Source organism: Ranitomeya variabilis, chromosome 5, assembly GCF_051348905.1.
Source record: "Ranitomeya variabilis isolate aRanVar5 chromosome 5, aRanVar5.hap1, whole genome shotgun sequence".
Classification (NCBI taxonomy): Eukaryota; Metazoa; Chordata; class Amphibia; order Anura; family Dendrobatidae; genus Ranitomeya; species Ranitomeya variabilis.
In genome coordinates this window covers 31467760-31694462 of record NC_135236.1, presented here as the reverse complement: position 1 = coordinate 31694462, position 226703 = coordinate 31467760, and the positions used below count along the sequence as shown (strand labels likewise).

General features: G+C 45.6%; 7 protein-coding genes across 8 annotated transcripts; 2 read left to right on the top strand and 5 right to left on the bottom strand.

Moving 5' to 3' along the window:
• Positions 1 to 7529: 7529 nt before the first annotated feature.
• LOC143774775 (uncharacterized) lies at positions 7530 to 83481 on the bottom strand. The gene is made up of 14 exons (XM_077262540.1): positions 82477 to 83481; positions 61509 to 61544; positions 60861 to 60942; positions 59952 to 60020; positions 58589 to 58615; positions 58391 to 58515; positions 55324 to 55573; positions 45145 to 45246; positions 44851 to 45062; positions 36994 to 37072; positions 20004 to 20051; positions 19322 to 19440; positions 19081 to 19228; positions 7530 to 8236 (listed from the first exon to the last, which is right to left on the bottom strand). Exons 1-14 carry the CDS (start codon positions 82642 to 82644, stop codon positions 8127 to 8129), a joined length of 1575 nt encoding a protein of 524 aa, XP_077118655.1. The 5' UTR covers positions 82645 to 83481; the 3' UTR covers positions 7530 to 8126.
• Positions 83482 to 99115: 15634 nt separating this feature from the next.
• LOC143773259 (uncharacterized) lies at positions 99116 to 111153 on the bottom strand. Of its 2 annotated transcripts, none has more exons than XM_077260752.1 (8): positions 111019 to 111153; positions 110742 to 110804; positions 105459 to 105530; positions 105291 to 105379; positions 104835 to 104889; positions 99899 to 100055; positions 99505 to 99702; positions 99116 to 99349 (listed from the first exon to the last, which is right to left on the bottom strand). In XM_077260752.1, the coding sequence occupies exons 1-8, from the start codon at positions 111028 to 111030 to the stop codon at positions 99261 to 99263; spliced, it is 735 nt and encodes a 244-aa protein (XP_077116867.1). In that variant the 5' UTR covers positions 111031 to 111153; the 3' UTR covers positions 99116 to 99260. The 2 variants fall into 2 exon arrangements, with proteins under 2 accessions (XP_077116867.1, XP_077116866.1); XM_077260751.1 differs by having other exon boundaries at positions 99116 to 99299.
• Positions 111154 to 115707: 4554 nt separating this feature from the next.
• LOC143774247 (uncharacterized) lies at positions 115708 to 123448 on the bottom strand. The gene is made up of 23 exons (XM_077261636.1): positions 123304 to 123448; positions 122888 to 122946; positions 122368 to 122460; positions 122168 to 122295; positions 121928 to 122065; positions 121714 to 121776; positions 121290 to 121445; positions 121113 to 121209; positions 120798 to 121015; positions 120104 to 120260; positions 119794 to 120002; positions 119455 to 119572; positions 119174 to 119379; positions 118941 to 119055; positions 118699 to 118868; positions 118354 to 118451; positions 118188 to 118285; positions 117074 to 117124; positions 116801 to 116981; positions 116237 to 116336; positions 116073 to 116163; positions 115909 to 116001; positions 115708 to 115838 (listed from the first exon to the last, which is right to left on the bottom strand). The coding sequence occupies exons 1-23, from the start codon at positions 123324 to 123326 to the stop codon at positions 115726 to 115728; spliced, it is 2775 nt and encodes a 924-aa protein (XP_077117751.1). The 5' UTR covers positions 123327 to 123448; the 3' UTR covers positions 115708 to 115725.
• An 8074-nt stretch (positions 123449 to 131522) lies between these two features.
• On the top strand, positions 131523 to 135857 carry RANGRF (RAN guanine nucleotide release factor). Its single transcript, XM_077261635.1, has 5 exons — positions 131523 to 131718; positions 134587 to 134703; positions 134858 to 135014; positions 135158 to 135252; positions 135495 to 135857. The coding sequence occupies exons 1-5, from the start codon at positions 131639 to 131641 to the stop codon at positions 135610 to 135612; spliced, it is 567 nt and encodes a 188-aa protein (XP_077117750.1). The 5' UTR covers positions 131523 to 131638; the 3' UTR covers positions 135613 to 135857.
• An 82-nt stretch (positions 135858 to 135939) lies between these two features.
• Positions 135940 to 160900, bottom strand: LOC143774245 (uncharacterized). The gene is made up of 8 exons (XM_077261634.1): positions 160829 to 160900; positions 160297 to 160593; positions 148974 to 149200; positions 142005 to 142130; positions 139771 to 139842; positions 137869 to 137958; positions 137047 to 137121; positions 135940 to 136144 (listed from the first exon to the last, which is right to left on the bottom strand). Exons 2-7 carry the CDS (start codon positions 160383 to 160385, stop codon positions 137084 to 137086), a joined length of 642 nt encoding a protein of 213 aa, XP_077117749.1. The 5' UTR covers positions 160386 to 160593; positions 160829 to 160900; the 3' UTR covers positions 135940 to 136144; positions 137047 to 137083.
• On the top strand, positions 160857 to 173971 carry SLC25A11 (solute carrier family 25 member 11). Its single transcript, XM_077261633.1, has 8 exons — positions 160857 to 161097; positions 168913 to 169065; positions 169161 to 169367; positions 169452 to 169542; positions 169624 to 169714; positions 169803 to 169902; positions 170082 to 170133; positions 171966 to 173971. Exons 1-8 carry the CDS (start codon positions 160877 to 160879, stop codon positions 172119 to 172121), a joined length of 1071 nt encoding a protein of 356 aa, XP_077117748.1. The 5' UTR covers positions 160857 to 160876; the 3' UTR covers positions 172122 to 173971.
• An 11148-nt stretch (positions 173972 to 185119) lies between these two features.
• LOC143774243 (uncharacterized) lies at positions 185120 to 202721 on the bottom strand. Its single transcript, XM_077261632.1, has 3 exons — positions 202563 to 202721; positions 189848 to 190359; positions 185120 to 187981 (listed from the first exon to the last, which is right to left on the bottom strand). The coding sequence occupies exons 2-3, from the start codon at positions 190331 to 190333 to the stop codon at positions 186374 to 186376; spliced, it is 2094 nt and encodes a 697-aa protein (XP_077117747.1). The 5' UTR covers positions 190334 to 190359; positions 202563 to 202721; the 3' UTR covers positions 185120 to 186373.
• Positions 202722 to 226703: the final 23982 nt, after the last annotated feature.

Genomic DNA, 226703 nt, shown 5'->3' with positions numbered 1-226703 from the left:
CCCGGTGACCCAGCGGATGATTGTCCCTGTGACCCAGGGGATGATTGTCCAGGTGACCCAGCGGATGATTGTCCAGGTGACCCAGCGGATGATTGTCCAGGTGACCCTGTGGATGATTGTCCAGGTGACCCAGCGGATGATTGTCCAGGTGACCAAGCGGATGATTGTCCAGGTGACCCAGCGGATGATTGTCCATGTGACCCAGCCGGTGATTGTCCAGGTGACCCTGCTGATGATTGTCCATGTGACCTAGCCGATGATTGTCCAGGTGACCCATTGCTCTTTCAGATTATCAGAACATGGGTTAAAATCTGTGGTTGAGAACTCTGTGAAGAGAAGAAATCTCTGAGGGAGCAGAACGTCCTATTCTAGAAGAGGGGATTCTAGCTCAGAAGATGATATCCAGGAGTGTGGTGAAATCCTTAGCAGCGATTCATCTGCCTCTTCCGATGAATGATATGGTTGTTCTGGCTTTTGATAGAAGACACTGAAAGATTACTTAAATCCATTGGATCAACTATGAATGTAGACGTACCTAAGGAATCCCAGTCAGTCCATGATACGATGTTTAGTGGGCGAGAGGACCGGAATCGTAGAGTCTTCCCAGTGCGTTCTATCTCTTCTTAAGAAGGAATGGAGAAAGCCTGTTGTTGTGTCTGTGCCTAGTGGGAATTAACTGAAATACCCTTCAAAGATGCAGTGTGAAGTTTGGGGGAAAAGAACCAAAGAAAGATGGGGCAGTATCTAAAGTTTCCAGGAAATTAGTTCTTCCCTTTGCAATGTCTTCTGGACCCACTGGATCATAGTGGCAGGAGATCTTTAAGGGAAGTTGCATCATCTTCACTACCTGTCCCTTTCCTATCTACATGGTCCTGAGCGTGTTCACAACAATTGTGGCAGAAATATCTGCTCACTTATGGGAAGAAGATGTCCTGTTAATTTCATAGTTAAGTGTGGTTTCTTGGTGGTTGGGGACTCGGCAACCAAAGTAGCATGCAAGTTTATGAACTGTCTTCTTAACCTTGGCTGGATTGTCAACATAGAGAAGTCAAGGCTGGTGCCTCTTCAGACTCAAAAATTCTCTAGGCTTGACTCATCAGAGTTGTTTAGGGCATAAGGAAAAGATCTTCTGTTTAACTGCCTAATTATGGATCTCCCTGAGAAAGGCCAAGTCCGTATTAGGTTTGTTTATGGCTTGTATAGCATCTGTCTTATGGGCTCAGTTTCATTCCCGAAGATCCAGTGGCAAATTCTCTCTGCCTGGGACAAAAATCAGCGAACGTTAGAAAAGAAGATTCATACCTCATTCAGAACCCTGAACTCTCTGACCTGGTGGCTGAAAGAAGAAAAGCTTTTCAAGAGATTTCCATGAATGGTCCAGTACCAAGTGGTCATCACCATAGATGCAACTCTGTCGCTTCCAGCGGTTATGGGACAGGTCTGTAAGAGATGAATGTTCAAGCCTTAAAAATTTGGCAGCTGTCAAAATGGCCCTGAAAGAAGTCAGGCTTTGGATCCAGGAAGAGAACATAGTAATCTTACTTAAACCACCAAGGACAAACCAGGTCTCTTTCCCTCATGTCAATAGCAAAGAAGATTCTACGGTGCACAGAATTGAATCTTCTCTCCCATTTAGTCTGTCATCTCAAAGGATCTGAGAACTCTGTAACAAACTTCTTGAGCAGTAACTGCTTAGAATAGAGACACCTTGACTCAAACACTAGAGGCTTGCTTTGGGGTTGTCTGATCTGTATTTAATTATAAAGGTCCTTCAGGATTTGGTCACTCTCTAGAGTTTTTCTTCCTATGTTACTCTATGGTGCTGTCAGGATGTCAGGAAAAAGATGATTTTTTAAAACCATAAAAGCACCATCTCCTATACCCTTCCTGGTTGTTGAGTGTATTCCATCTCCCTTTGGAATGTTTCAGCTCCTTCCTTAGATGTTCAATATGATTTAGACCAGGGGTCATAGAAGCCACTCCAGGAGAATCCAATGCTTTGCTCTTAGCCATTATTAGATGTTTTGAGCTGTGTTTTTGGTCATCATCCTGTTGAAGGAACCATGACCTGTGACTCAGAGCAAGCTTTCTAACAATAAGTAGTACATTTTGCTCCAGAATGACTTGGTAGTCTTGAAATTTATTTGTACCTTGCACAGATTGAAGACCCCCTCTGCCAGATGTGGCAAAGCAACCCCAGAGCATAATTGCGCCTCCTCCATGTCTCACAGTAGGTACAATGTTCTTTTCTTTGGGGGCTTTAATTGTGCGTTAGTGAACATAGTGATGATATGATTTGCCAAAATTCTCTTGTTTTGTTTCATCTGTCCAAAGAACATTTTCTCAAGCCTTGAAGCTTGTCAGTATTCACTTTTGGCAAATTACAGTCTAGTTGTTTTATGATTTGCCTTAAACAGTGGTTTCCTCCTCAATAGTTTTCCATGAAGTTCATTTTGGCCAAGTTGGTAAGGGATGGTGCAATGTGTAACATCCCTGCTGGCATCACTGCATGGCTTCCCATCCCAATTCTCACCTCTCCGGGCCATGCTGTGAGTTCTGCCCTCTGCCGGCTCCATGCTCTGGGCCTTATGTCCTTGCTTGCTGCATACTTCCTGGCTGTATGCTTAGGGTGGCAGCCCCGGCACTTCCTGGTTCTTATTGAGACAATGTGCACCTTCCTAAGGTGTTCCTAGCCAATTGTCACGAAGCCTCAGGTACTTAAGGCATCCCATAGGGGGACCCATAGGGGGATGCCTGAGCAACTTACTTTCTCAGTTAGTGTCTTGCTGCTGAGTTGCCAGCTCCTGTTTCGCTGTATCTCTCATTTCCGCCTCACAGGGGGCTGCATACCCTGGTCCGTATGTTATGATCTGGTGGCCTAAGAGCAGCATGAGACGTACTCTGGAGAAGGTGGTACCTGTACTGACCGCAGACCCTGAACTTAACACCGCAACTAGAAGTAGCCGTGGAATGTACCTATCACTCCCTAGACATCTCGACACAGCCGGAGGACTAATTACCCCTAGAGATAGAAAAGGGAAAACTATCTTGCCTCAGAGAAAACCCCCAAAGGATAGACAGCCCCCCACAAATATTGACTGTGAGAGGAGAGGGAAAAAACATACACAGACTGAAATCAGAATTTAGCAAAGGAGGCCACTTCTAGCTAAATAGAAAGGATAGGACAGAGTACTATGCGGTCAGTATTAAAACACTAGAAAATATCCACCACAGAAAATACAAAATCTCCACAGCTAACTAAAGATATGGAGGGTATATCTGCATCTCCAGAGATACCAGCTTGGCTAAAGAAATCCTTATACAGACCAAGCTGGACAAGACAAAAACATGGAAAAGAACTGAACAATAAGGCCACAGCATGTGGACCGCAAAAATCAAGGCCAGAACTTATCTTTGTTGAAATGAACAGCAAAGCAGGAGAGACCAGGCAGGGATGTGAATCCTCCAGGAACAATGGACAACTGGCACTGACTAAAGGGTCAAGCAAGACTAAATAGCCCAGTCAGAATTGCAAAAAGTGAACACACCTGATAAATGCTGCGATCCAGAGACAGCAGTGCTACCACTTATAACCACCGGAGGGAGCCCAAGAGCAGAATTCACAACATCCGTACCTGTGTCTCTCATTTCTGCCTCCCAGGATGCTGCATGCCCTGGTCTGGGTCCTTGTTCCTGTGCCTTGTCCTGTGCCTTGTCCCATGCCTGATCGTGTCTGAACTAGGTCCTATACCTGTGTTTGTTTGTATTCCTGTCTGTAGTTTTCCCTGTCCCACTGTGTGTTTCCTTGTGTTCACTCCTGCTCCTTGCTCCGCAACCTGCGGCTCTGCTCTTTACTCCGCAACCTGCTGTTCTGCTCTTTGTTTTGCAATTTGCGGCTCTGCTCTTTACTCCACAACCTGCGGTTCTGCTGTGCTGCGCACCTTGCGGTTCTGCTGTGCTGTGCACCTTGCGGTTCTGTTGTGCTGCGCACCTTGCGGTTCTGCTCTGCTGCGCACCTTGCGGTTCTGCTCTGCTGCGCACCTTGCTGTTCTGCTCTGCTGCGCACCTTGTGGTTCTGCTCTGCTCTGCATCCTGCAACACTGCTTTGCACCGCATCCCGCGGTTCTGTTCTGCATCGCATCCCGCTGTTCTCTGCACCATATCCCGCTGTTCTGCTCTGCAACACATCCCGCGGTTCTGCATTGCTCCGCATCCTGCAGTTCTGCTCTTCTCTTACTCCGCTCCCTGCGGTTCCTGTCCCCTTAGTCTGTACTGGCTCCTACCGGTTCCTGTCCCTCCAGTCTGAACTGGTTCCCACCTGCTCCCCTTTCCCACTCGTACCTACCTATGTTTCTGTCCTACCGAACCAATTCCAGTCTTGCTGGCTGTGCCCGCCTGCCTGCCAATAGTGCCAGCTGTGCCCGCCTGTTTGCCAAGAGTGCCAGTCGTACCCACCTGTCTGCCAAGAGTGCCAGCTGTGCCAGCTTGTCTGCCAAGAGTGCTAGCCGTGCCCGCCTGTCTGCCAAGAGTGCCAGCCATGCCCGCCTGTCTGCCAAGAGTGCCCGCCTGTCTGCCAAGAGTGCCCGCCTGTCTGCCAAGAGTGCCCGCCTGTCTGCCAAGAGTGCCAGCCGTGCCCGCCTGTCTGCCAAGAGTGCCAGCCGTGCCCACCTGTCTGCCAAATGTGCCAGCCGTGCCCGCCTGTCTGCCAAGAGTGCCAGCCGTGCCCGCCTGTCTGCCAAGAGTGCCAGCTGAGCCCGCCTGTCTGCCAACTGTGCCAGCCGAGCCCGCGAGAGTTATTAGTGTTCAATCCCTCAGTGGGATCAGCAGCCACAGCCAGACACCGCCATGGAGTGGTACATGGCAGCTACCTGCTGCACAAGCCTGACCTCACCATCAGAGGCTCCAGTGAACACCAAGGTAGCAGCTCAGTCATGCCCCTTCCAGGGTAGTCTGGTTTGTGGCCCAGTGGGGCCACAATCCCTCGCTTGCGCCAGCTAGTCAGGGCGCGAGCGTTACACAATGTGATGTACCCTGACCTTGGAGTTCACCTCTAATCTCTTTGGAAGTTGTTCTGTTCTCTTTGGTTACCGTTTATATTATCCGTCTCTTCAATTCGTCATCAGTTTTCCCCACGTCCAGGGAGATCGGCTACAGTTCCATAGACCTTAAACTTCTAAATAATATCCAACTGTAGGACATCACTTATAACTTTTACCTTTAACATGTCTATATTTTCTTCCTAATCTCCTGAGATAACTTTCTCCTTAGCTTTCTCTGGTTCATGTTCAGTGATAACAAACAGCACAGTGACTACTTTTCACCATGTAAATAGGCGACTGATTACAAGTTTGTAGACCCCTGTAATGCCAATTACAGGACACACCTTAGTTTTACATGTTTCTACAGTCAAATTCGCTATTCTCGCTATGTTGCTGTCATAGTTTGAGAAATTCAACCTGAGAAATTAGGTTTACCTCTCAATTTCACATATTTCATGTTTGCATGCTAGATCGCTACAGATTGCAGCTTTTTTAAGTTATTGTTCTACTTGCCTGATCTTTACAAGTTCTAGTGTCCGGTCCATTTCAGGCCTAACACTGTAATCGGTACACTGTATGAGTCAGGTATGGCTGTCTTTCATAACCTCACCTATGGCTATCTTTCATAACCTCACCCACTGACCTCAGTTGTGTAATCACTTTCAGCCTTACATATATACGGTATATACTGCTGCTTATATTTTTTTTGCTGAGTCTCATTTTGCACAGTTTCCTTAGCAGAAATAACTTGCCATTTAGACTGGATTCAGAGACACTGAGAAGGACCAGATGGGCAAGAATTGTGAATATGTTCCATAAATGATTTTCTATTTTATTTTATTTTTTGCTTAACGCACACATCAGACAGGCACAGTGCACGAATTAGACATGATACAAGCACAACGCACACATCATACACATCACACAAGCACCGTGCCTGCATTAGGCATATATGTACTTATTGAGTATCTCTGGAAGCTTTCTTGTATCCAGCCGTTAATCAGGTTGTACTGTCTTTCTCTGTTTGCTTGGCCCCTGTTGCAGATTTCAGCTTTCAGCAATATCATCAGCACGTTTGTGCATCTGCTTGTTGCTGAAGAGTCACCTGGTATAAAACCCGGCCCTCCGCTTTGTGCAGTGGGCACCATACTACACCATTGTGCTGCACAAAAATCAAATGGGCGAATCTCTCTTTTTGCAGATCCTAGAGAACGCTTACGCTAATCTTTAATTTCAGTCTCCTGACCGCAGACTCGAGGCAGAAGATGTCTGACAACTTGTGTAACATCATTTTTTTACACTCTGTCTCCACTACTGGAAATCAGAAATTTCTCTAAAATTGATATGCAGTAAATATGTTATAAGAAGGGTCAGATGTTATACTGCCCTACAGATAGTACCATGGCTAATGAAACCTGGTGCCCTAAAATTAGCTCCAGAAAATAAAGTATACCTATGTTATGCCTTGTAACAGGTCAGAAGGTGGATTGATCAAGAAAATAATCCATACAGCTATTAGAATCCATAATTTGCCAACATGTTGTATTACTTGTCTTATGCCCGCATTCTACACCACTTGTTATGATGCCATCATTCTCCACCACTTGTTATGATGCCCGCATTCTCCACCACTTGATATGATGCCCGCATTCTTCACCACTTGATATGATGCTCTCATTCTCCACCACTTGTTATGATGCCCGCATTCTCCACCAGTTGATATGATGCCCACATTCTCCACCACTTGATATGATGCCCACATTCTCCACCACTTGATATGATGCCCACATTCTCCACCACTTGTTATGATGCCCACATTCTCCACCACTTGTTATGATGCCCTCATTCTCCACTACTTGATATGATGCACCCATTCTCCACCTCTTTATATGCTTGCATTCTCCACCACTTGATATGATGCCCGCATTCTCCACCACTTGATATGATGCCCGCATTCTCCACCACTTGATATGATGCCCGCATTCTCCACCACTTGATATGATGCCTGCATTCTCCACCACTTTATATGATGCCTGCATTCTCCACCACTTGATATGATGCCCGCATTCTCCACCACTTGATATGATGCCCGCGTTCTCCACCACTTGATATGATGCCCGCGTTCTCCACCACTTGATATGGAAGAATCTGTATTTTCTAGCAAAGGTCTGTTCTTCAGGGGTAAGTATGATGATTCGTCCATATAGCTATACAAGTAGGAGAATGTGACGTTTCTGGTTCACTGATGTCTTATGTCTTATATGATGTTACAAATTTGAGAAAAAGTGACATTTGTGAAAATGAGAAAATGCAAATGTAGTAATGCACAAAATATCCCTGGTGGGGGACTCCAATAATGCCGCTCCTGTGACCCCTAATGCTTATCTACCACCATGTACATCAATGGTGGTCACTGAGATATGGCGGCAGACTAATATATTGTAATAGGAGGCATATACGTTATATCACACCTCAACCTCCAGACCAACATCAGGATGTGAAGAAACAAGTTTTATTTTTTGTATTTTTATTGTTCTAAAAACATAATAGAAATATAACTATTACATGTAGTGCAAAAGTATGTGACAATAGGACAGTAACAGTGACTGCAGGAGGAGCGTAAGACTTATAGCTCCCCCTGTCTGTATCACCCTGCAGGGGGAGGAAATTAATAGATCCTCCTAACTGTATGACCCTGTAGGGGGAGGAGACTCATAGCTCCTCCTATCTCTATCACCCTGCAGGGGGAGGAGACTCAAATCTCCTCCTATCTGTATCACCCTGCAGGGGGCAGAGACTAATAGCTCCTCCTTTCTGTGTAACCCTGCAGGGGGCGGAGACTCAGAGCTCCTATCTGTATCATCCTGCAGGGGGTGGGAACTCATAGCTCTTCCTATTTGTATCACCCTGCGGGGGGCGGAGATTCACAGCTCCTCCTATCTTTATCACTCTGCAGGGGGAGGAGCTGCATAGCTTATTCTGTCACCCTGCAGGGGGAGAAGCCTTATCCCATTTCTGGATTTTTGTCCTTATAAATAGTTTCCTGTGGTTGAAGCTTGGCAATCCTATGGCAGTCTGCGGGGACGGCTATAATTTCACAACACCAAGAAATGTGGCTTGACTGCTGACATCCAGACTGGCGTTACTCCGTGGTATTACCAAAGTGATTGACTGTCCTTTGACCAGCCTGAAAACACCTAAAAGAGAGCAACATATACATTTACATACTGTAAATTTACATACTATATTAGAGATGATCGATTTGATGCAAATCTAATTTGTGACAAATTTTATGAAGATTTCCTCTCAGTAGATTTGAACGATTTGCTAATTTGCAAAATCAATAAAATTATGCTTGTCGCCATTTTACATATTTCACAAAGTTGCATTAGTTACGGAAGGCTCAAATGACCCCAAGCATGGCTGCGCAGGCTCCTCCATAATGCCAGCAGCTATCGCATCACATGGTATAAAACAGACAATCAGTAGAAATTACCTGAATAAAAGCCGAGAAAGGGAATGCAGCAGACATTTTCGAGTGATTTAGCAGAGTGAGTGTCCACACTTTATGACTGATCCCACCACCCTCCCCTTATGCTGACATCACTTACTCTGCACCTCATTTTGGTTTCCAGGTCTTGTTCACCACACAATCACCATCCCTGACTGAACTGGCAGTTTCCTCAGTACGACAAATGTTTTGAGCTCCTTGCCCGAAACTCCCTCTCTCACCCACATGATTCCTACCTTGCGATTTGCCCTTACTCAAAGTACTATTATTGCAGGTATTTCCCTTACCACAGCTCACAGAAGCACCAACACAGCTAGGCATTTGAATGTTTTCTTCTGCCTCCACTGGCACCATGTCACCTGAGCACTATGTTGAACACTGACTCAAACTGATACTGTCACTGCCAGAGATAACATTATCTTGATGAGCCAATAATTCCATAATGCTCTTTGCTTCTGCCCCACTAATACACTTGCTGTAGGCAAAGGAGACAAATTGTGACCTGCGTTTTGTAGTACTTCTGCCTGTGTTCACGGCTGTGAGGACACAGCATTTTATCTTAATTAAGCAGTTGTCTATTTTCAGTAAGCCAGGAGGAATGGACTTATCTATAAGTTGACTTTTGAATTTATGCGTTTGTTCTTCAATTGGTCAAAAACCATACACTGCTGTCATATGAGTCTTAAACGTTGATTTTTGATATTGTCTTCAAATTATTTTTAATGTTTGCCTCTTATATCATATATGCAAATTGATTAGTCAAACATTGCGTGTTAATCTCATCACATCTTCCTCTTGACCTCTGGATTCTCACTTGAAGAACAACAGTTGTGAGCTATATAAGAGGAATATGCCTCTAACAATATACATCCAGATAGCCAAGAAATCTATAGATCCAAAGCACCAGATACTCTTTACAAAAGCCACAGCCAGGAACACTCTACAGGATAGCTGTCAGATTATGGCTCCATCACAAGGGACACAGATTTGACATTCTACAGGATGCCAGCTTAGGGAACCACAGCACCGGCTGAAAGAATACAGATCTGCTCCATTGACCATCACTGAACCATGGATACCTTTGGGGTAGTCAGGATTTGAACCCAGTGGTCACCTGAGCCCCATGGATACGTTTGGGAAAGCCAGGAGTGTGACCCACTGGTCACCTGGCTCCATGGAGATGTCCGGAGAAGCCAGGTTGTGACCCTCCGGTCACCTGGCCTTGTACCTCAATGGACTGTCAGTGTCCTCCTAAGCTTGTCATTGCCTCCTCTGTGGAGAAACGGGGTCAGTGGGTACTCTCGTCTGCTGGCCCGGCTGTCTTTAGCAAGACTGCATGGACCATGGCTCATACCACTGAACGCCCGCTCTATCTCCCCGTGGGCAATACACTACACAGACAACACAGGGTTAAGGTAAAACAGTGTGGCAATACTTTATTGAACCACAACACACAATAGCAAACAGAACAATCCCACCAGGGCTGGAATTGTTTGGTTACATGGGTGCATATAAAATATCACTGCGTCTCCATGTATTTCCAATATGACATGATGTCAGAGCTCCCAGGGTCGCTACTCCATCTGTGGATGAACGCACAGAGAAGGGGTAACGACAAGCATAGGGAGATGACCAAGAAATGTCCATAGAGTCCATACAAGGTGCAAAGCCAGTTGACACGAGAGTCACCACCTGACTTATCTGACCATCTCCATGGAACCAAGCGACCAGCGGGTCCTAACCCTGGCTTTCTCCAAACATATCCATGGTTCAGAGATGGTCACTGGATCAGATCTGTGTCCATCCATCCGGAGCCAAAAACCCCTAGGTTGCATCCTATAGAATCCTAGATCAGTGTCCCTCGTGATGGTGCTATGATGAATTGGCTGCAGTCCTTTCTCTTGTCTGTTGGGTGTTTTGCAGAATGTCTGGCTGGTAGCTCTGTGTTACTTCAGACTCCCAGGATGTGAACTCTGAGTCATTTTATACCCAAGGCATGTAAGCTATTTTTCGAATTACCCAGGGTCTTTCAGTCCAACATCAAGATAAGGTAAACAATGATGATGGGATTAAGTAGCACTATTAGCATATAAGGGTACTGTCACACAGTCACACTTTGGACGCTACGACGGCACGATCCGTGACGTCGCAGCGTCGTATGAATATCGCTCCAGCGTTGTAGACTGCGGTCACACTTTGCAATCACGGCGCTGGAGCGATGCTGAAGTCCCCGGGTAACCAGGGTAAACATCGGGTTACTAAGCGCAGGGCCGCGCTTAGTAACCCGATGTTTACCCTGGTTACCAGCGTAAAAGTAAAAAAAAACAAACCGTACATACTCACCATCTGATGTCCGTCCGGTCCCTTGCAGTCTGCTTCCCGCTGTGACTGAGTGCCGCCGTAAAGTGAAAGCAGATCACAGCGGCGACGTCACCGCTGTGATCTGCTCTCACTTTCCGGCCGGCAGACAGTCAGAGCGGAAAGCAGACTGCAAGGGACCGGACGGACATCAGATGGTGAGTATGTACGGTTTGGTTTTTTTTACTTTTACGCTGGTAACCACGGTAAACATCGGGTTACTAAGCGCGGCCCTGCGCTTAGTAACCCGATGTTTACCCTGGTTACCAGCGAATGCATCGCTGGATCGCTGTCACACACAACGATCCAGCGATGACATCGGGAGATCCAGCGACGAAAGAAAGTTTCAAACGATCTGCTACGACGTACGATTCTCAGCTGGGTGCCTGATCGCAGTAGCGTGTCAGACACTGCGAGATCGTAACGATATCGCTAGAACGTCACGAATCGTGCCGTCGTAGCGATAAAAATGCCACTGTGTGACGGTACCCTAAGCACACATCAATAAACAAAGCTTAACCGACTCAATGTACAGTCACTATTAGGCCATGTGCACACGTTCAGGATTTTTCGCGTTTTTTTCGCGTTTTTTCGCTATAAAAACGTGATAAAAACGCGAAAAAAAGCTAACCTATGCCTCCTATTATTTACAGTGTATTCCGCATTTTTTGTGCAAATGTTGCGATTTTTTTCCACGAAAAAATCGCATCGCGGAAAAAAAAGCAACATGTTCATTAAAAATGCGGAATTGCGGGGATTCCGCACACCTAGGAGTGCATTGATCTGCTTACTTCCCGCACGGGGCTGTGCACACCATGCGGGAAGTAAGCAGATTATGTGTGGTTGGTACCCAGGGTGGAGGAGAGGAGACTCTCCTCCACGCACTGGGCACCATATAATTGGTCAAAAAAAAAGAATTAAAATAAAAAATAGTGATATACTCACCTTCGATGTCCCCAGAGTGTTCCCGCCTCTCACCGCTGCATGCTGCCGCTTCTGTTCCTATAGATCAGGGGTCCCCAACTCCAGTCCTCAAGGCCCACCAACAGGTCATGTTTTCAGGATTTCCTTAGTCTTGCCCAGGTGATAATTGCATCACCTGTGCAATACAAAGGAAATCCTGAAAACATGATCTGTTGGTGGGCCTTGAGGACTGGAGTTGGGGAACACTGCTATAGATGGTGTGGTTCAGGACCTGCGGTGACGTCACTGTCTTGTGATTGGTCGCGTGACCGCTCATGTGACCGCTCGCGACCAATCACAAGCCGCGACGTCACCGAAGGCCCTGAACCACACCGGCATCTATAGGAACGGAGGCTGCAGAGGGTGAGTATAACCATTTTTTTATTTTTTTTATTATTTTTAAACATTCTATCTTTTACTATAGATGCTGCATAAGCAGCATCTATAGTAAAAAGTTGGTCACACTTGTCAAACAGTATGTTTGACAAGTGTGACCAACCTGTCAGTCAGTTTTCCAAGCGATGCTACAGATCGCAGGGAAAACTTTAGCATTCTGCAAGCTAATTACGCTTGCAAAATGCTAAAAAAACCGCGAACAAAACGCAAAAAAAAAAAATGCGGATTTCTTGCAGAAAATTTCCGGTTTTCTTCAGGAAATTTCTGCAAGAAATCCGGACGTGTGCACATACCCTTAGGCTGTGTGCACACGTAGCAGATTTTTCGCGTTTTTTCCGTGGTTTTTCGCTATAAAAACGCTATAAAACCGCGAAAAAAACGGTCACATTAAGCAGAGCACAGCGGTGACGTCACCGCTGTGCTTTACGGCCGGCGCTTACACAGTGCAGGAAAGCGGACGCCGGGGAACGCGACAGACACCGGAATGTAAGTATGTAGTGTTTTTTTTGTTTTTTTTACATTTACACTGGTAACCAGGGTAAACATCGGGTTACTAAGCGCGGCCCTGCGCTTAGTAACCCGATGTTTACCCTGGTTACCCGGGACTTCGGCATCGTTGGTCACTGGAGAGCGGTCTGTGTGACAGCTCTCCAGCGACCACACAACGACGAAACAGCGACGCTGCAGCCATCGGCATCGTTGTCTATATCGCTGCAGCGTCGCTTAATGTGACGGTACCTTAAGCCATAGTATGTTTTTTTTTCCATTTCACACTACCACGCCCACTGCCGTTACCACTTTTTTTTCACTATTCATTTTGTACAATATAATAATTCACATCTTTTCAACGCCAATTATTCTACTTTTGCAAAAAAGGACATAAGAACAACTAGGCAGGTAGGTACACTTACAGAAAAGAAAATGAAAAAAAAGCAATCTCTTGCCACAAGTAAGCAGATTGTCTCCCAATAACACCGATTTGGTATTTTTTTGGGGGGTAAAAAGCTTGTTGCTGCTTTCTAGTGCATTAAGTATGAATAAAAAATGTAATAGTAATGCAGGACAGATGCCAGCTTCCCAGTATAACAGATCAATCATACAACGTCTGGCTATGCTGTTGGCACCTCTCCGATTTCTCTTCCCCAATCAACTATTATTCCCTTATTCAATCATATCAAATGTATTGTACCCTACTACTCTCCTCTTCTTCTCTGCTGCAGTTGTACAGCACATTACTGTTTGGAGTGTTTGTACAATGCTTTAGTGCTTTCTCTCCCTATCTCTATTGCTGGACTCTATATGTTGAAACCTCTCATGGTGTAATAAAGACTACGACTTCTTTACAAAGGTGTGAGTGCCGCATTTTCTTCTATTTTGCATTCAACTCACTTTTACTATAATGCTGAGCACCAACTACCCGTAATTTTGCAAATCTGCATGCTGGTTTTGTACACGGATCCACCATCCAATAGTGCAAACTGCCCTGGTGCCGTTCATTCAGTCTTCTTCATGTGGATACCAGACATATTTGGACAGTAACACAAGCTTTGGCAATTTAGCTGTTTGCCAAAACATATTCTAGATATAATTATATAATCACTATGGGCTTAAAGTGCAGACTCTCAGCTTTGCGACTCTTCACATCCTAATTGAAGTAAGAGTTTAGGAATTCCAGCTCTTTATTATGTTGCTGCTTCTTTTTAAAGTGACCAAAAGTAGTCAGACATTTATCTCTTCAATGGGCTGGAGATGGAGGTTACATTTGCATTTGGAAGTTGTTGCTGTGAACCCACAACATACGGTCAATGGAGCTCTCGAAGAGAAACAGACCATCATTAGCCTGAAAAAAAAAAATCCATCTGAGAGGTTGCAGAAATGTTAGGAGCTGCCAAATGAACAGTTTGGTACATTGTGCAAAAAAAAAAAGAGTGCCCTGGTGAGCTCGAGAACTCAAAAAGCACTGGACATCCATGGTAGACAACAGCTTTGAATAATCGCAGAATCCTTTCCATGGTGAAGAAAACTTTCACAACATCCACCCAAGTGAAAAAGACTCTCAAGGAAGAAGGTGCTTCAGGATCTAAGTCTACCATAAAGAGAAGACATCATGAGAGCAAATACAGAGGGGTCACCTCAAGGTGCAAGCCATTAATCAGCCTTAAATATAGAAATGCTAGACATTAGACTTCTAATAAGTCAGCCCACTTCTGGAATAGCAAAAGTAAGATCAGCTTGTACCAGAATGATGGGAAGAAGAAAGTATGGAGATGGCTTGGCATGGCATATAATCCAGAGCACAGCACATCCTCTGTAACACATGGCGGAGGCGGTGTGAGGGCGCGGGCATGTATGGCTTCCAATGGCAATTGAGGGAGAAAGAGCCACAAATAAGCAAAGTGTCACACAGGAGGAAACCCAACGTTTCGTGTCTTCCATGGCTTCCAGATTTCAGACTGTCATTGCTGCAAAGGAGTCTCTACAAAGTATTAGACATTTTATTCATGGTAAAGTTAATTTGCCCAATTGCTTTTGAGCCCCGGAAATGAGGAGGATTTGTAGAAAAATGAGTACAATTCCTAAACATAGGATATTTTTGTTCAACCCCTTTAAATAAACCTAAAAGTCTAACCTTCAATTGCATCTAAATTGTTTCATTTTAGAGCAAAAACAGCAAAATAGCAGAGCTGAAATCATGAAGATTCGGTCACTGTCCAAAAAACTATCTGTGTGTGTGTATATATATATATATATATATATATACACATATATATAAATATATCAATGTATCGTTGAGCTGTTAGTGTACCTAGAACGAAGGCTAGAGATGTCCAGCTACCATACCTTATGTCACATCATAGTTCTAAGAAGACCAATGTTTCTTTCCCCATTGACGGCTTTTTCATAGTGTTGACCACCCCATGGTGTTCAGGCCAATGTCCATCTTTTATCGCATCCAAGACAAAAGCAGGACTCATGGCTGATGAGGACAGACCTCCATTCCGGTCTTCATTGCCAACTTGCTTTGCACCATGGTAGCCTTTTAGATCGATTGGTGTCAGGTCAGTAGATCACCTGTAGCTGGCCGTCTAGCTCTTAACCCAATAACTTGCAGATGCCTCCTGATAGTTTGTGTAGACACTGTCTGATGCCTTAGACTTGGTATGTGGCCTCCAATTTCACTTGGAGTACAGAAAGGATCAACCATGGAACCAGCATTACGAGCCATTTTTCAAAACGACAATCTTAGAATCATAGAATGTTAGAGTTGGAAGGGACATCAAAGGTCATCGTGTCCAACCCCCTGCTCAATGCAGGATTCACTAAACCATCTCAGATAGATGTCTGTCCAGTCTCTGTCTGAAGACTTCCATTGAAGGAGAACTCACCACCAGCCTGTTCCACTCATTGACCAGCCTCACTGTCAAAAAGTTTTTTCTAATATCTAATTTGTATCTTCTCCCTTTCAGTTTCATTCCATTGCTTCTCGTGTTTCCATGTGAAATACCTGGACGCATGTTGCTGGAGCTACTTTGAGCAGCGTGTGTTGCCCAAACACTCTCCCATGGCTGTAGCATCTCCAACTTGTCTCTCATCGAGAACATCTGGAACGTTATTGGTAAGTGATTACACGGGAGCTGCCAGCAGTGGATCTTGATGATTTGCCCAAATGTATTCAGTAGTAGAACCTTCCTCAGACAACCATTAATAACCTCATTGATAGCAGCCGAGGCTGGAAGTGCAGGGATTCCTGCCCTTGGCGCTCATACATGATACTGAATAAATTGAGATGTTTTTTACATTTTGTTTCCATTTTTTTCATCATAATTCCACCACTTTTCCTTTGCTGAGTTGCAATTTCAATGTATATACACAATAAGTAGAATACCGACCAATTCAAGTCTAACCTTTTGAAGAATTTTTTTTGCTGCTCCTCCGTTCTGCATTATGCTAGTTTTTAAATGTGTCTTGTGTATTTTAAGTTGTTTTTTTTATTCCGGATTATCAATTTGTTTAGTAATAAATAAATATTTCTATGGCTTTATAGGATTTGAAATTACATATACAGTGCTGCAGCATGACAAGTCCTGGTTTGGAGATATGTGTCACCTGGGTGGTTAGCCTCAGTGATGTGAAGCCCACAAATTCAGGCTCCAGCACCATTATTGCTGAGGTCCGGGTTTTAGGACCAGCTGGAAGAGTTGGGTGGGACTGGCTGCTCCCATATCTCCAATCAAAGCTTTGGAGCCCATTTAAAAGGAAGCTGAGCTGTCTCAGATGTGGTTTGTGTGTGGAGGGTGAAAGACTTTGTTTATGTGGCTCAGCCAGAGTCTGTGAGTGAAGGACTGACATTTAAACAGGTGGGCCCATGCTCTTTATGGACTGTTTATTTTCTGCTTTGGTTCTGTTGTAGCTTTTGTGTACAGAAGAGGCTGCTTTGTTTTGACTTTATCTGGAAGTCTATGGAGATAATAAACTTCACTGGTTTTGGATCCCATCACATTACTTGCCTGTGTGAATGCTACTGATTACCAAAGAGCTTGACCCCTAATAACCTACATATATATATTTTTTAGTTTTTGGCCTGTGCTATGGTGGGCTTATCCTTAAGAAGATTGAATCTGGTCATAGCTATAAGATAAATGGTAATCAAACCTCTCAATTTCAGCAGGATTGTCAGAAGATCTTATGCCATTTGGGCCTCCCAATCCTACCACCCACCGGCACATACTACGTGATCTCTGCATGCTTGGCCCAGTCCTGTGGAAACTGTGATTGGAAGGATTTAAGAGACACAATACGATTGTAACCAACACATGGACCAAGAACCTACCATGGAGAAGCCCTATATCACAAGAGAAGATACTTAGGCAAACAAAGCCAGGAGTCCAAAATGTTATGAGTATTTTTGCTGGTTGTCCTTCATGTCCTACCCTTATCCCCTCCCTGACAGTGGGACATAATAGTATGTCAGTGCAGTTGTGCCCTCTCCATAAACAGCAGTTGTATACTGTTTTACACAGAGATTGCAGGGCGCCATTGTTTTGCCATCTCAGCCAGGATCCTTCTGTGGGCTCTGATAGCTGCCATGTTAGTCCTCCTATGAAGGCCATGCTTCCCGGACTCTATGGTTTTTGCTACATACTGCTGTGATGTGATTTTGGAGTATATAGAACAAGCAATGAGACAATTGCTGATTCAAGTTCCCTAAAGGGCAAGTTGAAGGTGGGAAAAAAAGGTTTTAAAAATATATACAAAAAAGAAACACACACCTATTCTTCTTTTACAAATAAAGATAAGGAAAATAAACACATGCTGTACTACAGTGTCTCTAAATGTCGAAATATCAAAATGTTAAATTATTTACCCCTTATGATAATTGCTGTAAAGCAAAAAGGACAGAATAGACTTTTTTTTCGGTCACAGCTGACCTCAAAAATGCAATATAAAGTGAATATATATGTCTCTTGGAAGAAGGGGAGTAAAAAACTAAAGTGCAAAAACTAAAGTTGTCCGTGGCAAGAAGGGGATAAAGTATTATTTCGAAATAAGAGATGACACATTCCACAATTGGGGCTACCCTTGACTGCTGTACCCTTCTCGTGGTATGAGCCAATATGATACCGTAATACTACTCCATGTATCCTGTTTTCGGTAATCCACTTCTTCCCCCGGCTTAGATGACAATGTCTTTTGAACCTGGCTTAACAGTGGCTACTTCAAAATTGACCATTTTGGAGCTGGACATACCTGGCCTTCAAAGGACTATCACCTTGGCATTTCTTCCCCACCCATTTTGGGATCATGGATAGTGGGCCAGCTGTCTAATTTTTTCCATTCATTTCCTCCCAGACCCTTTTATAATACTGACAAAACGACTTTTGAGACAGCTCGCTTGAGTTTGGGTCCTTTAAGACATATTCTATCCTTGTCTTATTCCTTGCTGATAGACCCTCCAGACTAGAGACAATGGGAGGATGACTTGGGTCTCTATCGAAAGATCAATGGAGTCAAATTTTCTCTTTGACACATAAAGCGTTGATTTGCTCTCGTTTTCACGTGGTTCGTTAAAACTGCTATTTCGGTGGTATAGAGTCTCAACTCGCCTTTACTTTATTTTTCCTGAAGCCAACTCCATGTGTTAGAGATGTGGAGATGAGGAAGGTGATCTACTATTGTACATGTTTTTGGTCTTGTAGGCTTCTCGCTCCTTTTTGGGAAAAAGTGGAACTGGTGATACCCAGGATCACTGATCTTGCGCCTGACCTGAATCCTGCCCTCGTTCTTCTCAATCACTGTGACATCCCTCTAAAAATATGTAAGCATTCTATACTGAAGCACTTAATCGAGCGTGTTTCCCTTTGTCCTGGAAAAAAAAAATCCATTCCGACAATCTCCCTCTGGTTCGCTGAAGCAAATGAAGTAATGTTGATATAGGAACTCAACATCACATTCAATTATTCCTATGACCGCTTTTATAAAACTTGGCTCTTCAAAAGGAACTTGAAGAACCAAATCTTCTGTCAAGCCTACAATCTGCAGTAACCACCAAAGCACTACATGACCAGCTCTGCCCTCACCTACTGTATCCTCACGCATCCCTTGTAGGTTGTGAGCCCTCATGGGCAGGGTCCTCTCTCCTCCTGGACCAGTCGTGACTTGTATTGTTTAAGATTATTGTCCTTGTTTTTATTATGTATATCCCTCCTCACATGTCATGAATATTGGCTGGAATTAAGATCTCCTCCTGAATACCGGGCCCACATTGAGAAACACTGAATTAATAAGTATGGGATTGCAAGATAAGAGTCTTACCGGATGTGTAGCAAGTATTAAATGCCAAACTTTTATCCCCTGGCATACTCTGAACGCAACGGAGAAGAATATTGCTGCCTTTTGAGTTTCCATCTGTCTGCTGTAATACTATATGACCCATGGTGTACGTCGTATCCGTGTAAAACACCTAGGAACGAAGCAAGAGATGCAGAACTTTGGTATGGAGAGGGTAAGATCGAAAAGCAATCATGGCAAAACATGGGACTGGGTGGTGTCATACCTGGCTGTAAATTGAGTATATCCCCGAATGCTTCACCTGAACACTTTTGCCTTCAGCCTCCAACGATTTACCTTCCTGTAGAGACACTTTCCAAGATATTTCTGTACAGTCCTGGGAGTCTGAGGCAACAGAAGAAGGAAAAAAGGTATTAATGAGAAGGTCCATTTAATGAGAACATTTGACATCACCTCAGAAGATATTTTTTACTGGGAATGTCCATTCAGACAGAAGTCCTCAACCAGTGACTCTCTGGCTGTTGTAATTGAAGTCCCATTTAAGCTGTCATGCTCAAAGTTGAGGTTTTAGAGCACTAGAGAAAATCACTAGTTGGACAACATTTATTGAAGGAAACAAAGTGACTTAACCAATTTCCTTGAAATAAGAACAAGCATAATTAAGTTGCATCTTATTTTGGTAATACGAGAAGATCTCATTAATTGGAGAAGAAGAACGTGGAATAAAGGTATGTAAAGGTTAACGACAGGAGGTCAACCTGTCAGACAAGAAGAATGAAGACCATAGTAAAACATGACTAAAAAGATCTAAATGAGAGACAGAGCATTCTCGAGACTGACATTAGTCTAAGCAAGCCGGCATGATAATAAAGTTTTTACATATAATCTTTCATCTTGCAGTGTGAGGGAAAAACAGCAAATAGTTGAAATTCATAAGATTATCTCACCATTGGAATATATCGACTGTGGTACCAGATGAAGGAGAGAACGATTTCCTGAAAGAAATAGCACAATATAGGGTGACCATGCAGAAGAATATTGTCCCAGTTCTTCGTCAACTCTTAGAATTAGGGTTATTCCCATCTTCTCTAATTGATAGCTGGAGGTCCCAGTTTCTGGTCCCCTAACAAACAATTCGAGATCATGGAGCTCCCATCGATTCGACCACCCCAAGATATCACCAAATCTTGGTGTGAGAACAAAATCCTTGAAGGTTAGATCTGCGGAGTTAGATATGTTCTTTTTTGAGGTCCATGAGTGGGTGGCTCAGATAAGACAAGAACCTATATTTTGACTTTGCCTCCTCTCTGGTTAATCAGGAGCATTTCCTATGATGTCAGCATGCTATAATGGTGCATATGGATAGGTATACAAGCTGACGGATCGTATGGCAGCCATTATCTCTCCTTTCTATTTAGAGATGAGTTTTGGTTAGAACAGAGATTGACCGGAACCTGCTAAAGCTCAAGAAATGTCATCATACTCATCAGCAGTATAGGGTGGTGGGGGCCACAGGGGCACTTGCCCTGGTCAAAAAATTAAATGGGGGTGCAAAATTTTGTTCATCCCATTTCAGTGCTGATTTTCCTTGGAGTGGCACGGGGGCACAACGAGTGACTGCCTGGGGGGCCAATGAACAAAATAGTTAAAGTTTGTCATCTGCTGCTGCATTCTGCATAGGCACCAACCAAAATAACAAAGCTCTCAGTATGGCGGAGTGAGCTTTGTTATCTTGGCCACTACCTATGCAGAGCACAGCAGAGATTGATATCTTGACTGCTGCGCACTACATAGCCAGTAATTGGGCTGACAAAAGGTACTCCCACAGCTCCCCACATCTCATCTTACTTGTAGAGGAGGCAGATACCTGCTGTGACAGGTGTCCCAAAAATAAAAATTGCCACTTAAAAAAAAAAAAAAAACCCACTAACGTTATAATAAACGTTAAGTTTTTACATACTTTCTCTAACATTAGTTTCAGACTAGGGTTAGAGATAGGACTAAGACTAGGTTTAAGACAAGGGTTAGGGTTAATGTTGGCTGTTAGGGATAGTGTTATGGTTAGGGTAGTGTCATATAAAATATTAAGACCCCTAAAGCCACTAGTAAGGGGGCATTCAACCTCCTCTCTCCTCCTCTCTCACATAGATTTCCAGTAAGGAAAAAGAGCTAACATTCTAAACCTCCTTGGTGTAGAATTGTACAATGGATGTAGGAAAGTAGGATATTCCATATAGCTGGGAAATGGCAAATCTAATTAAAATTCCTCTTGAAGCCCCGACTCCCTTGTGGAGTCAGGTAATTAAGACATGATACCTATTGTGCCATCCAGGAAGGACTATTGGTCCTCCAGGATGAAATTACTGTGGTGAAAGAACTTCATCCAGACTTGGTGTTTCTAACAAAAAGTTATTAATATTGGGGTTTGTATAGATCAGATATTGATGGGACATACAGTACAGACCAAAAGTTTGGACACCCCTTCTCATTTAAAGATTTTTCTTTTTCTGTATTTTCATGACTATGAAAATTGTACATTAACACTGAAGGCATCAAAAATATGAATTAACACATGTGGTATTATATACTTAACAGAAAAGTGTAAAACAACTGAAAATATGTCTTATATTCTAGGTTCTTCAAAGTAGCCACCTTTTGCTTTGATGACTGCTTTGCACACTCTTGGCATTTTCTTGATGAGCTTCAAGAGGTAGTCACCGGGAACGGTCTTCCAACAATCTTGAAGGAGTTCCCAGAGATGCTTAGCCTTTGTTGGCCCTTTTACCTTCACTCTGCGGTCCAGCTCACCCCAGACCATCTCGATTGGGTTCAGGTCTGGTGACTGTGGAGGCTAGGTCAGCTGGCGTAGCACCCCATCACTCTCCTTCTTGGTTAAATAGCCCTTACACAGCCTGGAGGTGAGTTTGGGGTCATTGTCCTGTTGAAAAATAAATTATGGTCCAACTAAATGCAAACCGGATGGAATAGCATGCCGCTGCAAGATGCTGTGGTAGCCATGCTGGTTCAGTATGCCTTCAATTTTGAATAAATCCCCAACAGTGTCACCAGCAAAGCACCCCCACACCAACACACCTCCTCCATGCTTCACAGTGGGAACAAGGCATGTAGAGTCCTGCTATTCACCTTTTCTGCGTCGCACAAAGACACGGTGGTTGGAACCAAAGATCTCAAATTTGGACTCATCAGACCAAAGCACAGATTTCCACTGGTCTAATGTCCATTCCTTGTGTTCTTTAGCCCAAACAAGTCTCTTCTGCTTGTTGCCTGTGCATAGCAATGGATTCCTAGCAGCTATTTTACCATGAAGGCCTGCTGCACAAAGTCTCCTCTTAACAGTTGTTGTAGAGATGTATCTGCTGCTAGAACTCTGTGTGGCATTGACCTGGTCTCTAATCTGAGCTGCTGTTAACCTGCGATTTCTGAGGCTGGTGACTCGGATAAACTTATCCTCAGAAGCAGAGGTGACTCTTGGTCTTCCTTTCCTGGGGTGGTCCTCATGTGAGCCAGTTTCTTTGTAGCGCTTGATGGTTTTTGCCACTGCACTTGGGGACACTTTCAAAGTTTTCCCAATTTTTGGGACCGACTGACCTTCATTTCTTAAAGTAATGATGGCCACTCGTTTTTCTTTACTTAGCTGCTTTTTTCTTGCCATAATACAAATTCTAACAGTCTATTCAGTAGGACTATCAGCTGTGTATCCACCAGACTTCTGCACAATACAACTGATGGTCCCAACCCCATTTATAAGGCAAGAAATCCCACTTATTAAACCTGACAAGGCACACCTGTGAAGTGAAAACCATTCCCGGTGACTACCTCTTGAAGCTCATCAAGAGAATGCCAAGAGTGTGCAAAGCAGTCAACAAAGCAAAAGGTGGCTACTTTGAAGAACCTAGAATATAAGACGTTTTCAGTTGTTTCACACTTTTTTGTTAAGTATATAATTCCACATGTGATAATTCATAGTTTTGATGCCTTCAGCGTGAATGTACAATTATCATAGTCATGAAAATACAGGAAAATCTTTAAATGAGAAGGTGTGTCCAAACTTTTGGTCTGTACTGTACATTTTCAACTTCAGGACTAATTAGGGAAGAATATGCATATGTTTCCATAACTGTGACACCTGTCTATGAGCACTGAATCAATAGCGGCCAGATCGCTGACACCAGCCATGTAAATAAATATGGCGGCGATCTCGGACTTCTGCAATTGTCAGGAGATATTGTTAATGTTGGGAATTTCATAAAATCCTGAAGGGCTGAGAACATACTATAACCCAGCCCACATGAGGTCATCAAAAGGGGTGTGGGTTTAAGTCAGGTGCTGATAAAGGGTCAAGGTGAATTATGATCTGTCTTCATGTAGAGAGATATGCAGCGCCCCAGAGTCCTGGTCGTTGCAGTACTGTGGCTCCGCCACTAAGGGGAGCTATGGTACGTCTGATGGCACTGAAGGAGTTCATCTGACCAGGTATCACAGACACCAATACATTTCACAGTCGGGCCTCCAGGGGGAGCTAAGGGTTCTATTCATTAGGCCACTCCTCACATACTGGTAAAACTGGGGGTCAGGCAGGAAGTTAGAACAGAAAGCTGACTGGGTTGGAACCAGGCAACACCTTGTGGCAGAGGGTGTTGTGGGGGAAGATTCGGTAGGGCCCCTGTCGGGGGTGGGATCCTGACAGAGGTCTGGCAACTTGAGAGAACGTCACGGGACCGTGCCTGCTCAGCATAGCAGCGGTGCCCAAGGAAGGATTAGAAGCGAGATAGATTGTGCTGAGTGAGAAATGAGATCAAAGCAACAAGGAGAATACCAGTAGGAGTCGTGCTGTGAGACCGAGGCAACATCCTACTGAGGCGCACAACCGGCGGCCGGAACGCCGAGGAAGTATTCATACATCTAGCTTCAAGCAATACTTCAAACCAACGGCAGGACAGTCAGTCATAGGCGGGCTGTCTCACCTAAATCACCTACGAAGACATAGGGGGCAACTTGTGGAGAAGGGCGACTCTAGGGTCCCGGAAGAGCTCCGAGCCTACCCGTCATACGGGTGCCGTCCTAACCGTAACATCAGGGAGAGACGGAAGATTAGCAGGACATCATCTAATCGAGTTGTGAGGGAACTTAAGAAACAGACACAACAGTTGTGGGGACTCTCCGTAAGCACAGCAGGGAAGGACCACAACACATAGCGCTAGCAGGAAGGCACAGATTTCCACCTGCAAGGAGAACTCTGGAAGTGCCATTGGACCGGCCGGACTTGCGCAGCCTGGTGAACCGTATTCCGGACTGAGGACCCAGAGATCTTCAGTAAAGAGGTAAAGAGACTGCAACCTGGTGTCCTCGTTATTTACTGCACCGCACCACCACCACCACTACCATCATCCATCATATCTATCACTGTACGCCCCTCGGCAGGGTCACGGACCGGGCCTAGCCACCGTGACAACCCCAGAGCAGAGACTCAGAGGCCCGGTACCGGGTACCCCTCGGCCCTGCGGCAGTGGGGGCGCTACAATTTGGCGTCACGAACAGGATCTACTTAAGCCTGAAGAATCAGGTCATGTGTGCCTTGGAACTGTGATTTATTATATTTGGACTGTGATTTATTGCAAAGACTGTGCCGCGCCACTTGCCGCCAAAATCCGCCATTACAGCGCTGAGGAGAGCGCAGGAGAAGAAGAAGGGCGTGGAGTGGGCGTAGACGAGCTGGAGAGCGCGAAAGACAATGGCCGCCCAGTCTAAATATTGTTGCATCTTAAGGGCGGGCCCGTCAAAAGGGGAGATCCGCCTCCTGATCTTCTATGGCGGGCGGAGACCGAAGAAACGAGACTATGACCCAGAGGAGGTGGGACTGGAGACTAGAGAAGGCCTGCAGAAAAGGATGGCCCCGCATCGACCCCCGTCACCGGAGGATTACTCTGATATGCCCCCGCTGGAGGATCTGGATCCGTGGGAGCTGTCGATGGGGCATCCTTTGCGCGGTCCCCAGCCCGTGTGCCTCCCCCAGGAGAAAGGAGTGACGCTGGAGGGGTTACCCCAGGTAGGTGTACTGAGTGCCGCGACCCCCAGGGGGACCGCTTCACCTCTGCACCAGGCCCGGCCGCTGCTGTGGCCACCGGTGCCCCAGCATTCCCGCCGCTGGATCCCAAGGAACCGAGGGGACCAGACTTGGGGCCCTTCCCTTGGGGAGAGTACAGGAATCATCTGGTTGCAGAGTTCCAGCGGGAAGTGGAGCGGGAGGCGCGTGGTGAGCTGCTGGAGGGCTCCCTGCCGAAGTGGGGCGTCGTCATTGTTTATCTGCCCCAGACAGGAAAGGGCTTCGTGCAGGAGATCGGGACGGCCCTGAGAGTCCGCATCACCCGGGATGAAGTGGAGCCCTGCCTGTGTGGAGACGGCGCCAAGTCCTTCCTGAAGTCGGGGGATGTGGTCACATACCGCCGGCACCTAAAGAGGAGCAGCTGGTGGGCCCGGGATATGCAGCGCTGCACCGCCGTTCTGGCGGTATCCCGAACCGAGGGGGAGGAGCTCGCCGCTGCTGCCGCCGCCGCTGCTGCCAGCATCATCCATCGACCCACACAGACCCTCATTGCAGCGCACGACCTGATCGTGCAGAAGACTCAAACCCACGGGGTACACCTGGCCGCGGGAGTGGACTTGGAGTTCAGCCTATCCGGGCCGCAGAAGGCCACCTGCCAGGTAAAGCCTCGGTGGGGGCTGCCAGAAACCGAGTAGTGAATAAGTTTGAATGAATGTAAATAGTTACTGTTCTACTGTTTTGCTGCTAAACCTGTTTAGGGTTAACTCTTAAAGGGATCCCTTTGTTGACCCGGAATCTCTATTGCTTTTTGGTGATTCCTATTTTCTTCTTCGTTATCAAGAACTGCCGCAATCATGAACAGTGCATGATACAAACTGCTTGTAAATAGTTTGCACCTTCTTAAAGGTGCTCCCTACTGGTTTTACTTAAAGGACTCTTTGTGAATATACCGCACCGGAGCCTTTGCTGAGTATGGACTGGTAGCTTGAGAAGATGTGCTACCTCATAAAGACTTGGTCCCCTCTTAAAGGGGATGTTCACTTGTTGCACTTAAAGAATGGTATTGCTTCCAGACTGATAGATAGCAATAATGTCTTGACAAAAAAGAAAGTGATGATGATGCTTACATGTAAAAGTTATGTGTATTCAACTAGTTGATTGTAAGAAATGTTTGATAATGTTGATAGAAGAATGAGGACAGAAAAGTGAACCCGTACGAGGTTAGTCAGCGAGTCCTCTTTGGAGCCATATGGGGATGGCTCAGTGATTTCAAACCGAAAGTAAATGTTATGTTCTATACTGTGTATAGTAATTGAAAAGGCAGTAGGCCCGGGCTGAAAGGGGCGGTCCTGTAAAGAAAGGAGAGGCAGTAGGCCTGGAGCAGTTAGGACAGGCGGTCCTGCAGATTTAACGAAGGAGAATGAAAGAGAAAGAGTTCAGAATAATTCTTTAGTGGGTTTAGTCTGTACGCCCTTGAAGAAGAAGTCAGTTTCATAATGTTTTATAAGTAACGTCTTTAGTGGATAGGAAGTGTACGTCCTTAAGGACAATGTTAACTTATTATTCAAAAGTTTGCACTAAGTAGAATACCCGGTTGGGTAACAGGAGTTATTTATAGCCTGTAATTTATAATGTTTAACCATGTTTGTAACGTTCAAGTGTCCTCACCTCCCATAAAGGGAAGCTCTGTTCAAGCTTACTTATTGTTATTGCATTTTCAAAATTGTATGTCTTTTTGCTAACCTGTATTGTTGTTTTCTTCCCAGTCCAGGAGTACTGGATTTAACCGGGGGGGAGTGCAGCGCCCCAGAGTCCTGGTCGTTGCAGTACTGTGGCTCCGCCACTAAGGGGAGCTATGGTACGTCTGATGGCACTGAAGGAGTTCATCTGACCAGGTATCACAGACACCAATACATTTCACAGTCGGGCCTCCAGGGGGAGCTAAGGGTTCTATTCATTAGGCCACTCCTCACATACTGGTAAAACTGGGGGTCAGGCAGGAAGTTAGAACAGAAAGCTGACTGGGTCGGAACCAGGCAACACCTTGTGGCAGAGGGTGTTGTGGGGGAAGATTCGGTAGGGCCCCTGTCGGGGGTGGGATCCTGACAGAGGTCTGGCAACTTGAGAGAACGTCACGGGACCGTGCCTGCTCAGCATAGCGGCGGTGCCCAAGGAAGGATTAGAAGCGAGATAGATTGTGCTGAGTGAGAAACGAGATCAAAGCAACAAGGAGAATACCAGTAGGAGTCGTGCTGTGAGACCGAGGCAACATCCTACTGAGGCGCACAACCGGCGGCCGGAACGCCGAGGAAGTATTCATACATCTAGCTTCAAGCAATACTTCAAACCAACGGCAGGACAGTCAGTCACAGGCGGGCTGTCTCACCTAAATCACCTACGAAGACATAGGGGGCAACTTGTGGAGAGGGGCGACTCTAGGGTCCCGGAAGAGCTCCGAGCCTACCCGTCATACGGGTGCCGTCCTAACCGTAACATCAGGGAGGGACGGAAGATTAGCAGGACATCATCTAATCGAGTTGTGAGGGAACTTAAGAAACAGACACAACAGTTGTGGGGACTCTCCGTAAGCACAGCAGGGAAGGACCACAACACATAGCGCTAGCAGGAAGGCACAGATTTCCACCTGCAAGGAGAACTCTGGAGGTGCCATTGGACCGGCCGGACTTGCGCAGCCTGGTGAACCGTATTCCGGACTGAGGACCCAGAGATCTTCAGTAAAGAGGTAAAGAGACTGCAACCTGGTGTCCTCGTTATTTACTGCACCGCACCACCACCACCACTACCATCATCCATCATATCTATCACTGTACGCCCCTCGGCAGGGTCACGGACCGGGTCTAGCCACCGTGACAACCCCAGAGCAGAGACTCAGAGGCCCGGTACCGGGTACCCCTCGGCCCTGCGGCAGTGGGGGTGCTACAGATACATATCAGTTTATGCATGATCTGCATGCACCAGAAGTTTTTCAATCCAAGTGCTCTCTTTAGCTAATCCAAATCGTCTATATAATCAGTGTAAGTTTCTTTGTTAACCCTATTTATTTTATGTAATTGTATATGCTGTATTATTTTGTCCCCTTTGTCAATTATTTTGTTTATTTTTTTATAAAAAAAATACACTGCCTGTTGTTTTGGATTAAATATAAAACTTAATAGTTCTGTTCCTTTTATTCTGTAAACCGCACTGTGAGGCTGTGAGGGGGATCATATGCAAGGGACGATATGTATCCCCCAGAATGCGGACAGAGTCTTATTAAACCCGTTGGAGTGCCTTGTGTTCACAGCAGGACACCTGTGAGTCACAAGGCAAAATAAAAGTAAGTGTGGACCTGGTCAAGCTATTTGGCTAAGGCAATGTTTTGGAAATCCCAATAAGGGCTTTTATTTTTGGAGAGAACTACAGGATGGTAGTGGGATGGTTCACTCTTACCAGCCAAGTGGCCCATGGCCACAGATTCCATTTAAAAACTTTGCTTTGAACTTTCCTGTGGACCTTGCCTATGTGATGCACTGCACCAACCTTGCTGCACTTCATATGGTGGAGAATGCGGGCAGTGTGAACTGAGGCATACCCAAGGCCCGCTACATGTCGGTTATTAAGCCTGCAACGTTACAGCTCAAGTCTGATAACAAGATGGAGGAAATACTAAAGCAGTTGGCCCTCACCCAGCAACGGCAGCAGGAGCAGCAGCAGACAAACAATCTGTTGAAGCAGCAGTACAAAGTCTGGTCAGCGCTGAGAAAGATGAGCCCTGAGGACAATGTGGAAGCCTTCCTCACCGTGTTCAAACGTACTGCAGAGCGAGAGAGTTTCCGTTTTCCCAGTGGGCTGAAGTGGTGGCCCCCTTCCTGATGGTAGAGATGCCTGGAAGGCCTACTTTGACCTCAGTCGAGATGAAGCCCTGGACTAGTTGAGAGGTGAGATCTTTGACAGACTGGGGGTTAACACATATATGTGGCCCCAACGGATATTCCAGTGGTCATTTGAGGAGTCTCATCTTGCCACGTCTCAGGCATATGACTTGTTACAACTGGTAAAAAAATGGCTTCAGCCTGAGACCTTAACCCCTTACCAAATGGTGGAGAGAGTGGTGGTCGACCGGCTAGTACGAACTCTGGCAGCCGCTATAAAGCAATGGGTAGGCCAAGAGGATCCCGGCAGCCTAGACCAGGTGGTCAGCCTGATTGAGTGATATGTGGCCACTCAGGACTTTATATGGGACTCCGCTCCACTACAGTTATCACGTCGGGACTCGGCAGCCCAGGAGCCTGGGAAAGGTCCATGACCCTTTGCTGGGGCCAATCGGGACTGAGCCTGCACTGATGGGGTAACCTGGAGTGAGAGTGACAAGAGCTGGTTCCCCTAAATCCGCCACAAGGTCCAGTTGTGCCGCAGCTATTAAGTGTTGGTGGTGCCAAGGGCCAGGACATGTCTGCCAACATCCCCCTGACAGCTGAATCCATAGACTTCGGGTATACTCGCCGTATGTCGATGTACGCCCAGGCCATTTTCACCGTGGATCCGTACGTCTGTAATGCTCGCTCCCAGACTGGATGGCGTGCGCGTGGGATTGTGGCCTCACTGTGCAACAAACCAGACTACCCTGGGAAGGGCGTGACTAAGCAGCTACCTTGGCATTCACTGGAGCAACTGATGGTGAGGTCAGGCTTGTGCGACAGGTAGCTGCCAGGTACCACTCCAGGGCGGTGTCTGGCTGTAGCAGCTGATCCCACTGAGGGATGAAACACTAGTGTCAGGTGCGAGCAAGTAAGGATGAGCACGACTGGTACTCTGGCTAGCAGGCTGGCACTCTGGCAGGCAGGCGGGCATGGAATGCACTGGAGGAATCGGGATGGTAATGGGTAGGGCAGGATCACAGGCAAGAGTAGGAAACAGGAACCAGTTCAGACTGGAGGGAAAGGAACTGTTAGGAACCAGTTCAGACTGGAGGGGCAGGAACTGCTTCAGGAGACACGGGAACACAGGCAGGTACGAGTGAGATAAGGGAACAAGTAGTAACCAGTACAGACTGGAGGGACAAAGAGCCACGGGGTGTAGGGCGAGAGCAAAGCAGAACTGCAGGAAGCAGAGGGCAGTGCAGAACCGCAAGATGCAGAGGACCGAGCAGGACACGGAGAGCAGAGCAGAACTGCTAGAAGCGGAGAGCGGAACAGAGCCACTGGATGCGGTGAGCAGAGCCGCAAGTTGCGGCGAGCTGAACCGAGCAGAGCCGCAGGTAGCAGCGAGCAGAGCCGCAGGTAGCAGCGAGCATACGAGCGCAGAGTCACAGGTTGCGGCGAGCAGAGCTGCAGCTTGCGGCGAGCAGAGCGGAGCAGAGCGCAGGTTGCACAGAGCTGCTGGTTACAGCGAGCAGAGCGGAGCATAGCTGCAGGTTGTGGCGAGCAGAGCCGCAGGTTGCAGCGCAAAGAGCAAAGCTGCTGGTTGCGGAGCAAAAAGCAGAAGAAGTGAACACAAGGAAACGCACAGCGAGATAGGGAAAGCTACAGACAGGAATACAAATGGACACAGGTATAGGACTTAGTTCAGACAGGGTCAGGTACAGGATAAGGTACAGGAACAAGGATTCAGACCAGGGTATGCAGCCCCCTGAGAGGCGGAAATGAGAGATACAGCAAGACAGGACCTGGCAACTTAGCAGCAAGGCACTGACAGAGAGATTGTTGCTCAGGCATCCCCTTAGGGGTGGAGATGCCTTAAGTACCTGATGCCTCTTGGCAATTGGCTGGGGACACCTTAGGAAGGTGCACACAGTCTGTGATGGTGTGATATGCTTAGTGGGTATCATTTTTGTGTATATTTCTATTTTTCTTATTTTCATGTTCTCTTGTAGGAGTTATTTGCTAATTGATGAATGGCTGTTGCTGCCATCTGATATCAGCCCCACAGCACTGTATTGTTTGCTAATATGCTAATGACATGTTGACCTAGCTTGTTGAAACAATGAACCCCTGAGACTTTCCCCCCCTCCTGACCTGTGAATGAGGAGGGAGACTTAAAATATCAGGGAGGTGTGTTGTGATCTGGTGACCTTGGAGCCGCATGACATACTTTCTCAGGAGTAGGTGGTACCTGTACTGACCACAAACCCTAAACTAACACCGCAACTAGAAGTAGCCGTGGGATGTACCTAACACGTCCTAGACATCTCGACACAGTCGGAGGTCTAAATACCCCTATAGATGGAAATGGGAATTCTATCTTGCCTCAGAGCAGAACCCCAAAGGATAGGCAGCCCCCCACAAATATTGACTGTGAGTATAAGAGGAAAGACACACGCAGGCAGAAAAACAGGATTTAGCAAAAGAGGCACTTCTAGCTAAATAGAAACGGATAGGACAGAATTCTAAGCGGTCAGTATTAAAATCCTAAAAATATCCACAGCAGATAATACAAATATTCCACATCTAACTAAAGACATAGAAAGTATATCTGCATCTCCTGAGAATCCAGCATGACTGAAAAATCCAAACAAAGTCTAAGCTGGACAAAAACACAATAAATTGCACTGAATTGCAAAGCACACTGCATGTGTGCACAGAGACAAAAAACCAGACACTTATCTTAGTTGAATTGGCAGCAGGGCATGAGGACCCAGAGAGAGATGCAATCCCTCCAAGTACAATGGACAACTGGCACAGACTCATGGATCCTGCACACCTAAATACCTAATAGAGCTGCAATCAGCAGAAACACCTGCCCGGATTACAACCCCAAGACAACTGCACTACCACCAACAACCACCGGAGGGAGCCCAAGAGCAGAATTCACAACAGAGGTGAGACACAGATCAGTCCTGTGTGGAATGATGATGTGTTCACAGCATCTTAGAGAGAAAGAAGAGTATATGGACTATGTTATCCTCTGTCTGCTGGATTGTTGGACTTTTATCCTGTTACTGAACTGCATTCGTGTTCTGGACTATTTTATCCTTTGTGTGGTGGATCGTATCTGGACCTTTTGTATCTTTCCCTAAATAAAGGTCTTGGGATTGTTCACTCTTCGCTGGCTCTGTTGATTGTGTGGTACCGGAGAAGGACCCCAAGACACAGTCCCTATAAGAATCAGGAAGTGCCAGGGCCTCCGCCCTAAGCATATAGCCCAGCACATGAGGCCCAGAGCAAGGAGCCGGCAGAAGACGGAACTCACAGCATGGCCCGGAGTGGTGAGTAAGATGGGAGATAGAAGCCATGCAGTGATGCTGGCAGGGATGTTACATCGTCCCAGCGGGTGAACCGCATCTGTGCCAGGTGCGCATCAACGGACACCAGGCCAAGGCCCTCCTGGACTCAAGGAGCCTAGCGACCCTTGTGCATGGGTCATTAATCTCGGGCTTAGAACCTACTGGGAAAAATATGGGTGTTGTACACATTCATGGTGAACTCCATGAGTATCCGACAGTGGAGGTCTCATTTGTTATGCCCTGCAGGGAAATTAAACATGTGGTGGGGTAGTGAAGACCCTTCCTTATGGGGCTGTCCTGGGAAGTTATTTGCCCCTCTTTTGGTCTCTATGGAAAAACAAAATTAACCCTCCAAGGGTAAATGTTATTCTGGGCACGGAAACCGAATATCCCAAGTCAGGGATACCTACTGTAGGGGTCACCAACCCAGGGACAGAGTGTAACCCCGATAGGTTTCTCCTAGAGGTATTGGCAGGAGAGGTCGAGGAGACCCCATCGATCCCCGAGCTGGAAGTGTCCCCTGGTACGTTTGGGACAGCTCAGCTCCAGGATCCCACTCTGACCTGGGCACGGGAAAGAATATTCAAGGTAAATGAGGTGGGGAGATGGTGTTCCCACGTATGGCGATAAACCAGGAGTTACTATACAGGGTTGATAAACTCCAAGATAAGGTGGTAGAACAACTGATAGTGCCCCAATCCTACCGTCGGGCGGTGCTCGAAATGGCTCACACCCACATGCTGGAAGGGCACTTAGTGGCCAAAAAGATGCAGGAGCGCATGTTGTGCCATTCTTTTTGGCCTGGGGTCTATTCTGAGGTGCAGAGGTACTGTGATACGTTTCCTGAGTGCCAGCTAACCTCACCCACCGCAAACTACCGGAGTCCGTTGGTATCTCTACCCATTATAGAAGTACCTTTCAAACGGATTGTGATGGATCTGGTAGTGCCGATTGTAAAATCAGCACAGGGCCACCAACATATATTATTGGTCGTAGACTGCACCACCCGTACCCAGAAGCCATTCCGCTTCGGCACACCTTGGCTAAGCTTATCGCCCGGGAGTTTGCCATGTTCTGTCACCTCGGGCTACTGAATGAGATCCTTACTGATCAGGGGACTCCTTTCATGTCCAAGGTGACAAAGGAACTGTGCAAGTTTCTCAAAATAAAACAGTTGCGCACGTTGGTGTATCACCCCCAGACCAATGGACTAGTCGAGCGCTTCAACAAAACCCTCAAATCAATGTTGAAGAAGGTAGTTTCTAAGGATGGAAGAGGTTTGGACATATTGTTGCCCTACTTCATGTTTGCCATTCTCGAGGTACCGCAGACTTCCATGGGATTTTCACCCTTTGAGCTACTGTATGGCAGGCATCCTAGGGGTCTACTGGATGTAACCAAAAAGATGTGGGAGCAGGAACCTACGCCACATAAGAGTATTATTGAGCACGTGGCCAATATGCAGGACTGGATTGCAGCGGTCGTGCCGATAGTAAAAAAGCATTTGGTGAATGCTCAGGCAGCGCAGGGTCCCGTGTATAACAAAAAGACCACAGTCTGCTCCTTTAAAGCAGGAGATCGGGTTTTGGTTTTGGTACCCACTGCCGAATGCAAGCTTATGGCCAAGTGGCAAGGGCCATATGAAGTTTGGGAAAAAGTGGGGGGAAGTAAACTACCAAGTTTACCAGCCTGGGAAAGGAAAACCCAAACAGTTGTATCATGTCAATCTTTTGAAAGTGTGGAAGGATCGGGAGTGTATGCTTACAGATGTGACTTCAGATGTATCATCTGGGGACCATCCGATATTGGCCCGGACAGCGGCTGAGTGAGCAGTAAAGATTGGAGACACGCTGTCAAATCAGCAGCATCGAGAGGTGCGGAAATTAGTACAAGAGAATACTGATGTATTTTTTTAAACTATCCGGTCGTACCTCTGTCATCCAGCATGACATTGTCAACGAGCCTCATGTAAGGGTGCAAATGAAACCATACCGTGTGCCCGAGGCCCAGAGACAAGCCATCGTGAGTGAGGTAAGACAAATGCTCCAGCTAGGAGTAATTGAGGAATCCCGGAGTGACGGTTCTGTAATGATTTCCGTAAGCTGAACGAGGTGTCGAAGTTCGACCTTTATCCAATGGATGGATGAGCTGATTGAGCAACTGGGCCATGCCCAGTACTTTACCACACTCGATCTCACCAAGAGTTACTGGCAGGTACCTCTCATGGAGTCAGCAAAGGAGAAGACCGCCTTAATAACACTGGATGGTCTGTACCACTATGTCATCTTGCCCTTTGGACTACATGGGGCACCAGCCACATTCCAGAGGCTGATGGATATAGTACTGGAACCCTATTGGAGCAGTAGTGAATTTGCTCAGAGCCGCAGGCTTGACAGCGAATGCCAAGAAATGTGCGATAGGGCTCAAGGACGCCCGGTACTTGGGATACGTGATCAGCCATGGGGTTATCTAACCCCAAATAAATAATATCGAGGCCATACCGAACTGGCCTCGACCTTTTACCACCAAACAGGTGAGAGCGTTTCTGGGCATCATCGGGTATTACCTAAGGTTTATACCTAATTTCTCTGGGAGAACAACACTTCTAACCGATCTCCTAAAGGGAAAAAAATCGGTCATAGTGCGGTGGACCCCTCAAGTGGAGGAAGCATACCAGTCTATGAGGGTGGAGCTGTGCGGACAGCCCATTCTCATCAGCCCCAACTTCAAGAGAGAGTTCATCGTGCAGACGGATGCCTCTAACATGGGCCTAGGAGCGGTCCTGTCGCAGGAGGTGAACGGAGACGAACATCCGGTCACTTACCTAAGTAGGAAACTCACCCCGGCCGAGAAAAATTATAGCGTAGTGGAGAAGGAGTGCCTGGCCATTTAGTATGCCTTAGAGTCCCTACGCTATTATTTGCTCAGTTGACCGTTTTGCTTGGTGACAGATCATTCACCCTTGATCTGGATGAGAAGTGCCAAGGAGAGGAACGCTCAGGTCACCAGATGGTTCCTGTCTCTGCAAAATTTCAGTTTCACCGTGGAACATCGTGCAGGGAAGGCACAAGGGAATGCGGATGCCCGGTATGGTGACAAGTGTTCAACCCCACAAGTTTGAACAGAGGAGGGGATGTGTGAGACAGTGAGGGGGATCATATGCAAGGGTCAATATGTATCCCCCAGGATGCGGACGGAGTCCTATTAGACCAGCTGGAGTGTCGTGTGTTCACAGCAGGACACCTGTGAGTCACAAGGCAAAATAAAATTAAGTGTAGACCTGGTCAAGCTATGTGGCCAAGACAATATTTAGAAAAACCCGTAGGGCTTTTATTTTTGGAGTGAACTACAGGATGTTAGTGGGGCGGACACTTTGCTTTGAACTTTCCTGTGGTCCCTGCCTATGTGTCGCACTGCACCAACCCCGCTGCACTACTTCACCCTGAAGCCATACGCTACCAGAAACCAGGTGTCCAGTCGGCCTGTATATAATAAATGACCGCTGATGCCAGCGATTAGTTCTTGGGTTATCGTGGCGCTTGCAGTGACCATACTGGGGCTATATACACATATTCCATGGGTGGGATTCGGAGGGGTACAGTATACTGTATACCATACGCTTTCTGTTAGTTTCCCAATAACCGGCCTTAGTGGAAACAGCTGCAGCCTCCTCCATTAAACGTCGCTCAATTGCACAATCGTCTGGATGATAGGGGGCAGTAGGGTGCTGTTCATGACAAAAATATATCAGCGTGGTGGGTAGCTTGACCCCCCACGGATGTCATCTTTGACAAATTGGTGGCAGCAGTGGGATCTGCGTGGTCTCTCTGGTGTCCTGCCCTTGATAGGTAGTAAAATATAGCACTGTATTATTTTATCTTAAAATTTGTTTAATGGTTCAACTGTCTTTCCCTGCCCTGCCCTGCCCGGGGCACTGGTAATCCAAGCCATGCCACTGATACCCCTTAAAAAAAATGTGCTCAAATGACTAATTTTGGTGGGGTCGGTGAACAGTAATGGTGGAAACCCAACCCAACAAGCCTCCAGAAGCAGCATGTGTTATATGTTTCATAGCTCCCTATCGTTTCTCCCTTGAAAATAAAAAATAGGCAGCTACCAGAGGAATCACATAACGGCTTATCGTCGTATTGAAGTAAGCCTACACACCGAGCTAATTCTCGAATCCAACCCTACACGTTTATGAGGTAATTTGAGAGGAGATAGTGGCAGCAAAAAGGCATTTTGTAGACCGCTATCTCATGTGTATAATCTCTCAAGTATGTCAGATGCTCAATTACGGCTAATTGCGAGCTTGTCTCTGTGCCACGATGCACTTTAGGCTTCAATAAACACTGCTCCATCTGTAGAAGGACATTGAAGCTGTCGTCCCGTGCTCGGAATCGTTATCCTGTTTAGTCCGTGAGATCTTTGTATTCGTTGGCACCATCACACGGAAACATCTGACGGGATTTGATGTCTCTATAACAATACTCCTTACTGGCTTTTAGCTGACAATTTCGTTTTATGTGATGGTTGCACAACCTCTGCTGCTTGCCAAGGGGAAGAATGAAATGTGAAAAGAAAATGTTAAGCTGTGAACTATGAGGAAGAGCATAGGCACAAGGCAAAAACATCCTGCCTGTCGTCTCACCAGCGTGTTTCCGTTTTTTGGTTCCCGGGACGTCTCTCTTTTGCCGGGGGCAGAGTTGAGTCTCACAGAGCCTTTGAACCTGTAATGGAAATTGACCTGTAAGACATTGATAACAGGTCTACTTGCTAAAATAATCCATTATCAGTTCCCCGAGACATTAATGTGCCCATAGACATTCGGCAAGATTCAACTGACAATCTTCATGGTGCCCAACTCCTTCAGAAAGAAGGATTAGGTATGTTGGACCTCAAAATGCCTAATCCCATCAACTTATGCTAGATATAAATGTTAGTCGACAGATAAATGGATATTCCCATTTTTAGATGTTTGGATATGCCATCAATATCTGATAGAAATGTGTCCCATCCATGAGAGTTGCATCTATCTCTAGACCAGGGACAAGGGCATGTGTGTAACTCTCACCATTCACTTACATGAGAGTTACTGACTTTTGGCCTCCAAACACCACCGCATGTGATGTCCTGACCCACGAGACAAACATTCTGACCCACGCAAGAGCTAAAGAGGAGTCTAGTTGGCAGAGGAGGAGCTTGGAGTGAGGAGACGTGAGTATGCATTATTAGCTGATGCTAACTGGGTGTGATGTTGTCCTTCGAAAATTACTTATGGCCTTGGTAAATTCGAGTATTTATAACTGGAATCCGGTGCAAGTCGAATTCCTGATCGAATTCCTTTGAGGACCAGAAGAATTTTCCCCAGAGGTTATAAAATTTGTCACGTCTCAGCCTCTGGTATACACTGGGTCCAGACCTTGTGTCTGTTCTCCAGCAGATAACCTACTTTAATTACCTGTTCACAGAAGGAGGTCATAGGGATTTGGAATGACGTGTTAGTTTTTTCCTCCTTTTCAAGTTATAATTAAGACATGCTTCAATGTTCAATATGAGGGTGACACGTCCCCATACAAGAGACAGTTTAGATAGTGATCCCATTTTCCCATTACCTCTATGACAGTGAATTATTCGCATAAGGGCTTTTTTTTTTCAAGATGAGTTGTATTTGTCAGTGGCATAATTTCCGGGTGCATACAGTGGTTTGTAAAATTATTCACCCCCCCATCTTTGGCATTTTTCGTGTTTTGCTACCTCACAACCTGGAATTTATCTGGGTTTTTTTTAGGGTTTGCATCAGTTCATGAAAAGAACATACCTACATGTGTGAACATTTTGATTTTCTTTTTATTGTGAGCAACAAATAAATAGGACAAAGTAACTGAAAACTTTAGTGTTCATAACTATTCACCCCCCTAATATCAGTACTTTGTAGAACCAACTTTGGCACCAATTACTGCTGCAAGTCGCTTAAGGTACCTTCACACTGACCAACTTTCCAACGATAACGATAGCGATCCGTGACGTTGCAGCGTCCTGGATAGCGATATCGTTGTGTTTGACACGCAGCAGCGATCCGGATCCTGCTGTGATATCGTTGGTCGGAGCTAGAAGTCCAGAACTTTAAGGTACCGTCACATTAAGCGACGCTGCAGCGATATAGACAACGATGCCGATCGCTGCAGCGTCGCTGTTTCGTCGTTGTGTGGTCGCTGGAGAGCTGTCACACAGACAGCTCTCCAGCGATCAACGATGCCGAGGTCCCCGGGTAACCAGGGTAAACATCGGGTTACTAAGCGCAGGGCCGCGCTTAGTAACCCGATGTTTACCCTGGTTACCAGTGTAAATGTAAAAAAACCCAAACACTACATACTTACATTTCGGTGCCTGTCGCGTCCCCCGGCGTCCGCTTCCCTGCACTGTGTAAGCGCCGGCCCTAAAGCACAGCGGTGACGTCACCGCTGTGCTCTGCTTTACGGCCGGCACTGACACATTCAGTGCAGGAAGCTCTGAGCAGCAGCGCGGACGCTGGGGGACGTGACAGACATCAGAAGGTGAGTATGTACTGTTTTTTTTTTTACTTTTACAATGGTAACCAGGGTAAATATCGGGTTACTAAGTGCGGCCCTGCGCTTAGTAACCCGATATTTACCCTGGTTACCATTGCAAAACATTGCAGGCATCGTTGCTTTTGCTGTCAAACACAACGATACACGCCGATCTGACGACCAAATAAAGTTCTGGCCTTCTAGCTCCGACCAGCGATATCACAGCGGGATCCTGATCGCTGCTGCGTGTCAAACACAACGATATCGCTATCCAGGACGCTGCAACGTCACGGATCGCTATCGTTATCGTTGGAAAGTTGGTCAGTGTGAAGGTACCTTTATTTGGTCGTCAGATCGGCATGTATCGTTGTGTTTGACAGCAAAAGCAACGATGCCAGCCATGCTTTACAATGGTAACCAGGGTAAACATCGGGTTACTAAGTGCAGGGCCGCACTTAGTAACCCGATATTTACCCTGGTTACCATTGTAAAAGTAAAAAAAAAAAACACTACATACTCACCTTCTGATTTCTATTCACTATTCCCCTTGATAAAGCAAGTACTTACAGGTAGCGAAACGTGCGTCGGGGTGCGTGCTGGAGCGTCCGCATACCAGGTGAGACCAGCCTCCCATGTGTTCAATATGATAACCGTTTTTTCAGGACCACTAGCGTTTCCAGGGTCCACAAGGTTTTTGTGTCTAGGACCTTAGGGTGCACATAACGCATGGTCTATAGCTCTTTCACCACTCGTGTCCATATGGCATAGGACACACAGAGGGTGATAGACATAGTATTTTATTCATAGTTACACATGGAGATTTTGGCTTGGTAGCACCTTAGTTATGGTCCACATTAAGAACATGTACAGCTAATGGTTTATGTGGTACGCTCCTCTATTAATCATGGTGTCTTTCTTTACACTCTTGTGTTCTGTACACGGGTATTTACAGATAACGTGTTCATGTGTTTTTGTATCATGTCTATTTTATTGGTCTTTTTTGTATGAGTGTTTTTTGTAACTAATAAATTTATCGCTTTTATATATTTGAGAAAGCTTCCTTTGTTCTCTTCTATTAACTATGATCTATAAGGAGGATGTTTATGGTTTTTTGTGACATATGGGGGTCACAATGATGTTTCTGGAAAATTGGTTAATTATACTCACCTTCTGATGTCTGTCACGTCCCCCGGCGTCCGCGCTGCTGCTCAGAGCTTCCTGCACTGAATGTGTCAGTGCCGGCCGTAAAGCAAAGCACAGCGGTGACGTCACCGCTCTGCTTTAGGGCCGGTGCTTACACAGTGCAGGGAAGCGGACGCCGGGGGACGCGACAAGCACCGGAATGTGAGTATGTACTGTTTGTTTTTTTTTTACATTTACACTGGTAACCAGGGTAAACATCGGGTTACTAAGCGCAGGGCCGCGCTTAGTAACCCGATGTTTACCCTGGTTACCCGGGGACTTCGGCATCGTTGGTCGCTGGAGAGCTGTCTGTGTGACAGCTCTCCAGCGACCACACAACGATGAAACAGCGATCGGCATCGTTGTCTATATCGCTGCAGCGTCGCTTAATGTGACGGTACCTTTAGGATAAGTCTCTATGAGCTTTCCACATCTTGCAACTGGGATTTTTGCCCATTACTCAAGGCAAAACTGCTCCAGCTCCTTCAGGTTAGATGGTTTCCTGTGGTGAACAGCGACCTTCACGTCTGTCCACAGATTCTCCATTGGATTAAGGTCTGGGCTGTGAGTAGGCCACTCCAAAACATTTACACATTTCCCCCTTAAGTGTTGCTTTAGCAGTATGCTTTGCGTCACTGTCTTGTAGTAAGGTGAATCTCCGTCCCAGTCTCAGATGACTGATAAACTAAAGCAGATTTTGCTCAAGAATATCTCTGTATTTCGCACCATCCATCTTCTCCTCAACTCTGACCATTCTTCCTGTCACTGCTGCCTAAAAATATTTCCACAACATGATGCTGCCACCACCATGTTTCACTGCAGGGATGGTGTTCTTGGGGTGATGAGCAGTTTTGGTTTGGCACCAGACACAGTTTACCTTGGTGGCCAAAAAGTTCAATTTTGGTCTCATCTGACCACTGCACCTTCCTCCATACATTTGGGGAGTCTCCCTCATGTCTTTTGGCAAACTCAAAGCGGCCTTACAATGTTTGTGTGTAAGTAAAGGCTTTTTTTGCCCACTTTTCCATAAAGGCCACCAATATGGTCGTATGAATAGATACTACAGTCTCTGTGTCACGGCTCCACCCCTCAGTGTGTCCGGGATGCAGTTACTGACAGATTGGCCATCCAATTTGGTACAGGGGTGTTCTGAGCTGTCAGTGTGTTGATTGACAGCTCGACTATGCAATCTGAGACTGTGAGGCATCGGCTGTCTCCAGGTGTTCATTATTCCAGGTAATTGCCATGCTCTTTAGCTGAGCTGTGTCTCCCAGAACTCTGCCAGACATACATTCAGCTTGTGAGGTTTGTTCTCCTGTGCCTTGAGTTCTGTATGCTTGATCTGTTGCCTGACCTTGGACTTTGTTGTGACCATCCGCCAGTTTAACCCCTTCAGCTGTGATCCGTTATCCTCCCGGTACTCTGACCTCAGAACGTTACCTGACTTTTGTCTCGTCCTTCTGTTTATGACGTACCCTCTTGGATTCTGACCTTGGACTCCTTGACCACTCTGACTCACGGCTTGGCCACGTGAAGTGACTAGCATCACATTCTGTTTGGGAACTCTGCAGCTCCTTCAGTGTTACATTTGATATCTGTGCTGCCTCTTGATTAATGCACTCATTGCCCAGGCAGAGAGTTTTGGTGGGCATCTCTCTCTTGGCAGGTTTGTTGTGGTACCATGTTTTTTCCATTTGATGATAATGGATGTGATGGTGCTCCTGGAGATAATCAGATTGGGATTTTTTTTTATAACCCAATCCTGACTTGTACTTCTCAACAACTTTGTCACTGACTTGTTCAGGGATCTCCTTGATCTTCATAGTGTTTTGCTTGTAGATCTCCTTGGTCTTCATTTTGTTGTTTGGAGATCTCCTTGGTCTTCATGGTGGTGTTTGGAGATCTCCTTGGTCTTCATTGTGGTGTTTGGATATCTCCTTGGTCATCATGGTGTTGTTTGGAGATCTCCTTGGTTTTCATGGTGTTTGGAGATCTCCTTGGTCTTCATGGTGTTGTTTGGAGATCTCATTGGTCTTCATGGTGTTGCTTGGAGATCTCCTTGGTCTTCATGTTGTTGTTTGGAGATCTCCTTGGTCTTCATGGTGTTGTTTGGAGATCTCCTTGGTCTTCATTTGGTTGTTTGGAGATCTCCTTGGTCTTCATGGTGTTGTTTGGAGATCTCCTTGGTCTTCATGGTGTTGTTTGGAGATCTCCTTGGTCTTCATGTTGTTGTTTGGAGATCTCCTTGGTCTTCATGTTGTTGTTTGGAGATCTCCTTGGTCTTCATGGCGGTGTTTGGAGATCTCCTTAATCTTCATGGTGGTGTTTGGATATCTCCTTGGCCTTCATGGTGTTTGGAGATCTCCTTGGCCTTCATGGTGTGTCGTTAGTGGTTACCTTTCAGAAAAGGTAAAGTGTATATACTGACAGATATGTGACACTGAGATTGCACACAGGGGATGTCCTGTCACTAAGCATGGGACTTATCAAGGGAATTGCTTGCGCCAGAAATTTTTAGAGGCTTCATAGCAAAAGGGGTGATTACATATGCACTTACCAATTTTTCGCTATTTGATACCATAAATGTAATGTATGCCAATATTCTTCTCACTTCACCAATTTAGACTATTTAGTGCTGATGCATCACACAGAAATCAGATTACAAAAATATTTACACACAAGTATGTAAACAGCCAAGGGGGTGAATACTTTCGCAAGACACTGTATAAATTGTTAAAAAACTTTTATCAGCTCATTATGGGACGGAATATAAGAAAACTAGCAAATCTACTATTGCTTTTTTTGCATCTTTCATTGAGCTTTCATTGCTCACATTTTGTGGTAGTGGTGACTTTTTTGATCACTTTTAAACTCTTTGGGAGGCAAAAATGCACAAAAATAACAGCAATATTATATATATATTTTTTAAACATCGATCTCCTAAAAATCTAATTGTCATGTTCTCTTTATTCTGACAGTAGTTTTTTATTTCATATTGTCACTTTTGCATAAGAAATGTTTTTTTTTTGAGTCAACACATTTTTTTTCTTGCACATCTTTTCGTATATATGGATCTATATGTGGACGTTTTTCATCTTTCCCTTTATAGAGCTGTTTGTTTTTCGTGGAATGATCTGTAGTTTTTATTGGTTCCACTTTGGGACACCTACGACTTTTCGACTCCTCCTTTTTTTTAGGCAAGATGAACCAAAACTGCAATTATGGCATCATTTTTCTTTTCTTTTTTTTTAAATACTGTTCCCTGTGAGAGATAAATAATAGTATAATTTTGTAGTATGGGATTTTGTTTTATTTTTGCAATTAAAAACGAAAGGGGCTCTCTCATCCTTGTTAGAATGGAGCGGCGGAGCGCATGTTTGACCACTGCTCCATTCATTCCCAACGGGGCTGTCGAGCGCTGCTTTTACCGGCAGCCTCTTAGAAAATGATTGCAATGGCAGTAGGGGCATCCTCCCTGCCGATCGGTGCGGGTTCCAGTGATCAGACCTCCAGTGATCCCCTTTGGAGGACTCGTCCTATCCTGCATTACACGAAGAGACCACTGGGGCACTGAGTGATGCTTCAGTTGTCCTGTGGAGGCGCTGCAGGGAAACTGAACACAGAATATAGATGAACTTAGGTGTGCCAACAACCTACACTTGTGATCATACCATTGTCGAGGGATGATTATTAAGTAGCAATTATAGAAAAATGGAGAAATACTTTAAGGCTTTAATGGGATAAGATACTAATAATATATTATTACTAATATTATTTATATATTATGCCAATAATATATATATATATATAATATATACGCAAAATAATATTAGTAGTGATGTGAATATAATAAGTGTCTAATGTATGATTTTCATTTTTATATTTTTTTTGTTAGTGTTTTGCATGACTATGTTAATTAACTTGATTATTAGCATTAGTACTATATTTCCTATAATCACATAATAAACTTTGCAAATAGTATATTATTTTTTAAACTGTAAAATATTGCTATTATTATTATTATTATATTAATAATTTACTATAATGTTTTACCAACATTATTCTTATTGGGTTTTTTTTTTGTGTTATTTTTGTATTTTGTTTTTGCTTTTTTATTATGAGACTACAATTTAAACTTTTTAAATAACTTTTTTTTTTATAAAACTTATTCTCGTTTTTGTTAAATTTAATGCTGTTGTTTTTATCAAATTAAATTTTTATATACCATTTTTTTTTTTAAATACATTTTTTTCATCATTTTTTTGTTTTTTAACTAGCGGCTGTTTTTATTACACTACAATATTATGTTTGTGTTTGTTCCTAGTAATGATTTTGTATTTTTATCGCATTACTATTCTTATTTTTTATATGTTTATTCTTAGTTTTTAGTAGTTATTGCTGTTGTTACTGCTATTATTATTGCTGTGCTTCTTTTTATTCACTATATGTCTTGTATCATTATTATAATTACCAGCTGTCGACATTGTTTTTTATTAAAGAACCGTCAGAGCAAATTTCCCCATTTCCTGTGCTCTCGAATGTTAATATTTGCTGGAGATGACCTATCAGATACAAGCAGATTACATTACAGTCAAGTCCTGCGTAATATTAGATAATGGAGTCATTATGCTCCGTTCATAGTGGCTCGTGCAAACGAAGCATTTTCACTTGGCAGTCATCAATAGATGCCTGGATTGTTTCTCCGCCATAATTGGTGAAAACAAATCTGGAGAATGACTACCTTCTAAGCAGAAGATCCTGAAGAAGACACTTACCTCCAGCCTGGACTGCTCCTTACTCTTCTGAAATATAGAAAGTTCTCTCTGCAGGTCCCCGAGATGAATGGATTGGTAGACCAAAGCAATTAGGCAAAGGAGGACCCCCAACCAAGACCCTGTCCCACCCCACAATCCCCGCAGCAAGCTTGGAACTACGTTGACCGTCACCGGGTGAGACATGACGTTCCTGGCAATCAAGTGGAAAAATTCTCAACAGTAGGAGGGTATTGAGAAGGCAAAGTTAGCTCATGACCTGGAAATTATTGGATCACTGCATCGCATCAAAAAAACCAAAATCCCGGTAAAATTGGTGCAGTAGAATGTTCTCTGAAGACGAGTAGGAATGAGACACCCAAGGTTTGTGCCGGAAACCATGAAAGAAGAGAAACAAAACTGAGCCGAAAGAGTGAAAGTCAGTTATCGAGCAATGAAACTGAAACTGTCTGGCACAAAAAAAAAGGGATTACCCGAAATGATAAAATGTAGAGAGGGGAGAAAGTGAAATGTTCTCGAAAGAGTCAGCCCGAGAATGAGGAAGAGCGATATATGGTACAATGCTACAGACTCAAGATGCTGAGGAGACCTGACCAGCCCAACGCCGGGCTCTGGGAATGGACAGAAGACCTCCCAATCGCCTCCCCATGGGGAGTTTCCAATTGTCTCTCATTAAAGCGATAAGGTCGCGTTACTCGTCCTTTCACCCCCATCAATCCACTATACCCAAGGAGCGCAAGGAGTTAAATGACTCACCAGGAAAATCCTAATATGCAAAGCAGGTAATTTTTTTTTCCCGAGAAAGGCCAAGCTCTGCCGAAGACGATCGCTCCTGCCAAAAAATATGGTCATAAGATTTAGGTAATGCAAGGATTAAGTGTTGTGGACGCAAGGTGTGACGTCCATTCAGGGAAGTGCCAGCTCCAAGGACGAGACACGAGCGAGGCACCAATAGAAGTAAGTGATGTTTCTACTTTATCGTGTTATGCATCCTTTCCATCTTCTTTATTACACTGTTATTATACTTTATCATTATATATACTTTTCACTCTATAACACACATTTTATCTTTATGATATTTTTATCTGTTTTTATTTTATTTTTTTTACTTTATTTTTACACAGCAGAACATTAATTTTCTCTTTTTTATCATATTTTTATAGTTTATTGTTACTTTTTTTACTATATAAAACATTTTAAATTTGTTTTTATTATATTTTTATTTATTGTATATTTTATTTATTTTTACTACATTTTTATTTACTGTATTTTGTAGATATATAATTTTTAATGTACAGCGTGGGCCATTTATATGGATGCACCTAAATAAAATGGGAATGGTTGGTGATATCAACTTCCTGTTTACATAGTAACATAGTAACATAGTAACATAGTTAGTAAGGCCGAAAAACGACATTTGTCCATCCAGTTCAGCCTATATTCCATCATAATAAATCCCCAGATCTACGTCCTTCTACAGAACCTAATAACTGTAAGATACAATATTGTTCTGCTCCAGGAAGACATCCAGGCCTCTCTTGAACCCCTCGACTGAGTTCGCCATCACCACCTCCTCAGGCAAGCAATTCCAGATTCTCACTGCCCTAACAGTAAAGAATCCTCTTCTATGTTGGTGGAAAAACCTTCTCTCCTCCAGACGCAAAGAATGCCCCCTTGTGCCCGTCACCTTCCTTGGTATAAACAGATCCTCAGCGAGATATTTGTATTGTCCCCTTATATACTTATACATGGTTATTAGATCGCCCCTCAGTCGTCTTTTTTCTAGACTAAATAATCCTAATTTCGCTAATCTATCTGGGTATTGTAGTTCTCCCATCCCCTTTATTAATTTTGTTGCCCTTCTTTGTACTCTCTCTAGTTCCATTATATCCTTCCTGAGCACCGGTGCCCAAAACTGGACACAGTACTCCATGTGCGGTCTAACTAGGGATTTGTACAGAGGCAGTATAATGCTCTCATCATGTGTATCCAGACCTCTTTTAATGCATCCCATGATCCTGTTTGCCTTGGCAGCTGCTGCCTGGCACTGGCTGCTCCAGGTAAGTTTATCATTAACTAGGATCCCCAAGTCCTTCTCCATGTGAGATTTACCCAGTGGTTTCCCGTTCAGTGTGTAATGGTGATATGGATTCCTTCTTCCCATGTGTATAACCTTACATTTATCATTGTTAAACCTCATCTGCCACCTTTCAGCCCAAGTTTCCAACTTATCCAGATCCATCTGTAGCAGAATACTATCTTCTCTTGTATTAACTGCTTTACATAGTTTTGTATCATCTGCAAATATCAATATTTTACTGTGTAAACCTTCTACCAGATCATTAATGAATATGTTGAAGAGAACAGGTCCCAATACCGACCCCTGCGGTCCCCACTGGTCACAGCGACCCAGTTAGAGACTATACCATTTATAACCACCCTCTGCTTTCTATCACTAAGCCAGTTACTTACCCATTTACACACATTTTCCCCCAGACCAAGCATTCTCATTTTGTGTACCAACCTCCTGTTTGTGGCACATTAGTATATGGGAGGGGGGCAACGGTGTGTTCTTCAAAACGCACAACCGTTATAAAGTGGGACGCAATTTTTGCCAAGTTTGGAAATTGTTGGCAAATGATAAATGTGAATTCCTGAACCAGTGGGATCTTTCTTGCAGGTTAAGAAGACTGGTTATCCTACAAGGCAATGCAAAATTGTAGTGGACTTTGATGGCTGGTTTAATATTGCACTCTGTACCTTTAAATAATCAATAGTAATAAATTTGAAGTTGTGTTGGACAATGCACCTATGAGAAAACTGCTGTATTCACTATCAGAAACCTTGTAAGGTACGTGATGTGGAGCAAGTAATTATAGTGTAATAACCTTATAATCCAACTACCCAAATTACATCACTGATCCTGAGTTACCGCCAGTATTATCCTTCAGAGCTGCGCTCACTATTCTGCTGGTGCAGTCACTGTGTACATACATTACATTACTGATCCTGAGTTACATCCTATATTATACCCCAGAGCTGCACTCACTATTCTGCTGGTGCAGTCACTGTGTACATATATTACATTACTGATCCTGAGTTACATCCTGCATTATACCCCAGAGCTGCACTCACTATTCTGCTGGTGCAGTCACTGTGTACATATATTACATTACTGATCCTGAGTTACATCCTGCATTATACCCCAGAGCTGCACTCACTATTCTGCTGGTGCAGTCACTGTGTATATACATTACCTTACTGATCCTGAGTTACATCCTGTATTATACCCCAGAGCTGCTCTCACTATTCTGCTGGTGCAGTCACTGTTTACATACATTACATTACTGATCCTGAGTTACCTCCTGTATTATACCCCAGAGCTGCACTCACTATTCTGCTGGTGCAGTCACTGTGTACATACATTACATTACTGATCCTGAGTTACATCCTGTATTATACTCTAGAGCTGCACTCACTATTCTGCTGGTGCAGTCACTGTGTACATACATTACATTACTGATCCAGAGTTGCATCCTGTATTATACTCCAGAGCTGCACTCACTATTCTGCTGGTGCAGTCACTGTGTACATACATTACATTACTGATCCTGAGTTACATCCTGTATTATACTCCAGAGCTGCACTCACTATTCTGCTGGTGCAGTCACTGTGTACATACATTACTGATCCTGAGTTACATCCTGTATTATACTCTAGAGCTGCACTCACTATTCTGCTGGTGCAGTCACTGTGTACATACATTACATTACTGATCCTGAGTTACATCCTATATTATACCCCAGAGCTGCACTCACTATTCTGCTGGTGCGGTCACTGTGTACATACATTACATTACTGATCCTGAGTGACATCCTGTATTATACCCCAGAGCTGCACTCACTATTCTGCTGGTGCAGTCACTGTGTACATACATTACCTTACTGATCCTGAGTTACATCCTGTATTATACCCCAGAGCTGCTCTCACTATTCTGCTGGTGCAGTCACTGTTTACATACATTACATTACTGATCCTGAGTTACATCCTGTATTACACCCCAGAGCTGCTCTCACTATTCTGCTGGTGCAGTCACTGTGTACATACATTACCTTACTGATCCTGAGTTACATCCTGTATTATACCCCAGAGCTGCTCTCACTATTCTGCTGGTGCAGTCACTGTTTACATACATTACATTACTGATCCTGAGTTACATCCTGTATTATACCCCAGAGCTGCACTCACTATTCTGCTGGTGCAGTCACTGTGTACACACATTACATTACTGATCCTGAGTTACCTCCTGTATTATACCCCAGAGCTGCACTCACTATTCTGCTGGTGCAGTCACTGTGTACATACATTACATTACTGATCCTGAGTTGCATCCTTCTATTATACTCCAGAGCTGCACTCACTATTCTGCTGGTGCAGTCACTGTGTACATACATTACATTACTGATCCTGAGTTACATCCTGTATTATACTCCAGAGCTGCACTCACTATTCTGCTGGTGCAGTCACTGTGTACATACATTACATTACTGATCCTGAGTTACATCCTGTATTATACTCTAGAGCTGCACTCACTATTCTGCTGGTGCAGTCACTGTGTACATTACACTGTGTGAGGAGGGCAGTGGAGCCATTATACTGTGTGAGGAGGGCATTGGGGGCATTATACTGTGTGAGGAGGGCAGTGGAGGCATTATACTGTGAAGAGGGCAGTGAGGGCATTATACTGTGTGAGGAGGGCAGTGCGGGCATTATACTGTGTGAATAGGGCAGTGAGGGCATTATACTGTGCGAGGAGGGCTCTGGGGACATTATACTGTGTGAGGAGGGCAGTGGGGACATTATACTGTTTGAGGAGGGCAGTGGAGGCATTATACTGTGAATAGGGCAGTGAGGGCGTTATACTGTGTGAGGAGGTCTGTGGGGGCATTATACTGTGTGAGGAGGACAGCGGGGACATTATACTGTGTGAGGAGGGTAGTGGGGGCATTATACTGTGTGAGGAGGGCAGTGGGGGCATTCTACTGTGTGAGGAGGGCAGTGGGGGCATTATACTGTGTGAGGAGGTCTGTGGGGGCATTATACTGTGTGAGGAGGACAGCGGGGACATTATACTGTGTGAGGAGGGTAGTGGGGGCATTATACTGTGTGAGGAGGGCAGTGGGGGCATTCTACTGTGTGAGGAGGGCAGTGGGGGCATTATACTGTGTGACGAGGGTAGTGGGGGCATTATACTGTGTGAGGAGGGCAGCGGGGACATTATACTGTGTGAGGAGGACAGAGGGGACATTATACTGTGTGAGGAAGACAGTGGGGGCATTACATTGTGAGGAGGGCAGTGGGGCATTATACTGTGTGAGGAGGGCAGTGAGGGCATTATACTGTGTGACTAGGGTAGTGGGGACATTATACTGTAAAGAGGGCAGTGCAGGCATTATATTGTGTGAGGAGGACAGTGAGGGCATTATACTGTGAAGAGTGTAGTGGGGGCATTATACTGTGTGAGGAGGGCAGTGGAGGCATACTATGTGAAGAGGGCAGTGAGGGCATTATACTGTGTGAGGAGGGTAGTGGGGGCATTATACTGTGTGAGGAGGGCAGTGGGGGCATTATACTGTGTGAGGAGGGTAGTGGAGGCATTATACTGTGTGAGGAGGGCAGTGAGGGCATTATACTGTGTGAGGAGGACAGTGAGTGCATTATACTGTGTGAGGAGGGCAGTGAGGGCATTATACTGTGTGAGGAGGACAGTGAGTGCATTATACTGTGTGAGGAGGGCAGTGGGGGCATTATACTGTGTGAGGAGGACAGTGAGGGCATTATACTGTGTGAGGAGGGCAGTGGGGGTATTATACTGTGTGAGGACAGTGAGGGCATTATACGGTGTGAGGAGGGTAGTGGGGGCATTATACTGTGTGAGGAGGGTAGTGGGGGCATTATACTGTGTGAGGAGGACAGTAAGGGCATTATACTGTGTGAGGAGGACAGTGGGCATTATACTGTGTGAGGAGGGTAGTGGCATTATACTGTGTGAGGAGGACAGTGGGCATTATACTGTGTGAGGAGGACAGTGCAGGTATTATACTGTGTGACGAGGACAGTGAGGGCATTATACTGTGTGAGGAGGGTAGTGGGGGCATCATACTGTGTGAGGAGGACAGTGAGGTAATTATACTGTGTGAGGAGGACAGTGAGGGCATTATACTGTGTGAGGAGGGCAGTGGGGGCATTATACTGTGTGAGAAGGGTAGTGGGGGCATTATTCTGTGTGATGAGGGTAGTGGGGGCATTGTATAATGTGGGGGTCACGGTGATGGCATCATACTGTGTTGAGGGTTACTATGGGCACTATATAATGTCTGTGGGACCTGTAGAGAAATAATGTGGGAATTCACATGTGTAGAGTCACCTTTAGGGCACGATATTGTGTGCTGGGTCTGTGGGGACATAATATTGTGTTGTGGGGCTCTGTGGGGTATCATACTGTACATGTGGGGAGGACTGCGGGGGGTAAATTGTGTGGGGGACTTCACTGCGAGGTTATCAGGCTGAGTGTGGGGGGCATCATACTCTATGGGGACCAGGACAGGAGCATCTTTGTGGGGTGAGAAAACTAAGGGGCTTCAATAGAAGCACCATTCGTTTGTACATAAAAAGTCACTTATTAAAAATTTAAAGAGTCCTCGTCTTTCAAGAATTTAAAAGCCATGTACCCCAATATAACACCAGCAAAGTTCTTTCGAAAGTCCTGGCATGCTCAGACTGCCCTGCGGAATAGCGTTTTCATGCCCTTACACCTCTTTGTAGGTGTCAAAATCAAAACTCAAAAAGCAATTGCGAAATAGGTGATCTTTTTACCTCTTCGTCGCCCCAAAAAATCGAATCAAATTTATAAAAAAAATAATATGGATCAATTTTGAAAATTAAACTCATCCTGCAAAAAAAGCCCTCATATTGACTGAAAAAAAATGGCTTTTGAAATGTGTAGTTGAAGAAAAAAATAGAAAATTGTGCTTAGAAGATACTTTTTATAGATTTTGTAGATATTCTGTATTGTACAACCCCAATAAAATGTCTTAATAATAAGCAATGCCAAAACCTGACCGTGACCCCAGTATAAAATATATTTTTATTTGACAGTGGTCAGTGTTATATAAATGCAGACAGTATTGGGTTATGACCTGTACTGATAATTATAATGGGTGGTGAGGAAGAGTTCACACAGTCTGTAAGATTTGGAGTAAGGTTTCAGTGAAATCGAGAAAATTTTTCTACATAAAGTCCACTAGTTCTTGCCTAAATCAAACCTGTAGGCACTTTGTGATATCCAATGTTCAGTGCACATAGTGAACCCTGTTTTCCTGCAGTAAATTGCACTTTGTATGAGTAAGGTGCATGTTGTCTCCGTAGAGTTGTTGAGTTTGGTCTTCACAACAAAGGATTTTGGTCAGAACACCATGGCCATAGGATCAAATACCAGATCATTGAGAAAATTAAGTAGAACTATCCTCTTAAAACCCAACTTTATTGTGTTTGAGACGCTCAACTCATTCTTAAAGACTATATTTGCTTGGAAGAGTTTAAGGCTTCATTGAAAAGTCAACTAAGTCATGGAAACCAGACTCATCGAGAGGCTTGAAGACCAAACCTCAAGACAGGAGAGGAACACTGTTTGGGTGTGGACTCATCAATGATCTAGCACAACATTCAGAGGTGTTCTACTTTATGTTAACGAGAACATGGACTAGTAGTTGGCCATGTCATCTTGATGCTGTTTGGGTTTATGGACCATTTGTTCACGAATCTCGTAGACTTCTGATGTGTGTAGGCTTGTAAGTTCTGCTTTATTCGATCAATTGATTCATTATTTGAAGATACAATGTAAAGATAGGAAAAGGATCACTGGTTGTATCATTGTGGGTCAACAGGACTCCAGTCAATGGTCCAACACAACAATCTACTTAATGGGACCCAAAAAATGGATTAGTAGTTGACTATGCCATTTTGATGGCATTTGGACTGATGGATTGTATTGTTCGCAAATCTTCTAGACATCTTCTGTTGTGTGTAGACTTGTAAGTTCTGCTCTCTTCAATCAATAGAGTCAGGTAAGTCATGGTCTAGAGACCAAACCTAAGAAAGGGAAGGTATGACCAGAGCCCTGTCGAACCATGGTGACCATACAATGAATAATCTAACACAACACACAGAGGTTTTCCAATGTATGTGACCTAGAACATGGAGTAGTAGACGACTATGGCATATTGATGGTTTTTGTGTCAATGAGCTATTTTGTTTGCAACTCTTATAAACATTTTCTAATGTGGGTAATCTTTTAAGTTCTGCTTTCTTCAATCAAGAGAGTCAAGTAAGTCATGGCTTGACAAACCAACCTAAAGACAGGAGTGGAACACTGATCATACTATTACCTTGGGTTGACTGGACTCTGGTCAATTACAGTTATATGAAAAAGTTTGGGCACCCCTATTAATCTTAAGCTGAATGTTTTATAAAAATTGTTTTTTTTGCAACAGCTATTTCAGTTTCATATATCTAATAACTGTTGGACACAGTAATGTTTCTGCCTTGAAATGAGGTTTATTGTACTAACAGAAAATGTGCAATCTGCATTCAAACAAAATTTGACAGGTGCATAAGTATGGGCACCCTTACCATTTTCTTGTTTAAAATACTCCTACCTACTTTTTGCTGACTTACTAAGGCACATTTTTTGGTTTTGTAACCTCATTGAGCTTTGAACTTCATAGCCAGGTGTATGCAATCATGAGAAAAGCTACTTAAAGTGGCCACTTGCAAGTTGTTCTCCTGTTTGAATCTCCTCTGAAGAGTGGCATCATGGGCTCCTCAAAACAACTGTCAAATGATCTGAAAACAAAGATTATTCAACATAGTTGTTCAGGGGAAGGATACAAAAAGCTGTCTCAGAGATTTAACCTGTCAATTTCCACTGTGAGGAACATAGTAAGGAAATGGAAGAACACAGGTACAGTTCTTGTTAAGGCCAGAAGTGGCAGGCCAAGAAAAACATCAGAAAGGCAGAGAAGAAGAATGGTGAGATCAGTCAAGGACAATCCTCAGACCACCTCCAGAGAGCTGCAGCATCGACTTGCTGCAGATGGGGTCACTGTGCATCGGTCAACTATACAACGCATTTTGCACAAGGAGAAGCTGTATGGGAGAGTGATGCGAAAGAAGCCGTTTCTGCAAGAACGCCACAAACAGTCAGCTGGGGTATGCAAAAGCACATTTGGAGAAGCCAATTTCTTTTTGGAAGAAGGTCCTGTGGACTGATGAAACCAAGATTGAGTTGTTTGGTCATACAAAAAGGCGTTATGCATGGCGGCAAAAAAACATGAGGTTACAAAACCAAAAAAAGTGCTTTAGTAAGTCAGTAAAAAGTAGGTAGGAGTATTTAAAACAAGAAAATGATAAGGGTGCCCATACTTATGCACCTGTCAAATTTTGTTTGAATGCAGATTGCACATTTTCTGTTAGTACAATAAACCTCATTTCAAGGCAGAAACATTACTGTGTCCAACAGTTATTAGATATATGAAAATGAAATAGCTGTTGCAAAAAAAACAATTTTTTATAAAAACATTAAGCTTAAGATTAATAGGGGTGCCCAAACTTTTTCATATAACTGTATATAGAACAACACATAGAGGTCTTCTACTCTACATTCCTAGAATATGGACAAATAGACTATGACATATTGATGTTTTCTTGATAGATGGACTGTTTCATTGACAAATCTTGTACACATCTTCTGATGTTGGTAGTCTTGTACATTCAACTTTCTTTCACCAAGAGAATCTTGGATACCATAGTCCTTAATAGACTTGAAGAAAACCCAACCTTAAAACGGGAGGAACGCTAAACATATGGGCGCCATGGGTTGATTGGACTCTGGTCAATTGGCTAACAACACTTAGAGGGGTTCTATGTGACAAAGAATATGGACTAGTGGTTGACTTTGGCATACTTTCTGGATCAATGGACTGCTTGGTTTACATATCTTGTAGACATCTACTGATGTGGGTAGTCTTGTTAGTTCTGTTTTCTGGTCATTTTTATGGTAACTGTTTCAGCTTCCTGCAAACAGCAATATTTCCTGTAGGTTTTTACTTCTCTTTCTTTATGATGTATGCATCTGTGGAAAGTTCTGCTTTGTTGTTGACTCGGGATTTTCAGTGGCTATTAACATCATAGTCTTTGTTTGTGGCATGAAATGTATCTTTGTTTAAAATCGAGAGGTTGGAATTGTCTGTATATCCTCCTCTTGAGAATATATACACAATTCTCATAGTTCAGCATCATTTCCATAGTGGTTTTTGGTGGTAGCATTGACCTCCAGAACCAGGCATATGGTGTAATAATGAACAAGGGTAAGGAAAGTGCTCCTGGTTTTCCTTACCCCACCAAACCAACGTTCTCAGTGAACCTGGAAAAGACCAAAGTATGTGAGGAAATGGTCTATCCTCAAGCTGACTTTGGGAAGAGTTTTGATGCGGAGCGAATTGCCAGGACGCAGGATCACAAGCCCGGAAACACTGCAGGTTTTTAGTGTGGGATCACGGATGCTGGCGGCAGTAGTAGAAAACTCTTGCAAGCAGCGAAATATCAGTTTGCCGTCTAGAAGTAGATCCAACTTGATGTAGCTGCTTCGGTCCTCATTGAAGTGCACCTTGGAAGGAAAGAGAAGGAAGCTTAACTGGAAAACATTAAGACCAATGGAAGGACAATAGTATGTGACTGAAGAACATGTAGACCATGTCGGAAAAAAGTTTGTGAAGATACCACTTCAGAGATTAGGAGTAGGTGGTAGATCGATAAGATAAGGAGACTATTGGAAGACACTGTGAGCATACAGACATCACTCATGATTGAACACGAGGAGAGGAGAAAAAGATGCTCTCTAAATAAACAAAGATGTCGAATGTCTTCTGTTATCAGCCGGACAGTACAATATTTAATTATTTTAAGTTTATTTTTATCTCCCACAAAACCACACATTCCTGACTTGTTTTTACCCATTTCATAATCCAACTCGCATGCCCTGTGCACACTTACTCAAAACCTCAACTTCTCCACACTCAACCACATTCTCCAAATGATTCACATCATAAAATCATCTCCTTGTTTTCCTTTCTTCGACCCTACGGGTGTCCATACACTTTAGATGTGATTCAGCCAAAGTCAATAATTTTGGTGGGAATCGGTGATCTTCCAAGTCAACGTCACAGCAGATATTGGTGAAAGGGGGATCGAGCATGTTGGATTTCATCTTGACTGAACCTTAGAGGCTAGTCAATGACAAAGTAGTCCAGGAGGAAACGTAGAAGTCAAGACAACTGAAGTGTTCGTAGATGATTCTCGAATAGAAAAAGGAGTCTAGAGGGGACGGAGATGTTTGAAGGAGGTATAGGAGTCTGAACAGGGCTTTGACAAATATGAATTTGGAAGGGAAAGAAGAGTCTATAGATGACATGGGAGTATGGGGGATATATACGTGTTTGGAGAGAACAGTGTTTTCTGGAGGGGACACAGAAGTCTGAAGTGGACAAGGAAGTCTGAAAGGGACAAGGGAATCTTGGGGAACAGAGAAATCTAAAGGGGACAAAGGAGTCTGGAGGATCAGAAAAGTATGGAAGGGATGGTCGTGTATGGAGGGAATAGGGAAATCCTGGAAGTTATATATTTCTGGAGGGGTCAGAATTGTTAGAGGGGCTGGGAAGTCTTGAAAAGATTGGAGTCTGGAGGGTATAGAGAAGTCTGGAGAAGTCTCCAGGGGACTGTGAACTTTGGAGGGCACAGAGTAGTCTGAAAGGGGCTTACATGTTTAGAGGGGACAGGAAAGTCAGGATGATACTGAAGTCTGGAGGGGACAGAAGTGTCTGAATAAGGACACAGCTGTCTGGAGGGGCAGAGGGGTCTGGAGGAAAAAATAAGGATCTGGAGGGTACAGCTGAGTCTGGAGGGGATAGAGGATTCTAAAGGGGATTGAGAAATTTGGAGAAAACAGGTGTGAAGGCTACAGAGTTTTTCAGGGACTCAAGGATCTGGAGGGGGACTGAAGGCAGGAAAGTATGGAGGGGAGAGAGCAATCTGGAAACGAACTGAAGAGTCTGTAGGGTACAAAGTAGTCTGGAACAGGACAGAAAAGTCTGGGGGAAGCAGAAGAGTCTGGAGGCGATAGAGTAGTTTGGAGAGTGCAGAGAAGAGACCTGACTTTTGGGGGACAAAGGGATCTGTAAGGGCACACAAGGGTGTGAAGGTGATTGAGGAGTCTTGAGATGACTGAGGAATCTGTAGGGGGTCAAAGGGATCTGGAGGGGACTTTTGAGTCAGAGGAGTCTGGATGGGACAGATAAGTTAGGGTGGCCTGCAGTGGGGACAGACTGATCTGGAGGGGACAGTGGTGTCTAGAAGGGGACAGGAGTGCATAGGAGTACAAAGCAGTCTGCCAGTGGCATATTGCCTTTTTGCCATGTAGTTTATTCCACTCTCTCCATTGATAATACACACAGAAGCTTCGTGTGGGAGGGGAGAGAGCCGCCATCAGCCGAATGCTGTAATAGAGGAAGTGCTGACTTCTCCATTACTTAATCATGCTGTAATTCTTCAGTTTTCCCCTCATTCATAGTAAGCAAATACAATGCAATTCTGGACATATCCCTGACTCCTTTCCACAAGGCTGCACTGTCATATCCTCTGCCACTCGCCTACAACTGGAGTTGGACTTCGCCTGGATCATTATTTATTTTACTAGCTTATATGGCACTAATAATTGCACAGCGCTTTACAGACATCATAACACTGTCTCCATTGTAGGAACCCGGAGGAAATGCACGCAAACATGGAGAGAATATACAAACTCCTTGCAGAATTTGTCCTTGGTGGGATTTGAACCCTGGACCCCAGTGCTGTAAAGCAACAGTGCTAACCACTGAGCAACCTTAAATTGTTACCACTGAGCCAACATACAGTGCTAACCACTGAGCCAATGTACAGTGCTAACCACTGAGCCAATGTACAGTGCTAACCACCGAGCAACCGTACAGTGCTAAGCACTGAGCCACCGTACAGTACTAAGCACTGAGCCACCGTGTGGTGCTAACCACTGAGCCACCGTAGAGTGCTAACCGCTGAGCTTAGCAATTAATGTAAGTCAGGCAGCCATTCCCATTCATAAACATCAGCGGTCGCATGGAAACAAGAAGCGGACGTTCTCTCCTAATAAAATGGTTTCACAACAATAGTCCTTCCTAGGGCAGGACAACAGTTATGGGAGCAGATACTCTAGGTGTTGAGTCCAGAGATCATGCTTGATTGTAGACCTTCCTATTATGATGATGATGATCTTGTGATGGACATACGAAGAAGGATAGAGAAAGTGAATGCGGGGAATAAATATGACTAAAGACGTGGTAACCAAAGGAGAAGATGAAGACAAGAAGGGGGGGGGGTAGTGAAGAACTTGGCATGTGCAGACCCTACTCACCTGGCAATACAAATAGAACAATCCCTTGACGTTGACTACAAATTCCCCCCTTCCATCATCATATCTGACCGGACTGGTAGAGTTTCGTTGAACTTCCGTCCAGTCCAGGATTGTGCCATTATCATCTGCCAAAGAAGAAGGTTATCAGCTGGTGTAACACAATGGAAAGAAAGGAAAAGACATCTGTCATCTTCTTACCCGCATTCTTCTGTCCTCCACTCTTAACTGCAAAGCACAAAAGAAAACATTGAGGTCGGCCAAAATCCTACCTAAGATCAATGAATTCATTCCCTATTTACACATTCACATTCAAAGGGTTTCTGGACCACAAGATCTAACAGAATATTGTGAGATCGGCAGAGAAAATCCTGGTGGACCTATCTAGCCTTGCACTTTATCGATCTTCCTAGAAGAGCACTCATCCATCAAGTTGCAATGGCTCGAGGTCGAGCCGAAGACTGTTACATTAAATAATTAAAGTGTGGACTTGGTGACCGCTTGCGTAGGGCTTTTCCATGCCAAACTTCCAAATTTTTTGTTATGGTATCAAGATACTAGTCCATGTTGACTTGATATCTTTGTTGGCTGTCGTCCCACCCATACTTTACGTTCTACCATATCGGAAAGGTCTTCTATTGAGATAATGTACTAGATTAGTAGACTATAGCCATCATCAGCATCAAATGGGATTGTCTTATCATAGATAATCACTTACATAACTGTGCTGCTGTGGGCATCAGTTAGTTGGCAACTCCAGTTCTGGCAAAAAAAAAAGACTTTGCTAGTCATTGGCAATTACGGATAAATGGCCGTAAGTCTAACACATTGACACCTTGATTCCACCAGTGCAGTTCTGCATCTTGGTCCAATGAGAAGGATCGTAAGTTAGGGACCCCTTTTTTATTACGTCCATATGCCTGTTAGATCATATCGATAAGCAAGAAATTACGTGAGGGGCTGCGATTGTTGCTGTAGACTGAATCGGGGTCTTCATTAAATAATTTTTTTTTACTAATAGGTGTCAAGATTACTCTCTGACATTACGCTGACATTGGACTGGGACATAAGGCTGGAGCTATGTGTTCTTCAAAAAATTCTGTATCCACCATCTGAGAATCTTAGGATCTAACGGCATTTTTCTTTTTTTTCGGTTTAAGAGCTTGGTGCACACTACATTTGATTTGCTGGTCTTATCTAACAAAAGTGAAAACTGTTGATTTCCAGTGGTAGTCCATCAACGTCAAGGTTCAATGTGTTATGTATTCGGAGATGTTCTTTTGTAGACCACCCATGGTCATTTCAACCACTTTTGTCATAGTCCGTTGATCTTTCTAAAGAATAGGTTGTTTGATTAATATCTTGAGATATGAACATACACATCCTTATCTAACTAAAATTTACATTCACTCACACCCCACTTTTTCCCTACATGCCTCTTGCACTACAATCAAGGACTTAGATTAGAACATTTCTGGTCTTTGAAGGCATTCTGTCCCTTCCGCTCATTGCCAGATTGGCCTTGACCTGAACATGTAAGTGGTCCAGACTCCTGACTCATCACCTTCGTAATGAGCTGCGGTGACTGTTGAAGATTTACGATTGTTCTGTTTGTTTTTTCTGTTCCCATTCGCTGGAAAAAAAAGATGAATAATTAGGCTAGAATGCGACAAAAAAGTGAAAAAGCTGGGCTGTTTCACATACGAAGCCAACAACTTTTTGGCCAACTCTCAACGAAGATCCAATTTTCGGGCAAATTACAGCAAACTTTTTTACTAACTTACAATAATGTTCTAATTTACTTTGGCAAATTGTATCAAATTTCAACATTTTAGGCAATTTAAAGTTCAGCTTCACTTTTTAGGCAAATTATATCGAAGCTTAACTTTTTTGGGGGTAAAGTACAATAAACCTTTAACCTTTAAACTTTTTGGATAACTGACGAAACTCCATTTTTTTAGTAAAAATTACAGCGAATTTCAACATTTTGGTCAACTTACCGAGATGCTTCACTTCTTGAACAAATCATAATGCAGCTCAACCATTTGGGCGTAAACTACAACGAAGTCCCATTTTTGACCAAGTGAAGCTCAGATTTTTTGATATCTTAAAATGAAGCTCCATTTCTTGGGGGGGGGAATTCAATGAAGTTCAACTTTTGTGGCATCTTATTGTAAAGCGCCGCATTTTGGACAACTTACAGTGAAGATTGAAATTTTGGACAACTTCAGGTGAAGCTTGAAATTTTGGACAACTTGTGGTGAAGCTCAAAATTTTGGACAACTTTCTGTGAAGCTTGAAATTTTGGACAACTTTCTGTGAAGCTCAAAATTTTGGACAACTTCCGGCAAAGCTCGAAATTTTGGAGAACTAAAAGTGAAGCTAAACTTTTAATCCAATTGACAGTGAAGTTCCACTGGTTGGAGGACAGACAGTGAACCGCCATTTTATTATAATTTATCCGTAGCATTACCTGAACGTCTGTGCCGGCTCCGATCCTCCGTCAGCTTCTGATACAGTAGTTGATGTTTTTCCCAAATATTCTGATAATAGATCTAAAAAAAAGATTTGGTTTATTAATAGAATTGAGCCTCATTCCAAGCAACATAACTGTGAACTCCATATTGAATATCGGTTAAATCGAGCAAAGATTCTTTTTTCGATCTCAATGTTTACCACCCGAAGAGATCATCAAGGAATCCATCTAGTGTAATCCAAGACGAGGAGGAGGGGGATGCAGCTGCAGCTCATCCATCTCATACTGTAATAGGGGAGGAAAAGCTGCAGACTCAGCACACACAACACACGAACAATAGCCTGCCCACTATGAAAGCATGGAAAGAGTAAAAAGAGGGAATGAAAAAATTTTTGGACCCTTCGGAAATATTTGCGTCCATAGAACTATTGGAAGGCCCTCGATTTTGCAAGTTTTGTGAGCACCACAACTCTGTTTCTCCAAGTCCCTCTACACAAAGGCATATTCAGAGAAAGATATTGAGCGACCAGTGTAGCAGATAGGAGCCCTTTGTCCTGGTGCCAGTCCTATGAAAGGCGCTATTCTTATATGGCAATGCAGAAGGGGAACGGGGTGACCATACAAGTCCCTCAGTACAACTCTTACCTGGGTATCAGCACTGGGCTCTCGCACTGGATGCATCTGCAGTACAAACAAGCAAGATGGAAATGTGTAAGACTGTTATTGCCTTATGCTCCAGTTACATCCAGAGCTGCACTCACACTTCTGATGTCAAAACAATCATTATAGTTATCTGTACATCTTCAATATACACTATTCTGTGCAGAACTAGAATCAGCAGGGGCTGCGCTCAGAGGTCAGGTGTTATCTGCTATTCAGTCGAAGCGGAAAGCTACTATGGGGTTCCCTAGGATGAGTTTGACACTAGTGATTGATGGCAAACTGTGAAGTGTCAACCTGAAGCCACCACTAGAGGGAGCTATCTACATAGAGATTTATACAACCACCACTATGGGGACGTTCACTACATACAGATTTATGCAGTCACCTCTAGGGGCAGCTCACTACACACAGATTTATACAGTCACCACTAGGGGGAGCTCACTACATACAGATTTATACAGCCACCTCTAGGGGGAGCTCACTACATACAGATTTATACAGCCGCCACCAGGGGGAGCTCACTACATAGATTTATACAGCCACCTCTAGGGGGAGCTCACTACACACAGATTTATACAGCCGCCACCAGGGGGAGCTCACTACATAGATTTATACAGCCACCTCTAGGGGGAGCTCACTACACAGATTTATACAGCCGCCACCAGGGGGAGCTCACTACATAGATTTATACAGCCACCTCTAGGGGGAGCTCACTACACACAGATTTATACAGCCGCCACCAGGGGGAGCTCACTACATAGATTTATACAGCCACCTCTAGGGGGAGCTCACTACACAGATTTATACAGCCGCCACCAGGGGGAGCTCACTACATAGATTTACACAGCCACCACTAGGAGCCTGTAGTCTGTAGAGGAAGGTGCTGTTTTGTTTGCTCCAGGAGAGTCACTAGTTTTTTTCACCCAGGAATTCCCCCCCTCTCTGACCCAGGAAAGAGAGGAGTGTAGTGCATGGACTGTGGGGCTGAGTCCCCGTCTCCCACCCCTCGGTCTAAGCCAGCGAGGGGTGGGAGCTCATTGCTACCGACAAAGAGGGTCACCAGATCCGGCAAGGCCCAAAACATGGAGGAGCTCAGGAAGACCCAGGAGGGCTGCAAAGCCCCTGAGGCAAGGGCCACTGTGGTGTCTCCTCCCGGAGGTGAGCAGAGTACTCGCAGAGGTGCAGCGGCGGCGGTGCCGAAGGATTGGGGCACTAGGGCCGCACGGGAGCCGGTTACCAGCTATGGCTCCCGCGTCCATGCATACCTCAGCGAGGATGAGGAGGCTGGGAAGACCCTGAGGAGGCTCCGGGAGGAGATGAAGGAGGTGAGGCAAGCTGCAAGCAGAGCCTCCCTCACAGAGAAGTCTGCCCTAACAGCCAGGATATCCAGCCTGGGGATCTGCATTGAGGGCATAGAAGCCCGGAGAGCGGCTATATTAAACAACAGCGGGCCTTTCCGAGAAAAACTGGAAAATGAGGACCGGTTCCACAACATGGCTGCTGCAAAGGAGCCAGAGGGGTCTCGGCGTCCGACCCAGGTGGAGGAGGTGGACCATGAGGAGATGGAGGAGGCGCCGTACCCACCTGGGGGCTTGGTAACTGATCTCCAGGACACACACACAGAGGGATAGATCCAGTGCAGGTCCCACTCCCGTCAGACAATAGCATTTCAGAGGATGATGGGGTGATGCAGATAGCAGCAGCGATAACAGCAGTAGTGGGGGTTGCCTCGTCTTGCAGCAGATCCGTCAGCTAGAGTCCCCAGTAAACTATGCCCACCTGAAGTTTGGGGATGAGGTCTGCGGGGACGAGGCAACCAGGAGAGGGAAAAAGAAAAGGAAAAAAAGGAAGAAAACATCGGAGGAGAGGTTGGTGTTTGTCCCCCTTCCTGGGACCCGCTGTGTGGAGCCCGCTACCCACCCCGGCCCGGGACCTGCAGTGGTTCCGGTGCGAGGGAGCGGGGAGAGTACAAGTCATATGGCGCAGGTCGCTGTCTCTGCTGGCGGTAGCAGAGGGGGCGAGAGTGGGCATGCGGCTGCAGAGCCGGACAGTAGATACCAAACCACCATGGAACATGAGATCACCAGATAGTCAATGATCATGGGAATATTATGCCTTTATCAGAATGGCAACAATACAAAATATTAAAAATATAATATAATACAAAATAAAAATAAGAATTTCCGCAAGAACAGGATTCCACAATAATCATACTCAGCAAAAGCATCCCCAATAATATAGAAAATATATATACTTTTTTCAATTGTACATATCAAAAGGTGCAAAAAAGTGTCAAATAAAGTAAAAGAATTCCATAAGAATTGTGTTTTCTTGTTTACAATAATTGTAAGTGCAAAATTTGCATAAAGAAGCTAAAAAAATATTGCATAAAAGAAGTGCCAAAAAGTGCATGGTAAAAATAGTAATAGCACACACAAAATACCAAAAAAGTTGTTTAAAAAGTGCCAAAGTGCGTAAATCACTATAAGGATCTGACAGCAGTGCCAAGACTTATGATAGCACAATAAATTCCTTATATATACCTGGGGGTTAAGGCTGAGACCTAGATCTGCAGTTTCGGAGGCAGTCCGTGCCTGGTTATGCGGCTGCTGCCGGTGGGGTTCCACAGGGGTCTTCCTCATCTCCGGACCCAGGGAATGAAGCTTTTCGCCGCCATTTCCTGGAGGCCCTCAAAAAAGGGGAGCGGACGATCAATGTAGAGGGACGAGAGGTGGCGTTGTCCTACTGGCTAGATAAGTTTGGTCTAGCTGCCTTCCAAGAGAAAAGGGGGAGGAGACCGTGTGGTCCCTCCCGACAGCCGGGCAGGGGGTCTCCAGGAGAAATGTGGTTCGTCTACGCTGGAGGGGCGATGAGGCGTGTCCAACCAGGACAAATGTGGTGAAGCTTCTCTTGAAGATGGACTTCAGGGCTATTGACATCTTTGCTCTGATACATCCTTTTGGGACCTCCACCTTTGATATCAGCTTTGTTCGGCCAGAGGGCTTGGAGCTCTTTTGGTCGAATTATGAGCTGGTAAAAGAGGAGCCCGGCTGGCGAGGGTTCGCCGTGGAAGTGCAGCGCCCCAGAGTCCTGGTCGTTGCAGTACTGTGGCTCTGCCACTAAGGGGAGCCATGGTACGTTCGATGGCACTGAAGGAGTTCCTCCAATCAGGTATCACAGACACCAATATGTTTCACAGCAGGGCCTCCGGGGGGAGCTAAGGGTGCTATTCATTAGGCCACTCCCCACCATAGTGGGTAAACTGGGGGTCAGGCAGGAAGTTAGAGAGAGAACGCTGACGGGATCGAACAGAGCAACACCCTGTGGCAGAGGGTGTTGTGAAGGGAGAGACTGTAGGGTCTCTGCCAGGGGTGGGATCCTGGCAGAGGCTTGGCATTGAGAGAACGTAACGGGACCGTGCCTGCTCAGCTTAGCGGCGGTGCCCAAGAAAGGACTAGAAGCGAGGCAGATTGTGCTGAGTGAGAAACGAGATCAAGCAGAAGGAGAATACCAGCAGGGGTTTTGTTGAAAGAGGCAGCACCCTGCTGAGGCGCAATACCGGTGGCCGGAACGCCGAGGGAGTGGATTAGAATACAGCTTCAAGCCATACTCCAAACAGCGGCAGGACAGTCGGTCTCAGGCGGGCTGTCTACCACATATCACCTATGAAGTCTTGGGGGGCAATTGCGGGAGAGGGGCGTCTCTAGGGTCCCGGAAGAACTCCAGGCCTACCTGACAAACGGGTGCCATTCCAACCTGAATACAGGGAGGGGTGGATTACAGAGGAACATCAAATCGAGTTGTGAGGGAACTTAAGAAACAGACACAACCGTTGTGGGGTCACTTTCCGTGAGCACACCAGGGAAGGACTACAACACATAGCGCTAGTAGGAAGGCACAGATTTCCACCTGAGAGGAGGACTCTGGAGGTGCCATTGGACCGGCTGGACTTGCGTAGCCTGGTGAACCGTGTTCTGGACTGAGGACTCAGAGATCTCCAGTAAAGAGGTAAAGAGACTGCAACCTGGTGTCCTCGTTATTTATCGCGACCTGCACCCCACAACTGCACCGCTACATCGCTATCATCACTACCAACACCCACACCTTGCATTCTACTGTGCGCCCCCACGGCAGGGTCACGGACCGGGGCCTAGCCGCCGTGACAACCCCAGAAGCAGAGACTCAGAGGCCCGGTACCGGGTACTCCTCGGCCCTGCGGCGGTGGAGGGGGCGCTGCAGAACTTGGCGTCACGAACAGGATCTACTTAAGCCTGAAGAATCAGGTCATGTGTGCCTAGAGACTGTGATTTACTGTGCTTGAACTGTACTTTATTGAGAGGACTGTGTGTTGTGCCATTTGCCGCCAAAATCCGCCGCCATTGCAGCGCTGAGGAGAGCGCAGGAAGAGAAGAGGGGCGTGGAGTGGGCGTAGACAAGCTGGAGAGCGCGAAGAATAATGGCCGCCCAGTCTAAGTATTTCTGTGTCCTGAGGACGTGCCCGTCAACAGCTGAGGTACGCCTCCTGATCTTGGTCGGAGGGTGGAGACCATGGGGACGGGGCCGCCCACGGAAGAGACCGCGGGAAGAAGACGCGGGAGAGGAGAAAAAGATGGCGACACCCGGAGCACCATGCGGAGCTGACCCGGCCCGGCCTGAGGCTGCGCAGCCTGGGGTAGCCCCAGAGATACCAACACTGCGGGGTCTGACCCTCGCAGGGCCACAGATGGGACGACCCCCTGTACCGATGTCCGCGGAGTGCGCGGCTGCAGCCGAGGCCCGACAGTTAGCACGCCGGCTGAAAGAGGATGCCCGTGTGCTTGCTCGGATGGGTCAACCAACGGAGGTCCGCTTGTCCCCAGTATCCCCCGCTCCGTCCCACCTGGCCGCGTCTGAAGGTACGCTACCGACTCCGGACCTGAAAATAATCCCGGACGCCGAACACTTCCGGCGTCTGATGGCCGCCTGGCGGAGCCGACCCCAGCCGGCGGAGCAGATTGATTTGATTGGCGCGCCGGAGATTCCGACCTCGCACTGGGGTGTGGTGGTGGCCTTTAATCCCCGATATGGGAGAGGAGTGATCCAAGAAATTGGAGAGCCAGTACAAGTTCGGGTAGACCGAGAAGAGGTGGAACCTTGCCGCGGGGGGTTTGATCGCGACCTGGAGCCAGGAGATGCCGTCACCTATACGAGGTGGAAGAGGGACGCCAGTGAGACGGGCTGGTTCGCTCGAGGGGTCCAGCGATGCATCGCCCTCCAGGCTGCTGCGGGGACACCAGAAGGGGATAGTCCCGGAGGAAAGGCAGCAGAACCCGGCCCCGCGGAACTGCAAGGAGCCCAGCCTCGCCGCACTCCAGAGGGACGTGTGCACCTGTCGACAAGGAGGACCCCCCGGAGGGGAATCTTATCCTTACTGGGACCAGAACGGCGTCCTGGCTCACCGGTGCGATCTGTTGGCCTGGTGAGGCCGGATAAGAGATCACCTTCCGCAGAACCTCAGTAAGACATTGCTGTCAGAAAATGTAAATAGTTGCTATTTTATTGTTTTAACTATTCCTGATTGTTTGCTGCTAAAACCCGTCCAGGGTAAACTTTAAAAGGTGACCCCTTTGTTGACCCGGGGTCACTACTGCTGTTTCTTTGAAGTTTTGCACAAAAGTTACACAAACTGTGAAATCATGGACTGTGCATGATTCGAACTTCCTTGTAAATAGTTGCACCTTCTTAAGGGTGCCTCCTACTGGTTTTAGTTAAAAGACACTTTGCGAAGATACCTTTCCTACTGGTTTTAGTTAAGACACTTTGCGAAGATGCCATTCCGGAGCCTTTGCGTGGACTGGTGGGCTGAGAAGACGAGCTACCTCAGAAAGGCTTGGTCCCCTCTTAAAGGGGATGCGTGGAATTGAACTTGAAAGCGATACTGTTTTAGAACAGTAATATGATGATGCTTTGAAAAGAATGTAACTGTTTTACATGAAAAGTTATATGTGTTTAAATTGTTTGAATTGTGAAATCTGAAAATAATGTTTTGTGAAAGGAAAAGATGCAGAGAGCCCGCAGGGGTAGAAGTAGAGATCTGCATAGTTGAAAGTAAAGAAGTAATGATGAAGGTGAGGATAGAAGGTAAACCCTGCGTCCCCATAGAAAGTTACTTTGTTACTAAGGACAGAAAGCGAACCCGTAGGGGTTAGAGAGTGAGTCCTTAAAGGAGCCGAGTAGAGCTGGCTCAGAGTTCTTTAAACGAAAGGAATGTTATGTCTATACTATGTATAGTAGCGAAAGGCAGTAGGCCCTGGCTGAACGGGGCGGTCCTGTAAAAGAAAGGAGAGGCAGTAGGTCTGGTGCCATAGGGACAGGCGGTCCTGCAGGTTCAAAGTAGGAGAATGTGAAGTTACCCTACCCTGTAATGTGATTATAGGAAGGCCTTTGGTAAACTAAGAGTGTATGTTTCTTAAAGGCAATGTTAATTTATTGTTCCAGAATTTGCACTAAGTAGAATACCCGGTTGGGTAACAGGAGTTATGCATAGCCTGTAATTTATAATGTTGACTATGTTTGTAACGTTAAAAGTGTCCTCACCTCCCATAAAGGGAAGCCTGTTCAAGTATACTTATTGTTTTGCACTCAACAAAATTGTATGTCTGTTTACTAATCTGTATTGTTGTTTTTCTTCCCAGTCCCGGAGTACTGTGTTTAACCAGGGGGGAGTGCAGCGCCCCAGAGTCCTGGTCGTTGCAGTACTGTGGCTCTGCCACTAAGGGGAGCCATGGTACGTTCGATGGCACTGAAGGAGTTCCTCCAATCAGGTATCACAGACACCAATATGTTTCACAGCAGGGCCTCCGGGGGGAGCTAAGGGTGCTATTCATTAGGCCACTCCCCACCATAGTGGGTAAACTGGGGGTCAGGCAGGAAGTTAGAGAGAGAACGCTGACGGGATCGAACAGAGCAACACCCTGTGGCAGAGGGTGTTGTGAAGGGAGAGACTGTAGGGTCTCTGCCAGGGGTGGGATCCTGGCAGAGGCTTGGCATTGAGAGAACGTAACGGGACCGTGCCTGCTCAGCTTAGCGGCGGTGCCCAAGAAAGGACTAGAAGCGAGGCAGATTGTGCTGAGTGAGAAACGAGATCAAGCAGAAGGAGAATACCAGCAGGGGTTTTGTTGAAAGAGGCAGCACCCTGCTGAGGCGCAATACCGGTGGCCGGAACGCCGAGGGAGTGGATTAGAATACAGCTTCAAGCCATACTCCAAACAGCGGCAGGACAGTCGGTCTCAGGCGGGCTGTCTACCACATATCACCTATGAAGTCTTGGGGGGCAATTGCGGGAGAGGGGCGTCTCTAGGGTCCCGGAAGAACTCCAGGCCTACCTGACAAACGGGTGCCATTCCAACCTGAATACAGGGAGGGGTGGATTACAGAGGAACATCAAATCGAGTTGTGAGGGAACTTAAGAAACAGACACAACCGTTGTGGGGTCACTTTCCGTGAGCACAGCAGGGAAGGACTACAACACATAGCGCTAGTAGGAAGGCACAGATTTCCACCTGAGAGGAGGACTCTGGAGGTGCCATTGGACCGGCTGGACTTGCGTAGCCTGGTGAACCGTGTTCTGGACTGAGGACTCAGAGATCTCCAGTAAAGAGGTAAAGAGACTGCAACCTGGTGTCCTCGTTATTTATCGCGACCTGCACCCCACAACTGCACCGCTACATCGCTATCATCACTACCAACACCCACACCTTGCATTCTACTGTGCACCCCCACGGCAGGGTCACGGACTGGGGCCTAGCCGCCGTGACAACCCCAGAAGCAGAGACTCAGAGGCCCGGTACCGGGTACCCCTCGGCCCTGCGGCGGTGGAGGGGGCGCTGCAGAAGCAATTTCTCGCCAAAGTGGGCCGAAGAAAGTGACCGTTTTAACATGTAATGAGTCTCTTTCTGGCGTTGACATAATGACCTGGTTGAGCCGGTACGGCGAGGTTGTGGAGGTCCCTAGGAAGAACCGGGACGATTTTGGTATCTGGTCAGGAGGCTGGATCTTCATGGTAAAGTTGAAGCGTTCAGGGGGCACTGTCACCCACATCCCTTCCTCGGCTTTCCTGGGAAGGGATCGGATTCTGGTCTTCTACCAGGGGCAGCCGAAGGTATGCCATAGGTGCGGTGATCCTCGCCACTTCAGCGCGGGCTGCAAGGTGCAGAAATGTGCCTTGTGTGGCGAGGTGAGTCACCTCGCCGCATCCTGTGGTGTCATTCGATGTCACCTGTGTGGTGATCTAGGTCACTGTTCAGCCGCTGCCCTCGTTCCTTCTCTAATGCCATGGCCAGCCGGGCGGAGGGGAGCCCCGAGGAAGTTCCTGGCGGTGCAACTTCCGCAGGGGTTGGAGGTGGCAGCGGGGGAGGAGCTGAGGGGCCGATGAGGAATGGCAGGGTTAGGGGCCGCTCTTACCAGCGGAGGCAGGCAAGGCGTCAGGAGGGAAGGGGGCAGGAGGAGCTGAGGGAAACTGGGGTAATGGCTGCCCCCTCCTCCGAGGCGATGGCCCATGTCACTGAGGCCCCGGGGGAGGAAGCGGTGAATGAGGAGATCAGACAGATGGAGAATGAGGAAGTGGCTGATCTCTCAGATGCCTCTCAATATGAAAGTTTTGATGAGGATGGAGGGGAACAGCCAAAAGAAATGAGTGACAAGGGTACCAAGTGTGCCAAAAGTAAAAAAAAAAGGAAGAAAAAAGGTGGAAAATCTTCCTTGACCAAGGTGTCTAAGGAAGGTCCCACCGACTCCCCTCTGATCCCCCTCTCCAACCGGTTCCAAGCCCTTGACCCTGCTGAGACGGGAGTCGGGGGTGAGGTTCCGGAGGTAACATCGGGAGGACCTTTGGGAAGTGGGGGGAGTCCCTTCTCCAGGGGGTGTGTCTTCCTCAGGTGGTGGGGACGACCCTGGGTCCGGGGATGAGAAAGATGGAGGGATGGATACCTCTGTCTCTGAAAAGAAGAGGGGGGGCTTCATCGTCCGGAGATGAGCGGGCTAGGAAAATGGGTGGGGGGAAGAAAAAGGCCATCTAAGGCTGGTTTCACACTTGCGTTTTTTTCCGCTGCGTTTTAGCGCTAAAAAACGCATGCGTTTTTTTCCTATACTTAACATTAAAAATGCATGCATTTTTTTGCATGCGTTTTGATGCGTTTTTGGCAACGCATGCGTTTTTTTATGCGTGCGTTTAGTTGCAGAAATGCAACCTGTAGTAATTTCTAGCGGCGTTTTTTTGCCGCAAAAAAAGCATGCGTTTATTCGCGGCAAAAAAATGTATTGCTGTCTATGTAAACGCATGCGTTTTTAAGCACATGCGTTTGCATGCGTTTTTAAACGCATGCGTTTCTATAGAAAAACACAAGAAAACACAAGAAAAAACAAGAAAACCCTAACCCTAACCCTAACGCTTGGGTTACTAGGGATCCTAACCCTAACCCTAAGGTTAGGATCCCTAGTAACCCTAGGGATCCTAACCCTAACCCTAGGGATCCTAACCCTAACCCTTAGGGTTAGGGTTAGGATCCTAACCCTTAGGGTTAGGGTTTGGATCCCTAGGGTTATGGGTAGGGTTAGGGGTAGGGTTAGGGGTAGGGTTAGGGTTTGGATCCCTAGGGTTATGGGTAGGGGTAGGGTAGGGTTAGGGTTTGGATCCCTAGGGTTATGGTTAGGGTTAGGGGTAGGGTTAGGGTTAGGGTTTGGATCCCTAGGGGTAGGGTTAGGATCCCTTTATCACCTTGGTGGGGGGTGGCTTATCAGTGACCTGGTGACCAGGACATTCTTCTAATAAAAAGCTACCCCTAACCCTAGGGATCCTAACCCTAACCCTAGCTAATTCTATTAATAGTGGGTTTTCTAGTTGATTTTGATGATTGGCAGCTGTCACACACTTCTCAGCATGCGTTTCAAAAACGCAAACGCAGGAAAAAACGCATGTAAACGCGTCAAAACGCCGCGGTTTTTTTTTCTGCATGCAAAAACGCATGCGTCTAAAAAACGCAGCGTTTGCACGCGTTTACATGCGTTTTTTCACCACCTGCGGTTTTTTTTAAAACGCTGCAGATCAAAACGCAAGTGTGAAACCAGCCTAACTTGATCACTCATGATGGCGGCACCCACCCCGTTGACTCTAGCAACCATTAATGTCGCTAGTATAAAGTCTGATGCGGCTAGATTTGCGGCCTTTGATTTTCTCACCCGATTTAAGGCTGAAATTTTGTTTTTGCAGGAGACCAGGCTTACAGATATGGGGGCCATACGCAAGGCGGAGAGCGAGTGGAGGTGCGGGTCTTCATACTGGTCTCTTGCGGCCGAGCCATGTAGTGGGGTGGCAGTCATTTTTAAGACTGCATCGGTTGAATGCCGGAGAGTTATCGAGGTAGAAATGGGGAGGTGCCTGGTCTTAGACGTCTTCATGAGGGGACAGGAGCTTCGGCTCATTAACATCTATGGTCCGCAGTCAGTGGGACCGTAAATGTCTCTTCCTGAAGATTAAGCCCTATCTTTTTACGAGTCGGCAGGTGGTCTTTGGAGGTGACTTTAACACTGTCCCAAGGCTTCGTGATAGGGGAGGCTCCATTGACCGGCTGGCTTATAATAGTAATACTCTTAATAGCATAGCTAGTGACGCTCGCCTGGTGGATGTCCACATCCGGCACACCCCAGGTCACTGTAGTTTCACCTTTCATAGAGGTAATTGTAGGTCTAGGATAGACAGGTTTTTTTTTAAAGGAGGAAGCCATCTCTTCAGCAGTGTCCGTTGTTGAGGTGGAGTTCTCCGATCACTGTCTGATTTCTTTTTCTCTGAATGTTTCAGAAACCCCTCGGATGGGAAGGGGACTATGGAAGCTGAATTCATCCCTCTTGGAAGAAGCAGAGATAAGACAATCCTTTGAGGACTTTCTTCAGAGCCAGGTACCGCTTTTGGATCTCTGTAGCGATAAGTCAGAGTGGTGGGAGATGTTCAAGGATCGGGTTGCGAGTTTCTTCTGACAGCTCTCGAACCTCAGGAGCCTGAGCAGGTACCGCCTGTATCAGGAACTGAGGAGGAAACTCGAACATCTCGTCTCGGCTGGAGGTGACCGTGAGGAGATCTCCAGAGTGAAGTCTTTACTCAAGAGGTGTCAGTACGATAGGCACACATCTTTGGTTTTTGAGAGGGATTTCGGGAGGTACCGCTCGCCTGACCCCTACAGAAACTGTAAGATGTCAGTGAGCTGTAAGGTGGTGACAGGTTTGGTCGACGATACGGGTTCCCTGAACAGATCCAAATCAGGGATCCTGGAAGTGATCAGATCTTTCTACTCACACCTCTTGGGGAAGAGGGATCTGGATCGGAACGTGATGTCGGCTTTCCTGGCCAAGGCCATCCCTGAGCCAGGGGGTGACCCCTCGCTTCACATTTTGACAGAACCAATCAGGGAAGAGGAAGTGCGACTGGCCATTGATGGGCTTCGGCCTAAGAAATCGCCAGGTCCGGATGGCTTAACATCCGAGTTTTATAAGACCTTTAGGGACTCCTTGGTCCCTCTCTTGACTGAGGTGTTTAACGAGTGTGTCTCCTCGGGCGCTCTTTCCCAGTCAATGAGGCAGTCGGCCCTGATTATCCTGTCAAAGGGTAAGGACTCGTCCCGTATTGAGAATTGGCGTCCCATAGCGCTCAATACGGACCGGAAGGTTCTGGCAAAGGTGCTGTTCAAACGGCTGGTGAAGTTTGCACCCCGGCTCCTTTCGGGGGCCCAGCACTGCTCTATTCCAGGCCGCAGTACGTTTAGTGCTGTTTTCGGTGTCCGAGAGGCAGTGGAACAGGGCAGGGCAGGTCACTGGAAGGGGTACTTGCTGTCTTTAGACCAGGCGAAGGCTTTTGATTGGGTTAACCACGATTACATCTGGTCCGTCCTTCTGAGGTATGGTCTGCCTGGGGGGTTTGTAAATTGGCTAAAGATCTTGTACGTGGGGGCAGAGACTTTCCCGCTTATGAATGGTTGGTCTGGCCGTCCTTTTGAGGTTAGGTCTGGGGTCCGCCAGGGCTGTCCATTGAGCCCGCTGTTATACGTGTTCGCGATAGATCCCCTTTTAAGGAGGATTGATCGTCGGCCATTGGCGGGAGTCAGGATGGACCAGGTGGCCCCGGAAGCCACTCTGAGGGTGGTAGCGTATGCCGATGATGTCTCCCTTTTCATGTCCTCGGGTGAGGAGGCGGAGTGGGTCATGTCTGAGGTTGATCGCTACTCGGAGGCTTCTGGGTCCAGAATTAATCAGGAAAAGTATGAGAGTCTCTGGCTGGGAGGCTTAGACCCTAGTTTTGGTCTCTCGGACACTCTTCCAGAGCCCTAGGCATCGGCAAAAATCCTAGGCATCGAACTTGGCCCTAGGGACTACCCCCAGCAAAATTGGGAGGGCAGACTTAAGATCGCCGCCCAGAAGGTGGACCAATGGAAGGGTTGGTCTTTGACCCTGAGGGAAAGGGTTAGCCTGGTTAAGGGTTTTTGCTACCCTTGTTAATATACCTGGGCAGTGTCTGCATGTTGCCAGGGCCGCTCTGGACATGGGTCTACAGCCTGTTTTTCCAGATGTTATGGGGAAATAGGCTGAACCTAGTCAAGCGGGAGGTCACATATCGCACAAGGAGACTAGGAGGGTTGGGTATGGTCAACCCAGTGGTGTTTCTAATAAACACTTTTGACAAGACTAACATCGCCAACCTCTGGTCAGAGAGGGCTCCTCCGTGGGTATTCTCCTGCAGGGGATGGCTTCGACCCTTCTTCCAGGAATGGGAGACAGGAGGGCAAGTGAAGGACCTGCGCACACCGCACGGGCATCTCCCGGCTTACGCTACCCCGGTTCTGAAGGTGATCCGCCGGTGGGGTCTGGGAATGTGGGAGATCAGGACCATGTCGAGGAAATTCCTTGACAGGAGGGTCCTGTTGACCCATTTCCAGAAGCCTCTGGTGCTCAAAGATTGCCCAAGTCGGGATCTGGAGGGTGGGATGAGGTTATTGAATTCTACACGGGTCCCCTTGAAGTTTTGGGACTTGGCTTGGCGCTGCTTCCATGGGAAACTGTATGTAAGGGACAACCTGAAGTGTAGGAACTCCGATGATGGGGGTTGTCCCCGTGAGGGGTGTTGTGACACGCTGGAAAGCATGGAGCACGTCCTTCAGTGTCCTTTTAATACAGGGGTCTACAACAGGGTGGGTGCTTCCATAAGCTGGCCTCGGCTGGCACACCTTTCCTATGCGGAGTGGGCGTATGGGGCATTCGGATCCCTGGGTGGCCGAGATCGGGGCACTTTATTTCTAGTCAGTTTAGTTCTCAGGTTTTACACGTGGAACGCACGGTGCTTAGTGTCAACTCAGCAGAAAATCCTCCCCCGGGACGAGGTTGTTAGGAACATTCTGGGTGGCCTGGTGAAGGTGCGCTCTCTGGAGCATGACAGGCTAGGTGCAGCGAGGGCCTCTCTTCTCTGGAGAGGGTTCTCATTTAATGTACCTAGGGCTTAGATAAGCAGGTAAATGATAGGGACAGGTAGACAGCTTCAGTAGGGACAGGTAGATAGTTAGGGACAGGATAGGGACAGTTAGGTAGGCACGTGGTGAATTAGGTAGGGTAGTAGGGTCAGGCAGGGAGAGACAGGGAAAGGTAGGCAGATAAATAGGGGCAGATGTCTAGATAGGTAGGGACGGCTGGTAGGGTAAGGATTGTAAGGCCATGTGCACACGTTCAGGATTGTTAGCGTTTTTTTCGCGTTTTTTCGCTATAAAAACGTGATAAAAACGCGAAAAAAAACGCTTACATAAGCCTCCTATTATTTACAGGGTATTCCGCATTTTTGGTGCAAATGTTGCGATTTTTTCCGCGAAAAAATCGCATAGCGGAAAAAAAAGCAACATGTTCATTAAAAATGCGGAATTGCAGGGATTCCGCACACCTAGGGGTCCATTGATCTGCTTACTTCCCGCACGGGGCTGTGCACACCATGCGGGAAGTAAGCAGATTATGTGCGGTTGGTACCCAGGGTGGAGGAGAGGAAACTCTCCTCCACGCACTGGGCACCATATAAGTGGTCAAAAAATAAGAAATAAAATAATAAACAGTCCTATACTCACCCTCGATGTCTTGCCGCCTCCTCGCACGCTGCCGTTCGGTTTCTGTACCTGGTGTGCGCTGAAGGACCTCGCCGAATGACGTCACTGTCCTGTGATTGGTCGTGAGCGGTCATGTGACCGCTCACGTGACCGTGACGTCACGGGAGGTCCTGTGCGCACAGACCAGCTATACGGAACGGACGCCGGTGAGATGTCTGGGTGAGTATAAGCATTTTTTTATTTTTTTTATTATTTTTAAACGTTCTATCTTTTACTATAGATGCTGCATAAGCTGCATCTATAGTAAAAAGTTGGTCACACTTGTCAAACGCTATGTTTGACAAGTGTGACCAACCTGTCAGTCAGTTTTCCAAGCGATGCTACAGATCGCAGGGAAAACTTTAGCATTCTGCAAGCTAATTACGCTTGCAGAATGCTAAAAAAACGCGAAAAAAACGGAAAAAAAACGCAAAAAAAAAAATGCGGATTTCTTGCAGAAAATTTCCGGTTTTCTTCAGGAATTTTCTGCAAGAAATCCGCAACGTGTGCACATACCCTTAGGGTAGAAGCCTGTCATCTCCGGTTTCCCGGTGGCGGGCTGGGGCTTTTCACTATCAGATTTTTGTTTTGCAGAAGTGAATTATTGATATAGGGCTTACAGGCACCAATCCTGGCTCTGGGTAAGTGTTGTATATAGAGTTATGTAGCATTATATTGTACAGTGATGATTCTGTGGCTTACAGGGTTAATGCACCCATCTTGTAAGCAAGAGGATATATGTTCCTAGGTGAGCTTATTTTTGTGTTGTGTGTGTGGGGGGGGGGGGGTTGGTGGTAGGTTGTTTATAGTTGTATTTGCTGTGTAAAAAAAATAATGAAAAAAAAATAAGAAAATTAAAAAAATGAAATAAAAAAATAAAATAAATAAAAAAAAAAAAAAAAATGTTGTGTGATTTAGATAGATGTGTTTAAGCCAGGTGGCTATAATGTTTCTTTCTGGGCAATGGACCAGAGTTTTCTTTGTCAGGTTTGGTATGAAGTGTGTATGTGCGTGTGTATTAATAAAATGTTTCTTCTCTCCTTGGGTGAGGTAACCTGGGGAGGAGGAGATCTGGAGGAATCAAAAGCTGAAAAGTCAAGTAAAGGACAGAAAACAGCATAAGAAAGAAAGATGGAGGAAGTTTCTCTGAGAAAGAAGAAGGCAGTTTGTTTTCTTTTGCAGGGTTGCTTTGACTGGGGGCAGTTATGCTGGACTCGGACTTTGCTTTGGACTGGGGGGGGGGGTAATGTTGGACTCGGACAGTTCCTTTTGCTGGGGTTTTGATTTTTGCTATTTATTGTAAGTTTTGTATTTTTATAATAAAAGAGTTCACTACATACAGAGTTATACAGTCACCACTAGGGGGAGCTCACTACATACAGAGTTATACAGTCACCACTAGGAGGCGCTCGCTACATACAGAGTTATACAGGCACCACTAGGGGGAGCTCGCTACATACAGATTTATACAGCCACCACTAGGGGGAGCTCACTACATACAGATTTATACAGCCACCACTAGGGGGAGCTCACTACATACAGATTTATATAGGCACCACTAGGGGAGCTCACTACATACAGAGTTATACAGCCATCACTAGAGGGCTCTCAGTACATATACATTTATATACAGCCACTGCTAGGGTGAGCTCACTACTAGTGATGAGCGAGTATACTTGTTGCTCGGGTGGTCTCTGAGTATTTGTAACTGCTCAGAGATTTAGTTTTTATTGACGCAGCTGCATGATTTGCGGCTGCTACCCAGCCTAAGTACATGTGGGGGTTGCCTGGTTGCTAGGGAATCCCCACATGTATTCAAGCTGTCTATCAGCTAGAAATCATGCAGCTGAGGCAACAAAAACTAAACCCGTTCTGGCTCGTTCTGTAAAAAAAGGAAAAATAAAAAAACAACACTATCACATACCTTTCCGCCATTACAGTCATATCCCACAATGTAAATCCATCTGAAGGGGTTAAATAATTTTACAGCCAGGAGCCTGCTAATGCAGCTGTCACCCCTGCCTGTAAAAACTGGAAAATGAATGGGAAGCAGGGGAACGTATCTACCTAGACTTGCGGTGCTGCGCCCCCTGCTGGTATAAACTCGTATGAACTCTAGAGTGGGAATTTTTCTGAATATTTTCTCACGCTAGAGTTCATATGAGGTTATGCCAGCAGGGGGCGCAGTACCGCAAGTCTAGGTAGATACGTTCCCCTGCTTCCCATTCATTCCCCACTTTTTACAGGCAGGGGTGGCTGCATTAGCAGGCTCCTGCTCGTAAAATTATTTAATCCCTTCGGATGGATTTACATCGTGGGACGTGACTGAGCTCCGGAAAGGTATGGGATATTGTTTTTTTACTTTTCCTTTTTTACAGAACGAGGGTTGTCATTTGGATTGAGAGTATAATAAACTACTACAACACCGTCTTTATTTCAATAAAATACTTTTTTACTAATGTGTGTGTGTGTGTGTTTGCTTTATTTACCATTTCGTACTATTGGATTAATAATGGATAGGTGCCATAATTGACGCCTCTCCGTTATTAACCAGGCTTAATGTCACCTTACAATAGCAAGGTGACATTAACCCCTTATTACCCCATATCCCACCACTACAGGGGAGTGGGAAGAGAGTGGCCAAGTGCCAGAATAGGCGCATCTTACAGATGTGCCTTTTCTGGGGTGGCTGGGGGCAGATGTTTTTAGCCAGGGGGGGCCAATAACCATGGACCCTCTCTAGGCTATTAATATCTGCCCTCAGTCACTGGCTTTACCACTCTGGCGGAGAAAATTGCACGGGAGCCCACGCCAGTTTTTTCGTGATTTAACCCTTTATTTTAACAGCTAGAGCCCCCAAATTTTGCACACACACTCTATTAACATTAGTAGTGAGGAATATGCAAAAAAAAAAAAAAGGGATATGAAAAGGTTTACTGTATGTAACCATGTCTCATATCCTGTCGGGTTTGGGAAGGAGATAGCAAAAGCCGGCAATTGAATTACCGGCTATTCTGCTATCTAGCGCTGTATAAAATATAAATATATATATGTGTCTCAATGACATATATATATATATATATACTAGACTGTGGCCCGATTCTAATGCATCGGGTATTCTAGAATATGCATGTCCCCGTAGTATATGGGCAATGATGATTCCAGAATTCGCGGCAGACTGTGCCCGTCGCTGATTGGTCGAGGCAACCTTTATGACATCATCGTCGCCATGGCAACCATTATGACATCTACGTCGATACTGTGCCCGTCGCTGATTGATTGTAGCTCACTGCATACAGATTTATACAGCCACCACTAGGAAGAGCTCACTACATACAGATTTATACAGCCACTACTAGGAAGAGCTCACTACATACAGATTTATACAGCCTCCACTAGGGGGAGCTCACTAGGTACAGATTTATATAGCCACCACTAGGGGGAGCTCACTACATACAGATTTATACAGCCACCACTAGGGGGAGCTCACTACTTACAGCTCCTATTCACTACAATCCTAACACTATGAATCTGCACGGTCCAGAAGGCAGAACATGAAACATGGACTCTCTTGCTGATGTGATTGTAACCTGGCATCTTGTTCTCTCGATGATGTGTTTATGTCCTGAGCTCATACATAATCTCTGTCCTGTGATGTTGTGCGGACACGAGGTGCTGCTTCCTGTCACTTTAATATTATTACAGCTCTGTACAGTTATTGTTTTTTAATGGCCAACAGCTGAGGAAATAAATGTATCACACACATGAATCAGAGAAGTCTAAAGCACATGATGATGACAGTCACCATAGAAACGATTGAGACAATGTCTGCTGAGCCGTGTATCTAATCCTATCCTGTGTGATACTGTCTGCTGAGCCGTGTATCTAATCCTCTCCTGTGTGATACTGACTGCTGAGCCGTGTATCTAATCCTCTCCTGTGTGATACTGACTGCTGAGCCGTGTATCTAATCCTATCCTGTGTGATACTGACTGCTGAGCCGTGTATCTAATCCCATCCTGTGTGATACTGACTGCTGAGCCGTGTATCTAATCCTCTCCTGTGTGATACTGACTGCTGAGCCGTGTATCTAATCCTATCCTGTGTGATACTGACTGCTGAGCCGTGTATCTAATCCTATCCTGTGTGATACTGTCTGCTGAGCCGTGTATCTAATCCTCTCCTGTGTGATACTGACTGCTGAGCCGTGTATCTAATCCTCTCCTGTGTGATACTGACTGCTGAGCTGTGTATCTAATCCTACCCTGTGTGATACTGTCTGCTGAGCCGTGTATCTAATCCTATCCAGTGTGATACTGACTGCTGAGCCGTGTATCTAATCCTATCCTGTGTGATACTGACTGCTGAGCCGTGTATCTAATCCTATCCAGTGTGATACTGTCTGCTGAGCCTTGTATCTAATCCTCTCCTGTGTGATACTGACTGCTCAGCTGTGTATCTAATCCTATCCTGTGTGATACTGACTGCTATTCGTGTATCTAATCCTATCCTGTGTGATACTGTCTGCTGAGCCGTGTATCTAATCCTATCCTGTGTGATACTGACTGCTGAGCCGTGTATCTAATCCTATCCTGTGTGATACTGACTGCTGAGCCGTGTATCTAATCCTATCCTGTGTGATACTGACTGCTATTCGTGTATCTAATGCTATCCTGTGTGATACTGTCTGCTGAGCCGTGTATCTATTCCTATCCTGTGTGATACTGACTGCTGAGCCGTGTATCTAATCCTATCCTGTGTGATACTGACTGCTATTCGTGTATCTAATCCTATCCTGTGTGATACTGTCTGCTGAGCCGTGTATCTAATCCTCTCCTGTGTGATACTGTCTGCTGAGCCGTGTATCTAATCCTATCCTGTGTGATACTGTCTGCTGAGCCGTGTATCTAATCCTATCCTGTGTGATACTGATTGCTGAGCCGTGGATCTAATCCTATCCTGTGTGATACTGACTGCTGAGCCGTGTATCTAATCCTATCCTGTGTGATACTGTCTGCTGAGCCGTGTATCTAATCCTATCCTGTGTGATACTGACTGCTGAGCCGTGTACCTAATCCTATCCTGTGTGATACTGTCTGCTGAGCCGTGTATCTAATCCTATCCAGTGTGATACTGACTGCTGAGACGTGTATCTAATCCTATCCTGTGTGATACTGTCTGCTGAGCCGTGTATCTAATCCTATCCTGTGTGATACTGACTGCTGAGCCGTGTATCTAATCCTATCCTGTGTGATACTGAATGCTGAGCCGTGTATCTAATCCTCTCCTGTGTGATACTGTCTGCTGAGCCGTGTATCTAATCCTATCCTGTGTGATACTGACTGCTGAGCCGTGTATCTAATCCTATCCTGTGTGATACTGACTGCTGAGCCGTGTATCTAATCCTATCCTGTGTGATACTTACTTCTGAGCCGTGTATCTAATCCTCTCCTGTGTGATACTGACTGCTGAGACGTGTATCTAATCCTATCCTGTGTGATACTGTCTGCTGAGCCGTGTATCTAATCCTATCCTGTGTGATACTGACTGCTGAGCCGTGTATCTAATCCTATCCTGTGTGATACTGACTGCTGAGCCGTGTATCTAATCCTATCCTGTGTGATACTGACTGCTGAGCCGTGTATCTATTCCTATCCTGTGTGATACTGACTGCTGAGCCGTGTATCTAATCCTATCCTGTGTGATACTGACTGCTGAGCCGTGTATCTAATCCTATCCTGTGTGATACTGACTGCTGAGCCGTGTATCTAATCCTCTCCTGTGTGATACTGACTGCTCAGACGTGTATCTAATCCTATCCTGTGTGATACTGACTGCTGAGCCGTGTATCTAATCCTCTCCTGTGTGATACTGACTGCTGAGCCGTGTATCTAATCCTACCCTGTGTGATACTGACTGCTGAGCCGTGTATCTAATCCTATCCTGTGTGATACTGACTGCTGAGCCGTGTATCGATTCCTATCCTGTGTGATACTGACTGCTGAGCCGTGTATCTAATCCTATCCTGTGTGATACTTACTTCTGAGCCGTGTATCTAATCCTATCCTGTGTGATACTGACTGCTGAGCCGTGTATCTAATCCTCTCCTGTGTGATACTGACTGCTGAGACGTGTATCTAATCCTATCCTGTGTGATACTGACTGCTGAGCCGTGTATCTAATCCTGTCCTGTGTGATACTGACTGCTGAGCTCTGTATCTAATCCTATCCTGTGTGATACTGACTGCTGAGCCATGTATCTAATCCTCTCCTGGGTGATACTGACTGCTGAGCCGTGTATCTAATCCTATCCTGTGTGATACTGACTGCTGAACTGTGTATCTAATCCTATCCTGTGTGATACTGTCTGCTGAGCGGTGTATCTAATCCTATCCTGTGTGATACTGTCTGCTGAGCAGTGTATCTAATCCTATCCTGTGTGCTGATCTGATCTGTGTATCTAATCCTCTCCTGTGTGCTGAGCCGTGTATCTAATCATATCCCGTTTGATACTGACTGCTGAGTTGTGTATCTAATCCTCTCCTGTGTGATACTGTCTGCTGAGCTGTGTATCTAATCCTCTCCTGTGTGATACTGACTGCTGAGCCGTGTATCTAATCCTCTCCTGTGTGCTGATCTGATCCGTGTATCTAATCCTCTCCTGTGTGCTGATCTGATCCGTGTATCTAATCCTCTCCTGTGTGATACAGTCTGTGTGGTACAGGAGGAGTCGGATACCTGCGTTGTGTGCTGTGGGCTCCTCGGGGGCGGGGACAGATGACCTGTCAGGTGATAGATGCCCTTACCCGCTGGTGCTGGGCCCGTCCGTGGCACAGGTTGTGGCCCCAGGAGGTGGTGGTCAGGAGTAGATTCAGAGATGCTAGGACAAGAGAGGTGCCCCCTAGTGCCAGCGCCAGGAGTAGCAGCGGAAGCAGAGCTCCTCGGCCAGGTCCTTTCTTGCTCCAGCGAGACATCGATGTCGCTCCGTCCCCTTATTCCCACCTCATTCTATGGTCGCACCCACTGCGCGCCCTCCTGCTTCCAAATACTAAATTAAGCCCTAGAAGACCCCGACTGACGCCCCCTCTACATCTCGCCAACGGCCGAGAAAAACTCTAATTTAATATTTAAAAAGAACATTTTCAAAAATCGAAATTTTCTTGAGAAATGTGAATCATTCCTTCCGAACCTCCGCGGAGAGAAGACAACCTTCGGGAGGGCCGCCGTCCGTCGCCCATGTAACAGAGACTGGAGGGGCCGCGACTAGGAAAGAAAATCCAAAAATCAATCCAAGAAAAAAATAAAAAATGTGAGACTTATCCAAAACTTGTCACGTAATTGTGAGATGGCGAGCCGGCGTTGACCAGAGAGCGGCCATATTGTGTGGTTCTGCTGCACCGCCGCCGATGCGGACAATGGAAGGTTACAGGGATGTTCGGACCCCGTCCTAGAGGGCCAGAAGAAGAGTCCACTGTGCCAGGAGGAGGATGGGGGTGATGATCCCCCCGATAGTAAAGAGTAGAGGAGAAAGACAACTCGAGGAGGACCAGGCTGGAGGTCTGGAGGAGAAGGACAAGCGAGTGGCCACTCGGAGGAGTCGCACTCGGCACTTCGCACTCGGCTCTTCTGTTTTTCTTGCCTCTGGATGAGCTCCAGAAAAAGGAGAAAAATAAAGAATGACAGGAAATAGAAGGAGAGGAGGGAAGGAGGAGCGAGAGGGGGTGAGGGCCAGAGAAAGAAGCACTGACAGGAGGAGAGGGGGAGGAAGGACAGGAACGGAGAAGAGGACGACCACCAACAAGACATGACACACAGGGTCCTCACAGGGTCCTTACACAGGACAGGAGGAGTGGTACTGTGCAGTGTATATATACAGGACAGGAGGAGTGGTACTGTGCAGTGTATACACAGGACAGGAGGAGTGGTACTGTGCAGTGTATACACAGGACAGGAGGAGTGGTACTGTGCAGTGTATATATACAGGACAGGAGGAGTGGTACTGTGCAGTGTATATATACAGGAGGAGTGGTACTGTGCAGTGTATATATACAGGACAGGAGGAGTGGTACTGTGCAGTGTATATATACAGGACAGGAGGAGTGGTACTGTGCAGTGTATATATACAGGACAGGAGGAGTGGTACTGTGCAGTGTATATATACAGGAGGAGTGGTACTGTGCAGTGTATATATACAGGAGGAGTGGTACTGTGCAGTGTATATATACAGGAGGAGTGGTACTGTGCAGTGTATATATACAGGACAGGAGGAGTGGTACTGTGCAGTGTATATATACAGGACAGGAGGAGTGGTACTGTGCAGTGTATATATACAGGACAGGAGGAGTGGTACTGTGCAGTGTATATATACAGGAGGAGTGGTACTGTGCAGTGTATATATACAGGACAGGAGGAGTGGTACTGTGCAGTGTATACACAGGACAGGAGGAGTGGTACTGTGCAGTGTATATATACATGACAGGAGGAGTGGTACTGTGCAGTGTATACACAGGACAGGAGGAGTGGTACTGTGCAGTGTATACACAGGACAGGAGGAGTGGTACTGTGCAGTGTATATATACAGGACAGGAGGAGTGGTACTGTGCAGTGTATATATACAGGACAGGAGGAGTGGTACTGTGCAGTGTATATATACAGGACAGGAGGAGTGGTACTGTGCAGTGTATATATACAGGAGGAGTGGTACTGTGCAGTGTATATATACAGGACAGGAGGAGTGGTACTGTGCAGTGTATACACAGGACAGGAGGAGTGGTACTGTGCAGTGTATATATACATGACAGGAGGAGTGGTACTGTGCAGTGTATACACAGGACAGGAGGAGTGGTACTGTGCAGTGTATATATACAGGACAGGAGGAGTGGTACTGTGCAGTGTATATATACAGGACAGGAGGAGTGGTACTGTGCAGTGTATATATACAGGAGGAGTGGTACTGTGCAGTGTATATATACAGGACAGGAGGAGTGGTACTGTGCAGTGTATACACAGGACAGGAGGAGTGGTACTGTGCAGTATATACACAGGACAGGAGGAGTGGTACTGTGCAGTATATACACAGGACAGGAGGAGTGGTACTGTGCAGTGTATATATACAGGACAGGAGGAGTGGTACTGTGCAGTGTATATATACAGGACAGGAGAGGTGGTACCGTGCAGTGTATATATACAGGACAGGAGGAGTGGTACTGTGCAGTGTATATATACAGGACAGGAGGAGTGGTACTGTGCAGTGTATATATACAGGACAGGAGGAGTGGTACTGTGCAGTGTATATATACAGGACAGGAGAGGTGGTACCGTGCAGTGTATATATACAGGACAGGAGGAGTGGTACTGTGCAGTGTATATACAGGACAGGAGGAGTGGTACTGTGCAGTGTATACATACAGGACAGGAGGAGTGGTACTGTGCAGTGTATATATACAGAACAGGAGGAGTGGTACTGTGCAGTGTATATTATATATACAGGAGGAGTGGTACTGTGCAGTGTATATATACAGCACAGGAGGAGTGGTACTGTGCAGTGTATATATACAGGACAGGAGGAGTGGTACTGTGCAGTGTATATACAGGACAGGAGGAGTGGTACTGTGCAGTGTATACATACAGGACAGGAGGAGTGGTACTGTGCAGTGTATATATACAGGACAGGAGGAGTGGTACTGTGCAGTGTATATATACAGGACAGGAGGAGTGGTACTGTGCAGTGTATATATATACAGGAGGAGTGGTACTGTGCAGTGTATATATACAGGAGGAGTGGTACTGTGCAGTGTATATATACAGGAGGAGTGGTACTGTGCAGTGTATACACAGGACAGGAGGAGTGGTACTGTACAGTGTATATATACAGGAGGAGTGGTACTGTGCAGTGTATACACAGGACAGGAGGAGTGGTACTGTGCAGTGTATACACAGGACAGGAGGAGTGGTACTGTGCAGTGTATATATACAGCACAGGAGGAGTGGTACTGTGCAGTGTATATATACAGGAGGAGTGGTACTGTGCAGTGTATACACAGGACAGGAGGAGTGGTACTGTGCAGTGTATATATACAGGACAGGAGGAGTGGTACTGTGCAGTTTATATATACAGGAGAGGAGGAGTGGTACTGTGCAGTGTATATATACAGGAGTGGTACTGTGCAGTGTATATACAGTATACAGGACAGGAGGAGCGGTACTGTGCAGTGTATATATACAGGACAGGAGGAGCGGTACTGTGCAGTGCATATATACAGGACAGGATGAGTGGTACTGTGCAGTGTATATATACAGGACAGGAGGAGTGGTACTGTGCAGTGTATATACACAGGAGGAGTGGTACTGTACAGTGTATATATACAGGAGGAGTGGTACTGTGCAGTGTATACACAGGACAGGAGGAGTGGTACTGTGCAGTGTATACACAGGACAGGAGGAGTGGTACTGTGCAGTGTATATATACAGCACAGGAGGAGTGGTACTGTGCAGTGTATATATACAGGAGGAGTGGTACTGTGCAGTGTATACACAGGACAGGAGGAGTGGTACTGTGCAGTGTATATATACAGGACAGGAGGAGTGGTACTGTGCAGTTTATATATACAGGAGAGGAGGAGTGGTACTGTGCAGTGTATATATACAGGAGTGGTACTGTGCAGTGTATATACAGTATACAGGACAGGAGGAGCGGTACTGTGCAGTGTATATATACAGGACAGGAGGAGCGGTACTGTGCAGTGCATATATACAGGACAGGAGGAGTGGTACTGTGCAGTGTATATATACAGGACAGGAGGAGTGGTACTGTGCAGTGTATATACACAGGAGGAGTGGTACTGTGCAGTGTATATATACAGGACAGGAGGAGTGGTACTGTGCAGTGTATATATACAGGACAGGAGGAGTGGTACTGTGCAGTGTATATATACACAGGAGGAGTGGTACTGTACAGTGTACATATACAGGACAGGAGGAGTGGTACTGTGCAGTGTATATATACAGGACAGGAGGAGTGGTACTGTGCAGTGTATATATATACAGGAGGAGTGGTACTGTGCAGTGTATATATACAGGAGGAGTGGTACTGTGCAGTGTATATATACAGGAGGAGTGGTACTGTGCAGTGTATACACAGGACAGGAGGAGTGGTACTGTACAGTGTATATATACAGGAGGAGTGGTACTGTGCAGTGTATACACAGGACAGGAGGAGTGGTACTGTGCAGTGTATACACAGGACAGGAGGAGTGGTACTGTGCAGTGTATATATACAGGACAGGAGGAGTGGTACTGTGCAGTGTATATATACAGGACAGGAGGAGTGGTACTGTGCAGTGTATATATACAGGACAGGAGGAGTGGTACTGTGCAGTGTATATATACAGGACAGGAGGAGTGGTACTGTGCAGTTTATATATACAGGAGAGGAGGAGTGGTACTGTGCAGTGTATATATACAGGAGGAGTGGTACTGTGCAGTGTATATATACAGGACAGGAGGAGCGGTACTGTGCAGTGTATATATACAGGACAGGAGGAGCGGTACTGTGCAGTGCATATATACAGGACAGGATGAGTGGTACTGTGCAGTGTATATATACAGGACAGGAGGAGTGGTACTGTGCAGTGTATATATACAGGACAGGAGGAGCGGTACTGTGCAGTGCATATATACAGGACAGGATGAGTGGTACTGTGCAGTGTATATATACAGGACAGGAGGAGTGGTACTGTGCAGTGTATATACACAGGAGGAGTGGTACTGTACCGTGTATATATACAGGACAGGAGGAGTGGTACTGTACCGTGTATATATACAGGACAGGAGGAGTGGTACTGTGCAGTGTGTATATACAGGAGGAGTGGTACTGTGCAGTGTATATATACAGGAGGAGTGGTACTGTGCAGTGTATATATACAGGAGGAGTGGTACTGTGCAGTGTATATATACAGGAGGAGGGTACTGTGCAGTGTATATATACAGGAGGAGTGGTACTGTGCAGTGTATATATACAGGGGAGAGGTACTGTGCAGTGTATATACACAGGAGGAGTGGTACTGTGCAGTGTATATATACAGGAGGAGTGGTACTGTGCAGTGTATATATACAGGAGGAGTTGTACTGTGCAGTGTTTATATACAGGAGGAGTGGTACTGTGCAGTGTATATACACAGGAGGAGTGGTACTGTTCAGTGTATATACACAGGAGGAGTGGTACTGTGAAGTGTATATATACAGGAGTAGTGGTACTGTGCAGTGTATATACACAGGAGGAGTGGTACTGTGCAGTGTATATATACAGGACAGGAGGAGTGGTACTGTGCAGTGTATATATACACAGGAGGAGTGGTACTGTGCAGTGTATATACACAGGAGGAGTGGTACTGTGCAGTGTATATATACAGGACAGGAGGAGTGGTACTGTGAAGTGTATATATACAGGAGGGGTGGTACTGTGCAGTGTATATATACAGGAGGAGCGGTACTGTGCAGTGTATATATACAGGACAGGAGGAGTGGTACTGTGCAGTGTATATATACAGGACAGGAGGAGTGGTACTGTGCAGTGTATATATACAGGAGGAGTGGTACTGTGCAGTGTATATATACAGGACAGGAGGAGTGGTACTGTGCAGTGTATATATACAGGACAGGAGGAGTGGTACTGTGCAGTGTATACACAGGACAGGAGGAGTGGTACTGTGCAGTGTATATATACAGGAGGAGTGGTACTGTGCAGTGTATATATACAGGAGGAGTGGTACTGTGCAGTGTATATATACAGGACAGGAGGAGTGGTACTGTGCAGTGTATATATACAGGACAGGAGGAGTGGTACTGTGCAGTGTATATATACAGGACAGGAGGAGTGGTACTGTGCAGTGTATATATTCAGGACAGGAGGAGTGGTACTGTGTAGTGTATATATACAGGACAGGATGAGTGGTACTGTGCAGTGTATATATACAGGAGGAGTGGTACTGTGCAGTGTATATATACAGGAGGAGTGGTACTGTGCAGTGTATATATACAGGACAGGAGGAGTGGTACTGTGCAGTGTGTATATACAGGACAGGAGGAGTGGTACTGTGCAGTGTATATACACAGGACAGGAGGAGTGGTACTGTGCAGTGTATATATACAGGAGGAGTGGTACTGTGCAGTGTATATATACAGGAGGAGTGGTACTGTGCAGTGTATATACACAGGACAGGAGGAGTGGTACTGTGCAGTGTATATACAGGACAGGAGGAGTGGTACTGTGCAGTGAATATATACAGGGCAGGAGGAGTGGTACTGTGCAGTGTATATATACAGGACAGGAGGAGTGGTACTGTGCAGTGTATATATACAGGACAGGAGGAGTGTTACTGTGCAGTGTATATATACAGGACAGGAGGAGTGGTACTGTGCAGTGTATATATACAGGAGGAGTGGTACTGTGCAGTGTATATATACAGGAGGAGTGGTACTGTGCAGTGTATATACACAGGACAGGAGGAGTGGTACTGTGCAGTGTATATACAGGACAGGAGGAGTGGTACTGTGCAGTGTATATATACAGGGCAGGAGGAGTGGTACTGTGCAGTGTATATATACAGGACAGGAGGAGTGTTACTGTGCAGTGTATATATACAGGACAGGAGGAGAGGTACTGTGCAGTGTATATATACAGGACAGGAGGAGTGGTACTGTGCAGTGTATATATACAGGACAGGAGGAGTGTTACTGTGCAGTGTATATATACAGGACAGGAGGAGTGGTACTGTGCAGTTTATATATACAGGACAGGAGGAGTGGTACTATGCAGAGTATATATACAGGACAGGAGGAGTGGTACTGTGCAGTGCATATATACAGGACAGGAGGAGTGGTACTGTGCAGTGTATATATACAGGAGGAGTGGTACTGTGCAGTGTATATATACAGGATGAGTGGTACTGTGCAGTGTATATATACAGGACAGGAGTAGTGGTACTGTGCAGGGTATATATACAGGACAGGAGGAGTGGCACTGTGCAGTGTATATACACAAAAGGAGTGGTACTGTGCAGTGTATATATACAGGACAGGAGGAGTGGTACTGTGCAGTGTATATACACAGGAGGAGTGGTACTGTGCATTGTGTATATACAGGACAGGAGGAGTGGTACTGTGCAGTGTATATATACAGGACAGGAGGAGTGGTACTGTGCAGTGTATATATACAGGACAGGAGGAGTGGTACTGTGCAGTGTATATATACAGGACAGGAGGAGTGGTACTGTGCAGTGTATATATACTGGACACGAGGAGCGGTACTGTGCAGTGTATATATACAGGAGCAGTGGTACTGTGCAGTGTATATATACAGGAGGAGTGGTACTGTGAAGTGTATATATACAGGAGGAAGGGCACTGTGCAGTGTATATATACAGGACAGGAGGAGTGGTACTGTGCAGTGTATATATACAGGACAGGAGGAGTGGTACTGTGCAGTGTATATATACAGGAGGAGGGGTACTGTGCAGTGTATATATACAGGAGAGGAGGAGCGGTACTGTGCAGTGTATATATACAGGACAGGAGGAGCGGTACTGTGCAGTGTATATATACACAGGAGTGGTACTGTGCAGTGTATATACAGGAGGAGTGGTACTGTGCAGTGTATATATACAGGACAGGAGGAGCGGTACTGTGCAGTGTATATATACAGGACAGGAGGAGCGGTACTGTGCAGTGTATATATACACAGGAGTGGTACTGTGCAGTGTATATATACAGGAGGAGAGGGGGAGGAAGGACTGGAATGGAGAGAAGAAGAGGACGACCATCAACAAGACGTGACACACAGGGTCCTTACATATGACGGTGGTGGTAATAGTCCATGTGGAAACCTGAGGCCCCCTGACACTTAATAACATCACTACTGGGACGTTCAGCTCCGAAGGTGGAGGACCCAAAGGGGAACTGCGGCAGCTCGAGGAGTCGTACTGTGCAGTGTATATATACAGGAGGAGTGGTACTGTGCAGTGTATATATACAGGAGGAGTGGTACTGTGCAGTGTATATATACAGGACAGGAGGAGTGGTACTGTGCAGTGTATATATACAGGACAGGAGGAGTGGTACTGTGCAGTGTATATATACAGGACAGGAGGAGTGGTACTGTGCAGTGTATATATACAGGACAGGAGGAGTGGTACTGTGCAGTGTATATATACAGGAGGAGTGGTACTGTGCAGTGTATATATACAGGAGGAGTGGTACTGTGCAGTGTATATATACAGGAGGAGTGGTACTGTGCAGTGTATATACACAGGACAGGAGGAGTGGTACTGTGCAGTGTATATATACAGGACAGGAGGAGTGGTACTGTGCAGTGTATATATACAGGAGGAGTGGTACTGTGCAGTGTATATACACAGGACAGGAGGAGTGGTACTGTGCAGTGTATATATACAGGACAGGAGGAGTGTTACTGTGCAGTGTATATATACAGGACAGGAGGAGTGGTACTGTGCAGTGTATATATACAGGACAGGAGGAGTGGTACTATGCAGAGTATATATACAGGAGGAGTGGTACTGTGCAGTGCATATATACAGGACAGGAGGAGTGGTACTGTGCAGTGTATATATACAGGAGGAGTGGTACTGTGCAGTGTATATACACAGGACAGGAGGAGTGGTACTGTGCAGTGTATATATACAGGACAGGAGGAGTGGTACTGTGCAGTGTATATATACAGGACAGGAGGAGTGGTACTATGCAGAGTATATATACAGGAGGAGTGGTACTGTGCAGTGCATATATACAGGACAGGAGGAGTGGTACTGTGCAGTGTATATACAGGACAGGAGGAGTGGTACTGTACAGTGTATATATACAGGAGGAGTGGTACTGTGCAGTGTATATATACAGGAGGAGTGGTACTGTGCAGGGTATATATACAGGAGGAGTGGTACTGTGCAGTGTGTATATACAGGACAGGAGGAGTGGTACTGTGCAGTGTATATACACAGGACAGGAGGAGTGGTACTGTGCAGTGTATATATACAGGACAGGAGGAGTGGTACTGTGCAGTGTATATATACAGGAGGAGTGGTACTGTGCAGTGTATATACACAGGACAGGAGGAGTGGTACTGTGCAGTGTATATATACAGGACAGGAGGAGTGTTACTGTGCAGTGTATATATACAGGACAGGAGGAGTGGTACTGTGCAGTGTATATATACAGGACAGGAGGAGTGGTACTATGCAGAGTATATATACAGGACAGGAGGAGTGGTACTGTGCAGTGCATATATACAGGACAGGAGGAGTGGTACTGTTCAGTGTATATACAGGACAGGAGGAGTGGTACTGTGCAGTGTATATATACAGGACAGGAGGAGTGGTACTGTGCAGTGTATATATACAGGACAGGAGGATTGGTACTGTGCAGTGTATATACACAGGAGGAGTGGTACTGTGCAGTGTATATATACAGGACAGGAGGAGTGGTACTGTGCAGTGTATATATACAGGACAGGAGGAGTGGTACTGTGCAGTGTATATATACAGGACAGGAGGAGCGGTACTGTGCAATGTATATATACAGGACAGGAGGAGTGGTACTGTGCAGTGTATATATACAGGACAGGAGGAGTGGTACTGTGCAGTGTATATATACAGGACAGGAGGAGTGGTACTGTGCAGTGTATATATACAGGAGGAGTGGTACTGTGCAGTGTATATATACAGGACAGGAGGAGTGGTACTGTGCAGTGTATATATACAGGACAGGAGGAGTGGTACTGTGCAGAGTATATATACAGGACAGGAGGAGTGGTACTGTGCAGTGCATATATACAGGACAGGAGAAGTGGTACTGTGCAGTGAATATACAGGACAGGAGGAGTGGTACTGTACAGTGTATATATACAGGACAGGATGAGTGGTACTGTGCAGTGTATATATACGGGTCAGGAGGAGTGGTACTGTGCAGTGTATATATACAGGACAGGAGGAGCGGTACTGTGCAGTGTATATATACAGGACAGGAGGAGTGGTACTGTGCAGTGTATATATACAGGACAGGAGGAGCGGTACTGTGCAGTTCATATATACGGGTCAGGAGGAGTGGTACTGTGCAGTGTATATATACAGGACAGGAGGAGTGGTACTGTGCAGTGTATATATACAGGACAGGAGGAGTGGTACTGTGCAGTGTATATATACAGGACAGGAGGAGTGGTACTGTGCAGTGTATATATACAAGACAGAAGTGGCACTGTGCAGTGTATATATACAGGACAGGAGAAGTGCTGTGTTCCTGCACTATAACCATAACCATCAAGCTCATTGCCTCAAATATGATGTGTAACCACCAAGTTATGTGTCAACAATGATGCTTATCTGCCAAGTTCTGTGCCTCATTTCTGATATTTAATGACCAATCTCTGTAACTCAACTCTGATATGTAGCCACCAAGTTCCTTGCATCCACAGTCATGCTCAACTACCAAGATTTGTCCCTAAACTCTGATGCACAACTTTGAAGCTCTGTGCCTCCACTTTGATGTGTAACCATCAAGTTGTATGCCTCAACAATGATGCCATGCTCTGCGCCCCAATTATGATGTGTAACAAACAATCTCTGTAATTCAACTCGGATATGTAGCCACCAAGCTCTTTACATCCACAATCATGCTCTACTACCAAGATGTGTCCCTCAACTTTGTTGCACAACTACGAAGCTCTGTGCCTCCGCTGTGATGTGTAACCACCACATTTTGTGTGTCAACAATAATGCTTAACTGCCAAGCTCTGTACCTCAGTTCTGATATGTAACTACCAATCTGTGTAACTCAACTCTGATCATATACACCAACTTTTTTGCCTCCACAATCGTGCTCTACTATCAGAATTCGTCCCTCACCTCTGATGCACAACCACAAAGCTCTATGCCTCCATTGTGATATGTTTTGTGCCTCAATGATGCTTAACTGCCAAGCTCTGCTTCTCAATTCTGATGTTTAAAGACCAATCTCTGTAACTCAACTCAGATATGTAGCCACCAAGCTCTTTGCATCCACAATCATGCTTTACTACCAAGATTTGTCCCTCAACTTTGTTGCACAACTACAAAGCTCAAAACTCTGTGACTCCACTGTGATGTGTAACCACCAAGTTTTGTGCCTCAACAATGATGCCATGCTCTGTGCCCCAATTCTGATGTTTAATGAACAATCTCTCTAATTCAACTTTGATATGTAGCCACCAAGCTCTCTGCATCTACAATCATGCTCTACTACCAAGATGTGTCCCTCAACTTTGTTGCACAACCACGACGCTCTGTGCCTCAGCTGTGATGTGTAACCACCACGTTTTGTGTGTCAATGCAGCGCCCCAGGGTCCTGGTCGTTGTAGTAATGTCATTTTCCTCTAGGGGGAAGTGATGTTACGTTTGGAGGCAATGAAGGAGAACTCTTTTTTAGGTAACACAATGCATGCAACATGTTCACACTCCAGACCAGAAGGGGGAGCTCTAAGCCTGTTTAAGGTGAATTCCCCTATAAGAACATCCTGATCTGGAGGGAAAGAGTTGAGTTCTTGTCAGGGAGACAGAGGGAAAGGAAGCATAGGAGCCGTGTGGCCTGAAGTGCTACAGCTCCTGGGAAGAGACACTGAAAGAGAACTGTATTGTAGAGATGGTGAAGAAGTCGTAGCAAAGGAGTGGATATCAGAGGAGTTCTGCCCTACACAGGCTGCCTCCTTCTGAGGCGCAAGATCCCGGTAGCCGGAACACCGAGGGAGCAACAATCCTTTATGCCTTTCTCCAGAGACCGGCAGGACAGCTAATTTCACATTACTGATCCGCCCCTACACCCAGGAGGCAAGGTTCACCCACGAGAGGCCGGGGCATTATAGAGTCCCTGTAAAACGCCTCAAGCCACCGGTCATACGGGTTTGTCCTATCCATCTGGGGGACAGAGAGAGAGACATAACATCGATAACATCTACAACATTTGCGAAGACCTTATGAGAGGCTTAGCAGTAAGGTACTACAACACCACGGCGCTAGAGGAAGGCTACTGATTTCTAACTGGATAAGGGGACTCTGGACTTGCCTCCAAACTGGCCGGACTCTGCCTACCCTGTGATCTGGTGCTCTGGACTGTGGATGCTGAAGTCTTCAGTAAAGGTAAAGAGACTGCAACCTTGTGTCCTCGTTCTTCACTGCGCCTCACACCATTCACCATCTACACACCGGGAAGCCCTGGGCATACACTTCACCTGTGGGAAGGTATACCATCTAGCTGCCATAACATCACCCCAGAGGACCCCTTAAAGCAGCGTCGGTCACCCTGACCGAATACCACAGGTGGCGTCAGGAACATTTCCCCTTTAAAGACCTTTCCCTTTAACACGGACGTCCCAAAGGCCACGGACCGGGTCAGCCACCTTGACATCCCCCTTGAGAACCGAAGGACCCGGTACCGAGTACCCCAAGGCCTCACGGGGGTGCTCCAGCAACAATAATGCTTAACTGCCAAGCTCTGTACCTCAATTCTGATGTGTAACTTCCAATCTCTGTAGCTCAACTCTGATCATAGACACCAAGTTTTTTGCCTCCACAATCGTGCTCTACTACCAGGATTCGTCCCTCACCTCTGATGCACAACCACAAAGCTCTATGCCTCCATTATGATGTGTTTTGTGCCTCAATGATGCTTAACTGCCAAGCTCTGCTTCTCAATTCTGATGTGTAAAGACCAAGCTCTGTAACTCAACTGTTGTGTAGCCACCAAGCTCTTTCCATCCACAATCATGCTCTACTACCAAGATTTGTCTCTCAACTTTGTTGCACAACTACGAAGCTCAAAGCTCTGTGACTCCACTGTGATGTGTAACCACCAAGTTCTGTGCCTCAACAATGATTCTTACTCACCAATTTCTGGGCTCCAATTCTCAAGTGTAATGTCTGATCCAGTTGAATCTTGTTGAGTCCGTGTGTGAGTCTCGGCACCATCCTTTAGTGGGCAGCAAAGTTAATAGTCATAGAACTTACCCCTGGTATAGTCAAATGGTGTTGGTAGGGTGTCCAGTGGGAGACGGTCGTCCACCCTAAATGGTCACTGGCAACAGCTGTCAATCATACAAGGACCAGCACTGGGGGAGAAGTGATTGTACAGATTTGTCATTGTTTTTTTGTTTTTTTTTAAATTAAGATGCCAGTGTGAACAGGACCAACGAGTAGAAAAATGTAGAAGGAGAGCTCACAGAGAAGTAGCTAAGTTTATGTTCTTGTGCAGGATCCGAGACTAGACCAACCCTACACCTGCACAGCAATCCTCAGCGGGCCGTAGTGGGAGCAGCAATGAATGATCCTCTGACTGCCAAACATCCCGGCCCTCGGCACATGGCGGGTGCGGTGCAGGCAATCTGTTACTAGAATAGGAGGAGAACCATGGCTGAGTGGTAGTACATGATATATAGTCTGGAGGTCACGGATTGTAATCTACCTGTAGGGAGTGCAGCGTCAAGGGGGTCCTGGATGACAGGACCAGAAATCGCCTGCAGAAGACATATAGCGGCCATTTTCAGCAGTTATGTTGCATTCGTTTAGTCGCAGGGTCACTCGGGCTGAATAGAAAGGCACAGCTCTGCTCTGGCGGAAACTTTCAGAAAGAAATGTCTTGGTAGTTGGGGCCACCGGGGAAATGTTTCTGAGGGCCCAGTAGTAATATAAATCTGTAAATTGTGAGGTGCATTTGTATTCAGCCCCCTGTAGCCTGAAGCCTACAAGATTACAGAAATCAAATAAAAGCAAGTCTTTGTTGAAACAAATGATAATTAGAAATATCACATAAAATCACATTAAGAGAAGGCCCTGCAGAGAACAATACTGGGTAAATATGCCAGTAGTCTTTTGTATGTCCTAAACGGTGTAAGCCTAAAAAATCATCATACCCCAAAAAATCCCTCCATTCCATATGAGGATTATTTTCCTTTTCACAAATATTAGAGAAACTGACCCATATGGCGAAGAGCACATGTATTATAAAACTTATCTTATTATTACTCATAGCATAATAACCCCACCTGGGGGTCTGTATGGTATATAGATCCAAAATCAATATTCAATTGCTAAAACACACTACTCAGTTCATGCAATGAGTTAAATAAATCTGTAAAACGTGCATGTATTAGAATCCTCCAATACAGTTTGACCCGAGCACTGGTCAACTAAATGGTTGACCTCAGCACTGGTCAACCAAATGGTTGATCTCAGCACTGGTCAATCATTGCATAACAGCAGGTAAGTACTAGTAGTCCTCAAATCAAGAAAGCTATAACTTTGTAGGACATTGGGCCACTGAGTCACTGTCCCTGCTCCGCAATCACAATACAATATAAAGTGCAAGTGCTCAGATATCCAGGAGCAGGAAAACAATCCTCATACGGCATTGAGAGATTGGAGTATAATGATTTTATAGGCCTACATCATTTAGGAGATACAAAAGATGTCTGGCATATTTACCCAGTATTTTTCTCTGCAGTACTCTATCTTGATATGTTTTTATGCAATTTTTCTAATTGTCATTGTAATGTGCTGGCTGGTGGAACCACTGTGTCGGAGCCCAAGGAAGACCTGCAGGGGTGTGACGAGGAACCTCACCCAATCTGACCACGGATATGCTGCAGCATACGATACTGAGATCCACAGAGAGACAAGGGAGGTGGTCCTGGTGCTACTCCAGGACTGACCTCGGGTAGGTGACAGCTGACCCACTAGGAGCGGGTAACTAGGGCTGCCAAAGGGAATGTCCAACAGATGTAGGCAGGAGGAGTAAGACGACAAGTACCACGGATGCAGACGGAACCGGCAGGCAGAGAGATGAGTATGAGCAAGTGCAAGTGGACCAAGTGATGTAGAGGGCATTATATAGGGTGGGGTGCTGCCGGGGGCATCACACAGTGTGCTGGGCAATGTAGTGGCATTATAAGGGGTGGGGGGTGAGGGGCATCACACAGTATGCTGGGCACTGTGGTGGAATTATAAGGGGTGGGGGCATCACACAGTGCCAACAATATTGGCATTATTTTTTCCCTTGAGATTTTGCCATTCTTTAGAGTGCAAACACGGTATGTCTGAGATACTGTGGGGGCATTATAAGGGGTGGGGGGCTGAGGGGACATCACATTATGCTGTGCAGTGTGGTGGCATCATACAATGTGCTGGTCACTGTGGGGGAGATCATTACTGCTCCATTCACTGCTGGACAAAGGATCAATGAGTCTAAGCATTGCTGACAACTTCTTTTGGATGAAAACTGCCACAATAGGACAAAAATTATAATTGGTGGATGAACAAACATTGTAATCTGTGCAAATAAATAACCTGTTTGTCATCACAGAGAAAAGGAAGTGATTATGTTTTTTGGAGGTTTATATGTTGTGACCTAATAAATCAGGACCCGAAAGGCAGATACTAGATAGATAATAGATAGATAATTGATAGATAAATAATAGATTAATAGATAATGGATAGATAGATAGATAATAGATAGATAGATAATAGATAGATAATTGATAGATAGATAATAGATAGATAGATAGATAATAGATAGATAGATAGATAATAGATAGATAGATAGATAGATAGATAATAGATAGATAGATAGATAGATAGATAGATAGATAATAGATAGATAATAGATAGATAGATAATAGATAGATGATAGATAGATAATTGATAGATAAATAATAGATTAATAGATAATGGATAGATAGATAATAGATAGATAGATAATAGATAGATAATTGATAGATAGATAGATAGATAGATAGATAGATAGATAGATAGATAGATAGATAATAGATAGATAGATAATAGATGGATAGATAGAAAATAGATTGATAGATGATAGATACATAATAGATAGATAGATAGATAGATAATAGACAGATAGATAGATAGATAGATAGATAGATAGATAGATAGATAGATAGATAGAAAATAGATTGATAATAGATAGATAATAGGTAGATAATAGATATATAGATAGATAGATAATAGACAGATAATAGATAATAGGTAAATAATAGATAGATAGATAGATAGATAGATAGATAGATAGATAGATAATAGACAGATAGATAATAGATAGATAGATAGATAGATAGATAGATAGATAGATAGATAGATAGAAAATAGATTGATAATAGATAGATAGATAATAGGTAGATAATAGGTAGATAATAGGTAGATAATAGATATATAGATAGATAGATAGATAGATAGATAATAGGTAAATAATAGATAGATAATAGATAGATAATAGGTAAATAATAGATAGATAATAGATAGATAATAGGTAATTAATAGATAGATAATAGATAGATAAATAGATAATAAATGATACGGTAACAGATAAAATAGATAAAGTGAAGAAACGTTCCACAGTAGACTGGATATAACCGGTCTTGTGTCTTTATTACATCCGCAGGCCGTGCCGGATTATGGGGTACACAACTTGTGTGGGGTCTGCGGTGGCAGTGACACCTCTGGTCCTCTGTGTCCCGGACATATCTTCAGGCCTGGACCGTACATGGTCAGATCAGGTTCTTGAGCAGGTTCTGCTCCTTCAGGTCCTGCAGGGTGAGAGCGTGGAGACGGGTCAGCTCTGCCAGCTCCTCCCAGACTAGAGAAAGGGAAACAAGACTTGTCTCACAATAGTCTTTCACAGCTGTAATATGGCTGCAGTCTGGATCCTGATGGACCTCATGGTCAATGGGGTGGATCATTGACTACATGGATCCATCATGGCTACAAAATATTAGGCCCGTAAGAACTTACCATAAGAAAACATCGAGCTTCTCCGGGGTTCTCGCAGCAATAAGCTGTGAAAAAAACTGACCAAAGCCCCTGATGAGAGTGACCTCTCCGGAAGAGGAAGGGATTTCAGGTAGGTGAAGTCCACAGCCAGGGGGTTCCTCGGGGGCGGAGAAACACAGGTGCTGACCACATCCCACACAATGTGCCACACTCCCACATCTAGAGGACGGAGACATGAGGGTTACTGATACCACAGTGATCATACATAGAGCGGTCTGTACTTGGCTGCGATGGTCAGGTGCCTGGAGCTGGACATCACCAAAGCCTCATCCAATGGTGAGCCGTTCCAGACCCCCGAAGAGCTTTATAGAAGCTGGACCACCTCTTTAATTACAAGGAGACGTGTTGCGCTCACCCTTCGTGTCCCAGTCAGAGTAAGATGGCAGCATGAGGGGCGAGTCTTTATCGCAGAGCTCTGTGCCCAAGAACCGTTGGTGATTGGACCTCACCCACACGTATGGGCGGCCATACTTGGCGTACGCAGCCAGCAAGAAAAGAGTGCAATGTGTTTCCTGAAAATGAATGTAACAGAGAATTTCCATAATTAGGGAGGGTAGTTAATAGCTTTACAGTAACCCCCGAGGGCTTTGTGCAGTAAAGAGGGTAAAGGAGCTACCCATGACTGGACGGCCCCTGATTCATCACATCAGGGCCCCACTTGCTGCGTCGTTCCAGCGATGTCTGCGCTGCCGTCCCCACAGGTGACATTGTTGTGTCACATCAATCAGTGGTCGCTCATTGGCTGCAGTTCATCCATATAAGGTCTGCTTTGACTAAATAGTTAATGCTGCCACTGGTTAGCAGCTGCTGATTGGCTGCAGTGGTATCGTGACACAACAATATCACATTATCCCCTGGCTATAGCAGTGCTACTATTGCTAACATGTAAGCACTGCAAGGCTTACCGTCAGTATCCCTGGTGGTCTAGAGCACAGAAAGGCTTACTGTCAGTATCTCTGGTGGTCTAGAGCACAGAAAGGCTTACCGTCAGTATCCCTGGTGGTCTAGAGCACAGAAAGGCTTACCGTCAGCATCCCTGGTGGTTTAGAGCACCGCAAGGCTTACCGTCAGTATCCCTGGTGGTCTAGAGCACAGAAAGGCTTACTGTCAGTATCTCTGGTGGTTTAGAGCACCGCAAGGCTTACCGTCAGCATCCCTGGTGGTCTAGTGCACTGCAAGGCTTACTGTCAGTATTCCTGGTGGTTTAGAGCATCGAAAGCTTTACTGTCAGTATCCCTGGTGGTCTAGTGCACCGCAAGGCTTACTGTCAGTATCCCTGGTGGTGTAGAGCACAGAAAGGCTTACCGTCAGTATCCCTGGTGGTGTAGAGCACAGAAAGGATTATTTTCAGTATCCCTGGTGGTCTAGTGCACTGCAAGGCTTACTGTCAGTATTCCTGGTGGTTTAGAGCATCAAAAGCTTTACTGTCAGTATCCCTGGTGGTCTAGTGCACCGCAAGGCTTACTGTCAGTATCCCTGGTGGTCTAGTGCACCGCAAGGCTTACTGTCAGTATCCCTGGTGGTCTAGAGCACTGCAAGGCTAACTGTCAGTATCCCTGGTGGTCTAGAGCACTGCAAGGCTTACTGTCAGTATCCCTGGTGGTCTAGAGCATCAAAAGGCTTACTGTCAGTATCCCTGGTGGTCTAGAGCATCAAAAGGCTTACTGTCAGTACCCCTGGTGGTCTAGAGCATCAAAAGGCTTACTGTCAGTACCCCTGGTGGTCTAGAGTACTGCAAGGTTTCCTGTCAGTATCCCAGGTGGTCTGGAGCACCAAAAGGCTTACTGTCAGTATCCCTGGTTGTCTAGAGCACTGTAAAGCTTACTGTCAGTATCCCTGGTGGCCTACACCTGATCTGTACTACTAGGATACCAGGTGGTCTAGGGCAGTGAATTTTATTACCAGCATCCCAGGTGGTCTAGGGCAGTGAATGATATTACGGGTAGTCTAGGGCAGTGAATGTGTCAGGTTTCGAACTCAGCAGATCTTGTGCACCAGGCGGCAGCTCTTCCCTCTGAGCTATTCAGCTCGCTGGACAGTTCCTTGCTAAATCAGATACTAGTACCTGTGTTGTTCCAGATTGTCTCCACCCCGAGTTCCTTATTGGCTCCACCCTGTAATCTCCTAATTGAGCATTCTATTTAAACCTGGCAGTGCACTTCCTTCATTGCGAAATTATTGAACTCCCAGCCTTTAGTGTAGCTTCTTTCCACCTGTTGCTTATTCTCAAGATCCTACGGCTGCTTAGTGTACCGACCTCTGGCTATATCTCGACTGTAATTCCTGATTATCCTCCCAACTATACTGCTGCTCCATGTACCAACCTCTGACAATATGCTGACTACGATTCCTGATTATCCTCTCAACTATACTGCTGCTCCGTGTACCGACCTCTGACTATATCCTGACTACTATTCCTGACTACGATACCTGCTTATCCTCCCAACTACACTGCTGCTCCATGTACCGACCTCTGGCTATATGCTGACTATGATACCTCCCTATCCTCCCAACTATACTGCTGCTCCGTGTATGTACCCACCTCTGGCTATATCCTGACTACAATTCCTGCTTATACTCCCAACTACACTGCTGCTCCGTGTATGTACCCACCTCTGGCTATATCCTGACTACGATACCTGCTTATCCTCTCATCTATACTGCTGCTCCGTGTCCCGACCTCTGGCTATATCCTGACTACAATTCCTGCTTATCCTCTCATCTATACTGCTGCTCCGTGTCCCGACCTCTGGCTATATCCTGACTACAATTCCTGCTTATCCTCTCATCTATACTGCTGCTCCGTGTCCCGACCTCTGGCTATATCCTGACTACAATTCCTGCTTATCCTCTCATCTATACTGCTGCTCCGTGTCCCGACCTCTGGCTATATCCTGACTACAATTCCTGCTTATCCTCTCATCTATACTGCTGCTCCGTGTCCCGACCTCTGGCTATATCCTGACTACAATTCCTGCTTATCCTCTCATCTATACTGCTGCTCCATGTACCGACCTCTGGCTATATCCTGACTACAATTCCTGCTTATCCTCCCATCTACACTGCTGCTCCGTGTACTGACCTCTGTCTATATCCTGACTACGATTCCTGCTTATACACTCAACTACGCTGCTGCTCCATGTACCAACCTCTGGCTATATCCTGACTATGATACCTCCCTATCCTCCCAACTATACTGCTGCTCCATGTACCGACCTCTGGCTATATTCTGACTACAATTCCTGCTTATCCTCCCAACTATACTGCTGCTCCATGTACTGACCTCTGGCTATATTCTGACTATGATACCTCCCTATCCTCCCAACTATACTGCTGCTCCATGTACCGACCTCTGGCTATATCCTGACTACGATACCTGCTTATCCTCCCATCTACACTGCTGCTCCATGTACCGACCTCTGGCTATATCCTGACTACGATACCTGCTTATCCTCCCAACTATACTGCTGCTCCGTGTACCGACCTCTGGCTATATCCTGACTACGATACCTGCTTATCCTCCCAACTATACTGCTGCTCCGTGTACCGACCTCTGGCTATATCCTGACTACGATACCTGCTTATCCTCCCATCTACACTGCTGCTCCGTGTACCGACCTCTGGCTATATCCTGACTACAATTCCTGCTTATCCTCTCACCTATACTGCTGCTCCATGTACTGACCTCTGGCTATTCCTGACTACGATACCTGCTTATCCTCCCAACTACACTGCTGCTCCGTGTACTGAGCTCTGGCTGTATCCTGACTATGATTTACGGTGGCGCAGTGGTTAGCACAGCAGCCTTGCAGCACTGGAGTCCTGGGTTCAAACCCCACCAAGGACAACATCTGCAAGGAGTTTGTGTGTTCTCTCCGTGTTTGCGTGGGTTTCCTCCGGGTACTCCGGTTTCCTCCCACATTCCAAAGACATACTGATAGGGAATTTAGATTGTGAGCCCCATCGGGGACAGCAATGATAATGTGTGCAAACTGTAAAGCGCTGCGGAATATGTTAGCGCTATATAAAAATAAAGATTATTATTTATGATTCCTGCTTATACTCCCAACTATACTGCAGCTCTATGTACCGACCACTGACTATGATACCTGTTTATCCTCCCAAATATACTGCTGCTCCATGTACTGACCTCTGGCTATATCCTGACTATGATTCCTGCTTATACTCCCAACTATACTGCAACTCTATGTACCGACCGCTGACTATGATAGCTGCTTATCCTTCCAAATATACTGCTGCTCCGTGTACCCCCTCTGGCTATATCCTGACTACGTTATCTGCTTATCCTCCCAACTATACTGCTGCTCCATGTACCCACCTCTGACTATATCCTGGCTATGGTACCGGATAAGTCCTCCAACTACACAGCTGCTCTGTGCACAGACCTCAGGCTATATCCTGACTACGTTACCCGCTTATCCTCCCAAATATACTGCTGCTCCGTGTACTGACTTCTGGCTATATCCTGATTACGATTCCTGATTATCCTCCCAACTATACTACTGCTCCTTGTTCCGACCTCTTGCTATATGCTGCTTAATCTCCCAACTACACTGCTGCTCTGTGTACCGACTTCTGGCTATATCCTGACTACGTTACCTGCTTATCCTCCCAACTATACTGCTGCTCCGTGTACCCACCTCTGGCTATATCCTGACTACGATACCTGCTTAGCCTCCCAACTATACTGCTGCTCCATGTACCCACCTCTGGCTATATCCTGACTACGATACCTGCTTAGCCTCCCAAAAATACTGCTGTTCCGTGTACGTCTGGCTATATCCTGACTACGATACCTGCTTATCTTCCCAACTATACTGCTGCTCCGAGTACCGACTTCTGGCTGTATGCTGACTACAGTTCCTGCTGGTGCTGCACCTACTGGTTGCAATATCACTACTCAGGTCAGTCTATAGCAGAATGATATTCTGGGTGGTCTAGGGCAGTGAATGACATCCCAGGTGGTCTAGGGCAGTGAATGATATTCAGGGTGGTTTAGGGCAGTGAATGATATTCAGGGTGGTTTAGGGCAGTGAATGACATCCCAGGTGGTCTAGGGCTATGAATACTATAACCAAACCCCAGTGCTTGGATCATACATGAGGAATGCTGGCAGCGTCACGATTCCCAATATCAGGGGTCTCGGCTCTCTGACCCTACGGTCGGTGAAAAGGCAGTCCGGACTATCCGCACAGCTGCTCTTTCTTTCCCTCTCGCAGTTTATGTTCGTGGTCGCCCTGTAAAAGCCGCAATGGCCAAGTGCCTCTTACCGGAATAGCGATTTCTCTATCGCAAGGAGACGCGGGCGGCAACAGAGCAGAATCTCTGGTGGAGAAAAGCAAAAATGGATCTCAGGAAACTTGTCTGGTCCTGAAAGTTCTACAAATTAGATCTCTGCTTCTTCTAAAGAAATAACACGAAGATTCTTTTGAGTCAAAATTGTGCATAATAATTTCCTCAGAGAGCTGATGTGTTGTTACAATGTACAATTATCAGCTGGAATGTGATACATTGTAGCATTCAGCCTTGTGAGCAGCAGCACGCCATACAATGTTATGTGTCAGGGATACCATAGGATTAATAACTATGAAAGATTGGTAACACATGAGAAGTCTGTGGAAGCCCCTCTGTGTCCGGACGGTGGACGGAGCAGCTCTTCTTCCCCTCTCACAGCTGGAGATGTAACAGAAGCAGAGACCAAAACTAATCGGAGGGTCTGTACATACCGTGGTGTGGACTGGTTACTGCTGCACATAGGAAGGTGGTAGATGGTCTCACCGCTGAGAGACGGCGGAGAGCGAGGAGGCAGCCAGCTCTAGAAGAGACAAGAAGGAATAAGGAGAGTGATGGAGGAGACCGAGACACCGTACAATAACCGAAAAGTGTGACCTCACCAGATCGTCATTCACCACGGTAAGTAAAATCTCTTCTCTTCCTCTCAGCCATGGTTGAAAATATCGGAAACCCTAGAATGATAGCACAACAGCACAAAAATAAAAAACGTAAAATATCACCCCCTGTGTACAAGAAAATAATAATACTTCCCCTATATACACTAATATAAGTGCTATAATACAGCCCCTACATACAAGAATTTAACTACTATAATACTGCCCTCTATGTGCAAGAATATAACTACTATAATACTGCTCCTATGTACAAGAATATAACTACTATAATACTGCCCCTATGTACAAGAATATAACTACTATAATACTGCCCCCTATGTACAAGAATATAACTACTATAATACTGCTCCTATGTACAAGAATATAACTACTATAATACTGCTCCTATGTATGAGAATATAACTACTATAATACTGCTCCCTATGTACAAGAATATAACTACTATAATACTGCTCCTATGTACAAGAATATAACTACTATAATACTGCCCCTATGTGCAAGAATATAACTACTATAATACTGCTCCCTATGTACAAGAATATAACTACTATAATACTGCTCCTATGTACAAGAATATTACTACTATAATACTGCCCCTATGTACAAGAATATAACTACTATAATACTGCTCCTATGTACAAGAATATAACTACTATAATACTGCTCCTATGTACAAGAATATAACTATTATAATACTGCTCCTATGTACAAGAATATAACTACTATAATACTGCCTCCTATGTACAAGAATATAACTACTATAATACTGCCCCATGTACAAGAATATAACTACTATAATACTGCCCCTATGTACAGGAATATAACTACTATAGTACTGCCCCTATGTACAAGAATATAACTACTATAATACTGTCCCCTATGTACAAGAATATAACTACTATAATACTGCTCCTATGTACAGGAATATAACTACTGTAATACTGCCTCCTATGTACAAGAATATAACTACTGTAATACTGCCCCTATGTACAAGAATATAACTACTATAATACTGCTCCTATTTACAAGAATATAACTACTATAATACTGCCCCTATGTACAAGAATATAACTACTATAATACTGCCCCTATGTGCAAGAATATAACAACTATAATACTGCTCCTATGTACAAGAATATAACTACTATAATACTGCTCCCTATATACAAGAATATAACTACTATAATACTGCCCCTATGTACAAGAATATAACTAATATAATACTGCTCCTCTCTGCTGACATTCCCACCATCATCATGGGTGACTTTAATATCCCCATTGACACCCACCAGTCTCCAAACTCCTGTCCCTTACTTCATCCTTTGGACTTACTCAGTGGTCCTCCTCAGCCACCCACACAGACGGACATACATTAGACCTGGTCTTCACCCGTTTCTGCTCCCTATCTAACTTCACCACCTCCCCTCTCCCTCTATCTGACCACCATCTGCTCACCTTCTCATCCCTGTCCTCTTCACCTGTCACCCATGTCCAGCACCATGTGCACCCACGCAGGAACCTCGCACACCTAGACACCCACACACTCTCTGTCTCTATCCTACCACTGTCCTCTATATCCTCACTCCACGACACAGACACTGCCACTGCTTTCTACAATGCCACTCTTGCATCAGCTATTGACACAGTTGCCCCTGTCATGCATAGCAGAGCGCGACGAACTAATAGACAACCCTGGCACAATAGCATCACTAAAAAGCTTCGGCAAGTATCGAGATTTGCAGAACGGCGTTGGAAGAAAACGCATTCACAAGATGATTTCACTGCACTCAAACAAGCAACACTGGCATTCAAATCAGCTCTCACCTCTGCAAAACAGGCCTACTTCACAGCCCTTGTATCTTCCTTATCCCACAACCCCAAACAGTTGTTCAACACTTTTAACTCCCTCCTCCGCCCACCACTACCGCCTCCGAGTTCCCTAATCGTTGCCGAGGACTTTGCCACGCACTTCAAAAATAAGATAGACCAAACAAGGCAAGTCTTTGTTGTCCAACCACCACAACCCCTTTCTGTGAGAGACCAATGCCCAAACCCCATAACTTCACTCTCCAAAATCTCTGAAGAGGAGCTTGCTCATCTTCTCTCAAAATCACACCTCACCACTTGTGCACTTGACCCCATCCCATCCCACCTCCTCCCCAACCTCACCACCACACTAATCCCATCCCTAACCCATCTCTTCAACCTTTCACTAACTTCTGGTACCTTCCCCTCTGCCTTCAAACATGCCACAATCACACCTATCCTCAAAAAGCCATCCCTTGACCCAAGCGCTATGTCCAGCTATCGCCCCATATCATTGCTCCCATTTGCATCCAAACTCCTTGAGCAGCACGTCCATGCTGAACTTTCCTCTCACTTTGCATCTAACTCTCTCTTCGACAACCTACAATCTGGCTTCCGTCCCCACCATTCCACTGAGACTGCCCTGACCAAAATTACTAACGACTTATTTACAGCCAAAGCTAACAGACAATTCTCTATACTCCTCCTCCTAGACCTGTCCTCTGCCTTTGACACAGTTGACCACTGCCTCCTACTACAGATCCTCTCTTCCTTTGGGGTCAAACACATTGCCCTATCTTGGATCTCCTCATACCTTGCCAACCGCACATTTAGCGTTTCCTACTCCCATACTACCTCTTCATCTCGCCCCCTCTCTGTTGGTGTCCCTCAAGACTCTGTCCTTGGGCCCTTACTCTTCTCAATCTATACACTCGGCCTGGGACAACTCATAAGGTCCTATGGCTTCCAGTACCATCTATATGCCGATGACACTCAGATCTACCTCTCTGGCCCAGATGTCACCTCTCTGATCTCCAGAATCCCAGAGTGGCTATCAGCCATATCCTCCTTCTTCTCCTCTCGCTTCCTCAAGCTCAATGTGGACAAATCTGAACTCATTATCTTTCCTCCATCTCGCATACCTTCCCTACCTGATCTATCTATCAAAATAAATGAAATCACACTTTCCCCTGTGCCCAAAATCCGCTGCCTCGGAGTAACCCTTGACTCTGCCCTGTCCTTCAAGCTGCCCATCCAAGCTCTCACCACCTCCTGTCGCCTCCAGCTCAAAAATATTTCCAGAATCCGTCCTTTCCTCAACCCACACTCTACCAAAATGCTCGTGCATGCCCTAATCATCTCCCGCCTCGACCTCTGCAACATCCTCCTCTGTGGCCTACCTTCTAACACTCTTGCACCCCTCCAGTCCATCCTTAACTCTGCTGCCCGACTAATTAATCTCTCTCCTCGCTACACTCCTGCTTCCCCTCTTTGCAAATCCCTTCACTGGCTCCCAATTTCTCAGCGTATCCAGTTTAAACTACTAACACTGACCTACAAAGCCATCCATAATCTTTCTCATCCGTATATTTCCACACTAATCTCTCAATATCTTCCCTCACGTAATCTCCAGTCCTCCCAAGACCTCCTTCTCTCCTCCACACTTATTCGCTCCTCATCCAATCGCCTCCAAGACTTCTCCCGAATATCCCCCATCCTCTGGAATTCTGTGCCCCAACACATCCGGTTATCCACTACTTTTGGATCCTTCAAAAGAAACCTGAAAACCCATCTCTTCAAAGAAGCTTACAGCCTGTAAAGACCACACGGCCACCTCAACACCATTGGAGCTACTGCAACCCTCGACCTACTGTCTCCTTCCCCATAATCCTGTAGAATGTAAGCCCGCAAGGGCAGGGTCCTCGCCCCTCTGTACCAGTCTGTCATTGTTAGTTTGTTTACTGTAAGTGATATTTGTATTTTGATGTAACCCCTTCTCATGTACAGCACCATGGAATCAATGGTGCTATATAAATAATAATAATAATACTGCTCCTATGTACAAGAATATAATTACTATAATACTGCTCACTATGTAAAAGTATATAACTATTATATAATACTGCCCCTATGTACAAGAATATAACTACTATAATACTGCCCCTATGTACAAGAATATAACTACTATAATACTGCCCCTATGTTCAAGAATATAACTACTATATAATACTGCCCCTATGTACAAGAATATAACTACTATAATACTGCCCCATGTACAAGAATATAACTACTATAATACTGCTCCTATGTACAAGAATATAACTGCTATAATACTGCCCCCTATGTACAAGAATATAACTACTATAATACAGCTCCTATGTACAATAATATAACTACTATAATACTGCCCCATGTACAAGAATATAACTACTATAATACTGCTCCTATGTACAAGAATATAACTACTATAATACTGCCGCTATGTACAAGAATATACCTACTATAATACTGCCCCATGTACAAGAATATAACTACTATAATACTGCTCCTATGTACAAGAATATAACTGCTATAATACTGCCCCCTATGTACAAGAATATAACTACTATAATACAGCTCCTATGTACAATAATATAACTACTATAATACTGCCCCATGTACGATAATATAACTACTATAATACTGCCCCATGTACAAGAATATAACTACTATAATACTGCTCCTATGTACAAGAATATAACTACTATAATACTGCCCCTATGTACAAGAATATAACTACTATAATACTGCCCCCTATGTACAAGAATATAACTACTATAATACTGCTCCTATGTACAAGAATATAGCTACTATAATACTGCTCCTATATACAAGAATATAACTGCTATAATACTGCTCCTATGTACAAGAATATAACTACTATAATACTGCTCCTATGTACAAGAATATAACTACTATAATACTGCTCCTATGTACAAGAATATAACTACTATAATACTGCCCCTATGTACAAGAATATAACTACTATAATACTGCTCCTATGTACAAGAATATAACTACTATAATACTGCTCCTATGTACAAGAATATAACTACTATAATACTGCCCCTATGTACAAGAATATAACTACTATAATACTGCTCCTATGTACAAGAATATAACTACTATAATACTGCCCCTATGTACAAGAATATAACTACTATAATACTGCTCCTATGTACAAGAATATAACTACTATAATACTGCTCCTATGTACAAGAATATAACTACTATAATACTGCCTCCTATGTACAAGAATATAACTACTATAATACTACCCCCTATGTACAAGAATATAACTACTATAATACCGCTCCTATGTACAAGAATATAACTACTATAATACTGCCCCTATGTACAAGAATATAACTACTATAATACCGCTCCTATGTACAGTATATAGCCTTTGTGGGGCTTTCTTACCTGTAAGGACCCCAGCAGAGACAGGTCAGAGAGGAACTGATCCAGTTTTTGCTTTTCTTCATCCTGAGGAATGAGCGTGACGTTATATGAGCAGATATCTGAGAACATTAGTGCAGACAATCATTAACGACCGCGCTGTATAATTGTGGACATGCAGACTTGATTCTTTGGTTTCCTCCCTGTCGGTCACCAGTACAGCTGCTTCTTCTTTGTATGATGTGTAGCCCACCCTCCTAGCAGATATATATGTATACACACACACATCCACATCTCTTACGTGTAGATTCATGGTGTCGTCCCTGGATGCCGCCGTTCGGAGTTAACCCCTTGTGGTTTGCGTTCAGTCTGCGGCTTTCATCCTCCGGCTGGCAGCCATTCTGCTTCTCCTCCCCCTGTATCATAATCCCACCCAGCTGGGGAGGCCTATCCTAGCACACGCTGATGGAGCAGCATTTATTGTCACCTTCCATCTCCAGGATGTCGCCTCTCCAGGATGAATCCCAGCCATATACAGGTCCTTCTCAAAAAATTAGCATATAGTGTTAAATTTCATTATTTACCATAATGTAATGATTACAATTAAACTTTCATATATTATAGATTCATTATCCACCAACTGAAATTTGTCAGGTCTTTTATTGTTTTAATACTGATGATTTTGGCATACAACTCCTGATAACCCAAAAAACCTGTCTCAATAAATTAGCATATCAAGAAAAGGTTCTCTAAACGACCTATTACCCTAATCTTCTGAATCAACTAATTAACTCTAAACACATGCAAAAGATACCTGAGGCTTTTAAAAACTCCCTGCCTGGTTCATTACTCAAAACCCCCATCATGGGTAAGACTAGCGACCTGACAGATGTCAAGAAGGCCATCATTGACACCCTCAAGCAAGAGGGTAAGACCCAGAAAGAAATTTCTCAACAAATAGGCTGTTCCCAGAGTGCTGTATCAAGGCACCTCAATGGTAAGTCTGTTGGAAGGAAACAATGTGGCAGAAAACGCTGTACAACGAGAAGAGGTGACCGGACCCTGAGGAAGATTGTGGAGAAGGACCGATTCCAGACCTTGGGGAACCTGAGGAAGCAGTGGACTGAGTCTGGTGTGGAAACATCCAGAGCCACCGTGCACAGGCGTGTGCAGGAAATGGGCTACAGGTGCCGCATTCCCCAGGTAAACAGCGGCAGAAGCGCCTGACCTGGGCTACAGAGAAGCAGCACTGGACTGTTGCTAAGTGGTCCCAAGTACTTTTTTCTGATGAAAGCAAATTTTGCATGTCATTCGGAAATCAAGGTGCCAGAGTCTGGAGGAAGACTGGGGAGAAGGAAATGCCAAAATGCCTGAAGTCCAGTGTCAAGTACCCACAGTCAGTGATGGTGTGCGGTGCCATGTCAGCTGCTGGTGTTGGTCCACTGTGTTTCATCAAGGGCAGGGTCAATGCAGCTAGCTATCAGGAGATTTTGGAGCACTTCATGCTTCCATCGGCTGAAATGCTTTATGGAGATGAAGATTTCATTTTTCAGCACGACCTGGCACCTGCTCACAGTGCCAAAACCACTGCTAAATGGTTTACTGACCATGGTATTACTGTGCTCAATTGGCCTGCCAACTCTCCTGACCTGAACCCCATAGAGAATCTGTGGGATATTGTGAAGAGAAAGTTGAGAGACGCAAGACCCAACACTCTGGATGAGCTTAAGGCCGCTATTGAAGCATCCTGGGCCTCCATAACATCTCAGCAGTGTCACAGGCTGATTGCCTCCATGCCACGCCGCATTGAAGCAGTCATTTCTGCCAAAGGATTCCCGACCAAGTATTGAGTGCATAACTGAACATTATTATTTGATGGGTTTTTTGTTTGTTATTAAAAAACACTTTTATTTGATTGGCCGGTTGAAATATGCTAATTTATTGAGACAGGTTTTTTGGGTTATCAGGAGTTGTATGCCAAAATCATCAGTATTAAAACAATAAAAGACCTGACAAATTTCAGTTGGTGGATAATGAATCTATAATATATGAAAGTTTAATTGTAATCATTACATTATGGTAAATAATGAAATTTAACACTATATGCTAATTTTTTGAGAAGGACCTGTATATTCTATAAGGTTATTGTCTAAGGCTTCCAATACACTGATTAGCATGAATATATAAAAAAAAATGCCCCCTACAGGCTGCGTGACTTTTTAACATCAGGGGTTAATAGATGTGAATCCTTTCTGGTTGGAAATATGACCAGAAGTATTTGAGTTTATTTTTCCGCCCCCCTTCTTCCCAGAGCCGTTACTTATTTTTCTATCACTGTGGCCATGTGAGGGCTTTTTTTTTGCGGGACGAGTTGTACTTTGAACACCACCATTGGTTTTGCCATGTCATGTACTGGAAAATGGGGACGAAAAAAAAAAATTCCAAGTGCGGTGAAATTGCAAAAAAAAAAGTGCAATCCCACACTTGTTTTTTGTTTGGCTTTTTTGCTAGGTTCACTAAATACTAAAACTGACCTGCCATTATGATTCTCCAGGTCATTACAAGTTCATAGACACCAAACATGACTAGGTTATTTATTATCTAAAATGGTGAAAAATTTAAATTCCAAACTTTGTTTAATAAAAAATTGCGCCATTTTCCGATACCTGTAGTGTCTCCATTTGTTGTGATCTGGGGTCAGGTGAGGGCTTATTGTTTGCGTGCTGAGCTGACATTTTTAATTATATCATTCTGGTGCAACTTTGTTCTTTTGATCGCTTATTATTGCATTTTAATGCAATCTTGCGGCAACCAGAATAACAGTTTTTTTTTTTTTTTTTAACATCTTAGCGATCCCATTAATTTTTTAGATTGATAAACCAGGTGATTCTGAACCCGGTGATACCAAATCTGTGTATGATTTTTTTATTAATGTTTTTTTTTTTTTGAGTGGGGCAAAAGGTTGGGGGGGGGGTGATTTTTTTTGTCATGCTTCTATAGTGTCCTTGGGAGACCAGAAGCTGCCATAGCCCGATTGCCTCTGCTACACATAGGTGATCAGCTCTCCTGTATGTAGCATAATTGTTGACTTTCTATTAGTGCTGACCACCAGGTGGCGCTCATAGCAATCCAGCATTGACAACCATAGAGGCCTTCTGGAGCTCTCAGGTTGTCATGCCAATCCATGTCATGTGACACGAGTGCCAAAGGGTGGGATTTCTGGCGTTCTTGCCAGAAGCACATGTTAAATGCTGCTGTTAGAGTTTGACAGCGGCGGCATTTGACAGGTTAACAGCCGCAGGAAGATCGCAATTCCACCCACAGCTGTTAGCGGCACGTGTCAGCTGTTCAAAACAGCTGACATGTGCCAGAACAGATGTGGGCCCACATCAAAGGGAGGGTGTCTGACAGTGGAGTATTTACACCTGATGTCCGAGAGGGGTTAATGATTATTTGTTACTTTATCATAGGCGAGTGGCTGCGGATCTGAACAGTTTATTTTCACATTCTCTCCATTACAGAGATGTTTGAAAAGTTAGTACAGCAGAGTTGAGTTATTATAAACATAGCAGGCTTTCATATCACTGCAGTCAGTGTGAGGGAAGGTGGAGCAGAGTAGTGTTAAAAACCTCCAGCTGTATCTGGTCAGTGTAACCTCTGCTGTGCTTCCTGTTAGAGGGGGTGTGTAACAACCCTCATGTCTGCTGTACTCCTTCCCTCACACTGACTGCAGTGAATTAAAGATTGGCGTTTGAGAAGTGTGATTCCAATGCTGAACTCTTACCCACAAACACCTCCAGCTTTTATTTCACAGCATTGTGAGCGATGAGAGTACAGCAGAGTTAAGTGTCGTTACAAAACTCCACCACTAGCTTTCCTACAGCAGTCAGTGGTGGATGGGTAGCACCGTTGATCTTACAGCCCTTAGTGGAGAGCTGCAGTAGGTATATTTTATTACACGCGACCCTGCTGAATCCCTCTCCCCACACCAGCTGCTGTAAGATGAAATATGGAGGTATTTGTAGTTACTCAGCTTGGTTGCACTCACCCTACTCTTAAGGTATGTTTCCACGTTCAGTTTTGCTTCAGGCTTTGGTCAGGATTTTATGCAGGTAAAATCCTGACCAAAAATGCACCTGAGGTCACTGGCAGGTCACCTGCGGTGTACCTGCGTGTTTTGCTCATAGTAGCAACATGCTGCGTTTTCGTGGCAAAAACGCATGCGTTTAACGCATAGTGGAGTCTGGATTTCATGAAATCCCCTCCACTATGCTGTAACATCTGGATGCTGCGTTTTTGACGCTGCAGAAAAACGCAGCGTCAAAAACACAGCGTTTCCTGAACGTGGAAACATACCCTTATTGTGGCTGCCATGAAGTTACAACTACAGGTGTCTGTATTGATAGTCATGTCTGCTGTATTTCTCCCCCACACTGACTGCTGTGATGTGAAAGTTGGAAGTGTGTAATTAGACACCGGCCACTGCACACCAACCCAGGGAAGAGTCTTTGGCAATGCCACTTAACCTATACTTTCTTTCCACAGTGAGTGAGGAAAAAAAAAAAAAAAAAATTGGGACTGTCTATAGACCATAGAAATCCAAGCATGGCACTACTCTACACTTATGGTTTTGACACAATGTAAGAAATTCAAGAGATTGTGCAGCTGGGGGCACTAGCTGTCAGACTCCTCACTCACAGGATTTACATGGTTTAGGAAGCATCACTGATAGTGCTTCCTTCTCCAGACCCAGTGATCATGATTGCAGGTGAAGGAACTGCCCTCACCTAGGCAGGTGTATATAATTCCTTTGCTATGTGGGCTAATAACAGAAGTTATAAATATGTTATATATGAAATGGGAACAAGGGTATACCCAAATCTTCCATCACACAAAAAAACAAACACAAACAAAAAAAACACCCTGGTGGTTGTAGGGTGACCATGCAGGAGATGGAGTCCTTTATGGAAAAAAGAAAAAACCAAAGACATTTTAGAAAACAATTGTTTTATTTAATAAAGAGGCGAATTGTGAGGACGATTGCACCAACAGTAAAAGCAGAGATGACAGCCAGGCCAAGCGACAGCGCCCAGGTCCATGTAGACCACGACGTTTCTCCGGCTGCAGAGGAATAAAGGATGTATTAACACCATAAGAACATGTGCCTCTAGTGGTCAGGTGTGGTACTTACCAACGTGCTGATACATGACACCACTCTGACGTCCCACAATTTGCACTGGGCCAGCAGATACTAACTCTGTGGCCAGGGGGGCAGATCTTTTATCTAGAGAAGAAATTATCTACTAAAGCAAGAATCCCAATTATGAGTGTCACAAGTCAAACTCCCAGGCTTACCCATGAGGTGCGCTGTCTGGTTGCAGATTTTGGTGCAGCTCTCGGGGTGTGTGAGGGCATCACAGATTATAACCTTGCAGTGGATGAAGAGCTGAGTGGAAAGTGGGAATTCATGAATGGGTTGTAGTTTGGTGTTACATCCCCACCTAGGACCCTTCACTTACCTGACTTATTGGGGCTTCATGAAGCTTCAACTTGAACCTGAGAGACCCTTCTGTAGAAGCCTCGACATCCGTGGAAACGTATTCTGCCTCTACACCACAACTGAGAAAGCAGATCACAGTAGTAATGTAGCAGTGACCCAGCATAAGAGGGGCGGTCTCCCCTACAGAAGGGGGTTCTGACAGATTAGAATGGTTGCACTGCTGAGGTGGCTAAGTGTACCCATCACGCCAGCAATGCTGTAGACCAAGTGGTGACACATGTGGGGCCACTGATCTCAAGATCAGTGGTGTTCAAGAGGACCCCGGGCCATCTGCTCTAGTATCCACCCATCCTATGGTTTGATGACTTAGGTGTAACATCGAGGTGGCACCAAGGCCTAGCCAAGTGGAAGCCCACTCTGCAGTCACAGGCTTTTAGCACCTGCAGCCATTAGGCTAAGAAGTCCTCATCCTGCCCACGGATGCCACTTGTTCATGCAGCTTGGGTATAACCCAGTCCCTTGCCTGAAGATAGTCATCTTTGGATCACCAACTTGCAGGACATATGCAATAAGGTCTACTCACCCATCCACAATCAGATCCCATTGTGTCATGCCATTTTTGCCAGGCAATGTAGTGGCCCAGCAGTCCTTCAGCTCAGCCATGGGTTCTGGACTCTGCACATCTGCCTGGAAGTGTAGGACATCAGCTGGACGCACTGATACTGGGAAGTCTCCATCTTGGTAAAAGGCTGCATAGCTCTCATCTGTGGGTACAGAGTTGTGATGGGCCAAGACAAGACCAAGATGGTGGCACAATGCCAACACATCACCAGAAGGTCCACCACCCGACCCTTACCTTTAGCAAGTTTCAGATCAGCCATGTGGGTCCTGGCTCTCCTCCGCAACACTGGAAGACAAACAAACGAACTTTTACCGCAAGACAACTGCTATTCTACAGATTAATTGAGCACTTAAACATGGGGACCAGATGATTCCAAGCCAATTCCCAAGTAGTGGATGGACATACCAGAAGGCAACATGCATGGAGACCCATGGGCCAAGATCTGCACTAGTTATGGAGGTGGTGTATGCCAAGGGACCGTCAAAGTTATCTATGGTTTAATTTTAAGTGCTTTTATCCCGATTTAGGGTTTATTCTTCATCTCTATTGAGAAAAATTAGTAATTTTCACATTGGTCACTGGCTATTTGCCAAAAGTCCATTCCCCCCCCCATCTCAAATTGATATGTACATTAGCAGCAGTAGACTAATCAAGGTGTGTGAGGAGGAGGTGAGCTGTAACACCCCATTGTGAATGGTGGGTCCAGCTGTATACAGCATATTGTAATCCGGTGTGAAAACCCCACCCCCATCACCACCGATTAGCCAGCTCTGAAGCCTCCTGAAACAAGAGGTATACTCCTGCTGTCCTTGTCACAAATGTATTTTCAGCCTCACCCCATATTAGTGTGGTTTGTCTCCTGCTCCCAGTGACTTCATGTGGGCCTATAGTCAGACCTGTGTACAGGATGCCACTCCAATTTAGCTCCTCTCCCTACTGTTGCACATTTCTCTCCATAGCTATAATTTGTTACATAAGTCTGGTCTGCCCTCCCTGAAGACCTGAATGCTTTCCTCTTCCCAGCACCCTGATTTGATTACATGTTCCCCCTGCTGCCATAGCCAGAGAATAGGAGTTCATAGATTAATACAGCCAGGAGCTATGCGCCATCTGATCAGCAGGACAGCCAGCTATGTGGAGGAGCTACAGGCTTTACAACAAGATTGTAGGATGGTAAAGAGGCTCAGTTTAGAGAAAGGGAGACCAAAACAAAAATATATGCCAAGTGGTAACAGTCTGTTCTGACTACCATAGATATGAGTGATAAGCCAAAAGACATTAAATAGGAAAGATAACTATTTAAACGTCTAACTAAATATCTAGCACTATGGAGAAAGTGATCAGACACCTTTTGCCCTAGATGTGGCAATTCCAGAAATGGCGTTTCGATGTTGTCCGCTGATCCACAAGTTGTCTCTGATCGGGTACCTGCAGCGCAGAGTCATCCTAGAATGTAGAAGACATGAGGTTAGTGATGGCTGTATTAGAGCAAGAAGATCAGCTATGGTCTTCACCTGTAGGAAGAGTCTCTGGAAATGATGGGTTGTTCCGGAAACAGCACCTGGCGATCAAACGTCACTTCGTTCTCGTACACCAGGTAGTCACCATCAAACTGGAAATAGGAAGGTTAGACTTTAATAAGAAGCTTGATATGTAGTTTTACCAAGCTAACCTGTAGAGGGCTGGTGGTTCTGAAGACCCAAGAGACCAGGGGATTCCTTTACCCTACATACGCGTTAAAAGGTTGTTTGACTGAGATCACCCCATAGGCTATAAGTGGCTTTTGGTCAAGGTTAGATTTAGGCAACAAGACCCCTGAAGATTTGGGGTTTCAGTACTAAATACCCAAGGTGTCTTACCCGGCGTGTGGTACCACACGTGTAGGCTGCAAAAATGAACAGAGCCTTCTCAGATGTAGCCTCCTTAGGAGTACAGTTAGGATCCCTCAAATGGGCTTTGTGGGCATCAAATTCAGGCTTTGTGACCGTGCTGTTGACAACAGCAATCATGGTACCATTGGAGAGGCAGACTATGGTAGGAAAAGACTTGCATTAGATGAAGGCTTTTGAAATGCAATGATGGTCCTAAGAAGAGTACTCACTTAGACCCCGGGTAGGGAATGGGCAGCTGATGGCATGAGAGAACTTTATTTCCTGAGTTATATTGTGACGAAATGTGAAGTTTAGGCTGGCGACAGACCTGTCCAAGCTGACTACCTGCAAGACATCAGATCAGGAGCTACATGCATCTACTCAACCTCCTTAGGCTGCTTTACAGCACTGCTCTCCAGCAGTTACCACATCCATAGTTGACGACACTATAGAATGGATTTACCTCGTAGGTCAAGCCAACAGCAGTATACGGCACCTCGATGTCCAGAGCGGTCACTGAATTTTGGACAATGATATTTTGAGATGTGATAAGGGCGTTGTTCAGCGGGAGCTCCCGGATGTATGGTAGCCAGTAGTAGTCCATATTTCCCCTTTCCACGTTAATAACCAGATGATCATTTTCACAGTGACTGGTGATGCTTGGTGGCACTGGAAGGTGAATCACCACATGCGTGTCAGATGCAAGTATGAAGAGTGTGGCGGTACACAACAACCATCACTTACCAGCATCCGCGATTATACAATCCACCACACCTGAGTAGGTCAAGTTCTTGTTCTGGGGCAGGAGGACCAGGATATAGGTCACGTAGAGTCTATATCTCCTTTCAAAGCCACCAAGATACTAAAAAAAAAAAAAAAAAAAAAGACCAAAAACCATGAAAATAGTGATCACAACAGGTCTTAAACCCAAGACTACAACTGAGCTGAAAAGGATGGGGTCTTCATAGAAATGTTAGAGATAAATCCCCTTAACAGTATAGGGGTGTGTTACTGCTGCAACCAAGCCAAATTTTATTGCCATACCGTCCCAAGAACAATCCCAGCACTCTTAGCAGCTCCTACCGTCTGTTCCACAACAGGATCGGAGAATGGCACTGTAAGGTAAAAAGCGTGAGTGTCGTTGGGATTAATGGCAGTCTCAATAGTCATCTGTCTCCGGGGCAATTCATCAAGGGCAAGAGGAACTCTGTAGATTATGAAGGACTTGACACTCATGTCAGAGTAGAAGTTTCCCAGGGACACATTGAAGTAGCCATCCTCTTTAATGGTGTCTAGAAGGATCGGAGACTCAGTCAATTATATAGTTTAAACCAAAGACTTAAGCCCTGAGGCAAAAACTTTATATTTCAAAGGATACAAGGCTTGTACGTACGGTTCAGAAACACAGGAACATGTACAACCCTTGGGGCAATGATTGGCTTGTAAGATGTATGTGTGGTCGAGTCATCTTCATTGATGCCCAGCCACTGGCGCTGAAGGAGGAGGTGGATTCTGTACTGAGTCGTGTAAGTGTTATTTATGATATCACTCTGAAAAGGCAAGAAGAGTCTCAGAATGTATAGTTAAAGAAAGTCATGGTCAGCATGTATACAAGGAGCTGTTCAGAAGAATGAAGGCTTGAACTTTCAGAATTGAGGGAAAAAAAATATAAATAAAAAAGGGAGAAAACCACAACCTTTCCTAGGGGGTCTGGGGTCACTACTCCAGCTTGGCTTCCTCCACAAGGAGAACAACTCATGCAGGAATCTAGAAATCCAGCCACACTTCCAGAAACTCATGTTTTTAGTGCCACCTACAAGGAGGTGCATTCCCAAATCAATATTGACAATTTAAAGAAGGGTCTTACCAGATGATTTAGAAGCCAAAATCTTTAAGTACGTCTGGTTTTAGGATTTAGTACTAAAGCTACTGTCACCCAACTGCATATGAAAAAGCTTCAGGATTGCAGTACTAGTTAAGGGTGGAGATATTCATGACTTTAGCCAATGCCAAGTTTGTAGATTGTGTAAGCATCATGAACAACCACCACATGGTAGGACATTTTGAATACCAAGTTATCAACCAACCTCCAAGTAGCCCCCAGGAGCTCCATATGGAACAGTCACCTCCACCTCACTAATGTCATAACGCAAAATGTACTTGTATGCAGTAATTTGGGTTGAGTTTATGAGCTCTCCATTGACCCCCATATCAAGTTCATTCATAGTGAAGTCTCCACTGATTAGAGGGCTGAGGACCGCCGGAGAGAACCAGGAGAGTGTGCTGTCCGTGAACACAGGAGGATCTGTACAGAATGGAGAATGTTAGTTTTAAGACCTGTTTATTAGCAAATCAAGCAGCTTTTAGAGTCTATTCTGGGTTGGTTGGACGCACAATATTACCATTAGGACAAGCAATTGTAGTGTCCACAATGATCCGGAGAAGCGTTTGAGAATACAACATATTGCTTGCAACGACATCAAGATGGAAGTTACCATGCTGCAGAGAATTAGACCATAAGTGTCAGACTCATCATGACCATGTGGTGGACCCTTAAAATATCCCTGGGTATATCCTACCTCAACAATTTGAGACTCCGGGGTGACATATGGGGACCTCAAGACCACTCTAGTCACTGTTGCACTGACCCCATAGCCTTTATTGATGGCATCTTGGGCTGAAATAGGTACATTTGAGTTGTTGAACCAAACTTGCCACCTCTGAGAGATGCCAACCTGCATTTGGGAGAAGAAAATTGAGTTATTGGGAATGCCAGAACTAGGAAAAGCAATGAGGACATATGGCCAAGATATTTGCCCCCATAGATTCTTAAGCCTACCAGATTGGTACTGTGGGAAAGTCTGAAATATGGATACAGTTTGGAGCCACTGAACCAGTAACAGAATCACAAAGTTAGTGGATACAGATAAAGACAAGATATCCCAAGAAGGTTTACAAGCAGAGTGGCCAGGTAGATTAATACAGTTAGAGAACCCCACTCACCACAGGTCCAGATAGATTAAGTATCTTTAAGATGGCAGCTGGTATAATCCTTGTAACAGACACCTGGAAACCAGAGAAAAAATCATTACAAGCCCATATGGAAACTAAGCAATTGTTTAAGACTCGCTATGATATCTGGTGACCACAATAAGGGTCATAAAGTTAAGAGATTTGAGTTCTAGCCTCGTTACCCATCATGATTTGTAGGCAGTACCTCCATGTAGTTCTCCTCACAGACAATCTCCCTCACGTCCCAGGCATCAGTTATACACGACATGGACACGGGATAGAGAGCGAGACGGCCACTTTGGTTTACCCTGAATTGCACCTTGATATTGAACTGCTGGTCATTCTGAAGACAATCCAGAGGAAGATTAGGTGGTGAGAAGACCTCCCAGTCAGGATCATGTAGATACCATTATACTTTAGAGGCCTTATGAAGAAGGACACTTACTATATTTTTCACCCAGCAGCCAAGGAATGAAATCCTGACTTCCACATTGCCGTACACATCTTTGGTGACTGTGTAACCGCACTGCGTCGCTCGGTTTGTCTGCATCACATCCGGGAAACCAGTATCATCTGCAACATAGGAGATTGTGATACTGCAAGGTGGAGATGTCTGCCAAACTACAATGTTGACGGTCAACTTACTCAATGCCTCTAGCTGCCACTGCTTAGACGCCAAGAATGCTTGGTCCACCAAGATCCAGAACGAACGAGACCGACATTCTGTTTGGAGGACACCTACACAAGACATGGTCAGGATGAGTACAGACAAGGCCTTGACAGCAACTTTAAATCTGTGCATTTGGACAACTAGAAGCTAGTCATGTGAAGATCTTCCAAGATAACTCAGTTTCCTATCAGTACCATTCCACACTAGTCACCCATTTCTTGAGTCTCTTGAGACAACTCCCCAAGTCAAAGGTTGCCATCTCTACACCAAGCATTAGACAACCATGATGGCCATGCCATTTCATGTTTTATGGGGGACCAGCAGCCCCAATCAAGGTCTACTCACAGTTTGGAGGTCACAGGCAGTTCCCCCAGCAATTCTAAGCAGTCCAAGGCAAGACTACTCCCACTCTCCATACAGGATGGTCTTAAACATTAAGGACCCCCCAAAACATAAGTTTATTTAGCTTAAAAAAGGTAGAATTTATTAACTTACCAGAAGGGAAATTCAGGGTTTGTGCCAATGAAGGGGCGCTCAGATAGAGCAAGGTCACACTAAAACAAAGAGGCATCGTCAAAATACCAAATATGAAGAAAAATTGAGAAGTTGTATTGTGCACCTACTATAGACAAAGATGTAGAGAAAAGAGATAATGATCGGACTATAGGGGCAGATGAGCAGTAGTGCCAGGCATGGGATCAGCGCAGAGTCTAGATAAATGCTGCAGACAGTCAGTGTTGAGCAGAGCCTACACCACCAGAACAAAGCTCAAGCATGCCCACCATAGAAGCTCAGGATACAGACATAGGACTGTGCACCACCAGCAGAGAAAGAGAAGCAATACTGCACACAAGACTGCTGAGACTTGTAGTACCACAGCAATCCACTCACTGCAGACCAATGCCACTTACCCAAGAAAGAGCATAAAGTACATGACTATGGCACCTGGTCAGACAACCAGGCCCACCACAAACACAACCCAGTATTAAAAAGCCAGGCAGCACAAGGGTGAGGCGTCCCGGGGGCCTCTTATAACGAGCGGCCAGGTGACCACAATTATGGCCACTAATTACTGATCAGGGACTGACTGCTCCAATGGCAGCGAGGGCCCCTCACCTGCACATGACCTGAGGGCCGATTTATTATGTGCTCCCTGATAAAACCGTGTGGTGAGAAGCATTGGGGTTTCCATGTTTGGCCGACAGATGTGGTTCCCACCTGCACCGCAGTGTGTGAACATGTCCTTAGGCCGGGGCACCATTATACACGTTTCCAGGGAAACGCATGGTGACATGGCTGTGTATTCCCATGGGGTCAGGTGTCAGCGACGTCACAGACACGACTACCCATGTGGACCCCCGCATCACCATGGCGATTTGTCACAGATTATGCTTGATGATGGAGTCTGGGAGCCCCTCCTGATTCATGCGGGCCCTTGGGTGACAGAATCCCAGTGCTTTCGATATTTCCCGCCCCGCCATACGAGACCCATGACTTGTTCCCATTTTTTTGTCAATAGTGTTGTGTGATCTTGTTTCTTCTCTGGGACTTTCCTCTTTATCATTGGGGCACACAGGTACAGAGTTTTTTTTGGGGAAAAAAATCATGAAAAATCTCATAAAAACCCTTCTAAGACCCTCCCTACTCTTTTCTAACGTAAAATCACTTTGCCATTCACATATTCGGTCTTAAGCGTCTTTTTTGATTTTTTTCTTCCCACCGGGTGTTTTTTTTTTTTTTTTTAAACCCTGAAGTGAGAAAAAAAATTGCCAGCACCTAAATTAGTCAGGTCTAAAGGTTAAAGAAAAAAATCTTCAAAAAAAATCTTCAAGAAATTAAAAACTCCTCAAAAACGGAGCGTTTCCTCCAGAAAAGTCCCTGCGTTTCACCACTTTACAAAAAAAAACAAAACACTGGACCCAATTCAGCATTTGGGTTTTATCACTTTTCTTTCTTGTCTTCAGCTTTTTGTGGTTTTTGTTGCACCGAGTTCTTAGAATTAAAAAGCGTCTTTTCCACACTTATCAGCGCTCCGTTCTTTGTGGGTTTGACGCTGAGACGCCGCTCTACGTCTGCGATCCAAGTCACTGGGATCTATAAAAAAAATGTAAATCCCAGTTGTATTTTTGAGCATTTTGTCCAGATTTTCACCAATGAATTAAATATAAACTTCAGAAAAACGCCCCCAAAAAAGAGACCAAAATACAGAGAAAAAGATGTGAAGCAAACGCACTGGCAGACAAAAAATAACAAAGAGCAAAAGACCGCAAAAACATGGAAAAAAAACACCTGGAAAAACGCCAGAGAAAGGAGCCATTCCAAAAGCATGGGAAAATGCAGTGTGAACGCTCCCTAATGTTATATGGGAAAATGCAGTGTGAACGCTCCCTTATGGTACGTGGGGGATGCAGTGTGAACGCTCCCTAATGTTATATGGGAAAATGCAGTGTGAACGCTCCCTAATGTTATATGGGGAAATGCAGTGTGAACGCTCCCTAATGTTATATGGGGAAATGCAGTGTGAACGCTCCCTAATGTTATATGGGAAAATGCAGTGTGAACGCTCCCTAATGTTATACGGGAAAATGCAGTGTGAACGCTCCCTAATGTTATACGGGGAAATGCAGTGTGAACGCTCCCTAATGCTATATGGGAAAATGCAGTGTGAACGCTCCCTAATGTTATATGGGAAAATGCAGTGTGAACGCTCCCTAATGCTATATGGGAAAATGCAGTGTGAACGCTCCCTAATGTTATATGGGAAAATGCAGTGTGAACGCTCCCTAATGTTATATGGGGAAATGCAGTGTGAACGCTCCCTAATGTTATATGGGAAAATGCAGTGTGAACGCTCCCTAATGTTATATGGGAAAATGCAGTGTGAACGCTCCCTTATGGTACGTGGGGGATGCAGTGTGAACGCTCCCTAATGTTATATGGGAAAATGCAGTGTGAACGCTCCCTAATGTTATATGGGGAAATGCAGTGTGAACGCTCCCTAATGTTATATGGGGAAATGCAGTGTGAACGCTCCCTAATGTTATATGGGAAAATGCAGTGTGAACGCTCCCTAATGTTATACGGGAAAATGCAGTGTGAACGCTCCCTAATGTTATACGGGGAAATGCAGTGTGAACGCTCCCTAATGCTATATGGGAAAATGCAGTGTGAACGCTCCCTAATGTTATATGGGAAAATGCAGTGTGAACGCTCCCTAATGCTATATGGGAAAATGCAGTGTGAACGCTCCCTAATGTTATATGGGAAAATGCAGTGTGAACGCTCCCTAATGTTATATGGGAAAATGCAGTGTGAACGCTCCCTAATGTTATATGGGAAAATGCAGTGTGAACGCTCCCTAATGTTATATGGGAAAATGCAGTGTGAACGCTCCCTAATGTTATATGGGAAAATGCAGTGTGAACGCTCCCTAATGTTATATGGGAAAATGCAGTGTGAACGCTCCCTAATGTTATATGGGAAAATGCAGTGTGAACGCTCCCTAATGTTATATGGGGAAATGCAGTGTGAACGCTCCCTAATGCTATATGGGAAAATGCAGTGTGAACGCTCCCTAATGCTATATGGGGAAATGCAGTGTGAACGCTCCCTAATGTTATATGGGGAAATGCAGTGTGAACGCTCCCTAATGTTATATGGGGAAATGCAGTGTGAACGCTCCCTAATGCTATATGGGAAAATGCAGTGTGAACGCTCCCTAATGTTATATGGGGAAATGCAGTGTGAACGCTCCCTAATGTTATATGGGGAAATGCAGTGTGAACGCTCCCTAATGTTATATGGGGAAATGCAGTGTGAACGCTCCCTAATGTTATATGGGGAAATGCAGTGTGAACGCTCCCTAATGTTATATGGGAAAATGCAGTGTGAACGCTCCCTAATGTTATATGGGAAAATGCAGTGTGAACGCTCCCTAATGCTATATGGGAAAATGCAGTGTGAACGCTCCCTAATGCTATATGGGAAAATGCAGTGTGAACGCTCCCTAATGTTATATGGGAAAATGCAGTGTGAACGCTCCCTAATGTTATATGGGAAAATGCAGTGTGAACGCTCCCTAATGTTATATGGGAAAATGCAGTGTGAACGCTCCCTAATGTTATATGGGAAAATGCAGTGTGAACGCTCCCTAATGCTATATGGGAAAATGCAGTGTGAACGCTCCCTAATGTTATATGGGAAAATGCAGTGTGAACGCTCCCTAATGCTATATGGGAAAATACAGTGTGAACGCTCCCTAATGTTATATGGGGAAATGCAGTGCGAACGCTCCCTAATGTTATATGGGAAAATGCAGTGCGAACGCTCCCTAATGCTATATGGGAAAATGCAGTGCGAACGCTCCCTAATGTTATATGGGAAAATGCAGTGCGAACGCTCCCTAATGCTATATGGGAAAATGCAGTGTGAACGCTCCCTAATGTTATATGGGAAAACGCAGTGTGAACGCTCCCTAATGTTATATGGGGAAATGCAGTGTGAACGCTCCCTTATGGTATATGGGGGGAATGCAGTGTGAACGCTCCCTTATGGTATATGGGGGAAATGCAGTGTGAACGCTCCGTTATGGTACGTGGGGGGGATGCAGTGTGAACGCTCCCTTATGGTACGTGGGGGGGTGCAGTGTGAACGTCCCCTTATGGTATATGAGGGGATGCAGTGTGGACGCTCCCTTATGGTATATGGGGGGATGCAGTGTGAACGCTCCCTTATGGTACGTGGGGGATGCAGTGTGAACGCTCCCTAATGTTATATGGGAAAATGCAGTGTGAACGCTCCCTAATGTTATATGGGGAAATGCAGTGTGAACGCTCCCTAATGTTATATGGGGAAATGCAGTGTGAACGCTCCCTAATGTTATACGGGAAAATGCAGTGTGAACGCTCCCTAATGTTATACGGGGAAATGCAGTGTGAACGCTCCCTAATGCTATATGGGAAAATGCAGTGTGAACGCTCCCTAATGTTATATGGGAAAATGCAGTGTGAACGCTCCCTAATGCTATATGGGAAAATGCAGTGTGAACGCTCCCTAATGTTATATGGGAAAATGCAGTGTGAACGCTCCCTAATGTTATATGGGAAAATGCAGTGTGAACGCTCCCTAATGTTATATGGGAAAATGCAGTGTGAACGCTCCCTAATGTTATATGGGAAAATGCAGTGTGAACGCTCCCTAATGTTATATGGGAAAATGCAGTGTGAACGCTCCCTAATGTTATATGGGAAAATGCAGTGTGAACGCTCCCTAATGTTATATGGGAAAATGCAGTGTGAACGCTCCCTAATGTTATATGGGGAAATGCAGTGTGAACGCTCCCTAATGCTATATGGGAAAATGCAGTGTGAACGCTCCCTAATGCTATATGGGGAAATGCAGTGTGAACGCTCCCTAATGTTATATGGGGAAATGCAGTGTGAACGCTCCCTAATGTTATATGGGGAAATGCAGTGTGAACGCTCCCTAATGTTATATGGGGAAATGCAGTGTGAACGCTCCCTAATGTTATATGGGAAAATGCAGTGTGAACGCTCCCTAATGTTATATGGGGAAATGCAGTGTGAACGCTCCCTAATGCTATATGGGAAAATGCAGTGTGAACGCTCCCTAATGTTATATGGGGAAATGCAGTGTGAACGCTCCCTAATGTTATATGGGGAAATGCAGTGTGAACGCTCCCTAATGTTATATGGGGAAATGCAGTGTGAACGCTCCCTAATGTTATATGGGGAAATGCAGTGTGAACGCTCCCTAATGTTATATGGGAAAATGCAGTGTGAACGCTCCCTAATGTTATATGGGAAAATGCAGTGTGAACGCTCCCTAATGCTATATGGGAAAATGCAGTGTGAACGCTCCCTAATGCTATATGGGAAAATGCAGTGTGAACGCTCCCTAATGTTATATGGGAAAATGCAGTGTGAACGCTCCCTAATGTTATATGGGAAAATGCAGTGTGAACGCTCCCTAATGTTATATGGGAAAATGCAGTGTGAACGCTCCCTAATGTTATATGGGAAAATGCAGTGTGAACGCTCCCTAATGCTATATGGGAAAATGCAGTGTGAACGCTCCCTAATGTTATATGGGAAAATGCAGTGTGAACGCTCCCTAATGCTATATGGGAAAATACAGTGTGAACGCTCCCTAATGTTATATGGGGAAATGCAGTGCGAACGCTCCCTAATGTTATATGGGAAAATGCAGTGCGAACGCTCCCTAATGCTATATGGGAAAATGCAGTGCGAACGCTCCCTAATGTTATATGGGAAAATGCAGTGCGAACGCTCCCTAATGCTATATGGGAAAATGCAGTGTGAACGCTCCCTAATGTTATATGGGAAAACGCAGTGTGAACGCTCCCTAATGTTATATGGGGAAATGCAGTGTGAACGCTCCCTTATGGTATATGGGGGGAATGCAGTGTGAACGCTCCCTTATGGTATATGGGGGAAATGCAGTGTGAACGCTCCGTTATGGTACGTGGGGGGGATGCAGTGTGAACGCTCCCTTATGGTACGTGGGGGGGTGCAGTGTGAACGTCCCCTTATGGTATATGAGGGGATGCAGTGTGGACGCTCCCTTATGGTATATGGGGGGATGCAGTGTGAACGCTCCCTTATGGTATATGGGGGGATGCAGTGTAAACGCTCCCTTATGGTATATGGGGGGATGCAGTGTGAACGCTCCCTTATGGTATATGGGGGGATGCAGTGTGAACCCTTCCTTATGGTATATGGGGGGGATGCAGTGTGAACGCTCCCATATGGTATATGGGGGGGTGCAGTGTGAACGCTCCCTTATGGTACGTGGGGGGATGCAGTGTGAACGCTCCCTTATGGTATATGGGGGGGATGCAGTGTGAACGCTGCCTTATGGTATATGGGGGAAATACAGTGTGAACGCTCCTTTATGGTATATGGGGGGGATGCAGTGTGAACGCTCCTTTATGGTATATGGGGGGATGCAGTGTGGACGCTCCCTTATGGTATATGGGGGGATGCAGTGTGAACGCTCCTTTATGGTATATGGGGGGATGCAGTGTGAACGCTCCCTTATGGTATATGGGGGGGGTGCAGTGTGAACGCTCCCTTATGGTATATGGGGGGATGCAGTGTGAACGCTCCCTTATGGTATGAGGGGAATGCAGTGTGAACGCTCCCTTATGGTATATGAGGGAAATACAGTGTGAACGCTCCTTTATGGTATATGGGGGGATGCAGTGTGGACGCTCCCTTATGGTATATGGGGGGATGCAGTGTGAACGCTCCCTTATGGTATATGGGGGGATGCAGTGTGAACGCTCCGTTATGGTATATGGGGGGGATGCAGTGTGGACGCTCCCTTATGGTATATGGGGGGATGCAGTGTGAACGCTCCCTTATGGTATATGGGGGGGATGCAGTGTGGACGCTCCCTTATGGTATATGGGGGGATGCAGTGTGAACGCTCCCTTATGGTATATGGGGGGTGCAGTGTGAACGCTCCCTTATGGTATATGGGGGGATGCAGTGTGAACGCTCCCTTATGGTATATGGGGGGGTGCAGTGTGAACGCTCCCTTATGGTATATGGGGGGATGCAGTGTGAACGCTCCCTTATGGTATATGGGGGGTGCAGTGTGAACGCTCCCTTATGGTATATGGGGGGATGCAGTGTGAACGCTCCCTTATGGTATATGGGGGGTGCAGTGTGAACGCTCCCTTATGGTATATGGGGGGATGCAGTGTGAACGCTCCCTTATGGTATATGGGGGGGTGCAGTGTGAACGCTCCCTTATGGTATATGGGGGGGGGATGCAGTGTGGACGCTCCCTTATGGTATATGGGGGGATGCAGTGTGAACGCTCCCTTATGGTATATGGGGGGATGCAGTGTGAACGCTCCCTTATGGTATATGGGGGGATGCAGTGTGGACGCTCCCTTATGGTATATGGGGGGATGCAGTGTGAACGCTCCCTTATGGTATATGGGGGGGTGCAGTGTGAACGCTCCCTTATGGTATATAGGGGGGGTGCAGTGTGAACGCTCCCTTATGGTATATGGGGGGATACAGTGTGAACGCTCCCTTATGGTATATGGGGGGGTGCAGTGTGAACGCTCCCTTATGGTATATGGGGGGGATGCAGTGTGGACGCTCCCTTATGGTATATGGGGGGGTGCAGTGTGAACGCTCCCTTATGGTATATAGGGGGGGTGCAGTGTGAACGCTCCCTTATGGTATATGGGGGGTGCAGTGTGAACGCTCCCTTATGGTATATTGGGGGGTGCAGTGTGAACGCTCCCTTATGGTATATGGGGGGTGCAGTGTGAACGCTCCCTTATGGTATATGGGGGGATGCAGTGTGGACGCTCCCTTATGGTATATGGGGGGATGCAGTGTGAACGCTCCCTTATGGTATATGGGGGGGTGCAGTGTGGACGCTCCCTTATGGTATATGGGGGGTGCAGTGTGGACGCTCCCTTATGGTATATGGGGGGATGCAGTGTGAACGCTCCTTTATGGTATATGGGGGGGATGCAGTGTGGACGCTCCCTTATGGTATATGGGGGGGATGCAGTGTGGACGCTCCCATATGGTATATGGGGGGGTGCAGTGTGAACGCTCCTTTATGGTATATGGGGGGGATGCAGTGTGGACGCTCCCTTATGGTATATGGGGGGGATGCAGTGTGGACGCTCCCTTATGGTATATGGGGGGGATGCAGTGTGAACGCTCCGTTATGGTATATGGGGGGGGATGCAGTGTGGACGCTCCCTTATGGTATATGGGGGGGATGCAGTGTGGACGCTCCCATATGGTGAGGAAATAAAACCAAAGTGCATTAGATAAAATGAGTAAAATTGCGACATTGTAAATCCCAACTCGATAGAAAAAGGGCTGATCAATAACCAAGAAAAAACGAAACGCGCATGTGCAGCGCCCTCAACACTCATAAGCTTGGGTTTCATAAACGTAAATACGCATGCGTACAAGCCAAGCTTGCCGTAAATTGTCCAATACGTCGTGACTAAAAAATTACCGTAATATTTCTAAATCTGCTCACAAGCAATGTAAAAATAGAACCCCCAAAACAGCAAATGGTGGTGTAAATACAAACATTACGGTAAGACGGTCTCACACCGGAAACATATATTTCTTCCGGTGCATCACGGTAAATGTAGTTTGGAGGTGAATTTCCCGGAGAGGTGTTTGCTGGTGGTAGTCACCGGCCAGAAGTGTCAGAATGGAAGGAAGCGCAGACCAGCGGCCGCTCTTTGGAGGAGCAATGTCTGCAGTGCTGCCCCTCAGTGCCCAGGATGTCAGGTACAACAGCTACATACAAGGGTGTGTGGGGCTAGTGGCTGCTCAGGGGCCACATGTGACGTCTCTGTATACGGGGGGCCGTGTGTGACGTATGATCTGTATACGGGGGGCCGTATATAAGGTATGATCTGTATACTGGGGGCCGTGTATAAGGTATGATCTGTATACTGGGGGCCGTATATAAGGTATGATCTGTATACTGGGGGCCATATGTGACGTCTCTGTATACGGGGGGCCGTATATAAGGTATGATCTGTATACGGGGGGCCGTATATAAGGTATGATCTGTATACGGGGGGCCGTATATAAGGTATGATCTGTATACTGGGGGCCGTATATAAGGTATGATCTGTATACTGGGGGCCGTATATCAGGTATGATCTGTATACTGGGGGCCGTATATAAGGTATGATCTGTATACGGGGGGCCGTGTGTGACGTATGTTCTGTATACGGGGGGCCGTGTGTGACGTATGTTCTGTATACGGGGGGCCGTGTGTGACGTCTCTGTATACGGGGGGCCGTATATAAGGTATGATCTGTATACTGGGGGCCGTATATAAGGTATGATCTGTATACGGGGGGCCGTGTGTGACGTATGTTCTGTATACGGGGGGCCGTGTGTGACGTATGTTCTGTATACGGGGGGCCGTGTGTGACGTCTCTGTATACGGGGGGCCGTATATAAGGTATGATCTGTATACTGGGGGCCGTATATAAGGTATGTTCTGTATACGGGGGGCCGTGTGTGACGTATGTTCTGTATACGGGGGGCCGTGTGTGACGTATGTTCTGTATACGGGGGGCCGTGTGTGACGTCTCTGTATACGGGGGGCCGTATATAAGGTATGATCTGTATACTGGGGGCCGTATATAAGGTATGATCTGTATACGGGGGGCCGTGTGTGACGTATGTTCTGTATACGGGGGGCCGTGTGTGACGTATGTTCTGTATACGGGGGGCCGTGTGTGACGTCTCTGTATACGGGGGGCCGTATATAAGGTATGATCTGTATACTGGGGGCCGTATATAAGGTATGTTCTGTATACGGGGGGCCGTGTGTGACGTATGTTCTGTATACGGGGGGCCGTGTGTGACGTATGTTCTGTATACGGGGGGCCGTGTGTGACGTCTCTGTATACGGGGGGCCGTATATAAGGTATGATCTGTATACTGGGGGCCGTATATAAGGTATGATCTGTATACGGGGGGCCGTATATAAGGTATGATCTGTATACGGGGGGCCGTATATAAGGTATGATCTGTATACGGGGGGCCGTATATAAGGTATGATCTGTATACGGGGGGCCGTATATAAGGTATGATCTGTATACGGGGGGCCGTATATAAGGTATGATCTGTATACGGGGGGCCGTATATAAGGTATGATATGTATACGGGGGGCCGTATATAAGGTATGATCTGTATACGGGGGGCCGTATATAAGGTATGATCTGTATATGGGGGGCCGTGTGTGACGTATGATCTGTATACTGGGGGCCGTATATAAGGTATGATCTGTATACGGGGGGCCGTGTGTGACGTATGTTCTGTATACGGGGGGCCGTGTGTGACGTCTCTGTATACGGGGGGCCGTATATAAGGTATGATCTGTATACTGGGGGCCGTATATAAGGTATGATCTGTATACTGGGGGCCGTATATAAGGTATGATCTGTATACGGGGGGCCGTATATAAGGTATGATCTGTATACGGGGGGCCGTATATAAGGTATGATCTGTATACGGGGGGCCGTGTGTGACGTATGATCTGTATACGGGGGGCCGTGTGTGACGTATGTTCTGTATACGGGGGCCGTATATAAGGTATGATCTGTATAGGGGGGGCCGTGTGTGACGTATGATCTGTATACTGGGGGCCGTATGTGACGTCTCTGTATACGGGGGGCCGTATATAAGGTATGATCTGTATACGGGGGGCCGTATATAAGGTATGATATGTATACGGGGGGCCGTATATAAGGTATGATCTGTATACGGGGGGCCGTATATAAGGTATGATCTGTATATGGGGGGCCGTGTGTGACGTATGATCTGTATACTGGGGGCCGTATATAAGGTATGATCTGTATACGGGGGGCCGTGTGTGACGTATGTTCTGTATACGGGGGGCCGTGTGTGACGTCTCTGTATACGGGGGGCCGTATATAAGGTATGATCTGTATACTGGGGGCCGTATATAAGGTATGATCTGTATACGGGGGGCCGTATATAAGGTATGATCTGTATACGGGGGGCCGTATATAAGGTATGATCTGTATACGGGGGGCCGTATATAAGGTATGATCTGTATACGGGGGGCCGTGTGTGACGTATGATCTGTATACGGGGGGCCGTGTGTGACGTATGTTCTGTATACGGGGGGCCGTATATAAGGTATGATCTGTATAGGGGGGGCCGTGTGTGACGTATGATCTGTATACTGGGGGCCGTATGTGACGTCTCTGTATACGGGGGGCCGTATATAAGGTATGATCTGTATACTGGGGGCCGTATATAAGGTATGATCTGTATACGGGGGGCCGTGTGTGACGTATGATCTGTATACGGGGGGCCGTGTGTGACGTATGATCTGTATACGGGGGGCCGTATATAAGGTATGATCTGTATACGGGGGGCCGTATATAAGGTATGATCTGTATACGGGGGGCCGTATATAAGGTATGATCTGTATAGGGGGGGCCGTGTGTGACGTATGATCTGTATACGGGGGGCCGTATATAAGGTATGATCTGTATACGGGGGGCCGTATATAAGGTATGATCTGTATAGGGGGGGCCGTGTGTGACGTATGATCTGTATACGGGGGGCCGTGTGTGACGTATGATCGTTATTATCTCTTCGCAGTGACCTCCGGGAGATCCCTGACAACCAGGAGGTCTTTGTCCACCCTCACACTGACCAGAGCGTCATCGTGGAGCTCCTGGAGTATCAGGAGGGGATGTCGGACCCCGACGCTGCTCGGTAAGAGGGGCAGAAGGTTGTAGTTCTCCCGCCGGCCTCTAGATGTCACTGCAGAGCTCCCGGACACCTCGCTTTTCTGCTCTGCTGTAAATCCTGTAGGATTTCTCTTGTTGCCCCCCACCAGGTACCTATTAACCCCTTCTGTCCTGTGTAGATACCATTTTGAGGATGTTGCGGCCAGCAATGATGCGGGGGGCAGAGCGGAGGTGCTGAGTGTGGAGCCCCTGCCCCTGGCACAGCTGTCCCTCACCCGCTGCTCCGGGGCCTGGGCGCTGACCGGCCGCCAGCTCGTCTCCAAGTTTACTGAGCGGGTGAGTAATGCCGGTGTGTACCAGAGGGGCACTGCAACTCCCAGCATTGCTGACATAATGGGGATTGTAGTTGTGCCACCTACAGATACTGGAGAATGGTCTGGGTGTAATTGTCCTTTATATTGATATTTATTCCTCCTCAGGCTCAGAATACAGTGACGATACATATGGCGCTCCTCCGCATCCAGCAGCACGCCACCGACCTCCTGGTGACCTTCAACGACCCTGTAGTTATCCAGTAAGTGACACATGGGAGGAGCTGTGAGTCTCCTCCCCCTGCAGGGTGATACAGATAGGAGGAGCTATGAGTCTCCGCCCCCTGCAGGGTGATACAGATAGGAGAAGCTATGAGTCTCCGCCCCCTGCAGGGTGATACAGATAGGAGGAGCTATGAGTCTCCGCCCCCTGCAGGGTGATACAGATAGGAGGAGCTATGAGTCTCCGCCCCCTGCAGGGTGTGACTGTTCTCTCCCTCTGCAGTCCGGCCAGTAGCAGCAGTGTTCCCGGGACGTCTGGCTCTCCCCCTCCGTGGACCGTTGATGATTTCCGCCGCCTCCTGTGCAGTTTGCGGCTCCAGGACCCCGGCCTCTTCGGATAACGAGCTGGCGCTGATTGTGAGATGGTGATGACGCGGTGACGGACGTTGGGTCTCCGGCCGCTCTGGACTCTTGTCCCTTCCTGTGTCCGCCCTCGTGGCTCCCAGCGCTTGTGCTGTGTAAGCTAAGACCGAGGTGTAAGAGGGGCCGGATTCAGCTGCGACCGATCGGGGGGCAGAGGTCTCGGGGTTCTATTAACCCTTTCAATACTGTACATAAAATATTGTATAATAAAACATTTTCCAGATCTTGTCTTCCATATAATGTGTATAAAAATGTTCTCTGCGACTTTAATAAGGAAGAAACCTCCATTTATACTACATATATTATCTCATATAGTGTCTTTATTTACTAAGTATCCACCATAAAGTGTCCCGTATAGCGCTAAAGGTGAGTCTGCCCACATCCGGTGTGCAAAACACAAGGGCAGGACGAAACGCAAATAACAGGTATGGCGGCTTTATCTATAGTGTATATAGCAGACGGAGCTTCACACCAACAGAGCAGCGTTCTCCACATCCAGAAATTCTGCACCTAAAGAGAACAGAAAGCTGCAATAATACTGCTCCTATGTACAAGAATATAACTACTATAATACTGCCCCTGTGTACAAGATTATAACTACTATAATACTGCCCCATGTACAAGAATATAACTACTATAATACTGCTCCTATATACGAGAATATAACTACTATAATACTGCTCCTATGTACGAGAATATAACTACTATAATACTGCTCCTATGTACAAGAATATAACTACTATAATACTGCTCCTATGTACAAGAATATAACTACTATAATACTGCTCCTATGTACAAGAATATAACTACTATAATACTGCTCCTATGTACGAGAATATAACTACTATAATACTGCTCCTATGTACAAGAATATAACTACTATAATACTGCCCCTATGTACAAGAATATAACTACTATAATACTGCCCCTATGTACAAGAATATAACTACTATAATACTGCCCCTATGTACAAGAATATAACTACTATAATACTGCTCCTATGTACAAGATTATAACTACTATAATACTGCCCCCTATGTACAAGAATATAACTACTATAATACTGCCCCTATGTACAAGAATATAACTACTATAATACTGCTCCTATGTACAAGAATATAACTACTATAATACTGCCCCTATGTACAAGAATATAACTACTATAATACTGCCCCTATGTACAAGAATATAACTACTATAATACTGCCCCTATGTACAAGAATATAACTACTATAATACTGCCCCTATGTACAAGAATATAACTACTATAATACTGCCCCTATGTACAAGAATATAACTACTATAATACTGCTCCTATGTATAAGAATATAACTACTATAATACTGCCCCTTATGTAGAGGAATATAACTGTTGATAGGCTGTAGTTTCTTAGCTGCTGTTATCATACAGACCTGTTCGGATTTTGTGAGTGTTCTGTGCTGTTCGCTGTTAGATATTTAGTCGTCCCAGGATTTGTTTAATAGACTCTAGGATAGAAGACAAATATTGAAGTTCACTGATAATTACCATAAGTCACAGTTCTGGGATGGATTCCATCAATACAATCTTTCCGCAGCTTGGTCCTGGGTGGGATCTTGGGTCCTTTTTTGCAGAAGATGAAGGACCCATCCACATTCACCAGCACCGCTCACCCCAAAACGTAAATTCTTCTGACACCATTGGTGGTACATGATCTAGATGCCCTGTCTGATGCCCGTTGGACGCCATACGTCCCAGCTCTTCTTAGACCTATTATTTCCCTTTGGATGTGTCTTCAGTATCACCATGGCCAGTAGAAGGTGCTCATGGCTAATACTGCCTGTCAGCGTTTATTTCCCTCTCTCCATTGTGTTTGGATGTTTATGAAGGCGTCGTAGAGTTTGCTACCTCATAACAAAACCTGAAGTATCTTCTGCGTATGACTGGTGATATGAGTTCATTTGTGCAGAACTGATGGGTGTACTACATTCTTATATGACAGAAAGAAGTCTCCCAGAGAAGGAGCAAGGTCTATTTATTTTGAGAACTTCATGGCTTTTAACAAATGGCCACTATAGGCTTAACATGACTCATTTGTGGAGCCTCCTACCCTAGGAGACCTGATAAATGGTGGTACACGCTGCTTGGGAAAGACCTCCGTTTTCACCAAAGATATTGCATCTGAAAAGGTGCCTATTTTCTAATGTCTTTAAGTCCGGGCTTTAATGTCCAGCTTAATGTGTTTTCATACAGACCTTTGGTCTTCCCTGGATTCTCTGTGGAGACAGTATCTTTTACATCGCTGATGACCCCGTTCACAGTGACTTTGAGACGTTCGATATCCTCTAGAAGAAAGAAATGGTAATGATCGGTTTGGTATCGTGGCACCTTGACCCTACAGTACTTCCATGGTTGTTAGTGGGTATGGAAGACTTGTTCTCATACCTTCTGCATAATATATTCTTCTAGATTTCTTTTTATATCATCGATAACTTTTGGATGCTTATCCTAGGCTGGGAATATCTAGAAAGGGCAATTTTTCTATCATTGGAAAATGTTCCAACTTCTCAATAATCTCTGTTTTTGGTGCCACTTGTGGGATCTCAATGGATGACCATAGTCTTTTGTGAAGACCTTAAGGTCGAGAGTGTGAGACAGAGGTTTAATGTCTAACTTTCTGCACTCGGTGCTTGTCCTCCTCAGATCGAAACCATTGACACTTTTATTTTGGATTGCTCCAAGAAGACAAGGAAGGTCTGTTAAGTGTCACTGGCACATGTTGGAGAAAAGGGCTCTTTTATGGGAAGATGCCTAGTCCGGTGTATAGGGATCCTTCTACCTTTCACTGGACAGTTGAACTTCCAGTTACTGTCAATGTTGATAATGAGTCTTGGGTTAACTTTTACTAAGTTGGAAAGAGAAGCATACATGTCCGGAGAATCTTTGTGCTACTTGTAAGAGTTGTCGGAGGTCAATGGATGGCCATAGTTTCCCTACGTCTTAAGTTTTGGGCCTGATGTCTTCATAAAGACCTTTGATTTTGCTTAGATTTCTCTCTTCGATGATGAACTTGTCCTGAGTGGTGTTTGTTTTGTTCAGTTCTGAATCCTTGATGCCTTCATATAAAAGAAGGAGATAGGTGTTTCGTTTGTATTGGGGGTTGTTAACCCTGTATTACATACTTTATTATGGGTATTAGTGTTGGAGGAGGTGGTGAGAAATGACTCTCATACATGCTGCTTGGTGGTCATGTCTACAAATATTCTCACTTAGCAGAGCGGAATAGTCTTTTTTTCACGACATTGGTTGGATGTCTTATGACAACCTAGGGAAATTGCACTTAATTGGGACATTTCTCATTATGTAACACTTTCCATGCTTTCTACGTGTGGCCATCACTCTAGGTGAGATTTCCTTGGATGCCTTTACTGAGGACTCAAGTGTTATCAGATTTGGGTAACCTGTGCTTCTGGTAGGGTATTGACAAATGAGTCCAACAAAGGGCAACAGTGCAGTTTATTCTCTACGTGGTTTGAAGTCAGGAAAACCAAAAAGATTTTCTTAAGACTTGACATTGAGGGTGTTCTCTAGATACCAACCTTCTACCATTTCTGTCCTGTTACCCTCAGGTCGGATCCATTGACCACTTCATCATGAAATTGGGCTACAAGACGAAGACTGTGTGTTTAGTTTGCATTGGGGGTTGTTAACTCTGTACTACATAATTTATTATGGGTATTAGTGTTGGAGGAGGTGGGGAGAAATGACTCTCCTACATGCTGCTTGGTGGTCATGTCTACAAATATTCTCACTTAGCAGAGCAGACTAGTCTTTTTTCACGACATTGGTTGGATGTCTTATGACAACCTAGGGAAATTGCACGTAATTGGGACATTTCTCATCTAACATTTTCCATGCTTTCTACCTGTGGCCACCACTCTAGGTGAGATTTCCTTGGATGCCTTTACTGAGGACTCAAGTGTTATGAGATGTGGGTAACCTGTGCTGCTGGTAGGGCATTGACAAATGAGTCCAGTAAAGACAGAGGGCAACAGTGCAGTTTATTCTCTATGTGGTTTGAAGATCTTTCACTTCATCAGGAGAACCAAAAAGATTTTCTGAAGACTTGACATTGAGGGTGTTCTCTAGATACCAACCTTCTACCATTTTTGTAGTGGTTCCTGTTACCCCCAGATCGGATCCATTGACCACTTCATCATGAAATTGACCTACAAGAAAAAAACTGAGTGTTTAGTTTGCATTGGGGGATTTCACCCCTATATTACACACTTTATTATGACTACAAGTGTTGGAGGAGGTGGGGAGAAATTACTCGTTCTCATACATCCCTGTCCTACAAGACAGAGACTGAGATGATTGGTTGGTGGCTCATGAGGTCATTGGTTTTGCTTGTTTGCCTGTGTCTTGCGGTCATTTTACCCCATGTCCTTTACTCAGATATCCTCATACTTGTGTCTACCCACTACTATTATGATGGATACATACCAGTGTCTGGACCAGTTCTTTAAAACGGTCGTAGTAAACAAAACATCTGCAATTTTACGGGGCAGGATCACTATTCTGCTCTATGGTTTCCCTCTTTTGAATGAGTCTGGTACCGGTGGGTTATAAACATTTCTAATGACATCGGGACAATTCCCAGTAGATGAGGGATACATATGTCTATTTTGGACAAACGAATATTAGCTAGTAATATTGTTGCTGTCATTTTTTGCTAATTTATCTGCTTCTTCTTTGTGGGCATATGTCTACTCTTACTAAACAATCCCCCTTCTTCCCCCATCCTCGCCTTTATATAAATCCCTGATATGATATGTATTTGTCAGATACATATATTATTTGATCTGGACACTTCCAGCCGTTTGGGGGTCTCTGAAGAGTATGGATGGGGATAAAAATATTGGCATTTTATGTTATACATATGTAATGGCCTTACAGTTAATGTTGCCAATGAAACATCCCTCTGGTGATCCTCTGTCTCCATCTGATTGTGAGGTTATGGGTAATGTGTACATTTTTTAATTACACCTTCCGTACTATTGTACCGCTGTACCTGTACCACTGTACTACTATACCATCTTTTAAACTTTACCGTCATTTGGGTGCTGTTTGATTTTTCAATCTGGAGCGCTTTATGATGAGACGGATGGCAGTGTACGTACTTTGAGGCGCATCTCGCTACTGCGTTCCAGGCTGGAGCGCATAACAACAGCGAGGTACCGCCAGTCAGATATTTACTATGGCGCATACACTTCTGCGTCACACTGTGCGTCCCTCTCTGGAACGCATACTAGTATCGGCGCACCGGAAGTCGGTTTTCCAATATGGCGCCGGCACTTCCGGTCACCCGGCACGCTTGGAATAAGCGATGGCCGGATACTAGTCATTTGTATGGGACCGGCGTGCGTTCCAGGAGTGTGGAGTGTGAGGTATGGGGGAATGACACAGGGGGTTGCGTACTCTAACTTCCTGGGGGGTTGTTGCCCATTATCTTTATAAACAGACAGCGGGTGCCATTTCAGGTTCACTCACCGATTGTGGCAGACGGCCACACATAAACTTTCTGATTACCTGAGGACATACAGCCACTGCTGATATCCTCAACGCTGTGTATTTGGGCAAAATCGAGCTCATGGACTTATGGAACTCCCCTGATGAATCTCCGTGATCGGAGAAGAAACGCGTTGGGAGGCGTTGGTTACAATACATTTGGTGGGGGTGTCCAGTGTAAGGCTCCTCTGGGCCTGTCTTTGTTAGGACAGGAGTAAATGCTGGGGCACGACAGGGGATTAGGAAATAGGTCCCCACCCCCTTACATATTGCTCCATTTTTTCTGGACCCTCCCTGGTGACCCTCATTCATCTACGTGGGTACCCCCAGGTCTGCAATTGGTGAGACTCAACCAGTTTTTTATCTGCACTGTTATCGGCGTGAGCACCTTTGTGTTTCTTTGTTTGTCCAATTTTAATGATGCCAGTAAAAGTTATGTTTTAATATATTGGGTTACACTCTTCAAGCTGATATTGTTTGCCTAGGAACCAAGAAAAGACGGTGTCGTGTAGACGTCTAGCTAGCGTTACGTGATTTTCAGAAGGTTGACAATGCGGTAAGACATTCTGACTTGATTGAGCAGTCTGTTGTGTTCGCATTCCTGAACTATTGATGTCTTCATCTTTGTAGTTCTCTCGACTAGAGAATGTCTTACCTAACCTTGGAGATGTGGAAACCACTAGCAAGTGCACAAATCCAAGGCTCCGAATAATCAAAGAACATACAGTCTCCATCCTAGGGGAACCCTTAACTCCAGCTCGCCACCATGGCTTTCCTCCTACCCTCACGCTACCCACCACTCTCCTTCATACATACTTACCAGCATCTATATTCTGGATGGTTCCTTTAGTGGTGGACATAACTGATGAATTCAGAGAGTCCTGTCCAACCTTGGCATGTTGCACTAAGGCATTATGAAGGGGCAGATGAACTGGCTGAGTAAATTCTGCCAAAAGAAAAACAAAACAAAAACATATTTGCATTATTAGGATGATCCCAGCTTTTATTTCTTGCATATTGGAATCTCGATGAATATAAGCAGACAGAACCCCATTAAAGGAGTGGGACCTCCCAACAACGCCTCATATCTCCGCCTCCTCGACCCGTAAAAGTGTCACGTGAGGGGCAAGGAGGAATACTAGGATTTTCCCTGTGTCGGTAGTGCCCACTACTGCCACCTCCTATTGGGGTCAGACTCTATGAACCTCACACTTTTATCTCCTGTCCTCATCTCGGAACTGACAGTAAAGCTGCAACAGTAGTCCTTACGATCAAATGATTGGCGCAGCGGTGGGAGGTCGGAGGGCTTTCTATCCAGAGACTATTCAGTAGGTGACGGAGGTAAAGACACCAACGAGCAAGCAACATCCTGCAAAAAAACTGGAGCACTGGCGCCCGAACTGGCAAAGGGTTTCCAAAAACGTCCGGCTATGATAGAGGGTGAATGGTGACATAATGTCTGGCAAGACACTCGGTATTGCTTTTAGATGTTATTGTTCTTACCGCACTGCAAATAAATAATACTGCCAAACTCTGCATTAGTAATAATACATGCTGCATAAATAATTCCGCCACATGGTATATAAATAATAATACTGCCATAAGGTGCATGAATAATGGCACTAATATATATACACACACACATTCAGTTTCCATCCACGCTATGAAAAGATACATCTTTAGGTTTTTCTCAATATCTGACATGAAATCAGAATAAACCTTTCCCGTTTTAGGTTAATTCGGATTACCATAATTATGGTGCACAGATGATGCCTACAGTTCTGGCCGAAAGTGTTGAACCCTTGAAATTGCTCCAGAAAAGGAACTATTTCTCCCAGAAAATTACTGCAATTACTCATGTTTATTTCCTTTGTGTGTATTGGAACAATGCAAAAAAAAAACAAAACAGTAATAAAGACAAATGGGACATAATGTCACACTCAACCCCAAAAATGGGCCGGATAGAATTGTTGTCCCCTCAACTAAATATTTGGCTGCACACCTTATGGAATAGATAACTGCAATCCGTCGCTTCCTATAACCTTCCGCTGCTTCTTACACCTCTCAGCTGGAATTTTGGACTCTTCTTCTTACAATCTGCCCCCGGCCTCATATTTCGCCTTCTCCCAACAGCAATTGTAAGATCTCTCCACAGGGGACCAATGAGATTTACAGTAGATCAAGACTCATTGTAAACTACTTGATTATGTTGCTCACTGTGGGCAAAGGAACATCCAGATCTCTGGACATCGACTTGTAACCTTGAGATTGTTGATATTGTTCAACAAGGTTGGTTCTCAAGTCCTCAGACAGTTCTCTTCTCCTCTTTCTGTTCTCCATGCTTAGTGTGACACAGACACATAATGCAAAGATTGAGCCAACTTCTGCCCCTTTTTTATCTGGTTTCAGGTCGGATTTTCATATTGCCTACACCTGTTACTTGCCACAGGTGAGTGTGATAGAGCCTCACATGCTTGAAACAAAGTTGTTTACCCACAATTTTGGAAAGATCAACAATTTTTGTGCATTCTTGGGGTTTGGTGTGAACTTGTCTCCAATTTGCCTTTTTTTTTTTGCCTGTTTTGTGCTGTTGCAATACACACAAAGGAAATAAACATGTGTATAACAAAACGTGGGGAAACTTGAAGAATTCCTCCAGTTCTGAGAGACTCCTGGGTCCTCTTGCGTCCTCTGCTATTTTGAGGTCTATCCACAGATTCTCAATGTTGTTCAGATCAGTGGACTGTGAGGGCCATTGTAAATCTTTCAGCTTGCGTCTTTTGAGGTCGTCTATTGTGGATTTTGACTTGTGTTTAGGATCATTATCCATCTGTAGAAGCCATCCTCTTCCTCTTTTCACCTTCAGCTTTTCTACAAATGATTTTATGTTTGCATCAAGAATTTATTGAAATTCACTGAATCCATTCTTCCCTCTATCGGTGAAATGTTCCCCAATCCATTGTCTGCAACACAACCCCAAAGCATGATTGATCCACCACCATGCTTAATGGTTGGTGAGATGTTCTTTTCCTGAAATTCTGTGCTCTTGTTTCTCCACACATAGCTTTGATATTTGTGGCCAAAAAGTTCTTTGTCAACCAGATGGGCCACAGGACTAGTTTCCAAAATGCATCAGGCTAGTTTAGATGTTTTTTTTGCAGACTTCTGACTCTGAATTTTATGGCGAGGATGCAGGAGAGGTTTTCTTCTGATGACTCTTCCATGAAGGCCATGTTTGTGCAGGTGTCTCTGAACAGTAGAGCAATGTGCTACAACTCCAGAGTCTGCTAAATCTTTCTGAAGGTCTTTTCCAGTCAAGCAGAGGTTCTGATTTGCCTTTCTAGCAATCCTACGAGCAGCTCTCACTGAAATTTTGGTCTTCCAGACCTTGTCTTGAGCTCGGCTATTTCTGGTAACTGCCATTTCTTAATTACATTTCGAACTGAGTAAAGGGCCACTTGAAAACGCTTTGCTATCTTCTTATAGCTTTCTCCTGCTTTGTGGGCCTCCACCATTTTCAGAGTGCTCAGCAGCTGCTTAGAAGAACCCCTGTCTGCTGTTTTTTGGCACAAGGTTAGAGGTTGGGTTTTTATAAAGCTGAGAAATTTGCATCCCCTGGCCTTTCCTAACGATGATAGTGAACAAGCCATAACCCTAGCAGGCTAATTAAGGATTGAAACCTTGATCATAGTTATCTGAGCTCAGAAATCCCCAAGGGTGCCCAAACTTGCATCGGCACAATTTTCTTTTTCTAATTTTTAAAATGTAACAGATGAAAATATATTTTTTCTGCGTAACATACAAAGGGAATGTGTCATCTGTACCTTTAGGCCTTTTAGAGATCATTTCATTTTCAACTTGCCTAACTGTTCACAATAACAGTAATTTTGAGCAGGGGTGCCCAAACTTTTACATGCCACTGTGTGTGACAAATTAATTATTCCGCCAAAAGGTGCACAGATATATATATGAGACTCATGAATCATACCACCATATGGTGTACAGACAAAATATATATATATATAATATATATTGCTCAAAAAAATAAAGGGAACGCTAAAATTCCACATCTTAGATATCATTGAATTAAATATTCCAGTTGTAAATCTGTATTCATTACATAGTGGAATGTGTTGAGAACAATAAACCTAAAAATGATCAACGTAAATCACAACTAATATTCCACGGAGGTCTGGAGTTGGAATGATACTCAAAATCAAAGTGGAAAATTAAGTTACAGGCTGATCCAACTTCAGGGGAAATGCCTCAAGACAAGGTAATGATGCTCAGTAGTGTGTGGCCTCCACGTGCCTGTATGACCTCCCTACAACGCCTGGGCATGCTCCTGATGAGGTGGCAAATGGTCTCCTCCCAGACCTGGACTAAAGCATCCGCCAACTCCTGGACAGTCTGTGGTGCAACGTGACAGTGGATGGAGCGAGACATGATGTCCCAGATGTGTTCAATCGGATTCAGGTCTGGGGAACGGGCGGCCAGTCCATAGCTTCAGTGCCTTCATCTTGCAGGAACTGCTGACACACTCCAGCCACATGAGGTCTGGCATTGTCCTGCATTAGGAGGAACACAGGGCCAACTGCACCAGCATATGGTCTCACAAGGGGTCTGAGGATCTCATCTCGGTACCTAATGGCAGTCAGGCTACCTTTGGCGAGCACATGGAGGGCTGTGCGGCCCTCCAAAGAAATGCCACCCCACACCATTACTGACCTACTGCCAAACCGGTCATGAAGGATGTTGCAGGCAGCAGATTGCTCTCCACGGCGTCTCCAGACTCTGTCACATCTGTCACATGTGCTCAGTGTGAACCTGCTTTCATCTGTGAAGAGCACAGGGCACCAGTGGCGAATTTACCAATCCTGGTGTTCTGTGGCAAATGCCACAAGCGTCCTGCACGGTGTTGGGCTGTGAGCACAACCCCCATCTGTGGACGTCGGGCACTCAGACCATTCTCATGGAGTCGGTTTCTAACCGTTTGTGCAGACACATGCACATTTGTGGCCTGCTGGAGGTCATTTTGCAGGGCTCTGGCAGTGCTCCTCCTGTTCCTCCTTGCACAAAGGCAGAGGTCCTGCTGCTGGGTTGTTGTCCTCCTATGGCCCCCCCTCCACATCTCCTGGTGTACTGACCTGTCTCCTGGTAGCGCCTCCAGCCTCTGGACACTACGCTGACAGACACAGCAAACCTTCTTGCCACAGCTCGCATTGATGTGCCATCCTGGATGAGCTGCACTACCTGAGCCACTTGTGTGGGTTGTAGAGTCCGTCTCATGGTACCACGAGTGTGAAAGCACAACCAACATTCAAAAGTTACCAAAACATCAGCCAGAAAGCATTGGTACTGAGATGTGGTCTGTGGTCCCCACCTGCAGAACCGCTCCTTTATTGAGGGGGTCTTGATAATTGCCAGTAATTTCCATCTGTTGTCTATTCCATTTGCACAACAGCATGTGAAATTGATTGTCAATCAGTGTTACTTCCTAAGTGGACAGTTTGATTTCACAGAAGTTTGATTTACTTGGAGATATATTCTGTTGTTTAAGTTGTTTTGAGCAGTATATATATATATATATATATATATATATATATATATATATATATATATATATATATATATCTATATACTGTATATACATATATATACTGTATATATATATATATATATATATATATATATATGTGTGACACATGAATCATCCCGCCATATGCTGCACAGATAATATATATGTGACTCATGAATCATACCACCATATGGTGCACAGATAAGATATATATGTGACTCATCAATCATACCACCATATGGTACACATATAAGATATATATGTGACTCATGAATCATACCGCCATATATTGCAGTGATAACATATATATGTGACACATGAATCATCCCGCCATGTGGTGCACAGATAATATATATATGTGACACATGAATCATATCGCCATATCCTGCACAGATAATATATATGTGACACATGAATCATACCGCCATATGGTACACAGATAAGATATATATGTGACTCATGAATCATACCACCATATGGTGCACAGATAAGAAATATATGTGACACATGAATCATACCGCCATGTGGTGCACAGATAGAATATATGTGACACATGAATCATACCGCCATATGGTGCAGTGATAATATATATATGTGACTCATGAATCATACCGCCATATGCTGCACAGATAAGATATATATGTGACTCATCAATCATACCGCCTTATCCTGCACAGATAAGATATACATGTGACACATGAATCATACCGCCATATGGTGCAGTGATAAGATATATATATACGCGACTCATGAATCATACCGACATAAGGTGCACAGATAACACAAGTCAACAAAAAAAAAATTTTTTCTGGTGTCCAAAATATTTTAATGAATTTAGGGTATTTTTGGGGTGCTGATTCTGAATATGTCATCAGTTTTGCCAGATTGGCTCAAGTTTTTGAGATTTTTGGTATCTTATTTATAGCACTTGTTGGTAAATGCGACGCATCATCTCATTAATTTCTTTGGATTAGTACTTGAACTGAGCAGTTCTCAATATAGTTTTGTGTTAATTAGTGTTCTAAAAGTTTGTTCATAGCTTGATTTTTGCACTAACTTTATGATGTTGTCTGTTTTCCAGTGAAAAGCATGAACTCATCAAGAAGAAGTTGTCTTAACGATCCAGACTCATTCTGTTACATTTGTGGTGAATACACACTGCCAAAACATAGAAGAAACATAACAGACTTCGTAAAAAAAGTGTATTTTGCCTATTTTGGGGTTATGCTTGGGGACCAAGACAAGTTTTGGGCACCACACATAGTGTGCAAAGCATGTATCGAATTATTACGAAAATGGAGCAAAGGACAAAGAAAAAGCTTCAAATTTGGTGTTCCAATGGTGTGGAGAGAGCCAAAAAATCATCATGATGACTGTTATTTCTGTGCAGTGCAAGTGCAAGGATTCAATAAGCATAAGAAACGAAAATGGGAGTAACATGGAATCTGCAAGAAGGCCTGTCCCTCATTGTGCAGATGTGCCTGTACCTGTGTTTACCATAAATAACAGTCATCATGATGATTTTTTGGCTCTCTCCACACCATTGGAACACCAAATTTGAAGCTTTTTCTTTGTCCTTTGCTCCATTTTCGTAATAATTCGATACATGCTTTGCACACTATGTGTGGTGCCCAAAACTTGTCTTGGTCCCCAAGCATAACCCCAAAATAGGCAAAATACACTTTTTTTACGAAGTCTGTTATGTTTCTTCTATGTTTTGGCAGTGTGTATTCACCACAAATGTAACAGAATGAGTCTGGATCGTTAAGACAACTTCTTCTTGATGAGTTCATGCTTTTCACTGGAAAACAGACAACAACATAAAGTTAGTGCAAAAATCAAGCTATGAACAAACTTTTAGAACACTAATTAACACAAAACTATATTGAGAACTGCTCAGTTCAAGTACTAATCCAAAGAAATTAATGAGATGATGCGTCGCATTTACCAACAAGTGCTATAAATAAGATACCAAAAATGTCAAAAACTTGAGCCAATCTGGCAAAACTGATGACATATTCAGAATCAGCACCCCAAAAATACCCTAAATTCGATGAAATATCTTTGGCACCAAAAATGCTGTTGACCAGTGTAATATATATATATGTGACACATGAATCATACCACCATATGCTGCACAGATAATATATATATATATATGACTTATGAATCATACCGCCATAGGGTGCACAGATAATGCATCAGTCTTACCTGTATAGCATACAAGTGCAGCCAGAATCAACAAGGAGTCTCTCATATTTCCAGAATACCGGACATGTACATCTGACATCTGCTTTATGTACCTGTCAACCAAGAGGCGCGGAGACCTGGGGCAGCGCACAATGTCACCTTCAAACAATGGGGACGAACGTGGAAGGAGACAGGAATATTTCACACCATGTGACCAATCGCTCAGCGGGATAATGGCGGTCTTTATACTAAATGGAAGATATGAGATAGAAGGTACATAGATATGGAGGAGACCACGTCCTGTGCAGGGTGACTGCCCTGAGGGTGGAGGAGACCACGACCTGTACAGGGTGACTGCACAGAGGGTGGAGGAGACCACGACCTGTACAGGGTGACTGCACTGAGGGTGGAGGAGACCACGTCCTGTGCAGGGTGACTGCCCTGAGGGTGGAGGAGACCACGACCTGTACAGGGTGACTGCACAGAGGGTGGAGGAGACCACGACCTGTACAGGGTGACTGCACTGAGGGTGGAGGAGACCACGTCCTGTGCAGGGTGACTGCCCTGAGGGTGGAGGAGACCACGTCCTGTGCAGGGTGACTGCCCTGAGGGTGGAGGAGACCACGACCTGTACAGGGTGACTGCACTGAGGGTGGAGGAGACCACGACCTGTACAGGGTGACTGCACTGAGGGTGGAGGAGACCACGACCTGTGCAGGGTGACTGCCCTGAGGGTGGAGGAGACCACGACCTGTACAGGGTGACTGCCCTGAGGGTGGAGGAGACCACGTCCTGTACAGTGTGGCTGCCCTGAGGGTGGAGGAGACCACGACCTGTACAGGGTGACTGCACTGAGGGTGGAGGAGACCACTTCCGGTACAGGGTGACTGCCCTGAGGGTGGAGGAGACCACGTCCTGTACAGTGTGGCTGCCCTGAGGGTGGAGGAGACCACGACCTGTACAGGGTGACTGCACTGAGGGTGGAGGAGATCACTTCCGGTACAGGGTGACTGCCCTGAGGGTGGAGGAGACCACGTCCTGTACAGGGTGACTGCCCTGAGGGTGGAGTGTTATGACCCCAATGGCGAGGGTCTCAGAGGAACGTGGAAGTCTGCAGAATACAAAAATCCAGCTCATAGGGCAGTGGTAACTGGGTTGACCATATATCTACTCCTAACGCCAACACTAGAAGTAGCCGGGGATCATTCCTACGTTGATTCTAGATGACACGCGCCAGCCGGAGAATCTAGCTACCCCTAGTAGAGGAAAACAAAGACCTTTCTTGCCTCCAGAGAAGGGGACCCCAAAGCTGGATAGAAGCCCCCCACAAATAATGACGGTGAGGTAAGAGGAAATGACAAACACAGAAATGAACCAGGTTTAGCACAGAGAGGCCCGCTTACTGATAGCAGAATAAAGAAAGGTAACTTATATGGTCAACAAAAACCCTATCAAAATCCACACTGGAAATTCAAGAACCCCCGAACCGTCTAACGGTCCGGGGGGAGAACACCAGCCCCCTAGAGCTTCCAGCAAAGGTCAGGATATAGATTTGGAACAAGCTGGACAGAAATACAAAACCAAAACAAATAGCAAAAAGCAAAAGGCAGACTTAGCTGATATAACTGGAACCAGGATCAGTAGACAAGAGCACAGCAGACTAGCTCTGATAACTACGTTGCCAGGCATTGAACTGAAGGTCCAGGGAGCTTATATAGCAACACCCCTAACTAACGACCCAGGTGCGGATAAAAGGAATGACAGAAAAACCAGAGTCAAAAAACTAGTAACCACTAGAGGGAGCAAAAAGCAAATTCACAACAGTACCCCCCCCTTAGTGAGGGGTCACCGAACCCTCACCACGACCACCAGGGCGATCAGGATGAGCGGCATGAAAGGCACGAACTAAATCGGCCGCATGAACATCAGAGGCGACCACCCAGGAATTATCCTCCTGACCATAGCCCTTCCACTTGACCAGGTACTGAAGCCTCCGCCTGGAGAGGCGAGAATCCAAGATCTTCTCCACCACGTACTCCAACTCGCCCTCAACCAACACCGGAGCAGGAGGCTCAGCAGAAGGAACTACAGGCACAATGTACCGCCGCAACAAGGACCTATGAAATACATTGTGAATAGCAAACGACACAGGAAGATCCAGACGAAAAGATACAGGATTAAGGATTTCCAATATCTTGTAAGGCCCAATAAAACGAGGTTTAAATTTGGGAGAGGAGACCTTCATAGGAACAAAGCGGGAAGAAAGCCACACCAAATCCCCAACGCGTAGTCGGGGACCCACACCGCGGCGGCGGTTGGCAAAGCGCTGAGCCTTCTCCTGTGACAACTTCAAGTTGTCCACCACATGATTCCAGATCTGCTGCAACCTATCCACCACAGAATCCACCCCAGGACAGTCAGAAGGCTCCACATGACCCGAAGAAAAGCGAGGATGGAAACCAGAGTTGCAGAAAAAAGGCGAAACCAAGGTGGCGGAACTAGCCCGATTATTAAGGGCAAACTCAGCCAACGGCAAGAATGTCACCCAATCGTCCTGATCAGCAGAGACAAAACACCTCAAATAAGCCTCCAAAGTCTGATTGGTTCGCTCCGTCTGTCCATTAGTCTGAGGATGGAAAGCAGACGAAAACGACAAATCAATGCCCATCCTACTACAAAAGGATCGCCAGAACCTGGAAACGAACTGGGATCCTCTGTCTGACACAATATTCTCAGGGATGCCGTGCAAACGAACCACGTTCTGGAAAAACACAGGAACCAGATCGGAAGAGGAAGGCAGCTTAGGCAAAGGAACCAAATGGACCATCTTGGAGAAGCGATCACATATCACCCAGATAACGGACATGCCCTGAGATAGCGGAAGATCAGAAATGAAATCCATGGAGATATGTGTCCAAGGTCTCTTCGGGACAGGCAAGGGCAAGAGCAAACCGCTGGCACGAGAACAGCAAGGCTTAGCTCGAGCACAAGTCCCACAGGACTGCACAAATGACCGCACATCCCTTGACAAGGAAGGCCACCAAAAGGACCTGGCCACCAGATCTCTGGTGCCAAAAATTCCCGGGTGACCTGCCAACACCGAGGAATGAACCTCGGAAATGACTCTGCTGGTCCACTTATCCGGGACAAACAGTCTGTCAGGTGGACAAGACTCAGGCCTATCAGCCTGAAATCTCTGCAACACACGTCGCAGATCCGGAGAAATAGCTGACAAGATAACTCCATCTTTAAGGATACCAACAGGATCAGCGACTCCAGGAGCATCAGGCACAAAGCTCCTAGAAAGAGCATCGGCCTTCACATTCTTTGAACCTGGTAAATACGAGACAACAAAATCAAAGCGGGAGAAAAACAATGACCAGCGGGCCTGTCTCGGATTAAGGCGTTTAGCAGACTCGAGATACATCAGATTTTTGTGATCAGTCAAGACCACCACACGATGCTTAGCACCCTCGAGCCAATGACGCCACTCCTCAAATGCCCATTTCATGGCCAACAACTCCCGATTGCCCACATCATAATTTCGCTCGGCAGGCGAAAACTTCCTAGAGAAAAAGGCACAAGGTTTCATAACAGAGCAACCAGGGCCTCTCTGCGACAAAACGGCCCCTGCCCCAATCTCCGAAGCATCCACCTCAACCTGAAAGGGAAGTGAGACGTCAGGCTGGCACAAAACAGGCGCAGAAGTAAACCGACGTTTCAACTCCTGGAAAGCCTCCACGGCAGCAGGAGCCCAGTTAGCTACATCGGAGCCCTTCTTGGTCATATCCGTCAAAGGTTTCACAATGCTAGAAAAATTAGCGATAAAACGACGGTAGAAGTTAGCGAAGCCCAAGAACTTCTGAAGACTCTTAACTGACGAGGGCTGAGTCCAATCAAGAATAGCTCGGACCTTGACTGGGTCCATCTCCACAGCAGAAGGGGAAAAAATAAACCCCAAAAAGGGAACCTTCTGTACACCAAAGAGACACTTTGAGCCCTTGACAAACAAAGAATTTTCACGCAAAATTTTAAAGACCAACCTGACCTGCTCCACATGCGAATCCCAATTATCAGAAAAAACCAAAATATCATCCAGATAAACAATCAAAAATTTATCCAGATACTTCCGGAAAATGTCATGCATAAAGGACTGAAAAACTGAAGGCGCATTGGAGAGCCCAAAAGGCATCACCAAGTACTCAAAATGACCTTCGGGCGTATTGAATGCGGTTTTCCATTCATCACCTTGCTTAATGCGCACAAGGTTGTACGCACCACGAAGGTCTATCTTGGTGAACCACTTGGCACCCTTAATCCGGGCAAACAAGTCAGACAACAGCGGTAAAGGATACTGAAATTTGACAGTGATCTTATTTAAAAGCCGATAATCAATACAAGGTCTCAAAGATCCGTCCTTTTTTGCCACAAAAAAGAATCCCGCACCAAGAGGGGAAGAAGACGGACGAATATGTCCTTTTTCCAGAGACTCCTTGATATATGAACGCATAGCGGTATGTTCAGGTACCGACAGATTAAACAGTCTTCCCTTAGGAAATTTACTGCCTGGGATCAAATCTATAGCACAGTCACAGTCCCTATGAGGAGGCAGTGCACTGGACTCAGACTCACTGAAGACATCCTGATAATCAGACAAATACTCCGGAACTTCCGAAGGCGTAGAAGAAGCAATAGACACAGGCAGGGAATCCTCATGAATACCACGACAGCCCCAACTTGAGACTGACATAGCCTTCCAGTCAAGGACTGGATTATGGGTCTGTAACCATGGCAGCCCCAAAACAACCAAATCATGCATTTTATGTAAAACCAGGAAACGTATCACCTCGCGGTGTTCAGGAGTCATGCACATGGTAACCTGTGTCCAATACTGCGGCTTATTTTCTGCCAATGGCGTAGCATCAATACCCCTAAGAGGAATAGGATTTTCTAATGGTTCAAGAGTAAATCCACAGCGCTTAGCAAATGAGAGATCCATAAGACTCAGGGCAGCACCTGAATCTACAAACGCCATGACAGGATAAGATGACAGTGAGCAAATCAAAGTTACAGACAGAATAAATTTAGGTTGCAAATTACCAACGGTGACAGGACTAACAACCTTAGCTATACGTTTAGAGCATGCTGAGATAACATGTGTAGAATCACCACAGTAGTAGCACAAGCCATTCCGGCGTCTATGAATTTTCCGCTCATTTCTAGTCAGGATTCTATCACATTGCATTAAATCAGGTGTCTGTTCAGACAACACCATGAGGGAATTTGCGGTTTTTCTATCACATTGCACCGAATTAGGTGTCTGTTCAGACAACACCATGAGGGAATTTGCGGTTTTGCGCTCCCGCAACCGCCGGTCAATTTGAATAGCCAGTGCCATAGTATCATTCAGACCTGTGGGAATGGGAAAACCCACCATCACATTCTTAATGGCGTCAGAAAGGCCATTTCTAAAATTAGCGGCCAGTGCACACTCGTTCCAATGTGTCAGCACGGACCATTTCCGAAATTTTTGGCAATACACTTCAGCCTCGTCCTGCCCCTGAGACATAGACAGCAAGGCCTTTTCTGCCTGAATCTCAAGATTGGGTTCCTCATAAAGTAAACCGAGCGCCAGAAAAAACGCATCAAGATCAGCCAATGCCGGATCTCCTGGCGCCAGCGAAAAAGCCCAATCCTGAGGGTCGCCCCGTAAGAACGAAATAACAATTTTTACTTGCTGAGCAGAATCTCCTGATGAACAGGGTCTCAGGGACAAAAACAATTTACAATTATTCACGAAATTCCTAAACTTAAACCTGTCTCCGGAAAACAGTTCAGGAATCGGTATTTTAGGTTCTGACCTAGGATTTCTGATAACATAGTCTTGTATGCCCTGCACACGAGTAGCCAGCTGGTCCACACTTGTAATCAAGGTCTGGACATTCATGTCTGCAGCAAGCATAGCCACTCTGAGGTAAAGGGGAAGGAGAAAAAAAAACTCAGAATCTTCTTTCTTATAATCCCTCTTCTGCAATGCATTAAACATTTAATACTGGCCTGGCAAACTGTTATGACCCCAATGGCGAGGGTCTCAGAGGAACGTGGAAGTCTGCAGAATACAAAAATCCAGCTCATAGGGCAGTGGTAACTGGGTTGACCATATATCTACTCCTAACGCCAACACTAGAAGTAGCCGGGGATCATTCCTACGTTGATTCTAGATGACACGCGCCAGCCGGAGAATCTAGCTACCCCTAGTAGAGGAAAACAAAGACCTTTCTTGCCTCCAGAGAAGGGGACCCCAAAGCTGGATAGAAGCCCCCCACAAATAATGACGGTGAGGTAAGAGGAAATGACAAACACAGAAATGAACCAGGTTTAGCACAGAGAGGCCCGCTTACTGATAGCAGAATAAAGAAAGGTAACTTATATGGTCAACAAAAACCCTATCAAAATCCACACTGGAAATTCAAGAACCCCCGAACCGTCTAACGGTCCGGGGGGAGAACACCAGCCCCCTAGAGCTTCCAGCAAAGGTCAGGATATAGATTTGGAACAAGCTGGACAGAAATACAAAACCAAAACAAATAGCAAAAAGCAAAAGGCAGACTTAGCTGATATAACTGGAACCAGGATCAGTAGACAAGAGCACAGCAGACTAGCTCTGATAACTACGTTGCCAGGCATTGAACTGAAGGTCCAGGGAGCTTATATAGCAACACCCCTAACTAACGACCCAGGTGCGGATAAAAGGAATGACAGAAAAACCAGAGTCAAAAAACTAGTAACCACTAGAGGGAGCAAAAAGCAAATTCACAACAGTGGAGACCACGTCCGGTACAGGGTGACTGCCCTGAGGGTGGAGGAGACCACGTCCGGTACAGGGTGGCTGCCCTGAGGGTGGAGGAGACCACGTCCCGTACAGGGTGACAGCCCTGAGGGTGGAGGAGACCACGTCCTGTACAGGGTGACTGCCCTGAGGGTGGAGGAGACCACGTCTGGTACAGTGTGGCTGCCCTGAGGGTGGAGGAGACCAAGTCCTGTACAGGGTGACTGCCCTGAAGGTGGAGGAGACCACGTCCTGCACAGGGTGACTGCCCTGAGGGTGGAGGAGACCACGTCCGGTACAGTGTGGCTGCCCTGAGGGTGGAGGAGACCACGTCCGGTACAGTGTGGCTGCCCTGAGGGTGGAGGAGACCACGTCCGGTACAGTGTGGCTGCCCTGAGGGTGGAGGAGACCACGTCCTGTACAGGGTGACTGCCCTGAGGGTGGAGGAGACCATGTCCTGTACAGGGTGACTGCCCTGAGGGTGGAGGAGACCACGTCCCGTACAGGGTGACTGCCCTGAGGGTGGAGGAGACCACGTCCCGTACAGGGTGACTGCCCTGAGGGTGGAGGAGACCACGTCTGGTACAGTGTGGCTGCCCTGAGGGTGGAGGAGACCAAGTCCTGTACAGGGTGACTGCCCTGAAGGTGGAGGAGACCACATCCTGTACAGGGTGGCTGCCCTGAGGGTGGAGGAGACCACGTCCGGTACAGGGTGGCTGCCCTGAGGGTGGAGGAGACCACGTCCTGTACAGGGTGACTGCCCTGAGGGTGGAGGAGACCACGTCCTGTACAGGGTGACTGTCCTGAGGGTGGAGGAGACCACGACCTGTACAGTGTGGCTGCACTGAGGGTGGAGATCACGACCTGTACAATGTGGCTGCACTGAGGGTGGAGGAGACCACGACCTGTACAGTGTGGCTGCACTGAGGGTGGAGCAGACCACGACCTGTACAGTGTGGCTGCCCTGAGGGTGGAGGAGACCACGTCCCGTACAGGGTGACTGCCCTGAGGGTGGAGGAGACCACGTCCTGTACAGGGTGACTGCCCTGAGGGTGGAGGAGACCACGTCCGGTACAGGGTGGCTGCCCTGAGGGTGGAGGAGACCACGTCCCGTACAGGGTGACTGCCCTGAGGGTGGAGGAGACCACGTCCTGTACAGGGTGACTGCCCTGAGGGTGGAGGAGACCACGTCTGGTACAGTGTGGCTGCCCTGAGGGTGGAGGAGACCAAGTCCTGTACAGGGTGACTGCCCTGAAGGTGGAGGAGACCACGTCCTGCACAGGGTGACTGCCCTGAGGGTGGAGGAGACCACGTCCGGTACAGTGTGGCTGCCCTGAGGGTGGAGGAGACCACGTCCGGTACAGTGTGGCTGCCCTGAGGGTGGAGGAGACCACGTCCGGTACAGTGTGGCTGCCCTGAGGGTGGAGGAGACCACGTCCTGTACAGGGTGACTGCCCTGAGGGTGGAGGAGACCACGTCCTGTACAGGGTGACTGCCCTGAGGGTGGAGGAGACCACGTCCCGTACAGGGTGACTGCCCTGAGGGTGGAGGAGACCACGTCCCGTACAGGGTGACTGCCCTGAGGGTGGAGGAGACCACGTCTGGTACAGTGTGGCTGCCCTGAGGGTGGAGGAGACCAAGTCCTGTACAGGGTGACTGCCCTGAAGGTGGAGGAGACCACATCCTGTACAGGGTGGCTGCCCTGAGGGTGGAGGAGACCACGTCCGGTACAGGGTGGCTGCCCTGAGGGTGGAGGAGACCACGTCCTGTACAGGGTGACTGCCCTGAGGGTGGAGGAGACCACGTCCTGTACAGGGTGACTGTCCTGAGGGTGGAGGAGACCACGACCTGTACAGTGTGGCTGCACTGAGGGTGGAGATCACGACCTGTACAATGTGGCTGCACTGAGGGTGGAGGAGACCACGACCTGTACAGTGTGGCTGCACTGAGGGTGGAGCAGACCACGACCTGTACAGTGTGGCTGCACTGAGGGTGGAGGAGACCACGACCTGTACAGTGTGGCTACATTGAGGGTGGAGGAGACCACGTCCTGTACAGGGTGACTGCACTGAGGGTGGAGGAGACCACGTCCTGTACAGTGTGGCTGCACTGAGGGTGGAAGAGACCACGTCCTGTACAGTGTGGCTGCACTGAGGGTGGAGGAGACCACGACCTGCACAGTGTGGCTGCACTGAGGGTGGAGGAGACCACGTCCTGTACAAGGTGACTGCACTGAGGGTGGAGGAGACCACGTCCTGTACAGTGTGGCTGCACTGAGGGTGGAGGAGACCACGTCCTGTACAGGGTGACTGCACTGAGGGTGGAGGAGAACACGACCTGTACAGTGTGGCTGCACTGAGGGTGGAGGAGAACACGTCCTGTACAGTGTGGATGCACTGAGAGTGGAGGAGACCACGTCCTGTTCAGTGTGGCTGCACTGAGGGTGGAGGAGACCACGTCCTGTACAGTGTGGCTGCACTGAGGGTGGAGGAGAACACGTCCTGTACAGTGTGGATGCACTGAGAGTGGAGGAGACCACGTCCTGTTCAGTGTGGCTGCACTGAGGGTGGAGGAGACCACGACCTGTACAGTGTGGCTGCACTGAGGGTGGAGGAGACCACGACCTGTACAGTGTGGCTGCACTGAGGGTGGAGGAGAACACGTCCTGTACAGTGTGGATGCACTGAGAGTGGAGGAGACCACGTCCTGTTCAGTGTGGCTGCACTGAGGGTGGACGAGACCACGTCCTGTACAGTGTGGCTGCACTGAGGGTGGAGGAGACCACGAACTGTACAGTGTGGCTGCACTGAGGGTGGAGGAGACCACGTCCTGTACAGTGTGGCTGCACTGAGGGTGGAGGAGACCACGTCCTGTACAGGGTGACTGCACTGAGGGTGGAGGAGACCATGTCCTGTACAGGGTGACTGCACTGAGGGTGGAGGAGAACACGTCCTGTACAGTGTGACTGCACTGAGGGTGGAGACCACGTCTTGTACAGGGTGACTGCACTGAGGGTGGAGGAGACCTCGTCCTGTACAGGGTGACTGTACTGAGGGTGGAGGAGACCTCGTCCTGTACAGTGTGACTGTACTGAGGGTGAAGGAGACCACGTCCTGAACAGTGTGGCTGCACTGAGGGTGGAGGAGACCACGACCTGTACAGTGTGGCTGCACTGAGGGTGCAGGAGACCACGTCCTGAACAGTGTCACTGCACTGAGGGTGGAGGAGACCACGACCTGTACAGTGTGGCTGCACTGAGGGTGGAGGAGACCACGTACTGTACAGTGTGGCTGCACTGAGGGTGGAGGAGACCACGTCCTGTACAGGGTGAATGCACTGAGGGTGGAGGAGACCACGTCCTGTACAGGGAGGCTGCACTGAGGGTGGAGGAGACAACGTCCTGTACAGCAGGGTGACTGCACTGAGGGTGGAGGAGACCACGTCCTGTACAGTGTGACTGCACTGAGGGTGGAGGAGACCACAACCTGTACAGGGTGACTGCACTGAGGGTGGAGGAGACCACGACCTGTACAGTGTGGCTGCACTGAGGGTGGAGGAGACCACGTCCTGTACAGGGTGACTGCACTGAGGGTGGAGGAGACCACGTCCTGTACAGGGTGACTGCAATGAGGGTGGAGGAGACCACGTCCTGTACAGGGTGACTGCACTGAGGGTGGAGGAGACCACTTCCTGTACAGGGTGACTGCACTGAGGGTGGAGGAAAACACGTCCTGTACAGTGTAACTGCCCTGAGGGTGGAGGAGACCACGTCCTGTACAGTGTGGCTGCACTGAGGGTGGAGGAGACCACGTCCTGTACAGCAGGGTGACTGCACTGAGGGTGGAGGAGACCACGTCCTGTACAGCAGGGTGACTGCACTGAGGGTGGAGGAGACCACGTCCTGTACAGCAGGGTGACTGCACTGAGGGTGGAGGAGACCACGTCCTGTACAGCAGGGTGACTGCACTGAGGGTGGAGGAGACCACGTCCCGTACAGGGTGACTGCACTGAGGGTGGAGGAGACCACGTCCTGTACAGGGTGACTGCACTGAGGGTGGAGGAGACCCTGTCCTGTACAGTGTGGCTGCACTGAGGGTGGAGGAGACCACGTCCTGTACAGGGTGACTGCACTGAGGGTGGAGGAGACCACGTCCTGTACAGTGTAACTGTCCTGAGGGTGGAGGAGACCACGTCCTGTACAGGGTGACTGCACTGAGGGTGGAGGAGACCCTGTCCTGTACAGTGTGGCTGCACTGAGGGTGGAGGAGACCCTGTCCTGTACAGTGTGGCTGCACTGAGGGTGGAGGAGACCCTGTCCTGATTCTGAGTGTGTGTCTCCAGTCGGTGACTCTCGCTCTCTGTATATGATGAGGTGTTGATGTGACCGCCCGTCGCCATCTCACCTTCCTGCACTTTCACCATGGACTTATCTGCTAATTGTCGTTAATCATTAATGATCGCATTGATCAGTGATCTCTGACCGCCAATATCCCCTGATAACAGTTCACTAGTCACCACATATCAGGCCTGGACATGGTGGCGCTTGTAGTCCTCCTCTCATGGGTGGTTGTCGCCTGCCACCATTGATCAGTCACGAGATTCATGTCAGGGGGTCTTCTGGAGTCATGAATTCGGAGTCATGTGACTGCGGTTTGGGGGGCAGCAATGTCTCAGAAGAAGATATGAGAAAACGATATCTGTTGCCGTGGAGACACAACCGTCATGGCAGCCCAGCATCACCGGCTCCAACATGTGCCGTTATTATCACCATGTAACCGCGATGCTGGCTCATAGCCGCAGTTCACACTCTGCCTAAACAAGATATAAAAATAATAAGTGATCCATTTTCTAAATCCTTTAAGCTATAACATTTATTTTAAAATGAAAACTTTATTGCTACACACGTGCAAACATTATCCAGAATCCAAAATGGCCGCCGCTGCAGTCTGCCCTTAACCGAAATATAGGGCTAGTTCCACTATAAATACAGAACTCGCCAGCCAATGGCCTTACCGACGAGCTCACGTCAGCTGCTTTCATATTATACCTCATTATTCCATTTTCGTTGTTGTTTATTGTTTCTCCCATTTCAAACATGGCCGGCGGAGAGCGACTGCCCACTTCCAACATGTCGGCGCGTCCCGCCGTGCTTACGTCATCAGGCCACGCCCCTCAGCCTGAGCTCAGCTCAGCTCACACACCTCCCGTGTCACCTTGGGGGTCTCTCCGGTCAGTCGGTGACAAGATGGCGACGGCGAGCGGCAAAGAGAGGACCTCCCCCAAGGCCATCAAGTTCCTCTTCGGGGGGCTGGCCGGGTAATGTTTCTAACCCGAAATATTGACGAAGCTTCCCTCTAGTTATTCTTCAGTAATGGGTGCTCCCCTATAATTTTTCATCAGTAATAGTAGCTTCCTTATACGTACTAGTGGTGGACTGTACCATTGTATCTGTGTAGGGGTGTCTGGCTGTCCCTCTGCTGTGGGGTGTCTAGTTGTATAATGAGTCTGTAATAAGGTTAATACAGGTGAGCTCTTATATCCTGCAGCGCCGCGTCACGCTGGCTCCTAGTCTGTGGCTGTAATCGCTGACATCGTGCTGTAACTATGTGTAAGGTGCATGGAAACCGTCAGCAGGGAGGCCGCAGATGCCAGACTGTCCGGCTGGTCCATGTGCGGCGCCAGCCTGCAGGCTGATGGTCTCCATACAGGGAATTGGTGACTATTGGGTAAATCCGGCGTGTGAGCTGGTGGAGACCCCTGTGCTGAGCTCGGGGGGCTGGTGAGGGTGGTGCCAGGGGAGGAAAGGAGGACAGCGACTCCCCAGTAATAGGAGAAGGGCAGAAAGTGGTGTAATGAGGTCTGCGGGACACCGCTTATAGGGGACACTGCTTATAGGGGACACCGCTTATAGGGGACACCGCTTATAGGGGACACTGCTTATAGGGGACACCGCTTATAGGGGACACCGCTTATAGGGGACACTGCTTATAGGGGACACTGCTTATAGGGGACACCGCTTATAGGGGACACTGCTTATAGGGGAAACCGCTGCTGCTGCAGAACCTCCTTGTGTAAGAGGTGGTGGGGCTGTGTCTGGCACTGATATATATGCTAATGAGCATCCCCCCCAGCGAGCAATGATAGATACAGTGCCCCAGTACCCCCCACTACCACTGATGGCCCCAGTACCCCCCACTACCACTGATGGCCCCAGTACCCCCCACTACCACTGATGGCCTCGGTAACCCCCCCACTACCACTGATGGCCCCGCTAACCCCCCCACTACCACTGATGGCCCCGCTAACCCCCCCACTACCACTGATGGCCCCGCTAACCCCCCCACTACCACTGATGGCCCCGCTAACCCCCCCACTACCACTGATGGCCCCGCTAACCCCCCCACTACCACTGATGGCCCCGCTAACCCCCCCACTACCACTGATGGCCCCGCTAACCCCCCCACTACCACTGATGGCCCCGCTAACCCCCCCACTACCACTGATGGCCCCGCTAACCCCCCCACTACCACTGATGGCCCCGCTAACCCCCCACTACCACTGATGGCCCCGGTAACCCCCCACTACCACTGACGGCCCCAGTAACCCCCCCCCCCCACTACCACTGACAGCCCCGGTAACCCCCCACTACCACTGACAGCCCCAGTAACCCCCCCCACTACCACTGACAGCCCCGGTAACCCCCCACTACCACTGACGGCCCCGGTAACCCCCCACTACCACTGACGGCCCCGGTAACCCCCCACTACCACTGACGGCCCCGGTAACCCCCCCACTACCACTGACGGCCCCGGTAACCCCCCCACTACCACTGACGGCCCCGGTAACCCCCCCACTGCCACTGATGGCCCCGGTAAACCCCCCACTGCCACTGATGGCCCCGGTAAACCCCCCACTGCCACTGATGGCCCCGGTAAACCCCCCACTGCCACTGATGGCCCCGGTAAACCCCCCACTGCCACTGATGGCCCCGGTAACCCCCCACTGCCACTGATGGCCCCGGTAACCCCCACTGCCACGGACTGCCATAGTACTCCCCCCAAGGTTGCTTTGGGTGTCAGTGGTAGCCGGGGAGGGGTTATTGTTCCTGTTAGTGGTAGTTGGGGTGGGAGGGCCCTGTGACGGCCATGTTGCTCCCTCTTTTCCTAATGAATTGCTGATACCACTTACAGGTCACACCTCATTTCCTGAGGTCTGGGGGTCTGCACTCCCCTAACCCCTCCACTGATGATCTCTCTTATCTGATGGCTCTTTGGTTTTGGCCCTTTAAATCCAAGTTCCCCCACAGGAGAGAGAACAAATGTTCTGTTTATTATAAGATACTGGGAGCTCCGTTATACTGAGGAGAGATCTCCGCTGTACAGGGGAAAGTCTGACCACTGAGGAGAGATCTCCGCTGTACAGGGTAAAGTCTGACCACTGAGGAGAGAGCTCCGCTTTACAGGGGAAAGTCCGATCACTGAGGAGAGATCTCTGCTGTACAGGGGAAAGTCTAATCACTGAGGAGAGATCTCCGCTGTACAGGGGAAAGTCTAATCACTGAGGAGAGAGCTCCGCTGTACAGGGGAAAGTCTGACCACTGAGGAGAGAGCTCTGCTGTACAGGGGAAAGTCCGATCACTGAGGAGAGATCTCTGCTGTACAGGGGAAAGTCTAATCACTGAGGAGAGATCTCCGCTGTACAGGGGAAAGTCTAATCACTGAGGAGAGAGCTCTGCTGTACAGGGGAAAGTCCGATCACTGAGGAGAGAGCTCCGCTGTACAGGGGAAAGTCTAATCACTGAGGAGAGAGCTCCGCTGTACAGGGGAAAGTCTGACCACTGAGGAGAGAGCTCTGCTGTACAGGGGAAAGTCCGATCACTGAGGAGAGATCTCTGCTGTACAGGGGAAAGTCTAATCACTGAGGAGAGATCTCCGCTGTACAGGGGAAAGTCTAATCACTGAGGAGAGAGCTCCGCTGTACAGGGGAAAGTCTAATCACTGAGGAGAGAGCTCCGCTGTACAGGGGAAAGTCTGACCACTGAGGAGAGAGCTCTGCTGTACAGGGGAAAGTATAATCACTGAGGAGAGAGCTCCGCTGTACAGGGGAAAGTCTAATCACTGAGGAGAGATCTCCGCTGTACAGGGTAAAGTCTGACCACTGAGGAGAGAGCTCCGCTTTACAGGGGAAAGTCCGATCACTGAGGAGAGATCTCTGCTGTACGGTGGAAAGTCTAATCACTGAGGAGAGATCTCCGCTGTACAGGGGAAAGTCCAATCTCTGAGGAGAGAGCTCCGCTGTACAGGGGAAAGTCCGATCTCTAAGGAGAGAGCTCCGCTGTACAGGGGAAAGTCTAATCACTGAGGAGAGAGCTCCGCTGTACAGGGGAAAGTCTAATCACTGAGGAGAGAGCTCCGCTGTACAGGGGAAAGTCCAATCTCAGGAGAGAGGTCCAGTGTACAGGGGAAAGTCTTATCACTGAGGAGAGAGCTCCGTTGTACAGGGGAAAGTCTAATCACTGAGGAGAGAGCTCCGCTGTACAGGGGAAAGTCCAATCTCAGGAGAGAGGTCCAGTGTACAGGGGAAAGTCTTATCACTGAGGAGAGAGCTCCGTTGTACAGGGGAAAGTCTAATCACTGAGGAGAGAGCTCCGCTGTACAAGGGAAAGTCCTATCTGAGGAGAGAGGTCCAGTGTACAGGGGAAAGTCTAATCACTGAGGAGAGAGGTCCAGTGTACAGGGGAAAGTCTAATCACTGAGGAGAGAGCTCCGCTGTACAAGGGAAAGTCCTATCTGAGGAGAGAGGTCCAGTGTACAGGGGAAAGTCTAATCACTGAGGAGAGAGCTCCGCTGTACAGGGGAAAGTCCGATCACTAAGGAGAGAGCTCCACTGTACAGGGGAAAGTCTAATCACTAAGGAGAGATCTCCGCTGTACAGGGGAAAGGCCGATCACTAAGGAGAGATCTCCGCTGTACAAGGGAAAGTCTAATCACTAAGGAGAGAGCTCCACTGTACAGGGTAAAGTCCGATCTCTGAGGAGAGAGCTCCGCTGTACAGGGGAAAGTCCGATCTCTAAGGAGAGAGCTCCGCTGTACAGGGGAAAGTCTAATCACTGAGGAGAGATCTCCGCTGTACAGGGGAAAGCCTGGCCACTGAGGAGAGATCTCCGCTGTACAGGGGAAAGTCTAATCACTGAGGAGAGAGCTCCGCTGTACAGGGGAAAGTCTAATCACTGAGGAGAGAGCTCCGCTGTACAGGGGAAAGCCTAATCACTGAGGAGAGAGCTCCGCTGTACAGGGGAAAGTCTAATCACTGAGGAGAGAGCTCCGCTGTACAGGGGAAAGTCTAATCACTGAGGAGAGATCTCCGCTGTACAGGGGAAAGTCTAATCACTGAGGAGAGAGCTCCGCTGTACAGGGGAAAGCCTAATCACTGAGGAGAGAGCTCCGCTGTACAGGGGAAAGCCTGACCACTGAGGAGAGAGCAATGCTGTACGGGGGAAAGCCTGGCCACTGAGGAGAGAGCTCCGCTGTACAGGGGAAAGCCTAATCACTGAGGAGAGAGCTCCGCTGTACAGGGGAAAGCCTAATCACTGAGGAGAGAGCTCCGCTGTACAGGGGAAAGCTTGGCCACTGAGGAGAGAGCTCCGCTGTACAGGGGAAAGCCTGGCCACTGAGGAGAGAGCTCCGCTGTACAGGGGAAAGCCTGGCCACTGAGGAGAGAGCTCCGCTGTACAGGGGAAAGCCTGACCACTGAGGAGAGAGCTCCGCTGTACAGGGGAAAGTCTAATCACTGAGGAGAGAGCTCCGCTGTACAGGGGAAAGCCTGACCACTGAGGAGAGAGCAATGCTGTACGGGGGAAAGGCCGATCACTGAGCCAGCTCCTGCTGAGAGATTTTTACAGTGTATCAGTGTAGTACAGTCCCAGGCTCCTATGTATATGCCACAGTTACAGCTGAGGGGTTGTTACAGTGTATAGTCGTGATCAGGCTCCTGGCCCCTGTGTGGCTGTGGTACTACAACTCCCATCATATACAGACATTACAAAGTACAGTTCATGTGACCTTCCGTCTCTGTCCATGAACCTGTTTGGGTGAGGGGACGGTGGTTGGGTGAGGGGCTGGTGGTGACGTTGGTTGGGTGAGGGGCCGATGGTGACCTTGGTGGGGAGAGGGGCCGGTGGTGATGCTGGTGGAGTGAGGGGCCGGTGGTGACCCTGGTGGGGTGAAGGGCTGGTGGTGACCTTGGTTGGGTAAGGGGCCGGTCGTGATGCTGGTTGGGTGAGGGGTCGGTGGTGACCATGGTTTGGTGAGGGGCCGGTGGTGACCCTGTTGGGGTGATGCTGGTGGGGGGAGAGGCCGGTGGTGACGCTGATTGGGTGAGAGGCCGGTGGTGACGCTGGTGGGGTGAGGGGCCGGTGTTGACACTGGGTGGGTGAGGGGCCGGTGGTGACCTGGGTGGATGAGGGGACGGTGGTGTCCCTGGTGGGGTGAGGGGCCAGTGGTGTCCCTGGTGGGGTGAGGGGCCAGTGGTGTCCCTGGTGGGGTGAGGGGCCGGTGGTGAAGTTGGTTGGGCGAGGAGCCGGTGGTGACCTGGGTGGGTGAGGGGCCGGTAGTGACCTGGGTGGGTGAGGGGCCGGTAGTGGTGACCTTCGTGGGGTGAGGGGTCGGTGGTGACGCTGGTTGGGTGAGGGGCTGATGGTGACCTTGGTGGGGTGAGGGGCCGGTAGTGACATTGGTTGGGTGAGGCGTCGGTGGTGACCCTGGTGGGGTGAGGGGCCGGTGGTGACCCTGGTGGGGTGAGAGGCCGGTGGTGACCCTGGTGGGGTGAGAGGCCGGTGGTGACCCTGGTGGGGTGAGAGGCCGGTGGTGACCCTGGTGGGGCGAGAGGCCGGTGGTGACCCTGGTGGGGCGAGAGGCCGGTGGTGACCCTGGTGGGGCGAGAGGCCGGTGGTGACCCTGGTGGGGCGAGAGGCCGGTGGTGACCTTGGTGGGGCGAGAGGCCGGTGGTGACCTTGGTGGGGCGAGAGGCCGGTGGTGACCTTGGTGGGGCGAGAGGCCGGTGGTGACCTTGGTGGGGCGAGAGGCCGGTGGTGACCTTGGTGGGGCGAGAGGCCGGTGGTGACCTTGGTGGGGCGAGAGGCCGGTGGTGACCTTGGTGGGGCGAGAGGCCGGTGGTGACCTTGGTGGGGCGAGAGGCCGGTGGTGACCTTGGTGGGGCGAGAGGCCGGTGGTGACCTTGGTGGGGCGAGAGGCCGGTGGTGACCTTGGTGGGGCGAGAGGCCGGTGGTGACCTTGGTGGGGCGAGAGGCCGGTGGTGACCTTGGTGGGGCGAGAGGCCGGTGGTGACCTTGGTGGGGCGAGAGGCCGGTGGTGACCTTGGTGGGGCGAGAGGCCGGTGGTGACCTTGGTGGGGCGAGAGGCCGGTGGTGACCTTGGTGGGGCGAGAGGCCGGTGGTGACCTTGGTGGGGCGAGAGGCCGGTGGTGACCTTGGTGGGGCGAGAGGCCGGTGGTGACCTTGGTGGGGCGAGAGGCCGGTGGTGACCTTGGTGGGGCGAGAGGCCGGTGGTGACCTTGGTGGGGCGAGAGGCCGGTGGTGACCTTGGTGGGGCGAGAGGCCGGTGGTGACCTTGGTGGGGCGAGAGGCCGGTGGTGACCTTGGTGGGGCGAGAGGCCGGTGGTGACCTTGGTGGGGCGAGAGGCCGGTGGTGACCTTGGTGGGGCGAGAGGCCGGTGGTGACCTTGGTGGGGCGAGAGGCCGGTGGTGACCTTGGTGGGGCGAGAGGCCGGTGGTGACCTTGGTGGGGCGAGAGGCCGGTGGTGACCTTGGTGGGGCGAGAGGCCGGTGGTGACCTTGGTGGGGCGAGAGGCCGGTGGTGACCTTGGTGGGGCGAGAGGCCGGTGGTGACCTTGGTGGGGCGAGAGGCCGGTGGTGACCTTGGTGGGGCGAGAGGCCGGTGGTGACCTTGGTGGGGCGAGAGGCCGGTGGTGACCTTGGTGGGGCGAGAGGCCGGTGGTGACCTTGGTGGGGCGAGAGGCCGGTGGTGACCTTGGTGGGGCGAGAGGCCGGTGGTGACCTTGGTGGGGCGAGAGGCCGGTGGTGACCTTGGTGGGGCGAGAGGCCGGTGGTGACCTTGGTGGGGCGAGAGGCCGGTGGTGACCTTGGTGGGGCGAGAGGCCGGTGGTGACCTTGGTGGGGCGAGAGGCCGGTGGTGACCTTGGTGGGGCGAGAGGCCGGTGGTGACCTTGGTGGGGCGAGAGGCCGGTGGTGACCTTGGTGGGGCGAGAGGCCGGTGGTGACCTTGGTGGGGCGAGAGGCCGGTGGTGACCTTGGTGGGGCGAGAGGCCGGTGGTGACCTTGGTGGGGCGAGAGGCCGGTGGTGACCTTGGTGGGGCGAGAGGCCGGTGGTGACCTTGGTGGGGCGAGAGGCCGGTGGTGACCTTGGTGGGGCGAGAGGCCGGTGGTGACCTTGGTGGGGCGAGAGGCCGGTGGTGACCTTGGTGGGGCGAGAGGCCGGTGGTGACCTTGGTGGGGCGAGGGGCCGGTGGTGACCTTGGTGGGGCGAGAGGCCGGTGGTGACCTTGGTGGGGCGAGAGGCCGGTGGTGACCTTGGTGGGGCGAGAGGCCGGTGGTGACCTTGGTGGGGCGAGAGGCCGGTGGTGACCTTGGTGGGGCGAGAGGCCGGTGGTGACCTTGGTGGGGCGAGAGGCCGGTGGTGACCTTGGTGGGGCGAGAGGCCGGTGGTGACCTTGGTGGGGCGAGGGGCCGGTGGTGACCTTGGTGGGGCGAGAGGCCGGTGGTGACCTTGGTGGGGCGAGAGGCCGGTGGTGACCTTGGTGGGGCGAGAGGCCGGTGGTGACCTTGGTGGGGCGAGAGGCCGGTGGTGACCTTGGTGGGGCGAGAGGCCGGTGGTGACCTTGGTGGGGCGAGAGGCCGGTGGTGACCTTGGTGGGGCGAGAGGCCGGTGGTGACACTGGTGGGGCGAGAGGCCGGTGGTGACCTTGGTGGGGCGAGGGGCCGGTGGTGAACTGACTGACCTCTGCACCGGTCACAGGAGCTGCCATGTTCCCTTCTGGGATTATTTCTGTAGGGGGCTCTCTCCCAGTACTAACGCCCTCTGCTCCCGCACACAGGATGGGCGCCACCGTGTTCGTGCAGCCGCTGGATCTGGTGAAGAACCGCATGCAGCTGAGCGGAGAGGGCGCCAAGACCAAGGAGTACAAGACCAGCTTCCACGCGGTAGGAAGCATCCTGAGGAATGAGGGTCTGCGGGGGATCTACACCGGGTAAGAGCCTCACTGATGATCTCGTAGGCCCTCTCGTCGCCCTGCAGGGGGCGGCACAGTCTCTTCCTCTGTGTTACCCCTCGCCCTGTTCTCAGGTTGTCCGCGGGGTTGCTGCGTCAGGCGACGTACACGACCACCCGTCTGGGGATCTACACCATCCTCTTCGAGAAGCTGACCAAGGCGGACGGGACTCCCCCCAACTTCTTCATGAAGGCAGCGATCGGGATGACGGCCGGGGCCACAGGGGCCTTTGTGGGGACTCCGGCCGAGGTGGCGCTAATCAGGATGACTGCTGATGGGAGGTAAAGCGTGCAGAGAGCGCCCCCGGTGGTCGCTGGGAGTGTTGCTCGCCCCTCCATGTTCTCGGTGCTTTCTTTCTCGTGCAGGTTGCCCGCAGACCAGAGGAGAGGATACAGCAACGTCTTCAATGCCCTGGTCAGGATGTCGCGGGAGGAGGGCATCACCACGCTGTGGAGGGTGGGTGTAGTAGTCCATGCCGGGAGCCAGCTGTCACGGCGTCCTTCTCTGCAGTCACCCTGACCCTTCTCTCTTCTCCAGGGCTGTGTACCCACGATGGCGCGGGCCGTGGTGGTCAACGCTGCCCAGCTGGCCTCCTACTCCCAGTCCAAGCAGGCCCTTCTGGACTCTGGTGAGAGAACAGCCCCGGGAGGGTGGAGACCGTCAGCAAGGAGGTGTCTGTCCGGCTGTAGATGTGATTATCTGTCCTTGTCCTGCAGGATATTTCCGGGATGACATTCTCTGCCACTTCTGTGCCAGTATGATCAGTGGCCTGGTCACCACTGCCGCCTCCATGCCGGTGGACATCGCCAAAACCAGGTGAGATTCACAGCTAAAACCTGCTCTATTAGAAGAGACAGCCATTGCTCAGCTCATCCAGAGCCTCCTGGTTCAGGCACCGTGTGCTCCCAACTACAGCTAAGCCGGACACTTAAAGGGGCGGTGCCATGGCAGAGCAGTCAGGAGTGGGGTATAACTGCCATAACTTCTCTCCCCAGGATACAGAACATGCGGATGATCGACGGGAAACCGGAGTATAAGAATGGACTGGTGAGTACTGCCGACTGCAGAAAGGGGAGCAGAGCACGTGTGTGAGCGCTTGGGGTCCCAAATATGAGCGAGTGGGGCCCCAAATGTAACACATCAGCTGCTGTGTAGAGTATGTCCCCTAGACAGCCATGGTCCTGGTTATCTACACTGGTACATCCTGTATTATACCCCAGAGCTGCACTCACTATTCTGCTGGTGCAGTCACTGTGTGCATACATTACTGATCCTGAGTTACATCCTGTATTATACCTCAGAGCTGCACTCACTATTCTGCTGGTGCAGTCACTGTGTGCATACATTACATTACTGATCCTGAGTTACATCCTGTATTATACCTCAGAGCTGCACTCACTATTCTGCTGGTGCAGTCACTGTGTACATACATTACTGATCCTGAGTTACATCCTGTATTATACCCCAGAGCTGCAGTCACTATTCTGCTGGTGCAGTCACTGTGTACATACATTACATTACTGATCCTGAGTTACATCCTGTATTATACTCCAGAGCTGCACGCACTATTCTGCTGGTGCAGTCACTGTGTACATACATTACATTACTGATCCTGAGTTACATCCTGTATTATACTCCAGAGCTGCACTCACTATTCTGCTGGTGCAGTCACTGTGTACATACATTACATTACTGATCCTGAGTTACATCCTGTATTATACTCCAGAGCTGCACGCACTATTCTGCTGGTGCAGTCACTGTGTACATACATTACATTACTGATCCTGAGTTACATCCTGTATTATACTCCAGAGCTGCACTCACTATTCTGCTGGTGCAGTCACTGTGTGCATACATTACTGATCCTGAGTTACATCCTGTATTATACCTCAGAGCTGCACTCACTATTCTGCTGGTGCAGTCACTGTGTGCATACATTACATTACTGATCCTGAGTTACATCCTGTATTATACCTCAGAGCTGCACTCACTATTCTGCTGGTGCAGTCACTGTGTACATACATTACTGATCCTGAGTTACATCCTGTATTATACCCCAGAGCTGCAGTCACTATTCTGCTGGTGCAGTCACTGTGTACATACATTACATTACTGATCCTGAGTTACCTCCTGTATTATACTCCAGAGCTGCACTCACTATTCTGCTGGTGCAGTCACTGTGTACATACATTACACTACTGATCCTGAGTTACATCCTGTATTATACCCCAGAGCTGCACTCACTATTCTGCTGGTGCAGTCACTGTGTACATACATTACATTACTGATCCTGAGTTACATCCTGTATTATACCCCAGAGCTGCACTCACTATTCTGCTGGTGCAGTCACTGTGTACATACATTACTGATCCTGAGTTACATCCTGTATTATACTCCAGAGCTGCACTCACTATTCTGCTGTGTGGAGCTCTGGGGTATAATACAGGATGTAACTCAGGATCAGTAATGTAATGTATGTACACAGTGACTGCACCAGCAGAATAGTGAGTGCAGCTCTGTGGTATAATACAGGAGGTAACTCCGGATATGTAATGTATGTACACAGTGACTGCACCAGCAGAATAGTGAGTGCAGCTCTGTGGTATAATACAGGAGGTAACTCCGGATATGTAATGTATGTACACAGTGACTGCACCAGCAGAATAGTGAGTGCAGCTCTGGAGTATAATACAGGAGGTAACTCCGGATATGTAATGTATGTACACAGTGACTGCACCAGCAGAATAGTGAGTGCAGCTCTGGGGTATAATACAGGAGGTATCTCCGGATATGTAATGTATGTACACCAGCAGAATAGTGAGCGCAGCAGATGACCTGTTTTCCGCTGCTGCGCCTTAGCCCGTGTTTCTTTGCTGTAGGACGTTCTCATGAAGGTGGTCAGATACGAGGGATTCTTCAGCCTGTGGAAGGGCTTCACCCCGTACTACGCCCGGCTGGGGCCTCACACGGTTTTGACTTTCATCTTCCTGGAGCAGATGAACAAGTACTATAAGCAGTTCTTCCTGAGCGGATGATGGGACTGGAGCGGCACTGGATTTATCCCACCTACAGGCACAAACCCTGCCGGACACGTGATGGCCCCCTCGTACCCCGACGTCTCCAGCAGGGGGCGCCACCTACCGCCCCTCCAGCTGTCACCTCGGTGCTTGTGGTTCGGGGCATGAGGGCCTCCAGGGTATTTGTTTTATTTAATGCTTTCACATTTTCAGGGCAATTCCTCACAATTATTATTTATACCTAAAGGGGATCAACACCAAAGTGTCAAAGTAAAATCCTCTTCAGTTTTTTTTTTTTTTTTATGGTCTTGAAAGTCAAAACCATAAAACTTTGTAGTCACCAAATTCAGTCCTTTGGGCTAGGGCGGGGCTTCCTCTCGGGGTTCTTAGCCCCTCCCATGAGGATCGTGCAATATACTCTTCAGTGTGAAGTTGCCCTTTAAATGCCTCGCTTTAATTTTTCATTGTTTGTTTCTCTCTTGGAAATGGCTAAAGAATCTAAATAATTTTTTTTTGTTAAAAAATTGCAATTTTTTACTTTTTACTGCATTCCCTGACCCCAGCGTCTTAATGAATTGTTATTTAATAGAGTCAAGGCTGTGCGGAGTGCGGCCCGAAGACAACAGGGATGTGGCGCAGCTCGGCCTCATTGTCAGTTATTCTTTTCTTATTGTTGTTCTGTTGCTTTAAAAGGCTTGTGGGTGGAGTGATACTGGCTGAGGACTACAAATCCCAGCAGATCAGACCCGCCTGAGCTTGTTTTACAGATCATGAGCTTAAAGTACAAAAAAACTTTTGACACTACAGTGCAATCGATCAACACGTCAGGGATAGTGTGGAGCGCTTTATATGGGGAACTTGGGGAGGAGCCGTAGACTTCTTATTTGATGAGGGCCCTTTAAGCAGGGGTGTTTTTGACCTCGTCCCTTTTTTTTTTTTTTTTTTTTTTACATTTTTCCCCCCTTCTCGCTTTATTTGAGGATTTCCCTTTTTTTTTTTTTATAGGGTTAGCGTTGACTTCTTCTGCCACCACCTCCATAGAAACACATAAATTGTGTAATAGCTCCACTTAGGGCTAAGTATTGGATGCCATTTTTGCACCATCAGATTTAAAGGGGGTTTTCCTCTTTCATTTTTTTTGTTTTTTTACTTAACTGCATTATGTTTGAGGCTAAAAAAATTATTTTCGCAATTGGGTTTCATTAAAAAGTTTGCACCGTCTGCCTGCTATAATCTGTGTTGCTCTGTCTATTTAAGGCCGCAGACCACATCAAAGTTGAACATTTAGGAAAACAAATTGTCTTTTACAGGCTAACGGTGCAAAATTTTTAATTAAACCCAATTGCAAAAATGATTTATATATTCATTTAAGTAAAAAAAAGCAACCCTATCCCAAAGGTGGATAACCCCTTTAAGGCTGCCATTTTGTAAGTGGGTCATAATACCTTGGGTTTTATCACACTTTGACACAAGGCTTTAAATGTGTCGTGGATGTAGGCGCTAAACAAGTATGGCTGCCTTATCATGATCTCAGTGGCCATAGTTTAGGGGTCCCCTAGCCACCGTAGTCTCCTAGTGGGGTTGGTCACAGTATTTATTTCAAGGTGTGAATATATGGCCCACCCATGTGACCTAGAGATCTATACGCACATACGTACGTACATCGCCATGTGTATGTTTTTATTGATCTGGATGGCGGGGATCGTGGGGTGACTAATAATCCCCTGGTCTCCTCGGCAAAATAGCATCCCATAAAGAAAGTTTCGTATGTCATTAGCGGGAGAACGGTCACTGGTATCGCCATCTCGTCGGCCTAACGAGGATGAAAACGTAAAAGAAAATCTGAATAAAATGTGGTTTTGGTGCAAGACTGAGACTTTTCTTTCTTTCTGAGGTACAAAGTGTTAACAACGCAACCTAATAAATGTTGGATCAGTCAGTGACTACCTGCTGTGCACAGCTGGAGCCCATCCCACGTCTTACAGGACCAGTGACCATCTTCAATAGTATATTATTTCTACAACTTTTAGTCAAGTTGTATATAGGAGGCTGTGTGGGGGCTCATATTGTACATAGGAGGCTATGTGGGGGCTCGCGCTGTATGTAGGAGGCTATGTGGGGGCTCGCGCTGTATGTAGGAGGCTATGTGGGGGCTCGCGCTGTATATGGGAGGCTATGTGGGGGCTCGCGCTGTATATGGGAGGCTGTGTGGGGGCTCGCGCTGTATATAGGAGGCTGTGGGGGCTCGCGCTGTATATGGGAGGCTGTGTAGGGGCTCGCGCTGTATATAGGAGCTTGTGTGATGACTTACACTGTCGGTATATTTTATGGCCCCGCTCGAAAATTGATTGCCCACCCTCTGCTCTAGAGGAAAAATAATACGACCACACGTTAGGCAGTAACGTAATGAACCCCGGCTGGTCCATCTCCGACCGCTCACCTCTTAGTAATGTCCACTCCAGGTGGAAGCTCCTCATCTCTGAGTCAGGTCAACTAGATCCATCCTGAAAAGTGTCTTCATCTTCAGTCATATCTGAAGCTTTGCCAAGGTATCGGTAACACCTCAGAAGATTAAATGTTTCCATCGTGCGTCTGCTCTTACTGTAAAAAACCTTGGCGGAGACCCGAAAAGTGAAAAACTAAAATTTTTTGGAAACTTTTGTGTTGAAACTGAAAAAAATGTAAAAGAACTTTACACCTAGTCATCGGAAATATGAAAGAAACAAGTGACCAGACAGGACAGAGGTTGTAAGAAAAATTGGGGTAGTGCTGAATTTTCTCCGTTGACCATGCCTAGTTCTGGTGGAGTTTCAGAATAAGTCTGAATGAGTCAGAAGGTTGTAGACCCTTCACAGAAAACACTACCCAATGTCAAACTGTTCGTGTTCTGACTCTTCAGCTTCATCCATAGCTTCTGTGGGATGTGGTGGTATCTTTATTTTCGTCTTTAGGACAAGGCATTGTCACAGATTGGTACCCTCTTAAAACTATCAGGGGAAATCTTCGTTCTACCTTAAGGCAAGAAATCTTAGAAGGACGTATTTAGAACCTGATGGACTCCAGCCCTGAAGGTAAAGGAGGGTTCTACTCGCCCATAAAGGAGATGTCTAGTATTAGATAAACATGGCTGCCTTCTTCCAAAACCAGCGCCCCACCTGTCCATGTCTGGAATTGCAAAGGAACGGTGCAGATGTGGCGCTGTTTTTTTTTCAAAATAATATTACTAATTTGGGACAAGCCCTTTAAGGAAACGTCACTAACAAGGTGACTTGTTAAAATATGCAAATTTCTGAGCTTGGGATAGACCAAATGTCAAAGTTTTCTAAAATGTAGCTCATTGGTTCAGCTTAGCAGCTCATCAGCTGCAATCAAAGCTAAAATTGAAAAGGTACAAAAAAAACCCACCAAAAACTGTGGTCCTATTGACTTTACATCTGGGTGGTCCATGTGCTACTCTGCAGTGACGTTCTAATAATGTCACTGCAAAGTAGATCATCAGCAGGAGTGAGGATGCTGCTGTCAGACACAGCCAGACTACCCACAGAAAGGCAGAGACGGTTTATTACTATCTCTGTATTCTTAATAGCTGTAGACACATCGCTAAACAAACATTGTGTATACAATAATAGAAAGCACTGACAGTTCTTCCTTCTCAGGACCCTGTCATCGTGTTATTGCTGGATATAGGGAAGAAGCAAAAGCCTCTGAGTCCTAAAAGCCCCAGTCATCTCTACTATACGGCCAAAGGGGATAACATACCACGGGAAATAAAGTATTAAAAACAATATTTAAATTTTGAAATGCTCCTCCATTGTCTTTCCTGACTTATGGGGGTGGGACCATATATGAAATAGATAAATATAATAAATATATAATATAAAAATACATAATATAAATAGAAAGCAGGAAATTTGCTGATACACCTCATTCGGGGAAAAAAAAACCCACGTGTACTAAAAATCCCTGAAAATGTGCCTGGCTAACTAATCCTTCATTTCGGGACCATATAGACAGCCGTCTGATTTACTGCCTACACTTCCTTGCTTGCTGTGCCACCAATGCCCAGTAGATGGTGATATGTTATAACTTTCTACAACCCCCTTATTCTTTTTTTGAGTGTGTCGTTGGGTTACCTTGTAAATTTCATACATAAAAGAAGCAGAAAAGCTTAATTGCTGCAAAAACTGATAAAGTTTCAGAACAACAGTAACTAGAATACCCTAAAAGTGGGTCCAGCAAACGTGGACCATTTTTCTAAAAAGATTTTTAAAAAAATTGATGTATGAAATTGGCCTTATACTTCTTAAAGGATTATTTCCACAATTATTACTATTATTTATTATAGCGCTATTTATTCCATGGCGCTTTACATGTGAGGAGGGGTATACATAATAAACACAGGAACAATAATCTTGAACAATACAAGTCACGACTGGTACAGTAGGAGAGGACCCTGCCCGCAAAGGCTCACAGTCTACAAGGGATGGGTGAGGATACAGGAGGTGAGGGCAGAGCTGGTCATGCAGTGGTTTGGTCGATCGGTGGTTACTGCAGGTTGTAGGCTTGCTGGAAGAGGTGGGTCTTCAGATTCTTTTTGAAGGTTTCGATGGTAGGCGAGAGTCTGATATGTTGTGGTAGAGGGTTCCAGAGTAGGGGTGATACGCGAGAGAAATCTTGTATACGATTGTGGGAAGAGGAGATAAGAGGGGAGTAGAGAAGGAGATCTTGTGAGGATCGGAGGTTGCGTGTAGGTAAGTACCGGGAGACGAGGTCACAGATGTATGGAGGAGACAGGTTGTGGATGGCTTTGTATGTCACAGTTAGGGTTTTGTAATGGGGAGCCAGTGCAGGGACTGACAGAGGGGAGAGGCTGGGGAATAGCGGGGGGACAGGTGGATTAGTTGGGCAGCAGAGTTTAGAATAGATTGGAGGGGTGCCAGAGTGTTAGAGGGGAGGCCACAGAGCAGGAGGTTGCAGTAGTACAGGTGGGAGATGATGAGGGCATGGACTAGGGTTTTTGCAGATTCTTAATTAAGGAATGTGCAGATCCTGCCGACTCAAAAATATTTGGGAAAGGCTTGGATATTTGGTTTGAAGGAGAGATCAGAGTCAAGGATTACCCCAAGGCCGCAAGCTTGCGGGATTGGGGCAAGTAAGAAGCCATCAACTTTGATGGATAGGTCTATTGGGGAGGTTGAGTGAGACGATGGAAAGATGATGAATTCAGTTTGGTCCATATTAAGTTTTAGAAATTTATTAGAGAAAAAGGATGAAATGGCGGACCGACATTGTGGGATTCTGGTTAGTAGGGAGGTGATATCTGGTCCAGAGATGTAGATCTGTGTGTCATCAGCATAGAGGTGATACCGAAAGCCGTGAGACTCCATGAGCTGTCCGAGGCCAAAGGTGTAAATGAAGAAGAGCAGGGGCCCTAAGACTGAACCTTGCGGGACTGCTAGGGGAAGAGGTGAGGAGGTGGTGTGTGAGTGGGAGATGGTGAATGTCCGGTCTGTTAGGTATGATGAGATCCAAGATGGGGCCAAGTCTTTCAGTGGAATGATGCGGTCGGAAGCCAGATTGTAAGCGGTCAAAGAGGGAGCAGGAGGAGAGGTGAGAGGACAGTTCAAGATGGATTTGCTGTTCCAGTAGTTTTGAGGCATAGGGGAAAAGTGATATGGGGCGACAGCTAGACACAGATGAGGGCTTTTTGAGGATGGGTGTTACTGAAGCATGTTTGATGCAAGAGGGAAAGACATCAGTTATTAGTGATAGGTTGAAGAGATGAGTTAGGGTTAGGATGAAGACTGGTGAGGTTTTTGATGAGGAGGGACAGGATCAGGACAAGTGCGCAGGTAGTGAGATGTGATCTGAAGAGTAGAGAGGAAAGTTGGTCATCTGTAATGGTGAAGAAGATGGTTTTGGAGGAGGAGGGCTGAGTAGTTATGAGTTGGGGATGTGGAGATTGAAGGCCAAAGCTTTGTCTGATATTATCAATCTTCTGCTTGAAGAATGAGGCAGTCTTCAACTGAGATAAGAGGTGAGGGAGGAGGTGCAGAGGGACAGAGGAGAGAATTGAAACTGTTAAAAAGCTGTTTAGGGTTGTGAGACATGGAGGGTGAGAATTATGTTTGTTTTGCTGCAGCGAGTGTGGACTTAGAAGTAGTGAGGGACTCTTTGAATGTGATGAAGTGCTCGTCAGTGACATCTTTTCCCTCTCCGCTCGACAACCTTGGAAGCCTGCCTCGGTTCTTTAGTTAGGATGGTGTGCCAGGGTTGGGGACACCAGATCGTGCTTTGCTATGGACTTTGAAAACGGAAAAGTGTGTGCCTAATACAATACTGCATGTCTCAATATGATGAAAATGGACATTTAAGTAAACTTCTTTATTATAAAACAAATTTGATGTCCCCTAATATGTGGGCGGCAGTTCCTGAAGATGAAGAACCGGAGACAGCAGAGACCTGTGACCAAAACGTGAGTGTTACACACCACACGCATAGCACAGGAGAATCGGGACACCGTTAATTTGTGGGGTGCCAGGGTGTGGGAACACAGCAGCCCCTCGGTCTGCACACCTTACAACTGCAGGATTTAGAGTCCTTGCATAAAGAAAGGGGAGGGACCCCTGAAAAAGCTAAGATGGTGACTGTCGAGGGATCTGAGATGGCAGACGAAGGCGTGAAAACTAGAGGAGGCTCCGCCTGTCATAGGTGTCCGGGGAGCAAAATGGCGCATAAGCCTGTCCAGCCCACGAGATGGCTTGCCTGGAGAAGACTTCCCATTGTGATTGGTGCCCGCCCTAGATGGAAGAAGATGAAACCCCTGCTCACAAAAACAGGCAGGTGAGCCTGATTACGCTCTACCCCTGAAGACACTCTCCCCCGGAAGAGACGGCGCAACGGAAGAGTACGCCTGAAGCAGAGTGGGCCGGCTTCCTTGTTGGTGAGAGAGAGGAAGAATGAGCAGGTAGAAGTGGAGTACCATGGATTTCTTCTGGACAGAGACAGCTGACGGTGTTGCTTAGCACACCGTAGAGAACCAGGGAGGTTCGAATGGCAACTGCAGCTTTTGCAGCAGTCAAAGGAAAAACTGCTCGGAGTAATGAAGAAGCCGGAGGTCTTACCATAGGTTCCGAGTAAGGAGCAGGACCCCAAGACAGAAATGGCCGTGCCAGTGTGGCTGAAGCCTTGCGGCAGGGTAGATTTTCTGAAATCCCTGAAGGCAACATGGCCGGTGAGTACCTCACAGCCCCCAATGAGTTACCGGCCCAGGAGGCTGTACGGCTGCAGCTGGCAGCCACTCCTCAAGCGAGGGCCACCACCCCTAGGCCACGGCCACAAGACCCAGGTCCCCAGCAGGCGACAGCAGAGGATGCACCTCAAGCAGAGGCCCAAGCGACAGTCCAACACTTCCCGGAGAGAAAGAACAGAGGGGAAGTCGACATCCATGGACTCCTCCTACGGCACCATTTATCATCTGCCAGGGCCTGGGAGTTGCCACCTATGTCAGCCATGAGTATAAGCAAACCCTTGTGTGAGTGCGACCGCTTTAAAGTGGAAGATGAAATCTTGCAGTTGTGTTAGTTGCACAGAAAAATAAGAGTGGGACTGTTCTGTGTCACTTAGGGCAAGAGGCCATCAATGTACCGAAGGATAACAGTACTGGCCAGTGTGGCCGAAGTTTTGTTTGTGTGCAGTAAATTGTTAAGATTTAGCTATAAAATGGAATTGGGTATAGATCAGTGGTGGGCACAATATGTTGAGGAAGTAGACAGGTTTAGCATACAAACAGTTAACGTGTTCGGGAACAGCCCAGTGTGGGAGGGGCAGTTAACAAGAAGAACACTTACTGGATAGTGCTGGGAGAGTAAGAAATTAGATGGAGCGAGAGCAGTAGTTGGAGGTCTGAGGGCACGAGGAGCATGGGCTGTTCAGCAGCAGAACGTCAGCCATAAACTAAGAGGGGACATTTCGGGACCGTCCGGGGCCTACGGTTGAACTGAGGCACTGAGAAAGCGTGCCTCAATATCTCCAGGAGAGGAAGTTGGATGGAGAATCGTATAAGGGAGTTGGGACAGGACTCGTGGAAGCTGCAGAGCCGGACGGCGTATCCCAGGGGTTAGAAGTGCTAGAGAAGAAAGGGATAGCTCAGGACGAGCGGACATCAGAACGTGCTGTGCTATGGACTTTAACCCCTTCACCCCCGGAGCTTTTTTCGTTTTCCGCTCCCCTCCTTCCCAGGGCCATAACTTTTTTTTCTGTCAATATGGACATGTGAGGGCTTATTTTTTGCGGGACGAGATGTACTTTTGAATGATACCATTGGTTTTACCATGCCGCGTAACAGAAAACGGGAAAAAAATTCCAAGTGTGATGAAATTGCAAAAAAAGTGCAATCCCACACTTGTTTTTTGTTTGGCTTTTTTGCTAGGTTCACCAAATGCTAAAACTAACCTGATTCTCCAGGTCATTATGAGTCATAGACACCTAACATGTCTAGGTTATTTTTTATCTAAGTGGTTTAAAAAAATTCCAAAGTTTGCTAAAAAAAAATAAATAAAAAATTGCGCGATTTTCCGATACCTGTAGCGTCTCCAATTTTCGTGATCTGGGGTCGGGTGAGGGCTTGTTTTTTGCGTGCCGAGCTGGCGATTTTAATGATACCATTTTTGTGTAGATACGTTCTTTTGATCGCCCGTTATTGCATTTTAATGCAATGTCGCGGCGACCAAAAAAACGTAATTTTGGCGTTTTGATTTTTTTCTCGCTATGCCATTTAGCGGTCAGGTTAATCCTTTGTTTTTATTGATAGATCGGGCGATTCTGAACGCGGCAATACCAAATATGTGTATGTTTGATTTTTTTTTTTATTGTTTTATTTTGATTGGGGTGAAAGGGGGTGATTTGAACTTTTATATATTTTTTATATTTTTAAACACTTTTTTTAATTTTGGCATGCTTCAATAGCCTCCATAGGAGACTAGAAGCATGCACTACACGATCAGCTCTGCTACATAGAGGTGAAGCACAGATCACCTCTATGTAGCAGAAAGGCAGGGTTGTTTTGAACGCCGACCACAGGGTGGCGCTCAAAGCAATCGGCCATCAACAACCATAGAGGCCTCTGGTTGTTATGGCAATGCACTGATGACCCCCGATCATGTGACGGGGGTCAGCGGTGCGAGCACATCCGGCCGCACGGCCGGGAGCGCTAGTTAAATGCCGCTGTCAGTGCTTGACTGCGGCATTTAACTAGTTAATGGGCTCGAGCGGATCGCGATTCCACTCGCGCTCATTGCGTGCACATGTCAGCTGTACAAAACAGCTGACATGTCGCGGCTGTGAGGTGGGCTTACCGCCGGAGCCCACCTCAAAGAAGGGGATCTGCCAGCTGACGTACTATTCCGTCAGCTGGCAGAAAGGGGTTAAAAATGAAAATGTAACTCAACATAGAAAATAGTACCATTTTAAATAATATTAAATACTAAGATGACATATTGCAAATCATGGTACATAATAAGGGACTAAATGACGGACTGACCGTCAATACTAATGAATATCGTAAAGAGCACCCCAAAAAACGATTAAATAGTCCAAAAAATGCAAATTGTTTATTAACATCTATAAATACATAAACAGTTGAAACGGGAAGGAAGGAAAAAAGGCCGCAAAGTGCATAAGTGCAGATACAGAAAAAAACATAAGATGTAGTGTGCTTGGCCAGGAATCAAACATACATTAGCAATGTTATGCTTAGCAAATCGCTATATCCAGTAAAAAAGCAATCCTAGATCTTCTACCCTGTAATTTATCAGAGGTAGGGCAGAGGGGCGGCAGAGAGAACAAAGTATAAGGAGTGAAAAAGGTGGACGGGGGCCAACAGCAGCTCCCAAAAAATGCCACTTTTTTATTTTTGTGGAATGCTAAATATAACATCTAGTTTTTATTCATGGATCTTGTCGTCTGGCCAACTATTTATACTGGTCTGGATATTTGTTGTCTAATTGCTTGAAGCGCTATTATGGCTATGTATGGACGTTGCTTGACTTATGTCTGGTATCTGGTAGCATTCTACAAATAATAGTATGGAATAGTGTAATAGTCTCCGCCATTCCATACAATGGTATCCTGTAAAACACGCACTTAAAACCTTAACATTTTTTTTACAGTGGATGTTGAAACCACTGAATGGCATCTATAGGAGGCAACAGTTTAACTTATGAATCATGGTGAATATGCTGAATAGAGGTTATATCCTGATAAGGGATAGCTTACTGACTTTTGGCAGCACTGCCAACTGACGTTATCAATTCCTTGGATATCTTCTTGTATCCCTTTCCTGTTTTATACAGTTCAACTACCTTTTCCCGTAGATCCGTTGACAATTCATTTGCTTTCCCCATGACTCACAATCCAGAAACATCAGTGGCTGGATGAAAGATGCAAGGGTCTGTCTGGATCCCAGAAACACACTCTTTTATGCACACACACTGATTACAAGCAAACAGGTCACAGGTGAGGATGTTACTTTTAGTAGCCATTCACACCCATTTGTGTCAACTTCTGTGCATGTTATCAGGCCAAAATCACCAGGGTATGTGAACTTTTGATCAGGGTGATTTGGATATTTTGGGTTGTCATTATGATTTAAAATGAGAAAACACAGTAGCTTGACAATAAATGGCTTCACCCAACCACTAACCATGAGCGGAGACAAAGTTTTGGTGTTATCATTCATATTCTCTGAAAAAAGGCCAAGAAAGCAAAAATTCTGCTGGGGTATGTAAACTTTTGAGCACAACTGTACATACACACACACACACACACACACACACACACACACACACACACACACACACACACACACACGAGCTTTTCACAAAATTAGAATATAATCGAAAAGTTAATTTATTTCAGTTTTTCAATTCAAAAAGGGCAACATGTATATTATATAGAGTCATTACAGACAGAGTGATCTATTTTGCATGTTTATTTCTGTTAATGTTGATGATTATGGCTTACAGCCAATGAAAAACTAAAAGTCATTATCTCAGTAAATTAGAATACTTTATAACACCAGCTTGAAAAATGATTTTAAAATCTGAAATGTTGGCCTACTGAAATGTATGTTCAGTAAATGCGCTCACTACTTGGTTGCGGCTCTTTTGCATCAATTACTGCATCAATGCGGCGTTGCCTGTGGCACTGCTGAGGGTGTATGAGAAAGGTGGAAGCCACCATACGAAAGTGCAGCTGGAGAGGTTGTGTCAAAGGAGGTGAGTCAAGTTTCAGTGATGCCAAAAGGAAGGAAGGAGTTTGTTACTAATGAAAAGGTGTAAGTATTAGGGGGGTTAGTACAACCCCTGGCAAAAATTATGGAATCACCGGCCTTGGAGGATGTTCATTCAGTTGTTTAATTTTGTATAAAAAAGCAGATCACAGACATGGCACAAAACTACAGTCATTTCAAATGGCAACTTTCTGGCTTTAAGAAACACTAAGAGAAATCAAGAACACAAAATGTGGTAATCAGTAATTGTTACTTTTTTTAACCAAGCATAAGGGAAAAATTATGGAGTCACTCAATTATGAGGAAAAAATTATGGAATCACCCTGTAAATTTTCATACCCAAAGCTAACACCTGCATCAAATTAGATGTGCTCGTTAGTCTGCATCTAAAAAGGAGTGATCACACCTTGGAGAGCTGGTGCACCAAGTGGACTGACATGAATCATGGCTCCAACACGAGAGATATCAATTGAAACAAAGGAGATGATTATCAAACTATTAAAAGAGGGTAAATCATCACACAATGTTGCAAAAGATGTTGGTTGTTCACAGTCAGCTGTGTCTAAAATCTGGACCAAATACAAACAACATTGGAAGGTTGTTAAAGGCAAACATACTGGTAGACCAAGGAAGACATCAAAGCGTCAAGACCGGAAACGTAAAGCAATATGTCTCCAAAACAGGAAATGCACAACAAAACAAATGAGGAACGAATGGGAGGAAACTGGAGTCAAAGTCTGTGACCGAACTGTAAGAAACCACCTAAAGGAAATGGGATTTACATACAGAAAAGCTAAACGAAAGCCATTATTAACACCTAAACAGAAAAAACAAGGTTACAATGGGCTAAGGAAAAGCAATCGTGGACTGTGGATGACTGGATGAAAGTCATATTCAGTGATGAATCGCGAATGTGCATTGGGCAAGGTGATGATGCTGGAACCTTTGTTTGGTGCCGTTCCAATGAGATTTATAAAGATGACTGCCTAAAGAGAACATGCAAATTTCCACAGTCATTGATGATATCGGGCTGCATGTCAGGTAAAGGCACTGGGGAGATGGCTGTCATTACATCTTCAATAAATGCACAAGTTTATGTGGATATTTTGGACACTTCTTATCCATCAATTGAAAGGATGTTTGGGGATGATGAAATCATTTTTCAAGATGATAATGCATCCTGCCATGGAGCAAAAACTGTGAAAACATTCCTTGAAAAAAGACACATAAGGTCAATGTCATGGCCTGAAAATAGTCCGGATCGCAATCCAATTGAAAATCTTTGGTGGAAGTGGAAGAAAATGGTCCATGACAAGGCTCCAACCTGCAAAGCTGATCTGGGGACACCAACCAGAGAAAGTTGGAGCCAGATTGATGAAGAGTCCTGTGTGACCCTCATTAAGTCCAGGCCTCAGAGACTGCAAGCTGTGATAAAAGCCAGAGGTGGTGCAACAAAATACCAGTGATGTGTTGGAGGGTTTTTTTGTTTGTTTTTCATGATTCCATAATTTTTTCCTCAGAATTGAGTGACTCCATAATTTTTCCCCTATACTTGGTTAAAAAAGTAACCGTTATTGACTACCACATTTTTTGTTCTTGATTTCTTTTCGTGTTTATTAAAGCCAGAAAGTTGGCATTTGAACTGACTTTAGTTTTGTGCCATGTCTGTGATCTGCTCTTTTTCTACAAAATTAAACAACTGAATGAACATCCTCCAAGGCCGGCGATTCCATAATTTTTGCCAGGGGTTGTATGAAGTGAAAGACTATTGGGGAACAGTGGAAACAAAAATAAATATTGATACTATGTCTACGTATCCAGTTACCTTCAGTTCCCTTCTGATGAAATTCTGGTCTAATTCACTCCCTTAGATGCCGCACTTGGATGATGCCTTGTGCAGACTAACGTCTATGCAGACTTCATACTCACAATATATTTGCTTACAAATACATTCAGGTGTGAAACAGAGAGGGGATGCCTGTAGTCATCTTCATCAGATAATTAAAGCCGAGCCCGATGCAGGATATATACAGTAAACAGGCTGCTCATAAAGATAAGCGGTAAGGGGGTAGTGCAGTGGTCCGTTCCAAAATAGACCAAGTAAAGGCAATAGTAGAAGTATGGTGAGAAAATCTAGATAACAGTAGCAACATACCAACTAAATACTTTTCACTTTTTTGCACGGTAAATGCATCATTATTATTAATATACCAACGAAGTCAACATAAAGTTTTCCTCTTATACCTTTTGTGTTTTATTTCATCTCTACCACATAGGTTAAGTGGGTGGTCTATTTTTTCACAACTAAAACATTTACTAACACCCTGCTTCTCCTAAGTGCTGCAGACCCCTCTATCTTCTTTGTGCTCTCAAGCTGTGTTTGTTCCCTGCTGCAGACAGAACAGTGATGTAAAACTGAAATAACTGCTCTGTAGATGCATATGGCAGAGGATTATCTTCTGTCGTATGCTTCTTCAGAGCTGCATGTGCAGTTTTATATCACTGATCTTTCAGAAAACACAGCTTGACTCTGCACTGCCTAATGATTAGAATTTTAACTGTGGAGGAGTTCAGGGGAATTGAGCTCTGATAAAAAACCTGCTAACGATATGAAGTCACTCAGGAGGCTATACTGATGCAGAGGGCAGAAGATAAAATTAGACAGAATACTGTACAGGAGCAGCTGAGAGACTCCACTGAGCATGATCAACCAGGATCAAGGCCGATCATACTTTGCAATGATTTTTTCTACTGTAAAATGCAATATAACACCGCCCCCTAGTGGTATCATCATGAACTATGCCACTAATATAAGTAATAGTATCAGTCTACTGTCATTTGCGTTACTTTTTTTCAATCATTGTGGTCCAGAATCATGAACAGAGTCAAAAAAAATAAAATTGGGGTAAAGTCGCGTTAGTTTGGTAGCCAATTAAAGTCATCCATATCAGCTGTGACTGTTTGACCTGGCCCTTGCATATTACAGGATAGCAGATGTGTATCGTATTTCTTGTTGTCGAGTATGGGACTCCAGAACCAACATCTTAGTGACACCATCCATAGACTGATCTCTGAAGTGTGACTCAATGGCGCCATTGTTGACAAGTAAGATATCTTCATCGTTCATGGGCACCCTCACACTGTATCTGATCAACCGTATTCTCGGAAGCCATTGTAGAAGGTCCTGATTACAGCAGTAGATCCACAGCAAACACATCGTAGTGAACACCATTTCAACTAAGAGGAGGAGGATACACAAACCATAGATGATCACATGTACAAGACAACAGTATTCGAGGATGACATTGGCCAACCAATCCACACCAAATGCTACCACCCGGGAAATTCGGGGTGGAAGCATGGGATCAGTTGTAGGGCTTATCATAGATATTTTCTCAATTTCATCACTAGTGCTTCCAATGGTCGTCCTGGGCTCCTTGGTGAGGATCTCAACCACGATGGTGGTCATCATCAATGTAGTTGGGTTCAGTGCTGTGGTTGCCTTTTCCGTGGTTTTTAGGCTTGTCAACCATGTGGATTCTAAAATGATTGTTTCTGTAGTTGGTGTTATGGTTGGGAATATGGTGGTTTCTTGTGTAGTTGGTGTTGTTGTAAATGTGGTTTCTTGTGTAGTTGGTTTTGTGGTTGGAAATATGGTGGATTCTTGTGTAGTTGGTGTCGTGGTTGGTAACGTGGTGGTTTCTTGTGTAGTTGGTGTTGTTGTAAATGTGGTGGTTTCTTGTGTAGTTGGTTTTGTGGTTGGAAATATGGTGGATTCTTGTGTAGTTGGTGTCGTGGTTGGTAACGTGGTGGTTTCTTGTGTAGTTGGTGTTGTAAATGTGGTGGTTTCTTGTGTAGTTGGTTTTGTGGTTGGAAATATGGTGGTTTCTTGTGTAGTTGGAGTCGTGGTTGGTAACGTGGTGGTTTCTTGTGTAGTTGGTTTTATGGTTGGAAATATGGTGGTTTCTTGTGTAGTTGGTATCGTGGTTAGTAATGTGGAGGTTTCTTGTGTAGTGGGTTTCGTGGTTGGAAATATGACGGTTTCTTGTGTAGTTGGTGTCGTGGTTGGTAACGTGGTAGTTTCTTTTGTAGTTAACGTGGTGATTTCTTTCTTAATGGTTACTACTGGTGTGGTTGTCCATAGAGTTATAGCCATCAGCTTGGTCTCTAAAACCTTTTTGGGCACAAAATTCTTTTCTGTTAAAGGAGGAACATTTGTGTCCCCTTTTGTTCTAATTAAGCAATGATCCATGTTGTAATCAATGAGTGGGGTTCCATCAGAGCAGATCACACTTCTTTGATTCTTAGTTGGACCTTCTTTGGAGGTTTCGTAGACTCTGTCTTCATCTGCCTCCAGCCAGTTCTTAAAGTACAGAAGAGCACAATTACAGTTCCAGGGATTTTTCTCCAGATACACGTAACCCAAGTCCAGATCCTCAAAGAAGTTGTCAGGGATATCTGTGAGATGGTTCCCCGATAAGTAAAGAATGGCTAGATTCTCAGAGCTGGAGAGAAGGCGATCAGGAAGATGCCACAACTGATTGTATGACAAATCCAGATGCTTCAATGATGGCAGTGCCATGAATACCTGAGACACCAAAATATATAAAGTATATTACTAAAATTCTTGTACATAGGAGGCAAAATTATAGTAGCTATATTCTTACACATAGGAGCAGTATTATAGTAGTTATATTCTTACACATAGGAGCAGTATTATAGTAGTTATATTCTTGTACATAGGAGCAGTATTATAGTAGTTATATTCTTGTACATAGGAGCAGTATTATAGTAGTTGTATTCTTCTACATAGTGGCAGTATTATAGTAGTTATATTCTTGTACATAGGGTGCAGTATTATAGTAGTTATATTCTTGTGCATAGGAGCAGTATTATAGTAGTTGTATTCTTCTACATAGTGGCAGTATTATAGTAGTTATATTCTTGTACATAGGGGCAGTATTATAGTAGTTATATTCTTGTACATAGGGGCAGTATTATAGTAGTTATAGTCTTGTACATAGGAGCAGTATTATAGTAGTTATATTCTTCTAGATAGGGGCAGTATTATAGTAGTTATATTCTTGTGCATAGGAGCAGTATTATAGTAGTTGTATTCTTCTACATAGTGGCAGTATTATAGTAGTTATATTCTTGTACATATGGGGCAGTATTATAGTAGTTATATTCTTGTACATAGGGGCAGTATTATAGTAGTTATAGTCTTGTACATAGGAGCAGTATTATAGTAGTTATATTCTTCTAGATAGGGGCAGTATTATAGTAGTTATATTCTTGTACATAGGAGCAGTATTATAGTAGTTATATTCTTGCACATGGGGGCAGTATTATAGTAGTTATATTCTACATAGTGGCAGTATTATAGTAGTTATATTCTTGTACATAGGGGCAGTATTATAGTAGTTATATTCTTGTACATGGGAGCAGTATTATAGTAGTTATATTCTTGCACATGGGAGCAGTATTATAGTAGTTATATTCTTGCACATAGGGGACAGTATTATAGTAGTTATATTCCTGTACATAGGGGCAGTATTATAGTAGTTATATTCTTGTACATAGGGGCAGTATTATAGTAGTTATATTCTTGTACATAGAGTCAGTATTATAGTAGTTATATTCTTATGCATAGGGGCAGTATTATAGTAGTTATATTCTTATACATAGGAGCAGTATTATAGTAGTTATATTCTTGCACATAGGAGCAGTATTATAGTAGTTATATTCTTGTACATAGGAGCAGTATTATAGTAGTTATATTCTTATGCATAGGGGCAGTATTATAGTAGTTATATTCTTGTACATAGGGGGCAGTATTATAGTAGTTATATTCTTGTACATAGGGGGCAGTATTATAGTAGTTATATTGTTGTACATAGGGGGCAGTATTATAGTAGTTATATTCTTGTGCATAGGAGCAGTATTATAGTAGTTATATTCTTATGCATAGGGGCAGTATTATAGTAGTTATATTCTTGTACATAGGAGCAGTATTATAGTAGTTATATTCTTGTACATAGGAGCAGTATTATAGTAGTTATATTCTTGTACATAGGGGCAGTATTATAGTAGTTATATTTTTGTGCATAGGAGCAGTATTATAGTAGTTATATTCTTGTACATAGGAGCAGTATTATAGTAGTGATATTCTTGTACATAGGGGCAGTATTATAGTAGTTATATTCTTGTACATAGGAGCAGTATTATAGTAGTTATATTCTTGTACATAGGAGCAGTATTATAGTAGTTATATTCTTGTACATAGGAGCAGTATTATAGTAGTTATATTCTTCTACATAGGAGCAGTATTATAGTAGTTATATTCTTGTACATAGGGGGCAGTATTATAGTAGTTATATTCTTGTACATAAGGAGGAGTATTATAATAATTCTATCTATCTTCATAGGCTGTTTTGATATATTTTATCCTCACCTCTTCTGGCAGTGAACCAATTTGGTTGTGTTGCAGCTCCAACATGGCCAGCCTCTTCAGCCCCGTGAAGGCATTTTCCTGAATGGTGGAGATCTGGTTGTGGGATAGGTGCAGTTTCGTTAGTGCTGACAGCAGTGACACCTTTGGCAGTTCTGTCAGTGAGTTGTTGGCCAGGTTGAGTTCTTCTATCATTAGTGGTATGTCTATATCAAAGCTTGTCATCCCATTGTCAGTAACTTCCAACTCTGTCAAATCTTTAAATCCCTTAAACATGGAGGTGGACAGAGACCTGAAGTTGTTATAGGACAGGAGGAGGACGGCCGTGTTCTGTGGGATGTCGGTCACTGGGAGGACAGACAAGCCAAGATTGGTACAAGATGTTTCTTCCATATTTTCGCTGTTCTTCTCTGAGGAGCAAGAAGGTTTCGAGAAAACTTTACTGATTATAATGAGACCGAAGAAGCCAAAGTGAAAGAGGAATTTCATGTGGAAACCGAAGGAAAGTCTGTGACCTGGAAGACAAAAGGAGGTGACATCACCGCTCCCCGATATCAGTTATATTATACAGCAGTGACATCACCGCTCCCCAGATATCAGTTATATTATACAGCGGTGACATCACCGCTCCCCAGATATCAGTTATATTATACAGCGGTGACATCACCGCTCCCCAGATATCAGTTATATTATACAGCAGTGACATCACCGCTCCCCAGATATCAGTTATATTATACAGCAGTGACATCACCGCTCCCCAGATATCAGTTATATTATACAGCAGTGACATCACCGCTCCCCAGATATCAGTTATATTATACAGCGGTGACATCACCGCTCCCCAGATATCAGTTATATTATACAGCAGTGACCTGACCGCTCCCCAGATATCAGTTATATTATACAGCAGTGACATCACCGCTCCCCAGATATCAGTTATATTATACAGCGGTGACATCACCGCTCCCCAGATATCAGTTATATTATACAGCGGTGACATCACCGCTCCCCAGATATCAGTTATATTATACAGCGGTGACATCACCGCTCCCCGATATCAGTTATATTATACAGCAGTGACATCACCGCTCCCCAGATCTCAGTTATATTATACAGCGGTGACATCACCGCTCCCAGATATCAGTTATATTATACAGCAGTGACATCACCGCTCCCCAGATATCAGTTATATTATACAGCAGTGACATCACCGCTCTCCAGATATCAGTTATATTATACAGCAGTGACATCACCGCTCCCCAGATATCAGTTATATTATACAGCAGTGACATCACCGCTCCCCGATATCAGTTATATTATACAGCGGTGACATCACCGCTCCCCAGATATCAGTTATATTATACAGCAGTGACATCACCGCTCCCCAGATATCAGTTATATTATACAGCAGTGACATCACCGCTCCCCGATATCAGGTATATTATACAGCAGTGACATCACCGCTCCCCAGATATCAGGTATATTATACAGCAGTGACATCACCGCTCCCCAGATATCAGTTATATTATACAGCAGTGACATCACCGCTCTCCAGATATCAGTTATATTATACAGCAGTGACATCACCGCTCCCCAGATATCAGTTATATTATACAGCAGTGACATCACCGCTCCCCAGATATCAGTTATATTATACAGCGGTGACATCACCGCTCCCCAGATATCAGTTATATTATACAGCGGTGACATCACCGCTCCCCAGATATCAGTTATATTATACAGCACTGACATCACCGCTCCCAGATATCAGTTATATTATACAGCGGTGACACCACCGCTCCCCAGATATCAGTTATATTATACAGCAGTGACATCACCGCTCCCCAGATATCAGTTATATTATACAGCGGTGACATCACCGCTCCCCAGATATCAGTTATATTATACAGCGGTGACATCACCGCTCCCCAGATATCAGTTATATTATACAGCAGTGACATCACCGCTCCCCAGATATCAGGTATATTATACAGCAGTGACATCACCGCCCCCCAGATCTCAGTTATATTATACAGCAGTGACATCACCGCTCCCCAGATATCAGTTATATTATACAGCAGTGACATCACCGCTCCCCAGATATCAGTTATATTATACAGCGGTGACACCACCGCTCCCCAGATATCAGTTATATTATACAGCAGTGACATCACCGCTCCCCGATATCAGTTATATTATACAGCAGTGACATCACCGCTCCCCAGATATCAGTTATATTATACAGCAGTGACATCACCGCTCCCCAGATATCAGTTATATTATACAGCAGTGACATCACCGCTCCTCAGATATCAGTTATATTATACAGCAGTGACATCACCGCTCTCCAGATATCAGTTATATTATACAGCAGTGACATCACCGCTCCCCAGATATCAGTTATATTATACAGCAGTGACATCACCGCTCCCCAGATATCAGTTATATTATACAGCAGTGACATCACCGCTCCCCACATATCAGTTATATTATACAGCAGTGACATCACCGCTCCCCGATATCAGTTATATTATACAGCAGTGACATCACCGCTCCCCACATATCAGTTATATTATACAGCAGTGACATCACCGCTCCCCGATATCAGTTATATTATACAGCAGTGACATCACCGCTCCCCAGATATCAGTTATATTATACAGCAGTGACGTCACCGCTCCCCGATATCAGTTATATTATACAGCAGTGACATCACCGCTCCCCAGATATCAGTTATATTATACAGCAGTGACATCACCGCTCCCCACATATCAGTTATATTATACAGCGGTGACATCACCGCTCCCCAGATATCAGTTATATTATACAGCAGTGACATCACCGCTCCCCAGATATCAGTTATATTATACAGCAGTGACATCACCGCTCCCCAGATATCAGTTATATTATACAGCAGTGACATCACCGCTCCCCAGATATCAGTTATATTATACAGCGGTGACATCACCGCTCCCCAGATATCAGTTATATTATACAGCAGTGACATCACCGCTCCCCAGATATCAGTTATATTACACAGAAGTGACATCACCGCTCTCCAGATATCAGTTATATTATACAGCAGTGACATCACCGCTCCCCAGATATCAGTTATATTATACAGCAGTGACATCACCGCTCCCCAGATATCAGTTATATTATACAGCAGTGACATCACCGCTCTCCGATATCAGTGATATTATACAGCAGTGACATCACCGCTCCCCAGATATCAGTTATATTATACAGCAGTGACCTGACCGCTCCCCAGATATCAGTTATATTATACAGCAGTGACATCACCGCTCCCCAGATATCAGTTATATTATACAGCGGTGACATCACCGCTCCCCAGATATCAGGTATATTATACAGCAGTGACATCACCGCTCCCCAGATATCAGTTATATTATACAGCAGTGACATCACCGCTCCCCAGATATCAGGTATATTATACAGCAGTGACATCACCGCTCCTCAGATATCAGTTATATTATACAGCGGTGACATCACCACTCCCCAGATATCAGTTATATTATACAGCAGTGACATCGCCGCTCCCCAGATCTCAGTTATATTATACAGCAGTGACATCACCACTCCCCAGATATCAGTTATATTATACAGCGGTGACATCACCGCTCCCCAGATCTAAGTTATATTATACAGCGGTGACATCACCGCTCCCCAGATATCAGTTATATTATACAGCAGTGACATCACCGCTCCCCAGATATCAGTTATATTATACAGCGGTGACATCACCGCTCCCCAGATATCAGTTATATTATACAGCGGTGACATCACCGCTCCCCAGATATCAGTTATATTATACAGCGGTGACATCACCGCTCCCCAGATATCAGTTATATTATACAGCAGTGACATCACCGCTCTCCAGATATCAGTTATATTATACAGCAGTGACATCACCGCTCCCCAGATATCAGTTATATTATACAGCAGTGACATCACCGCTCTCCAGATATCAGTTATATTATACAGCAGTGACATCACCGCCCCCCAGATATCAGTTATATTATACAGCAGTGACATCACCGCTCCCCGATATCAGTTATATTATACAGCAGTGACATCACCGCTACCCAGATATCAGTTATATTATACAGCAGTGACATCACCGCTCCCCAGATATCAGTTATATTATACAGCAGTGACATCACCGCTCCCCAGATATCAGTTATATTATACAGCAGTGACATCACCGCTCCCCAGATATCAGTTATATTATACAGCAGTGACATCACCGCTCCCAGATATCAGTTATATTACACAGCAGTGACATCACCGCTCCCCAGATATCAGTTATATTATACAGCAGTGACATCACCGCTCCCCAGATATCAGGTATATTATACAGCAGTGACATCACCGCTCCCCAGATATCAGTTATATTATACAGCGGTGACATCACCGCTCCCCAGATATCAGTTATATTATACAGCAGTGACATCACCGCTCCCCAATATCAGTTATATTATACAGCAGTGACATCACCGCTCCCCAGATATCAGTTATATTATACAGCAGTGACATCACCGCTCCCCAGATATCAGTTATATTATACAGCAGTGACATCACCGCTCCCCAGATATCAGTTATATTATACAGCAGTGACATCACCGCTCCCCAGATATCAGTTATATTATACAGCAGTGACATCACCGCTCCCCAGATATCAGTTATATTATACAGCAGTGACATCACCGCTCCCCAGATATCAGTTATATTATACAGCGGTGACATCACCGCCCCCCAGATATCAGTTATATTATACAGCAGTGACATCACCGCTCCCCAGATCTCAGTTATATTATACAGCAGTGACATCACCGCCCCCCAGATATCAGTTATATTATACAGCGGTGACATCACCGCCCCCCAGATCTCAGTTATATTATACAGCAGTGACATCACCGCTCCCCAGATATCAGTTATATTATACAGCAGTGACATCACCGCCCCCCAGATATCAGTTATATTATACAGCGGTGACATCACCGCCCCCCAGATCTCAGTTATATTATACAGCAGTGACATCACCGCTCCCCAGATATCAGTTATATTATACAGCAGTGACATCACCGCTCCCCAGATATCAGTTATATTATACAGCGGTGACATCACCGCTCCCCAGATATCAGTTATATTATACAGCAGTGACATCACCGCTCCCCAGATATCAGTTATATTATACAGCAGTGACATCACCGCTCCCCAGATATCAGTTATATTATACAGCAGTGACATCACCGCTCCCCAGATATCAGTTATATTATACAGCAGTGACATCACCGCCCCCCAGATATCAGTTATATTATACAGCGGTGACATCACCGCTCTCCAGATATCAGTTATATTATACAGCAGTGACATCACCGCCCCCCAGATATCAGTTATATTATACAGCGGTGACATCACCGCCCCCCAGATCTCAGTTATATTATACAGCAGTGACATCACCGCTCTCCGATATCAGTTATATTACACAGCAGTGACATCACCGCTCTCCAGATATCAGTTATATTATACAGCGGTGACATCACCGCACCCAGATATCAGTTATATTATACAGCAGTGACATCACCGCTCCCCAGATATCAGTTATATTATACAGCAGTGACATCACCGCTCCCCAGATATCAGTTATATTATACAGCAGTGACATCACCGCTCCCCAGATATCAGTTATATTATACAGCGGTGACATCACCGCTCCCCAGATATCAGTTATATTATACAGCGGTGACATCACCGCTCCCCAGATATCAGTTATATTATACAGCAGTGACATCACCGCTCCCCAGATATCAGTTATATTATACAGCAGTGACATCACCGCTCCCCAGATATCAGTTATATTATACAGCAGTGACATCACCGCTCCCCAGATATCAGTTATATTATACAGCGGTGACATCACCGCTCTCCAGATATCAGTTATATTATACAGCAGTGACATCACCGCTCCCCAGATATCAGTTATATTATACAGCAGTGACATCACCGCTCCCCAGATATCAGTTATATTATACAGCAGTGACATCACCGCTCTCCAGATATCAGTTATATTATACAGCGGTGACATCACCGCTCCCCAGATATCAGTTATATTATACAGCGGTGACATCACCGCTCCCCAGATATCAGTTATATTATACAGCAGTGACATCACCGCTCTCCAGATATCAGTTATATTATACAGCGGTGACATCACCGCTCCCCAGATATCAGTTATATTATACAGCGGTGACATCACCGCTCCCCAATATCAGTTATATTATACAGCAGTGACATCACCGCTCCCCAGATATCAGTTATATTATACAGCGGTGACATCACCGCTCTCCAGATATCAGTTATATTATACAGCGGTGACATCACCGCTCTCCAGATATCAGTTATATTATACAGCAGTGACATCACCGCTCCCCAGATATCAGTTATATTATACAGCAGTGACATCACCGCTCCCCAGATATCAGGTATATTATACAGCGGTGACATCACCGCTCCCCAGATCTCAGTTATATTATACAGCAGTGACATCACCGCTCCCAGATATCAGTTATATTATACAGCGGTGACATCACCGCTCCCCAGATATCAGTTATATTATACAGCGGTGACATCACCGCTCCCAGATATCAGTTATATTATACAGCGGTGACATCACCGCTCCCAGATATCAGTTATATTATACAGCAGTGACATCACCGCTCCCCAGATATCAGTTATATTATACAGCGGTGACATCACCGCTCCCCAGATATCAGTGATATTATACAGCAGTGACATCACCGCTCTCCAGATATCAGTGATATTATACAGCAGTGACATCACCGCTCTCCAGATATCAGTTATATTATACAGCAGTGACATCACCGCTCCCCAGATCTCAGTTATATTATACAGCAGTGACATCACCGCTCCCAGATATCAGTTATATTATACAGCGGTGACATCACCGCTCCCCAGATCTCAGTTATATTATACAGCAGTGACATCGCCGCTCCCCAGATCTCAGTTATATTATACAGCAGTGACATCACCACTCCCCAGATATCAGTTATATTATACAGCGGTGACATCACCGCTCCCCAGATATCAGTTATATTATACAGCGGTGACATCACCGCTCCCCAGATATCAGTTATATTATACAGCGGTGACATCACCGCTCCCCAGATATCAGTTATATTATACAGCGGTGACATCACCGCTCCCCAGATATCAGTTATATTATACAGCAGTGACATCACCGCTCTCCAGATATCAGTTATATTATACAGCGGTGACATCACCGCTCCCCAGATATCAGTTATATTATACAGCGGTGACATCACCGCTCCCCAGATATCAGTTATATTATACAGCAGTGACATCACCGCTCCCCAGATATCAGTTATATTATACAGCGGTGACATCACCGCTCTCCAGATATCAGTTATATTATACAGCAGTGACATCGCCGCTCCCCGATATCAGTTATATTATACAGCAGTGACATCACCGCTCCCAGATATCAGTTATATTATACAGCAGTGACATCACCGCTCCCAGATATCAGTTATATTATACAGCGGTGACATGACCACTCCCCAGATATCAGTTATATTATACAGCGGTGACATCACCGCTCCCCAGATATCAGGTATATTATACAGCAGTGACATCACCGCTCCCAGATATCAGTTATATTATACAGCAGTGACATCACCGCTCCCAGATATCAGTTATATTATACAGCAGTGACATGACCGCTCCCAGATATCAGTTATATTATACAGCGGTGACATCACCGCTCCCCAGATATCAGTTATATTATACAGCAGTGACATCACCGCTCCCAGATATCAGTTATATTATACAGCAGTGACATCACCGCTCCCCAGATATCAGTTATATTATACAGCGGTGACATCACCGCTCCCCAGATATCAGTTATATTATACAGCAGTGACATCACCGCTCCCCAGATATCAGTTATATTATACAGCAGTGACCTGACCGCTCCCCAGATCTCAGTTATATTATACAGCAGTGACATCACCGCTCCCCAGATATCAGTTATATTATACAGCGGTGACATCACCGCTCCCCAGATATCAGTTATATTATACAGCAGTGACATCACCGCTCCCAGATATCAGTTATATTATACAGCAGTGACATCACCGCTCCCCAGATATCAGTTATATTATACAGCAGTGACATCACCGCTCCCCAGATATCAGTTATATTATACAGCGGTGACATCACCGCTCTCCAGATATCAGTTATATTATACAGCGGTGACATCACCGCTCCCCAGATATCAGTTATATTATACAGCAGTGACATCACCGCTCCCCAGATATCAGTTATATTATACAGCAGTGACATCACCGCTCCCCAGATCTCAGTTATATTATACAGCAGTGACATCACCGCTCCCCAGATATCAGTTATATTATACAGCGGTGACATCACCGCCCCCCAGATCTCAGTTATATTATACAGCAGTGACATCACCGCTCCCCAGATATCAGTTATATTATACAGCAGTGACATCACCGCTCCCCAGATATCAGTTATATTATACAGCAGTGACATCACCGCTCCCCAGATATCAGTTATATTATACAGCGGTGACATCACCGCTCTCCAGATATCAGTTATATTATACAGCAGTGACATCACCGCTCCCCAGATATCAGTTATATTATACAGCGGTGACATCACCGCTCTCCAGATATCAGTTATATTATACAGCGGTGACATCACCGCTCCCCAGATATCAGTTATATTATACAGCAGTGACGTCACCGCTCTCCAGATATCAGTTATATTATACAGCAGTGACATCACCGCTCCCCAGATATCAGTGATATTATACAGCGGTGACATCACCGCTCCCCAGATATCAGTTATATTATACAGCAGTGACATCACCGCTCCCCAGATCTCAGTTATATTATACAGCGGTGACATCACCGCTCCCCAGATATCAGTTATATTATACAGCAGTGACATCACCGCTCCCCAGATATCAGTTATATTATACAGCAGTGACATCACCGCTCCCCAGATATCAGTTATATTATACAGCGGTGACATCACCGCTCTCCAGATATCAGTTATATTATACAGCGGTGACATCACCGCTCCCCAGATATCAGTTATATTATACAGCAGTGACATCACCGCTCCCCGATATCAGTTATATTATACAGCAGTGACATCACCGCTCCCCAGATATCAGTTATATTATACAGCAGTGACATCACCGCTCCCCAGATCTCAGTTATATTATACAGCGGTGACATCACCGCTCCCCAGATATCAGTTATATTATACAGCAGTGACATCACCGCTCCCCAGATATCAGTTATATTATACAGCAGTGACATCACCGCTCCCCAGATATCAGGTATATTATACAGCAGTGACATCACCGCTCTCCAGATATCAGTTATATTATACAGCGGTGACATCACCGCTCTCCAGATATCAGTGATATTATACAGCGGTGACATCACCGCTCCCAGATATCAGTTATATTATACAGCGGTGACATCACCGCTCTCCAGATATCAGTTATATTATACAGCAGTGACATCACCGCTCCCCAGATATCAGTTATATTATACAGCAGTGACATCACCGCTCCCCAGATATCAGTTATATTATACAGCGGTGACATCACCGCTCCCCAGATATCAGTTACATTATACAGCAGTGACATCACCGCTCTCCAGATATCAGTTATATTATACAGCGGTGACATCACCGCTCCCCAGATATCAGTTATATTATACAGCGGTGACATCACCGCTCCCCGATATCAGTTATATGATACAGCAGTGACATCACCGCTCCCCAGATATCAGTTATATTATACAGCAGTGACATCACCGCTCCCCAGATCTCAGTCATATTATACAGCAGTGACATCACCGCTCCCCGATATCAGTTATATTATACAGCGGTGACATCACCGCTCCCCAGATATCAGTTATATTATACAGCAGTGACATCACCGCTCCCCAGATATCAGTTATATTATACAGCAGTGACATCACCGCTCTCCAGATATCAGTTATATTATACAGCGGTGACATCACCGCTCTCCAGATATCAGTTATATTATACAGCAGTGACATCACCGCTCCCCAGATATCAGTTATATTATACAGCGGTGACATCACCGCTCCCCGATATCAGTTATATTATACAGCAGTGACATCACCGCTCCCCAGATCTCAGTTATATTATACAGCAGTGACATCACCGCTCCCCAGATATCAGTTATATTATACAGCAGTGACATCACCGCTCCCCAGATATCAGTTATATTATACAGCAGTGACATCACCGCTCTCCAGATATCAGTTATATTATACAGCGGTGACATCACCACTCCCCGATATCAGTTATATTATACAGCAGTGACATCACCGCTCCCCGATATCAGTTATATTATACAGCGGTGACATCACCGCTCCCCGATATCAGTTATATTATACAGCAGTGACATCACCGCTCCCCAGATATCAGTTATATTATACAGCAGTGACATCACCGCTCTCCAGATATCAGTTATATTATACAGCGGTGACATCACCGCTCCCAGATATCAGTTATATTATACAGCGGTGACATCACCGCTCCCCAGATATCAGTTATATTATACAGCGGTGACATCACCGCTCCCCAGATATCAGTTATATTATACAGCGGTGACATCACCGCTCCCCAGATATCAGTTATATTATACAGCAGTGACATCACCGCTCCCCAGATCTCAGTTATATTATACAGCAGTGACATCACCGCTCCCAGATATCAGTTATATTACACAGCAGTGACATCACCGCTCCCCAGATATCAGTTATATTACACAGCAGTGACATCACCGCTCCCCAGATATCAGTTATATTATACAGCAGTGACATCACCGCTCCCCAGATATCAGTTATATTATACAGCAGTGACATCACCGCTCCCAGATATCAGTTATATTATACAGCGGTGACATCACCGCTCCCCAGATATCAGTTATATTATACAGCAGTGACATCACCGCTCCCAGATATCAGTTATATTATACAGCGGTGACATCACCGCTCCCCAGATATCAGTTATATTATACAGCAGTGACATCACCGCTCCCAGATATCAGTTATATTATACAGCGGTGACATCACCGCTCTCCAGATATCAGTTATATTATACAGCGGTGACATCACCGCTCCCCAGATATCAGTTATATTATACAGCGGTGACATCACCGCTCCCCAGATATCAGTTATATTATACAGCGGTGACATCACCGCTCCCCAGATATCAGTTATATTATACAGCAGTGACATCACCGCTCCCCAGATATCAGTTATATTATACAGCAGTGACATCACCGCTCCCCAGATATCAGTTATATTATACAGCAGTGACATCACCGCTCCCCAGATATCAGTTATATTATACAGCAGTGACATCACCGCTCCCCAGATCTCAGTTATATTATACAGCGGTGACATCACCGCTCCCCAGATATCAGTTATATTATACAGCGGTGACATCACCGCTCCCAGATATCAGTTATATTATACAGCAGTGACATCACTGCTCCCCAGATATCAGTTATATTATACAGCAGTGACATCACCGCTCTCCAGATATCAGTGATATTATACAGCGGTGACATCACCGCTCCCCAGATATCAGTTATATTATACAGCAGTGACATCACCGCTCCCCAGATATCAGTTATATTATACAGCGGTGACATCACCGCTCCCCAGATATCAGTGATATTATACAGCAGTGACATCACCGCTCTCCAGATATCAGTTATATTATACAGCAGTGACATCACCGCTCCCCAGATATCAGTTATATTATACAGCAGTGACATCACCGCTCCCCAGATATCAGTTATATTATACAGCAGTGACATCACTGCTCCCCAGATATCAGTTATATTATACAGCGGTGACATCACCGCTCCCCGATATCAGTTATATTTATTATACAGCAGTGACATCACCGCTCCCCAGATATCAGTTATATTATACAGCAGTGACATCACCGCTCCCCAGATATCAGTTATATTATACAGCAGTGACATCACCGCTCCCCAGATATCAGTTATATTATACAGCGGTGACATCACCGCTCCCCAGATATCAGTTATATTATACAGCAGTGACATCACCGCTCCCCAGATATCAGTTATATTATACAGCAGTGACATCACCGCTCCCCAGATATCAGATATATTATACAGCGGTGACATCACCGCTCCCAGATATCAGTTATATTATACAGCGGTGACATCACCGCTCCCCAGATATCAGTTATATTACACAGCAGTGACATCACCGCTCCCCAGATATCAGTTATATTATACAGCAGTGACATCACCGCTCCCCAGATATCAGTTATATTATACAGCGGTGACATCACCGCTCCCCAGATCTCAGTTATATTATACAGCAGTGACATCACTGCTCCCCAGATATCAGTTATATTATACAGCAGTGACATCACCGCTCTCCAGATATCAGTTATATTATACAGCAGTGACATCACCGCTCCCCAGATATCAGTTACATCATCTGCTTCTCTACCTGTATAGATGAACACGTGACAACCCTCATCATCCAGTACACACACACATAATATAGTGTCAGGTCATCGTACAGCAGCTCACCTCGCACAGACGCTTCTCTCCTCGCCGTACTTCTTTGTGGTCTTCACCCTTCTGCTCCTGGAGCTTATCACATGGAGCTGATGTTTCCTGGCGTTATATTTGTGTGCGCTGTAAACTCCCAGAATGTTCTTGTGGCTTCTAAGAAGGAGCCTCTGTCTCCCTGCATCATGTATTAGATATCTTGGTATTCCCGCAGCCCTATATACATGCACATATAGTGAATGAATATATATATCGTATATATATATATATATATATCGTATATATATATATATATATATATATATATATATATATACACACACACACACAATATATCTTTGAACCACTCAGAAGGTAACATTCAATCCATTTACTAATCCTGGTGATACGTTGCTGTATGCAGTGGATATAAAAAGTCTACACACCCCTGTTAAAATCCCAGGTTTTTGTTATGTAAAAAAAAATCTTACCAAGAAGAAACATTTTAGAACTTTTCCCTCTTTAAAGGAAGAGTCGGGCAGCCATAAATGGGACATAAATCATAATGTCAGGCTCGGACTGGCTGGCGGCTATCCTCACCCAGGCATGACAGCTGCATAGAAATATATGAAGCCTTCATGGTCGGTTCAGGAGAGCCGCCGTCCAGTCTGAGCCTGGCATTCTCAACTTCCTCCGTTTTATACCGCGTCTGACTCCGCCCTTAATGTCGCCCATAATCTGCATAAATCCATTAAGAAAAAAAGTGAAAGAATTTTGAGAGGTAAAATAAAAATAACAAAACTGAAATAAGTGTGAACCCTCCTATAGTTTGTGGTTGTGTTCATAATCAGCCATTCACATTTACCCTCATGTATCATAGTAGTCAGTGCACGGCTGCCATCATTTACAGGATTCTCATTAATCCCATAAAAAGTTTCGCTGCTCTAGGAGAATGTTGCTGGCATTTTCTTAGTTGTATTTTACAACAAAAGCGAAGATCCGGAAACAGCTGACAACACAGCAAAGGGATCTCATTGTAGAAAGTTATGTCTGAAGAAAGGTAGGATTATTTTACATGACATTTTAATAGGGGTGTGTAGACTTTTCATATCCACAATATGATGATGGATCCCTAGTGATCACCTTGTGTATTAGGTGATTGATCCAATGTGATCCATTGGTATATATACTTCATCCAATGTTATACAGTATACATATATAGACTGAATGTTCCCCGGTAATCTAGGATGGGTATTTTTCAGAAGAGGAAGGTATTGGGTGGTCCGGTTTTCATCAGGAGCTTAATGAATTTAGATTTTGAGGAAGAAATTGGAAAATGTCCAACAGAGAAGAGACGGAGGAGGATGATAGATCTGCTTGGGCTGAGTCTCCAGATCCTCGGTAATATTCATTTTCTTGCTCAGAAGTGTAATCCTGGGCGAGCGGTGGAGGATCGTAGTGTGGTACTGAACCAGGACCCTCTATGGAGATATCTTCACCAGTCTGGCCTAGTGAGTGGCCGTCAGCAGCCGCCTGGTGGATGTGTCTCACACACCTCAGTCTCGGTTGGAGGAAATTACTTCTTTCCTTTACTGGTGTCCTATGAATAGTCATATTGAACAATATTGGATGCCGGATTTCCAGTAACGCCACAGTGATTGTTTTATTGGGACCGTCATTTCCCAACAGGATATTAAATGGTGGGAATAATCCAGTCTACCGTAATCAATATAATGCAGAATGGAGGACAGCCAAGGAAAAACACGGGGACCCCCAAAATCAGATGCCCCACTAACGAGTCTGAAAGTAAAATTCAACACTCTTCACCAGAAACTCAACGGTCTATCGTATATACTGGAGTATAAGCCGAGGCACCTAATATTATATAGACAGGAAAAGCACCTGGCGCACTACCATAACATGATTATAAGTCAAAGTCAAAACGGGGGGCAGACAATGGTGAATACCGAATTGTATAATGTAGAAAAAAGCGCCACAGTAATAATGCACACCACGTCATATGTACTCAAAGTACAAAAGATACAACACACATGGGGGGTTAAAACAGAACTAAAAATGAAACACAGCAGAGAACCTGGTCCATTAGAAATGAAATCCACATGACAATTCATGCATAATAAAATACCTAAACCTGGCCTATACAACTACTGGCTCATGGGACTGCTAATCTGAACTTTATAACCCGTCACACAAGTATGACTCTAACAGAGAAATATATATATATATATCCTACAAAAGGAGGAATAGAGCACGAACATTCCCACCGCTGAAGAGCCCCTGGCCAGGAAAAGGCCCATACAGCAGAAACCCTAGAGATCAGAAAAGAGTATAGATTACCCGTTTGTAGATATTGGCAGGGGCAGGTCACCCCATACACAAAGTGGACGGACCCAGGAACAAGGCCCCACGGGTATCGCCCTCCAGAGAGGGCTTCGTCAGGGGGAGTGTGGTGTACCTGTAAGCCTCGGTTTAAATAGGCCGCTGTAGATGAGCCTGGTAGCAGGATGAGTAACGAGCTGCACCAGAGCAGAAAAAAAAAAGAAAAAGAAGGAAAGAGGGAGCCGTGCAGCCGCGTGTATGTTGCTGGGGTCAGCAGGCACGCAACCACGCCTGCGCAAGCTGGAGCGCAAAATGCGTACCAGGGGGAATGAAGAGCCCCAGGGCGCACGAGCGAATTGCCGCGCGGGCGCAGAAATGCAGCCGCAGCGCCCGTGAAAAGTGCCGCATAATGCCCCACTACGCACGCGCGGGTGGGTGGAGCGGAAATCCAGCGCGCCTGCGTGAGTTGGAACGCGGTAATGTGTGCCAGGAGGGCCGCACGATGCCGCACATGCGTAAAAAGGGGTATGACCTGAATGTTAGGGGGGGGCTGTATGACGAAAGGGGGAGAGGAAACTCCCGTGCATATCTGCATATGCACACAACAGTATGTGTGCACCTGCACATGAAATAAATGCACAGGAGTGTAGGCGTAGAACGGGGAGGGGGCTGATTGTTTGGCACCAAAAGGGAAAAATTAACAACAAGGTACCGGAATGTAATGCCGGTGACACCGGAGCTGGGGCTAAAAATATAATATGGACAAGCCAATGTGTTGGTGGTGCCAGCAATGAAATGCATACAATAACACACATACCACAGACAACCCCCAGGGGTGCATTCATACATGAATCCTCAGGCGCACAAGAACACAAAGAAAGTCATGATAAACATGTAGAAATAGTATATCAAAAAATATTTATATCTTTATTAAATGTGGCGCACCAGACAAAATCCCATCATTATACAATAGAAAATTTGCAAACAAATGTCACGAAACCCCCCCACAATACCAAAATTGTCCCCCCCCCCCATTTTTTATTATTTATATTCCTATTCCCCCCAGTTGTATGTGCCAGGTTCCCAAATAAAGACCCAATTGAATAATGCACTTTTGCCAAAAGCCCCGCCTGTAGAATGAAGATACTGAGCCATGGTCCCGAGAATGGACGCAAACCCTAATCGAACGAGAAAGCCCGGGTGTAGGCCAAGGAAATAACTTGTAAAGTCACAGAGAAAACAGACCTGATGCTGAAACAGCTAAATGATTGTAAATAATAGTCACACCGATGATCAGACCCCAGACACGTGCCTACAGTAAAATCCAAGCAGAGAATTAGGCGCAGAACCTGAATAAGGTCCAAAACGCCCAGTCCCAGGCAAATAGAGGGCTGGTACCAGAAGTCTTCAGTTCAATAAAATTGTAGGAACCATTCCATTGCCGTAGCAACCCATGGGAGCCATTGAAGTAATTATGGTAAAGATGAATCGATCTCATCCCAGAAATCCTGTAAAAAGGAGCTCCTCATTAAGACCTGCCGGGGCAACAGAACCGAGGTTAAAAATCCATCAGTATTCGTCACGCAGTAAGCAAGGCTTAAAGGGACCACCCCTGTTAGATAACTGGATGTGATCCAGCCCCACAACCCGTGTATTCAGCGTACGGCCTGCGTGATGGGCCAAAAAATGAGCAGCTACAGGCGTGAGCGCCTTTACCCTTGGACAGGTCACAGGAGGCCAAATTAATGGTGGGAAAATGTTTTTGGACCCTCCGCCGCAATTCTTGAGAAGTTTGGCCTACATACACCAGCTGGCATGGACAAATAAGAGCATAAATCACGCAGGTGGTTTTACAATTAATGTAGGACTGCAACCTATGAGTCTTCCCATCCGCAGGATTAACAAAAACATCTCTACTGGCCACCATATGGGCACAGATGTTGCAACCACCACAGGCAAAGGAGCCCCTAAGCCTAGTACCCCGATTGGTTCTGATATGCTGTCTCCTATAACACAGGTCAACAAAAAAAAAAAATTTTTCTGGTGTCCAAAATATTTTAATGAATTTAGGGTATTTTTGGGGTGCTGATTCTGAATATGTCATCAGTTTTGCCAGATTGGCTCAAGTTTTTGAGATTTTTGGTATCTTATTTATAGCACTTGTTGGTAAATGCGACGCATCATCTCATTAATTTCTTTGGATTAGTACTTGAACTGAGCAGTTCTCAATATAGTTTTGTGTTAATTAGTGTTCTAAAAGTTTGTTCATAGCTTGATTTTTGCACTAACTTTATGTTGTTGTCTGTTTTCCAGTGAAAAGCATGAACTCATCAAGAAGAAGTTGTCTTAACGATCCAGACTCATTCTGTTACATTTGTGGTGAATACACACTGCCAAAACATAGAAGAAACATAACAGACTTCGTAAAAAAAGTGTATTTTGCCTATTTTGGGGTTATGCTTGGGGACCAAGACAAGTTTTGGGCACCACACATAGTGTGCAAAGCATGTATCGAATTATTACGAAAATGGAGCAAAGGACAAAGAAAAAGCTTCAAATTTGGTGTTCCAATGGTGTGGAGAGAGCCAAAAAATCATCATAATAATGCCATCCTCATGGCTGATGTTAGAGTACAATGACTCAACGTCACAGGTGACTAGTAAGGCCTGCGATGGTAATGTGAGACCCCGGCAAATCTTGATAAAATGTGAGCACCTAATATTGCCGCAAAAACTGAGAAATCATATTGACTCAAGTATAAGCCAGGTATGCATGGCTCCTCATCCCCATCCTGGTCTGCATGGCTCCCTCATCCCTATTCTTGTCTGCATGGCTCCTCATCCCTATCCTTGTCTGCATGGCTCCTCATCCCTATCCTTGTCTGCATGGCTCCTCATCCCCATCCTTGTATGCATGGCCCCCTCATCCCTATCCTGGCCTGCATGGCTCCTCATCCCTATTCTTGTCTGCATGGCTCCTCATCCCTATCCTTGTCTGCATGGCTCCTCATCCCCATCCTTGTATGCATGGCCCCCTCATCCCTATCCTGGTATGCATGGCTCCTCATCACTATTCTTGTCTGCATGGCTCCTCATCCCTATCCTTCTTTGCATGGCTCCTCATCCCCATCCTTGTATGCATGGCCCCCTCATCCCCATCCTGGTATGCATGGCTCCTCATCCTTATCCTGGTATACATGGCTCCTCATCCCCATCCTGGTATGCATGGCTCCTCATCCCCATCCTTGTCTGCATGGCTCCTCATCCCTATTCTTGTCTGCATGGCTCCTCATCCCTATCCTTGTCTACATGGCTCCTCATCCCCATCCTTGTATGCATGGCCCCCTCATCCCTATCCTGGTCTGCATGGCTCCTCATCCCTACCCTGGTATGCATGGCTCCTCATCCCTACCCTGGTATGCGTGGCTCTTCATCCCTATCTTTGTCTGCATGGCTCCTCATCCATATCCTTGTCTGCATGGCCCCCTCATCCATATCCTTGTCTGCATGGCTCCTCATCCCTATCCTTGTCTGCATGGCTCCTCATCCCTATCCTTGTCTGCATGGCTCCTCATACCTATCCTTGTCTGCATGGCTCCTCATCCCTATCCTGGTATGCATGGCTCCTCATCCCCACCCTGGTATGTATGGCTCTTCATCCCTATCCTTGTCTGCATGGCTCCTCATCCCTATCCTTGTCTGCATGGCTCCTCATCCCCATCCTTGTATGCATGGCCCTCTCATCCCTACCCTGGTCTGCATGGCCCCCTCATCCCTATTCTTGTCTGCATGGCTCCTCATCCCTATCCTTGTCTGCATGGCTCCTCATCCCTATCCTTGTCTGCATGGCTCCTCATCCCCATCCTTGTCTGCATGGCCCCCTCATAACTATCCTGGTCTGCATGGCTCCTCATCCCTATCCTGGTCTGCATGGCTCCTCATCCCTACCCTGGTATGCATGGCTCTTCATCCCTATCCTTGTCTGCATGGCTCCTCATCCCTATCCTTGTCTGCATGGCCCCCTCATCCATATCCTTGTCTGCATGGCTCCTCATCCCTATCCTTGTCTGCATGGCTCCTCATCCCTATCCTTGTCTGCATGGCTCCTCATCCCTATCCTTGTCTGCATGGCTCCTTATCCCTATTCTTGTCTGCATGGTCCCCTCATCCCTATCCTGGTATGCATGGCTCCTCATACCCATCCTTGTCTGCATGACCCCCTCATCCCTATCCTTGTCTGCATGGCTCCTCATCCCTATCCTGGTATGCATGGCTCCTCATCCCTACCCTGGTATGTATGGCTCTTCATCCCTATCCATGTCTGCATGGCTCCTCATCCCTATTCTTGTCTGCATGGCTCCTCATCCCTATTCTTGTCTGCATGGCTCCTCATCCCTATCCTTGTCTGCATGGCTCATCATCCCTATTCTTGTCTGCATGGCTCCTCATCCCCATCCTTGTCTGCATGGCTCCTCATCCCCATCCTTGTATGCATGGCCCCCTCATCCCTACCCTGGTCTGCATGGCCCCCTCATCCCTATTCTTGTCTACATGGCTCCTCATCCCTATCCTTGTCTGCATGGCTCCTCATCCCTATTCTTGTCTGCATGGCTCCTCATCCCTATTCTTGTCTGCATGGCTCCTAATCCCCATCCTTGTATGCATGGCCCCCTCATCCCTATCATTGTCTGCATGGCTCCTCAACCCTATCCTGGTATGGATGGCCCCCTCATCCCTATTAGTGATGAGCGAATATACTCGTTACTCGATGATTTCTCGAGCATGCTCGGGGGTCCTCCGAGTATTTTTTAGTGCTCGGAGATTTCGTTTTTCTTGCCGCAGCTGAATGATTTACATCTGTTAGCCAGCATAAGTACATGTGGGGATTCTAGCAACCAGGCAACCCCCACATGTATATTCGCTCATCACTAATCCCTATCCTTGTATGCATGGCTCCTCATCCCCATCTTGGTATACATGGCTCCTCATCCCCATCCTTGTCTGCGTGGCTCCTTATCCCTATCCTAGTATGTGTATGGGGGCTATAGGAACGTTATTATTACTCGTCCCGGTTCTGAATGTGTTACTCTTTCTCTGTATATACTGTTTTTACTTATATGCTGTTGAATGTGTATGGTTACTTAGGGAAAATGCAGTACCTCAATTAGGACACTAGATGGGGTACCCTAGGATGCATAGTTAAGATAGGAGGGGCTACTGTGGGTAAGATAGGAACATTTCCTGATTGTAGGTAGTAGGGCCATGGAGCCCGAACAGTCTGAACGGGCTTTATAGCCCTGGGACAACACAGTGACCCCATAACGTTGTGAAGCTAGAAGCCCAGCCATCCAGGGTCTATAGTGGCCAGAAGCTACAGGAGAAGGCTACAGCAGAGGTCACAGCAGAATAGAAATGCAGGTCGCTCCAAGATGTGGCAGCTTTGTACGTGGGAAGATGCTCTATTGTCTGGTGCGAAATGAACAGGGGAATTCCTAAAAATAGTTAAGCCGTACAGGGAGGATGCTGAAGTACCGAGTGAGACAGCGCGACCCGGGAGTAAGCGCGACCCGGGAGCATACCCAGAGACGTGAGGAGGAGCACAGGGAGAGTGAAGGATGAGTACTGTGTGGAATCCCATGTCAATGCTGTAACTGATCTGGACGTGCTGCGTATGGAATCAAGTAAAGTTGTTCATGTAAAGTTGGAACCGGACTCTGTCTCTTTATGTACTAAAGAGAAGGAAGAAGTTTCTCTGCCACTCAGGGAGGACCCTGAGAACCAGGCAAGTGGGAGAGTGGGACTGTGTATATGTGGTGCCGGTGGCCAAGGTGCGCTAAAGCAGACATCTGTGCAGGCCATGACTATGGCCCTGGCTGCCGCTCACATATGCATGGCTCCTCATCCCTATCCTGGTATACATGGCTCCTCATCCCCATCCTGGTATGCATGGTCTCCTCATCCCTTCACTGGTATGCATGGCTCCTCATCCCTATCCTAGTGTCAGGAAATAGGAAAAAGTTCTTATTTACTTCAATCAAACATACAGAGCTCTGAGATGTAGTTTCCTCTGCCTGTGTGCGATCTCACCTTTCCCCCTTCCTTCCCCCTGCTATATGGCTGTAAAGTGAGACCAGCGTGCTAGCAACACGCATGGAGGAATTTTTATGCTCTGTGCTGCAAAAGCCAGCCTCTGTCTAAACCCCTCATCCCTCCTCCCGCCTGATACCAGCTAAAACTGGTACAGCAATTTTCCAAACTGCATGGGACTCTTTTGATCTTAAAAAGTTACTGTATGTATACTGGCACCGATCAGGGATAGCGAGATAAAAGTTACATATTCCGGATGTCCACCGAGAGATCTATAACTCACTGAAATCGCTCGGAGCTAAACCTAATGAAATGCAAGGAACGGGTTTCTCCGTAAGCGGGTCATATACCTACACCGTGTTTATACTTAAACGCCCCCCCCCCTGACATGGTGAACATCCTGCTCATTGTGTCGTTCTTCTTCGAGGTTCATACAGCGAGTTATGTATAGAAATGGCTTGTCATAAGTCTAAGAAAGGGGAGTATTCAGGCTCAGAGTGAGGTCACCACAGGGGGAGTGCCTTGGTTTTGGGCCCAGAGATAAGTGAGTAAGACATTAGTCTTCACTAGTATTTTGACCCGGGTCTAGCTGCGAGACAGATCTGTGATGCATCTAGATGTGTGCCCATCCCCCACAGCACATGGTCTGCCATGAGATGAAATTATATTAATGAACTGTAAGTGTTTTTCAACTTTAATCCCATTTTATTTGTAATTGTACAGTTAATACGATACTTGTCTACTTTTATAATACCTTTTTATACTTCTGCAAACACTGCCTACCTTTTTGGAGTAAAATATATAAAATTACTAGCTTTGTTTCTCCTTGCTGTATAACGTACTGTCACGTCCTCTGAAGTGAATTACGCTACTAATTTGGGTTGGCTCCGGACCAGTTATTAATTAAGAAATTGGAGCTGGTGGCAAAGGATTTGTCCTGTGCGTTTGGGAGACTTTGTAGCGACGGACGGTGTTGATAATTATTGTTCCCGCCTGAGTGGGAGTAGTTATATCGCCCTCACTGCAGTGTGCCTATTAGCCAGTACATAGCAAATCCTAAATAAAGAAAAAAAAAATATTGTTTCAATAAATACATTTCTTTATCTAAATAAAAAAAAACAATAAAAGTACACATATTTAGTATTACTGTGTCTGTAACGACCCGACCTATAAAACTGTCCCACTAGTTAACCCCTTCAGTGAACATTGTAAAAAAACCCCGAGGCAAATAACAACGCTTTATTATCATACTGCCAAACAAAATGTGGAATAACACAAGATCAAAAAGAGGGATATAAAAAAATGGTACCGCTGAAAACGTCATCTTGTCCCGCAAAAAACGACCTGCCATACAGCATCATCAGCGAAAAAATAAAAAGTTAGTCCTCAGAATAAAGCGATGCAAAAATAATAATTTTTTATATAAAATAATTTTTATCGCATAAAAGCGCCAAAACATTAAAAAAATGATATAAATGAGGTATCGCTGTAATCGTACTGACCCGAAAAATAAAACTACTTTATCAATTTTACCAAACTTGGAACGGTATAAGTGCCCCCACAAAAGAAATTTATGAATTGCTGGTTTTTGGTCATACTGCCTCACAAAAATCGGAATAAAAAGCGATCAAAAAATGTCACGTGCCCGAAAATGTTACCAATAAAAACGTCAATTCGTCCTGCAAAAAACAAGACCTCACATGACTCTGTGGACCAAAATATAAAATTATAGCTCTCAAAATGTGGAGATGCAAAAACATTTTTTTGCAATAAAAAGCATCTTTTAGTGTGTGACAGCTGCCAATCATAAAAATCTGCTAAACCCCCCGCTATAAATAGTAAATCAAACCCCCCTTCATCACCCCTTTAGTTAGGGAAAAATAATAAAATTAAAAAATGTATTTATTTCCATTTTCCCATTAGAGTTAGGGTTGGGGCTAAAGTTAGGGTTAGGGTTGGGGCTAAAGTTAGGGTTAGGGTTGGGGCTAAAGTTAGGGTTAGAGCTAAAGTTAGGGTTGGGGCTAAAGTTATGGATGAGGCTAAAGTTAGGGATGGGCTAAAGTTAGGGATAGGGTTTGGATTACATTTACGGTTGGGATTAGGGTTAGGAGTGTGTCAGGGTTAGGGGTGTGGTTAGTGTTATGGTTGGGATTAGGGTTAGGGGTGTGTTGGAGTTAGGGGTGTGGTTAGGGTTGGGATTAGGGGTGTGTTGGGGTTAGGGGTATGCTTGGGATTAGAGTTAGGGGCGTGTTCGGGTTAGGGGTATGGTTAGGGTTATGGTTGGGATTAGGGTTAGGGGTGTGTTTGGGTTAGGGTTTCAGTTATAATTGGGGGTTTCCACTGTTTAGGCACATCAGGGGCTCTCCAAACGCGACATGGAGTCCGATCTTAAGTCCAGCCAATTTTGCATTTAAAAGTCAAACGGCGCTCCTTCCCTTCCAAGCTCTGCCATGCACCCAAACAGTGGTTTACCCCACATATAGGGTATCAGCGTACTCAGAACAAATTGCACAACTTTTGGGGTCCAATTTCTTCTGTTACCCTTGGGAAATTAAAAAATTGGGGGTGAAAAGATCATTTTTGTGAAAAAATATGACTTTATTTTTACGGCTCTACATTATAAACTTCTGTGAAGCACTTGGTGGGTTAAAGTGCTCACCACACATCTAGATAAGTTCCTTCAGGGGTCTACTTTCCAAAATGGTGTCACTTGTGGGGGGTTACAATGTTTAGGCACATCAGTGGCTCTCCAAACGCAACATGGCGTCCCATCTCAATTCCAGTCAATTTTGCATTGAAAAGTCAAATGGCGCTCCTTCCCTTCCGAGCTCTGCCATGCGCCCAAACAGTGGTTTACCCCCACATATGGGATATCAGCGTGCTCAGGACAAATTGTACAACAACTTTTGGGGTCCGATTTCTCCTGTTACCTTTGGTAAAAAAAAAACCAAATTGGAGCTGAAGTAAATTTTTTGTGAAGAAAAGTTAAATGTTCATTTTTTGTTAAACATTCCAAAAATTTCTGTGAAACACCTGAAGGGTTAATAAACTTCTTGAATGTGGTTTTGAGCACCTTAAGGGTTGCAGTTTTTAGAATGGTGTCACACTTGGTTATTTTCTATCATATAGACCCCTGTTGTGAATTCCGTTCTGGAGCTCCCTCCTGTGGTTGCTAATGGTATTTTTTTGAGTTCTGCACTTGGGCTCCCTCTGGTGGTTTCGAGTGGAACGACTGCTCCTTTAGGTGGCTGTAGCAGCTGCCTCCACTGATCGCTTTGCCTGGGTTTGTTATTTAAACCTGCTCTGGGCTTTAGTTCATGCCAGCTGTCAATGTCTTAGGTTGGATTTGGTTCTCTCCTTGGAGTTCTCATATGGCCTGTCCTTGTCAGCAAAAGATAAGTTTCTGCTAGTTCTTGTTTGTCCATTTGCTGTGGACTCTATTGCTTTGCAAATATGTCTTTTTTTGTCCAGCTTGTCACTATGTCATATTCAGGCTAGCTGGAAGCTCTGGGGAAGCAGATTTGCCCCTCCACACTGTGAGTCGGTGTGGAGTTTATTTTTGTAAACTCTGCGTGGATTTTTGTAGTTTTTAATACTGACCGCACAGTATCCTTTTCTCTCTGTCTATCAAGTTTAGTTTTGGCCTCCTTTGCTGAAAACTGAATTCATTTCTGTGTATGTCATTTCCCTCTCCACTCACAGTCAATATTTGTGGGGGGCTATCTTTCCTTTTGGGGTTTTCTCTGAGGCAAGATAGCTTTCTATTTCCTTCTTTAGGGGTAGTTAATTCTTAGGCTGTGAAGAGGTGTCTAGGGAGAGTCAGGAACATCCCACGGCTATTACTAGTGTTGTTGTTAGGATTAGGGACTGCGGTCAGTAGAGATACCACCTCCTCAGAGCTCGTCCCATGTTGCGTTTTAGCCACCAGGTCATATCAGTGTGGCCTCTTAACCACCAGGTCATAACAGTACAGCTGGCCCACAATGTGTTAAATGCATCTCAAAAGAGGGAAAAGAAAGTTCTGAGTCATTTTTTTTTCCTTTGTAGCTTGTTTTGTCTTTTTTTTCCCCTTAATCTCTGGGTGGTTCAGGATTTTGGTGCTGATATGGAGGTTCAGGGTCTGTCCTTGCGCGTGGATCAACTCGCTGCAAGGGTACAGAGTATCCAAGATTATGTTGTCCAGACTCCGGTATTAGAGCCTAGAATTCCTATTCCTGATTTATTTTCTGGGGATAGATCGAAATTTTTGAACTTTAAAAATAATTGCAGGTTGTTTTTTGCTCTGAGACCCCGTTCCTCAATGCAGGTTGTTTTTTGCTCTGTGACCCCGTTCCTCTGGTGACCCCATTCAGCTGGTGAAGATTGTTATTTCTTTGCTGCGTGGCGACCCGCCGGACTGGGCATTCTCCCTTGAGTCAGGAAATCCTGCATTGCTCAATATTGACGCATTTTTTCAAGCGCTCGGATTGCTGTATGACGAGCCTAATTCTGTGGATCAGGCAGAAAAAACTTTGCTGGCTTTGTGTCAGGGTCAGGAAGCAGCAGAAGTATACTGCCAGAAATTTAGAAAGTGGTCTGTGCTCACAAAATGGAATGAGTATGCCCTGGCAGCGATTTTCAGAAAGGGTCTTTCTGAAGCCCTTAAAGATGTTATGGTGGGGTTTCCCACACCTGCTGGTCTGAATGAGTCAATGTGTTTGGCCATTCAGATTGATCGGCGTCTGCGCGAGCGCAAGGTTGTGCACCATATGGCAGTGTCCTCTGAGCAGAGTCCTGAGCCTATGCAATGTGATAGGATTTTGACTAGAGCAGAAAGGCAGGTATTCAGACGTCAGAATGGGCTGTGTTTTTACTGTGGTGATTCTGCTCATGCTATTTCTGATTGCCCTAAGCGTACTAAGAGGGTCCCTAGGTCTGTTACCATTAGTACTGTACAGCCTAAATTTCTTTTGTCTGTTACCCTGATTTGCTCATTGTCGTCCTTTTCTGTTATGGCATTTGTGGATTCTGGCGCTGCCCTGAACTTAATGGACTTAGAATTTGCCAAGCGCTGTGGTTTTTCCTTGGAGCCTTTGCGGAGCCCTATTCCCTTAAGGGGGATTGATGCTACGCCATTGGCCAAGAATAAACCCCAGTACTGGACACAGTGGACCATGTACATGGCTCCAGCACATCAGGAAAATATTCGCTTTTTGGTGTTGCATAATTTGCATGATGTTGTTGTGCTAGGTTTTCCATGGTTACAGGTACATAATCCAGTGCTGGATTGGAGATCTATGTCTGTAACTGGTTGGGGTTGTCAGGGGATACATAGTGATATTCCTTTGATGTCCATTTCCTCGTCCCCTTCTTCTGAAGTTCCTGAGTTTTTGTCGGATTTCCAGGATATATTTGATGAGCCCAAGTCCAGTTCCCTGCCTCCTCATAGGGACTGCGATTGTGCCATTAAATTGATTCCTGGCTGTAAGTTCCCTAAGGGCTGACTTTTCAACCTGTCTGTGCTAGAACATGCCGCTATGCGGAGTTATGTAAAGGAGTCCTTGGAGAAGGGGCATATTCGCCCGTCTTCGTCACCGTTGGGAGCGGGATTTTTTTTTGTTGCCAAGAAGGATGGTTCCTTGAGACCCTGTATAGATTATCGCCTTCTCAATAAGATCACGGTCAAATTCCAGTACCCTTTACCTTTACTTTCTGATTTGTTTGCTCGGATTAAGGGTGCTAGTTGGTTTACTAAAATCGACCTTCGAGGGGCGTATAATCTCATGCGTATCAAACAAGGTGATGAATGGAAAACAGCATTTAATACGCCCGAAGGCCATTTATTATATCTTGTGATGCCATTCGGGCTCTCTAATGCTCCATCGGTATTTCAGTCCTTTATGCATGATATCTTCCGGAATTATCTGGATAAATTCATGATTGTGTATTTGGATGATATTTTGGTTTTTTCCGATGATTGGGAGTCTCATGTGAAGCAGGTTAGGATGGTATTTCAGGTCCTTCGTGCTAATGCGTTGTTTGTGAAAGGGTCTAAGTGCCTCTTTGGAGTTCAGAAAGTTTCTTTTTTGGGTTTCATTTTTCCTCCCTCGGCTATTGAAATGGACCCTATGAAAGTCCAGGCCATTCATGATTGGACTCAACCCACATCTGTAAAGAGCCTTCAAAAATTTTTGGGCTTTGCTAATTTTTATCGCCGCTTTATTGCTAATTTTTCTAGTGTGGTGAAGCCTCTGACCGATTTTACGAAGAAAGGCGCTGATGTGATGAATTGGTCCTCTGCGGCTGTTGAGGCCTTTCAGGAGCTTAAACGTCGTTTTACTTCTGCCCCTGTGTTGCGTCAGCCAGATGTTTCTCTCCCTTTTCAGGTTGAGGTTGATGCTTCTGAGATTGGGGCAGGGGCCGTTTTGTCTCAGAGAAATTCTGAGGGCTCTTTGATGAAACCATGTGCTTTCTTCACCAGAAAGTTTTCGCCTGCTGAGCGTAATTATGATGTCGGCAATCGGGAGTTGTTGGCTATGAAGTGGGCATTTGAGGAGTGGCGACATTGGCTTGAGGGAGCCAAGCATCGCGTGGTGGTCTTGACTGATCATAAAAATTTGATTTACCTCAAGTCTGCTAAGCCGTTGAATCCTAGACAAGCTCAGTGGTCTCTGTTTTTCTCCCGTTTTGATTTTGTGGTCTCGTATATTCCGGGATCTAAGAATGTGAAGGCTGATGCCCTTTCTAGGAGTTTTTTGCCTGATTCTCTGGGAGTTCTTGAGCCGGCTGGGATCCTCAAGGAGGGGGTGATTCTTTCTGCCATCTCCCCTGATTTGCGGCGGGTACTTCAGGAGTTTCAGGCTGATAAACCTGACCGCTGTCCAGTGGGGAAACTGTTTGTTCCTGATAGATGGACTAGCAGGGTAATTTCTGAGGTTCATTGTTCGGTGTTGGCTGGTCACCCTGGGATTTTCGGTACCAGAGATTTGGTGGCTAGGTCCTTTTGGTGGCCTTCCTTGTCGCGGGATGTGCGTTCGTTTGTGCAGTCCTGTGGGACCTGTGCTTGGGCTAAGCCTTGCTGTTCCCGTGCCAGTGGGTTGCTTTTGCCTTTGCCTATTCCTGAGAGGCCCTGGACGCATATTTCCATGGATTTTATTTCTGATCTTCCTGTTTCTCAGAAGATGTCTATCATCTGGGTGGTTTGTGACCTGTTTTCTAAGATGGTCCATTTGGTACCGTTGCCTAAGTTGCCTTCCTCCTCTGATTTGGTTCCTTTATTTTTTCAGCATGTGGTTCGTTTTCATGGTATTCCGGAGAATATTGTGTCTGACAGAGGTTCCCAGTTCGTTTCTAGGTTTTGGCGGTCCTTTTGTGCTAGAATGGGCATTGATTTGTCTTTTTCTTCAGCATTCCATCCTCAGACAAATGGCCAAACGGAGCGAACCAATCAGACCTTGGAAACCTATTTGAGATGCTTCGTGTCTGCTGATCAGGATGATTGGGTGACCTTTTTGCCGTTGGCCGAGTTTGCCCTTAATAATCGGGCTAGTTCGGCTACCTTGGTTTCGCCTTTCTTTTGTAACTTTGGTTTTCATCCTCGTTTTTCTTCAGGGCAGCTTGAGCCTTCTGACTGTCCTGGTGTGGATTCTGTGGTGGACAGGTTGCAGCAAATTTGGACTCATGTGGTGGACAATTTGACGTTGTCTCAGGAAAAGGCTCAACGTTTTGCTAACCGTGTGTTGATCCCCGGCTTCGTGTTGGGGATTTGGTCTGGTTGTCTTCTTGTCATGTTCCTATGAAGGTTTCTTCCCCTAAGTTCAAGCCTCGCTTTATTGGGCCTTATAAGATTTCTGAAATTATCAATCCGGTGTCTTTTCGTTTTGCCCTTCCAGCTTCTTTTTCCATTCATAATGTGTTCCATAGATCCTTGTTGCGGAGATATGTGGTACCTATGGTTCCCTCCGTTGATCCTCCTGCTCCGGTGCTGGTTGAGGGGGAATTGTAATATGTGGTGGAGAAGATTTTGGATTCTCGTTTTTCGAGACGGAAGCTTCAGTATCTGGTCAAGTGGAAGGGTTATGGCCAGGAGGATAATTCTTGGGTTGTTGCCTCCGATGTTCATGCTGCCGATTTGGTTCGTGCTTTCCATTTGGCTCATCCTGATCGGCCTGGGAGCTCTGGTGAGGGTTCGGTGACCCCTCCTCAAGGGGGGGGGGGTACTGTTGTGAATTCCGTTCTGGAGCTCCTTCCTGTGGTTGCTAATGGTATTTTTTTTAGTTCTGCCCTTGGGCTCCCTCTGGTGGTTTTGAGTGGAACGGCTGCTCCTTTAGGTGGCTGTAGCAGCTGCCTCCACTGATCGCTTTGCCTGGGTTTGTTATTTAAACCTGCTCTGGGCTTTAGTTCATGCCAGCTGTCAATGTCTTAGGTTGGATTTGGTTCTCTCCTTGGAGTTCTCATATGGCCTGTCCTTGTCAGCAAAAGATAAGTTTCTGCTAGTTCTTGTTTGTCCATTTGCTGTGGACTCTATTGCAAATATGTCTTTTTTTGTCCAGCTTGTCACTATGTCATATTCAGGCTAGCTGGAAGCTCTGGGGAAGCAGATTTGCCCCTCCACACCGTGAGTCGGTGTGGAGTTTATTTTTGTAAACTCTGCGTGGATTTTTGTAGTTTTTAATACTGACCGCACAGTATCCTTTTCTCTCTGTCTATCAAGTTTAGTTTTGGCCTCCTTTGCTGAAAACTGATTTCATTTCTGTGTATGTCATTTCCCTCTCCACTCACAGTCAATATTTGTGGGGGGCTATCTTTCCTTTTGGGGTTTTCTTTGAGGCAAGATAGCTTTCTATTTCCTTCTTTAGGGGTAGTTAATTCTTAGGCTGTGAAGAGGTGTCTAGGGAGAGTCAGGAACATCCCACGGCTATTACTAGTGTTGTTGTTAGGATTAGGGACTGCGGTCAGTAGAGATACCACCTCCTCAGAGCTCGTCCCATGTTGCGTTTTAGCCACCAGGTCATATCAGTGTGGCCTCTTAACCACCAGGTCATAACAGACCCCTAAAAATGACTTCAAATGTGAGGTGGTCCCTAAAAAAAAACATGGTGTTGTAAAAATGAGAAATTGCTGGTCAATTTTTAACCCTTATAACTCCCTAACAAAAAAAATGTTGGTTCCAAAATTGTGCTGATGTAAAGTAGACATTTGGGAAATGTTACTTATTAAGTATTTTGTGTGACATATCTCTGTGATTTAAGGGCATACAAATTCAAACTTGGAAAATGGAGAAATTTTAAAAATTTTCGCCAAATTTCAGTTTTTTTTTCACAAATAAATGCAGGTAATATCAAATAATTTTTACCACTATCATGAAGTACAATATGTCACGAGAAAACAATGTCAGAATCACCGGGATCCGTTGAAGCGTTCCAGAGTTATAACCTCATAAAGGGACAGTGGTCAGAATTGTAAAAATTGGCCTGGTCATTAACGTGCAAACCACCCTTGGGGGTAAAGGGGTTAAAATATATTTTAAGAAGCGGGATCCTACAATGCAAAAACCTGAGTGAATGGTGAATTTACTATAAGTGTATAATGTGCTGCTTGGAGAAGATCTCACGTCTAATACTATTTTAAGACTTCATTAACCTTCTAGAATTCATGACGGAGAAGCAATAAGACTCTTGTTTCCTCTCCCCCCATTCATTTCTTCTGTCCAGACAGCGTTCTAAAGTTCCTCTGCCTCACAATAAGCCATGTGCCATGTTTGCCGTTTGCTGCACACATCCCTGTCAATCATCGTCTGTGGAAGGAAAGTCTCTGTATTGTTGAGGAAGGAGGTGAAAAGAAAATGAGGACAATTATACAACTGTATAAGAATAACTACTATAATACTGCTCCTATGTACAAGAATATAACTACTATAATACTGCTCCTATGTACAAGAATATAACTACTATAATACTGCTCCTATGTACAGGAATATAACTAATATAATACTGCCCCTATGTACAAGAATATAACTACTATACTACTGCCCCTATGTACAGGAATATAACTACTATAATACTGCTCCTATGTACAAGAATATAACTACTATACTACTGCCCCTATGTACAAGAATATAACTACTATAATTTTGCCCCTATGTACAAGAATATAACTACTATAATACTGCCCCTATGTACAAGAATATAACTACTACAATACTGCTCCTTTGTACAAGAATATAACTACTATAATACTGCTCCTATGTACAAGAATATAACTAGTATAATACTGCCCCTATGTACAAGAATATAACCACTATAATACTGCTCCTATGTACAAGAATATAAGTAGTATAATACTGCTCCTATGTACAAGAATATAACTAATAATAATAATAATAATTTTTATTTATATAGCGCCAACATATTCGCAGCTCAACTACTAAAATACTGCCCCTATGTACAAGTATATAACTACTATAATACTGCACCTATGTACAAGAATATAACTACTATCATACTGCTCCTATGTACAAGTATATAACTACTATAATACTGCTCCTATGTACAAGTATATAACTACTATAATACTGCTCCTATGTACAAGAATATAACTGCTATAATACTGCTCCTATGTACAAGAATATAACTACTATAATACTGCCCCTATGTACAAGAATATAACTACTATAATACTGCTCCTATGTACAAGAATATAACTACTATAATACTGCCCCTATGTACAAGAATATAACTACTATACTACTGCCCCTATGTACAAGAATATAACTACTATAATACTGCCCCTATGTACAAGAATATAACTACTATAATACTGCTCCTATGTACAAGAATATAACTACTATAATTTTGCCCCTATGTACAAGAATATAACTACTATAATACTGCTCCTATGTACAAGAATATAACTACTATAATACTGCTCCTATGTACAAGAATATAACTAGTATAATACTGCCCCTATGTACAAGAATATAAGTAGTATAATACTGCCCCTATGTAAAATAATATAACTAATAATAATAATAATAATTTTTATTTATATAGCGCCAACATATTCGCAGCTCAACTACTAAAATACTGCCCCTATGTACAAGTATATAACTACTATAATACTGCACCTATGTACAAGAATATAACTACTATCATACTGCTCCTATGTACAAGTATATAACTACTATAATACTGCTCCTATGTACAAGTATATAACTACTATAATACTGCTCCTATGTACAAGAATATAACTACTATAATACTGCCCCTATGTACAAGAATATAATTACTATAATACTGCCCCTATGTACAAGAATATAACTGCTATAATACTGCTCCTATGTACAAGAATATAACTACTATAATACTGCTCCGATGTACAAGAATATAACTACTATAATACTGCTCCTAAGTACATGAATATATCTACTATAATACTGCTCCTATGTACAAGAATATAACTACTACAATACTGCTCCTACATACAAGAATATATCTACTACAATACTGCTCCTACATACCAGAATATATCTACTATAATACTGCTCCTATATACAAGAATATAACTACTATAATACTGCTCCTATATACAAGAATATAACTACTATAATACTGCTCCTATATACAAGAATATAACTACTATAATACTGCTCCTATGTACAAGAATATAACTACTATAATACTGCTCCTATTTACAAGAATATAATTACCATAATACTGCCCTTATGTACAAGAATATAACGACTATAATACTGCTCCTATGTACAAGAATATAACTACTATAATATTGCCCCTAAGTACAAGAATATAACGACTATAATACTGCTCCTATGTACAAGAATATAACTACTATAATACTGCCCCTATGTACAACAATATAACTACTATAATATTGCCTTCTATGTACAAGAATATAACTACTATAATACTGCCCCTATGTACAAGAATATAACTACTATAATACTGCCTCTATGTACAAGAATATAACTACTATAATACTGCCCCTATGAACAATAATATAACTACTATAATACTGTCCCTATATACAAGAATATAACTACTATAATACTGCCCCTATGTACAAGAATATAACTGCTATAATACTGCTCATATGTACAAGAATATAACTACTATAATGCTGCCCCTATGTATAAGAATAACTACTATAATACTGCTTCTATGTACAAGAATATTACTACTATAATACTGCTCCTATGTACAAGAATATTACTACTATAATACTGCTATGTACAAGAATATAACTACTATAATACTGTCCCTATATACAAGAATATAACTACTATAATACTGCTCCTATGTACAAGAATATAACTGCTATAATACAGCTCATATGTACAAGAATATAACTACTATAATACTGCTCCAATGTACAAGAATATAACTACTATAATACTGCTCCTATTTACAAGAATATAATTACCATAATACTGCCCCTATGTACAAGAATATAACGACTATAATACTGCTCCTATGTACAAGAATATAACTGCTATAATACAGCTCATATGTACAAGAATATAACTACTATAATACTGCCTCTATATACAAGAAAATAACTACTATAATACTGCCCCTATGTACAAGAATATTACTACTATAATACTGCCCCATGTACAAGAATATAACTACTATAATACTGCTCCCTATATACAAGAATATAACTACTATAATACTGCCCCTATGTACAAGACTATAACTACTATAATACTGCTCCTATGTACAAGAATATAACTACTATAATACTGCTCCTATGTACAAGAATATAACTAGTATAATACTGTCCCTATGTACAAGAATATAAGTAGTATAATACTGCCCCTATGTACAATAATATAACTAATAATAATAATAATAATAATTTTTATTTATATAGCGCCAACATATTCCGCAGCTCAACTACTAAAATACTGCCCCTATGTACAAGTATATAATTACTATAATGCTGCCCCTATGTACAAGAATATAACTGCTATAATACTGCTCCTATGTACAAGAATATAACTACTATAATACTGCCCCTATGTACAAGAATATAATTACTATAATACTGCCCCTATGTACAAGAATATAACTACTATAATACTGTCTCAATGTACAAGAATATGACTACTATAATACTGCCCCTATGTACAAGAATATAACTTCTATAATACTACCCCTAAGTACAAGAATATTACTACTATAATACTGCCCCCTATGTACAAGAATATAACTACTATAATACTGCCCCTATGTACAAGAATATTACTACTATAACACTGCTCCTATGTACAAGAATATAACTACTATAATACTGCTCCTATGTACAATATAACTACTATAATACTGCCCCTATGTACAAGAATATAACTACTATAATACTGCTCCTATGTACAAGAATATAACTACTATAATACTGCCCCTATGTACAAGAATATAACTACTATAATACTGCCCCTATGTACAGGAATATAACCACTATAATACTGCTCCTATGTACAAGAATATAACTACTATAATACTGCTCCTATGTACAAGAATATAACTACTATAATACTGCCTCTATATATAAGAATATAACTACTATAATACTGCCCCATGTACAAGAATATAACTACTATAATACTGTTCCTATGTACAACAATATAACTAGTATAATACTGCTCCTACATGTATGTACAAGAATATAACTACTATAATACTGCCTATATATATAAGAATATAGCTACTATAATACTGCTCCTATGTACAAGAATATAACTACTATAATACTGCCCCCTATGTACAAGAATATATCTACTATAATACTGCTCCTGTGTACAAGACTATAACTACTAAAATACTGCCCCTATGTACAAGTATATAATTACTATAATACTGCCCCTATGTACAAGAATATAACTGCTATAATACTGCTCCTATGTACAAGAATATAACTACTATAATACTGCCCCTATGTACAAGAATATAATTACTATAATACTGCCCCTATGTACAAGAATATAACTGCTATAATACTGCTCCTATGTACAAGAATATAACTACTATAATACTGCTCCTATGTACAAGAATATAACTACTATAATACTGCTCCTATGTACAAGAATATATCTACTATAATACTGCTCCTATGTACATGAATATAACTACTATAATACTGCCTCCTATGTACAAGAATATAACTACTATAATACTGCTCCTAAGTACATGAATATAACTACTATAATACTGCTCCTAGGTACAAGAATATAACTACTACAATACTGCCCCTATGTACAAGAATATAACTGCTATAATACTGCTCCTATGTACAAGAATATAACTACTATAATACTGCTCCTATGTACAAGAATATAACTACTATAATACTGCTCCTATGTACAAGAATATATCTACTATAATACTGCTCCTATGTACAAGAATATAACTACTATAATACTGCCTCCTATGTACAAGAATATAACTACTATAATACTGCTCCTAAGTACATGAATATAACTACTATAATACTGCTCCTATATACAAGAATATATCTACTACAATACTGCTCCTACATACAAGAATATATCTACTATAATACTGCTCCTATATACAAGAATATAACTACTATAATACTGCTCCTATATACAAGAATATAACTACTATAATACTGCTCCTATATACAAGAATATAACTACTATAATACTGCTCCTATGTACAAGAATATAACTACTATAATACTGCTCCTATTTACAAGAATATAATTACCATAATACTGCCCCTATGTACAAGAATATAACGACTATAATACTGCTCCTATGTACAAGAATATAACTACTATAATACTGCCTATATGTACAAGACTATAACTACTACAATACTGCTCACTATGTACAAGAATATAACGACTATAATACTGCCTCTATGTACAATATAACTACTATAATACTGCTCACTATGTACAAGAATATAACGACTATAATACTGCTCCTATGTACAAGAATATAACTACTATAATATTGCCCCTAAGTACAAGAATATAACTACTATAATACTGCTCCTATGTACAATAATATAACTACTATAATACTGTCTCAATGTACAAGAATATGACTACTATAATACTGCCCCTATGTACAAGAATATAACTACTATAATACTGCCCCTAAGTACAAGAATATTACTACTATAATACTGCCCCCTATGTACAAGAATATAACTACTATAATACTGCCCCTATGTACAAGAATATTACTACTATAACACTGCTCCTATGTACAAGAATATAACTACTATAATACTGCTCCTATGTACAAGAATATAACTACTATAATACTCCCCTATGCACAAGAATATAACTACTATAATACTGCTCCTATGTACAAGAATATAACTACTATAATACTGCTCCTATGTACAATATAACTACTATAATACTGCTCCTATGTACCAGAATATAACTACTATAATACTGCTCCTATGTACAAGAATATAACTACTATAATACTGCCTCTATATATAAGAATATAACTACTATAATACTGCCCCCTATGTACAAGAATATAACTACTATAATACTGCCCCTATGTACAAGAATATTACTACTATAACACTGCTCCTATGTACAAGAATATAACTACTATAATACTGCTCCTATGTACAAGAATATAACTACTATAATACTCCCCTATGCACAAGAATATTACTACTATAACACTGCTCCTATGTACAAGAATATAACTACTATAATACTGCTCCTATGTACAATATAACTACTATAATACTGCTCCTATGTACCA

What these genes read in the sequence shown, in the direction of transcription:
- LOC143774775 (XM_077262540.1), bottom strand. Translation starts at nt 82,644, where the DNA reads ATGTCTCGCTGGAGCAAGAAAGGACCTGGCCGAGGAGCTCTGCTTCCG. An exon ending in CCAATTTTACCGGGATTTTG is followed by an intron (nt 45,063 to 45,144) that starts GTTTTTTTGATG and finishes CCTACTGTTGAG; the next exon opens with AATTTTTCCACTTGATTGCC. An exon ending in TATACTCAATTTACAGCCAG is followed by an intron (nt 19,229 to 19,321) that starts GTATGACACCAC and finishes CTTCGTTCCTAG; the next exon opens with GTGTTTTACACGGATACGAC.
- LOC143773259 (XM_077260751.1), bottom strand. An exon ending in CTCTGACTGGGACACGAAGG is followed by an intron (nt 99,703 to 99,898) that starts GTGAGCGCAACA and finishes TCCGTCCTCTAG; the next exon opens with ATGTGGGAGTGTGGCACATT. An exon ending in AAGCTCGATGTTTTCTTATG is followed by an intron (nt 99,300 to 99,504) that starts GTAAGTTCTTAC and finishes CTCACCCTGCAG; the next exon opens with GACCTGAAGGAGCAGAACCT.
- LOC143774247 (XM_077261636.1), bottom strand. Translation starts at nt 123,326, where the DNA reads ATGTACTTTATGCTCTTTCTTGG. An exon ending in AACCCTGAATTTCCCTTCTG is followed by an intron (nt 122,461 to 122,887) that starts GTAAGTTAATAA and finishes TGTCTTGTGTAG; the next exon opens with GTGTCCTCCAAACAGAATGT. An exon ending in TGTTCCTGTGTTTCTGAACC is followed by an intron (nt 120,003 to 120,103) that starts GTACGTACAAGC and finishes CGATCCTTCTAG; the next exon opens with ACACCATTAAAGAGGATGGC.
- RANGRF (XM_077261635.1), top strand. Translation starts at nt 131,639, where the DNA reads ATGGAAGGAAGCGCAGACCAGCGGCCGCTCTTTGGAGGAGCAATGTCT. An exon ending in TCGGACCCCGACGCTGCTCG is followed by an intron (nt 134,704 to 134,857) that starts GTAAGAGGGGCA and finishes TGTCCTGTGTAG; the next exon opens with ATACCATTTTGAGGATGTTG. An exon ending in AACGACCCTGTAGTTATCCA is followed by an intron (nt 135,253 to 135,494) that starts GTAAGTGACACA and finishes CTCCCTCTGCAG; the next exon opens with TCCGGCCAGTAGCAGCAGTG.
- LOC143774245 (XM_077261634.1), bottom strand. Translation starts at nt 160,385, where the DNA reads ATGAATCTCGTGACTGATCAATGGTGGCAGGCGACAACCACCCATGAG. An exon ending in CATCCAGAATATAGATGCTG is followed by an intron (nt 139,843 to 142,004) that starts GTAAGTATGTAT and finishes TTTTTCTTGTAG; the next exon opens with GTCAATTTCATGATGAAGTG. An exon ending in GAATCCAGGGAAGACCAAAG is followed by an intron (nt 137,122 to 137,868) that starts GTCTGTATGAAA and finishes CTTCTATCCTAG; the next exon opens with AGTCTATTAAACAAATCCTG.
- SLC25A11 (XM_077261633.1), top strand. Translation starts at nt 160,877, where the DNA reads ATGGCCGGCGGAGAGCGACTGCCCACTTCCAACATGTCGGCGCGTCCC. An exon ending in GCATCACCACGCTGTGGAGG is followed by an intron (nt 169,543 to 169,623) that starts GTGGGTGTAGTA and finishes TCTCTTCTCCAG; the next exon opens with GGCTGTGTACCCACGATGGC. An exon ending in CGGAGTATAAGAATGGACTG is followed by an intron (nt 170,134 to 171,965) that starts GTGAGTACTGCC and finishes TCTTTGCTGTAG; the next exon opens with GACGTTCTCATGAAGGTGGT.
- LOC143774243 (XM_077261632.1), bottom strand. Translation starts at nt 190,333, where the DNA reads ATGAAATTCCTCTTTCACTTTGGCTTCTTCGGTCTCATTATAATCAGT. An exon ending in TTGGTTCACTGCCAGAAGAG is followed by an intron (nt 187,982 to 189,847) that starts GTGAGGATAAAA and finishes TTGGTGTCTCAG; the next exon opens with GTATTCATGGCACTGCCATC.